The sequence below is a fragment of the Malaclemys terrapin genome, chromosome 3, assembly GCF_027887155.1.
Source record: "Malaclemys terrapin pileata isolate rMalTer1 chromosome 3, rMalTer1.hap1, whole genome shotgun sequence".
NCBI classification, from domain to species: Eukaryota; Metazoa; Chordata; order Testudines; family Emydidae; genus Malaclemys; species Malaclemys terrapin.
In genome coordinates this window covers 199,875,688-200,106,427 of record NC_071507.1, presented here as the reverse complement: position 1 = coordinate 200,106,427, position 230,740 = coordinate 199,875,688, and the positions used below count along the sequence as shown (strand labels likewise).

General features: G+C 46.6%; 3 protein-coding genes across 5 annotated transcripts; 1 reads left to right on the top strand and 2 right to left on the bottom strand.

Moving 5' to 3' along the window:
* The first annotated feature begins 92,133 nt into the window (after positions 1-92,133).
* C3H8orf74 (chromosome 3 C8orf74 homolog) lies at positions 92,134-115,980 on the top strand. The gene is made up of 4 exons (XM_054022908.1): positions 92,134-92,181; positions 93,354-93,546; positions 106,971-107,371; positions 115,480-115,980. The coding sequence occupies exons 1-4, from the start codon at positions 92,134-92,136 to the stop codon at positions 115,699-115,701; spliced, it is 864 nt and encodes a 287-aa protein (XP_053878883.1). The 3' UTR covers positions 115,702-115,980.
* A 13,892-nt stretch (positions 115,981-129,872) lies between these two features.
* Positions 129,873-133,962, bottom strand: SOX7 (SRY-box transcription factor 7). Its single transcript, XM_054022427.1, has 2 exons — positions 133,678-133,962; positions 129,873-132,467 (listed from the first exon to the last, which is right to left on the bottom strand). The coding sequence occupies exons 1-2, from the start codon at positions 133,913-133,915 to the stop codon at positions 131,560-131,562; spliced, it is 1,146 nt and encodes a 381-aa protein (XP_053878402.1). The 5' UTR covers positions 133,916-133,962; the 3' UTR covers positions 129,873-131,559.
* Positions 133,963-140,623: 6,661 nt separating this feature from the next.
* On the bottom strand, positions 140,624-219,987 carry PINX1 (PIN2 (TERF1) interacting telomerase inhibitor 1). Of its 3 annotated transcripts, none has more exons than XM_054022429.1 (7): positions 219,670-219,987; positions 210,609-210,718; positions 208,116-208,208; positions 207,279-207,357; positions 203,732-203,821; positions 202,131-202,204; positions 140,624-143,128 (listed from the first exon to the last, which is right to left on the bottom strand). In XM_054022429.1, the coding sequence occupies exons 1-7, from the start codon at positions 219,686-219,688 to the stop codon at positions 142,514-142,516; spliced, it is 1,080 nt and encodes a 359-aa protein (XP_053878404.1). In that variant the 5' UTR covers positions 219,689-219,987; the 3' UTR covers positions 140,624-142,513. The 3 variants fall into 3 exon arrangements, with proteins under 3 accessions (XP_053878404.1, XP_053878405.1, XP_053878403.1); XM_054022430.1 differs by having other exon boundaries at positions 219,631-219,697; XM_054022428.1 differs by lacking the exon at positions 219,670-219,987 and adding an exon at positions 219,453-219,489.
* Positions 219,988-230,740: the final 10,753 nt, after the last annotated feature.

The window sequence follows — 230,740 nt, the reverse complement described above, 5'->3', positions numbered from 1 at the left end:
AGTATCTGAGTGTCTGCTGCTGGGACAGTTGGTCAGTTTGACCGTGTGCTTGATTGCTTGCTTGTTTGTTTGAAAAGTGTGAATTGGGAGTGCTTTGTTCCAGCTGGGCCTTGAGTGGGCCTGACTGGTATATAAGGGCAGTCAGCAGCGAACCAGCTGAGCGGCGAACAGCAGAGGCTAACAGCGGGAGTTTGCCTGGGAGCTGTCCGAGAGGAGGTACGCTAAGTGCTGCATTAGGGGGGCTGTGTTGGTGAGTATCTGAGTGTCTGCTGCTGGGACAGTTGGTCAGTTTGACCGTGTGCTTGATTGCTTGCTTGTTTGTTTGAAAAGTGTGAATTGGGAGTGCTTTGATTCCAGCTGGGCCTTGAGTGGGCCTGACTGGTATATAAGGGCAGTCAGCAGCGAACCAGCTGAGCGGCGAACAGCAGAGGCTAACAGCGGGAGTTTGCCTGGGAGCTGTCCGAGAGGAGGTACGCTAAGTGCTGCATTAGGGGGGCTGTGTTGGTGAGTATCTGAGTGTCTGCTGCTGGGACAGTTGGTCAGTTTGACCGTGTGCTTGATTGCTTGCTTGTTTGTTTGAAAAGTGTGAATTGGGAGTGCTTTGTTCCAGCTGGGCCTTGAGTGGGCCTGACTGGTATATAAGGGCAGTCAGCAGCGAACCAGCTGAGCGGCGAACAGCAGAGGCTAACAGCGGGAGTTTGCCTGGGAGCTGTCCGAGAGGAGGTACGCTAAGTGCTGCATTAGGGGGGCTGTGTTGGTGAGTATCTGAGTGTCTGCTGCTGGGACAGTTGGTCAGTTTGACCGTGTGCTTGATTGCTTGCTTGTTTGTTTGAAAAGTGTGAATTGGGAGTGCTTTGTTCCAGCTGGGCCTTGAGTGGGCCTGACTGGTATATAAGGGCAGTCAGCAGCGAACCAGCTGAGCGGCGAACAGCAGAGGCTAACAGCGGGAGTTTGCCTGGGAGCTGTCCGAGAGGAGGTACGCTAAGTGCTGCATTAGGGGGGCTGTGTTGGTGAGTATCTGAGTGTCTGCTGCTGGGACAGTTGGTCAGTTTGACCGTGTGCTTGATTGCTTGCTTGTTTGTTTGAAAAGTGTGAATTGGGAGTGCTTTGTTCCAGCTGGGCCTTGAGTGGGCCTGACTGGTATATAAGGGCAGTCAGCAGCGAACCAGCTGAGCGGCGAACAGCAGAGGCTAACAGCGGGAGTTTGCCTGGGAGCTGTCCGAGAGGAGGTACGCTAAGTGCTGCATTAGGGGGGCTGTGTTGGTGAGTATCTGAGTGTCTGCTGCTGGGACAGTTGGTCAGTTTGACCGTGTGCTTGATTGCTTGCTTGTTTGTTTGAAAAGTGTGAATTGGGAGTGCTTTGTTCCAGCTGGGCCTTGAGTGGGCCTGACTGGTATATAAGGGCAGTCAGCAGCGAACCAGCTGAGCGGCGAACAGCAGAGGCTAACAGCGGGAGTTTGCCTGGGAGCTGTCCGAGAGGAGGTACGCTAAGTGCTGCATTAGGGGGGCTGTGTTGGTGAGTATCTGAGTGTCTGCTGCTGGGACAGTTGGTCAGTTTGACCGTGTGCTTGATTGCTTGCTTGTTTGTTTGAAAAGTGTGAATTGGGAGTGCTTTGTTCCAGCTGGGCCTTGAGTGGGCCTGACTGGTATATAAGGGCAGTCAGCAGCGAACCAGCTGAGCGGCGAACAGCAGAGGCTAACAGCGGGAGTTTGCCTGGGAGCTGTCCGAGAGGAGGTACGCTAAGTGCTGCATTAGGGGGGCTGTGTTGGTGAGTATCTGAGTGTCTGCTGCTGGGACAGTTGGTCAGTTTGACCGTGTGCTTGATTGCTTGCTTGTTTGTTTGAAAAGTGTGAATTGGGAGTGCTTTGTTCCAGCTGGGCCTTGAGTGGGCCTGACTGGTATATAAGGGCAGTCAGCAGCGAACCAGCTGAGCGGCGAACAGCAGAGGCTAACAGCGGGAGTTTGCCTGGGAGCTGTCCGAGAGGAGGTACGCTAAGTGCTGCATTAGGGGGGCTGTGTTGGTGAGTATCTGAGTGTCTGCTGCTGGGACAGTTGGTCAGTTTGACCGTGTGCTTGATTGCTTGCTTGTTTGTTTGAAAAGTGTGAATTGGAGTGCTTTGTTCCAGCTGGGCCTTGAGTGGGCCTGACTGGTATATAAGGGCAGTCAGCAGCGAACCAGCTGAGCGGCGAACAGCAGAGGCTAACAGCGGGAGTTTGCCTGGGAGCTGTCCGAGAGGAGGTACGCTAAGTGCTGCATTAGGGGGGCTGTGTTGGTGAGTATCTGAGTGTCTGCTGCTGGGACAGTTGGTCAGTTTGACCGTGTGCTTGATTGCTTGCTTGTTTGTTTGAAAAGTGTGAATTGGGAGTGCTTTGTTCCAGCTGGGCCTTGAGTGGGCCTGACTGGTATATAAGGGCAGTCAGCAGCGAACCAGCTGAGCGGCGAACAGCAGAGGCTAACAGCGGGAGTTTGCCTGGGAGCTGTCCGAGAGGAGGTACGCTAAGTGCTGCATTAGGGGGCTGTGTTGGTGAGTATCTGAGTGTCTGCTGCTGGGACAGTTGGTCAGTTTGACCGTGTGCTTGATTGCTTGCTTGTTTGTTTGAAAAGTGTGAATTGGGAGTGCTTTGTTCCAGCTGGGCCTTGAGTGGGCCTGACTGGTATATAAGGGCAGTCAGCAGCGAACCAGCTGAGCGGCGAACAGCAGAGGCTAACAGCGGAGTTTGCCTGGGAGCTGTCCGAGAGGAGGTACGCTAGTGCTGCATAGGGGGGCTGTGTTGGTGAGTATCTGAGTGTCTGCTGCTGGGACAGTTGGTCAGTTTGACCGTGTGCTTGATTGCTTGCTTGTTTGTTTGAAAAGTGTGAATTGGGAGTGCTTTGTTCCAGCTGGGCCTTGAGTGGGCCTGACTGGTATATAAGGGCAGTCAGCAGCGAACCAGCTGAGCGGCGAACAGCAGAGGCTAACAGCGGGAGTTTGCCTGGGAGCTGTCCGAGAGGAGGTACGCTAAGTGCTGCATTAGGGGGGCTGTGTTGGTGAGTATCTGAGTGTCTGCTGCTGGGACAGTTGGTCAGTTTGACCGTGTGCTTGATTGCTTGCTTGTTTGTTTGAAAAGTGTGAATTGGGAGTGCTTTGTTCCAGCTGGGCCTTGAGTGGGCCTGACTGGTATATAAGGGCAGTCAGCAGCGAACCAGCTGAGCGGCGAACAGCAGAGGCTAACAGCGGGAGTTTGCCTGGGAGCTGTCCGAGAGGAGTACGCTAAGTGCTGCATTAGGGGGGCTGTGTTGGTGAGTATCTGAGTGTCTGCTGCTGGGACAGTTGGTCAGTTTGACCGTGTGCTTGATTGCTTGCTTGTTTGTTTGAAAAGTGTGAATTGGGAGTGCTTTGTTCCAGCTGGGCCTTGAGTGGGCCTGACTGGTATATAAGGGCAGTCAGCAGCGAACCAGCTGAGCGGCGAACAGCAGAGGCTAACAGCGGGAGTTTGCCTGGGAGCTGTCCGAGAGGAGGTACGCTAAGTGCTGCATTAGGGGGGCTGTGTTGGTGAGTATCTGAGTGTCTGCTGCTGGGACAGTTGGTCAGTTTGACCGTGTGCTTGATTGCTTGCTTGTTTGTTTGAAAAGTGTGAATTGGGAGTGCTTTGTTCCAGCTGGGCCTTGAGTGGGCCTGACTGTATATAAGGGCAGTCAGCAGCGAACCAGCTGAGCGGCGAACAGCAGAGGCTAACAGCGGGAGTTTGCCTGGGAGCTGTCCGAGAGGAGGTACGCTAAGTGCTGCATTAGGGGGCTGTGTTGGTGAGTATCTGAGTGTCTGCTGCTGGGACAGTTGGTCAGTTTGACCGTGTGCTTGATTGCTTGCTTGTTTGTTTGAAAAGTGTGAATTGGAGTGCTTTGTTCCAGCTGGGCCTTGAGTGGGCCTGACTGGTATATAAGGGCAGTCAGCAGCGAACCAGCTGAGCGGCGAACAGCAGAGGCTAACAGCGGGAGTTTGCCTGGGAGCTGTCCGAGAGGAGGTACGCTAAGTGCTGCATTAGGGGGGCTGTGTTGGTGAGTATCTGAGTGTCTGCTGCTGGGACAGTTGGTCAGTTTGACCGTGTGCTTGATTGCTTGCTTGTTTGTTTGAAAAGTGTGAATTGGGAGTGCTTTGTTCCAGCTGGGCCTTGAGTGGGCCTGACTGGTATATAAGGGCAGTCAGCAGCGAACCAGCTGAGCGGCGAACAGCAGAGGCTAACAGCGGGAGTTTGCCTGGGAGCTGTCCGAGAGGAGGTACGCTAAGTGCTGCATTAGGGGGGCTGTGTTGGTGAGTATCTGAGTGTCTGCTGCTGGGACAGTTGGTCAGTTTGACCGTGTGCTTGATTGCTTGCTTGTTTGTTTGAAAAGTGTGAATTGGAGTGCTTTGTTCCAGCTGGGCCTTGAGTGGGCCTGACTGGTATATAAGGGCAGTCAGCAGCGAACCAGCTGAGCGGCGAACAGCAGAGGCTAACAGCGGGAGTTTGCCTGGGAGCTGTCCGAGAGGAGGTACGCTAAGTGCTGCATTAGGGGGGCTGTGTTGGTGAGTATCTGAGTGTCTGCTGCTGGGACAGTTGGTCAGTTTGACCGTGTGCTTGATTGCTTGCTTGTTTGTTTGAAAAGTGTGAATTGGGAGTGCTTTGTTCCAGCTGGGCCTTGAGTGGGCCTGACTGGTATATAAGGGCAGTCAGCAGCGAACCAGCTGAGCGGCGAACAGCAGAGGCTAACAGCGGGAGTTTGCCTGGGAGCTGTCCGAGAGGAGGTACGCTAAGTGCTGCATTAGGGGGGCTGTGTTGGTGAGTATCTGAGTGTCTGCTGCTGGGACAGTTGGTCAGTTTGACCGTGTGCTTGATTGCTTGCTTGTTTGTTTGAAAGTGTGAATTGGGAGTGCTTTGTTCCAGCTGGGCCTTGAGTGGGCCTGACTGGTATATAAGGGCAGTCAGCAGCGAACCAGCTGAGCGGCGAACAGCAGAGGCTAACAGCGGGAGTTTGCCTGGGAGCTGTCCGAGAGGAGGTACGCTAAGTGCTGCATTAGGGGGGCTGTGTTGGTGAGTATCTGAGTGTCTGCTGCTGGACAGTTGGTCAGTTTGACCGTGTGCTTGATTGCTTGCTTGTTTGTTTGAAAAGTGTGAATTGGGAGTGCTTTGTTCCAGCTGGGCCTTGAGTGGGCCTGACTGGTATATAAGGGCAGTCAGCAGCGAACCAGCTGAGCGGCGAACAGCAGAGGCTAACAGCGGGAGTTTGCCTGGGAGCTGTCCGAGAGGAGGTACGCTAAGTGCTGCATTAGGGGGGCTGTGTTGGTGAGTATCTGAGTGTCTGCTGCTGGGACAGTTGGTCAGTTTGACCGTGTGCTTGATTGCTTGCTTGTTTGTTTGAAAAGTGTGAATTGGGAGTGCTTTGTTCCAGCTGGGCCTTGAGTGGGCCTGACTGGTATATAAGGGCAGTCAGCAGCGAACCAGCTGAGCGGCGAACAGCAGAGGCTAACAGCGGGAGTTTGCCTGGGAGCTGTCCGAGAGGAGGTACGCTAAGTGCTGCATTAGGGGGGCTGTGTTGGTGAGTATCTGAGTGTCTGCTGCTGGGACAGTTGGTCAGTTTGACCGTGTGCTTGATTGCTTGCTTGTTTGTTTGAAAAGTGTGAATTGGGAGTGCTTTGTTCCAGCTGGGCCTTGAGTGGGCCTGACTGGTATATAAGGGCAGTCAGCAGCGAACCAGCTGAGCGGCGAACAGCAGAGGCTAACAGCGGGAGTTTGCCTGGGAGCTGTCCGAGAGGAGGTACGCTAAGTGCTGCATTAGGGGGGCTGTGTTGGTGAGTATCTGAGTGTCTGCTGCTGGGACAGTTGGTCAGTTTGACCGTGTGCTTGATTGCTTGCTTGTTTGTTTGAAAAGTGTGAATTGGGAGTGCTTTGTTCCAGCTGGGCCTTGAGTGGGCCTGACTGGTATATAAGGGCAGTCAGCAGCGAACCAGCTGAGCGGCGAACAGCAGAGGCTAACAGCGGAGTTTGCCTGGGAGCTGTCCGAGAGGAGGTACGCTAAGTGCTGCATTAGGGGGGCTGTGTTGGTGAGTATCTGAGTGTCTGCTGCTGGGACAGTTGGTCAGTTTGACCGTGTGCTTGATTGCTTGCTTGTTTGTTTGAAAAGTGTGAATTGGGAGTGCTTTGTTCCAGCTGGGCCTTGAGTGGGCCTGACTGGTATATAAGGGCAGTCAGCAGCGAACCAGCTGAGCGGCGAACAGCAGAGGCTAACAGCGGGAGTTTGCCTGGGAGCTGTCCGAGAGGAGGTACGCTAAGTGCTGCATTAGGGGGGCTGTGTTGGTGAGTATCTGAGTGTCTGCTGCTGGGACAGTTGGTCAGTTTGACCGTGTGCTTGATTGCTTGCTTGTTTGTTTGAAAAGTGTGAATTGGGAGTGCTTTGTTCCAGCTGGGCCTTGAGTGGGCCTGACTGGTATATAAGGGCAGTCAGCAGCGAACCAGCTGAGCGGCGAACAGCAGAGGCTAACAGCGGGAGTTTGCCTGGGAGCTGTCCGAGAGGAGGTACGCTAAGTGCTGCATTAGGGGGGCTGTGTTGGTGAGTATCTGAGTGTCTGCTGCTGGGACAGTTGGTCAGTTTGACCGTGTGCTTGATTGCTTGCTTGTTTGTTTGAAAAGTGTGAATTGGGAGTGCTTTGTTCCAGCTGGGCCTTGAGTGGGCCTGACTGGTATATAAGGGCAGTCAGCAGCGAACCAGCTGAGCGGCGAACAGCAGAGGCTAACAGCGGGAGTTTGCCTGGGAGCTGTCCGAGAGGAGGTACGCTAAGTGCTGCATTAGGGGGGCTGTGTTGGTGAGTATCTGAGTGTCTGCTGCTGGGACAGTTGGTCAGTTTGACCGTGTGCTTGATTGCTTGCTTGTTTGTTTGAAAAGTGTGAATTGGGAGTGCTTTGTTCCAGCTGGGCCTTGAGTGGGCCTGACTGGTATATAAGGGCAGTCAGCAGCGAACCAGCTGAGCGGCGAACAGCAGAGGCTAACAGCGGGAGTTTGCCTGGGAGCTGTCCGAGAGGAGGTACGCTAAGTGCTGCATTAGGGGGGCTGTGTTGGTGAGTATCTGAGTGTCTGCTGCTGGGACAGTTGGTCAGTTTGACCGTGTGCTTGATTGCTTGCTTGTTTGTTTGAAAAGTGTGAATTGGGAGTGCTTTGTTCCAGCTGGGCCTTGAGTGGGCCTGACTGGTATATAAGGGCAGTCAGCAGCGAACCAGCTGAGCGGCGAACAGCAGAGGCTAACAGCGGGAGTTTGCCTGGGAGCTGTCCGAGAGGAGGTACGCTAAGTGCTGCATTAGGGGGGCTGTGTTGGTGAGTATCTGAGTGTCTGCTGCTGGGACAGTTGGTCAGTTTGACCGTGTGCTTGATTGCTTGCTTGTTTGTTTGAAAAGTGTGAATTGGGAGTGCTTTGTTCCAGCTGGGCCTTGAGTGGGCCTGACTGGTATATAAGGGCAGTCAGCAGCGAACCAGCTGAGCGGCGAACAGCAGAGGCTAACAGCGGGAGTTTGCCTGGGAGCTGTCCGAGAGGAGGTACGCTAAGTGCTGCATTAGGGGGGCTGTGTTGGTGAGTATCTGAGTGTCTGCTGCTGGGACAGTTGGTCAGTTTGACCGTGTGCTTGATTGCTTGCTTGTTTGTTTGAAAAGTGTGAATTGGGAGTGCTTTGTTCCAGCTGGGCCTTGAGTGGGCCTGACTGGTATATAAGGGCAGTCAGCAGCGAACCAGCTGAGCGGCGAACAGCAGAGGCTAACAGCGGGAGTTTGCCTGGGAGCTGTCCGAGAGGAGGTACGCTAAGTGCTGCATTAGGGGGGCTGTGTTGGTGAGTATCTGAGTGTCTGCTGCTGGGACAGTTGGTCAGTTTGACCGTGTGCTTGATTGCTTGCTTGTTTGTTTGAAAAGTGTGAATTGGGAGTGCTTTGTTCCAGCTGGGCCTTGAGTGGGCCTGACTGGTATATAAGGGCAGTCAGCAGCGAACCAGCTGAGCGGCGAACAGCAGAGGCTAACAGCGGGAGTTTGCCTGGGAGCTGTCCGAGAGGAGGTACGCTAAGTGCTGCATTAGGGGGGCTGTGTTGGTGAGTATCTGAGTGTCTGCTGCTGGGACAGTTGGTCAGTTTGACCGTGTGCTTGATTGCTTGCTTGTTTGTTTGAAAAGTGTGAATTGGGAGTGCTTTGTTCCAGCTGGGCCTTGAGTGGGCCTGACTGGTATATAAGGGCAGTCAGCAGCGAACCAGCTGAGCGGCGAACAGCAGAGGCTAACAGCGGGAGTTTGCCTGGGAGCTGTCCGAGAGGAGGTACGCTAAGTGCTGCATTAGGGGGGCTGTGTTGGTGAGTATCTGAGTGTCTGCTGCTGGGACAGTTGGTCAGTTTGACCGTGTGCTTGATTGCTTGCTTGTTTGTTTGAAAAGTGTGAATTGGGAGTGCTTTGTTCCAGCTGGGCCTTGAGTGGGCCTGACTGGTATATAAGGGCAGTCAGCAGCGAACCAGCTGAGCGGCGAACAGCAGAGGCTAACAGCGGGAGTTTGCCTGGGAGCTGTCCGAGAGGAGGTACGCTAAGTGCTGCATTAGGGGGGCTGTGTTGGTGAGTATCTGAGTGTCTGCTGCTGGGACAGTTGGTCAGTTTGACCGTGTGCTTGATTGCTTGCTTGTTTGTTTGAAAAGTGTGAATTGGGAGTGCTTTGTTCCAGCTGGGCCTTGAGTGGGCCTGACTGGTATATAAGGGCAGTCAGCAGCGAACCAGCTGAGCGGCGAACAGCAGAGGCTAACAGCGGGAGTTTGCCTGGGAGCTGTCCGAGAGGAGGTACGCTAAGTGCTGCATTAGGGGGGCTGTGTTGGTGAGTATCTGAGTGTCTGCTGCTGGGACAGTTGGTCAGTTTGACCGTGTGCTTGATTGCTTGCTTGTTTGTTTGAAAAGTGTGAATTGGGAGTGCTTTGTTCCAGCTGGGCCTTGAGTGGGCCTGACTGGTATATAAGGGCAGTCAGCAGCGAACCAGCTGAGCGGCGAACAGCAGAGGCTAACAGCGGGAGTTTGCCTGGGAGCTGTCCGAGAGGAGGTACGCTAAGTGCTGCATTAGGGGGGCTGTGTTGGTGAGTATCTGAGTGTCTGCTGCTGGGACAGTTGGTCAGTTTGACCGTGTGCTTGATTGCTTGCTTGTTTGTTTGAAAAGTGTGAATTGGGAGTGCTTTGTTCCAGCTGGGCCTTGAGTGGGCCTGACTGGTATATAAGGGCAGTCAGCAGCGAACCAGCTGAGCGGCGAACAGCAGAGGCTAACAGCGGGAGTTTGCCTGGGAGCTGTCCGAGAGGAGGTACGCTAAGTGCTGCATTAGGGGGGCTGTGTTGGTGAGTATCTGAGTGTCTGCTGCTGGGACAGTTGGTCAGTTTGACCGTGTGCTTGATTGCTTGCTTGTTTGTTTGAAAAGTGTGAATTGGGAGTGCTTTGTTCCAGCTGGGCCTTGAGTGGGCCTGACTGGTATATAAGGGCAGTCAGCAGCGAACCAGCTGAGCGGCGAACAGCAGAGGCTAACAGCGGGAGTTTGCCTGGGAGCTGTCCGAGAGGAGGTACGCTAAGTGCTGCATTAGGGGGGCTGTGTTGGTGAGTATCTGAGTGTCTGCTGCTGGGACAGTTGGTCAGTTTGACCGTGTGCTTGATTGCTTGCTTGTTTGTTTGAAAAGTGTGAATTGGGAGTGCTTTGTTCCAGCTGGGCCTTGAGTGGGCCTGACTGGTATATAAGGGCAGTCAGCAGCGAACCAGCTGAGCGGCGAACAGCAGAGGCTAACAGCGGGAGTTTGCCTGGGAGCTGTCCGAGAGGAGGTACGCTAAGTGCTGCATTAGGGGGGCTGTGTTGGTGAGTATCTGAGTGTCTGCTGCTGGGACAGTTGGTCAGTTTGACCGTGTGCTTGATTGCTTGCTTGTTTGTTTGAAAAGTGTGAATTGGGAGTGCTTTGTTCCAGCTGGGCCTTGAGTGGGCCTGACTGGTATATAAGGGCAGTCAGCAGCGAACCAGCTGAGCGGCGAACAGCAGAGGCTAACAGCGGGAGTTTGCCTGGGAGCTGTCCGAGAGGAGGTACGCTAAGTGCTGCATTAGGGGGGCTGTGTTGGTGAGTATCTGAGTGTCTGCTGCTGGGACAGTTGGTCAGTTTGACCGTGTGCTTGATTGCTTGCTTGTTTGTTTGAAAAGTGTGAATTGGGAGTGCTTTGTTCCAGCTGGGCCTTGAGTGGGCCTGACTGGTATATAAGGGCAGTCAGCAGCGAACCAGCTGAGCGGCGAACAGCAGAGGCTAACAGCGGGAGTTTGCCTGGGAGCTGTCCGAGAGGAGGTACGCTAAGTGCTGCATTAGGGGGGCTGTGTTGGTGAGTATCTGAGTGTCTGCTGCTGGGACAGTTGGTCAGTTTGACCGTGTGCTTGATTGCTTGCTTGTTTGTTTGAAAAGTGTGAATTGGGAGTGCTTTGTTCCAGCTGGGCCTTGAGTGGGCCTGACTGGTATATAAGGGCAGTCAGCAGCGAACCAGCTGAGCGGCGAACAGCAGAGGCTAACAGCGGGAGTTTGCCTGGGAGCTGTCCGAGAGGAGGTACGCTAAGTGCTGCATTAGGGGGGCTGTGTTGGTGAGTATCTGAGTGTCTGCTGCTGGGACAGTTGGTCAGTTTGACCGTGTGCTTGATTGCTTGCTTGTTTGTTTGAAAAGTGTGAATTGGGAGTGCTTTGTTCCAGCTGGGCCTTGAGTGGGCCTGACTGGTATATAAGGGCAGTCAGCAGCGAACCAGCTGAGCGGCGAACAGCAGAGGCTAACAGCGGGAGTTTGCCTGGGAGCTGTCCGAGAGGAGGTACGCTAAGTGCTGCATTAGGGGGGCTGTGTTGGTGAGTATCTGAGTGTCTGCTGCTGGGACAGTTGGTCAGTTTGACCGTGTGCTTGATTGCTTGCTTGTTTGTTTGAAAAGTGTGAATTGGGAGTGCTTTGTTCCAGCTGGGCCTTGAGTGGGCCTGACTGGTATATAAGGGCAGTCAGCAGCGAACCAGCTGAGCGGCGAACAGCAGAGGCTAACAGCGGGAGTTTGCCTGGGAGCTGTCCGAGAGGAGGTACGCTAAGTGCTGCATTAGGGGGGCTGTGTTGGTGAGTATCTGAGTGTCTGCTGCTGGGACAGTTGGTCAGTTTGACCGTGTGCTTGATTGCTTGCTTGTTTGTTTGAAAAGTGTGAATTGGGAGTGCTTTGTTCCAGCTGGGCCTTGAGTGGGCCTGACTGGTATATAAGGGCAGTCAGCAGCGAACCAGCTGAGCGGCGAACAGCAGAGGCTAACAGCGGGAGTTTGCCTGGGAGCTGTCCGAGAGGAGGTACGCTAAGTGCTGCATTAGGGGGGCTGTGTTGGTGAGTATCTGAGTGTCTGCTGCTGGGACAGTTGGTCAGTTTGACCGTGTGCTTGATTGCTTGCTTGTTTGTTTGAAAAGTGTGAATTGGGAGTGCTTTGTTCCAGCTGGGCCTTGAGTGGGCCTGACTGGTATATAAGGGCAGTCAGCAGCGAACCAGCTGAGCGGCGAACAGCAGAGGCTAACAGCGGGAGTTTGCCTGGGAGCTGTCCGAGAGGAGGTACGCTAAGTGCTGCATTAGGGGGGCTGTGTTGGTGAGTATCTGAGTGTCTGCTGCTGGGACAGTTGGTCAGTTTGACCGTGTGCTTGATTGCTTGCTTGTTTGTTTGAAAAGTGTGAATTGGGAGTGCTTTGTTCCAGCTGGGCCTTGAGTGGGCCTGACTGGTATATAAGGGCAGTCAGCAGCGAACCAGCTGAGCGGCGAACAGCAGAGGCTAACAGCGGGAGTTTGCCTGGGAGCTGTCCGAGAGGAGGTACGCTAAGTGCTGCATTAGGGGGGCTGTGTTGGTGAGTATCTGAGTGTCTGCTGCTGGGACAGTTGGTCAGTTTGACCGTGTGCTTGATTGCTTGCTTGTTTGTTTGAAAAGTGTGAATTGGGAGTGCTTTGTTCCAGCTGGGCCTTGAGTGGGCCTGACTGGTATATAAGGGCAGTCAGCAGCGAACCAGCTGAGCGGCGAACAGCAGAGGCTAACAGCGGGAGTTTGCCTGGGAGCTGTCCGAGAGGAGGTACGCTAAGTGCTGCATTAGGGGGGCTGTGTTGGTGAGTATCTGAGTGTCTGCTGCTGGGACAGTTGGTCAGTTTGACCGTGTGCTTGATTGCTTGCTTGTTTGTTTGAAAAGTGTGAATTGGGAGTGCTTTGTTCCAGCTGGGCCTTGAGTGGGCCTGACTGGTATATAAGGGCAGTCAGCAGCGAACCAGCTGAGCGGCGAACAGCAGAGGCTAACAGCGGGAGTTTGCCTGGGAGCTGTCCGAGAGGAGGTACGCTAAGTGCTGCATTAGGGGGGCTGTGTTGGTGAGTATCTGAGTGTCTGCTGCTGGGACAGTTGGTCAGTTTGACCGTGTGCTTGATTGCTTGCTTGTTTGTTTGAAAAGTGTGAATTGGGAGTGCTTTGTTCCAGCTGGGCCTTGAGTGGGCCTGACTGGTATATAAGGGCAGTCAGCAGCGAACCAGCTGAGCGGCGAACAGCAGAGGCTAACAGCGGGAGTTTGCCTGGGAGCTGTCCGAGAGGAGGTACGCTAAGTGCTGCATTAGGGGGGCTGTGTTGGTGAGTATCTGAGTGTCTGCTGCTGGGACAGTTGGTCAGTTTGACCGTGTGCTTGATTGCTTGCTTGTTTGTTTGAAAAGTGTGAATTGGGAGTGCTTTGTTCCAGCTGGGCCTTGAGTGGGCCTGACTGGTATATAAGGGCAGTCAGCAGCGAACCAGCTGAGCGGCGAACAGCAGAGGCTAACAGCGGGAGTTTGCCTGGGAGCTGTCCGAGAGGAGGTACGCTAAGTGCTGCATTAGGGGGGCTGTGTTGGTGAGTATCTGAGTGTCTGCTGCTGGGACAGTTGGTCAGTTTGACCGTGTGCTTGATTGCTTGCTTGTTTGTTTGAAAAGTGTGAATTGGGAGTGCTTTGTTCCAGCTGGGCCTTGAGTGGGCCTGACTGGTATATAAGGGCAGTCAGCAGCGAACCAGCTGAGCGGCGAACAGCAGAGGCTAACAGCGGGAGTTTGCCTGGGAGCTGTCCGAGAGGAGGTACGCTAAGTGCTGCATTAGGGGGGCTGTGTTGGTGAGTATCTGAGTGTCTGCTGCTGGGACAGTTGGTCAGTTTGACCGTGTGCTTGATTGCTTGCTTGTTTGTTTGAAAAGTGTGAATTGGGAGTGCTTTGTTCCAGCTGGGCCTTGAGTGGGCCTGACTGGTATATAAGGGCAGTCAGCAGCGAACCAGCTGAGCGGCGAACAGCAGAGGCTAACAGCGGGAGTTTGCCTGGGAGCTGTCCGAGAGGAGGTACGCTAAGTGCTGCATTAGGGGGGCTGTGTTGGTGAGTATCTGAGTGTCTGCTGCTGGGACAGTTGGTCAGTTTGACCGTGTGCTTGATTGCTTGCTTGTTTGTTTGAAAAGTGTGAATTGGGAGTGCTTTGTTCCAGCTGGGCCTTGAGTGGGCCTGACTGGTATATAAGGGCAGTCAGCAGCGAACCAGCTGAGCGGCGAACAGCAGAGGCTAACAGCGGGAGTTTGCCTGGGAGCTGTCCGAGAGGAGGTACGCTAAGTGCTGCATTAGGGGGGCTGTGTTGGTGAGTATCTGAGTGTCTGCTGCTGGGACAGTTGGTCAGTTTGACCGTGTGCTTGATTGCTTGCTTGTTTGTTTGAAAAGTGTGAATTGGGAGTGCTTTGTTCCAGCTGGGCCTTGAGTGGGCCTGACTGGTATATAAGGGCAGTCAGCAGCGAACCAGCTGAGCGGCGAACAGCAGAGGCTAACAGCGGGAGTTTGCCTGGGAGCTGTCCGAGAGGAGGTACGCTAAGTGCTGCATTAGGGGGGCTGTGTTGGTGAGTATCTGAGTGTCTGCTGCTGGGACAGTTGGTCAGTTTGACCGTGTGCTTGATTGCTTGCTTGTTTGTTTGAAAAGTGTGAATTGGGAGTGCTTTGTTCCAGCTGGGCCTTGAGTGGGCCTGACTGGTATATAAGGGCAGTCAGCAGCGAACCAGCTGAGCGGCGAACAGCAGAGGCTAACAGCGGGAGTTTGCCTGGGAGCTGTCCGAGAGGAGGTACGCTAAGTGCTGCATTAGGGGGGCTGTGTTGGTGAGTATCTGAGTGTCTGCTGCTGGGACAGTTGGTCAGTTTGACCGTGTGCTTGATTGCTTGCTTGTTTGTTTGAAAAGTGTGAATTGGGAGTGCTTTGTTCCAGCTGGGCCTTGAGTGGGCCTGACTGGTATATAAGGGCAGTCAGCAGCGAACCAGCTGAGCGGCGAACAGCAGAGGCTAACAGCGGGAGTTTGCCTGGGAGCTGTCCGAGAGGAGGTACGCTAAGTGCTGCATTAGGGGGGCTGTGTTGGTGAGTATCTGAGTGTCTGCTGCTGGGACAGTTGGTCAGTTTGACCGTGTGCTTGATTGCTTGCTTGTTTGTTTGAAAAGTGTGAATTGGGAGTGCTTTGTTCCAGCTGGGCCTTGAGTGGGCCTGACTGGTATATAAGGGCAGTCAGCAGCGAACCAGCTGAGCGGCGAACAGCAGAGGCTAACAGCGGGAGTTTGCCTGGGAGCTGTCCGAGAGGAGGTACGCTAAGTGCTGCATTAGGGGGGCTGTGTTGGTGAGTATCTGAGTGTCTGCTGCTGGGACAGTTGGTCAGTTTGACCGTGTGCTTGATTGCTTGCTTGTTTGTTTGAAAAGTGTGAATTGGGAGTGCTTTGTTCCAGCTGGGCCTTGAGTGGGCCTGACTGGTATATAAGGGCAGTCAGCAGCGAACCAGCTGAGCGGCGAACAGCAGAGGCTAACAGCGGGAGTTTGCCTGGGAGCTGTCCGAGAGGAGGTACGCTAAGTGCTGCATTAGGGGGGCTGTGTTGGTGAGTATCTGAGTGTCTGCTGCTGGGACAGTTGGTCAGTTTGACCGTGTGCTTGATTGCTTGCTTGTTTGTTTGAAAAGTGTGAATTGGGAGTGCTTTGTTCCAGCTGGGCCTTGAGTGGGCCTGACTGGTATATAAGGGCAGTCAGCAGCGAACCAGCTGAGCGGCGAACAGCAGAGGCTAACAGCGGGAGTTTGCCTGGGAGCTGTCCGAGAGGAGGTACGCTAAGTGCTGCATTAGGGGGGCTGTGTTGGTGAGTATCTGAGTGTCTGCTGCTGGGACAGTTGGTCAGTTTGACCGTGTGCTTGATTGCTTGCTTGTTTGTTTGAAAAGTGTGAATTGGGAGTGCTTTGTTCCAGCTGGGCCTTGAGTGGGCCTGACTGGTATATAAGGGCAGTCAGCAGCGAACCAGCTGAGCGGCGAACAGCAGAGGCTAACAGCGGGAGTTTGCCTGGGAGCTGTCCGAGAGGAGGTACGCTAAGTGCTGCATTAGGGGGGCTGTGTTGGTGAGTATCTGAGTGTCTGCTGCTGGGACAGTTGGTCAGTTTGACCGTGTGCTTGATTGCTTGCTTGTTTGTTTGAAAAGTGTGAATTGGGAGTGCTTTGTTCCAGCTGGGCCTTGAGTGGGCCTGACTGGTATATAAGGGCAGTCAGCAGCGAACCAGCTGAGCGGCGAACAGCAGAGGCTAACAGCGGGAGTTTGCCTGGGAGCTGTCCGAGAGGAGGTACGCTAAGTGCTGCATTAGGGGGGCTGTGTTGGTGAGTATCTGAGTGTCTGCTGCTGGGACAGTTGGTCAGTTTGACCGTGTGCTTGATTGCTTGCTTGTTTGTTTGAAAAGTGTGAATTGGGAGTGCTTTGTTCCAGCTGGGCCTTGAGTGGGCCTGACTGGTATATAAGGGCAGTCAGCAGCGAACCAGCTGAGCGGCGAACAGCAGAGGCTAACAGCGGGAGTTTGCCTGGGAGCTGTCCGAGAGGAGGTACGCTAAGTGCTGCATTAGGGGGGCTGTGTTGGTGAGTATCTGAGTGTCTGCTGCTGGGACAGTTGGTCAGTTTGACCGTGTGCTTGATTGCTTGCTTGTTTGTTTGAAAAGTGTGAATTGGGAGTGCTTTGTTCCAGCTGGGCCTTGAGTGGGCCTGACTGGTATATAAGGGCAGTCAGCAGCGAACCAGCTGAGCGGCGAACAGCAGAGGCTAACAGCGGGAGTTTGCCTGGGAGCTGTCCGAGAGGAGGTACGCTAAGTGCTGCATTAGGGGGGCTGTGTTGGTGAGTATCTGAGTGTCTGCTGCTGGGACAGTTGGTCAGTTTGACCGTGTGCTTGATTGCTTGCTTGTTTGTTTGAAAAGTGTGAATTGGGAGTGCTTTGTTCCAGCTGGGCCTTGAGTGGGCCTGACTGGTATATAAGGGCAGTCAGCAGCGAACCAGCTGAGCGGCGAACAGCAGAGGCTAACAGCGGGAGTTTGCCTGGGAGCTGTCCGAGAGGAGGTACGCTAAGTGCTGCATTAGGGGGGCTGTGTTGGTGAGTATCTGAGTGTCTGCTGCTGGGACAGTTGGTCAGTTTGACCGTGTGCTTGATTGCTTGCTTGTTTGTTTGAAAAGTGTGAATTGGGAGTGCTTTGTTCCAGCTGGGCCTTGAGTGGGCCTGACTGGTATATAAGGGCAGTCAGCAGCGAACCAGCTGAGCGGCGAACAGCAGAGGCTAACAGCGGGAGTTTGCCTGGGAGCTGTCCGAGAGGAGGTACGCTAAGTGCTGCATTAGGGGGGCTGTGTTGGTGAGTATCTGAGTGTCTGCTGCTGGGACAGTTGGTCAGTTTGACCGTGTGCTTGATTGCTTGCTTGTTTGTTTGAAAAGTGTGAATTGGGAGTGCTTTGTTCCAGCTGGGCCTTGAGTGGGCCTGACTGGTATATAAGGGCAGTCAGCAGCGAACCAGCTGAGCGGCGAACAGCAGAGGCTAACAGCGGGAGTTTGCCTGGGAGCTGTCCGAGAGGAGGTACGCTAAGTGCTGCATTAGGGGGGCTGTGTTGGTGAGTATCTGAGTGTCTGCTGCTGGGACAGTTGGTCAGTTTGACCGTGTGCTTGATTGCTTGCTTGTTTGTTTGAAAAGTGTGAATTGGGAGTGCTTTGTTCCAGCTGGGCCTTGAGTGGGCCTGACTGGTATATAAGGGCAGTCAGCAGCGAACCAGCTGAGCGGCGAACAGCAGAGGCTAACAGCGGGAGTTTGCCTGGGAGCTGTCCGAGAGGAGGTACGCTAAGTGCTGCATTAGGGGGGCTGTGTTGGTGAGTATCTGAGTGTCTGCTGCTGGGACAGTTGGTCAGTTTGACCGTGTGCTTGATTGCTTGCTTGTTTGTTTGAAAAGTGTGAATTGGGAGTGCTTTGTTCCAGCTGGGCCTTGAGTGGGCCTGACTGGTATATAAGGGCAGTCAGCAGCGAACCAGCTGAGCGGCGAACAGCAGAGGCTAACAGCGGGAGTTTGCCTGGGAGCTGTCCGAGAGGAGGTACGCTAAGTGCTGCATTAGGGGGGCTGTGTTGGTGAGTATCTGAGTGTCTGCTGCTGGGACAGTTGGTCAGTTTGACCGTGTGCTTGATTGCTTGCTTGTTTGTTTGAAAAGTGTGAATTGGGAGTGCTTTGTTCCAGCTGGGCCTTGAGTGGGCCTGACTGGTATATAAGGGCAGTCAGCAGCGAACCAGCTGAGCGGCGAACAGCAGAGGCTAACAGCGGGAGTTTGCCTGGGAGCTGTCCGAGAGGAGGTACGCTAAGTGCTGCATTAGGGGGGCTGTGTTGGTGAGTATCTGAGTGTCTGCTGCTGGGACAGTTGGTCAGTTTGACCGTGTGCTTGATTGCTTGCTTGTTTGTTTGAAAAGTGTGAATTGGGAGTGCTTTGTTCCAGCTGGGCCTTGAGTGGGCCTGACTGGTATATAAGGGCAGTCAGCAGCGAACCAGCTGAGCGGCGAACAGCAGAGGCTAACAGCGGGAGTTTGCCTGGGAGCTGTCCGAGAGGAGGTACGCTAAGTGCTGCATTAGGGGGGCTGTGTTGGTGAGTATCTGAGTGTCTGCTGCTGGGACAGTTGGTCAGTTTGACCGTGTGCTTGATTGCTTGCTTGTTTGTTTGAAAAGTGTGAATTGGGAGTGCTTTGTTCCAGCTGGGCCTTGAGTGGGCCTGACTGGTATATAAGGGCAGTCAGCAGCGAACCAGCTGAGCGGCGAACAGCAGAGGCTAACAGCGGGAGTTTGCCTGGGAGCTGTCCGAGAGGAGGTACGCTAAGTGCTGCATTAGGGGGGCTGTGTTGGTGAGTATCTGAGTGTCTGCTGCTGGGACAGTTGGTCAGTTTGACCGTGTGCTTGATTGCTTGCTTGTTTGTTTGAAAAGTGTGAATTGGGAGTGCTTTGTTCCAGCTGGGCCTTGAGTGGGCCTGACTGGTATATAAGGGCAGTCAGCAGCGAACCAGCTGAGCGGCGAACAGCAGAGGCTAACAGCGGGAGTTTGCCTGGGAGTTCGCCTAGGGAGAGCGCACTGAGGCTTTCATCTGCAGGTTTCTCCGAGTCGTTCCTGCAACAGTTGAGGAAGTTCTTAAGAGGACGGTGATATGGAAGGTGAGCGATCAGCTGTTGTAACCTGCACAGGTTGTGCCATGTTTGTCTTTCTTCCGCAGGACAGAAGCGACTTTGTCTGCACAAAGTGCAAGCTGGTCTCCATATTGGAGGAGAAGGTTCGAGGGCTGGAGAAACAAGTATCAACTCTGCGTTGCATAAGGGAAAATGAAGATTTCCTGGACAGACGTCAGGAGATGCTTCTACGGCCACAATGTTCTGAAGATTCAGAGCAGGCGCAGCAGGGACAGAAGGATTGTGAGGAGGTTTGGCAGCATGTGACCTCCAGAAGAAGAAAGAGGAGCGTCCATGCACCAGCAATGGAGATACAGGTGAGGAATCGTTTCCATGTTCTCTCTACAGGTGCTAATGCGGAGAGTGGACTAGATGGCCCATCTGAGGGAAGGGAGCAGAAGGAGACTCCACCGATTGGAAGGCAAAAGATGCACTGTCCTAGGGATGGGGGTTCCACGACCACCACTCCCAAGAGGAGGAGGAGGGTGGTGGTGGTCGGGGACTCCCTCCTCAGGGGGACTGAGTCATCTATCTGCCGCCCTGACCGGGAAAACCGAGAGGTCTGCTGCTTGCCAGGAGCTAGGATACACGATGTGACGGAGAGACTGCCGAGACTCATCAAGCCCTCGGATCGCTACCCCTTCCTGCTTCTCCACGTGGGCACCAATGATACTGCCAAGAATGACCTTGAGCGGATCACTGCAGACTACGTGGCTCTGGGAAGAAGGATAAAGGAGTTTGAGGCGCAAGTGGTGTTCTCGTCCATCCTCCCTGTGCAAGGAAAAGGCCGGGGTAGAGACCGTCGAATCGTGGAAGTCAACGAATGGCTACGCAGGTGGTGTCGGAGAGAAGGCTTTGGATTCTTCGACCATGGGATGGTGTTCCAAGAAGGAGTGCTAGGCAGAGACGGGCTCCACCTAACGAAGAGAGGGAAGAGCATCTTCGCCAGCAGGCTGGCTAACCTAGTGAGGAGGGCTTTAAACTAGGTTCACCGGGGGAAGGAGACCAAAGCCCTGAGGTAAGTGGGGAAATGGGATCCTGGGAGGAAGCACAAGCAGGAGAGCGCAACAGGGGAGGACTCCTGTCTCATGCTGAGAAAGAGGGACGATCGTTGAGTTATCTTAAGTGCCTATACACAAATGCAAGAAGCCTGGGAAACAAGCAGGGAGAACTGGAAGTCCTGGCACAGTCAGGGAACTATGATGTGATTGGAATAACAGAGACTTGGTGGGATAACTCACATGACTGGAGTACTGTCATGGATGGATATAAACTGTTCAGGAAGGACAGGCAGGGCAGAAAAGGTGGGGGAGTTGCGTTGTATGTAAGAGAGGAGTATGACTGCTCAGAGCTCCGGTATGATACTGCAGAAAAACCTGAGAGTCTCTGGATAAAGTTGAGAAGTGTGAGCAACAAGGGTGATGTCGTGGTTGGAGTCTGCTATAGACCACCAGACCAGGGGGATGAGGTGGACGAGGCTTTCTTCTGGCAACTAGCAGAAGTTGCTAGATCACAGGCTCTGGTTCTCATGGGAGACTTTAATCACCCTGATATCTGCTGGGAGAGCAATACAGCGGTGCACAGGCAATCCAGGAAATTTTTGGAAAGTGTAGGGGACAATTTCCTGGTGCAAGTGCTGGAGGAACCAACTAGGGGCAAAGCTTTTCTTGACCTGCTGCTCACAAACAGGGAAGAACTAGTAGGGGAAGCAAAAGTGGATGGGAACCTGGGAGGCAGTGACCATGAGATGGTCGAGTTCAGGATCCTGACACAAGGAAGAAAGGAGAGCAGCAGAATACGGACCCTGGACTTCAGAAAAGCAGACTTTGACTCCCTCAGGGAACAGATGGGCAGGATCCCCTGGGAGAATAACATGAAGGGCAAAGGGGTCCAGGAGAGCTGGCTGTATTTTAAAGAATCCTTATTGAGGTTGCAGGAACAAACCATCCCGATGTGTAGAAAGAATAGTAAATATGGCAGGCGACCAGCTTGGCTAAACAGTGAAATCCTTGCTGATCTTAAACGCAAAAAAGAGGCTTATAAGGAGTGGAAGATTGGACAAATGACCAGGGAGGAGTATAAAAATATTGCTCAGGCGTGCAGGAGTGAAATCAGGAAGGCCAAATCACACTTGGAGTTGCAGTTAGCAAGAGATGTTAAGAGTAACAAGAAGGGTTTCTTCAGGTATGTTAGCAACAAGAAGAAAATCAAGGAAAGTGTGGGCCCCTTACTGAATGAAGGAGGCAACCTAGTGACCGAGGATGTGGAAAAAGCTAATGTACTCAATGATTTTTTTGCCTCTGTCTTCACGCACAAGGTCAGCTCCCAGATTGCTGCACTGGGCAGTACAGCATGGGGAGAAGGTGACCAACCCTCTGTGGAGAAAGAAGTGGTTCGGGACTATTTAGAAAAACTGGACGTGCACAAGTCCATGGGGCCGGATGCGCTGCATCCGAGGGTGCTAAAGGAGTTGGCGGGTGAGATTGCAGAGCCATTAGCCATTATTTTTGAAAACTCATGGCGATCGGGGGAGGTCCCAGATGACTGGAAAAAGGCTAATGTAGTGCCCATCTTTAAAAAAGGGAAGAAGGAGGATCCGGGGAACTACAGGCCAGTCAGCCTCACCTCAGTCCCTGGAAAAATCATGGAGCAGGTCCTCAAGGAATCAATTATGAAACATTTAGAGGAGAGGAAAGTGATCAGGAACAGTCAGCATGGATTCACGAAGGGGAAGTCGTGCCTGACTAACCTAATTGCCTTCTATGATGAGATAACTGGCTCTGTGGATGAGGGGAAAGCAGTGGATGTGTTATTTCTTGACTTTAGCAAAGCTTTTGATACTGTCTCCCACAGTATTCTTGCCACCAAGTTAAAGAAGTATGGGCTGGATGAATGGACTGTAAGGTGGATAGAAAGCTGGCTAGATCGTCGGGCTCAACGGGTAGTGATCAATGGCTCCATGTCTAGTTGGCAGCCGGTTTCAAGTGGAGTGCCCCAAGGGTCGGTCCTGGGGCCGGTTTTGTTTAATATCTTTATTAATGATCTGGAGGATGGTGTGGACTGCACTCTCAGCAAGTTTGCAGATGACACTAAACTAGGAGGCGTGGTAGATACACTAGAGGGTAGGGATCGGATACAGAGGGACCTAGACAAATTAGAGGATTGGGCAGAAAAAAACCTGATGAGGTTCAACAAGGACAAGTGCAGAGTCCTGCACTTAGGACGGAAGAATCCCATGCACTGCTACAGACTAGGGACCGAATGGCTAGGTAGCAGTTCTGCTGAAAAGGACCTAGGGGTCACAGTGGACGAGAAGCTGGATATGAGTCAACAGTGTGCTCTTGTTGCCAAGAAGGCTAACGGCATTTTGGGCTGTATAAGTAGGGGCATTGCCAGCAGATCGAGGAACGTGATCGTTCCCCTTTATTCGACATTGGTGAGGCCTCATCTGGAATACTGTGTCCAGTTTTGGTCCCCACACTACAAGAAGGATGTGGAAAAATTGGAAAGAGTCCAGCGGAGGGCAACAAAAATGATTAGGGGTCTGGAGCACATGACTTATGAGGAGAGGCTGAGAGAACTGGGATTGTTTAGTCTCCAGAAGAGAAGAATGAGGGGGGATTTGATAGCAGCCTTCAACTACCTGAAGGGGGGTTCCAAAGAGGATGGAGCTCGGCTGTTCTCAGTGGTGGCAGATGACAGAACAAGGAGCAATGGTCTCAAGTTGCAGTGGGGGAGGTCCAGGTTGGATATCAGGAAAAACTATTTCACTAGGAGGGTGGTGAAACACTGGAATGCGTTACCTAGGGAGGTGGTGGAGTCTCCTTCCTTGGAGGTTTTTAAGGCCCGGCTTGACAAAGCCCTGGCTGGGATGATTTAGCTGGGAATTGGTCCTGCTTTGAGCAGGGGGTTGGACTAGATGACCTCTTGAGGTCCCTTCCAACTCTGATATTCTATGATTCTATGATTCTATGAATGAAGTGCTGGTTGCACAGCAATGACTTCAGTATCCTTGCCTTGGACTCTTGCCCTCAGCTAAAGCCGGGCCTACTTGGCTCAGCTAACCACAATGCCCGATGAACACTTCGACTGCTCACCTGTGCTAAGTACTGTGAAAACCTGATCCTTGTCTGTGACAGCAGTACGGCCCCATCTCCCTCTGAGCATTACTGCTCCTGTCTATGGCACTTATAAGTAGAGCCCTGTGTCTGTTTGCAAATGCAAAATAAAATGAAAAACTCACCCACCACCATGGATCCTATGGTTCCTGTCCCACAGCGCTGGGCCCAACTCCCTGCCCTGGGCATTGCAACCTGTACACAGGGGTCACAGCACTGCTTGGGTTTGGCGGCCCCCACCCCCTCCATCCTGCCCGGGGGCACCGCAGGTCCAATTTTGACTAAATGACATCCACGCACTCAAATTCATGACCGGGGGGCAGCCAGGCCAAACCTAAGCTGTGACCCCATGTGCCAGGTTGCAACATCTGGCGCGGGGAGTTGGACCCAGTCCTGTGGAACAGAAACTACGTCTGCAACCCGCCCCAGGGCCTTCCGCCACCCCTCCCCCCGGGCAAGACCCAACCCCCTCCAGGGGGAAGGACCCAACTCCCCCAGGGCCTCCCTTCTCCCCCTTGGGGACAGGACCCGATCTCTCTGCCAGCCGGGCCTGCCATCCCCACCCTCCCCAATCCCGGGGCAGGACGTGACTTTGCTTCCCCCAACACCTCCCCCTCCCCATCTGGCTAAAATGGATAAAATAAAATAACACAAAATCCCTGAAAAATAAAACAAAATTGTATACAAGATAAAGACGGCCACCAGGCGCTACTTATAAGCTCGCATCACTGGAGTAGCTAAGTACCTCACAGCCTTGCATAGATTTATTGTCAGAAACCTTCATAATTTATCATTATACAGATGTGGAAGTGAGACACCCCCAAGCCCAAGCTCGTATGGGAATTCTATGACAGAACAGGGACTCCTACCCAGGTGGGCCACGTCCCAAATGACGGCCCCAGCCATGGGACCATCCTTCCTCCCAGCTATCAGGGATGCCCCTTGGCAGGAGTGATACGGCCTTGTTAGAGGCACTGAGTGGCAGACGCAGTGAGCTCACTGCCATTGGTGTCACTGTTGGGAAAAGCAGCAGTATTGTACTTTTGGGGAGTGACACTGAAGGAAATATCATCTCCAGGTACCTGGTATACAGTGTGCCCTGGAGAGCTGGGTAGTGTGGGGATACCTCTGGGCAACAAGGAAGGTGTGTTATCCCATTACCTGCACCTCCCTAACCTCAGGGTAGTTAGAGGGCTTTACAACATCTGCCATCAAGCCATTTTGTGTACAGCCAGTGCAGTGATACTCAGGCCTCAGTGGTGCAGGAGCCAAATTAGCGACCAACATTACCCAAAAGAGTGGTTAATTCAATATCATGTGCTGCAAAGAACCGCAGGAGATGCATTAAAGAGCCACTTGTGGCTCCCGAGCCTCAGTCTGAGTCTCACTGATCCAGTGACTATTTAACTCAAGAAAAGTTTAAGAAGTTGTGCAGCGTGCAGAACCATAAGACTATAAGAACGACCATACTGGGTCAGATCAATGGTCCATCTAGCCCAGTATCTTGTCTCCCAATAGTGGCCAATGCCAGGTGCTTCAGAGGGAATGACCAGAACAGGTAATCATCTAGTGATTCATCCCATCACCCATTCCCAGCTTCTGCAAAATCCCATTGGCTAACTCTGAGGTCCTGTAATAACAACGGGACCCTCCCTTCCTGCAAGGCAGCTGGGATTGTAAAGGACCAGGGCTGCACAGAGCACGGTGTGAGAAAGGAACCACCAGGCAAGTGAGATCGTGAGACTGGTTTGCGCTGGGCACACATCTGGAGAAGACTCAGAGTTAGAAAGCAGTTTTGTTTTATTTCAGTGGTTTGCAATCTCGTTTTCCATCACACGCTTCATCACCTTTCATTTAACCTATCACTACATAGTCTTTAAAAACAACAACCCAAACAATGTTCAAAGACAATTTGTCCTGCTTGCAAAGAAAACCACCCAACTATATACAGCCAGACACATTTTATACAACTGTGGAAATGCCATATTGTTCATAATCCCTCAGCCTCAACTCCCCACTGAAAGAGAGCAGCTATAATCCCCCCTGGGCTGCTGACACGCGTTATCTTCCCAGCCAGCAAAAATGTGAAGGCTTTTTATCTGCCATTAGCATGCGTCCCTGTGGCAAAAGGAGAGGGCAGTTGCAAGATTTAACAGGCAAGTGATTCCTATCAGCCAAAGGGAAACGTAAACTTTTGTAGCAGAGCAGGGGTGAGAAACATAATCACAATGTATCCTTTTTCAGCGGTACACTCCATTCACAAAAACTCCGGGTTCTTGAGGGAGAGAAGACAGGAGTGGGAATCAGTGAAAAAGATATAGTTCAACAACATAAGTCTCTGGGTCCAATCCTGGAACACTTACTCATGGAAATAGCCCCACTGAAGTTGACAGAGTTGTTTGTGTGATTTGGACATAACAGGATTGCGCTATTACATGGGTGGATGTGCACGCTTTGGGCATTACGATGATACACAAAAGGGGTAGAATTCAAATATTCGCACAGGTTTTCTGTTTCATAGGAACGCGGTTGACTTCAGTGTAAATACAAGTTAAAAATCATTTTGTCACCCAATGTCCCCCTTCCAATGTTTGTGGTTTTACGGTTGCATTTTTAAAAATACACTTCTAATAGGATGTTCTCCCAGCTGTCTCTAATGTAGGATGTTCTCCCAGTTGTGTCTGATGTAGGATGTTCTCCTGATGTCTGCTTTTGTCTACTTAGTTACAAGGGATTAATTCACAATCATAAAATTGGTGTGTCATAGGACACCACCGTAGTAATAAAAATGACCGATGAGATGTGCTGTTTGTCTCTGAACCAAAAAGCAAGTACCAGAGTGCTTGCTGGCTCCAGCTGTGCAAGGCACTTAAGCACATGCCTAACTTTAAGCATGTGAGTAGTTAATGGGACTAGTCATGTGCTTGAAGTTAAGCACATGCTTAAGTGCCTTGCTGGATCAGGATCATTGGCAGCAGACTGAAGGATCTGGAAAGGGGAAGTAGGAGCTCTGGAAGGAATAGCTAAACATTGCTCATGCCTGTCTGTTTGTGCTTCTTTAACCTGCTTGTAGACGTGAGAGTGTACAGGCTAAGCCTTCTCTATTTGTCTTCAATTCTCTTGCTCAGTCTGAGACTTGAAACTCTGGGTCCGAGCCAGCAAACATGCATGTGAATGACTGATGTGATAGTCCCACTTACTACAAAGAGATGACCTCGGTGAATAAAGTTAGTGCGGTGTTCTTCAGTTCTCAGCAGAAATGGGGACCGTGCAGTCTTGGACTCTGGAAGATCCATACATTGGATTTCATCACCTTTGCAGTCACAACATAGTTCCAACATTCCGGTGTTTTCTGCTGGTGACATGCAACCACAAACTTGACTTCAGACTGTGTGGCAGTGAATCAATATTCATGTAGGGTGCAAGTCACCTCTGTGCAGAGGCCCAGCATGACGTATATGCACCACTTCATTCATACTTGGGCCCTCTAAATAGGGCTTAAGTGGGACTTCTGTCATGCACAGACCCTTGCACAGGAGTGTAATTTACCCCTATAGACCAAGGCACATATTCACTTGAGATGTAAGAACTGAGACCATCTGGTGTAACACTGGGTTCTTATAAAATGCAAGTATGTTTTTGGGACAGGGAGGGTCAGGTTATCTGATTTTTCTACATTTTTAAGCCCAGATTCAGCAAAGCATTTACGCACAAGCTCAGCTTTAAGCATGTGCTGAAGTCAATTAATTGTATCTGATTTAGAAAATAATCTTGTAAGTGATGCTTTGAGGCCTTATTTGAATGTGGTTTGCAGATAGCTGCACAAAATTGCCCACACACATTTTAGCCATTTTGTTTAAGGCATTTTCACACTTTACCAATTTTTCTTTTTTCTGTGAATTTTGGTAAAATGGCTTTGCGTATCCCAAAGACGTGTAAAAATTTATATTTTCATATGCTTCTGAGGCAGTGTCACCTCCTCTTGGAAATGGTTCTGTTTCTATTCAGAAAAGAAGTATGAAATTTAGCTATGTTTTCCCCCAAACAGGACCTTGGATCAAGCTTGTTTTGAAAAGTTCCAGCTTCTGTTGTGACTATTTCATACTCCTCTAGTTGGTACTTTTAGTGGCACTGGGCAAATCTCCTACACTTTAAAGTTGAATTTGGTCAGTTATACTGGGGAAATAAATTATAGGACAAATACTGAGAGGTACTAAGCAATTGCAACTGCTTTTGATTTCAGAAGCACGGTGCCTCTTAGAATATTGTATGAGGGACCTTAGATCAGGGTAAAATGCTTAAATACGAGGACAATGAGCGCAGTAGAAATAGATGGCTGGGTAGAGCTTGGCTCTACTAAACTGATCCTGCAAGGCATTGAGTGCTTCATTGAAAGGTCAATGGGAACTAAGATCACTCCACATCTCACAGCATCATGCCCTATCCTGGAGAACATCTTAGTAGGGATAAGGAATGGACATTTATGCAGGCTCTCAGCAGACTTTGGCAAATGATCCAGATGGTGTCAGGGTTCCACAGTTTATCAGTATTTGCAAAAGGATTATGTGCAATACATCAAGGCATCCTGAAGTCAGTCACGACGAAGCCCAGCTGAGACACAGATTACACAGGAAGAAAACAACAGGGCAAGCTAAAGAGTTGGAATAAGAGGGAAAACACACACATGACAGCAGCTCCCCAAACCCACGTTTCTCTTAAACCTCCTCAGTCTACTGAACATGTTGATCAGCCCTCTAGCAATGAGAGTGAGCAAGCTCGATTTTACACATTTTACGTACAGGATTCCAACAGAAGGTTACATGTTTAACTCAGTTAATAGACATGCCCGTTAGGGTGATCTGACTCATTGGTAATACTGGAATACGTAACGAAAATATATATTAAAAAAAAGCCCAGTCTTTGATTAGCAGCTCTAAAAGTCCAAGTCGTCTTGGTCAATCTCATTGCCATTTTCTGCCTTCTTTTTAGTCTCCTGGCCATTATTGGTGTTTTCATTGTTTTGGGGGTCAGCGTCATCAGCACCATTCTTCTCACCATCTACAGGACTGGTGCATGAGGATGGTCTGTCCTCCTCCTCCTCATCGTCCTCCTCGCTGTCAGGATACATCTTTGCAGGCTTGCTGCCTCCATCGCTGTTAGCCTCCCTGTCAGGGTCCTCGTTCAGATTCCCATCATCTCTGCACTCTCCTTCGCTTCCATCCTCTGACCCTTTCTGGGATTGCTGCGAATAGTTTCCCATGGAGGAGTTACAGGAGAAGGCGGCTGCTTTGGTCAGAGTCTCTGGCTCTTTGCTGCAGTCTCGGTCTCCTGTCGCATCAGAGGCCATCTCAGGAACCTCGCTGTGCCTTGCCTCTCTGTCTTCATCGTTATCTTGCTTAGGTTCGTCACCGGCTGCTTCTGCTGCCTCATCACCATTCTGTGCACACTCAGTATCTCCTTCACTTTCATTTTCCTCCTCGGCTGCTGGTGCTTCTGAACATGCCTCGCATTCCACCTCTGGGCTTGCTTCTTCCACAGCCTCATCCCCAGCATCGGCCTGGGGCTCTTGTTCATCTTCTTCGTTTCTGCCTGTGGCTGCTTCTTCTGAGTCCTCAACAGCATCAGAGACTTCAGCATTCTCTTCACATTCAGATGCATTCTCTTTGTTATCGTCCCCATCGACCTCGCCCGCGGCCTCCTCCACTCCGCCCTCAGTCTCCTCTTCAGCTTTGGGTTCTTCCTCACTTTTCTGATCTTCATTTTGTGTTTCTTCTTCTTCTTTCTCCTCCTCTTCCACTTCGCCATTCCCCTCTTCCTGTTTCACTTCCTCTTCCTCATTCCCCTCTTTCACTTCCTCTTCTGCATTCCCCTCTTCCTCATCCCTCTCTTCCTGTTTCACCTCCTCTTCCTCATCCTCCTCTTCCTCTTTCACTTCATCTTCCTCCTTTGTTTCCTCCTCCACTACTTCTTCCTCCTCCTTCTCTGCTTCTTCTTCCTCCTCCTCCATCACCACCTCACAGTTTTGATTATCTGAAATTTCATCTCCCTCAGCAGGAGCTGCTGTTTCATCTTCATTCACTTCCTGTTCTCCTTGCTCATCGGTTTCATGTTGTTCTGGCTCTTTCTCGTCATCCGCATCCGGTTCCTGCTCAGGGTGGTCAGGTTCATATTCACCGTCCTCCTCATTTGGGTTGGTCTCCTCTTCTGCCTCTTGCATGTGCTCACTGGGAATCACCTCTCTGTCCTGAACTGCTTCTGAGGCACGGTCCACCATCTTGTTTTCAGTTCCATTTCCCCTCAGGATTTGCTTTAAGTCAAATGCCTTCATGACTGGGGCATTGGCTGCCACCATCGGGTTTCTTATAGGCTTAGACGCCATTTTCTTCCTTATGCAGGTATCACAGGGGCAGTATTCTTCTTCACTTGGTTGTTCACTAACATCATCGGCAAGAGCTGAACTGAAACCAAAATCCTCCTCGTCAATGTCAAATGATAAGTCTGTCGTCCCCGGTTGCTTACTCTGGGTCATATTCCGGTCATTAAAGAGAGACCTATTACGCATGGTCTGCAGCCGTTGTCTTCTCTGCTCTGTCTGGATTGTTGACTCACGCCTGAGTGTTTCATCTGGAGGCCTTGGAGTCCTCTGCCCTGCTCTGCTTTTGATCTTCCTTAGCTCCTTTTCTATGCTCTTTTGTATTCTTTTACTCACTTCGTCCTTCAGCTCCGATATCATTTTATCCAGCAGTTCATTGTTCTCTAAGTTCCACCTGATCTTGAACTCATTCATAGCACTGATATAGTGAGTCATGAACTCCTTCTCGATTTTCTTTAGCAGCCTCAGCACCCAGACTGGGTTGGGGTCAACTGATTTTTGCTGGGCGATGGAGTATGTTTTCACACTGGTTTCTGGGATTTCCTTGACATTGGCTTCCTGATCACGGGGAGAACCCTCCCCTACCTCCTCTTCCAAATTGGATTCAGCTTCTTTCTCACCATCAGCATCATCAGCATTTGCATCAATTGCAGCAGTGTTGCTTGGTTGCTCAGTTGCCTCATCAGTATTCGCTTCCGGAGGGATTTCATCTCCAGCTTCAGCGTCTGCTTCTCCCTCATTTTCATCTAATTTGCTGTTTTCTTCCACTTCATTTTCGCCCCCTTCGCCATTTTCACAGTTACTACCCTGATCATCTTTATTGGGGTCTGCTTCAGCTCTCCCCTCTGGAGAGTCCGCTCCGGTAGACTCTGCTTCTGCTTCCTCTTTGGACTTTGAGCAGGATGTTGAAGGCCGAGAACACTCTTCTCCTTCTTTACCCTGTTCCTCGGTCTCACTCAGTTCAGGTTCATTCTCTAAACTTGCCCCCTCGTCAGCTGATTTGGACTTAACTTTCTTCTGGGGCAATAAGGTGCAATCTCTGGCACTGGCCACACTTCCCTCTCCTGAGTCACCAGAACCGCTACTGACATCAACCCCGGAAGATGACATTGGAGTGAAGTCTTTGTATGTTGAGTTCTGGTCTTTAAAGCCTGAGCTCATCTTTGTCTGGTCACTTCCTGATTGGCCTGAACTCGGACCGCCTTTTTCCACTGTGCATCCAAACCACAGGGCCTGAAAAATGTTCAGCAGTTCTGTATATCTAGGCTTATTCAAGCATTTTGGCTTATCCGATGGACCTAATGGCTCTTCATCAAGGAGCTGTAGACTGGCAAGACAAGTGATCAGAATATTGGCAGAGTTACTGAGCTTCCTCCCCATGGTGGGGGACACTTCAGGCAAACTGTTTGAGCGGTCAAATTTTGCTTCTTGTTTTGAACTGAGCAATGCCTTCATTATCTGCACCGAAGTCTGGATAGTGCTTGGCAAGTCCTTTTTGTTATTATTTTGGCTTGAGGTCTCAATGGAATGGCTGCATTCTGCTTGATTGGTTTCAGCTCCTTCTGACGTCACCCCAGAAGTCTTCTCCTCTTTGGGGCATTCTTCTGCCCCCTCATTAACAGCATTGGCTTCAGCTGCCTCTTTTTTCATTTCCTTCTCTACACCATTTTCACCTTCCCCTGCATCCTCTTTCTCAGCGGCTTCCTCTTCTGAGATTTCTTGATTATTTGCACAGTTTGATATTTCGGTGGTTGTCTCTGCACATTCCTCCTCCCCATCATCCTCCATTTCATATTTCATAAGCAATGTCTCTTGAGGAATTTTGCTTAGCCACTCCTGGACAACTTCTTCTGGAGATGTATTTGGCAGGGCAGAAGGTGCTAAATCACGATCATCTTCCTCTGGTGCACTGGCCTCAATTAATTTATCTTTCATTTTCTCTTTGCAAGAACCACCATCCTTTTTTTGCTTGTCATCTGAGTTATTTTCTGCTGCTTTCATTGTATTAGTTTCCGCTGATTTAGACCCCGAAGAAGTTGGTCTGGAAGAGTCGACTACTTCTTTCTGCTCTTTGTCCTCAGTCAGCATTGACTCAGTGCATGCGCTGGTGCTGGAGGAATTCTTAAATACAGCCGATCGTATTTTTTTGCTGCTTGGCTTTCCTTTTGGTGGGGCTGGGCAGTGCAAACTGTACATCGAGGCAACCTCTGATCCCGATGCTCTGCTAGAATTTTCCACCTCAGCATGAAGATTCTTCATTTTTTTCCTCCTGGGTTTGGATGATCGTGTCACACCGGATTGTGAACAGCCATCATTGCTTGTTCTGAACATCTCTGTCTCGGCACATTGGCCCTGGATGTCTGAGTAAGAAGAGACTCTTGAACTTGGGGGATATCCATTCCCAGGCTCAGTGGTCTGATCGTATTTTGAGCATAAAGACTCTGACATGCTTCCATGTCTTGAGCTTGAGGTCTCGGAACTAACTGTGGCATTTCCCTCTCCATCATTTCTATTAGAATTTGACAAACTTGAGGAAGGGGATGACATCTTACCCCTCTCTTCGGATTGGCTTCCCTGTCTGGTGCCTTTTGAAGACTTACTGTAGCACTTAGAGGTGCTGCTTGTGCTTTGGTCCTCGTTATTAATAGGAGGTGCAGCTGCTTCATTCATAGATGATGTGCTTGAAGGAAGAGAGTCTGAATGAGACGCGTGGTTTCCGAGAGAATTTTTGTTGATTTCACAAGAACTTTTGGAGTAGTTAGATGCCTTGCTGTTTGATCTTGAAACTTCTGCATGGAGAGAATTTTTCTTCTTTTTCTTAGAAGTTGATCCAAGTGATGACATGGACATTTCAGAACGTGCATCCAGATGAATCTTACTGGGCTTGCTTCTCTTTGATGTTCTGGAAGAACAGGAGGCATTGCACACAAGTATTTCATCACTGTCACTCCTCCTGCTATTCCCATCACAAGCTTTGGAATGGGAAGATCCTTCGGTAGAACCTCTTTCACATTCGCTGAAGTCATCTTTGAGCGAGTCACTGGACACCATTTGTGCTGATACTGAACCGACTTCATTGTCTTCTTGTTTTGCTTCCTTCTCTTCAGCATCTTCCTTAGGGCAGGACTCACTGGAAAAGGAAGAGATCACTGGATCATTGTCAGAATGTTTGTCCTGGTCGCTCTTTGCTCTTGGCACACTGTACTTGCTAGAGCTGCTGTAAACACGATGGGCAGAACTTGAGCACGCAGCAAGATCTTCTTCTTCTGCCTTTTTCAAACTGCAGGGTGACATGGTCCTTGCCATACTACTAGTTTCCTCACACATACTCTTCTTACTTTGTCTGGAGCGCAGAGATGACCTGGACAAGCTACTTCCAACCCGGCTGCCTTCAATTTCATCCATTTCCTCCTTTGAACACGTCACTGAAGAAACTTCCATGCAGTTTTCATCCTCGTTCTGTGAATCGGTCTTACTGACCTCGGCTTCCTCAACAGCTTCTTCAGTATCCAGGTTGTTTTCACAACTTGAATGTGAGACTGGCCCTAATGATGATGCTTGTCGGCTACTGCTAGTGTTCATCCGGGTGTATTCCTGTGACTCTTCTCCATTGGAGGCAGCTGTAGACAAAGCGCTTCGATAGTTACACTTTTTAATGTTACAGTACTCCACCCTGTTTTCTATAGTCTCTGAATAGCATGAAGACTCCTGCACAACGTGCTCAGAATATTCTTCACTGGATGTGGTGTGGATGCTTTCCACGGAGGTCATCTTTTTGCGGACTACCCTCCTATGGGAAGACGTGCTGGAGCATGAAGACCGTGTGTGCCAAGTTTTCCTTATATCAGGCTCCTCTTTCTGGGAAGTATGCATGGGATTCTTCCAGATGTCATAGTCCTGGTGCTGCTTGCCACAGCTGTGGCAATTAGTTTCCTCAGATTCTGACTCATCGAATTTTGAGATGTAGGAATCAGCATCGCAGGGATATAATGAATCTTCCGCCTCTGAGCTGACTTCTAGGTTCATTTTCTGCATGGGGTCCACTCCATTGTCTTCCTCTACCCCTGACTCTTCACAGGGCGTCTTACTCATCAAATTGGACTTCTTGATCTGTGTGGACCACTGAAGAGTCTCGTCATTCAGTAAACGAAAGCGAACTTTCATCTCGACAGACAGGCTGCCATCCTTGTTCACGTGCACTCGTTTTTCAATGTCATCGTTGACTAAGGAGTGCACCAGGTCTCCAGCTTTTCCATGTGGACAGTTGTTTGGGAAAGGAGCACCGTTCTCCGGTGATGCGTTGAGACCATTTGCGTAGGACTTTTCTGACGATAAGGAAAATCTCATTGACCTGTTGCTGGAAGCCGATCTTGGGTGGATGACGCTTTTTTTGGCTTTCAGTCCAAAGTTCACTGGAATTGAGAAAAAGAAAATAAAACAAAGAGGGAATAATGAGAATTCATGTAAAGGTAACATGAAACATCCAGGGCCAAATCCTCAGCTGGGGTAAATAGACATAGCTCCATTGAAGTCAGTGATGCTATGCCAATTTATACCTGGACATAGTTAACAGAAGTGCCACAAACTGTAACTACAGAATGAATAGCTCCTACTGAAAGCTTCTATTCTTTAGCTTTCCTTTTTAAGTCTAGTTTAAATTACAAATGTTTTGGTAATGCCTTTTATTCTATCCCACGGTGCAGAAAAGAGCATGCCCAACAATGATTTCCCCCCATTTTGTTTAATTGCAAATACGCATTTCCCTAAATATGTTTTCTTTCTTATTAAGCCTAAGGGTACCTGCACTGAGGAACTGCCCAAGCCTTTAGACAAATGTCTGGGTACCTGACAATTATTCTGTATTGTTTGCTGATCCACCTGAATGCTGACAAATGTACGTAGGGCAGAGCACACATTGGTGGGTGCACCATATGGGTACATTACTTTGAATAATAATAATGCTTATCAGGATTAATGGGGCCAAAATGAAGATGTGTATATTGGTGTTAATTGCATATCGGCATGAAAGTACAAGTGGGCGTAAGAGGTCTGATCAAGTGCTGAATACATACAAAAGACACAGAAAAGGAAACACACCTAAGAACATAGGCACCGGCTTCCTCCTTTCCCTGGGAGTGCTCAACTGCCCCTCAGCGTTAATGCAAACTAGGAACCTTTTCGTTTGCACCTGCTGGATCCACACGGGAAAGTTACAGTGTAGCACTTAGGTGCGCACTGCTATTCTCACCCCTGGAGTCTGAACTGCACAGCAGGGTAGACAAGCCCTAAGCCTCAAAAAGGTGATATAAAGCCTGTCAAGTATCATTCCCCCATTTCACAGATAGGGAAATGGAAGTCAGAGAGGTTGAACTCAAAGCTAGCATAAGCAAGCCCCTCAAATTAGACACCTAATGAAATGGCCTGATTTTCAGCCACAGCTCCCAGTGAAGTCAAATGGGAAAATATTGACAAGTAACAGAAGGACTTGGGGGCAGGGGATACGTAGGGAAACACAAGGGCTTTGGGGAGACAGAGGCAGGAAAAGAGGAAGTTGAAGAAGGGAAGGGAGGAGGCAGAGATGCAGGGGAGGGGAAGTTAGGCAGAGAGGGGGCATGTGGAAAGGAAACAGAGGAAGAGGTGCAGGGGCAAATTCAAAAAGAAGAAGCCAGAGAGAACAAGGGGAAAGTGGAAATATTTAAGAGTGGTTAAATTATGCAAAGAAAGTGATGTGCATGCATTGAATGTGCACATTAGATCATTACAACATGTGCATATAATCTCCAGAATTCTAGTTGTCCAGAGGGACAGGTATGGAATGGCTGACAGCCCTGGAGCGAGCTGTCTGGGACAACGCAGCTCACCGTCTTTCTTACTTCCGTTCTTTTCACTGATGTTGTTGCCACTGGATTGGGAAGCCAGGCCAGGGAGCTTCTCGGCAGAGTGCTTCCGCGAATTCTCAATGACTAGTGGTTTAAACGGCTCCCGGCCTACGCACACCAGCACGCTTGGGCAGTGGAGCAGAGCCTGCATGCTGTCGATCTGGAGGGAAGAAAACATCTGCTGAGTCACAACACGCTTGTGGGCCAGAACAATCGTCAAATATGTAACCGGTTATAAAGAGGATGGTGATCAATTGTTCTCCGTGTCCACCAAGGAGAGGACAGGAAGGAATCCGCTCACTTTACAGCAAGGGAAATTCAGGTTAGATACACCTCTACCCTGATATAACGCGACCCGATATAACACGAATTTGGATATAACGTGGTTAAGCAGTGCTCCGGGGCGGGAGGGGCTGCGCTGCGCACTCCAGCTGATCAAAGCAAGTTCGATATAACGCGGTTTCACCTATAACACGGTAAGATTTTTTGGCTCCCGAGGACAGCGTTATATCGGGGTAGAGATGTATTAGGAAAAACTTTCTGACTACAAAGCTAATTCAGTGGTGAGACAGGTTACCCAGGGAGGCTGTGGAATCCCTGTCACTGGACGTATTTAAAACCAGTTTAGACAAACACCTGTCCGGAATGGTTCTAGGTTTACTTGATCCTGACCTTTTGAGAACCCATCCAGCCCTATGTTTCTATGATTCTGCCAGCTTTGTTTCACCTTCCAGACCCAGGTAGGACATAATGGAACCCACTTATACTAACATCACTTGTAATGATAGGACTTCTAGCAGGGGTGAGTAAGAGCCTCCAATCATTTCAGGGCACTCCAACGGACTTGCTTCTGAGCACATACCCAGTGTGATAAATGGGGGTGGGGTAGCTCCCTTTTATGAACACCCAGCCAGCCAGTTAGGTATAAAATCCCGCTTAGTAGCTGTTCTCTACTTGCTTTACCTGTAAAAGGTTAAAAAGTTTTAGCCTTTCCATTGGCTCTTTTGGTCAGGTGAACATAAGAACGGCCCCACTGGGTCAGACCAAAGGTCCATCTAGCCCAGTATCCTGTCTTCCAACAGTGGCCAATGCCAGGTGCCCCAGAGGGAATGAACAGAACAGGTAATCATCAAGTGATCCATCCCCTATTACTCATTCCCAGCTTCTGGCCAACAGAGGCTAGGGACACCATTCCTGCCCATCCTGGCTAATAGCCATTGATGGACCTATCCTCCATGAATTTATCTAGTTATTTTTTGAACCCGGTTATGGTCTTGGCCTTCACAACATCTTCTGGCAAGGAGTTCCAAAGGTTGACTGTGCATTGTGTGAAGAAATACTTCCTTTTATTTGTTTTAAACCTGCTGCCTATTAATTTCATTTGGTGACCCCTAGTTCTTGTGTTATGAGAAGTAGTAAACAACACTTCCTTATCTACTTTCTCTACACCAGTCATGATTTTATAGACCTCTATAATATCCCCCCTTAGTCATCTCTTTTCCAAGATGAAAAGTCTCAGTCTTATTAATCTCTCCTCAGACAGAAGCCATTCCATGCCCCTAATAATTTTTGTTGCCCTTTTCTGAACTTTTTCCAATTCCAATACATCTTTTTTGAGATGGGGCAACCACATCTGCACACAGTATTCAAGATGTGGGCGTACCATGGGTTTATATAGAGGCAATATGATATTTTCTGTCCTATTATCTATCCCTTTCTTAATTATTCCCAGCATTCTGTTCGCTTTTTTGACTGCACATTGAGTGGATGTTTTTAGAGAACTATCCACAATGACTCCAAGATCTCTTTCTTGAGTGGTAACAGCTAATGTAGACCCCACCATTTTATATGTATAGTTGGGATTATGCTTTCCACTGTGCATTACTTTGCATTTATCAACATTACATTTCATCTTCCATTTTCTTGCCCAGTCACCCAGTTTGGAGAGAGCCTTTTGTAGCTCTTCGCAGACTGCCTGGGTCTTAACTATCTTTAGTAATTTTGTATCATCTTCAATATTTGCCACCTCACTGTTTACCCCTTTTTCCAGATCATTTATGAATATGTTGAATAGGACTGGTCCCAGAACAGATCCCTGGGAGACGCCACTATTTACCTCTCTCCATTCTGAAAACTGACCATTTATACCTAGGGAGGTCCTGGAAACTTCTTCCCTGGAAGTTTTCAAAAGGAGGCTGGATAGCCATCTGTCTGGGATGGTTAGACACAACAAATCCTGCATCCTGGCAGGGGGTTAGACTAGATGATGCTTGTGGTCCCGTCTAACCTTAGGATTCTATGATCTGTGACAGGTGTTTGCCAACCTGCTCTTAAAAACTTCCAATGATGGGGATTCCACAGCCTCCCTCAAAAGCCTAGCCAGTTATTCCCAGTTTTGTAGTTGTACATTTGATTTTTCCTTCTTTAGTGGAAGTACTTTGCACTTGTCTTTATTGAATTGAATCAGAGCAATTCTCCAATTTGTCAAGGTCATTTTGAATTCTAATCCTGTTCCCCAGAGTGCTTGCAACCCCTCCAAGCTTTGGGTCATCTTCAATTTTTATAAGCCTATAAGTCATAAGCATACTCTCCACTTCATCTCCACTTTTAAGCATATACTCCACTCCAAGTCATTAATGAAAATACTAAATAGTACCAGACCATGGATTAACACTTATGGGACCCCCACTAGATACGTCCTCCCAGTTTGACAAAGAACCATTGATAACTACTCTTTGAATATGGCCTTTCAACCACTTGTGCATCCTCAACCACATTTCCCTAGTTTGCTTATGAGAATGTCTCATGGGACTGTGTCAAAAGACTTACTAAAATCAAGATACATCACATCTACAGATTCCCTGCTATCCACTAGGCCAGTAACCCTGTCAAAGAAGGAAATTAGGTTGATCTGGCATGATTTGTTCTTGATAAATGCATGCTGGCTATACCCGATAACCCTATTATCCTCTAGGTGCTTACAAATCGATTATTTAATAATTTGTTCCAGGATCTTTCCAGGTATCAAAGTTAGGCTGACTGGTCTAGAATTCCCTGGGTCCACTTTGTTCCCCCTTTTAAAGATAGATACTATGTTAGCCCTTCTCCAGCCCTCTGGGACCTCACACTTACTCCATGGGCTCTCAAAGATAATCACTAACAGCTCCAAGATTGCTTCAGCTAGTTCCTCAAGTACCCTAAGATGAATTTCATTAGGCCCTGCTAGCTTGGATACATCTAACTAAAGTAAATATGTTAACCTGTTCCCTCTCTCCCCCTTTTGGCTTGATCTAGTCCATGATCTAGTCTGATCTTCTGCATAGAATCATAGAATATCGGGGTTGGAAGGGACCTCAGGAGGTCATCTAGTCCAACCCCCTGCTCAAAGCAGGACCAACCCCAACTAAATCAATATTTATGCATATTACAGGCCAGAGAATTTCACCCAGTGAATCCTGCATTGTGGTGTATTGAAAACTGCATAACAATTATACACTACCACTTTAAATTTGCCTGGTCCTGCTTCCTGTAGGGAAGTTGCGTGATCTGGCGGGTCTTCAGCAGTCAGTCTGCAAAGAGCCAGCCTAGAGAAAAGTGGGGTGAGTTGGTAAACAGCCAGCATTCTCTGTATGTGTGGGTTTGGTTCTTGAGAGTTAAGGTTCTAGATTTTGAGAAATAAAGCTCTCTTACATTGCAACCATCCGGAATGAGTATTTTGTGTTTTTGTCTTGCTTTTCTGTCTCTATGCCATGAATACAACATGCATCAAGCCAATAACTTCTGGTTAAGCTAGAGTATATCTTTCAGAAAGAGATTCCATCTTGATTTAAAGATTTCAAGTGATGGAGATGACATAGTGCTACAAAAATCCCAAGTCCAGGCTGCATTACGTTTCCCACTGATTGAGCTGTGCCAGCAGTAACTGACAGTTTTCCTAGGGCCGGGTTCTGTCACCCTTGCTCACTGTTGGGGGCACCCTACCCTGCAAATGGCCCCAGTGAAATCAGTGGGGTAAAGGGTGGAAGAATGTGGCCCCTACTGGAGGTGTAGCCTGTGTGCAGGGCTTGAGGGAACAGAGGCCGGTGTACCAATTCAGTCTGCTGCTGCTCCCTGACAAATCCTGAATCCTTGTTCAGATCCAGATTCTGCGCCCCATACTCATGGGACTGCTTGCATGAGTAAATGCTACTCAATGAGCAAGGGCTGTAGAACCAGGGCCTGAGGTAAAATGCTCAGTGATTTCCAGGGAGATGCTGCCTGGGATAAGGGCTGCTAATGCCAAGTGGCCAACATCTCTTATGACCCTGCTGTGTTGGCAGTGCTGTCGGGAATCTGTGCAGCCCAGCTGGGATTTCATGTGTTCACCAGGCAGCTGCCGGTCCTCTGGCCAGGAGCTGAAGCGTGAAGAAAACCACCAACTATCTCAAGACTTGTGATGAGAATTGGCAACACTCAGGATCTGGCAGCACAGAGCAAGGTTTTAGGATTTGGCTCAGTGTGAATTTTGCCTAAGTGAAGACTGGTACATCCGACCCCCTTGACATCACTGTCCTCAGTTTGTGACATCACATTGCAGTTTTATGGAAATCATTAGGCAGTATCCTGGGGGGTTGTATGGATAAATACATTAAAGACTGTGAGGGGCTCAGGCACTGGGGTGAGGGGGCCATATAAGTACCAGAAAGACAGATTAGACAGACATATAGAGGGATGGATGGATGGATGAATAGACAGACAGACAGAGAGGCCAAATCCTGCAGTCTTTCTGAGTTCTGCCTTAGTAAAGCCTGTAGAATCGAGCCCTTAGTGGAGAATAAGCAATACAAGTTGATGATCTACTAATTATTATTACCATATTATTTATCGTATGTAGTGCTGTAGCACCTAGAGGCCCCAGCCCCACTGTACCAGGTGTTCTACAAACATGTAACAGAGAGACAGAGAGAGAATCTGACCTATAAAGTTTACAATCTAAGCAACACTTTAGTACTTAGCCAAACAAGAAAGATCTTGCTTATGTGCAATTTTCTTTAATTAAGAGAAAATACAAGAAGGAACCAACCCAGAAAGATCAATCTATCTGTCTCCTTAGCAGGTTTGTATTTCTGTCTTTCTGGGCTATTAATACTGATGAAGGTACTTTTGTGCATAATTTTAAAAAGTCCTAGCCATTTTTAATCCACAATTTTCAAAAAGGAGCAATTTTTTAGGAGGGGGCAACATTTAATAAAAAAATTCAGTTTAAAAAATGTTCTGTTTTTTCATAGCCTACTGCTTTTTTTTCCTCTTCCCTCTCCCCACATTTCTCCATTTTGCCACTGGGAAGGAAAAAGAGGGGAAAAGAAAACAAAATATAAACCAAAACCAACCGCCCTCATACACATTTTTTTTTTCAGATTTCATTACCCTGTTTCCCCGAAAATAAGACAGTGTCTTATATTAATTTTTGCTCCCAAAGATGCGCTAGGTCTTATTTTCAGGGGATGTCTTATTTTTCAGAAATGAAAAATGCCTTATTATCGGTGGATGCCTTATTATCGGGGAGGTCTTATTATCGGGGGGATGCCTTATATTACAACAAGAGGCAAAACTGTAAGTAGGCCTTATTTTCGGAGGATGTCTTATTTTCGGGGAAACAGGGTAGCAACAACCAAATCAGAAAATTTGGAAAATTATTTTTTGTGGTAATTTTCATTAAAAAAAAAAAAAAAGGCTATTTTGGGGGATGAAAAATATTTTTATTCAGAATTTTTCTCTCAGCTGTAAGTATATATTTATCTAAGCATTTATACCACATGTATCACTGTGGCATATTGAATGCAGGAAATATATGGCGCTATCTTCGCTATTGGTGAAAATATGCATAGTTTTAGAAATCAATGGAGCTAAACCAATTTATATTAGGTGAGGACCTGGCTCATGCCGCATAATCAGAATTCTTTCTTAAAGAATATGCTTATGGCCACTTGGTTATTTAAAATAAAATGTCTATAACATAGCATAGGAAGCATTAGCAGCTTTTTAGCTTTGTATTTATATATAAGCACCATCTCTTTTAATTGATCACTAGTAATAGTTAGGAATTCACCTAGAACTAGGGTGACCACATGAGATGAAGAAAATATCAGGACACCGGGGGCGGGGGAGGGGGAGGGAGGAGGGGGCGTATGCCGAGTGCTGCCGGCTGGCTGAGCAAAAAAAAAAAAAAAAAAGAGTGGGACAAACAGCTCAAAATCGGGACGATCCTGATTTTATTGAGACGTCTGGTCACCCTACCTAGAACCCTGATGTTCCTTTAATCATTGCATGTATTTGTAGAGACAGCTGCTGCACATGAAAGGGTTTTCAAAAGTCATTTTGATCACATCCTTTGTATTGTCCCAAACTCTCCCACTCCATCTGTAGAACACAGATCTATAGGACTAAACCAACAACTCAGCTCAATCAGCCGCAGCAAAACATTTCACCCAGTTCTCTGCAAATAACCCATCCTGTTAATGACGGGGCATACTCAGGAAAACAGGGGACACCATTCCCGAGGACAATCAATATGGCCTCTTTCACCAGTACTAAATTATCTTCAAAATAGAGGTCCTGATCCTGCACTCAGCACCTTCTAATACTCAGCATGTTGCAGAATGAAACCCATACATTGCTTCTTAGGGTTTCCTTTTTGTTTCACAGAGATGAAAAATTAAAATGGCAGGTCCACTCTGGCAACCCTCACTAATGCAAATGTCCACTGAGTGCACTAAACTCCCCGGGTGAAATCCTGACCCCACTGATGTCAGTGAACTCCCACTGACAACCCCACTGTCTGTAACTAAAACGCCCACATTATAATTATGGGCCTGATTCTGTAATCTTTAGTCACATAAGCAGTCCCATTGACGTGATATGATACATCAATCACTGAGCAGTCAGGCGATAGACCCTCCAAATATGCTCTTGTGAGATGACATCTACCATATAGTTTTCATAGGCAAACTTTAGGGGGAAAACATTGGAATTGATTAAGGTGCTTGAAGGACTGGTTTATGGGGAAAGACTTTTATAAAAAACAAAACTAAATTGGCTAAAAGGAGGCAGGGTAACTATAAACATTTCTGAAGGATGAAAACACCAAAGAAAGAAAGGAATGGTTCAGGGTGATGCAACTAGGACTGATGGAATGAAATTAAGGAAGGGTAGCATTAGGCTGAATATCAGGAGGCAAATAGTGAGATGGGGGAAAACAGTCTCCCACATGCCATGGAGAAAGCTCGAATCCTAGAAACATTTAAACCTAGGTTTCACAAAGAACTGAAAAATTGTCTATAGACCACAATCCTACTCAACTGCCACGACATGGACTAAGTAATATTTTCATCAGCAGATCTCAAAGTGCTTTACAAAAGGTCAGTATCTTTATCCCCACTTTACAGAAGGGGAAACTGAGGCACGGGGAGCTGAAGTGACTTATCCAAGGTCACCCAGCAGGCAAGTGGCAGAGATTGGAATAGAACCAAGAGCTTCTGAATCTCAGTGCAGCACTTTGTCCATTAGGGACACTGACTAGATGAATTTATACTGCAAAATGTTTCCATTTGACATTTTATGATTATACAATATTAGTTATCACCCGCAGCTGTATAATATCAGATATAACAGAACATTGGTATGAGATAGCCCAGAAACGTAACGGACCAGGCTGAGCCTGGAACCCTTACTCACGCAAGTAGTTTCACTGAGTGGGCATCATTACAGCAAAATTGAAATCTTCTCTTCATGCCACTTCAAAGCTTTTATGCAGCCAGTGAAACCCTGGGACTTTTAGGGCCTACAGCAGATGTTGATATTATTTCATTGGATTGTCACTTTGTTGTAAGAGGGGCTGTTATTTTCCTGGAGTCATCAGCTATTGTGAAGGGCGCTTTATGCTTCATCAACGCCTGATCTGCTCATCCCATGTCCATTCCAAAGAGAAGAAAGGGGTTTCAAGGCCGTTACTTTGCCCTCTATCCTACCCATCCTACATGAAAGCCATTCTTTTTCAGAAGATGCTATATACAAAATGAAATGATTGGTATTTATTGGTCAGCACAGCATTCCCCACCCTGAGGTTTTCTTCTTTAACCACCTGTGAGACGCTGTGATCGTTTCTGGCTCTGAGCATGAAAGGAAACTGCCTTGACCGCCAAACTTATTGCCTTGAGCAGCCACCAAAGACAAGCTTTCCAAAGTGTGGTTCTCCATCCCATGTTACCACAGAAAAAAGTTAAGACCTCCCTCTTCCATCTAGCTATGAAGAAAGAGAGATTCACAGTGACCTCTTAAAACCCGTTTGTGACCCCGCCCCTTCACGCACACACAAACTGAAAGCTTAACTGTGACAGACCTCAGAACCTTCTGCCTCTAGTTCTTTGGTTCTCTATTCCCATATGCTGTACAGGAGACCCCGTGGGTAACATACTGCAGGAGTTTCCAAGCAGAATTGCCAGGACTGGCGTCTAACCTTGGACCAACAGGAGGCAGGAGTACCATTTAGGTGACCATCTCACCTCCCGTGGAGACGATTACCTGTCACACTAGACCATGTGTCTAGCAGCTGCAAAAGTGTCTTGCAAGAGAGCCCAGATTGCACTTCCATAGAGCCTTCCATTCCCGGATCTCCGAGAGGCTTTACAAATCCGAACGAGTCCCCTTATTATTCCCCTCTGATTGGTTAAGCAACTTGCCGAGAGTCACAACGTGAGTCAGTGGCCCAATCAGGAGTGGAATGCAGACTGGCTGACTCTCCAATCCCAGTCCTAGCTGGTGAGCACTAAACTCTGCTAATCCCAGGTACATGGGCAACTGGGAGTGTGGGAGGGAAATGAACAGCTTGGGAGGAAAGTGATGGCGAAAACCTTCGAATTTTTCGTGGCCGAAGCCATAATTCTGAGACCCTAATGAATTCACTGGCAGGAGTGTTTCCAGCACGAACAGCTTGAATTTCAAAGAGTAAATGCAGGAAGCAATACTTACAGGGAGCAGTTCGCAGAGTAACCTATAGGCTAAAATATGTTCACATAAAAAAAAAAAAAAAAAAAAAAACACATCAAACACCACTGAGCAATGAAGCAAGGTGTGGAAATCTCAATCTAGGTCGTGATCCGAATCCCCCTGAAATCAGTGAAAAGATTCCCATTGATTTCAAAAGGCTTTGGATTAGACTTATAGAGAAGGATGGCCTTCTGGGTAAGGCTCTGGACTGAGACTCATAGATCTAGTTTCAGTTATTGACTGTCAGACTCTCTCTGTGACCAAAGGCAATTCACTTGGCTCCCCAGCAGCAAAACGAGGATAACAACACTTCCTTTCCCCCACTCTATACCTGCCTTGTTGACTTAGACGTGGACTATCTCTTACTATGTGTCTATACAGCGCCTAGCACTATGGGGCCCTGATCTCAGCTAGGGCCTCTACATGTTACTAGAATAGAATTTATAATATATTGGCCATCAGTTAGTGAGCGGAGGACAAAGCCTAACCAATTTGAAGAGTGGAGTCCAATGGGCACAGAGATGCGGCTGGGTTCAGAGGGACGATGCAGAAGGTATATTCAGAAGCCACCAGAAAACAAAATTATGTCTATTTCGGCCAAAGTGTACAACATAAGTAACATTCGTTGCTTTTCACCTGCTTGGCAAAAGCCAGCTAAAGAGTTTTGGAAGAGAAGGCTAAATTTAGAAGTGATGCAAAAATGGGTCCTACTTACATGCAGAGAGATGAAAGGATTGGGTTGTAGCAGGGAATGCAGCCAACGGGGCGGATGAGACGAAATAAGAAGATAAGGTACGTTTCTGGACCTTGCCTTCTCTAACATAACCACATAGCGGTGTGTACATTTTAAGAAACAAAAGCCCTACTAAAAATACCTCACTCCACTGCCTACACGATTTCCCCCCTGCGGGGAGGTTAAGAGGCAGAATAAACCACACAGGCCAGATGTTAGTCGTCTTGCTTTGTAAGCCTGCGCAGAACAGAACAGGGGGCTGCTTCATCCTACATGGCTATTACTCTCATTTAATATTTATATTGTGGTAGCCAACCAGGTTGAGCCCTGTCATTCGCAGTGCTGCGCAGACATAGAGAAAAGGACAGTTCCGACCCCAACTAACTTACAAGACCAGGCATGTGACAAACAAGTGACTGGATGAGAGGGGGCAACGAAAACCAATTGGATATGTGCTCCTGATTGGCTCGGAAATGCAGAGACCTTAAGTTCCCTATCTAGGCTGTTTGCTGCTTTTCCGGCTATAACCCCACCCTCCTGTCCCTTGTGTAAATTACACCTACTCACCCCTCTGAATTTGGCCCCAAAGATTGTTTAGGGCGATGCCCCTTTCAAAGACTCCAGAAGGAACATTGCAGCCCTAGGGTTCTGTGACTGTTGAGAAACAACGCCTGGGACACAGGAGAAGCTGAGCTTCTGAGCAGGACAGAAGGACCTAAAGAAGGAAAGAGCTGGCGAGAGGAATATAGGAAAAGCAGGTCAGTTCTTGAGAAATAGGGGACCAGGAGAAAGTGAGGGATAAGGAGGGAAGCAAAGGGTGAAAGTGTGGTTCTACTCTGAGGTATTAGAATGTCATCATAAAGCTCCATGTTTCTTGTCGCTCAAGGGGACCATCCATTTCCCACTGAAAACAATGGGAGTTGGATTGGGCCCTTAGTGACGCCAGATCAAGTCTGCTCCCTTTAAAAGTAAAAAGCCCGTTCTTTCTACCTGCCAGCCCTACAAGCTCCCCCTGGAATCATGAATCCACCAGAGACATGGTTGGAAGTTTTATTAAAAAATGTGGAGATTTTTGGCAGCAAAGGAAGACTTTATTGTGAAAAATGTTCTCCATTTTCCAACCAACCGTTAATCACCAAGAGTAAAGATTCTGCAGTTGAATTCAGGGCCCAAGTCAGCTCAGCATCTCTTACCTTGGGGTAAATCAGGAGCATTTCCAACCCTGAGCATTCAAAAATTACGAATCAGCTCCCCCTCACCCCTAAAAAAAAATCATGAGAGTAGCTTAAAAAAAAAAAATCACATGCATTTTTCAAATACATTTTAGTTCTTTTTATTTGCCTTCTGAGCCTTTAAGTGGCACTTGGTTCATGTTTTCAGGCTTTTCTCTGCTACCACGATGGCTACAAATGCCGTTAAAAAAAAGGAAGCTGAGATTCTCACAATCATCTGACTCTAAGAACTGGGACTTAAAGAAAGACACCAAGAGTGACATCCTGTCTCCACTGAAGTAAATGGGAGTTTTGCCTTTGACTTCAGCGCGGGCAGGATTTCACCCCAACCACTGCCAGATTTGCAATAAAAGCCGAAGAGTTGTCAGCAATACAGGAGCTGAAGTCAGCCGAGTTATACTGATGTAAAAAGGTGCAAGTCAGAGGAGAATCACACCCTACCTCTAACTAAACTGCAGCAAAATCCCATGGTATCAGATCAGAGTGTGTGTGTGTGTGTATTTCCCCACCAGTGAGTGAATATGTGACGAAAAAACAAAATGTTCTCTTTTCATAAAAATGAAAGGCTGTTTTCAACCCTTGGAAAGCTCTTATGTCTCTATTAAAAAAACAACAACAAAAAAAACGCAGCTTTGTCTGCCAAAATACCCTCAAACAAATCCAGTACAATATCCCTGCAGAAATGGAGAATTTCTTCTTACTGTAAATTCACAGTTTTCCCATCAGGGGGTAGAATTTTGCCATTCTTGCATCATTAAAAAATAAATAAATAAAAAAGCACCATGTTTGCCAGTCAAAAGTTATTTGAAAACTGGATTAAATTAATAAATATTCAGGAAAAATATTATTTTGTCACATGCATTTTCACACGGCAAAACCTGGTGATTTCCCTTGGTCCCATAGGAGTGCTTGCGAACTATTGAGTTGTGAGAATTGGCTGGCCTGAGAAGGAGTCCTGCTCATTGGGCAGATTCTCAGCTGGCATAAATTGTCATAGCTGCTTTGATTTCAACTGATGGCAATTAAGAGCAGCTGAGGAACTGCATGTTAAGTCAGAAAGTAGGAAGGGCCAGATCCACAAAGGTATTTAGGCTCCTAACGGCCACTGCAATCAATGGAAGTTTGTGGATCTGGGCCTAGTAGTCCAGTTTGTGTCACTTAAACTACAGCTTGAAGAGACCCTGGGCAAAATGCTCACAGGGAATCCCCCAAAAAACCCTGTGTGGATTCATGAGAGATTTGTCATGAAACTGGATGAAATCCAGTGTGAATGGGCGGATTTGTTTTGAGATTACGACCCAGATGCACAACGGGTGTAAAACGGCATAGCTCACTGCGTGTCAATAAGGCAGTGCCAGTTTACACCCGCTGAGGATCTGGCCCAACTGGGAATCATTCAGACCCAATTGGTCAGTGTGAAACAAAGTGGGTTGGGGAGGCTGCAAACCCACTCCGAATGAAACCAAAGAGAATACTGGCACAAGGACTGAAATCCGATACCTTTAGCATAGCTCTGATATTCTCATTATTATTAAGAATTGTATTTGGGTAGCCTCTAGGAGCCCAGTCATGGACCCCATTGTACCAGGCATGGTAAGAACAGACAACAAATGACAGCCCTTGGGCCAAAGAGTTTATAATCTAGGGAATTCTTTACACTCCTGATGTAAGGGCCACAGGCTGAGTTGTATGATAGCCCCAGTGAAATGAGTAGGATTACTCATATAGTAAGGCACTACTCAATGTAAGTAACCATAGCAAAATCTGGTCCGTAGGAATTTATAAGGTGCCTTTCACTTTGGTATCTAAGATCTTCTTCTGTCAAGCCTTTCATCCAATGAGCTCTGCTAGCTTTACAAACATTCGAGAATTAATCCTCATGGCATCTCTGCAAGACAGGTAGGAAGTATTATGCCCATTTTACAGCTAGATAAATGGAGGCACAGTGGCCCCATAAAAAGGTGTTCTAGCTGAACAGCGAGAGGTGACAAAACCAGGGCATCTGCTTTGTGGGTTTATCTCAATCTAGCAGCTAAGAACGGATTGTGACTCTTAGAGCCTTTTTTAATGGGAAGACTGTGAAATTTACCCAGCAAGTACGCTAAGCAGGTCTTAAAGATTCGACCAGCAGTGCAAGTGATGGACCAATTATTTCTCTGGCTTTCCTTGCAGAAGAGAAGCGGGGAGCAGGGAGGGATGAGAGAAGAACTTGATGTAACCCTTGCAGGAGAACATTTGTCAGAGCAAAGCTGAACGTTAAATAGAAAGATTCTGAACTTGGCCGCATGAGTTTTAAAATCTACATTCAGTTCCAATTCCAATGGATTTTAAGGCCAAAAGGGGCTATTATGGTCATCTAGCCGAGTCTCCAGCCTAGCACAGGCCATATGGGACGTCACCCAGGGATTCCTGCATCCAGCGCAGTAAGTTGTGGTTGAACTTGAGTGTCTCTTGTAGAAAGACACCCAGCCTTGATTTACAGACTCCAAACGCTGGAGACTTTTCCGTGTCCCTTGGTAAATTGTTCCAAGGTTACTGGTTCTTGGTATCGGTTATTACTCTTGCTTGAGGAGCTGATAAGTAATAGGGGAGCTTGATACCACTGGCCATAAGCTACTTGAATTCTTCACCAGAGCAGGTAACGAGCTCATAGAATACAATTCTACAAGGATATTAGATTCCAAGGAAGAGGTTTTTGATTACAACACAAGCTTTAGAATCAGTAGATTTGAGGTCAGAGCCACAGCGGCTTTGCACTCCTGCTGTGGCACAAAGCAGCCCTAAAGCCAGCTGAGCTGGCCCCTGGAGGATTGCCCCTGCTTAGAGCAATCCTCCGTTGCTGTTCAGCTGCTCCTACGCCACCCTCCAGATCCGCTGTGCATAGGCTGTGGCTGAGAACAAGGATGTGGCTGGGGGGCGGGGGAGTCTTCTATATTTCAGTGGACTCTGGCTGCCGGAACAGTGCCTGTGGGCGCACTACCCATATCATGCATGTATCTGCAATGGAGATCTAAGCAGGTAGAGTCTCTTCTGTGGGTAGATTAAAAGGGGAGAGGGGAGAGAAATGATCTGGGCCAATGAGATCTCTTACAATGTAGAATAGCCTCCCACAGAGATGAAAGCCTCTTAGCTTGAGTCATTTAGATCCACTGGACGGGGAGGGAGATGACGACCTATTACTTCTTTTCCCACCTCTAATTTCCGTGACTCTGTTCTGTAGCAGCCTACAGAGCTCTTTTTAAATCCAGACCTGAAGTCCCCAGTGAGAGCGAGGAGAGATCCTGATTATAACAAAGAATTCCCACCGCCTAAGCTCAGGCATCTCCAGCCCGAGAGTCAGCATGACATGTTCTAGGGTAGCAAACCTGTAAATGCCAAACAAACCGATGCCTGATGTTAATTCATTGCACACACAGGCACAAAGAGAAGTTTCTTTGGCGATCCATTTATCCAGCGAGTAGCTTTCCCACCGGATGCAGGAAAGAGGTGTTGGTCCAGATCACCGGCTGGTGCAAAACAGAGCAGTGCCGTTGCTGTCAGAAGAGCTCTATACCCCCTGAGAACTTGGCTGCTATTTTAAAGCTACAAAGAAACAAATCCACCTCCCTGCCCCAAAAGCCATCTCCAGTTAAATCAGTTCATTGAACTGACTTGTGATTTGGAAACTGACAAAATAGAACCAAATCACTGTTAGTGTCAGGAGGTGAAATCCAGGCTTCAGTGGGGATAAACTTCCACCTGTGGCTTTCCCCCCCCCCCCCATTGTCCAATCTGATTGCTGCACAGATTACATGTCTGCTCCTGACTCCAATGGACAGAGGGGTGCAGGGTCTTGTGATCACCTTTGCTCTCACGCTGGTGTAAAATCAGGAGTAACTCTACTGGAATCATTCTTACCTTGGTGTAAAAATCAGGTACGCTGATTCCATTGGGGTTGCTCCCGAGTAACACTGATATGAGTGAGATCAGAAGCAGGAAAAACAGGAGTACTTGTGGCACCTTAGAGACGCCTGTTCTTTTTGCGGATACAGACGAACACGGCTGTTACTCTAAAGCCTATCAGAATCAGGATCTCCCAGCTAAAATTTCCATCGACTGCAATGAGTTTTGCTTCATTATTTCTAGTACGGGAGGACCCATGGACCCACAAAAGCGACCAGGGACTCATTGTACTAGACACTGTACAAACATAAAGACAGTCCCTGGCCCAGACAGCTCAGGAAGAAGCATATTTGAGGATATGCAACAGGTGAGTAAACAAACAAAGGGCGGTGGGGGAGGGTAGGAATGGAAGACAAGAGAACAGTAAAAGCAAGTGCGGCTGTAAAAGTTAGCAGCCACAGTGGTTTCAGGTTTCAGAGTGGTAGCCGTGTTAGTCTGTATCCGCAAAAAGAACGAGCAGTCCTTGTGGCACTTTAGAGACTAACACATTTATTTGGGCATAAGCTTTCATGGGCTAGAACCCACTTCATTGGCTGCATGCAGTGGAAAATACAGTAGGAAGATGTGTGTGTGTGTGTATATATATATATACACATACATACACACACAGAACATGAAAAACGGGGGTTGCCATACCAACTGTAATGAGATTAGTCAATTAAGGTGGGCTATTATCAGCAGGAGAAAAAAAAACTTTTGTAGCGATAATCAGGATGGCCCATTTCCAACAGTTGACAAGAAGGTGTGAGTAACAGTAGGGGAAAAATTATCATGGGGAAATAATTTTTACTTTTTGTAATGACCCATCCGCTCCCAGTCTTTATTCAAGCCTAATTTAATGGTGTCCAGTTTGCAAATTAATTCCAGTTCTGCAGTTTCTCATTGGAGTCTGTTTTTGAAGTTTTTGTTGTTGAAGAATTGCCACTTTTAGGTCTGTAATTGAGTGACCAGGGAGATTGAAGTGTTCTTCGACTGGTTTTTGAATGTTATAATTCTTGATGTCTGATTTGTGTCCATTTATTCTTTTGCGTAGAGACTGTAGACACAGTAGACAGTTATCATCACAAATGGATCGGGCCCTTTAGCCAATTCTACCTGTCTTATACTGCTGTCCCTCGCCACAAGGTCTGAGCGCCTTCCATGTAAAAGAAATAGCAATGTCTACGTCCTTAGTGGACTTCATGGAATCTCTGGCACTTCTCCCTCTTTGGGGTGAAAACTCAGGGCAAAGCTGAGTCAATACAAGTGAAGAGAAAACAAGGGTTATTAAAACAAACCAGCCTAGAGCAAGAGTTTTTCGAGAAAAGAAGAAAAGAAAAAAGATCATTGCTAGGCAAAATTCAACCGAGCAGAATTCAGTCCAAAAGGTGAATTCCTCAGACTAGTTATGAATAAATTCAAACAGGAGGTGTTAATGCAAACTTGTGCAACTTTAATAATAGTAATTTCCAGCAATCACTATAATAAATAATAATAATTAGGACCAGCTTCTGATCCCAGTTACACCAGTGTAAATCCCAAGTAACAGATCACACTGGTGTAACGGAGATCAGAAGCCAGCTGTAACTTAGCTCTGTCTCCAGACGGATAACACTGCCCCTCCTACCTCTGCCCCCACCTCTACGTCTGGTCAAGCTCTGAGACTGCATTGGGGCACTTTGCCTCCTGGCTGCCTCAGAAAGAGGACCCCAGTGAGCATAGGAAAGCCATTGCTGGCTTGCTCATGGTGTTGACTGTTGCACTTTGCCATCAGCATGTGCAGGACTGGTGATGAAATAGCAAGGAAGAAAAAGGCTAATGTCAGAAACAGCCTCACCAGATGGTGTCACCATGCTGGAAATGGATGCACAATATAAAACCCCATTGCCACTTGGAAACCTGTCCTAGAAAGGAGCCAGATTCTGCCTTCAGACAGACATGCACTACTCTTATTGCAACCCATGAGAGTAACCCGCAGCCATCTGCAGAGAGAACATAGTCCAGATTTCTGTGTGCTCTGTTAACTTTCCAACCTTTCTGGTCTTTGTCATACCAATAAAGCAAACAAAACTGAATCAGAGACAGAAGATTCAGTGAAAACTTCTGGGCCAAATTCTGCTGTAACATATCATCCTGATCCAATTATCAAGTGAGTGACAGTGAAGCCCTAGGAAAGACCTGTAGAGAGGGGGTAAGCTTATCCCACTGTGAGCCTGAGCCCGTATCATTGAAATCTATCAGATGTTTGCCACGGGCTTCAAGGCAAAATCAGTCCCTTTGTAAGCAGGTGCTGCAGCTGGAGCCACCTAAAATTCAGCTGCTGTCGCTGCAGGGAGCTGTGCAAACATCTTCACTTTCAGTTCCCACCCCGCCCCATTCAGCTCCATTGTGAGGTTCAGCACAAAACTCCAAGCACACGTCAGTTGAAACCAAGAGCTAGTTATCAGAGGGGTAGCCGTGTTAGTCTGAATCTGTAAAAAGCAACAGAGGGTCCTGTGGCACCTTTAAGACTAACAGAAGTACTGGGAGCATAAGCTTTCATGGGTAAGAACCTCACTTCTTCAGATGCAACTTCTTCTTGCATCTGAAGAAGTGAGGTTCTTACCCACGAAAGTTTATGCTCCCAATACTTCTGTTAGTCTTAAAGGTGCCACAGGACCCTCTGGGATCCCACACTGGCTCATGAGCTGCCCAGTGGAAGATGACTCCATCCGTAACACCTGAATGATCTCGTTTCTGTGAGATTGTCAGGTTCTTAAAGATATTGCAACGCAACTGTTCATGCAGACACTGATGGGAGTCTGAAACGTTACTTGGATTTGCCTGGTGGCTGAGTGTCAATCCTCTAGACGGCAGGAGAACTAGGCTTGGTTTTCAGCCTGCTGTTCTCCGACTCCCTACATCAGCAGGGCTGGGAGGTCTATAGCAGAAGGAAGTTTGCCTTCTGAGGGGATAAATTCTTCATGTGCGACAGCAGCAGCTTGTCCAGCTGATATTAGGAATCTGCACCCATGAACTCGAAGGGAAGTTCCATTTAGCCCTTCTGCTTGACTGACACGTGGGGGCTTGCAAAGGGGGAGGGGAGTTCGAGCCAAAAATTGGGGAGAAGGGAAAAAAATAAGAGGATCGTCAGGGCAGCTGAGGAATCATTCTGAGGAGGAAAAAAGGAAGGAGTTGTACATGTCTGGTCATGTAAAGAGTCCTAGAGATCACCTGTGATAGGCCCTTTTATCATGTCCCCAGCACAGATCTCTCTCTCCTCCTCCCTCTACCTTACAGTTTTCTGTTACTCCCATCACCATATTATCTAAAGCCCACCTTGTTCAGCTGAAGTCCCAATCATTCCCTTGGCACACGCTTAAGGTCAGGGTGCTGGGTGGGCGCACAAGGATGGGAAGACACAAGAAGCTTCTCCTTCCCGGTCCCTAATACAGTAACCAGGCACGGTCATAGTCCCTGCCCACCCCCACGCCATGGCCCTGCCTTGACGCTGCACTGGCCAGCAGAGCTGTCCATATGCACAACAGGAAGCATGCTGCACTCTATAGTAGGTGGTGTCGGGAAACTGCTCCCGTTGCACTCTGGGGAGCTTGGGGAACCACGGGACCTCCCTGAATCACAGTGCCTCCACCAGCCTGTCTGGATGTGCAGAACAATTGACTTAAATACAAGTCATTCCTGGGAAAGGGAACTTGAAGCTCTCCAACAGCTGAAGGCAGGCCCCCGATTTCAGTGGAGGATTAATTTGGTCCAGGGCGCCCGCTGAAGGACCCCTTGTTTTTGTAGTCAGAGATTGCACTGGTGCTGCTGACCCCGGAACAAATACTTTCCCCAGTGCAAAGCCCAAAACAATGGAGTTTACACAGGTGAGCTGCTCCGAGTCGGACTGTCTGGAATCCTTCCCCCATGCCAGGTGCTTTGTGGGACAGGCCACATCCCTCCAGGCCTACCTCAACCTCATCCCCATAAAACCCCTTCTACGTGGAGGCTGATTGAGATCCATGACCAACAGGGGGTCCTGACAATCTCCCAGGCAGCAGAACTGGCTTTGCTGTGTTCTGTGCCTTTGCTCAGGCCAGAGGATTTGCCTTATAGGGCATAAAGGGGACCAAGGAATAAATAGCCAGCACCATGTATCACACAGACTCACCTTCTTCCCATCAACTGTGTAGAGCTTCTTCACTGTGAACTGCAAGAGCTCGGAAATCTCATCCAGGAGAGTTTTGAAGCTCCGGGCGTTCCTGTGATTCAGGATAATCGAGCGCCGGACACCAATGTCCCCGTTTTTAACCAGAGTGATTTTCTTGAGTATTTTGGGGCCTTGCTGGGAGAAAGGCCTGGAATGGTCTTCATGCCTGCCCTCCTGGCCTCCTCTCCTCAGGGCACTTGCCGGGTGGCCATTCCACTGAGGGCCTACCCTCCGGCCCGTGCCGATGCTAAAGGGCTTGACATATTTCTTGTCCGAGCAGAGGTAGCACCCTCCGTCCTCCAGCTGGTCCAGCGCGCTGACGCAGTGTATCCCTCGTGGAGTGGTGATGGTCCTCACCCCGAACGGCAGAGGGACCCTGTGGGAGAGGTCATCCATAAGGGCATTGAAGCTCTTGAAGCTGCGTGGGTTAATGGCCATCTTGACTCCCCCGAACTGAGGGTCTCCACTCTTGAAGAAGGTTATTTTCTTGGTCGGAGGAACCCGCGTGATGGAATTTGTCCGAGCCACGACAGGAAGGGGCTGCTCATAGTTGTAGGGGCTGGAGGTGGTCAGGTAATCTGCAGGTGTCTGAGTCATTCCCCACGCTTAAATGTACCTGCAACAAAAGCACAAACACAGCACAGTTTGGACTGTGTCACACAGAACTGACGGCTGACAAGTCACAGGCCCAAGTTTTGCTCTCTGGTGCACATGGGCAACCATACTTACCGTATGGGTGTAAGTGATAGCAGAATTTGGCCCCTGGTATCATACCATTGAAAATTAACTGGCTCAAATAAATATGAGGGTAGGTAGCTGAAAATGTAACTACAAGCCTTTAATAACTGGCGGACAAATTCTGTTCACAATTACACTAGAGCAACTGCACTGAAGACACCGGGAGTGGAGTCTGGTGCCAAACCCAAGCATTCAAAAATTATGCGTCAGCCTCCCCGCCCAGAATCATGAGACTGGCTTGCATTTTATTTGCTTTTTGACCCTTTCCCATTCATGTTTTCAGTCTTTTCTCCACAACTGAGGGAGCTAAAAATTTACTTTTCTTTTTTTTTTAAAAAAGGAAGCTGAGATTCTCATGTGATCCCATGACTCCATGAGCTGGGGCTTTAAAAAATGCCAAATATAGTGAGACTTGCAATAGAAGCGTTATAGCAGGCAACTCTGTACAGTGGTGAAGCTAGAATGTGGCTCTTAAAATATAGGTGTCATCAGAAAAGGATGTCCAACTTGTATAGGAGCTTCTGGGTGCTCACCTATTTAGATGCCTAGATGTGGAGTAAGGAGCCTAACTTCAGATGCCCAACATTGAGAATCTAGGCCCCCATTTTTACTGCTGTCAGTGTTGTCGAGGCATAGACCTAGAGGAGAGCAAGCTGGGTTCTTATTCTCTCTCGTGCTTCTTACATTAAATTGTCAGCTACTTACTGTTTGCAGACTATTACCAAAAAAGTTCAAGTCTCACATGGAGTTACCTCTGCCATTAGAAAAACTATCCTTTTTGACTTGCGAATTGAAAAGATTTATCTCAGTGTCATTTATACCTGCTCACATACTGTGGTGATGAATGTGAGATAAATGCCTAGACAAACACACAGACAGGAAATCCAACAATGTCATTTGAGTAAGAGCTTAAACCACAAAAGCCCCTTCAATTAAACAGGAATCAAGACTCCAAAAATAATACTTTGTCAGCCTAATAATCTCCATATTACTGTTCATACATGTGCAACAAAGCACTAAAACTACATGCAAAATCTATGAAGGCTTTAAGTATGATCGGATGAGTGGAGGCACTGCAAATTACCAGAGATAATGTGAAAGTGATCAGCAAAGATTATTGGCCTAAAAAAAGAGACCCTGATTGCTGCCAGTAAGGCATGGTGTCCAGGACTAGCACCCATTTTATCTTCCACATTACATTCTCAGTAGACGGGAAACTCTGTCTGAATTACTCTTAAAAAAACAGAACTGCTTTTACTTGCCATAAATTCCCTAGGAAGGTGATAAATGTCTCTCTAAGTACATGTCTACTTCAGTTCATACACATGAGCATACAGTTATTTGTAGTGTTTCACGGCTACTTCTAATTTCAAGAAAATAATGATTCAACTCAAAATTATTTAGCAGGACTCCAACTCTGCTACCAGTAAAGCCAACGGGGATTTTGTCATTGCCTTCAATGGGTGTAACATTTGGGCCCCAATAAATAATGTGATTTGCTCCATTTTACATCTTTTGGGATCCCAAGTATTTGTTTCTTTTTAGGGTTATGGTGTAATTAAATATCTGCAGACTGATAGTACAGCAGATCTACCGTTTCTGTACATGATGGTTTGACCTAGAAGGAGCAAAAAATGAACTTTGGCACCATTTGAAAGATTATTATTTTGATACATTTTTTAATCAGCTCCTTGATGCTCTTTCACATGGACTCGGATTGCAAGGAGCTCCAGATTTTTCACATATGCATCAACTCTCCTTGCTAGAGAAGGACAGGTGATTTTTCTTTTCTTTTCATTTCTTGTTCAATGAAGATCTATCCACCACGCTATCCCTTCAGAAAGCTGTCCCATTCCTATGTATTTCAATGGCATTCAAAAGTATGTCCCTCTCCGTCTGCTCATAAATCCCTTCTCATAGCTTTCAGATATTGGCAGGCATACTTTGCAAACAACCTTGTAACCCAGAGCTTCCCAGACTGAGATCTGTGGGCCACTGGTAGACCACAAAGAACTTGTAGGTGGTTCATGGAAATTTGTTTGGTTAGATATGGCTGGCTCGCCTTGTTTCTAGCTGCTAAATCACATTAAATAAGAGCTAAAATTACATGAGATATACATCCTTATATTATTTTTCCACATAAGCAATTGTACAGGGATGTTAGGTGATTGCAAATGGAATGAGAAATGGTCCATACAGTGGTGAATAGGACAATAGATGGTCCACACAACTGCAGGTGGTACATGAGAAAGTCAGTCTGTGGAGAAATGGTCCACAAAACCCAGGGAAGTCTCAGTTTGGTTTAAATTTTAACTAGGTCCCAAAGGGAGAATGGTGGAAACATTTGTTTCAAGGTCCAGGGTTTGACTGGGGTTGTATCAAACGTTTGGGCTAGACAACATAATGGCAATTAATGGTCAGTTACAAAACCTTGTAGAAAAATAACACAAAGCTCCCTCAATGCATGTGTCTGTACTTACACCGAATTGCCGTACGGTTCTTGACCGAGACGATTTTTCCTTAACAAAACATCCAAGAGATTTTTTTTAAAAACCCCGACACCTGAACCACTGGTCAACACAGTGAAAAGCAATAGCAGGTATAGGCTATCAATCAAACTGTCCTCAAAATGACTGACCACAGCTCTGAGGGTTAATCAGGACTGTGTTGCTAAGGATAGAAAGCAAAGCTACCTAATCTCTTAGAGAAGGTTCTCAAATCCAACGGGGCTTTAGACACACATTGTCTGATTCTTCTTTCATGCACACCCGGTTACGCGGGAGTGCATCCTATTGATTTCAACGGAGTTACCCTTGATTTACACTAGAGTAAAAGAGAGCAGAATTAGGCTAGAAGCAGCAATGCATTTCCTATTGCATAAAACACGTGGCGCTCAATCTAACTTTCCTGAGTCATATAACAGTAGGCATACTTAATGATTGAGAGCCAAGTTCGTCCCTGTTGTAACCCCTGTGCTATGTGTTATGGACAGGTGAACCGGCCCCCAAATGCTAGACTGGCACGAGTGTTTTTATATGGTACTGTATACAAACTAGATGTATTTTTCCATTAGACTCTTTTCTTTGAGCCTTTCCCCCACCCCACAAATTGCCTGATTTTGGATGCATTGTTAGTTTCTCGTCCTCATCTCTGATCTCCCCCCCCCACCCCCGGTTTATCCTCAGTCTCATATGGACCCAGGAACGTTAGAATCAAACTTTCAGCCCCACAACGTGCAAGCGGGTTTGAAATTGGATCCCTGTTAATAAGCATAAAAGCTTCTGCAAACATCTCTCTCTCTCTCTGGTTCTTCTCTTCACTGTCCTCCTCTCCCCTCTCTCTGGTACCTGCACTGATGTTCGACAATTACGTTTTTCAGTGGAATCACCTTAGTAATAAGACTGGAGTTTGAAGGTCTGAATTCAAGCGAGTTTTGCAAAACCCTAGAACAACTAACAATCCCCCCAGAACCTCCACTGCTGCAAGGTGCATCCCGCCCCCTCCCTACACTGTGCCCCAGCTTCCCTCTTCCCAATCTGCCATCCCCCACTCTGTGCCTTTTCCCAATAGGAGGGTGGTGAAGCACTGGAATGGGTAGCCTAGGGAGGTGGTGGAATCTCCTTCCTTAGGAGTTTTTAAGGTCGGGCTTGACAAAGCCCTGGCTGGGATGATTTAGTTGGGATTGGTCCTGCTTTGAGCAGGGGGTTGGACTAGATAACTCCTGAGGTCCCTTCCAACCCTGATATTCTATGAACCCCCTGGGGCAGGCAGAGCCTCCCAAGGATTGTAGGGTATATTCTCTCTTCTTATACACCCTACCAGTTCTGTGAATCATTCCATCCACATAGGGAGGCGCTGGGGTGCCACGACCACCATGTGTTACAGTAACTATGACCGTCTCACTGGTACCGGTGCTCTCCTGTCTATTTGTGGGATCTAGCTGTTGTCTCCCATCATGCACACTGGCTCTGATCCTGCAATCAGCTGCATGGAGGTAGATGCTACTCCTACATGCAGTCAGTTGTAAAACCAGGGTATTAGACTGGGGCAGGGACTTTTTTGTAGCGTGTGTACACAACATCTAGCACACCAAGGTCCCAATCTCAGACTGGTGCCTATGGGCGCTACTACAACACAAAGAAAATAGTAAGGACCATACATCACGCACTGACCATACATCACTGCATGTTCTCTAGTATACCTGCTCATACCTTTAAACTGTAAACTCGCCAGGGCACTGACCGTTGTTGGTCTTGCACAGCTCACCCAGCAGGGAGAGCAGTCTATCTTCGGCACTTATGTGGCGCCCAGCCCCAATCACCATAGCATCTGAGCATCTCCCAATCTTTCAGGTATTTACACTGACAACACTGCTGGGAAATAGAGTAGAGCTAGAATCCCCGGTTTACAGATGGGGAACTAAACCACAGAGAGACCAAAAGTTCTGTAAGAAGTCTGTGGCAGCTCCAGGACTTGAATTTGGATCTCCCAAGTGCCAGGTTAGTGTCCTAACCACTAGACTATCCTGCCTTCCTGTCCTTAATACTGTATTTCACTCTTGTGGGACTAGCTGCCCCATTCATGTTCCAGTTGCAAAGGTAGAACTCTCTCCAGGGGAAGTCTTGTGCTTCTAAGCACTGTCATGTCTTGCTCTACCTCCAGCTGTCCCTAGCCCCTCCTCCTCTGCAGCCGCCTCCTTCTCCAAGGATCTCACCAATTTTTTTCAAAATTAAAGGTGACACTCTCTGGGCAGACGCTCTCTCTTTTCTGTCCTTGCCTCCACCATGTAAGTTCCACCCTCTGCTCCTTCCCCCCTCTCTGACTGAATCCAATGTTTCCCTGCTTTGGTAGCACCTCCTCTGTTGATGCTGCACAAGGAGGAATAGAATCTAGTTCCATGTCCAGTAGTTGCATTGGCCCCTACCAGGTTTCAGGAGTAAAAACCCCTTTTATTGTGACTAAAGTAAGTAGATGTCTCTGAAGCTACACAGGGAGCAGATCTGTTGAATTTATTAACAGATTTTAAATCCAGAAGGGACTGTTATGAGCATGTAGTCTGTCCTCCTGCATAACACAGGTCATAGAACCTCACTCAGCAATTTCTGCATAAAGCCTGTAACTTCGGTTTGAGCTATATCGCTTCTCGGCCTTTTGGCTGAGGGGTGAAAACATTATCTAATATCCTATCGAAAGGCATCCAGTCATGATTTAGACACTTTAAGCAAGCGAGAATCCATCACATCCCTAGGTAAGGTGTTCCAAGTACTAATTACCTTCACAGGTAAACGTTGTGCCTTATTTCCTGTTTGAATTTGTCTAGCTTCAGCTTCCAAACTTTGGATCTTGTTATACCTTTTTCTGTTAAAGAGTCATCTACGATCAGATCTCTTTTCCATGTAGGTACTTGGAGGTGCCATTGTTACATAGTGTCATAAAACTGTGATTCTATCAACCTTTTAAACAAAGCTGATTGACTAATCCAGTTATATTTCTGCAAAAAAAATTGATCAAAGTGATTTCATTTGAAAATTTTCATGGAAGATTTGGGTGGGTTTTTTTGACAAAAAGGTTGGAAATGAACTTTTTTTGTTTTACTTTGATTTAAAATTGTTGTTTTGCTTTGGTTTTTGAAAGCCAAACCAAAATGAAATGTAGAATTTGAAATGATACCAAATTAAAATATCTATTTCATTTTATTTCACATTTTTTCCATTGAAAAATTGCCAAAATTGAACTGTGTATGTGAAATGTTTACATAGTGACAAAACTGGATTTTTGGGTGAAAAAAAGTCACTTGAAAATTTTTGACCAGCTCTACTTTGTAACTACATTTGATTTATTACAATTTACAAGTGTTGGATTATAATTTTTCCTTAATAACAAGGACAAATGTGTCATCTTTTTCTACCCTGGCATATAAACAGGAAGATCACAATATTTTCCAGTCTATTCATTATTTAATATTATTTGACAAACTTTGTTTGAATACTCTCTCGAAATAGTCAACATTTCTTGTCTAAGATGGGTTTGTAGTGATTTGTCAGATAAGTCACATGGTATAGATTGCGTTCTCTGACTGGGTGAATATACAAGAACATCTGGCACCAGCGTCAGGCATGTGAAGTTAAAATTCTCTGAAGCCTTGGAATCAAATAGGAATATTGTAATGGACAGACAGACAGACATCTTGGTCATCAGCTGACCACACACATGCACTGGGGATACATCTCAAGACCTCAGCTTTGAAAACACTCTACCACTTGAGCTAAACAAGAGTCTGTATTAGGTGTAAATTAACAATGAAAGTAATTAACCTTTGGAACAATTGACCAAGGGTCGTGGTGGTTTCTCCATCACTGACCTTTTTAAAATCAAGATTGGATGTTTTTCTAACAGGTCTGCTCTAAGAATTATTTGGGGAAATTCTCTGGCCTTGGTTGTACAGGAGGTCAGACTAGATGAACACAATGGTCCCTTCTGGCCTTGGAATCTAGGACTATAAATTAGATAGCACTCTATATAAACCCAAAGCAGGGTTTATATAGTTTCCATGTATCCCCTGTAGCAGATTGAGCACTCACTGCTGGTTGCCTTGACAATTAGCTCTTTTCCAGCACTTGGAGCACCCCCTGCTGGCCAGGGTCTTGCCTGCCGCAGGCCCCCCGTGTCCCTCCTGGACCCCGGTGCCCTTTATGTTGGAGTCCTCCCAGGGGATCCCCAATCCCCTATACCCACCTTGCCTCAGTAGCTACTGCTAGTTGTCATCTAGCCCCAGCTCACTGGGGCAGACTGCCATCTGTAATGGCCCCTCATCACTGGCAAGGGGGTTAGACCTGCTGCCTCCCAGCCTTTTCCTATTGGCTCTCAGCCCCAGCCCTCTCCCAGGGTGGCCTTTAACCCCCTCAGGGCCAGAGCCAGGTGACCACCCTGCTACACACCCATAGAAAGTAACAGGCCACACACACACAGCAATACACCACGGCCTATTAAATTCAAAGATCAACTATCTCCCTCTCTGGTAATGGGACCTAAGAGGAAGGAATTATCTCATCATTAGACCTTCCCCACCCCTACAGCACTAGGGCCCACTGGGGAGGCAACACATGCTTTGGTTATGCCCCACCCCACATCCTGTCCTTACAGCTGAAGTAAGCTCTGGTTTACATCCTAGACTAGGTCACATGGAGTTTGCTCATTCATCGTCCCCTGAGGACATTCCTATCTATCCATCCACCCAGATTCTTATATTGGTACCCGCCACCATTGTATATGTGGGTTTTCTTATTGTAAAAAAAAAAAAAAAAAAATCACAGCACAACAGGCAATCGCTACCTGGCAGAATTTAAGGGCTTAAGGGGTAGTGAGATATCTTAGCGGTGTTGTGTGAGAGAAGCTAACACAATGCCTGCCTGCACTATGCCTAGTTCAGACCAGTCTTGTGACTAAGATCTAGTGTGGTATCAGTTTAATATGATATGTCCCTTATTGGGAAACTAAATCCTCCTCTTTTGGGACAGATTCTGTGATCAAATTGGACTTTTGCATTGCTAACCACTATCGTCCTGTTAGTTCCTCACGTTATTGATCACTGAATTAATTCCCCCAACAGTTACAGATTCATTTATAAAAGTCAGATCTGTCCTAGATGACAAGACTTTATTCTTTCAGAAAACCATATTAAGTTTTCTTTATAGTTGCTTCTCAGATATTTCGGATTTTATCCATTCATTTAAAACAAATTAATCTTCAAGCATTTTCGTCCAGATTTTCCTCCCAGCTACAAGTTCTCAAAAAATTCTCTTGCACTTAAACACAAAAGCTATAAAGCCAGATCCTCAGCGCATGTAAATCAGCAGAGCCCCCGGGCTTTACAGCTGAGGAAGACCTGGCCATAGGCTGCAAATCTCCTCCCTCCAGCTCTAGCTGTATTATCTAACTCCTCAGCAATAAATCTGAGGGCATAATCCCGCAGAATGGAAACCCACCCGCCTGAAATGACAAAAGAGCTAAAAATTGGTTATTTTTCAAAGCTTACTGTTTTTAAAAACATTGGATCTGTCGAAAGTGGCGCTGGGGTAGTTGTATGACCTGTTTATCAGCTTAAACCATACCCTGGAACCTTGTTTTAAAATAAACACAGCACGCCGCAGAGGAGCCATGATTTTTACTAACTCGAGCCCTGATCCTGAAATCGGATCTATGCGGGTGAAGCCCTGTGCCCATGTTGAGTCCCATTGATGTCACTGGCGTTCCAGGTGCAAACATTCATCCACGCACGTCTGGTTACAGGATTGGCGCCTCAGAGCGGGTCAGCTCATTTTGCCTAAATCTGAACCCACGAAGATATCCTGGGTTCTAGACGTTGATTCAGACTCCGTAGCTGTGGGGTTTACTTTCTGCTTAGCAGAGACTGTGATGAGAGGAAAAGAGGTGTGTGTGTGGGGGGGGGGGGGGGAGAGAAATATAATAAAAATACATTATATATTGTAAATACAGCATCCACTATGCCAGGGAAGCATGTGTGTGTTGTGGGGAACAGGGGTTCGTTTACCCCAGTACAGACCACAGGCTCCAATTTAGATGGAAAAAACACAGTGTTGACCCTTGATAATAAATCATAGGCTTAAATTATAATGTAGGGCAAAGGCTGTTGTGTACGGCTAACCAGTTACTGTGCACCACCCAAGAGGTGACTGCATTTCGGCAATATATGAAGCGTCCCTTATCATACACTTGTTTGTAATGGGCTCAGACAGCAACATTTAAATCTGGCTTTTGAACTCCCAACGTTCAGGGGTGTTTAGATTCAGTTTTGGTGCAGACCCATCTCTAGTAGTTTGGAAATAAATCAGCGTGTACATTTTATGAAGTCCTTTGGAAGCCTTGAGTGAAAAGCACGATTGACTTTGGGCCACAGCTGCACTAACAATGCTGCCATTAAAGGAAGCAGCAGCATTGTTAGTGCTGGACCTTTGTCCAGTGCTGCAATTATCCATGAACATTTTGCAAGTTGACAGTTCTATACAGCCACATTCCCACCCCTTCTTATTCACTTTTCTGTGAATATTTGTGTCAGGTGGGTATGGGAGATACTGTATATAAAATATTCCTATATATTGGCAAGGACACTATAGAGCATGGCAGGGACTGTGCTATTCCCCAAACCCCAGGCCAGAGACCTGGTACTAATCACATGAGACAAACAAGGGCATGTGAATGTGACTGCATCACTAGGACAATACAGAAACCCTGGCTCAGGTGAAAAGATTTAAAAGATCCTAACTAGATTCCCTAGGCTTGCTACCTCCGGGATCTTGCTCTCCTTCTAAGATGTGCTTATTAGCCTCTCTTGGAGAGAATCAAAGCTTCACTGAGCCGTTCAGTTGAAAAATTCGGAGCAAACATTGTTTCATCAGAATTTGCCTACTCAGCAAAATTGGAATGTTTCACAGAGACGGGGCAATTTCACAAAAATACAACCAGAAACCTGCCAGCCAGGCAGGTTTCCATCAGAACCCTGCCTGGTTTCCTGCCAACTCACCCACTTGGCACCCCAGTAGCCCACCTGGCAGACTGCAGGGGGGGCCCAGACTTCAAAGGTCCTTTGCTCCTGGGCAGCAAGTCCAGTGGACTGCCCCAGGACCGGAGTCCCAGGGCTTCTAGAGTCTGGTGCTCCAGGGCCTTGAGGCCCCATTGCCTTTCACAGAGAATATTGAACCTGAAGACTGAAATCCTCCGGGACATGGAATCACCTTTCTCCAAACAGCTCTGCTGGTCCGAACTCCTCCTGTCTGTAAAGGCCAGGTCACCCAATGAGGGGGTTGAACAATAGTGTGCATCTTAACTGACCAATCCCACAGCTGGGCAACCTAGTGCAGAACCTAGACCAATCAATGTGGACAGTGTGCAAACAACCCTCATCGGGCCAAAGGAATTTGCATAAAGTATTCAGCCAACAGCTCCTATCCCATTAGCATTAATAGGAGCCTCACAGTTCAGTCTGCCCTGGGTAACCACATCCTCCTCCTCTCTGACCTCCCTGCCTCTCACTTCTTCCATCTAGGCAACACATGGCAGCTACAACAACCTTCCCCTCCCAGCCCTCTGGCCACACAGCATCTCTGGCTCCCTATTTCTCTCCACACCCAGGAAAACGTGCTTGGCCTCACTACAAAGGGCCCTAAACTGTGCCGACCTCTCACCTCTAGTCGCCTCTCACTCATCAGCTCCACTATTCTCCTCCCACACGTCCCTCGGCGCCATTCCCCTCTGTGTGCCCCATTCATCCTCCATCTCTCTCCCCAGATTCTTCCCTCTGGCTTTCCACAGCTGCCCTCACCCTGTCCAAGAACTTATCAGGTTCACTCGCTGTGTAATATAACTCATGTTACTTGTATGTGTTTTAACCCCTCTCTCTCCTCCCCAACCTCTGGACTCTTTCACCTCTTACCATCATGGTCCTGGGTTTGTCTAACTCAGATTGGGCATTCTCCCACCACAGCGCCTAGTGGCAGAGGAACACCAGCAGTTCCTGCTCCCCCTTCCTTACTGGCTCTTGACAGCCACATTGATCCTCCTTCAACCTGCACGGGTTCTTGATGCCTTTTCCCCCTGGCTTCCCCTGACACTTTCCTCATTTCCCCCTCTGCCTGACCCCCAATACCTTCATCACTCACCATCCCCTCTCTGCCTGACCCCGATTCCCTCGCCACTGAGCACCCCCTCTCTGCCCAACCCCAATTCCCTTGCAGTTAACTGCCCTCTCTTTGCCTGAACCCCACACTCCCCCCACACTGGCTTCCCCTGGATACTTTCCTCCCCTATTCTCTTTCTGTGTTCCCTTCCTCCCCCAGTAGCCTCCCATCTCCCTGGTTCACTGTTTTTTTTTTAAATATGGAGATGTACCTATCTCATAGAGCTGGAAGGGACCTTGAAAGGTCAGAGTCCAGTCCCCTGCCTTCACAGCAGGACCAAGTACTGTCCCTGACAGATTTTTTGCCCCAGATCCCTAACTGGCCCCCTCAAGGATTGAACTCACAACCCTGGGTTTAGCAAGCCAATACTCAAACCACTGAGCTATCCTTTTGCTCCAGAAGGCAACGCACACCACAGAATTTGATGTGCAGCCCAGTACTCAGGCAAGGCAGTCTTCCCAGTCCCTCCTCAAATGACCCCTGAAACTGCATCGTTTGCTGCACTTTCTCTCTAGTGCCCTAGGACCAGAGCAGGAAAAGAAACTCCTGAAACTCACTACACACAGAGCTCATTCCCTGTTGCTGTAAAGGAGCGTATCTGGCATAGCCATAGCCCTGGGAGGTTACTTGTCACACAGTCACAAATGCTTCTTAGCAATGCTTAGATAAGGGACAGGAGCTGGGGTATTACATGCTTTAGTCTGACCTGGCTAAGCAGTTCACATGTTTAACTGAGATAAAGTACAGACAGGTCCACACTGGGAAAACAGAACATTAACAGTAGTGCGGCCGGGCTCACGCTCCCTCAGAACACCTCCTTGGGTCAGTGTGGGGTGTTGCTGCTATCTTCAGCTCCAGCCACCACCTGCTGGCTGCCAGCCTCTGGCCCCAAGTGATCCAGGGCTCAGCTCACCTGAGTTCAGACCCCTTCTGGGGTATCATAAGCAAGTCCAAACAAAAGTCCAGATAAAACTGCATAGTTCTTCTGCCCTCTTGGGCTAACTGAAGTCTTTTCTTCTCCACTTGCAAATCCTATCTCCATGCTTCTCTTGCAGGAAGCTACACTGCCTCCATTGTCACTGGCTGTGTACTCTAATCCTGGACTTCTCTCAGCCAGAGAGACCTGTCTCCTCTATCATCTCCCCCTCAACTAAGCACCTTCAATCTACTTATTACGGCTTAGCCCTACCCCCTGTGGCCAGGAGCCAATTAACTACTCACCTCTTCAGGTGCAAAGCATGACAAAGAACCAGGAGTCACCCAATGAAATTAATGGGCAGCAGGTTTAAAACAAACAGAAGGCAGTACTTCTTCACACAACGCACAGCCAACCTATGGAACTCCTTGCCAGAGGATGTTGAAAAGACCAAAACTATAATGGAATTCAAAAAGGAATTAGATAAATTCATGGAGGATAGGTCCATCAGTGCCTATTAGCCAAGATGGTCAGAGATGTAACCATATCCTCTGGGTGTCTCTAAACCTCTGAGAGAAGTTGGAACTGGACAACAGGGAATGGATTACCTGATAATTGCCCTCTTCTGTTCATTCCCTCTGAAGCATCGGGCACTGGCCACTCCTGGAAGACAGGCTACTGGGCTAGATGGACCATTGGTCTGACCCAGTATGGCCATTCTTATGTTCTTACATCTAATGGGGTTTATCCCCTAGTTTTGTAGGTGATGGGGGTTAAGCCACATGACCATAGGCACCGTCTTCCTCTCTACCCATGGGTGCTTGACCCCCCACCTCTGCCCCAGGCCCAGCCCCCACTCCACCTCTTCCCCCAAACCTCCACCCCACCTCTTTCCATCTTCGATCCGCCCCCGGCCCCCAGCCCTACTTCACTCCTATTCCCCAAGGCCGCACCCCTGCCCTGCCTCTTCCTGTCTGCCTCTTCACCACCTCTTTCTGCCCCCACCCGAGCGCACTCCATCCCTGCTCCTCCCCCTCTCTCCCAGCACCTCCTGTATGCCATGGAACAGCTGATCTGTGGCGGGCTGGAGGCGCTGGGAGGGCAAGGGAGGAGTTGATCGGTGGGGCTGATGGCAGGCGGGTGGCACTGGGGATAGGGAGGAAGCTGGCTGCTGCTGGGTGCTAAGCACCTGTGGGTGCTCCAGGTGCGAGCCCTGGAGCACCCAGAGACAGCGCCTATGCACATGAGGAAATTTAGGCAATTTTAAAAGTCTCTAGGAGGCAAGATCTGTGTGAAAGGTACAGATTTGACCTCTGGGCTTGGGGCAGTGTTTTAAAGGGAATACTCATGGACCAGCTGTTGGAAGATGAGCCTGGACCAAGCCACTGGAAATAAACAACCTGAACTATGACCATGTTTGGACCCAAATCTGAATCTAAGCTTTGCAGCTCAGGACTCTCTCTACTATCTCACAGTTTATTTTTCAAAGCCCTTTGTTCGTGGCCTTTTGGACTGTTTTGAATCCACATGACAGCATTCCTATCCAAGACTTTTGAATTAATTTTTCAAGCCAGATTTCCTAAGACAGTCAAAATGCTTTAAAAAAAATTTACATCTTTTGAGCTCCCCTCATTTGCTGATCTTTTAATTCAATAAACAAAAGAAGTGAGCAAGTTTGTCTGGAAAGATTTATTGCTTATTAAAGCTTTGCTGCTTAATGCTCATAATTCCATTACCCTATAGCTGTTCAGTGAATATTTTCTCTTAATATTTGTTCTATTATTTTACAAATTATAGTATGTAGACTGAAATGATAGTCATTGCCATGCTCTCCTTTTGTTTTCTGAGAATTGGTGTGGTGTCCACTGATCACTCTGGGACCTGGGTGCTTGACAGAGATCCTCTGTACCCAGTGATGCAATTCCAACTGCCTCTGCGTAACTGCACAGGGGGATCCTCTTTTGCAGTGATCCTCCCCCGGACTTAAAGGTACAGTTCCCAATGCCACATCTTCCTTTCCCAGCCATAAATTAACACACACATAACACATCTTCCAAAAACACATGGTCAACTTATAGCCAACCTACTAACTAAGCTTATTAGCAGTGTTCAATTAATCCCTGAGGTGCCCTCTGCTGTCACTTGGATTTGCAGGTTTCCCTTGAAATAGGAGTACTACTGTTAGAAGACTGCAAGTCCATTTGTTCTGGCAGTGTTGTGTCCTGGGGCTTGGTTGTCTTGACCTGTTGCAGTTGTTGCCTAACTGAGACCTTCTCAAGCCAAATGACAGTGTAAGGGTGTTGGACTCACCCCTGCAGCGCCTCCTGCTGCTGGTGTCCTGGGAATTAGCTCTTTTTCCAGCCTTGGAGCGCCCTCTGCAGGCTGGTGTCCTGCTTTACCTAGCCCCCTAGAGCCTCCTCTTGCACATCACAGTGCTGCCCCCTGATAGTACACCCCTCAGTCTCAGGGTCTCCCCTCCCCAGGGAACCCCCAACCCCCTATCCACACCTCACCTCAGTCATAGGCTACTGCCAGTCACCAACTAGCCCCTGCACCCTGGGGCAGACTGCAGTATAAGCCACTCATCACAGGCAAGGTTGGGTATGGACCTGCTACCTCTGCCTAGCCTTGGGCTGTCCCCTGCAATCCCAGTACCTGCTTGGCCTTATACTAGGCCACAGCCTGCAGGTTTCCAGGCCAGAACTCCTCAGCTCCCTTGGCCTTCCCCCAGCCCTGCTCCACTCCCGGTACCTTCTTTAGCTCCCCAGCAGCCAGACCTGTCTCCCTCCACAACTGGAGGAGACTGTCTTAGTGCCTGGCTTCACTGGCCTTTATAGGGCCAGCTGAGTCTGTTTGGGGTGTGGCCACAGCTGAGGCTGCCTCCCACTCAGCCCAGCCTAAGGCTCCCAGCCCCAGCCCTCTCCAAGGGCTGGCTTTTAACCCTTTCAGGCCGGGAGCGGCTGACCACCCCGCTACAGGCAGATTCAGTGCCCCTTATCTCCCTCCCTTCTGGAAGTTGGAGAAGGGGTTCCCCTATTCTTCCTCAGCATGTATTTGTCTGGGATGACCACCTAGTAAACTGTGGGGCAAACTCACATGACATCAGCGCTCTTTGCCACCACTGATTTCCGTCATAGGTGCATGCTGCATCATGGTCATGAAGTGGTGGCATCTCCTGGGACTCCCAAATCATATTGCTTTTTTGTTTAGCTATATTTATCTTTATGCATTTGCACATCCCCAGTTCCTCTGACATCAGCTCCCACCATTACAGGTATACTAGTTCTCAGTTTTCTGTTAAACAGAATGTTTGCAGGTGACCAACCATATTGTATTGGTGCCAACCTGTACTACTTAGCAGTAGTAAATCTGGATCAGAGTCTGACTCTGCAACCTTTTTCAGTACAGTAGTGCTTTATTATTTTAACATCATTTCCCACCCACCTGCAGGACTGGGGATAATGGGGACTAGTGGTTACATGTCTAAACCAAAGCTTCATTGCAAACTGCTTGAACTCATGTCCACTAAATTGCGGCTTATTGTCAAACATTGCTATGTCAGATATACCAGGTATAGCAAAAATAGACTTGTCATGCACAATCACCTCTTTAGCTGTAGTATCTGCAAGTAAAGCTATCTCAGGGAAATGAGAATAATAGTCTAGAATTAGTACATTTTTTTCCAGTCACTGTAAACATTTTCATCTAGTAATAGACCGCTATAATTGTTAGGGTTCTTTTTGTTCCTATTATACTTTAAAAACTGCTATTAGCCTTAACTCTGCTGGCCATAGATTTCTCCCCATATCCCTTTGCTTCCCTGATCAGTTTTCTACAATTCCTTGCTTCTGATTCATATTCATTACTATCAACATCCCCTTTATTCCATATATATATATACACACACACAGATATACATATATTTATATATATAATTTTTTATAGCTGCCTTTACTTCCTCCACTCTAAACCAGGTCTTTTTTTAACCAGTGAGGCCTTCTTGCTCAATTGTGGCTTTCTGGGCACCTAGTAAAGTGTTCTTAAATAATTCCCAATTATCATTCATATATTTCTGTTGAACTTCTTCCTCACCACTGATTTGGCTCATACTTGTTTTCTGGTTTGTCAAATCTGCCCTGTTAAAGTACCAAGTATATATATATTACCGGTTTGAATATTGTTCTGTTTGCACATTATAAATGTGATCAAGTCATGAGCACTTGTACCTAATCTACCATTGATCTGTTCCTCTTTATCTGTCAAGATAAGGTCTAATATAGAATTCCCCTGTGTTGTTAGTTAGGGAATTGTCATCTTTAATATTTAGAAATTCCAAGGATGATTTAATTCTAGCAGCATGAGACACCCAGCATATGTCACTCAAACTGAAGTCCCCCGTGATCACAGCTTTTTTTCCTACACACTATAGATACGTGTGTATGGCAGTGGTCATCCTGTTCCCTAGTGTGATTTTGTGCTCTATTGCAGACACCAACTAATACCTCACCTTATGCTTTATCTATTAGGTCATTGATCCATACACATTCCAGATCATTTTCTTCCAGTTATTGGTGACTCTGAAACAGGTAATGCCATTTTTAGCAGAGTGCTACTCCCCCTCCCGTTTGGCTAGTCGATCCTTCCTAAACAAGTTATAACCGTTGATGTTAACATTCCAATTGTGTGAACCATCCCACCAGGTTTCAGTAATACCACCTAGAGCAAATTTATGCTCATGAACGAGCAATTCCAATTCCTCTTGTTTGTTACCCCGGATTCCTAGCATTGGTGTATAGGCAATTCAAGAATTTCTTCTCTTCATATCCTTTGGTTCCTTGATTAATTTTGTTCTGAACACCTTGATTCTGTGCTGAATGCTCATATCTTCCCTCTTTTTACCTTCCCTTTTTGTTATTAGTTATTACCCTCCTGACTACTCTAACCAGCCTGTCCCCCAGGAGATTGGTTGCCCTTCTACAGAAGCCATTGAAACTATACAGTCCCCTCTCTCAATAGAGGGTGGACCTGTGTTCCACAAGACCCAAACCCTCTACTCTACATCACTTACCTAGCCAGTGGTTCACTTCCAGAATCTTCTGTCTTCCTTCATTCACAGGACAGGAAGGATCTCAGAGAAGATTGCTTGGACATCTCCCCCCACAAACTCTTCCCTCTCCCACTGTCAATAATCAGCCCACCCTCCTTGTATTCAACCCAAGTTCATTATCTTGGTGTCATATTTATCTCCTTTCTGTCCTCCTCCCCGAACCCCCGCATGTGGGTTGTTGCTCCTCCTGGTTCCTCCACCCTAATCTTTCCAAGATCTATTCCTTCCTCTCTCCATCTGTTATTGCTAAAATCCTGATGAGTGCTGGGGTATCTTGCCTCAGCTACTGCAAACTCTTCTCTGGTCCCCCCCAGTTTCCACAATACTCCCCTCACTCCTATTAAAAATGCTGCCGCTAAAACCATATCCCCTGCCTGCCACCACCTCAGCGGCATCCCTCTTCCTTGAGTCTGATCTCTTTCCATGTCATGTTCACATAGGGTTACCATATTTAAAAATGAAAAAAACAGGACATTCCACGGGGCCCTGATCCCACCCCTTCCCTGCCCCCGGCCCCGCCCCAACTCCGCCCCTTCCCCAAAGTCCCCGCCCCAACTCTGCCTCCTCCCCTGAGCGCCCCGCATTCCCCCTCCTCCCTCCCAGCCACGCAAACAGCTGCCCGAGCGCTACCCGCTTCACGGTTTGCCGGGCAGCCCCCAGACCTCCAGACCCTGTGCCCCCGGCCGGGCACTTCCCCTCCTGGGCTCCGGCTGCGCTGGGGAAGCACCCGGCCAGGGGCGCAGGGTCTGGAGGTCTGGGGGCTGCCCGGCAAACCATGAAGCCGGTAGCGCTTGGGCAGCTCGGCTCTTCAGCTACACAAAGCCGAGATGTCTGGGGGGAGCAGCAGCAGCCGCCGCCGCCGCGGGGGAATCCGCCTGCAGCTCGCAGCTTGCCGGAGCCGCTCTAAGGTAAGCAGGGGACTAGTATTTTCCCTGACATGTTCGGCTTTTTGGCAATTCCCCCCAGACGGGGATTTGAGGACCAAAAAGCCGGACATGTCTGGGAAAATCCGGACGTATGGTACCCCTAGTTCACATCCAGGGCCGTGTACAGCTCTGTCCAGGCTTCCACCTCATCTCTAGTTGCTCCTTGCTTCCCTGCACGTGTTCTGTGCTTGGCCAGCTCTCTTTCAGGTACACCAGCTGATTCCACACCTCCTCTCATGTGCCTGAATGGTTAATGGAAGGTGCTCAGATACCATGGTGGTGGGTAACCTTGTAAAAACTTAAGTAGATAGATCAGGGGTGGCCAACGTGAGCCTGAGAAGGAGCCAGAATTTACTAATGTACATTGCTAAAGAGCCACAGTAATATGGCAGCAGCCCCCCATCAGCTCCCCCCACCCCTGCTCCCAGCACCTCCCCCTCCCTCCCCACACCTCCTATCAGCTGTTTCGTGGCGTGCAGGAGACTCTGGGGGGAGAGGGGGAGGAGTGAGGGCACTGCAGGCTCAGGAGAGGGGGCGGGAAGGAGTGGAGTGGGGGCAGGGCCTGTGGCAGAGCCAGGGGTTGAGCAGTGAGCACCCCTGGCCCATTAGAAAATTGGCACCTGTAGCTCCAGCCCCGGAGTCGGAGCCGATACAAGGAGCCACCTATTAACTTCTGAAGAGACGCATGTGGCTCCAGAGCCACAGGTTGGCCACCCCTGAGATAGATAATCCTCCATAACGCAGTGCACCAAGCATCCTCTCTGTGCCGTAAACCTGTCCTCAAAGCCCACTTCTTCCAAAAAACATACATAGAAGCCAGCATGAAGCTTGCCTAACACTGAGCTCATCTCAGGGATCTTCCTCAGCCCAATCCCCAGCGTATCCCCGATCCTGACCTGAATTCAGATTTGACCACTGCCCTCTTTTTCCTATAGCCACTTCAAAGGCAGATGGGCAAAAAAAAATGAGATTAGTTATTAAGAGGCTTTGGGTGCATTTGAGAAGGCTTAAAATAATAGACTGTCTATGAGTCTAGGAAGTAAACACACAAGCTTGCAGTGACTAATGCAGCTGGAAGAATACAGCAAAAATAATGAGGAACGTTTGTTCAAATTTTTTAATGAATTGGCTTCGAGCCACATTTGCACACGGTTTGTGTTCACTTTGCATGAACGCTCATTTTTACCAGCATGAATCGTTGCAGAATGCGAATGTCAAAATTGCTCAAGTGCTCGTACAAAGCAAATCAAAATTCACTTTCCACAGGATTTCACGCCAAAATCCTCACGGTACAATTATGTTCGTGCTATCAGGAAGCAGGAACACTCTCATGGGACGCCTGTGACCTATCACAACTAACCAGCACAGCATGATCTTTAGATTTCAAATCTAGCCACGGAGTGAATGAAATTTGCAAATGTTTTCAATCACGTCATTTCAAATAACAAATGCAAGACAATTGTGATGTGTTAGCGAAGGGGCCATGAAGAGGGGAAAAAAGGCAAATTCACCAACTAAATTATTCGTTACAAAGTATTGATTCAGCTCTACCAGCTGCTATCTGTTATAGTCATGATATTTTGCAATTTTGAAGGGCAACTGTGGTCCAAAAGGTGACTGTAAAATTAGATATTAATTTTTTCAAAAGCTCTAGATCAATTTTTTCTCAATTTATACACCAGGAGATTCTTTTTCTTGCTGCCCAAGCCCTATCACTCAGCCTGGGATCTGACAAGCCATGATCTTTCTGCCACTTACATTATCACCCCGGTGGAGATTCTGCTGTTGGAAGTTAGCTGACAATTTGTTTGCTGATACGTAAGTCATGTAGTACCGCTGTTAAGCAAGAAGATGCCCTTTTATATTGTTAGCATTATTATTTACTTATTTGTATGACAGTGCTGCTTAGGGGTTCCCACTGAGATTGGGGGCCCATTGAGCGAGGTGCTGCATTTGCCATAGTGAGTGACAGTCCCGACCCCAAACAGTTTGCAGTCTAAATAGACAGAACTGACAAAAGTAGGAGGGTGAAGTGATTTGTCCAAGGCCACACAGCAAGGCAGTGGCAGGACTGGTAACAGAGCTCCTGTCTCCCAGGTCCCAACCCAGTGTCCTCTGCACTTGGCAATGTGGCCTCTCAAAAAATGGTCAATTTTCTACATACACGCATGGTTTCCAGTGTGTTTTTTTCTGAACCCTCCTCCCCCGACTGTTTTGCACAGAATTATTTGCTATGCTCCATGTGTACACTTAGGCCGCCTCTCCTGCAAAGCACTGAAGTATGCACGTAGCTTTGCTCACGGGTAGCCGTGGAAATGTTCATGTGAGTAAACTGATGCATGTGCTTAGGTGCTTTGCAAGATCAAGGCCTTAGAATATTGCATACCGTGGAGGATATCTGCAAGCCAGAAAGACTTTGAGAGACATATTGGAGATTAAGATGTTGTACGTATGAGAAAGGTTAAAAGAACTAAATAGACGTTACTTGGCCAACCAGTGTGTAAGAGAAACTAAAATAGTCTGCGCGTATTAAAAAGTGTCAATGGGGCCTTGAGGGAAAAAGATGGAAGACGCAGCACTTGGCACATTTAAAATTAGACTGGATAGAAAACTGCTAAATGTACAATAGGGAACAATCATGTATTGGCGAGTGAAGGGAAACTGAGGCCATTTAGACTGGAATAATCCACCAAATGAAGTGGAGGAAACCCCTTCCTTTGGGTCATATAAAATTAAACTGGATGCAAGAGTGGAGAATAGACTGGATGCAAGAGCAGAGGGAACGCTTTTGCATTAACAGGAGAATGGAGTCAATAAACACCGAAATTGCACCTGCATAGATGAACATTTGTGCGCTCAGAACGGACCCGCACAGAACTGCTAAGTTACAGGTGCAGTTTTCCGCATTTTCCACATGCGTGTGGGCAATGGGTGTGTGAACACAAATGCTACTAATGATGGTATTTATAAAGTGCACCCACTTGGCTCTTCACAACAGAACAATAACATAATTAAAAAACAATAAAGGGATATTCACATCCACAGATACAATGGATCAAAGGGCGGCCCAGTACGACAAGGAAAAACAGGAGGTGGAGGAAGGAGCATATCATGACTTTTTCTTTGCCCTGAAAAGCGCCTAATGCATTTTGGGCACTATCTAAAGAATGATGACGATGATGATAAATGCTAATAGTAAATAAGTACAGGAGAACCTCAGAGTGACGAACACCTCGGGAATGGAGGTTGTTCATAACTCTGAAATGTTCATCATGGTCCCTTCTGGCTTTACATTCTGTTATTCTCTGAGTCTATGTTCCGTCTAGATAATTAATCCATTTTCCATGATAAGTCACCCAGGTGCAGGAATGAATTAATGACCTGTGGCTTGGACAGGCCAAAAATCTACAGACTTGCTTCCAGTTAGAAGCAGGGATGGGAGTTGAGGGTTGCGCCTGAAAAAGGTTCTGTTCCACAGAGACCCCTTCCAAGCAGAAGGCCCGGTTCAGCCTCTGTAGGCAATGTAAGGGGTGCTGGTGAAAAAGGCACATGCCCCATGGGCCATCAGAGACCAATTTCACAGCAGGGATCCCAAGATCAGCCAATCTAATCAAGGTGGGGCATGCTATTAAAAACAGATAGGACCAGTTGGGAGCACTGGGCGCCCCCTTCAGTGCATGGGAGAGCATATCAGCTTATCTGGTTGATCTGCTCTTAATCTGCCTCTGTCCCTGAATATCACGTGGGATTTCAACCAGCCATGACAGGTTATATCAGGAAAGTTCAATCGGGTGGCAGGTGAACAGAAAAACTCTTTGCATCTGAAATGCCTCACCTGGGGCCTGGCCCAAAGCACATGGATTTCAATGGAAAGACGCCCCCTGATTTCAATGGGCTTTGGATCAAAGCTCTTAAAATCTGCCAACTAGGACAGTGATTCTCAAACTTTTGTACCGATGACCCCTTTCACACAGCAAGCCTCTGATTGCGACACCCCCTTATAAATTAAAAACACCTTTTTATATATTTAACACCATTATAAATGCTGGAGGCAAAGCGGGGTTTGGGGTGGAGGCTGACAGCTCGCGACCCCCCATGTAATAACCTTGCGACCCCCTGAGGGGTCCCGACCCCCAGTTTGAGAACCCGTGAACTAGAAGACCCTAAATAGCTCAAAAGACACTCATCAGTAATACTTGTGGCCCACTCTATCATCCTTCTCAAGTGTCCTCCCCTCAGAGACACGGCCCTCATTTTAAAAGCAAGTTCAGGTTTGCCCCATGCGACCCCAGCATCACCTCGCTTCTATTACTGTAAACGATGGATGTCCAAAGGGAGGACAATCAAGCTACTGAAAAACACAATTGAGACTGACATTGATCTTGCATCCATTCCAGCTTCCTGCATTGTTACCTTTCGAATGTGTCTCCCCTTTTGGCTTCATTTCCCACAGACAGCCTTACATTTGGGCCTCCACCGTTGGAGAGGCATATCCCTTAAGAGTAAAACTACATATATTCCTTGACTTACCCCTCTGTGAGCAATCCAAGAACATCGCTTTGCTCAGGCCAATAATCCAGAGCCGTGCCTGTCTCTCCTGAGCCCTGGCATAGACAATCCAAGGTCAAGATAAAGATCCTTCCCTCTTCTTGTTGCTCCTTTTGTGAGCTAACGATGAAGCACTTTCCATCAAGTGTTGGCTGTCCAGAGAGCAGGGAAAGGGCTCTGGCATTGGTTCCTAAATCTTTACATCTCTTCCCTTGTGCAGCCTTCTCATGTCACCCCGGGAACCGCTTCTCCGCAGACGCAGAATAAGTGGGCTACTGTCACCTGAGTGGCCACTGTCAATTGGATTAGGATGAGCACAAAGAGGCTTAGGGCTGGGCACCATCTGCAGCAAAGATAATGAGGTTGTGAAGACTGTTTGTCTTGCTGTTCACATGGATATGTTTTACTGGGGCTGCGGAAATGTTGCGCCGAAGGCCTGGAAAGAATGCATTTACCTGGTCTCCACCACCATGGTACCCTGCAAAGAGATGCGGACTGTGAGCCGTATTCTCCCTGGGTGCACAGATCTCATTCACCTCAGCCAGCGCCATGAGCCTGAATCCAGAGGCAGAGTTGACTCCTTCCTATTAAATGCCTGGTGGCACAGGCTTCCTTTGGCTAGATGAAAATAAGCCGTATGTTTTATGCTGTGCTAGGCAGGAAGTCAGACTAGGTCAGGGGTTCTCAAGCTTCATTGCACCACAACTCCCTTCTGACAACAAAAATTACTACATGACCCCAGGAAGGGGGGATGAAGCCTGAGCCCCCCCCCGAGCCCTGCGGCCCCAGGTGAGGGGGCCGGGGCCAGAGCAAAAACTTGAGCCCCACTGACCCTGGCAGGGGGCCAAAGCTGAAGCCCAAGGGCGTCAACTCCAGGCAGGGGGCCTGTAACCTGAGCCCTGCCATCTAGGGCAGAAGCCCTCAAGCTTCAGCTTTGGGCCCGGGCAGTGGGGCTCAGGCTTCGGCTTCAGCCCTGGGCCCCAGCAAGTCTTAAGCCAGCCCTGGTGACCCCATTAAAATGGGGTCGTGACCCACTTTGGGGTCCGAACCCACAATTTGAGAATCCCTGGACTTGGTGATCATAATGGTCCCCTTTTGGCCTGAAAAGTCTATGAATATATATCAACCATGATTCAAGAACAATCCTTTAACCTTGTCTAGTCCAGCCCACCTGAGGATCTCAAAGCATTTTATAACCCTTGATGAATTAACCCTCAGAACTCCCGGGGAGGCAGGTGGGTCTCGTTATTCCTAATTTACTGATGACAAAAACAGGGGCATAGAAAGGCTAAATGACTTGCTCACTGGCAAATCAACAGCAGGGCCAGAAATGCAACCCAGATCTGCTGAGTCCTAGTTTTGTGATTTTACCACTAGACAGTGCTTGCTTTCTGAAAGACCCCAGTGTATTTTCTTGAATAAAGATGGTTTTCTTCATTCCTGATCCCAACATGTTGTTCACTATTGCTGTTAAATAGCTGCTGCATTCTACCCCAGAGGTGGCTACATTTCAGTGGTGGGTGAAGTGTATCCCTTCTTGTGTAACCCCACAGTCAACCTGTGGAACTCCTTGCCAGAGGATGTTGTGAAGGCCAAGACCATAACAGGGTTCAAAAAAGAACTAGATAAATTCCAGGAGGATAGGTCCATCAATGGCTATTAGCCAGGATGGGCAGGAATGGTGTCCCTAGCCTCTGTTTGCCAGAAGCTGGGAATGAACGACAGAGGATGGATCGCTTGATGATTACCTGTTCTGTTCATTCACTCTGGGGCGCCTGGCACTGGCCACTGTCGGAAGACAGGATACTGGGCTAGATGGACCTTTGATCTGACCCAGTAGGGCCATTCTTATGTTCTTATATTAATAATAAAAATAATAATTAATGGAGATATCCCATCTCCTAGAACTGGAAGGGACCTTAAAAGGTCATCAAGTCCAGCCCCCTGCCTTCACTAGGAGGACCAAGTACTGATTTTTGCCCCAGATCCCTAAGTGGCTCCCTCAAGGATTGAACTCACAACCCTGGGTTTAGCAGGCCAATGCTCAAACCACTGAGCTATCCCTCCCCCCTAATTATATTATAATTAATGAATAAATAATAAAACGGTGAAACCTGCATTGAAGGCCATGTCTAACAGGCAGTTCCCTGTTTTAGATTACCACTTTAAAGGATATCCAAGCTTTTAGTGCAATTTTGTTTGATCTTTGTTTGATGCAGTTAACTCATGTGATTAACTCGAAAAAATTAATCGTGATTAAAAAAATTAATCGCGATTAATCGCAGTTTTAATTGCACTGTTAAACAATACAATGCGAATTGAAATTTATTAAATATTTTGGATGTTTTTCTACATTTTCATGTATATTGTATTCTGTGTTATAATTGAAATCAAAGTGTATATTATTTTTTATTACAAATATTTGCAAATGATAAACGAAATAAATGATTTTTTCATTTCACTCATACAAGTACTGTAGTGCAATCTCTTTGTCGTGAAAGTGCAATTTACAGATTTTTTTTGTTATATAATTGCACTCAAAACAAAACAATGTAAAACTTCAGAGCCTACAAGTCCACTCAGACCTACTTCTCGTTCAGCCAATCGCTCAGAGAAACAAGTTTATTTACATTTACAGGAGATAATGCTGCCTGCTTCTTGTTTACAATGTCACCAGAAAGTGAGAACAGGCATTTGCATGGCACTTTTGTAGCCGGCATTGCAAGGTCTTTACGTGTCAGATATGCTAAACATTCGTATGCCCTTTCATGCTTCAGCCACCATTCCAGAGGACAGGCTTCCATGCAGATGAAGCTCGTTAAAAAAACAATGCGTTCATTTAATTTGTGACTGAATTCCTTGGGGGAGAATTGTATGTCCCCTGCTCTGTATTACCTGCATTCTGCCATATATTTCATGTTATAGCAGTCTCAGATGATGACCCAGGACATGTTCGTTTTAAGAACACTTTCACTGCAGATTTCACAAAACACAAAGAAGGTACCAATGTGATATTGCTAAAGATAGCTACAGCACTCGATCCAAGGTTTAAGAATCTGAAGTGCCTTCCAAAATCTGAGAGGAACGAGGTATGGAGCATGCTTTTATAAGTCTTAAAGGAGCAACACTCCGATGTGGAAACTACAGAATCCGAACCACCAAAAAAGAAAATCAACCTTCTGCTAATGGCATCTGAGTCAGATAATGAAAATGAACATGTGTTGGTCTGCTCTGCTTTGGATCGTTATCGAGCAGACCCATCATCAGCATGGACACATGTCCTCTGAAATGGTGGTTGAAGCATGAAGGGACATATGAATCTTTAGCACATCTGGCACATAAATATCTTGCGACGCCAGCTACAACAGTGTCATGAGAATACCTGTTCTCACTTTCAGGTGATTTAAACAAGAAGTGGGCAGCATTATCTCCTGCAAATATAAAAAGAAACTCGTTTGTCTGAGCAATTGGCTGACCAAGAAGTAGGACTGAGTGGACTTGCAGGCTCTAAAATTTTACATTGGTTTATTGTTGAATGCAGTTTCTTTTGTACATAAGTCTACATTTGTAAGTTCAACTTTCATGATAAAGAGATTGCACTACAGTACTTGTAAGAGGTGAATTGAAATATACTATTTCTTTTAAAAAAACAACAAGGAGTCTGGTGGCACCTTAAAGACTAACAGATTTATTTGGGCATAAGCTTTCGTGAGTAAAAACCTCACTTCTTCGGATGCACCCAAAGAAGTGTCACGAAAGCTTATGCCCAAATAAATCTGTTAGTCTTTAAGGTGCCACCAGACTCCTTGTTGTTTTTGTAGATACAGACTAACACGGCTACCCCCGGATACTTGACACTATTTCTTTTGTTTTTTACAGTGCAAATACTTGTAATCAAAAATAAATATAAAGTGAGCACTGTACACTTTGTATTCAGTGTTGTAATTGAAATCAATGTATTTGAAAATGTAGGAAACATCCACAAATATTTAAATAAATGGTATTTTATTATTGTTTAAGAGTGCGATTAATCGCGATTAATTTTTTTAATCGCTTGACAGCCCTAATCTTTAGTTAAAGACCATCTTCCTTTGACTATATAATGGATATGTGTAGATTTTAAAGGTGCATTTATTTACGCAACATCTTATTTCAGAGGGATGCAGAAATATCCCGTGTACAGAAGACACTAGTGCTGTATTACATGTGGATTAAGAATTCTCATACTAGATTATTAGTCCATCTAGTCCTGAATCCTGCTCAGTGCTTCAGAGGAAGGTATTAAATGCACACACTGCATTTAATTATGCAATCAGACATTTACAGGCTAGGAGCATTGTCTAGTGGTTACAGCAGGGGGGATGGAGTTTGGAGATTAGGTTTCTATTTCTAGCTCTGGTATTGACTCAGCATGTGACGTCACACTAGTCACCGTACCTCCGATTCCCCATGCATAAAATGGGAGTCATACTATGTAACAACTTTTTAAAGCACTTTGATATGCTTGAGTGAAAGCTGCTAGGCACATACAATCATTATTATTCATAATGCACCAGAGTCTAGGTCCACCGTTTTGGCCAGGACCCCATTGTGCTGAGTGCTGTACAAACGCAGAACAAAAAGACAGTCCTTGCTGCAAGGAGCTTACAATCCAATTGCAATGTATAATACCATAATACGGGCAAATGCCTTCTTGCCCTCCAGCCCTGCTGCAGATCAGTTTATGCCCTTCAATTCTTAAAGACCAAGTCGATTCTAAGTTACAGTAGTGACTACCGTGACTGCATTGACTTCAGTGGAGTTACCCTAGATTTACAGTGCTGTAACAGAGAGCAGGATCGGTTCCTTAATTATTTTCCTAGCTAGAGTAACTGCAGATGTTACTATTTTCAGATGTGTCCTATTAAAAAGTGCTCGCTAAAGGCCCAGTTCTCTCACCCTCACTCACACTGAGCAATCCTTTGCTCCAAGTGAAATTGTAGCCTATGCGAGTAGTCCCATTGGTTTTATTGGGGCTACTCATGGAGTAAGGTTCTACTCAATGTGCATAACTATATCAGTGCAAAGTGATTTGTCTAAATAATAGACTTAGAGATTTAGGTTAGATATTAGGAAAAACTTTCTAACTCTAAGGGCAGTTAAACTCTGGAATAAGCTTCCAAGGGAGGTTGTGGAATCCCAGTCATTGGAGGTTTGTAAGAACAGGTTGGACAAACGCCTGCCAGGGATGGTCTAGGTTTACTTAATCCTGCCTGAGTGCAGGGGGCTGGACTTGACAACCTCTTGAGGTCCCTTCTAGCCCTACATTTCTGTGATACCCTGAAGCACAGGACCATGAGGATAATTGCGTGAAAAGAGGTTTTCCTTTTATGTGTTGCCTTTTCATTGTTCTTGTTTGATGGCCTGGGATACACAAGAGCATCTCAATGGCCTTTTCCATCCCTAGTTATTTTGTCTACCTTTGTTTTATTTCCTCTTGCTCTTCTCCTGGCCAAACTGAATTGCCCTATATTATATGGAATCTCTCTCTCCCCAGCCTCCCTCACCCCTCTGCACTCCATGGAATCTGAAGCAGGTGTACAATGATATTCAGGATAATGGCATGTGTAATCGTAGGCAGGTGCTGTCTTAAGTCTCTTGAAGGATTGCTTGCTGATCAACATGAGAAAGGAAGGGAATCCCTCAAGATTTAGCCTGTATGAAGCGAGGGCTGTGTAAGTTAAAGCTGTACAAAATCAGCTTTACCTGTTGCAGCGGGTGGATCTTTTTTGGATTGGCGTTTTTTCCAAAAGGAGATTACGTGCCAAGTTGCTTGGAGTGGGGATTTCCAGTCCTTTCCTCCAGCCTTCTTCTGAGACCTTTAAATAGTTCAAGTATTACTATTATTAATGGCACTTTGCTGTTCTCTGTAGCCCATCTACCTGGAGATCTCAAAGCACTTCAATGTATTAACGGAAGTTGACACACGACACCCCGGTGCAATAAGGAGGTATCATTATCCCCATTTTACAGATATGGAAAGAGAGGCTCAACATTCCACCATTTGCAAAGCCAGGTACAGAACCCACAAATCCAGACTCACGGTCCCCGTCTCTAACTCCTAGACAACACACCGTTCCTTAGTCTAAAGTAATCATTCTATTGACTATAAGTGCTCTACAAGAGCAAAGGGCCAGATTTTCTGAGGCACAAAGGGCAATTAGAGATCTAGCGCCCATAATCTCCCCCCTAAGGATTATTGATTTTCAACTTTTTCTAACCCATTTTTATTTTAAAACCGAAACTGCCCAGCTTGACATATCTAACAATGATGAGGAGATCAGAGTGCAAGGCTCATGTGAGCTTGGGCAAGTCCCTTACGCCTCAGTTTAGCGAAGCCCTAAAGCACATGCTTAACTTTTGACACCGGCTTCAATCCCATTCAGCTCATGCTTTGCTGAAGTGGGAGCTTCGCCTCTCTGTACCTCAGTTCCCCCTCCGTGAAATGGGGATAATAGCACTGCCTCACAGGATAAATCCGTGAATAGTTGGGAAGGTCTGAGATGCTACAGCGACGGGGCCCGGTATTACAGATAGAGGTAGATGAATCTATCTTGACTTTGCTTCCTGGAGGAAGGTCTTACGTTAAGGTGACCTACAAGCCTGTACATTGTAAAATAAATAATTGATTATAATAAAAAAGGAACGCTTAAAAATTGTGCCATGAATGGGAAAATCAAACATGGAAACCATAGAAATGTAGGGCTGGAAGGAACCTCAAGAGGTCATCTAATCTATTCCTCCACGCTGAGGCAGGACCAAGTAAACCCAGACCATCCCTGACAGGTGTTCGTCTAACCTGTTCTTAAACCTTCAGTGATGGAGATTCCACAGCATCCCTAAGTAACCTGGTCTAGCGCTTAACTAGCCTTCAGTTAGAAATATTTTCCTAATATCTAACCTCAATCTTCCTTGCTGCAGACTAAGATGATTCTTGCTCTCAGTGGACATGGAAAACAATTGATTGCTGTCCTCTTTATAACAATCTTTTACATATTTGAAACCTGCTTTCATGTTCCCCCTCAGCCTTCTCTTCTCTTGATTACACAGGCCCGGTTCTTTCAAGCTTTCCCCATCGGTCATGTTTTCTAAATCTCGTCTCATTTTCATATTTCATTACTTACTCAGGGCTCCATTGGCTGTCCCAGTGCTACCGTGGAGTTTGCCAGCATCCCTGATGATACAGAATGACGATTCTGGGATGACTTCAGCAAATGTGGAACTGGGTCAAAGACTTCATGGAATCTGGAAAGAATTCATTTAGGCTGGGACCCGGAGTAGTGGGCAGGCCTAGGTTTCTCATTTAGGCTAATGTGCTGCTTGCTCCCCACAGCCCAGATAGAAAGGTGTTCACCATGTATCTTTGTGGTTAGCTCAGTTTTCATTTGCCAAAGCAGTGTCTGGAACTGAGCCAATAGCTTTTTTGGACTCCACAGGTCTAAGGTAACATTATGAGAATTTGAGAGGGGGTATACCAGACCTGCTGAAGCCCCCTGCTGGACACCTCATGGTCCTGCCATACCCTGCCCCAAAAAGGGCAGTGGAGAGGGTCCTCCAAGCTGCCTAGAGTGGCTGTGTGGGACACAGCCAATCAGGCCCAGTTGCCTAGTATAAGCAGAGCTGCAGGGCCAGAGGGAATTCAGTTCCTTGCTGGAGTTGTAGGAGTGTGGATGGTGTGTGGCTGGCTGATGGAGCTACCGAACCCTGGACAGGGCAGTGCTACCAGAAGCCGGGGAAAGTGAGAAGGAGCCTGAGCTGGTTGCTGGGACTCCATTAGGACAAGGGTGAAGACGGCACGGGGCCATGGGGAAGTGGCCCAGGGAATTAGAAGAGCTGCGCGACATCGTTAAAGGGACACAGCAGATGGCTGCGATCTACAGGGTCCCTGGGCTGGGACCTGGAGTAGTGGGCGGGCCTAGGTTTCTCCCCCCCCCTCATTAGCTACTGCAGGGAAAGTAGCCTGGACATTGAGGCACCCCAAAGGGGAAACTGAACTATGGTGGCCCAGCTGGAGAACTGTGGCCAGGAAGCCCCAAGAAGGCAAAGACGTTGTCTCCAGGGAGGGAGCTCTGGGGCGCTGCTCTATCCTGGACTAGGGACAAACTGAGAGAGAGTGTGCATGTGCTCGAACTCAGCCAAGGGGGCGCTCACGAGAGGTGAGTGCACCCCATTACAGAAATGTAAAATTTTGATCTCACATGACATTTTAGGTAGGCTGTATCTCAAGAACCTCTTGCTTAAATGACTCCAAACCTGGACCACGACCCTGACCCTGGACCTCCATGAGACATAGCAATTTTCAAGACAATCTGAGTAAATCTGCAAAAAGAACAGGAGTACTTGTGGCACCTTAGAGACTAACAGATTTATTAGAGCGTAAGCTTTCATGGACTACAGCCCACTTCTTCGGATGCATATATCCGAAGTAAATCCGAAGATGAGTAAATCTGCAGATTCTAGAGCAATTAGAAAAAGGCATTGTTAAACAGTAAGCTAGTCCCAATCTTAATTATAGTAGAGTTCCCATTCTGCTACAGTATCGGTTTGAAACTGACATTTGAATCATTGCCCAAATCTTTTTCTTTCATCGCATGTACACACAGCCTGGTTTGTTATTGTAGGGTTACTCAGAAGCGCTTTTTGCTTTGTTTTGTTTTTATGAACGTTGAAGCACCTGAAAGTGTGACCATGGAGTGGAATTCTGCCCTGAGTTGCAGTCGTATAACTGAAATAAACAGGCCAAACTCTTCTCTGAGGCCTGGTCTACACTGGGGGGGGATCGATCTAAGATACGCAACTTCAGCTATGAGAATAGCATAGCTGAAGTCGACATATCGTAGATCGACTTAGAATCACTTACTTCGCATTCTCGTGGCGCGGGATCGATGGCCACCGCTCCCCCGTCGACTCCACTTCCACCTTTCGCCATGATGGAGTTCCGGAGTGGACGGCAGAGCAATCGGGGATCGATTTATCACGTCTACACTAGACGCAATAAATCGATCCCCGATAGATCGATCATTACCCGCCAATCCGGTGGGTAGTGTAGACGTACCCTCAGACACACCAGTGTAAATCTGGAGTAACTCAGGTGACTTCACGGGACTTTCATGGCGTTGCTCTGGATTTACATGGGTGTAAGTGAGAGGAGAGTTTGGCCCTCTGACTTCAAGGCAATTGTCAGGGTGTAATTCCGGTCAGAGCTGGAACCGTGGACAGAATGCAGGTGAAGTGATTACAGGGTGACCAGATAGTAACTGTGAAAAAAAGGGACGGGGGTAGGGGGGTCATATGCGCCTATATAAGAAAAAGTCCCAAAAAACAGGACTGTCCCTTTAATAACGGGATATCTGGTCACCTTATTAGAAGGGCATGACCAGGGCTGGCATTAGGGAAAATGGCACCCTGGGCAAACCCACTGTAACTTCAGCCCCTCCCCCATCTGGGAGCCGGCCCAACCCGCCTGCCCCTTCTGCCGAGCCAGGACATAGCGTAAGCCATGGCGCCCCCCTGATCACAGCGCTCGCCCACGTTGCCCAGCTGTAAGGCCAGTCCTGAATGACTGATGGAATTTAGCACATGCTCCTGCTGTTTATCACAGGGATCTCACCCCTGCATCACTGAGAACCTATACGATAGCCTTTTAAAAAACAGCTAACTGGCCTGGCACAGTCAGGCCCACGGGCAACAGATTTGTCTTGTCTCAGCCAACAGCCACTGAAGCAGACACAACCAGAGTTAATGGAAGGGGCTCTAACCACAAGACTCAGATCGAGGTCTGAATTTCAAACCACCCAGAGCTTGGCGGGGTTTGAATCGTGGCAGGGGTGGGGGGGGAGGTGTGTCTTGCTTGGGCTGTTATAGAGATAAGAGCCGTCCGTGAAATGGGGAGCCAGATTTTGAAACACCTTCCCCACCCAAAGTTTTGCCTGGGTCTCTCTCTGATGATGAGCAGAGGGTAGTTCGTTTACCACAGGTGAGAATCTGACCGGAACCCTTTCATGAACAGCAGCTCCCCAGGTGAGCCCACCCGCGAACTGCAGCCTGGCTGAGCCGTGCTGAGCTTATCTGATCTCTGCTGGAAGCTGCCCTCTTGCATATCTTGACAGGTTCATCTCAGCAGTTCAACACCCAGAGCCAGAGCGTGGCTGCAAATGCACAGCGCGTTATCGCTGCACAGCTTGAAAAAAACCTGCTACCCTGCTGTCTACAAGGTGGGGCTAGCATCAGCTTCGGAGATTAGAATCTGGCCCTTTATTGGTAGGCCGCTAATGCACAGCCACCCTGAAGGCCTCATTCTCCTGCCTCCAACCTTCGCAGCCGGTTTGTCTTCAGCGGCGTGAGGCTGACAGGTTTCAAAATCAGGCACCAGGTCACCTTACTCATACTCATGTGCCGTCTCCCCTCTCAGAACAGAACGCAGGAGCCGGGGCCAGGTGGAGCGAGACAGAACACCACTTGCACGTTTGCCTCTGCAGCTCTGGGTTCCAGCCACAAAAACTGTGGGCCGAGGGGGAGCATGGAGCAGAAATGTCCTTCCCCAGTAATAGCTTCCCCTGGCACCTGGCTGAAAGGCTGCTCACAGACCCTGTGAGACAAGAATCACAGAGGTTGGGTGCAGGGTAGAACATGAGGGCCAGGAACACGTGTGCGGCGGGGGGGGCTCCTAGCAGGGATAATCTGCCTGGAACCAGGGGGCTCTGGAAACAGGCATTGCCAGTTCTTGTGGCCACACAGTAACGTTGCTTTGGTGGCAGTGTGAACCAGTTCAGCCATTGTCATGTGGATTCTGCAGAGCAGGGAGGCTTTGTGGGAAAGTGAATGCAGTCCTAACTGTGAGAGAATGCATAGGTTGCTGGGAGGCTACCCCTGGCTTTGATCCATTCTCCTGTACACAGTCACACACAGAGCATGCACAGAACAGGGAGGAATTGTGTGCAGAAGGCCCCTGCATTCTGAAGAACCATCCACCTGGCCCTGAGTTAGGAGCTCAGGATCTGGCCCCAGCCACAACAGCATATGGTGAGATATGCAACACAAGTCACTCTTCAAGCAGCAAAACAGCCTTCTCCTATGGCAAAGTGCTTGCAGACAGCATCATCCCTGTGGCTGGGGTTATTGTTGAATCTGACATCAGAGTCACTGCTATTCCCAGGCTGTGTGAAAGCCCTGTCAGGTGCTTTGAATGCATTAACATATGCCTCTGCTGCCGGGTTTTGAATTTCCCCCTCATGATCCCTAATAAGAGATTCATAGATTCCAAGGCCGGAATGAACCATTGTGATCATCTAGTCCAGGGGTAGGCAACCTATGGCACACGTGCCGAAGGCGGCACGCGAGCTGATTTTCAGTGGCACTCGCACTGCCTGGGTCCTGGCCACCGGTCCGGGTGGCTCTGCATTTTAATTTAATTTTAAAAGAAGCTTCTTAAACATTTTAAAAACCTTATTTACTTTACATACAACAATAGTTTAGTTAGATATTATAGACTTATAGAAAGAGACCTTCTAAAAACATTAAAATGTATTACTGGCCCACGAAACCTTAATTAGAGTGAATAAATGTGCCACAAGTACTCCTGTTCTTTTTGTGGATACAGACTAACACGGCTGCTACTCTGAAACCAGTGAATAAATGAAGACTCGGCACACCACTTCTGAAAGGTTGCCGACCCCTGATCTAGTCTGACCTCCAGTCTAACGCAGGCCAGAGAACTTCCCCACAATAAGGCCTAGAGCAGCTCTTTTAGAAAAACACCCAATCATGATTTAAAAACTGCATGTGATGAAGAATCTGCCACAACCCGTGGAAAATTGTCCCAATGGTTAATTACTCTCACTGTTAAACATTCACAACTTCTTTCCAGTCTAACTTCACCGTCCAGTGACTGCATCGTGTTACACCTTTCTCTGCGAGACTGAAGAGCCCATTAGGAGATGTTATTTTTTGCCATGTAGATAATTAGGGAGTTGTGATGAAGAACCCCTTAACCTTCTCTTTGTTAAGATGGAGCGCCTTGAGTCTATCACTGCAAGGCAGGTTTTCTAATCCTTTTGTACATTTTGTGCTTCTTCTCTGAACTCTCTCCAATTTATCAACATCCTTCTTCAATTGTGGGCACCAGAACTGGACACGGGATTCCACCAGGGCCAAATACAGAGGAAAAATAACCTCTAGTTCTACTCAAGATCCCACCGTTTATGCCTCCCAGGATCACAATAGCTCTTTTGGCCACAGCGTGACACTGGGAGCTCAAGTTCAGCTGCTTCCCAAGATAGATTCCCCCCTCGTGTAAGTACAGCCCACGTTCTTTGTTCCCAGGTCTGCACATTTCTGTTTAGCTGTATTCAATGGCTAGTGTTTGCTGTGCTCCAGCTCACCTCCGCTGAAATCCTGATTAGCCAGAAGACCTAGGGCCTGAACAACGAAAGCACCAGGCATGTTTTACACATACACGGACACTCATGGCAGCAAATACCCGGCATGCAGAGAAGTTAACACATACAGCGTACCCCCGAGCACCCAGCTAGCGATGAGGACAGTGATTTTATTCAGAGAATAGGGAGTTTGGAGAACTGCCAGGGCAGGAATGGTAGTGCAGGGAGCCTTCTCCATTATTGCAGGGGCAAGGTGGCGGGGAAGGGTATGGTGCAGGCGGGGCAGAGCAGAGACCCCAACCAGGAGCCCTCTGCAGCTCGGCTGTCACAGCCCCACTCCCTCCCTCCTGTGATAGCGGGGATGCAGAGGGCTCTCTCTGCTGCCCACGGCCGGTGACAGCCTATTCCTGCAGGTGCAGTAGGGTGGCCTCCCCCACAGCCGGGCGGTCTCTGCTCTATTATCCCAACCTCTGCATTATCCCAATGCATTCCTTGTCTCACACAGCTTCCAGCTGCCAACGTTCCCTCAGACCTGTCTTGCTGCCTTGCTTATCAGATGGGAACGAAAAGCAAGCTGCAACTCCACTTGGTTCAGACTCTGCTGTGTAGCCTCTCGACTGCAGATTCTCACTCTAACCTCAGTTCTTCTGCGGGGGTGAGTTGGGCTGAAGTCCAGGAATGGTACCAATGTTATTCTTCCCCAGACTAAAACACGTGGCTCTGCCTCTAGACATTGGTCACCACTGCAGCTGCTGAGTTGCATTGTTCTGATTTTCTTATCTACCCTTATCACAGACAGAAACCCTCAGTGTGCCAGTTTATCTCCCTTGTATAGAAGCCTCACACCCTTCCCTGCTCTAGTTTTCTACGCATAGTCTAGTGATTCCTGGTCTTCTTGCCTCAGCCGAATCTTCAAAATACATTTAGATTGTAATAATGTGAGTGCCCTCAGAGATGTGGGGCTGTTCAGTGGTGCTGGAACGAGTGGTGCTGGGGGTGCTTCCGCACCCTCTGGCTTGAAGTAGTAATCACAAACACATGGTGTCCATCTTCAGCACCCCTACTATAAAAACTATTCCAGCCCCCTGGGGCTGTTGAGATTCTGCCCCTGGGAACAACACTGCTGGCCTACGTCAGCATTACATTTCCATTGAGGAAATGTTGGACAAACATAGGAAGAGGGTCTACAAAAATCCTTAGTGGGGCTCTGCTCTGTAAAGTGACCATCACATGCTTACTAAGAGAATCGTCTTCCTGGGTGTTTTACAGTCCAGGATCTGAGTAAGGACAAAGTTACTAATTTGTCCCGTTGGCTCTGCAGAGCCGATAATGCTATGGGGGAGTGAACTACATTTTATCATAGTCTGGCTTCTGCATCAACAAAATTAACAGCATGCTGCAGGACAAGGAAGGATTTGGATAATGCGGCTGGTCAGATAATAGAGTTTCCGAAAATCAGGAGTATACTGTATATGACCCAGTGCCACATGTTTTCAACCCCCTGATGCAGAGATACACAGTGGAGTGTGTGTATGAGTGGGAGAGAGAGAGACAGGATAATTCCCTCATGCTTCAGGCCATAAACCAGCCACAGACTCTTTGGTTGAGAGAGAAAGTGGTTAGCAATCCCTGAGTTGCTCTCACAAATATTTGCATGTACTATTTTTGGAGAGGAGTCGGTGCAGATCCGATGGCAGAACGTGGCTCACCGGGAGGAGTTTGTGTGCATGCACGGCTGGTTGCGTATGCCATGTCAGAGGTCAGGAAGGTGGTTAGCCCTTCAGGGATGCTTTACCTGGAACACCAGGCCCAGTTCTCAATAGGAGAAAGATGTAGGGGGAAAAAACGGGAGGCAGTTAAGAGAAAGAGCAACAGACATGGCAAAGAGGCTGGAAGGGCCGAGTGATGAAGAAAGGGCCTGATCCAGTGTCCACTGAAATCAGTGGGAGTCTTTCCATTGACTTGGGATCAGGCCCTAAAAGAGCTAAGTGCTAGATTGTGCGATTTGTCCCCATCCCTATGTGCAGGATGGTGCAGAGCCTCTCTGCTCACGGGAAAACGCTGGCACATTGTGCCCTCCTGGAGCTCCCGTGTGTGTGTGCTCCCCGCCCCAGGAGCCAATGCAGAGGGCTGGCAGGGCTATGGCCTCATGTCCCCATTGCCACGACCCTTTGGGCAATTTTCTTGATGGCGGGAGGAGGCACTAAGCAGCCTCTGCTCCTAAGGGCTGCTATTGCAATCAGCCCCGTTAGTGGTCCAGGCAGAGAGGGCAGGCTTCTTGCACCCCAGCCTCCGCAGAAGGACTGATCACAATCTGGCCATGAATCTGTATGTTCTGGCTACACAGTAATGGGTGGGGTGGGCAGGGCCGGCTTTAGGAACTGTGGGAGCGCACAGCTGCGATGAAGCAGAGGTATTGGTCACAGCTGCGAAATTAAATGGGTGTTGTAACAACGAGGGCTGGAATGAAACAAAGGGAAGGACAATTTAGGCAGAAAGGGGCCCGCTGCTGCCCACACTAAAGTCAATCCATTTTTCTAGTGACCTCAGTGGCTGCATCCAATACCTGGAACAGCTTCCTGGCAGCGAGATCTATTAGACTGTGTAATGGGGCAGGGGTAGCCGCTCCATTGGTTGGGACATTTAACAGCAAACTTGACACAACTCTAGGGAATCTGCTGTAGGGGAGAGTCCTGCCCGGGCTCGGATTGGCTCCTGGAACATTACCACCCAATGGAACTTTGCCGCCTTTGTGATTGTATAAGACAAGCCGCGCCCCCTTAGTAACGGGTTCTGATAAGGATGGCGGCCTTATCAGCAGAGGGGGTAAGGAGAGTCTGTCAGCTTCAGGTAAGGATAGCCGCCATTCATTCAGGTGTGTCAAAGCAGCCCGGAAATACTGAGAGGTCAGAGCCATTAGGTCAAATCCTACTCTAGGCAATACTGGTGGAAATTCCAAAGAACCTCATTGACACTAGTGGGAGCTACTCCAGATTTACCTCTCTGAGCTCAGAAGCTGGGTCTTTAACGCCACAGCACAGCCGGGGCTCGGCGGAGTTAGCTCTGAACCTCAGCACAGCACCCAGCAGGTGTCTCGGTGATGCTGACAGTCCTTTCCCTCCGCCTCTTTCTGGCCCCCAGACCTGCTCTCTTTCTCTTCTTTTCACCTTCAGAATCAGATGAGGGTTTATACCCCCTCCCACTGCAATATTGAGTGAGGGGAACAAAAGGTTAGATCCCTGCACGCCACACCGTCACAAGGCCCACACCTCCTTCTAAGCATCTGGGAATTAGAAGTGTTGCTGAAATGGCCTATATCAGCTCTGGGAAGTTTATGGCTGGCCATCGTACACCTGGCCTCAAACCAAAGGGCAGTTTATGGCAGGTAGAACAGAGATGACAGAAGAGGAAGTACGTGGATCCTGCCCTTTGCTCCCACTGGGCACTCAGCACAAAGACACTGGGCTGCAGCCTGTTGCTGGATGGCTGCAGTGATGAGGCAAATCTCTCCTGCTGCAGGACCAACCCTATAAGGGTCAGGAAGGAACTTTGCCGCTTCCATGATTGCACCTTTAGACATATTCCTGAGCAAGGAGTGGGGTGGAAGCTGCACCAACCCAGGATTCGCCTTGAGGCACAATTCCCTCCCCACGCCAGGGAGAAAGTACCTCACAGTGACTTGAAAGAGTGCTTGTACCAGGCCGGCTACTCCGACCTACTACGGGGGGATGCGGGTTGGAGCCAAGGCTCTACCCAATTTCCCACCCAGCCACACCTATCCACAGAGCAGAGGCTGTGAGCTGCACCAGACCGCGACCTGAAACCCAGCTAGGCCAAGCAAGGGTCGGAGGGGACATGGGGGTGGGTGGCTGTGACTCCCCCACTTGGTCCAGTAAAGCCCCCAGTCACTTTCTGAGAGCTGCTTGCTCCCCTCTGATGTGGGATATCAGACATGAGAGACCAAGCAAGTGCCTGCATCCCCCGCCACTCCCATGCCACTTGCGTTTATGTCTCTGTGCCAGAGGGAAGAAGGGCGCCAGTGCCTGCGAGAGCTCCTGCGATGGGAGGAGTTTGATGACGTGAGGGATCTGAGGCGTAGCATAGAGCTCGACAGTCTTTACAGCAGCATTGTGTTCGCCATGGAGAAAGGGCTGTCCTGGCCTGCAGTCGTGGAAGCGGGAAAGCTTGCGGAAGAACTGCTGAACGAAACCAAAGGTGCGTCCTAGCAATGGGAACCGCCTCCAGCATCCTGCTTCTCCTGTCTGTCTCTCCCCGGTGTAAATCAGAAGCATGGAAGGCAGTGCTGTTACCCTGGGGTGAAACTGGTGCAAGGAGAATCAAGCCCTAAATGTTTGGGGGGAGGGGGTTAATATTGGGTGGGTCAGTTGTCCCCATGCAGCCCCCTCGTGACGAGACTTGAACACAGGGTTCCAGGAGAGGGTTCCACTGAACTCGCATTTCTTGAGCTTTGCACAGAGATGCTTTTGCATAGAGATGGTTTTGGCAGAGTCTCTCCAAGACAATGTGCACATGATGACTGTGGCGGTTCTGACTTTTGGAGAAAACGAGGCTGTCGTCCAGGTAAATGATGACAAATTAGTCCAGTATGTCCCTAAAGATGTTATTTATGAAATGCTGCAAGGTCACCAGGGCATTGCACAACCCAAACAGCATGACCAAATATTCAAAGTGACCACAGCTGGTACGGAACGTGATCTTCCATTCCTCTCCTTCTCAGATCCTCCCCAGGTTATAAGCTCCATGGAGGTCCAAATTTGTGAAGACCTTGACAGAAAGGAGTCTTTTGAGTAGGTCATTAATAAATGCTAAGGGGTACTGGTTTGGATTATAATCTTGTTCAGAGTTTGGTAGTCCACACAAGGCCAGAGGAAGCCTTCTTTCTTTGCCATGCAGAAGCTCAAGTCCCCGGCTTGAGATGTGGAGGGGTGAATGAACCCTGCAGGTTTTCCTTGAGATACCTACTGGGTGCCTGTAGTTCCGATTCAGAGAGGGAGTAAATCACCCGAAGGGAACCTCTGCCTCCAGCTGGAGGCCAGCATGGCAGTGCCAGGGTGGTAGGGTGTCTGCTTTCTTTTTGTCAAACATGTTGGCAGAGTGATGATATTTAACAGGAATCCCTAGAGCTGTTGGGGGGAAGCGGGAGTCATGGGGCTTGCCAGGGTCACCTTTGGATCCCCTCTTTGCTGCTCTGAATTCTCTGGATTCAAGTAAGCTGCAAAGGGCTGGTGGTCCCTTGTCAGCTCTTGGGAAACAGGATTGCTGCCTGATTGCCACTGGATGCATGGATCAAGGGCAACGAGCCAGGGGATGACAATGACAACTGATGAATTTGGTGCACAAATTAACGCAAACTGGAGGATTTCAAAGGGTAGTTACCTCTAAGGGCGCTGTCTTGTGGGTGACCAGTTCTGGCAGAAGGAGTGACCCATCCATGGACTCTGCTAACTCAGGAGGGTCCTTGCACTGGGTGGGGATCTTGTGTGCTACTGCTTGGCTGAACTCCAGATCCATGAAGTTGCCTGAGGCACCCAAGTCCACCAGCGATTCTAGGTTGGTATCAGGCATCACAGGATGCCAGAGAGGGAGTTGGAGATGTATTGGATGCTGATTGGCCATCACCAGGGTACTGGCAGACAAGTGTTGGTATGGACCGTTGGGGAGAGGAGACCAGCAGGGCTGGGGCTTGACATTTCCTGATGAGGGCACAGATCGGATCTTGGCATGGAAACTCAATGCAAAGTCTCCTGGTTCCCCACAATATAGACACAGGCCTGATGCCTGGTGTCAATATTTCTCTATGTGGGGGAGGCAGGGCCAAACCTGATCAACTTGCATGGGTTTGGGTGATGGAGAAGGGACTGATATGGAGGGGGGCCAGACCAGCAGGAGCCAGAAGGCCCATCTTTTCTCTTGGCGGCGTTCAGTCAGGCTATTGTCAATCTTGATGCTTAGTTCAGCAAAGATATCCAGGCCAGACGGGGATTCCACCCAGGCCCGTTCATCTTTAAGATCATTGTTCAGGCGGAGCCAGAAATGATAACACTGGGCAGCCTCGTTCCACTCAGTGTCTGCTACCGAGCATTGGAACGCCGCTGCATATTTAACAAGGCCTGAAGTGCGGCTTTGGCTGGACGCTTGCAACTGCGGTCATCGAAATCACTTCCACAGCTCAAACAAAGTCCTCAAATTGTCCCCGAAGCCGGCTTTATTTTCCCAGGAGTGGAAACACCCCCGTCAGGGCCACCCCCATAAGCAGGCTGATAATCAGTCCTGCTTGGGCTTGGTCAGTGGAGCACGCCTGCGGGCGGAGCAGAAAGAGGAGCCGACACTGATTTAGGAACCACCAACATTTGTTGCAATCACTATTGAACTTGTCAGGCACAGGGAGCAGGGGTCCGCACTTGCAGGGTGGTACCCTGAGCCTGCAAGGTCTGTAGGGGTCCCACTCGCTCCATCAGAGAGATACTGGCCTTTGTGTTAGCTCTAGTTCCCTTATTATTTGTGTTTTCTTTTGGGGCTGCTCACACTGTCAGAGACTAGGATGTGGGCAGTCGCGCCAAGTGGTTGGAGCAGGAATTGGTAGCCAGGAATAGGAACCGAGGGTCAAGCCAGGATCAAAGGCCAGATGCCAAAGCCAAGGGGGAGAGCTGAAGCCAGGAATGGGAGTAAAGGTCAGTCAGGTTATCTGGAGCAAGGTAGGAGCAGGGCTGGGCCCAAGGCAGGTGCTATCACAGCCATGGGCGAATGCTTTGAGCAGCCTCCAAACTGCTGCTGCTGGGCTTAAGAGCTGGTCTGCTGACCCCTCCCCACCATTCAGGCAGTGTGGCCAAGGCTGGAACGAGGCCAGGAACAAGCAGACGCAGGGCCTACTGCAGCCGTGGGCGAATGCTTTGTGCAGCCATTGCCCTGCTGATCTAAAGAGCAGGTCTACTGAGCCCCCTCAGCCAATCGGGGGTTTGGCCAATCAAGCAGCTCAGGTGGGGCCCAGCTGAACTCATTAGGCTGCCTCTGATTAACAAGCTAGCGGCAGGTCCTTACTCCCGCCACACAGGCGCAAACCACGCGTGTAAATATCGCCTGACTATTTTTCTTCCCACACAAGCGTCTAGATTTGGCACTGGCCCCCTCTGGTGGCCTTTGGCAAGTCACCTAACTTCCCTGTCTCCGAGTCCCCCTCTGGAAAACAGGGATATTGACCGAACAGGAGGAGTGAAGATTAATCAGATAATGGTTCCATTCGGTCCCATCATTTACACGGGTGTAACCCCACTGGGGTCCCCTCCGGGATCACCAGCATTGCACTGGTGTAACTGAGGGGAGAATTTACCCCAGTGCCATGTTAGGGCCTGATGCATCATCCACCAAAGACAATGAGTCTTTACAACAGGCCTCAGCTTGGACCTCTAGAACCTGATCCTATAAGGCACCCTGAACCGCCATTGACGTCAGCGAGCTCCAAGGGCATTCAGCTCTTCGCAGGATCAAGCCCTGTTGTCACCTGTCAATCCCGTCCATTGCTTGCCTTGCTTTTAACATGCAAATGCATGTGTTTCAGGCATAGCTTTCAACTGAACTACTTTGCCCTGGAAAGTGCACAGTGCCTCTTGCTACATGCATTATTTTGGTGACCTTAACATCATCCTACGCAGGTTTGTGTCATTTTTTTTTTTTGCCCCCACTTTGCTGCCAAGAAACAAATTAGAGCTAATACTGTCCTTGTTTGCTTATGAGATCATACATTCAGTTCACACCATTTAGGTGTGTCGTTGTGTTTATTTAGCACAAGATTTAAGCAGAGATGGACTTGGGCCAAAAAGTTTGGATCCGGATCTCATTTGAACTTTCTCAAATCCTTTCTTTATATCTGGGGTTTCAGGGTTGAATTCCACCCCCTTTAGTTCTAGGGCTTGTCCTACACTCGTCCACGCAAAGGATGAGTGATCTCCCCCCCCCCCACACACACACACTTCCCACTCTAGAGGCTGTACAGGGCCAGATTCTCCTCACACGACTGATTTTATACCAGTCTTAGTCTCCTGACTTCAGCCGAGTTGCTTCTGATTCACATCAGCATACGTGAGAGGGGGAATCAGATCTAGAATAAGCTGAGAGGTGCAGGTGTCAGATCCCTTCCTCCTTCATGCCCCTTTAATGAAGAGCAGCAGATGAAGGAAGGATGGATGGTAACAGGGGCACCAGAAGCGGGGACAGGGGGCTATGCCCCCCCCACTTTTTACCAGCTGTAAGGGTGAGTGACGGGGGGAGGAGGCGGAGAGGAGTGAGTGGGGGGCGGGGTTTTGGGGGGGGAGAGGCGGCACTGGGACAGGCCCTCGGGGGAAGGGGCGGTGCAGAGGCGGGGCCTTGACTGGAAGTGCAACACAGGGGTTGGGCCACAGTTCAGGCATCAGTGCCCCGCACACACACACACACTTTTAGGGAGCTTCCAGTGCTCCTGGGCGGTAAAGCCACAGTGACATAGTTAGACAGGCCGTCATTATGCAACAGTCAGACAAAGGGACAGTTTTCCTACCTTCCATTCTGGGAAGCACAGGGGTAAGGGTCTGGGGAGGGGGCATCTAACCATCATGGTGCACCTGGGTGTTTCACCTCACTTCCCAGTCAGTTATAGTCCCTCTCTTCTCCGTGCAAGGTGATCAGAGCCACCCACGTGCCTTGGGATGAAAGAGAGAACAGAGCTCCCTTGGGGATGCCTGGACAGGATACAAACCTACCAGTTACAAAGCATGGCCCTTGGTTCCTTGCTTCGCAACGTTGGGCGTGAGAATGTTTACGCTTTTAATGCACTCACTAAATAACTGCCCATTTGTATGACTGACCGTAAAGCCGATGCCTCTGGGTGTATGGCATTTAGGGCCTACGTGGTGCTGAGTACCACCTCCAAGGAGCTGAGCAGCCTTCTCTGCCAATGAGCAAATGGGAGCTGAGGGTGCGCTGCACGTCCCCATATCTGGCCTGTGACGGGTGAGTCGGTGAGGATGGGGACAATCAGAGATTGCTAGCTGTTTACTTATGAGCTAATCACGCTGGTGCACATAGTTTGAGGTGGGTCATGTTTGCGTAATGCTGGTTTCGAAGGCCTCACTGTTGTTGTCATAGTAGCCAACTTGTTTGCACTACACGTTTATTCTGCACATTTGCTCTGGGCTTGAAGAAAGTTCTGCAGGCCACTCGGGTTTGGGCTTTGGGGGTAGCACAGTGTGAATGACAGCCTAGCAAAACCATGTCACATAGAAGGTGAAATTCACCTCGTGCCAGGGACCAGCTCCTGGCCTATGCACTCCTTGCAACTCACATATGCCGAGAGCTTAAGTGGGACTGCATAGGCCAGTTCTGATTCCTCTGTGTATGGGTGAATTTTATTATTTGTATTACTGTAGCACCTACGAGTCCCCATTACGGACCAGGACCCCATTGTGCTAGGGGCTGTACAAAGATGGTCCCTGCCTCAAGGAGTTTCCAGTCTGAGTAAGTCACTCAGAATTGGCTGCCTTTCAATGGTGTCCTAGTTATTGCCACACAACACCCGCGATCGTAATATCGATTCTCAATCGAGCCTTATGAGACAGATTCTATTTGGGACATCCATGGCTTCTTAGCAATTAGATTAAGTTTAATTAAAACATCACAAACAAATTAAATTTTCCTTTGCAGGGTGGGGAAGAGCCATGGGGTATTATAATAAAGTAGCAACCCATTCTCAGTTTTCCCTGCCAATTCACAGGGGAAGGAGCTGTGCTGCGTAGTTTATAATCAGCCCTGCTGAATAATGGATAGGGAGCTAATGATAGATTGAAATCTTGCGAAAGAGCCAGTGTGCACCAGGAGTTAATCTCCGGAACTAAATCTTTGTGGAAAAAACAAACAAAAACTTATTTCAGGATGAGGAGCCCAAACTTTGACACTGATGGAAAATGCTGCTTTTATAAACTAAGACTGCGGTAGAAATATTGTTAAGACCATTTCCATCAGTATGTTAGCTGCGAAAGCTTAACTATGTTATTTGTTATTTAGACAGTGGCAATATTGTGCTCTGTGCGTTACAGACAGCAAGAAGATTCCGCACTGCCTTGCTCCTTTGTGAGGTCACCAATGCTTGTGCAACATGAGTGTAAAATGCTGGTGTGAGTGGAGAATTCTGATATGGGAGCGTTGCCTCGTTTGCACAGGTATAAACGACTGCTCAAGGTGCAAGGCAGTGGAGAAGCAGGCCCAAGGTCCTCTGCCCTGATCTAAATAGCCGGCTTGCAGGCCAAGGATGGTGCATGGAAAAGCAAAGTGTCCCGGCAGTGACGTTTCACGCCTGTTTGGTTAGTTGCGTATGTTTTGTTCCTGTTTTCTATTGTCTTTTTAACTCTTCTTTCAAAGGGGATTCGTGATTATGGGCTACCTGGAAGAAGGTTGGGGGGATTTGAAGGTGGAGGTGTGGTGGATGAAGGAGAAAGTAGGGGTACGGTGAACAGGATCAGAGGCAGAGGGGGCCTCTTGGACTCGGGCATGCAGATGGGAGTGGGAGAAGGGTTGGTTCCTCATGCAGCCTTAGGCAGAGTGGAGTGGTTAAAGGGTAGTGAAAAGAGACAAGAGCAGAGAGGTAGGGAGGTGTTATGTTGTGCATGGCCATAAGGCAAGGACTAGGGACCCACTCCAAAGCCCACAAAAGTCCATGGGAGTCTTTCCTTCACGGGACTTTGGATAATGCCTTTGGGGGGGAAGGTTGGGGAGGTAACAGAGAGATCTGAAGAGGGAGGGGATGTGCTTGGCAAGGGGAAAGACTGTGGGAACAGCATACAAGATGGATTGGGGGAATCCCCCGAAAAGGATGTTGATACATTTGAGAGGGTTCAGAGAAGAGCCACAAAAAATGATTAAAGGATTAGAAAACTGCCGTATAGTGATAGGTTCAAAGAAGTCAATCTATTTAGTGTAACAAAGAGAAGCCAAAGGGTTGGCTTGATTACCGTCAATCAGTACATAGCTGGGGAACAAATATTTGATAATATGTTCTTCGGTCTAGCTGAGAAAGGTAGAACACAATCCAATGGCTGGAAGCCGGAGCTAGACAAATTCAGACTGGAAATAAGGCGTCCATTCTTAACAGTCAGAGTAATTAACCATTGGAACAACTTACCAAGGATGGCGGTGGTGGATTCTCCATCACTGGCCATTTTTAAATCAAGATCGGATGTTTTTTTAACTACCGGTATATACTTTGGGAATCACTCTGGTGCAGTTCTTTGGCCTGTGTTAGACAGGAGGTCAGATTGGATGACCACAATGGTCCCTTTCTGGCCTGGGAATTGATGAATCTTTGAAAAGGGGAGAGCTGGGGTGGCGAGAGAGGAGGCAGTCTTGGTAGCTAGGTGAAAGGGAATGTCTGCTGCCTTCTTTTGCAATCCCAGCCAAATCCCCATCAACCTCTGAAATGAAAAATGCAAAGGCTTATTTGTTTTCCTTTATATACAAAGATTAGGGCTGTGCACACAAAGCCCGGGAGAGAAGGTTTGCAGGAGAGGGAAGGGCAGAGACACCTTCCTACACCAGGACACAGTCTGCAAAGCAAGGCTAGGCTTCCTCAGGGCAGCATCCTGGCCACCTGGCACCTTGTAAGTGTCACTTTGCTGCCACTTCACAGTGACCATCTCTCCCCTACACCCCCCCGCCCCAGTATGTGCCTGAACCAGAGCCCACTGAAAGTCAGTGGAAAGAGCTCAGAACTTCTAAGGATCCTCCACCCTTCCCAGTTTCTCATGTGGCTGCAGCTTGCTCCCCTTCAGCTCTCCTGGAGAGTCCAACACTTCCTGTAGCTCTCCACTCACCCTGCAGCTCCCGTTCTGCCCCCTGGCCCTCTGTGCATTGCATGGCTCCCTCTCTCCTTCAGATCACACCTCCTCCACAGGCAGTGGCTGCTCCCTGTACAAAGACGTATTGCTCCAGGTGGATATGGCTAGAACTAGGGCCCAGACGCACAAGGGGACTTTGGCATTGCAGCACTGACCACCATGGCACCTTGCTAATCACAGGAACAACAGTGCAATCCACAAAACCTGAGTTAAGCACCTAGGCTCGGGTATAATGAATGGCTAGAGAGAGGTGCCTTAGAATGCAATCCACAAAAGGTCCACCTCTGTCAAGGTGGCTAGACAGAGAGCCACCTTGCTAGCCAATGGGAGATGCCAACAACAGAGGTGTACACATAGCTACTGCCCTCTCACCGAGATAGGCGCCTAAGTCCCGGCTGCAGGGAAGTGCCTATCTCTGTTTGCAATCCATGAACCTTTCTAGTAGTTATAGTCTCTTAGCTGTACCTGGATGGAGTGACTCACACTCCCTCTCTAAACTCCCTGACAAAACTCCCTTGTTTTCTAGCTCAGAGGACACCAGCACACAGCTATACCTTGTTATCACATTAATGCAGGCATTTATACAAAATGAGGGAGGGAGGGATAGCTCAGTGGTTTGAGCATTGGCCTGTTAAACCCAGAGTTGTGAGTTCAATCCGGGGGATTTGGGGCAAAAATCTGTCTGGGGATTAGTCCTGCTTTGAGCAGGGGGTTGGACAAGATGACCTCCTGAGGTCCCTTCCAACCCTGATATTCTATGAAGAGAAACTCATCTTCTGGACTCAGGTACCTAAGTAGTTACTTGCAGGAGGAGGAAAAGGTGGTGGTACTCACCTTATAATTTTTGACCCAGTGGTTACAGCCCTCACCTGAGATATAGGAGACCCAGATTCAATTCCACCCTCTGCCTGACGGGGAGAAAGGATGTGAACAGAGGTCTCTCAGTTGTCAGGGGAATGCTCTAACCACTGGGCTAAACATTATAATGGGGGGAATTCTGTGGATCACAGCGGAGCCAAAAACTGGGACTTAAGCCCCTACGTCTGGGGTTTAGGCACCTAACTACCGTAGTGGATTGGGGCCTAAATGCCTTGCAGCTGGTCTTGCTCTCACTCCAGTGTAACTCCCTTGGCTTCACTGGAGTGGCTGTAGATTTACACCCATGTAAGTGACGTCAGAATCCGCTCCCGGGTGCCGATACCCACTCATGTGCCTGGGTGCTGTGCGGGGCAGGTGTAAGAGTGCTGGATGTGGCTGGGGAGACCAGTGGGCAGACTCCATCGTGCAAGGGAGGGCACCGGACTTCAGGTAGCAGCAGGCTGCTGTCAGCGCCTGGCTGTCATTGCTGTTGTCCTGGAGTGATGGAACATTTAACTAGAAATCGTTGCATGGTTAAACACAAGCTGGCTATGCCCTAATGAGAAGAACAACACAGCCCTAACATACAGCCGAATTTGGCTCCTCATAGACAGACATGCTGTGCTCCATCCCCTATGCCCGTAGGGAGCTGCCACCCTTACATATCCCGGCTGGAATGGCCCAGATCCTCTATGGCGAGGTGCTGATACTCCACAACTTGCTAGTACCCCCAGATCCTGAGCAGTCCAAATGAGAGAACTTTAGTAGTGGCAGGACCGTGCGGGCAGATATGGGGGGAGAGATGAATGGGAGGGTCAATGCTGACTCCAGTTCTCTTTCCAGTCCAGCTCTCCTTTTCCGGTAGCATCTTGGTGCTATTAATCACTGGCCCCAAATATAGACTTCCCTTCAGTAAAACTTTGGCCTCTCCACGCCTGCTGTTTTCCTGAAGGTCTTGATCCAGAAACGATGTGATCAGAGTCTATTCTCAGTTACACCAGTGTAACTCCAGGGTAACTCCACTAGCTACTCCGGATTTACAGCGATGTAACTGAGCCCCCTATGGGCTTGGGGTTGTGAAATAACCCTGAAACCACTCTTTAACTGAAGCTGGTGGACCTAATTCGGAACTCATTCATACCAGTGTAATCACAGGCCTGATTTACATGTTATTTCAGCTTCATGGATACAGAGATTGTAAGCTCTCTGGGGCAGGATCATCTCTTTGTTCTCTGTTTGTACAGCCCCTTGTGCAGTGGGGTTCTGGCCCATGACTGTGGTCCTAGACTCTGCTGCAATACAAATAATAATAATTATCATAATAATGGTCACTCTGAGAGGAAGGATCATCTTGTGGTGAAAACGCTGGCCAGGGGCTTCAAAGGTCTGGGTTCAATTTCCTGGCCCTGTCACAGGCGCCGTGTGTGATGCACAACTCTCCAACAGACCCCGATTCTCATTTAGACTGGGAGCACTTAACACAGGGGCGGGCAAACATTTTGGCCTGAGGGATGTCTCGGGTTTCAGAAATTGTATGGAGGGCTGGTTAGGGGAGGGAGTCGTGGCCCGTCCCCCACCCACTATCTGCCCCCCCCGGGACTCCCATCCAACCCCCCCGTTCCCTGACTGCCCCCCCGGGACCCCTGCCTCCCCCCGCTCCCTGTCCCCTGACCACCCCTGAAACCCCTGCCTGCCCCCCGCCGCCCCATCCAACCCCTCCTCTCATTCCTGTCTGCCCCCCAGGACCCCTGCCCCATCCAACCTCCCCTTCCTCCTGTCCCCTGACCGCCCCCTGAACCCCTGCCCCTGACTGTCCCCTGCCGCCCCATCCAACCCCTCCTCTCATTCCTGTCTGCCCCCCCAGGACCCCTGCCCCATCCAACCTCCCCTTCCTCCTGTCCCCTGACTGCCCCCCAAAGCCCCGCCCCTGACTGCCCCCTGCCACCCCATCCAACCCCTCCTCTCATTTCTGACTGCCCCCATTCAACCCCCCTGTTCCCCGACCCCTATCCACACCCCCACCCCTTGACCACTCTCCCGAACTCCCCTGCCCTCTATCCAACCCCCCCTCCCCGCTCCCTGCCCCCCTTACAGCGCTGTCTGGAGCACTCGTGGCTGGCCTGGCTGGAGCCAGCCAGGCTGTCACCACCGCGCGGCACAGAGCACTGGGTCAGACCGGGCTCTGCAGCTGCGCTGCCCCAGGAGCTCGCAGCCCCACCGTCCAGAGCATTGCGCTGGCGGCGCGATGAGCTGAGGCTGCGGGGGAGGGGGAACAGCAGGAGAGGGGCCGGGGGCTAGCCTCCCAGGCCAGGAGCTCAGGGGCCGGGCAGGAGGGTCCTGCGGGCCAGATGTGGCCCACGGGGCGTAGTTTGCCCACCTCTGACTTACCACCACTTTGGTAGCGTAAAGTGGTTTTTAAGTCACGTACCAGCTGCCTGCCAGAACTGGGTAAAGGGGTCTTAGTGCAAATGAGAATGAGGCTCTCTGTGCCTGCGTAACATGGGAATAATAACAATGCTTCCTTTCTCTCACCTGTCGCCTGTCTTGTCTATTTAAATTCTGAGTGCTTCCTGGCACTGATTCGGGATCTGTCTACAAGCAGTACAGTGACACGACTACGATGCAGCGATGCCATCGTAGCTGTAGTAAACCCACGTCCACTAGGGGCAGTAGCTAGGTCAATGGAAGGACTCTATTCTGGGCTTAGGTTGGTTTGTATACCCTGCTTTTATGTCAGCATAATTTATGTCGCTCAGGGGAGTGAATAAATCACCCCTCTGTGACATAAGTTACACCAACATAAGCGCCGGTGTGAACAGTGCTGTGTCGGCGGGAGAGCGTCTCCGGCTGCATAGCTATTGCTGCTCGCAGGGGCTGTAGTCGTGAAGCCAATGGGACAGCTCCCTGCCGTCGGCTTAGAGCGGCTACATTAGAGAGCTTATAACGGCACAGTGGGTGCTGCTGTAAACTCTCTTGTGTAGCCGTAGCCTTAGGGATGTGATTTTTTTACCCCCCTTGAGCGACATAGCTCGGTCAAGCTACGTTTTAGGTGTAGCCCAGGTGGGCATGCAGTGCCTAATGTTACCACTGGACTCTCTAGTTGCTACTGTAATATTAATACACATTTTGCCCACTCCCTGCTTGCTGTGGAGTGAAATCTATGCCAAGGGCTTCTGAATTTGATGTGTTCTTCATTATTTGGCTTCTCCCTTGACATATATAATCACTATAACAAATGATCTAGGTCTATACACTCCCGTTAGGGCCATTTTATCAAGAGGGCCAATTTTGCACATGGCCCCATTCATGGGTGCAAAACCTGCATTAGCATGAGGCATCTGGGCAGTCAAAGCCCTTACTGGTATCATCACCACTGCAGTTCAAACCTTTGTGAAGGAATAACACGCAGTCACTCCTCATTCTAAGTGCTGGGACAATGGTGTATTTGATCTCCCTATCAGCCAGTTCAGCATAGACTCACGTCAGTTTCCTGAAGCATTTGGCTACAGTCTTGCCACCCGCCAGCTGAGGTTGGGAATCTCATGAGCCAGATCTCTTCACCCCAATGACTTTACTTCCCAGGGCTCCACCTACTTTTACTCCAGATGGTGTCATTCACTCTCAGACTTGTCATTGTTGACTTTGAGGAAGTGTAATCCACACACCTCCTGGGTGCGGTGTTCTGTCCCATCTAGTGGCGCTGAGACCACTTAAAGAGAGAGAGATAAAATGAGTCTTCTCTACAGCCTTAGCTAACAGGCAGTTGGCTTTTAGCTCATGCGGCAGAGGCTCATGCCATAGGCACTGACTTCCCCGCTTTCCCCTGGGTGCTCACCCCCTCCCTCTGCCCCCGGCCCCGCCCCCACTCCACCCCTTTCATGCCACCCCGCCCCTGCCCCACCCCTATTCCAACCCCTTCCCAAAGTCCCCGCCCTGGCCCCGCCTCTTCCCCTGAGCGCACCACATTTCCGCTGCTCCCACTCCCTCCCAGCACGCCGCCAAACAGCTATGGAAAACTGGGCACCTGTCAACCCTAAATGGTGCCCGGACACAGAAGCCAAAAACTGGACTGTCTGGGTAGAATCTGGATGGGTGGCAACCCTACCGCTTGCAGGAAAGCAAGTAGACCCTCTGGCCCAGTCCTACTCCCCCCAAAAAGGGAGTTTTGCCTTTGATTTTGGTGTGAGCAGGCTCAGGTTCTAAATGGTCTAAGAGGAACTAAAAAGTCTTCAAAGAGATTGTCACTTCCAAAGCATTGTGACAAGTAAACACAGAAATAGATCCCTCCAGATAAGTCTGTAGTCATCTGATATAACGTTAGCAGTCTGGCATGAACATTAGGCCTATACAGTTAGGCCACTGATGTGCAGAGACCACTGTGTACGATGCTGACCAATATTGTCTCATAATTTCCTTTTTCTCCCTCCTGGCTCTCTGTTTCCAGCTCCTGAGGACAGTGTTATATCGAGGTAGAGGTGTATATGTGTCTGTCACAAAAATTCCCCTTCCCTCATGTAGCTGATTCAAGGGCGTAGCAACACCATCACAGTGTAAAATACTGGAGTGGGGTTATCCCAATAGGATCATTGTCTGCCAAAAACATTTGTCAAACCGTTTCATTTGTTGTAAGCTTCTGGGCTGAGTTGCAGCCCTTCTTGTATAACTCAGTATCATCCTTCAGCCCGAGCTGTTGTGTCCTGTAAAATGCAGCCCCATGGGTCTAACAACAGCCCTGAAGAAACAGCGGCTTCCCATCTTTCCCCCGTGACAAGGTCAGTGTGGGATAATATCAATTTATTTCCCCCCGAACCAAATATTGGTTGGCGCCAATCACCTCATCCTTTACACAGCAAAATGCCATTCTGATTGCTACCAGAACATTTTCTTTTCGTTTCTTTCCAGGTTTACCCGTTTCTCAGGCCATCTGTGTCCTAAAGGATAAACTCGTGGCGTGTGAGCCAAAGCTGAGTCCATTCAAACCGTGTGTCTTGGGTGAATACTTCTATCACACGCTCATCAGGCACTACCAGCTCTACCAGTTTGTGCTGTGTCGGGAGAGAGACGTCGAACAGACGTCTGCCCACCTAGAAATCTGTGTGCCACCACAGCCTCTGCCGCTGATGGCAGGCATCGAGGCTGAAGTCTGGCACTATCAGCAGCAGCTGGCTGCCCTCTCAGCCGCTGAGGTCCAAAAACGTACCAACATGCTGCTCCTCCGAGAGACGCTCCACCTGGAGAGGGAGCATATGTTGCAAAGAGCGTATGATGATCTGAAATCGCGAGCAGAGATCCTAGACAGACAGGTAACACTGTAGTAGCTGTAGAGAAACGGGTACTTCATACTGAAAGGGATGCAGTGTGCTCCACAGGCGAGGATACAACAAGTCAGGAGACCTGGATTCAGCTTCTGGGTCTGGCACTGATTCACTTTGTGACCTTGGGCATGTCACTTCACCTTCTGTGGCCTCAATTGTCACCAGCCCCTGGGACAATGTTCCCCAGAGACATGCCTGGGGTGGCCAGGAATCCGTGGCACATGCATGGAGGTTCTTCCTATTTATGATGATCCTTAGGTATTTTGACATGAGTTGGGAAGTTTTATTTCTAGCATTTTGCAAGTGACAGAGACGGGCACAAACCAACACCCCATCTCCAAACTCTCCTGAGCATGGGGGTTTCACAATCCAGACTTCTAATTTGGGGGAGTTCGGATTTGGCAGGTGGTTTCAATGGATCCGTTATAAAGGATGATTAGTGGAAGGCATCCAGATGCCACACTGACAGGCAACCTTATAAAACCCTGCATAGATGTTACCCCCTTCGTGCTTCATTGCACGATGCCCCTTGGCAGTCTCTCCTCGTGTTCCTGTCAACCTCTTTCTGTTCCCATCACAAGCATGTTACTGGATCTTAACAAAGAATAGTAACCGTTCCCCCTGGCCTGGAGGTGAGGTAAGAGCTGGAATCCCAAACGGTTACAGAGCGAATGGTTTGGGACTATGGCATGTAGCGTATTCCTGTTGGGCCTTGATACACCTACTCTCTGCCCACATTGCATGCTTTTCCCTGCTACCTGACGCATAGCAGGAGCTGTTGGGATTGAGCAAGGGTTGAGTAATGCAGTATGGGAAGTGGAGTTACCTCTGCTCCTCTGGGTAGTTGACTCTGCACAAGAGGTGCTGGGCATGTGACTTGCTCCTGCAAAGTAACCCTGCCTATCCCAGTACAAGGTCAGGCTTCACCTAGGGTATGTTTAAACTGCAATGCAAGCCCAGGGTTAGCGGGACTTGAGTCAGTGGACCCTGGGTTAGCGAAATCAGGGCTTGAGTGTCTCCACTGATTGGCAACCCTAGGTTAAGAATTTTCTAACTCACACTTGAACCCGGGACTCTGATGTCCACGCTGCAGCATGCAGCCCTGAGTCAAACCACCCGTATCCCAGACTCCTTAGCATCCTCCCAAAACATAGCCACTCTAGCTCTTTGACCGTAGTACAATGTAGGAAAAGTTAGCAGTCCACGCTGCACGTTTCAGGAAGTTTGAACAGCCCACCAACACATCCTGCCAAGCAGGCATTTTGGTCTGTGTGCTCCCATCAACCAGACCCGGCAACGTGAAGAAGTCATCTCGCTTGCACTTTCATTCCTGGTTCAGGAAACAGGCAGGGCTTCCATGAGATGCTGGTGGGCATTTTGGCAGAGTTTTCACAGATTGATATTTTCTTTTTAACTCTTACCATTGGGGCACACCATGCTGTTGATTCAGAGATTTTCTTGATTATGCTAATCCTTTCCATTCTCTTAGACTCCCTTTCCATTGTATGAAGTAATGGGATAGGAATCCTCAGAGGTATATGTACACTATATGGTTCCGCATTGTCTCTTAAGGTTATTTGTACTGGACCTCCTCTCAAAAGTCCAAATATCACCAAATATTAAAACCCTGTCCTCAAGCTTGTGCAGCCAGCCCGAGCCTTTCCTCTTGTCATAAGGCCCTGTCCAGAACTGTGACCATCAGTTCAACACAGAAACGCTTCCTCTTGGAATGGTCCATGAAGGTACATTGACCCAGGCTTTTGCTGCAGTGAGGGCGAGCTGTGGAGATATAACAGCCTGTAGAGGTCGAGGGGCCTAGAATAGGACAAGGCATAGCAGGTTATGGTCTCAAATAGCTCAACGCAGGAGCACAGAAAAAATCCTTGGGGAATTTCAAGGGCATAAAATGTTACTTTTCCAAACTGAACTTCAATATATTGTGAGAGAGATGCCGCAGACCACAGAAGCACCCTGGACACAGCCAGGTTAATCACAGTGAAGAAGTGCAGAGACAATAGTGAATTAAAAAATATAATCTGTTGGTTTTTTTTTTTTTTTAATTCAGAACAACTTGGGGTTTGGGAGGTGCCATCAGAAGCTCTGCTGCTATGCCTTCCACATTTTGGAGGCCATAACAGTTCTCGTGGTGCCCGATTGACAAAGGGAGATGTTATTCCAAGTTGCGGTGGGAAACCAGCAGCGTATGCAACTAAAGTATTCAAATCTGTAGTGACTGAACAGCACATCTGTGAGTGGAGTGGGCTGGTAAGCTACTGAGGTGGCCTTGGATAATACACCCTTGCCTGAAATTGACTACCTATCCGGAGTTCCTGCTATAGGAAAAGTTTGCTGCTTTCAGCACCGGTGATTGGGTCAGAATTCATGGGGGAATCAACAGGACGCTGTGTTAGCTTCCACATGGCTTAGCCTGTTATGACTACATGGAAACACACAGAGCTCCACAGCCCCCACCCCCCTTCCCTGGCACACATCTGGACAAAACTTCAAACCCCAGTCATATTTGGGACAAATGATTTTGTCACCTATGGACTACCTTTAACTGAAATCAACTGGACTTGTAAATGAGATCCATTTTCACCCACAGTTCACTGTTTCCAGGCAGTTCGTTACACCGTTGAGTGGTTACAGAGGAGTGTACTTACAGGCCTGGAAACATAAGGTTATTATTTTTAAGAAACAGGAATGCCCGAGCAATCATCCGGAGCTTTCATACTCCTGGTAGGGTCCCGCTTGGCAAGCAGATCTGAGGCGAGGCTCCTGACTAACTGCGGTCCAAACGTCACAAGACCCCAGTGGTGGATCAGGTGCCTATAGAGGACCTTTTACTCATCTGTGGCTGTGAAGGCAGATGAGGGCTGCGGCAGAAGGGAGGACCCTGGTGAGCTTGGATCTCCTTGCCGCTGGGTCAGGGTTTTCTTCCTGTCAAGTCTCGTATGGTCACCACCTGCGCACCCGTTTCCCCACATTAAAAGATGGACGAGTGGCAGTAAAGACAGGAGCAGTGATCTCTGGGAGTCTTTAGTCACAAATCTGCACGCCGCCGGCAGCTGTGTGACAGTCATCTTGTGCTTGGGTGAGACAGACGTGCAGGCCTTTTTAGGATCCCCTCTGCTCACCCCAAATGGGGAGGGGGCTAGAACAGGTGCCCCAGACACAGGCCGTCTCACACTCTTCCGACTGGATGGCCGTATCCAGTGGGATCACTCAACTCCACAGCCGAAACAAGAGATCTAAGACAATGAATTTCACCACCTGCAATGGCCGCACCTTATGGACTCTCAGCGCAGCGAATGCCCAGACAGAACTGCCACAATTGCCAGAGAACTGGCAAGACCCAACGCTGACATTGCAGCCCTTAGTGAGACCCCAGCTTCCCGTGGGGATCCACGGGCGTCTCATGACTCTTCGGCTCAAGCTCAGCAACAACCAATAGGCCACGATCATCAGCGCATCCGCCCCAACACGCGATGATGAGGAAGACAATAAGGAGCAGTTTCATAGCACTCTTGATGCAGTTCTCACAGCCACACCTAAGGCAGAACAAACTCATTCTCCTGGGAGATTTCAATGCCAGAGTCAGACAGGATTCCTAACTCTGGGGCAGCACAATAGGCAAAGAAGGAGTGGGAAATGTAAACCTCAATGGTGTTCCTTGTCTAAGAGCCCAATCCAACTCCCAGTGAAGTCTGCAGACTCTCCTTGACTTAGTGAACCTGTGCTTCTCCTCCCTTTTCCTTGGTGGAAACTTTAAGAGGGTTACTGAAAACTGAAGCAGGGCAGAGTATGGGGTTGCAAAGAGAACACCAGCGTCCTGGGGTAAGCAGAAGTGCAGGACCAGCCACAGAACACATGTGATTCCAATACAGCTGGTTGAAAAATGGCGAGCGTTTTCTGTAGGACATTTTTTTTTTCAGTGAAAAACTGAAGCCAAAAAGGGAAACATTTTTAGTTTTTGAAAAACATTTATTGGCTAAAATTTTTTACCAAAAACTGAAAATTCTTGCTGAACATTTTTTAGGTTTTGATTTCTGGCTTTCACTGAAACACAGGACATTTCGACCAAAATTAAACTTTCCATTAAAAGCAAAACGCCGTTTTTCACTGCAAAGTTTTTTGACCAGCTATAGTGCTCATTATCACTGCCTTGGGAAAGCTTTATTCATTAATTCTTATTAATTATTATTGTGACAGCATCTAGGAGCCCCACTGTTCTAGGCACTGTGCAAACACAGTCCCTGCCCCAAAGAGCTAACAATGGGAATAAATCCAAGCGGCCCCTTCACATCACGCCCAGTCCCCCAATGACCTTTTGAAAATATACGTGTAATCTCCCCCCATCTTCTTTCCAACCTTCTCTCCTCCGCTCCGGAGCCAAAGTTCATCACCAAACTACCATTCCAGTTCACCCTCTGCACATGTTCACGTTGATCCCTCTCTGATACTTGGATTTTGAGCACCCTCACTTTCATACACTCGTAGCTATATTGGAGCTTGGGAGTTCTTCAACCCGGGTTGCTACTTCATTGTGTCCAGAGAAGAAGCATAGGAGGCTCCCACTCTGGAGTGATAGAAGACCTGCTGAACCAACTAGTGCCTTCAGTTACCCCTTATGCCATTCCACTAGAGTTAATGGGCATCTACCCTGGGAAACTGCGAAATGGACCCAGGGCAGAATTTGGCTGGTGATCCATAACCAAGTCTCGTTTCAGTTGTAGGTGAGCATTTTTCACCCTGGCACAAAGCACGCTTTGGGATGATTCTCAAGAAATGCTCATCGCTCGCTCAGCTCAGAGCAACTAAAGGCATATTTTTAAACAGCGGCGCTAAGGAGTGTGTACTCTGCCCTTCCGTTCCTTTCAGGTTTATACCGTCACTGCAGTGTGCATAATGCTGTACAAAACCTCACACCAAAAAAGAACTCGATAAATTCATGGAGTACAGGTCCATCAATGGCTATTTGCCAGGATGGGCAGGAATGGTGTCCCTAGCCTCTGTTTGCCAGAAGCTGGGAATGGGCGACTGAGGATGGATCACTTGATGATTACCTGTTCTGTTCATTCCCTTTGGGGCACCTGGCATTAGCCACTGTCAGAAGACAAGATACTAGGCTAGATGGACCTTTGGTCTGACCCAGTTTGACCGTTCTTATGTTCTTATATTCCCTGCTCTAAAAAGAGAGACATTGAGAAGCCAGGACTCATGGGAAACCCAGAGCATGGTATCAGGGACTTTCTCCCACCTTTCTTATTGTTAGTACTGTTATGAGCCAAGTGAAACCTTGTTATGGGCTGAGTTAATACCTCATGGAGATTTGTAGGTGTGAGCTCACCTTTCAGTTAACAACACTGTAAATATAAGCCCCACCTATGGCAAAAGGTGTATGCCAACTCACCCAGGAGCTTTTAGCTGAGTATTGTTTTGGGTAGTGTGTGTGTGTGTTAGGGTGACCAGACAGCACATGTGAAAAATTGGGATGGGGGTGGGGGTAATAGGCGCCTATATAAAACAAAGCCCCAAATATCGGGACTGTGCCTATAAAATCGGGACATCTGGTCACGCTAGTGTGTGTGTGGAGAGAGAGATCACACAGAGAATGAGGCAGGCAAGAACAGAGAGAGAGAGAGAGAGAGAGTCTGAAGGAGCAGCTGAAAGTGTCTGGCTGACTTTGGAAGAAACCTTTTGGGTTTGCGGGTCGGGGTGCAGGGTGAAAAGCTTGGTGCTATGAGCAAAAGAAGCTGTTTCCTTTTATTTGATTCATTCTGTGTTCAGAGCCACAGGACTCTTTGCATTCTTTGTAGATCAACAAAACTGCCTCAAAGAAACACCTGATGATCATCAATTTCTACTCCCAACTGGAACACCCCTTGCACCCCAAACTTTGTCCAGCAACTTGGGTCCAAAAGGGGCAGCCATGCTATTGACCCATTCGTTATAATTTTGTGGCATCCACAGCATATTAGGCATTTCATACAAAAAGCACAGGTCCCTGTCCCGGAGATCTTAAGCTCCACAAGCCGCCTTCCCCCTTGCTGACTAAGACATTACTGCAACTTTCAGCAGGAGTGCTCACAGAGTAAGGTACTAATGTGAGTGAGGGTTTGAGAACACAGCCCCAAAGGATGGATGTGACAGACCAGCGAGGGTACAACATGCGCGATGACGGGACGTGGCAAAGAAGGACGTGAGTTATGGATGTGATGACACAGTTACTCAGCTGACCACACCATGAATGTCTTGGCAGGAGAAATGAGGCTTTAATAAGGATGGGAATAATCACACCTCGCTCTTGTATAGAACTTTTCCTCAGTGGTGGTCCGAGAACTTTACAAAGGAGGGCAGGGTCGTTATCCCCAGTTTACAGATGGGGAGAGTGAATGAGACCTGCATCTGAGGTGATGGAACTTGGGTTTGTTTTACTTCCAGTGACTTTGTAATCTCAGCATGGAGTGGTACATCTCACAGGTCTATGTCAGGCTGCTCTCAGCTCCCTACCTCAGTGAACTGTGTATTAATGGAAGGGAGAAAAGCCTTGGATCAAAGTCTGTGATCCGTACCCTGTGGGAGTTTTGCTTGAGTAAAGGCTGCAGGATTTGCCTCCTTGTATTTAAACAAGCAGATCCTCTTCTCCTGCATTAACGAGAACCCCTCACTACACTAAATTCATTTGGGAAAAGCTACAAGAAAAGTACATTTCACCACTGATGCTGCTTGTTCGCGCTTTACTGAGCTTGGACAGTGAATCTGGAGAGGTCAGAGTCAACCCCCCTGTTCTCCCGCCCTCACACAATGCCGCTGTGTTAGGATGGCCCAAACCCTTTTTTTTAACCACGCTTAACTGGTGGGAACTAAACTACTTGACAGTGACACTTTAATAGGGGCGACAGTCCTGAGGCTTTGTCCACAACTTTAATTCTTGATCCCACCCTGTATTCATCACATTCAAGTCTTTTGGTGCAAGAGCATGCAGCTCCCATGCAAGCACTGAACTCCTAATGACGTCAATGGGAGTCTTGGGTGTGCAAAAAAATGCAGACTCAGGCTCTTTGTGGCTAGGGTATGTATTGGGCTGCCACTTCCGGTCTCATTCCATAACCAGCTGTGAAGAGTTTGTAACACTTCGGGAAAAAAGTACATTAACCTGCCAGAGCTTGCAGTACAGGTTCTCAGCCCAGGAGCAAATCGTTTTGGAAATTTAATTAAACTCTAACGAGGCACTTTTATTATTGGGCCATCTGTCTCGTGGAATTAACGTACAATAATGTGCGGGTGGCTAATTGCTCTGTTGGCACGTTCAAGTCAAGCAGAGACGATCCTCTCAAATCACCTTTTGAACTCCCGCAAACAGCAGAGAAGAGCAGCCAGGAAGGTCTAACAGGTTCTTTAAGCACGGCAGGCTCCTTATGTGGGTCAGTCCCAGTATAGGACTGGAAACTCCCTCCAAGTTTCCTTCATGGCTCTCTTCCTTCATTCCTCTTTGCGGAATCAGCTGGGGTGAGGGGGAGTTGGCCCATAGATCGGGTTAGATCTCAGGAGATCTGGTGGTGGCCTGGGCCATCTGCATGGAGGCCTCTGTTATACTGACAGTAAATGCAACACTCTGTGCTTCTATGCTGTCTCACAGCCCCTCCCCAACCTTCTTGGCAGCCTGGCTTCGATGAAGCAGTATGCCCATGTATTCACCCTCCCCTCCCTGGTGTTTCAGAGTGTAGAGGGGAACCTGCCTTCAGAGTCATCCGTGACTCATGCAGAGAATTTCTGCAGTGGTAAGTGGAGGGTGCTGCTCTGGAGAATGGCCACCTCCCAGGCGTGCCCAGGCCCACACCTTCTCCAGCAGCAGATCCCAAGCCTCACCGAGCTGCCTAGAAGGACCTTCCACCAGGCTGGGGGAAAGGTAATTCCGCTACACAGGAGGCACCTCACCACCTTTTCTTCCCCCCTCCCCCCACTTCCTTCATTCACTGCCAGCTTGGCCTAGGATCAGTTCAAAGGGAATGGCCCCTTTGTAATGTAATACAGGTAGTAAAAAGAGAGATGCAATTAACCACATCCCTCCTCTTCTTCCGCTTGCTCTTCAGATTTTGGAGACCCTAGTGAAAGAAGTGATCGGGACCCAGATCCAAGCTCTGCATGAGATCCTGCAGACTGAGATCCAGACCACCTTCGAGATCTTGGAGCTGAGACTCCAGAAGAGGGCCTTGAGCCTGAACCCTCCTGTCCCCTACCCCCCACCTCCTCCTCTTGAAGAACGAACAAAGAAATCAACCAAAGCTCAAGAGCAGAAAAAGAAGAAGAAGTGAGGAGATGCGGGTTGGTGTAGCACTTGGCAGAAATCCCTGACTGATCTGTAATAATCATGGATTGTGCTTTTCAGTCCTGAAGACCATATAACCTGCTCTGGGTTTTAAACGCTCCATCCATAGCTTGATGCTGGGCTGTTTGTTCACCTTGCCCTGGCTGGAATGGGCTATTAATTTGGGAGATGGAAGTGTTGCTAGCATAGCTTTGGGCGCTACGACTTTATTGTCCTCTTAACGGCTTCCTGATGCAATGCTGGCCCTCTGAATTTGGCAATAAAGACCAAGAGACCTGTCTAACAAATGTATGGCCTGACTCTCCTCGACCCGTCCTATTCTGCTGATGGGAATCGGGCAATCTGGGATCATCTAGTGCCCCTGGTTGGGCCTGGCTGGGTGACTTTGCACAAGTCACTCACTATTGCTACGCCTCACTTTACCCATTTGTAAAGGAGGCTGATAAGGATAATAATAATACCACTCCCTAGGGTGACGTGAGGCCTAGTGCAATACCTCTGAGACCCTCACACGAAAGGTGAACAAAGTATTAGTATTCCTCACTCCCATCAATCGGTTTAATCTCTAGAAGCCTCAGGGCTGTTAAAATCTGCCCTCTAGAGGTTCATGATGGGTCCTTGTCCATGATTCAGTATCGCCAACTCCAGCGATTCTGGGTGTTTTTGTCCATCTCATGAAACCTGATGAAAGGCCCTGCTGTACGAATATTCCCATATTCAAAATGGCCACTGTCCCCAATTACTGTCAATGGGACTAAAGCCAGCAAATGGGCACTGTTTCCCTACGGCCTATCTGCACATGCAGGCAGTCCTTAACAGCGCTGGCTGCCACCTCCCACTGTTTTCAGTGGGAAGCCAGGCCCAGAGAAGATGGCTGCCACACTATGGTTCAGGGGCCTGGACGGGACACAGTAGAGACTCTGTGAAAGTGGGATGGAAGAGTGAGGGGGAGCAGGAGGCAGATTTAGAGGCTGCAGGGGGATGTGGGGGGTAGGTGAGAGGCTGAGGGTGCAGGGGAATGTTGGGGGAAGGAGGGAGGCTGAGGGCCAAGAGATGTGGGGGCAGGAGGGAGGCTGAGGGGTACAGGAAGATGTGGGAGGGAAGGAGGGAGGCTGAGGCACCTACAGGGGGATGGGGGCAGGAGGGAGGCTGAGAGGTGCAGGGAAATGTGGGGGCAGGAGGGAGGCTGAGGGATGTAGGGGAATGTGGGGGCAGGAGGGAGGCTGAGGGATGCAGGGGAATGTGGAGACAGGAGGGAGGCTGAGGGGGTGCAGAGGACAGTGATGGGGGTAGGAGAAGAGGAGCCTGGGGGTTGTGGTGGGGAAGGAGAGTCTCCTCCAAGCAGCCAGGGGAAAGCAGCATTGACAACTCTCCTGAACTAATTGCAAGTCACAGGATTTTGGCACCTCCCCAAGAATTAGCAGCTAGGTTGGCGGAAGAATTCTTCTGGCGACCTAGTGCTGGGGACCTGGGTTGGTTTAATTAGGCCACTCGGGTGGGGTGTGAAGTTTTCACACTCCTGACCAAGGTACTTAAACTGACCTGATTTTTCTAGTGCAAACCAGGCCTGCCTTTGCAACCTGAAGCCATCACAGAGACTTTGGCAGAGGACTAGAGGGGAGTCAACACGTCAAAAGACAGATTCAAAAACATGGTTTGACTTTTTAAGAAAAATCTTGCGATTTTAGAGTCAATCGCATGACGTTAGAGGGGCTGACTCGTGATTTTTGAGCTCACGCAGTTGGCAATACTTATGACTGGGACCCGGAGGTGCTACAGCCATACAAAGAATAGAGTAACGGCATGAGGTGGAGCACAGAACTCAGCCACGGGGACATGTGAACCAAGGTAGCTGTGAGACACCATTGTGCCCCCCTGAGCCTGGGCTGCTGGAGAGGCCTCTGATGTGACTTAGAAACCTCTGGGGGCCTGTCTACATTACAGCAGCCACCCTGGACTGAAGCATTGCCCAGAATCTGCATAGCGATGCATGCTGCAGCCCCAGCACATCCCCAGGCCACATCCCGGCCTGCCTCCTACTCCTGCCCTTGGAAGGCAGTACCCAGGAAGCAGCCTTATAGCTGTTTTTCATGTGCCTGTGAGTATGTATCTACACTGCAATAAAAGACCCACAGTGGCTGGCCTGGGTTAGCTGACTCGGTCGTGTGGGCCTCGATCTGCAGGGCTATAAAACTGCAGTGCAGATTTCAGGCTCGGGCTGAGGGCCAGGCTCTGAGACCCCTTGCAAGGGGAGAGGGGCTCAGAGTCCTGGCTCCATTTTACAGATGGGGAGGTAAGTCACAGAGGGTATGTCTACACTGCAGCTGGGAGTGAGCCTCTCAGCCTGGCTGGACAGACTCGCGCTAGCTCCGTTCAAGTTTTGGCTGAAACATGCCAAAAAATTCAGACTGTGGCAGACACCCAGTATGGGAAATTTCAGGCCAAATGGTTAAAGTTTGGTAAAATTATCAGCAATTGAAAATAGGGTCTTATAATGGAAAACGTCATGTAACCTTAATAATAGGTGGGGCCATAGGCACTGACTCCATGCATGCTCTGGGGCTAGAGGACCCACGGGAAAAAAATAGTGGGCACTCGGCACCCACTGGCGGGCCTTGCAGAGCAGCTCCTCCCCCTCCCCCCAGTGCCTCCCGCCCAGCACGGATCAGCTGTCTGTTCAGCGGCAGGCAGGAGGTGCTGGGGGGAGGGGGAAGAGTGAGCGCAGGAAGAGGTGGATCGAAGGCAGGGCACACTCAGGGGAGGGGGTGGAACAAGACAGGAAGAGTGGGGCGGGCGGAAAGAGGTGGAGTGGGGGTGGGAAGAGGCGGAGGGGGCCTTGGGGAAAGGAGCAGAGTGGGGGCAGGGCCTGGGGGGGTGCACGGGTCGAGCACCCCCGGGGAAATGAGACAGTCGGCGCCTGTGAGTGGTGCTACCAGTGCCACCTATAATTATATCTCTGAGTATAATGTTATAATTTCCTATTTTCTCACCATATAATTTCCTATTATGGTTAGTTCTTTAAGTTTTACCTGGACTTGTTTCCTGGCTTTTCAATGTTTTTAATTCCCGCCCAATTTAGTTACTGATACGTATTTATAGCCCCTAAGTATTACCTTAATGTTTTGTTGTCACGGAATAACAATAATACTTCCCCCTTTGATAGCACCTTTCATCCAAGAATCTCTAAGAGCTTTAAGAATATTACTTAAACGAACAAACGACTCAAACCTCCCAGCATCTCAGTGAGGCAGACATCATCCTACGCAGCATACGTGGGGTGAACCGAGACCTGGAGACATGCTCTTGGTCACCCAGCCAATAAGTGGCAGAGCTGGGATTCCCGACTCCTGCTGGAACCTGTAGCCCAAACGTCGTCCATTGTTCATTTGGAGAAAATGTTCTACTGTCAATCAGTGCCAGAAACAAATCTGAACTCCACACAATGGAAGGGATTTCATGGCACTTCTCGGCAGACAGGTGGTCTGCGTTGTAACAGCCTCTGTTTACCTGGCTCTGTATGACGCCCAAGAAAACCAGGATATAACAGGCTATGGAGAATTAAATGTCTCTTCTTCCCAGGAGCTGGTCCCTCCAGGACATCAGGGGGCCAATCCAAAGCCTGCTGCAGTCAGTGAGAATCTTTACATTGGCCTCAACGGGTTTTGAATCAGGATTCAAAGGCAGAGAGGGGAAGCTTGTCTTGCTACTGCCCAAATTGCACCTGAGCTGTGGCTACCGCAAGGACTTCCCTCCGCAGGACTGTAAATCTAGCACTTTTCACCTGCAGGAAATTCACAGGAAAACATTAACCACATCTTTTAAGATCTCAGAGCAGGAAGATGGGAGCGAAAAACAGATTTTTGGGCCAGGCACGTTAAGAAGGGAGGCATTGCCAAGCTGTTCTCTAGGGGGCCTTGCCACCCCTGGATGTGTGCTCCCAACAGCCAGCGGGGCAGCAAGGTGAGCCGAATCTGCCATCCCCATTGGTGTCTGGGCTCAGACACGTTTTTGGTCAGCAGCCTCCCCGGCTGCCTGAGATCCCAGGGAAGGAGCGGACAGAAATCTGACTAACCCCGTCACGTGAGCAGCTTTCCTTCCTGAGCGCACAGAATGCGTCTGATGTTTCGTTAGCTCTGAAGCTCTCGGGGCTGAGTGACACGGCAGGCGCACGGGCGCCTGCAAAGGAGAGCAAATAACAACAGGGCAGGGCTGCGCTGGGCCAGGGAGCGTCTCTCAGAGGTGGCGGGTAGGCCGTGCTGGCAGAAGAGTGTGTGGCGTGTGTGGGGGAATGGGCTGCAGGCAGTTCAAAGCTCCATCCGGATGCTTTTAAAACCCAGATTCTTCACTGCAACCCTGTGTCCAGCCGCTTGACTGCTATTCGGCTGCACATCACCTGTCACACACGCCTCCCAAATCCACAGAACTCCCCCCGCACCTGGGATGGCGTCCATGGAGCTGGGCCCCCCAAGCTGTGAAGGAGGATGGAGAATGCTGTGGAACTGCCCCTCTTCCCTCTCCTGTATTTCAAGGCCATTTCATCTCCTTTCTTCTGGCTCCTCTCTGTGCCCCACAAGGGGGGCAGGAGACCTCTGCCTCTCCCCCCACCCCGGGTTAAATTAAGAACATAAGAATGGCCCTATGGGGTCAGACCAAGGGTCCATCTAGCTCAGTATCCTGTCTGCCGACAGTGGCCAATGCCAGGTGCCCCAGAGGGAATGAACAGAACAGGGAATCATCAAGTGATCCATCCCCTGTTACTCATTCCCAGCTTCTGGCCAACAGAGGCTAGGGACACCATTCCTACCCATCCTGGCTAATAGCCATTGATGGACCTATCCAACATGAATTTATCTAGTTCTTTTTTGAAGCCTGTTATGGTCTTGGCCTTCACAACATCCTCTGGCAAAGAGTTCCACAGCTTAACTGTGCGTTGTGTGAAGAAATACTTCCTTTTGTTTGTTTTAAACCTGCTGCCTATTCATTTCATTTGGTGAGCCCTAGTTCTTGTGTTATGAGACATAGTAAACAACACTTCCTTATCTACTTTCTCTACACCAGTCATGATTTTACAGATCTCAATCATATCTCCCCTTCGCCATTTCTTTTCCAAGCTGAAAAGTGACAGTCTTATTAATCTCTCCTCAGTCGGAAGCCGTTCCATACCCCTAATCAATTTGTTGCCCTTTTCTGAACCTTTTCCAATTCCTATATATCTTTTTTGAGATGGGACGACCACATCTGCACGCAGTATTCAAGATGTGGGTGTGATGGATTTATATAGAGGCAACATGGTATTTTCTGTCCTATTATCTATCCCTTTCTTAATGATTCCCAACATTCTGTTGGCTTTTTTGACTGCCGCTGCACATTGAATGGACGTTTTCAGAGAACTATCCACAATGACTCCACGATCTCTTTCTTGAGTGGTAATAGCTAATTTAGACCCCATAATTTTATACGTATAGTTGGGATTATGCTTTCCAATGTGCATTACTTTGCATTTATCAACATTAAATTTCATCTGCCATTTTGTTGCCCAATCACCCAGTTTTGAGAGATCCTTTTATAGCTCTTCGCAGTTTGCCTGGGTCTTAACTATCTTTAGGGGTGTTGAAATGTTCCACCTGTCCACCAAAGACAGGCTTCCCGGATCATTGTTCTGATCTTACAGCTTCCCGGTGCAGCTCTGTACAACTGAAAACACTTAGGGTGAAATCCAGGCTCCGCTGAAGTCCACAGCAATGCTCCCACTGATTCCAGTGGGTCCAGGATTTCACCCTTTCGGGACACGCGGCATGGGCCAATGCAGGGGACTGGGTTCCACCTCCAGCTCTGGAATCATAGAATATCAGAGTTGGAAGAGACCTCAGGAGGTCATCTAGTCCAACCTCCTGCTCAAAGCAGAACCAACCCCAACTAAATCATCCCAGCCAGGACGTTATCAAGCCAGGCCATAAAAACCTCTAAGGATGGAGATTCCACCACCTCCTTAGGTAAACCATTCTAGTGCTTCACCACCCTCCTACTGAAATGACTTGGTTATGTGATCTCAGGCAGGTCCATGCCCCTCAGCTTCCCCGCCTGTGAAGTAGGGTTAAGGAGACTGCTCACCTCTGCAAAGCATGCCGAGATCCAGAGTGGAAGCTTGAAGGACTGTCACCATAAAGGGCTTTGCCACACGCGCTGCTTTATCGATTACACCAAGGCCCTTCACCGTGCATACGCTACCTAGCGGGAAGAAAGTCATTTCACGTCCATCTAGGAATGGCAGAAGTGTCATTCTGCTTTTCACAGCACTGTCTTGTTCTGGAGCCCAGCCCTCCTGCATAAAAGAGAGAGAGAGGCAGCACAAAAGGCTCAATTACAAATAAAAAAGAGGTCCCAGCCCGGGCTGGTGTTTACAGATTTTTAGAGAAATTAGGGCCTTGGCCTACTGAGTTGGGCGCCATTCCCTCTCCACCCACCAGCTGGCTTCCCCGGCTTAACCCCTCCCAGAAAAGTGTTCCCCACTCACCATCCCTCCACAATGCTTCTGTCACCCACTCTCATCTTGCTTATTAGTTACTGAGGTCCTTTATCTCAGAGATGGGCCTGAAGCCAATTTCCAGCCCTGGCTCTGGGTTGGGATCAGCGGTCGCAGCCTAAGCCTCTCTCTGCAACAGAATCTGAACTCCAATCGCTGGGAAAGTGCCCATTGGAATCTGGGTTTCACACCCGTGAGTTCAGGAGTGATCAGATTGGGGTGTTTGTTTCACCCCATTATAAAGGGGTGGGGGCAGATCACACTCTCTGTTAACATGGGGGTCAATCCAGAGTAATTCAACTGATTTCAGCGAAGTGACTCCAGTTTTATACCAGAGTAACTGAGTGCGGAGTCCGGCCCATTGCATTCAAATCCAGACTCCTGTTCTGCCCGACCTCTGCTTCATAACAGTGAGGGAGTAGGGTGACCAGATGTCCTGATTTTATAGGGACAGTCCCGATTTTTGGGTCTTTTTCCTATCTAGGCTCCTATTACCCCCCTCTTCCTCCGTCCCGACTTTTCACATTTGCTGTCTGGTCACCCTATCAGGGAGGGGGCCCACCGTCTGCACGTTTCAAGGAGCGCCTCTGTCCTTTCCTCCATTGGCACCCAGCTCCTGCTTTGTGTCTTTGGGCCTGTTTTCATTTTCCCAGAGTTTTGTCCGGGGGAGGTGAGAGGGAGCTAGCGAGGGAAAACTTGGGAGCTGCAGAATTGTATGGAGGGCGAAGTTATTTTTTCTTGACATAAACAGCCAGGCTTTCCCTCGGCCCTTTACTTGAATCGTGAAGGTAGGACCCGGACTCATAACATCCGGCAGGAGGGGCCGGCGTTATCAGGCAGGAAACACTCAGCTCTGGGCACATCCTCCCCGCACTCCCTGCAGCTCCCATTGGCAGCGCTCAGCAGGAAAAGACTCAGCAACTTGTCTCATTCCCTCCTCTTAATCAAGGGAGGGCCTGAGCCTGCTGTCCTAACTCAGGGGGAAAACTCTCTTTGTCCAGAACAGGAGAGCTCCCGAAGAAAGGGCTTGCTGGGCCGGTATGGGACAGGCAGGGCCGGCCCAAGGACATTTTGCGCCCTCGGTGAAACTTCCACCTTGCGCCCCCCTCTCCTCCTCCCCTCCCCCCCAGCGCATCACTTATTATAAACTTTCAAAAATGAATACAGTCGTGTAAAAAAAAAAATTGGGGGGCACCGGTTTTTGGCACCCCGAATCTTGGCACCCTAGGCGGCCGCCTAGTTCACCTAGTGGTTACACCGGCCCTGGGGACAGGGAGATGTGGCCCCACAAACAGGAGCAAGAGAAGATCTTCCTGTTACAAGTTTTATTCCCCCACCAAGACTCCGCTCTGAGTGAAAGGAGAAAACAATCCCACTTCATTGTATTCACAGCATTCACTGAGTCCAATAAAGCGGGGCCCTTGGCTGGGAATCAGAAGATCGGGGTCTCCTCCACTGACTCACGGTGCAGCCTTCGGCAAGTCCCTTCATCTCTCTATGCCTCCGTTTCCATACCTGTAATATAGGGACAATGATATCCCCACTCCCTTGTAAAGAAGTCAGAGATCGAAGGACCCTGGACGGGCTTGTACGTGGGGCAGCGAACCCAGCCCACCAACCATGCAGCTGTAGCTAAACTGCTATTTTTAGCATAGGTAAGTCTACTTCAGCAAGGCATTGCAACTCCAGCTCCAGTGTAGACGTACCCATAGTAAGAGAAATCCCTGCCCCAAAGAGCTTAGCATAAGGGTATGTCTATGCTACGGAGATGGTACTGGCACGGCTATGTCGCTGTAGACGCAGCCTGCACCGACAGACGGGGAACACCGCTACCCCAAACGAAGTTAGCCCTGTTGACAGAAGCAGTCTCCTATCAACCTAGCTGTGTCTGCACGGGGGGAGGGAGTGTCAGCACAGCTGTGTCAGGGGGTTGGGGTTTTTTTGTACCCCTGACCAACATACTTGTTCAATGTAGATCAGGCTTCAATAGATAACACAGACAAAGGGATCATTCTTATCCCCATTTTATAGATGGGGAAACTGAGGCACAGGGAGGTGAAGTAACTTGCCTGGGGTCACCCAGAGAGTCTGTGGCAGCATTGGGATATGTACCCAGTTCTCCTTGACCTCAAGACCACCCTTCCTTTCCAAATGCTAGGACTGCTCCGATGAGAGCCTCTCCCACCCGTGGGGGCGTTGCCTATGCTTCACTGATTTTGCTATCCAGGCTGCTGTTGCCGCTTGCAAATCATAGACTCATCGAATATCAGGGTTGGAAGGGACCTCAGGAGGTCATCTAGTCCAACCCCCTGCTCAAAGCAGGACCGACCCCAACAAAGGGGGTTGGACTAGATGATCTCCTGAGGTCCCTTCCAACCCTGATATTCTATGATTCTAAATCATCCCAGTCAGGGCTTTGTCAAGCCTGACCTTAAAAATCCTTCTCCTCCTGTGACAAATGGTCACTCTCCCCCCGCCCCCTCCAATTAAGCCAACTGGGGTTCCACAGAAAATATCCGCCCCCAACTTGGGATTCGGCGAGCAACAGGCAACCCAGCATATGGTGCTTCCGAACTGTCAGGCCCCCTTTAGAATCTAGTCTCCTTAGGGCAGGACTGTGCCATGTCCAGCACTAAACACACAGGATGCAAGAGAGCGAGGCCGTTTTACACCAATAAATACTCAATAAATGACCCCCACATAGCTAGGTTGACTCTCTCCCAACCTTTTCTCCTCTGACGTCTCAGACAGAATGAGATCTGGACAGATGTCAATCAAAGAGGGACAGAAAAGGGTTGGCGGCCCCTCCTTTCCCGTAGTGGCTGAGTTAGGACAGATTCAACTTCAGCAATTCTGGCCTCAGTGACTGAGAAGAATCACCACCTGTTCTGTGAATTTAAAGGAAATCAGTTCTCCCGGGAGGCCAGGCGCATGACACACACTAACTCCCAGACGGACTGAATTCCAGGGCTATCCGGGAAGGGTGAGGTCATGATTGCTCACCGTTACTCACATTGCAACTTGCACAACAAAAATATTGACTGCAGCTTGACTGTAGTATGGAAAATCGCTGCCCTGCTGGTTCAAACAGTGGGGTTTGAGACCCAGTCTAAGGCTATAGGTGACTTTTCCAATTCTCCTCCTCCTCCCTCCCACCCCTGCCCTGGATCTATGCCAAAAACTGCAGTAGAGATTGGGTTTAAATTCCCCCTGGGCTCATTTTAATTTTCACTCCCCACCCTGTGCAACCTGGAGGAGACGACGGATGGATGCATCTTAGGAGCAGGAGATGGAGAATCGTCGCCAGCTTGGTGCAAAGACGAGGCCTCACGCTGGGTCGTTCTGGGGAGAGTGGCCAACTGCTCCAGGGGAAAGAGAGACCCGCGTAGGGTATCGATGTGGAACAAGCTGCTTTCTGAGATGGCCATGTCACAAAAGCCACCACCACAATAGGCTCGTAGTGGGCTCTCATTGGTATTTGCAGCAGAGAGGCCAATGACTGAATGGACCTAGAGACGGCAGTATGTTCCTTACCACGTCCGATGGCTATTTATTTATTTTCCAGTAGCCCCCATCTGAGATTAGAGCCCTACTCTGCTATGTGCTGTACATACACATAGTGAGCAATCGAGAGTCCCTGTCCCAAAGAGGGGAAACGGTCCCCGCAGGTCTGATTTGAGAAATGTTGTTGGAGGACTGAGTGGGAGGCTACCACTTGCTCATGCCCTGTTTGGCGAGTAAATAAGGGACTGTGTCCTCCGGGGTGCCATTCCGGCACCACTGAAGCCCTGGAGCTAAAAATAAATTCCCAAGCGAGCTGACTTTGCACTTAGCTACCTAGGATGAAAACAGAGAACTCCGTTTTGCTGTGGCTATTAAGACGTTGTCAGGAGATGGGTTGATGGCACTAATCACGAATTTCTCCACTGCGGAAACCACCCCAGTGACCAGGTTCTGATCCGGAAGCAGATTCCCCAAAGTATGGGTGTGCCAGTTTTGTCTATTATAGAGTCAAACCCATCGTTCGAATTCAGATCCAAATTCCCCCAGTGTCCAAGGTTTTTGATTCAGCCCAGCTCTGCTACAAGTAAGGTGTGTGGGTGACTCACGCTGCTTTTCCTCCCGTGATTCTGTGTTAAACAAGGGGGACAAAGTCATCCCTTCCATAACGCAAACACCACAGAAGTCAGCCGAGTTAAACCAAGGATTAATCTAGCTTCTGCCCTGCAAGATGGATTAGAGGGCTTAAAAAATACCTGTTACATCTTCAGAACAATAGGTAAGATGCACCGGATGTGATTTTTCTGAGGTGCAGAGCAACCATTGCTCCAGGTGACGTCAATGGGAACTGGGCGGCCCAGAAAATTAGACCTAATATCTGCATTAGATACAAATAATGTAATAAACGGTTATAACTTACCCAAAGACTCATGATTAGTCAGAATAATGGGAGCTTCATTGGCTTGTTACAAGCCCAAGCTCTAATTTCCTTGCAAGGCTTTGGTGCATGTTTGTTGTTTGTACTGTCGCTGGGCTGTGAGACCAATTTTCATTTTGCATCCTTGCACCCACTAGGGATCCAGACTGCCTTTAGGGGGCGCTGCTAGCCTTACCTCCTTAGACAGGTCTACTCCTAATGTAGACCTCTGGTGATACGCTCCTCGGTTGTCATTACACAATCTCTGTTCAGGACACAAGACTCTGTCTGTGAGACGGGAGGAGAAATCAGACTTTACCATCAAATCTGATTGCAAGCTGTTTGGGACAGGGAACACATCTGTCGCTGGGCTTTGAGCCCCTAGCTCAATGAGGCCCAATACTGATTGGGGTATGGGTTAGGGTGACCAGATGTCCCGATTTTAAAGGGACCGTCCCGATTTTTGGGTGACATAAGAACAGCCATACTGGGTCAGACCAAAGGTCCATCTAGCCCAGTATCCTGTCTACCAACAGTGGCCAATGGCAGGTGCCCGAGAGGGAGTGAACCTAACAGGTAATGATCAAGTGATCTCTCTCCTGCCAGCCATCTCCACCCTTTGACAGACAGAGGCTAGGGACACCATTCCTTACCCATCCTGGCTAATAGCCATTAATGGACTTAACCTCCATGAATTTATCCAGTTCTCTTTTAAACGCTGTTATAGTCCTAGCCTTCACAACCTCCTCAGGCAAGGAGTTCCACAAGTTGACTGTGCGCTGTGTGATGAAGAACTTCCTTTTATTTGTTTTAAACCTGGGAGGTTTATAGGCTCCTATTACTCCCCACCCCCTGTCCCGATTTTTCACATTTGCTGTCTGGTCACCCTAGTATGGATACTACTATAACCAACCTTGCTGGATCTGTTCGCAGCATTTAAACCTGCAATCTCCAGCTCTAAATGCATGAGCCCTCACTACTTCAGCTGAAAGACTACATGGGGGATTTTCAAAAGCACTTAGGTGGTGCCTTAGAAGTACAAACCCCACTGACTTTCAATGGGGCCAGTGAGGTGGGATTTGCAGAAGCACCAATCTGACCCAGGAACAGATGTCACCTTGCAAGTCAAGGGAAATTTTGTTCTTGAAAATCTCCCCCTACATTTTGAATGTTGCATGCACCCTCTTCTCTTTCCCAAGAGCTGACTAGAACTCCTGAATCAAAGAAGCCCCGAACGTTGGGGTATTTGAAAACTAAATCCAGATTGGATTTTGCAGCTTGAGTTCACTTCCAAGCTACCCTATGAATTCGGAATCTATCCCACATTTGATAAACGGAGACTTCCTTTTATGGCTCTGCTGCCCTCATGCTTTGAAGTCATCCCCATCATCTGAGTGGCAGCCTGGTATTGTGGTTGGAGCATGGAAATAGGAGTCTGGAGATGTAGGACCCAGTACTGACTACGCTCCTGACTCGCTAGGTGACCTTGGGCCAATTACTTAATTCCTCTATGCCTCAGTTTCCCAACTTGTAAAAAGGGGTTAGGAACATCAACTCTGCAGGATTGTGAGGGTTAATTCACTCATGGTCGCACAACATCTTGAATGTGCAAAGTGCTCCTTCTGGCATAGTTCCCGCTATACCATGTGCACAGAATTTGAGTGTAGTATATTGTGTCCCTAACACCCATCAAAACTCACTTGAGCAATACAGACGCATCATAGTTACAGAAGTGTGTATGCTGAGGAGCAGAAACAAAAGACGAGGCTGTGTCAGTGAGCGAGGGATTTCTAGGTAGCTTTCCTTAGTGTCGGTCACCCTTCTGGCCTCGTTGTACAGATATCAGGGCATCATGAGAATGCTTGGTCTGGAGCATATAAAGCCGGTGAAATTGATTAGTTTGGACTCCCCCAAGACTCACTCCTCTCAGAATTCATAGTCACCCATCACAAGATGTCTCGGAAAACTGGCTCCTGCCCCGTGGATCTGAGGGGAAGAAAGAGGCCTTACAGAGGTATATGAGTCCATGGACTCAACTTCAAAGTCCTTACCAGGCACAGGTTCAAGTAAAGTTTTGCATGAATGGGCTGTAGGTTTGGCCTGCAGGATCAGGTGAGGGATAAGGGCTAAACTCTCGTCTGTTACACCAGTTGAGTAGAGAGGAATCTGGCTCTGTCTGTAGAGCTCTTCACCTCCTATGTCTCAGAGTTACAATTTGAAACCCATCCATCATACCCCACTGCATTTCTTACCTCCCCTCTTTCACGCGTCTTACATTCCACACCCACAACTTCACCTTCTGAGACTATTTGTCCTGATTCTCAGTTAGACCCTTTACATCACTCTGGCAATGAAAAGGAGGGCTCGTAAGGGGTGTAAATGTTTAGTGTAAAGTGTCCTTAGTGCAAATAAGAATCATGCCCTAAAGACTCGGATTATACTCAGCAAAACAGTCCACGTATTTTGAGGTCCGCTCCTACGCCAAGTCAATGGCAAATTCCCCGTTAACTTCAGTGGGCCCCCGAATTGTGCCTGGATTGGATCTCGCAATCCTCGCCTACACAAAACTCTGATATCGAAGCGCACTTTGGATAGCAGGAATGCACAATCACGACCCTTAAAGAGACTTCCCCTGATACATTGGGAAGGGAAAAAATATTTCAAATTGTGACTTAAATTCGTCCCGGATTACACAGTTTTTAAAGATAGCCACAGGCCCTTTTTATTTAAAAAAACAAAAAACAAACAAAAAAACCAGATGTAGAAAAGTTTGGCTGAAAATTAAAAAAACCCAATGCAACATCAAGCACAATAAATGCTTCCCCTTTGAACAGTTTTGCCCAGAACTACAGCAATCTAAATGATAAAACAGTCATTGTATAAAAACATATTTATTTAAATTAAATATTTTATGCGAACTCGTATCTACACGCATTCAAAATGCATCAGAGTCACACACAAAAAAAAGATGGAAAGTGTTAGCTTAAAAGTTGTGGTTTTTTTAAAGTATTATTTGCAATTATATTATCATTTGCAATTAATTACGCACTCAAGATTGAAACCAGAAAATCATAACCATGCTACTAACTAATCATAACCAAATGTCATACAGTAACCCTAAGATTAAACATGATACATAACTGATTTAAAATAAAATGTCATCTTTATGAAAAAAGAGCAATGCAAAATATGACGGAGAAATAATGGAACATACAAATCAACGTACAGCTTTATTACAAGCAATAATATACTGACATAAAGAGGAACGGGCATTTCATTTCTAAACATTAAGTATTTGCCTTCAAATGATGCTTGATACAAATGTGTCTGCTACGTATCACCTCTTTTCCAAAGTGCTCATCACAATAAATTCTTTCCAGCTGTGGCTGCAGGTAAAGGGGACATGATGGGATATAACTCAGGTTCTTGGCCTTCGGAGTAGCTGTTACGAAGGCCACCAGCATGGCTACGTACATGGGAAATTACTTGTAGTGACTCAGGCAGGGACCGATCTTGCTCCCGTTGAACTCAGTGAAAGCAGGATCAAAGCCTAGGGAAACTCTGTTTAAAGAGAAGTCAAGCTGAATTTTATAGTGTGCGCAAAATTCAGCTTCAAACAGAAGCTGAGCCGCAACCTTGCCGCTGGAGCAGCTAGCAGTCAGTCCATTATCACAAGACCATGTTGTGTCACCGCACCACAGTTCCAGTTATGTGAACTCCTCTCCCACTCAAGTGGTTCAGGGTGGGGGGTGGGAATGACATCAGGGCTCCACCCTGGGCCAGATCTTTCCTTCCTTGGGTCTGATCTTTCCTTCCATACACTCTCAGAGTTCCACTGAAATCCACAAAAAGTTTCAGGAGCCAAAGGGGCACAGAGCGGGGCTATGTGGGTGCAACAGATTAGATTAGATGCCTTTCCATACACAGGACCAAATACACTGCTGGCACTAGGGATTGCAAGTCCAGTGACTTCACCAGAATTGCATTCCTTATGCTAGTGCACACTCAAAAACTCCCAGCCACTTCCGTCAAACTGTTGAGTACATAGGGAATGCAAGACCAGGCCAACCGAAAACCCACACGGCTATGACTGAAAGCCTCAGAGCTCTCTTCGGTTAAAGCTCTTCACGTAGGGTAATTACGTGAGAACAGGACATTCATGATCCCCTGATCGTATTCTCTCTGTACAGCAATAGCTGGTTGTGACAGCCACCATCTTAGCCAATCCTGGGACTGGAATTGGAAACCTGCATTACTGAACTAGTGACTACAGCTCGAAGAGCCAGGTTCTGTAGGTAGGGACAGTAATGGAGTCACGCCAGCAGGCCCAGAAGGCGACACACACTGATCAGAGGGTTACATTTGCCACCTCTTTGCTTCCCCCCCCCATCCCTACCACAAGTGCTACACAGAACAAGACTCAGGGGCTGATTTTTCAGAGGAGCTGAGAATTTGCAGCCCCCATGGGATCCAGCTGGAATTGAGGGAGCTCTGGCCCAGATCCAGGAAATTAGGACCCTAAATACCTGTACGGAGCTGGGCCTCGGTGCCACTGAAAAATCAGACCCACCATCCAAAGACTTGTCATGCTTATAGAATAAATTGGTAGGAGGACTGTAGCCAGTGACCAGCTGGCTTGGAAAAGGGACTTGACCACAGACCTTTTCTGAAGCAGGATATCAAATACCTTTTAAAGCAGGATACTTAATATTGATGCCAGTGGATGTCCGAGAAGCAAAATCCATTACCTAGGACAGAAAGGAGGCTCCAAAACCGTTTCAGTTCTGACTTGGCAACCCTGAGGTGAGGAGCGAGGTGTCCACCAGCTGTTGTGTACATGGAGCCATGCCAATAATACTGTAGGGTCTGTCCTCGGCCAGTCCACAGGCCCTGCTCCTTCTGGCCTAGGAGACGCTGTAGTTGTTGTAGTAGGTAGCAGTGGCATCTGCTAGGACGGAGATGAGGCTAGTCTCTGTAGAGGGCGAGCCACCTGCAACCTGAGACACCTGGACGTGTCCATTGATTATCATCCCGCTGTGGTCTGAGTGGCCGGGAGTGTTGAGATACTGGTCAAACTCATTGCGGTCCATCTCCCCCAGAAGTTCTGCTTGGCTCAGCTGGTCCAGGCTGTCAAAGCCGTGGTGTTCAGGGGGCGGTGAGAGCTGACCAAGATGGGCCTGGAGGTTGGGGGAGTGGATGGGGTGGAAGGCTGGCGTGTAATAGGTGGGAAGAGGAGGAGGGGGGCAGCTGGGGATTGGGGGGATCATGGAGGTGCTGGGCTGAGGGATGGACATGGGGCCAAGGGGATGGTGGTTACACTGGAGGGGGCTGGTGGAGTACTCTGGAGAGTAAGGGGCCCCAGTCATATGGGGGTGGTGATGCTCCTCCGGGCCCGGGGAGGAGAAGAAGCTCTGCTCAGGGTCTATCACATCCAAAGGGGACATCTCAGGTGGGGTGGGCAACCCGTAGGGGTAGGTGTCCATGTTGGTGCTGCTGCTGCCGCTGCTGGCCTGGGCCTCCCTGTAGCCCCTGATGCTCTGCAATACCGGGCCAGGCGAGTACTCACCCTGCCCCTCCTTTCCCCCCACTGTCCTGCCGCAGGCCCGCTTCTCCGGCACCGAGTTCTGATCCCTGGCGAGGTTCCCCAGCAGAAAGCCTGGATCCACCCGCTTGCAGATCCGCTTGACCTGCTTCTTCCTCCTGGGCCTGTATTTGTAGTTGGGGTAATCTTGCATGTGCTGCACCCTCAGTCTTTCCGCCTCCTCCACGTAAGGTCTCTTCTGGGAAGGGCTCAGAGACTTCCAGGATTTGCCTGCAACAAGGAAGGAACAAAAATCCTCTTAGAATCCACAGCTGTGGCATCTGCGCTGGGCATGGAGGGTCTGTGTCCCTAAGCACCCAGAGAGCGCTGGCTGGGACCAAGGGACAGAGCCTAGTCTTGGAGAAAACAATGGTCAAACACCCACTGAATCCAATGGAACTGGGATTTGGCTTCAATACAGCTGTATGACCCCATACAAAATATTGGGTCGAGGGGAGTGCCTGAATCCTACAGCCCTAGGGAGTGGGGCATCCCCAGGATAGCAAAAAGTGAAGAGGTTGGAGTGGGAGGGATAGAGCCATGTGTGGCTGGTATTCCCTTTCCTCTTTAAACAACCGCTTTCATGAGCTGCTCCCTGCCTCGCAGCCCTGCCCAAGCTGCGGAGAAAGACCCTGGGTCTTGTAATTAGACCAAGCCGAGGTTCTGCAAAGCGGGCAACTCGTCTCCTGCCCACGAGCCCCAGAACACGAAATCAAAGGAAACAGACCCAAGTGCTGGTGGCCGTTTCCAAGGGGAAAGATGGAAATAATCTGCCCGTTTCCCACACAGACTAGGGGGGGCCGGACACATTTAGGGTTGCGAGGTTTTTAAAACAAAACACATTCACACAAGTGAATTCCACTTTGGGAAGCCACCCGGGACAGTAAATGGCTGTCGGTCAGTTTGGGGAGGGAATTTCTCCCCCCTCAAATCACAAAACTGGAGAAAAGACCAAAGAAATCACTGACTTTGTTTGGAGGACTAAACAATCATCGCCCTGAAGATCTATTTCCCCCGGCTCAGACAATGGCTCTTTGCCTCCTGGGTCTAACGAACGGGGCGGATTGGAGAGTTCGCAAAACTAATACAACGTGACAACTTCAACCCGGAAAATACCGCGAGTCGGGGACTTCTTTCTACCCGCTTTGCTCCGGCCACGGAGTCCCAGCCGGGTTCCCCAAACCCAGCCAGGATCGGAGAGACCAAGCGCACAACCGGGGCCGGTCAGTCGCGCTGCCCGGGGTGTTGTATCTGAGCCAGGCGAACACCTGCTTGTGTTTGGATAGCCGAGTCTAGACCGGCAGGGGAGGTCACAGGGGGCGGCCGGGGTTAGGGTCGAGCCCGGGGGCAGGAGCGTGGGCTTCCCCCCTCCCTCTCCGGGGCCACCCAGCGCCGGGGGCATCGGGGGACGGATCCGGGCCGCCCGGGGGCTCCGGCTCACCGAGCATCTTGCTGAGTTCCGCGTTGTGCAGGTCCGGGTTCTGCACCGCCAGCCGCTTCCTCTCGTCCTTCGCCCACACCATGAAGGCGTTCATGGGTCTCCTGATGCGGGGCTCCGAGCCCTTCTCCCCCGGGGAGCGGTGCGCGGCCGGCGGGGAGAGCCCCTCCGGGAGCTCCCCGTCCAGGGCGGAGCAATCCAGGCTCTCGGACCACGGGTAGGAGCCCAGCAGGGAAGCCATGGCCGGGACACCCCCCCGCTTCGCCCCTGGCCCCCGACCGCTCCCCGCCGCCTGGCTCCGAGTCCCCCCTGCAGCGCCCGGGGCTCCCTGGCTGTCCCTCTCTGGCAGCGTAATCCAGGGGGCCCCCGGCCGAGCTGCACCCTGCAGCCCGGGCGCTGTATTTATGAGCTCCTCGGAGAAGCTTCCTCCAATGACACCGAAGGTGCCTGCGGCTCCTCCTTGTTTTCAAACTCCGGCGCCCCAGCCAGGAGGCCTGCGAGCAACTTCTCCCTACAACCTGCCCGCAGCAGAGGGGCTGGCTCAGCCCCAGGGGGGAGCCCCCCCACCGGCCTTCCAGTCCGTCCCCCCCATCCCTCCTCCAGCTGCTTCTCCCACCCCGCCCCGGGGCTCCCTTCTCCTGCCCCCAGGGGACAATGGCAACTCCACCTGTCAGCCGCAGAGCAAGTCTGGGGATGGGGGGGGGGGGGGAAGAGGGGGGCAAGCGTCCAAGTTCAACATCCAGCCACCTGGCTACTCCAGCCTGCAAGAAGGTAACTGAGGGAAGAGCCAGGGTATAAAAGATCAACAAGATCTGAATTCTCCCGCCTTAGTCTGATTGAAATTCATAATAAAAGGACAAAGGCCTGGTTTTTACACACACACACACACCTCTCTTTGATCCCAAGATCTCACGGCCCTCCGCAAAGCGGAGAGAGCACATTACCCTTTACTTGCATTATAGGGAAACTGAGGCACACGGAAGCCACGTGACTTGACCAAGGTCCAGTTGCCAATCAGCTGCAAAACCACTCAGGCCCTAGCCCCCGCTGCCCCAGCCACTAGACCGTGCGGGGGGTTGTCTGACAGTGCTTGTTTCCGACTGGTCAGGCGGGCCCCAGACCCGAGGAAATCTCCGCAGAGCCGCAGTGTGAACGCCTACGGGCCGCAGCCAAACAGAGATCAGCTGAAGGCACCTGACAGCCTTACAGGGACCTTTAACCAGTCCGAGACCGGCAGCCCTTGTTGCTGGGCGACTTGCGACCGAGATGTTTATACACTTCGCATGAGCTTCAGATTCACCATGCAAATAACGAATCCAAGGGGCAACGCCCCAAAAAGGGGGCTGAAGGCGACCTGGGTTTTGTTACCCACAAAGGTACACGATGGCCCAAGCAAAGCCCACGCTCCTGCTTTTCCAAGACACTTGTGACTAGGGTGACCAGACAGCAAATGTGAAAAATCCAGACGGTGTGTGTGTGTGTGTGTGGGGGGGGGGGGGGGGGGGTAATAGGAGGCTATATAAGAAAAAGATCCAAAAATTGGGACTGTCCCTATAAAATCGGGACATCTGGGCACCCTACTTGGAACACATCCGAAGAAGGGCCTCCGAGGGAGGCAGGAAAAGCCAACACGCCTAAAAGAAACGAAGACACACCCTGGTCCCCCCAACACTACAGATCCCCCCTTCTCTCTCCAGAAGCATGAATTTGCCCTCTACAATCCAGCCGCTGTCACCCCGCCCCCCCACAGGTGTAAAAGTTTGTCTCCTTGACAACCCCCTGCTATTTTGCACCCCTGGTTGGAAATCCAGGATGTGTCAAGTCAAAATATCATCACTCCAACTATGTTGCTTAAAACAACACCACAAAACCAAGAGCCCAGAGCAGGTGCTGCTTGTCGGAAAGAGAACTAGGGATGAGTTTTAAGAATTGTTTGGAAAGTTTCAGCCAGAAATAGTGGGGGTCTAAAAAGCTCTCCCCCACCATGCACCAGAGACCGAGGTGCAGCCAACCCCAGCCGGCAAAGGCATCTGAAATCCTCGCCTCCTCTCGGGCTAGGCGGTGTCGGGAGAACTAAAACGGTTCTAGTTCGGCCCTGGGTTCCTTTATGACTCTGACCCCCTGACATGACTTACAGCACTTCAGCGGCTCCCGTTTGAACGATGGTGGATTTCCTATTTGTGCTGCCAGACAGCTAGCGGGACAGGCCCCGAGCTGGGGAGGCATTTCCTTCAGCCGGGGCTTAGAGGCGTTTCAAAGTGTCGGGAGATCGTTTGGCTGCTCTGCCCAGAGAGTCCCAGCGAGACCTGGGTGTTTGGACAGGTGGCCCGCACTGCAGCCAGGGCGATTTCAAACACGTGTCTCAGGTTCTGTGGACACTTGCCAGATTAAAAGTGATCTAAAGCGTGCCGTGTAAACGTGTTGTGCGGGACCGAGATCCGGCTCCGCTTCCTGGTCCCTAGAACACTCCTCTGTACAGCATCCGAAATTATTTCGAGCTGTTAAACTAAGAATTGTATTACGACGACTGTGGGGGCAGAATTGCTAGAGAAACGTTGCGCGAAGTTATTCCAACGCCCTGGAAAAGCAACTGCCCTTCTGAGGCTCTCTCGGTAACCAGAATACTTTTAAACATCAACATTTTCCAAGGGAAACTGATTAAATCTAGTTATTTACAAGTGGGTTTGATCTCCGTCTCTGTTATCTGAGAACACAACAGGAAGGCAACTTCTCTTCAATCTAAAAGGCACAGGAGATTTCCTGGATGTCAAGACAGATTTTTAAATTCCTTTAAAAAATAATCAAGGAGGTAGTTATTCCCCTAATCTGCGTTTTGGAGGTCTGCTCTAGAAAGACAGCAACAGCAAAGTTCCGGGGAGGAATTCTACATGTACAGCCTGTAACTCCCGGTAGCGAGTTTGCTCTCACTTCAAATATGTCCTGGACTCGTTTACCCGATTCTTGTCAGTCTACAGTCTACATTGCAAGTGTGCAGTTAGTTCCTCAACAGTAATCTAACAGGGAACATGCACAGGTCTCACTGATGCAGTTTGCACACTGCAGTTGCTGCAAAGGTCTTGATCTGAGATGCTTCAGTTTTTATATGTGGCAATCGGGAACCATTAGGAAAGGGATAATAGAAAAAAATATCACACTGCTACAGTATAAATCCACTGTACTCCCACACTTTGAATACATCAGGCAGTCCTGGTCACTCCATCTTAAAAAAGATATATTAGAATTGGGAAAAAGTACAGCACAGGCAACAAAAATGATTAGGGGATGGAAGGGTTTCCACATGAGGGGAGATTAAAAAGACTAGGACGATGCAATTTAGAAAAGTGATGACTGGGAAGGATAAATCAAAAAATGGTGGAGAAATTGCATTATTTGTCCCTTCACATAACACAAGAACCAGGGCTCGCCCAATGAAATTAACAGGCAGCAGGTTTAAAGCGAACATAAGGAAATGTTTCATCACACAATGCAGCCAACCTGTGGAACTCATTGCGAGGGGATGTTGTGAAGGTCAAAATTATAACCGGGTTCAAAACAGAACTATATACACTTCTGGAGGATAGGTCCATCAATGGCTATTAGTCAGGATGGGCAGGGATGCAACCTGTGCTCTGGTGTCTCTAAGCTTCCAACTGCCAGAAGCTAGGACTGGATGACAGGGGATGGGCTCACTGGATAAATTTCCCTGTTCCGTTCATTCCCTCCATGGCATCTTGCATTGGCCACTCCCAGCAGACAGGAGAGTGGGCTAGACAGACTATTGATTTCACACATGCTATTCCATGCTTATGTTCTAACTTTAAGCCGGCAGTTTTGACACCCCGAAGAGGCTAGTGAATTGTAGCAAAAAGGGTTCCAAGCCAATTTCAGAGAAAATTCAAACAGATAAGCCCCAAAGCCTGCAGCCTTGAGCAGGGCATGTTATAGATGTGGGCTGCAGTTGGCCACAGTTCACTTAAGATGCCCTCACTCTCCTCCATGCACAGGGAGCTAAACGGGGGCAGCCAAAATGCCTCTGCTCTTATCTGCAGGCACTCACCTCTCAGGAGTGGCTTGATTGACGGATCCCTTTCCGGCTGAAACCATGTGCAGGACCTCAGAGGCCTGCCTGCCCTCTGCCCCAAACACTGTAAAAAAGGCAGGAGCATCTTCGCCAAGTCTAAAGACTTAAGCCAGAGAAACTCCTGTAAACGTACTTGATTACCAAATTCACCGCTATGCTGGTCAATTTCACGTCCTTCGGATTTGAAAATGGGTCAATTTCCTATTTTCAGATGTTTACACCCGAAATAATTTCAGGGTGTTGTAATTGTGGGGGTCCTGACCCAAAAAGGGGTTGGGGGGTCCCCAAAGCTGTTGTGTGTGTGTGGGACACTAGCCACCAGTCATGGCCAGTGGCAGATTAACTGTGCCCAGGAGCCCCAGCCAATTAAGGGGGTCCCAGAAAAATGGGCACCCCAAGGCCGGGCAGTAACCACGGGCGGCAAAGCCCTGAGCCCAAGCGCCCCGAGGGGAGCCACAGGGGGTGGAAGCCCCGAGCTAGGGTGCCCTGAGCCCTGGCAGGAGCTGCAGGGAGCAGGTGCCCTGAGCACCAGAAGAAGCTGTGGGGGGCTGAAGCCTCAAGCCCAGGTGGCCTGAGCCCTGGCAGATGCTATCGGGTGCTGAAGCCCCGAGCCCAGACACTGACAGAAGCCACAGGGGTGGAAGCTCTAAGCCCAGCTCCAGGGCTGTTGCCACCCTCACTTCTGCGCTGCCTCTGGAGGTGGTTCCGATTTCCCCATCGAGAGTGGCCGTGCGGGGGAAGGACAAGTCCTGTCCCTCCCCAGCCCAGCCTGGACTAGCAGTGAGGAGCCGGCTGGGATACTCCCAGCAGCATGGGCAAGTGCTTATTTCACGATCCACACCTTTTACATGGCCATGACGTGGTAGGGCCATAGTCATACAAGTAGATAGATCAAGGTTTGTACAGCGCCCAGCACAATGGGGTCCTGGTCCATGGAGCAACTCCTAAGTGCTACGATAACGCAAAGGAATAAATACGATCAAGACCTGGGATTTCTTACCACATTTTAGGGGCTTTGCAATGATACAGGAGAATGAAGGAAAACCTTGCATCGCTGATTTTTGTTGGTCTGACATTTTGATTGCGTTTGTAAGATCAGTTCCATCCCGCACCCTGTTTAAACACTGGTTAAACCTGCCCTGTAGGAACATTTAAGGTTTTGAGTTACATCAAAGCCACTATGGCCACGTGAAAACGGCACTTTTCACGGTGAACATGTCAGTATAATCAGTAGCAGTCTGGAAAGCCATCACCACATTTTAATAGCTACCTCCTTGATTCTGGCATTGTGCTCTGCGGGAGCAGAATCCTGAAAGCACATGGGGCCCCGCTGACTTCAACAGGACACTGCACTGCATCTATGTTGCTAGCTACCTAACTGTACCTGGAAATCAAGTAGACTGGGGCGTAAGTGCTAACAGCATTTGCACCAGCAGTTAATTATAAAACAAAACAGCAAAATACAAAACTATACTTGCAAAAATGGAGGCCAGTTAGAGAAGACCTTTTTCATAAATCTTTCTCCACTTTTGGACCACTGTGAAAAATATTCCTCTTCATGACAACCCAGATTTACTTCAGCTTTGAAGGACTTTCTAGTATGTAAAATTCACACTCTTCCTGGGTTAGTGTGAAATTTACACTTCGTCCTGTACAATCAGAGAATCTTTGGGACAGATTTTAATCTCAGTTACATTATATTTAACTGCTGTAAATTCATTGCCTTAAAAAGAAGTTACTCCTGATTTTACACTTGTTTTGACTGAGATTGGAATCCGGCCTTTTGAGCCTCCAGAACAGTTAGTGTTTAAAGAAGAACAGGAGTACTTGTGGCACCTTAGAGACTAACAAATTTATTAGAGCATAAGCTTTCGTGGACTACAGCCCACTTCTTCGGATGCATATAGAATGGAACATATAATGAGGAGATATATATACACACATACAGAGAGCATAAACAGGTGGGAGTTGTCTTACCAACTCTGAGAGGCCAATTAATTAAGAGAAAAAAAACTTTTGAAGTGATAATCAAGCTAGCCGAGTACAGACAGTGTGACTATCTCCCCTTGTAAGTACTCTCACACTTCTTATCACACTGTCTGTACTCGGCTAGCTTGATTATCACTTCAAAAGTTTTTTTTCTCTTAATTAATTGGCCTCTCAGAGTTGGTAAGACAACTCCCACCTGTTTATGCTCTCTGTATGTGTGTATATATATCTCCTCATTATATGTTCCATTCTATATGCATCCGAAGAAGTGGGCTGTAGTCCACGAAAGCTTATGCTCTAATAAATTTGTTAGTCTCTAAGGTGCCACAAGTAATCCTGTTCTTCTTTTTGCGGATACAGACTAACACGGCTGTTACTCTGAAACTAGTTAGTGTTTAGAAACTCAATGAAGTCCAATACAGAGAACAAACAAAAGATCAAAGTTAATTGGGAAAAAAAACCCTATTCATTTAATAGCATCTTTGAGTTTTAATTCATCCATGATAAAGGCGGTAACACTCAGCCAATGCAGATCAAGGTCAGATTTTAGCCCTCAATAGGCAGCACTCCTTGGGAGCAATGAGTTGCCTGTGCCACTCTAAATATATGGAGATATACCTATCTCAGAGAGCTGGAAGGTCATCGAGTCCAGCCCCCTGCCTTCACTAGCAGGACCAAGTATTGATTTTGCCCCAGATCCCTGAGTGGCCCCCTCAAGGATTGAACTCACAACCCTGGGTTTAGCAGGCCAATGCTCAAACCACTGAGCTATCCCTCCCCTCTGCTATGCCACTCAGAAGCAGGCCCACCCCACTTAGAACGCTCCCGCCGCAAATCACAGCATGTTTAGCCGGACCCTTTCCCTGAAAAAAATGACACTTTTTTCTCCCTCAGGTCTGCAGTTTATTTGGACTCACATTGTGTGAGTGACATGTTGCTTAAGAAAGCCATGTAGCAGCACCAACCAAAGCGGCATCATGATGGCCAATATTTGCATAGCATTGAAAAGTAAATGTTACAGGGATTAAAAGGCAAACAGTACAGTGTGGAATGTAGAGGCGGCCAAAACAGCAGTTCCATTGATGTAAATCTGGAGTAATCCCACAGCAGGAAATGGCTATGCCCGGATGGGCAAAGAGCCTGCGTTTTTCACTTGTGTTAGCTTGCCACAGTTGCAAAGGCCCATTGAGATGAAGGCTAACAGGTCTGAAGCAACGTTAATGGGCCGTGTTGCAGCGTAGGCTTTTCTCAGGCTACAGCACGGCCAGCTAATGCAGGTTCATACATGTTAGCCTGCATCACAGTGGGGTTTTCAATCATGTGACGCAAACACAATAAACCTCCCCCAAACCCTCCCTTTTTATCTGTCAGGACAAGGCCAGTGGAGTTACTCCAGATTTAGAGTGGTGACAGAGAGACTCTGGCCCAGAGTCAAATGCACAGCTGGAATAAAACAATATTAAAAGCCAAGCTCTACTTGGTTACACTGACTGAAATCCAGAGTAACTCTCCTGACTTCAATGGAGCTCCTCCCTGGTGTAAATGAAATCAGAATCAGGCTCAAGGTTTGTAAAAGGGTCCAAGGGAAAATGCTTCTTTAGGCCCTGATTCTGCCACCCTTACTCCAGTATCTCTTGGCGATGCCACCACTCTAAGTGTCCCAGAATTTGGTTCTCACCATTTAGACTTGTGTACACGGGCGTTGTGTGTCCCGACATTAGCTGTCCTCCATTTCAAATGTATAGCCAATTTTAAAAAATAAATTTAAACAGCTAAATTGTACTAATCAATTCGGTTTTCCTTGTACAAATGGCAACTCCTTCCTGCAATGCATGCGAACAGCTACATTTGTTTAAAGTATTTTGCTAACAGGTATGCCACCTACAAAGCTCCTCAAGTGTGACATTTTGAACACTGAATGGGTCAAGGTAAATACCAGAATTGTGGCCTGAAACTCAAAGTTAAGCTACACGGCCGAGGCTACTAAAAAGAATTCTTGTGTAGCTCTGTAACAACAAAATACCTCCCCGGCAATAGTTAACTACTGGCTAGGGAACAAAAGGAACTATTTCGTTCCATTCTCCTGCACTGACACATGGGCACAATCCTTTAATTAGAGCAGGCATTTTAAGAGGAAGCAAAATTCATTTTAGCTGCAAAAGGAAATCAATGAAAAGGTTATACACATCTATATGGTACATGCTCAGACTCACAGAAGGCAACTGCATTGGCACAAAAGAAAACAGGGATGATAAAAAAATGCAACTGAATTAAATTTTTGCAAGGCTGGGAAGAGGGCAGTGGATGGGGTAGTGATCTGTAGGCATTTTCTATTATAACACAGTCCTGTTCTTTTCTCACACTAGCAACTGGTGACTGACTTCAGTGAAATAATATCAGTGTAAGCGAGTCCACTGTGCTAAAGTATAGATCTTGTTGGTGGGGTGGCGGGAGGGGTGTGGGGGGCGGGCTAACTGCTGATTACTGGAGCACAGGCAGAGCCTAACTACAGTAGACTTGGGAAAAGCCTAGCCCACAGCACTGTTATGTACAACAGTTAATAGCATGCTTCATCCCCACCTATGACGAGACAATGTATTCCCGCCCTGCCAACAAGAGCTGTGTTTAAAGAGTCTGAGGTTTCAGTACTGATAGAGACAGAGTGCTACACATGGGATGAACTCCATTTTGATGTCTGGCTAGCATTTACAGGCTTCATATTCAACATGTCAACGTCTAACTCATTCCAAAGTCCAAGACACTGCTAAGTTAACTTGAATGTTTCTTCTTTTGTCTCTGCATTCCGTCGACATACTTAGTTGCCTCTTTTTTCTGCTTTTTGTGTTTTTTCTTATATGGTTTATTTTGCTTTGTCTTGGAGTCTTCTTCACTAAGACTTTCCCCGTCAGATGTTCCAGGGTAAATTTCTCCGCTCCCTGGGAAAACACAAGAATTTCCATCACAACTGACATCTTCACCTTTGCGTTGACCTTTAGCTTTCTTTTTCTTTTTCCCTGGTTGGTATTCAGTGTTTGCTGTCTCCAGTTCTTCTTCCCACAAGCCATCTGTTTTGGAGCGTTTCACCTTTGGTTCTTCATAACCGTCCACGTTCTCTGCCTCAGCATTTTTCCGGCTTTTCTTTTTCTTTTTGGATTTGGTTTTCAGTCCTTGTGAAGGCTCTAAGTCTTCAGCTGCGGTTGTGCCAGAATCAGCTAACTCACTCTCTGGTTCTTTCTGGAATTTCTTCAGTTTTGCCATGCGCTTGGCAAAATACTCTTGCACCGTCATGGTGCTGGTCACTGTATTACTATGGTCCACTGGGTTGGGCATCCCCTGGTCTTCTTTTCTGTCCTCTTCCGGAGAATCCACACAGGTGTTGTCCTCCTGGGGGAAATAATTTAAAGGTGATCAGGAAAAAGATTTTCAGCATATGGATTTAAAGGGGTTTTTTTGCATTTCAACATCTAAAGAGAGAAAACAAGAAAAGTATCTAGGGTCAGACACTAGACTCTACTCTGAAAGTCATGGCAGAAATCCCATGGATTTCAGTGGGAACAGGATTTAGCAATTAGTGCAGTGTGAAGGGGAGAGGGAACCAACCAACCAACCAACCCACCCTCTTAAATTGGCAAGGGAAAGGAGAGAACATACATTTTTTTTGTGAACATTGCCAATATTTTGGTATCACACAAGGGGGTATACTGAGGAATAAGGAGATAAAATTAAGGCAAGGAACATTTAGACTTAAGGGGGCCTAATTCTTTATTGGTTTGCACCATATGCAGTCATCTATGCAAATGCAAAGCATGTTTAAAATGCTCCCAAATCAGAATACTGTATTACACCCACTTTGCACAGGTACAAATGTCTCCACAAGATGCAAAGTGGTGAGGAAAAATATAGTGAGCTCTATTAATCTGTGGCATAGTCTCCCAAGGGAAGAGGTGGAAACCTCATCCCCGGAAGATACTTAAAGCACTAGAACATATGTTGTAGGGAACACTCCAGCACTGGCAGGAGGAGATTGAGGTAACAAATCTCATCTAACACCTGTGATCATTTGAAAAGTTTTTTCATAACTGTTTCGTATTATTTCACCCTAGGTGTTCCCATTTGACCATAGTACCACACTACTTAATATAGTTCATGAAGGTTGCCTGACGCTTCTCATTATAAGACCATTTTCTGTTTTTTTTCTAACTTTGCCAGGCTAACTGTTTGGGCTGACATTTTCCATGCCATATGTCCGCCTCAGGGTGAACATTCTGGGAAGATTTCAGCAAAAATGGCTCACTGTTTCTGAGAACGAGGCTAGGGGGAAATAATACATTTTTCAGTAATGCACAAGCAACCTTAATTCTGGCATTTCTTAACTTTTGAATGCTTGACTTTGCAACCTTAATGTTCCCTTAATATAATATATATTACACACACAGCAAAACTATCAGAAAGAACAAACTCCATTATAGGCCAGATTTAGCAAGGCTTTCACACCAAGAACCACCGCTGAACTCAACAGTGGTTCTGCACATGCACAGTTTGAGAAGAGATCCTGTATCTAGACAATATATATAAAATAAGAAGCAAATAACCAGAGTTGAGTAATGGACATACGGGATTAAGAAAAGGATTAACTTTTTAATAAAAAGCAACAGAGGGTCCTGTGACTTGCATCTGAAGAAGTGAGGTTCTTACCCACGAAAGCTTATGCTCCCAATACTTCTGTTAGTCTTAAAGGTGCCACAAGACCCTATGTCGCTTTTTACAGATTCAGACTAACACGACTACCCCTCTGATACTTTTTAATAAAGCGATAGAAATAAACTGGGTTGAAAATACAAAGCATGTTAAGGTGTCCATTATTTACAAACAAACAAGAAAGAAATCTTGGAGTCATTGTGAATTATTTTCTGAAAACATCCACTCAATGTGCAATCGCACTCAAAAAAGCTAGCCGAACACTGGGAATTATTAGGAAACAGATAGATAAGACAGTAAATACCATAATGCCACTATATAAATCTCTGTATGCAGTTTTGGTCATCCCATCTCAAAAAAGATATATTGTAATTGGAAAAGGTACAGGGAAGGACAACAAAAATAATTAAGGGTATAGAACAGCTTCCATTTGAGGAGAGATTAAAAACACTGGGACTTTTCAGCTTGGATACGACTAAGGGGGGATATAATAGAGATCTATAAAATGATGACTGGTGAGGACAAAGTGAATAAGGAAGTGTTATTTATTCCTTCACATAACATGAGAACCAGGGGCCACCTAAATAAACAGGCAGCTGGTTTAAAATAAACTAGAGTATTTCTTCACACAACACACAGTCAACCCGTGGAACTCGTTGCCAGGTGATGTTGTGAAGGCCAAAAGTATAATGGGGTTCAAAAAAGAATTGGATAAGTTCATGGAGGATAGGTCCATCTATGGCTATTAGCCAAGATGGTCATGGATGCAACCCCGTGCTCTGGGTGTCCATAGCCTCTGACAGCCAGAAGCTGTGAGTGGACAGTAGGGGGTGGATCACTCGACGATTGTCTGTTCTGTTCATTCCCTCTGGGGCACCTGGCATTGGCCATTGTCGGAAGACAGGATAATGGGCTAGCTGGACCCTTGGTCTGACCCATTACGGCCATTCTCATCTTGTACCACCACAAAGTGGGTGTAAAATGCAATCAAATCAGAACGGTAGCTAGCATTTTATAGCCACATCGATTTAAACTGCTGGACAGGGTGAAGGGCAGCAGTGAATGGGGAGAATATAAAACCAATGATCTCAAATATTGTAGTTATTGTTTGATGCCATACATGAGTGGTCTCAGTCCTCTTTAGGGTATGATATTTAACTGGTAGCTGAAGTGGGGTTTTCTAAGTTTTTAAGTGAGGATTTCCAGGTACAGGTCTTTACTCATGTCAGTAATCTTTACTCGTGTGAGCAAGAATTTGCAGGTTTGTGTCATTAGCGATGCATCAAGAGTGGCTACTTCCTCATATCTGCTCTCAAGAGAGTTATTCTAGTGGAACGAAAATAACGTTACACTTGAGATTCCAGTAATGTTTGTGTGGGCACTTAAAAAAATTAGGTACTTTTCCCTCTAGGAATACACCTTGTTTAAAAGGGGGAATTTAAGCACAGTTAATGCAACTGTCGGACTCAGTTACTAAGAAATGTTATTTAAAGCTGAATTCCTGCTCCTCCCTGACCCGTCCCCCCACAATTTTTCTACATTTGATGGGGGAAGATGCAGGAAAAGTTTGACAAGGCAGAATCCACAGAATAAATCATTAGATTGTTAGCACAGCCCAGTCTTTGTAACAAGGTATCTTCCAATTTGAGTCCTACCAAGCAACTTTAGTGCAGATCAAAAATAGCTGCCCTGGTAAGGCAAATTTAAACGGGTCACTTTCTTTTCTTTTTCCATCTACCTGCAAGATGATTATGACACATTGCTCTACAAAATGACAAATGGTCTCCCAGTTTTCTCAGCAATGGACACAAGCCAAACCTGGCCCTTGCTGATATACAAAATGTCCTCAGGGACAGAGCGCCAATAACCTTGGGGCAAATCAGGAAAGAGTTTGTTAATTCCCTTGGCAAGTTCTGATTCTGACAATTTAATTACTGTAATTGAATGTGAATATTAACTGAACCTTATACATTTATTTTTAAAAATATGGCACAGAAACTTGTTCTTTGGCTAAGCCGATAACTTCAGAAGGCATTTGTGATCCCAGAAAACAAGCATACTCCACAGAAATTCCTGTATTGATAAGAATTTTAATAACCATGGGCCACTGAACACAAAACTAGCAGGGCATGGAGACAGGGAAGGAGGTGCCAACCCTAAAAAAAAAAACCCTTCAGTTTAGGGAAAGCTTATGTAAAACCGTAAATCATCTGGAAGGGCTGTTAAGTGCCAGAAATGTTCCTCCTCCCCTTCTATGTTGTACCTGATTAAGAAACCATGGAAACATCCTAGAACTATACACATGGCTTCTGTCCAACCTCTAGAAAGGTGAGATGCAGAATTACTTAACTTTTTGCACCCTACGAAACATGCTTTGAAGCGCTAAGCATTTACGGATATTCAAATTTTTTACTTTTTTTTAAAAACACAAAGCTGATTTCAATAATAGGTTAGCAGAATAACACCCTTACAGCATGAAATCCTGGATCCTCTGAAGTCAGTGGCAAAAGGCCAATTGACTTCAGTGGGGTCAGGTTTTCCCCCATGTTGCCTTATACTTACCTAGCACCTTTCAACCCAAAGTGAGTTACCAACTATGTATAGGAAATATTTCACCCACCACTTAAATGCAGCCACCTTTGGTAGGGAAAGGGACAGTTGTTAAAAGACACACAGAAACTTGACAACAGCAGAGGAAAGTAAGAGCTGATTTAGTAGCACAGAAGTCCAGACAGAAAAACTGGGTCCCACGTGTTTCTAGGAGGGAAAGCGAGGTAGTAACTAATCAATCATCTACAAAATAACTGGTGGTTACTATGTAGGCAACAGTGGATCTTGTGTTAGTTCAAATAGGTTCATGAACTCTGCACAGGAGAGAAGGCTGTTCTTAATGCCTCAAGGCCAAGATCGGGAGTCAGAAGATCCAGATTCTAGTTCAGCCTCTGCCACTGACTCACTATGACACCGCAGTCAAGTCACTTGACCTTCCCATGTCTCAGCTTCCCTGTTATGTGACTTAACAGGAGTTGTCACTTGCATGACTATCAGAATGGCATGGAATAAAAAGTACAGTGGCACTGAGGATGGCATAGTAGAATAAGGTTGAACATATTTTTAATTAGGACTGTCGATTAATTGCAGTTAACTCAAAAAAATTAATCGTGATTAAAAAAATTAATCGTGTTTAATCTCAGTTTTAATCACACTGTTTAAACAATAGAATACCAACTGATATTTATTAAATATTTTTGGATGTTCTTCTACATTATCAAATATATTGATTTCAATTACAACAAAAGTATACAGTGACCACTTTATTTTATTTTTATTACAAATATTTGCACTGTAAAAATGATAAAGAAAAGAAATAGTATTTTTCAATTCACCTCATACAAGTACTGATCTCTTTATCGTGAAAATGCAACTTACAAATGTAGATTTTTTTTTGGTTACATAACTGCACTCAAACACAAAACAATGTAAAATTTTAGGGCCTACGAGTCCACTCAGTTCTACTTCTTGTTCAGCCAATCGCTAAAAGAAACAAGTTTGTTTACATTTACGGAAGATAAATGTTGCCCGCTTCTTATTAACGTCACCTAAAAGTGAGAAGAAGTGTTCGCATGGCACTTTTGTAGCAGGCATTGGAAGGTATTTACATGCCAGACGTGCTAAACATTTGTATGCCCCTTCATGCTTCGGCCACCATTCCAGAGGACATGCTTCCATGCTGATGACGCTCATTAAAAAAATAATGCATTAATTAATTTTGTGACTGAACTCTTTGGGGGAGAATTGTATGTCTTCTGCTCTGTTTTACCTGCATTCTGCAATATATTTCGTGTTAAAGTAGTCTCGGATGATGACCCAGCACATTGTTCTTTTAAAGAACATTTTCACTGCAGATTTGACAAAACGCAAAAAAGGTACCAATGTGAGATTTCTAAAGATAGCTACAGCACCCGATCCAAGGTTTAAGAATCTGAACTACCTTCCAAAATCTGATAGGAACGAGGTGTGGAGAATGCTTTCAGACGTCTTAAAAGAGCAGCACTGATGTGGAAACTACAGAACCCGAACCACCAAAAAAGAAAATTGACCTTCTGCTGGTGGCATCTGACTCAGATGATGAAAATGAACATGCGTCGGTCCGCACTTGTTGGGATCAAAAAATATTTAAATAAATGATATTCTATTATTAACAGCGTGATTAATTTTTTAAGCGTGCTATTAATTGCGATTAATTTTTTTGATTGCTTGAGAGCCCTATTTTTAATAGATGCTCTCCTAAATAACAGAAATTGGGATTGGTGCAGAAATTACTGAGTATATCTATGGTCTGCATTACAGGACGTCAGATTACATGATCATAAGGGTCCCTTCTGGCCTTAAAAACCTATGCATCCTACCTCCTGACTCTTTGCTCTGTCAGAGTGGAGAGGTGATTTCCTTATTGAGGAACCGTACCAATGAGATTTAGAGAATCTGGTGTCATGACTGCTACTTTAGGTCCTCATCCAAAGATGAGTTTGTACCACTCCCTTGGAAGTGGTACAAGGGAGATGTACAAGAAAAAGCTCATGGCTGCCTAATGTCTTTCGACCCCAGGTCCAATGGTGATGTAAAGAAGCACAGCAAATAAACAGATGTCTATGGCACTTTATAGACATTAAAGATAACAAGGTCGCTGCTCTGAGAAGCTTGTAGGATCAGGGGCATAGGCTGTAAACACTGGAGCAAGGCATGTGCATAACTGTTTGCAGGATTGGGACCAAACAGACAACACAGCAAGTAATGGTTGTAGTGGTGTTTTTAGTTTAAGCACCATATTTTTAAAAAACTGTTCCCATAGTTCTGTAGCCAACTCTCCCATGTTTAACACTATTTAATGTTAGACAGTAACTGGGTTATGCTAACACCTTTGGCCCATACATTCCATCCACATTAATACAACAGACCCTATTATCCAGAAGAAAGATCTCAAACATTCAGTCTTTTCTTTCCCTAATATCTTGTTCCTTTTCTGCTATTCGCTGTTCTCCTTCATTTCCTCTTGGACCCTCATGTTACATTACAAGGATGTAATGGCATATGGATATTAATCCTAAACTGTAGAACCTGCTTATAAGTAAACTTCAAGTGTGAACATTCCATTTATTGTGAAGCAGAATTAGAATCCTGAATGGTGGCAGCATGTTTGAAAAGGACTTTAACTCTGGTTACTGCAACCAGTATAGCGTTACTATTTTCCCCTCTCCTATAAGCAGATTCTACTGCGCTAGACACCTTGGAAAATACGTTATCCACCAGTTAGATGCTAAACGCTGCATTCCATAGGCTTCATCTCCTTCTCCCGCCCCGCTGTTCTGACTAAGCAGACAAAGACAGGGGTTTGGGAGTAATCTGTAGAAGACGGGGAAAGGAGGAATCTGTGACTTCCAGCCTTGATGCAGCTGTTTCCTGCAAGGAGTGAAGAGGAACCAGTTTTGCTACTACTGCTTCAGCTCTGGAAACGGAGAGGGTGAAAAGAGGTGCTGCCCCTACTTTTACGGTATAAAAGGTGAGGGATCTTTTCCAGATAGGTCTTTGCCTATTATAGTGAATCCCTGCTTACAGGGCCGGCTCCAGCATTTCTGCCGCCCCAAGCAAAAAAAAAAAAAAAAAAAAAAGCCGCGATCGGCGGTGGCAGGTCCTTCGCTCCTGGAGGGAGTGAGGGACCTGCCAGCCCCGAATTGCCGCACATGCCGCCCCTCTCCCTTGGCCGCCCCAAGCACCTGCTTGTTAAGCTGGTGCCTGGAGCCGGCCCTGCCTGCTTATAAAGCAGTTTTTGGACAAGAAAACAAGAGAGCACTTCACTGTAAGAGTCCTACTGTATAAATCTAAAATGACTTTGCTTTTAAGTAACCATCAAAATATGGATTCCAAGACATTATTTAGACACTTCTGCACATTTATCGTATATATGCCGTTGTATTTATTAAGTCTTTTTTCCTCTTGAATTCAGAAATGAGGCACTTCAGTTAAAATGGTGTTAAACACCCCAGGTTGCTTTATAAACTTTCTGCCAAGAGCTTGTGCCAAAGATCTCAGCAAATAGACAATTTCAGCTTTTATTTCTCTTTAAATTCAAATGTGGTTTCAGTTAAAAACAGGAAGATGTCATCTTACTCAACAGATGTGAACCCTATGTATCCAGAATTCTATTTTCCTATTTTAGAAACAATACATTTTTATTGCTGATCACTCTTGTCGTGATTGCTGATCACTCTAAAGAGCATACACAGCTCCCAGAGCCTGAGCTGGATTCTAATCTGGCTCATGCATCATAACAGACTTGTAAGTAAACTCCAAGTGCAGAGCCAAATTTTGCCTTCAGTTACACCTGTTCAACCCCACTGAACACAGAAGTAACTCATGGCAGAATTTGAAGATTACAGAGATGCACAGGTGCACCAGATAAAAATTTGGCCAGAAAGATTTTAATTACTGGTGATATAACAGCCACAAAGGACATGCTTTACTTTCAGATCCCAGGCTGGGCCAACAGCACCGGCAGCCAGGACAAACATTTTTCTAATATTTGCTTTGCAAACGTGATAGGGTGTCACAAAAATGCTTATGGAACCTCATGCTGCTGTTCTTTGAGTAGAACCGCACGTATTGTAGTGTAAACAAACAGAAGCAGCAGGCAAATCGCGGCCTAGCAGGGCAGGATATGTAAACCCAAAGGTGAACACAGCGGGAGGAGATAACATGCAACATAATATGATGGGGAAGATGTTTGGGGGATAAGGAGAGGGACAAAGAGGGTAAATTGATGCACCACATACAGTAATAACCAAGCTGTGAAAAGGAAAGCAAGACACCTAGATATTCTGGGTGACATCCTAATCCACTCTACCTACACAGCTGAGGTCACAAAATTCCTCTTCCTATTCATTTCCATGTAAATTACAACTGTGTGTTAGATTTACTAAACAGGGCTAAGGAAGATATTTCCCTTTGGATTCCTCTATTCGTACAATACAGAAATCCAAACAGTGACCTCATCTTCCCTCTTCCAAGGGACTTATTTAGAAGTCCTAATCAGTGTGTTCTCGCCTTGCATAATAATAGAGGAAATATGGTCTGGTAATCAGATCACAGGCCTGGGAGGGCCAGGTCTCCCATACGCCATTCCTAGCTCTGCTATCGACTCACAGTGCAGTCCTGAACAAGAAGTCAATTACTCTATCTGTGCTTCAGGCTATCCAGCTGTTAAACGGGTTTAATAATCCTTAACTGACTCACAAGGGAGTTGTAAGTTTTTCATGAATTAAATATTTGCTAAGTGCTTTGAGATCCTCCAAGGGAAGAAGTAGAAAGTATTATGGAAATATCAAGACCTTACCTTTATGCAGCCTTAAGTTGGCATGGTTAAGTGTTCCAAAGATACCCCGGTTAAGTATGAGCATGCAGCCTTAGGTTAGTCAAGTCCCTTTATTCATAGATTCTAGGACTGGAAGGGACCTCGAGAGGTCATCGAGTCCAGTCCCCTGCCCGCATGGCAGGACCAAATACTGCCTAGACCATCCCTAGTAGACATTTATCTAACCTACCCTTAAATATCTCCAGAGACGGAGATTCCACAACCTCCCTAGGCAATTTGTTCCAGTGTTTAACCACCCTGACAGTTAGGAACTTTTTCCTAATGTCCAATCTAGACCTCCCTTGCTGCAGTTTAAACCCATTGTTTCTGGTTCTATCCTTAGAGGCTAAGGTGAACAAGTTCTCTCCCTCCTCCTTATGACACCCTTTTATATACCTGAAAACTGCTATCATGTCCCCTCTCAGTCTTCTCTTTTCCAAACTAAACAAACCCAATTCTTTCAGCCTTCCTTCATAGGTCATGTTCTCAAGACCTTTAATCATTCTTGTTGCTCTTCTTTGGACCCTTTCCAGTTTCTCCACATCTTTTTTAAAATGCGGCGCCCAGAACTGGACACAATACTCCAGCTGAGGCCTAACCAGAGCAGAGTAGAGCGGAAGAATGACTTCTCGTGTCTTGCTCACAACACACCTGTTAATGCATCCCAGAATCATGTTTGCTTTTTTTGCAACAGCATCACACTGTTGACTCATATTTAGCTTGTGGTCCACTATAACCCCTAGATCCCTTTCTGCCGTACTCCTTCCTAGACAGTCTTTTCCCATTCTGTATGTGTGAAATTGATTTTTCCTTCCTAAGTGGAGCACTTTGCATTTGTCTTTGTTAAACTTCATCCTGTTTAACTCAGACCATTTCTCCAATTTGTCCAGATCATTTTGAATTATGACCCTGTCCTCCAAAGTAGTTGCAATCCCTCCCAGTTTGGTATCATCCGCAAACTTAATAAGCGTACTTTCTATGCCAATATCTAAGTCGTTGAAGAAGATATTGAACAGAGCCGGTCCCAAAACAGACCCCTGCGGTACCCCACTCGTTACGCCTTTCCAGCAGGATTGGGAACCATTAACAACAACTCTCTGAGTACGATTATCCAGCCAGTTATGCACCCACCTTATAGTAGCCCCATCTAATTTGTATTTGCCTAGTTTATCGATAAGAATATCATGCGAGACCGTATCAAATGCCTTACTAAAGTCTAGGTATACCACATCCACCGCTTCACCCTTATCCACAAGGCTCGTTATGCAGTATGATCATCTTCAATAACATGACCACATACTTTTTCAAATACAATTACAGGATACACACAGATCACCTCAGCTTAATCTTGACATCCTTGTGCACTTACACTCATTTCAATGCTATAATGGTCCAGTATAGCCTTCCAGACAGGGCTAGACAGCTCTGAATTCTTTATTACTCGTATTGCAGTAGCATGCAGAGACCCCAATCAGGATGAAAGACCTCATCGTTACACGTGCTGTACAAAGGAACAGAAAGACATGGCCCCTGCCTTGAAGAGCATACAATCATCTTCTTATACATGCCAAGCACGCATTTTCACTATGCTGTAATATTTCACCTGTAGAATTTTCTCCAAGTCTGTGTCCTTATCATATAAAGGACTTACAGGAATTGTTTAATTGGCACATATAGTACTGCAGGTTTATACACATTTGTGTTACAGATAAACCGGAGGATATATTATTTGGGAAATATGTGACCATACAATTAAAGATTACCATACTACAGTGGCAGAATTATAAGGCAGCCTCAGCTTTTTAATTTCCTGATGTTTAAGTTTGCAATAATATAGCTTTATTCCCCCATGGAATTAAAGATGGGAAAGATGCGCTGAGAACAGACCCTTCTTCCAGTGGCAATTGTGTTACCAGCATGTGATTCTGCAGGAACTGTTCAGCTGCACTTGGAATGTGTCTGTTTTAGACATAACTGTTAATCCTTTTAGTCAGACTCTAGTACACCAAACCCTCTTCAATTGTTGGTTGAAGAGAAGGATTTCAGTCTGCTCCCCACTGTCAGATATGGCACCAGTTACACGGACTGGATGGGACAAATGGCAGTGCACTCGGTAGCCAAAGCACAAGCAAGGATATCAGAGGATGGGGGTGTGGGGAGATTCTGTTGAGATAAGCAGTTGGGAGGAATGATGCCGTAATGCACTTGAAAATACCCAAAAGACGGAAAAGATTTCTGGCCAAGATTATCAGAGGAAGCCGTGTCAACAGCAGGGCTTGGTTTCTAAAGGATGAGGAAAACACATGTATTTTGAAATCTGAAAATAATATGGACCTATGGGAACCTTTACTTGTACCTCCTTGGTCACGTAAAATCAGGAATTAAAGTTCCTCGGAGGATTATAAAAACTGTATTGCCCGATTCTCTAGGGGCTTTTCCTTAAAAAGTCTTTCTATAAAAGGAAAATACACAGTTGAAATTACTCCATAAGGGGGTAATTAGCTTCAGAGATGATCCATATAACCAAAATCAAGTCAGAGCTCTTGCACTGGGGATACAGACATTTCCTGTTTTTCAGTGAGTGGTAGCAGAGGAGCTGTTAAGAAAGTCTTTGTCACCTTTTAGTCACATATCTGCTTAACAAGCCATCATCGCTAACTAGTTCCTCTCCTTTGCACGGTGCCAAGAAGGCTATCCTCGTGGTTACAGTACAGGACTGCCAATCAGGAGACCAGCAAGGTGCTCAGACAGGGCAAGCAACAAAACACAACGTACTCCCCACCCAGGAGAGCTTGTAGTCTAGGAGGCACAGAAAGACAAGATGTGTTGGAAGTGCAGGGAACTGAGTGTATATGCAGAATAAAATCATATGCATTCTTACCTTTTTTTTGGGGGGGGGGCAGTTGGGGGCCTCATGGACGAAGTGGGTCTTCATAAAGGGTTTGAGTGCAGAAAGGGTTCCAGGCCCAGCTCTGATAAAGACATGCTGTATGGCCGTGGGAAATTCACTTGTGAGGTGTAATTCATTTTGTACATGATCTTCTTGTTCTTGCTTTCAAGGACTTAGATCACACATCCCCTGCCTACATTTCTGACCGGGTCTCCTGGTGACCATCCCAAGCACTCTGCCAGAGAGATCAGCTGGGACACCTCTTGCCTTCTTTCATAAATGTTTCCATGCCTTCTGCAAGCTTCCCCTTATACTTGGGGCACCCTTCCAAAATGACAACCAAATCATGGGCCTCACAGGATTCTGATCCCTCCAAAAGACGCACTTCCACACCAGCACCTACAAAACGTGACTGTTTTAAACTTAAAAAAACAAACAAGCAAAAACAACCCCCCACCCCCACTAAGTTGTATATAGGCCCAGCTGAACATCCACTTAACCAGTGTCGTCCTTTACCCCATCCCTTGTGTACATTATACCCTCACTTGTCATATCCATCCCTTGGACTGTAAGCTCTCTGGGGGATGGATCTGTTTTCTCTGAAGCAATCAGCACACATATGGGCACTATAAATTAACAAATAAACAACAGATGTGGGAAAGAAATGCACAGTATTATCACATCTTTTCTGCAGAGACCCCATACTGCTGAGTGTGGAATAACTCGACCTGGCCAGAACCTCTGTGCACAAGGATCTAGGTCCTGATGATCACTTGGCATTAGCGAATGGCTGCCAGACTAAATGCTGCTGGCCCTGAAAGGACTCCAACCCTCCCTCTCTGGGAGGAGGGAAAAAGCCATTCCCAGCGCTCAGACCGTAGAATATCTGCTCCCAGTTCTTCAGCCTTTTAGGGATAAAGTGAAGCCACCTCAGTGGTTCCTTGGCTGCTTCTGAGCATGGCTCCCACTCCCTCTAGTGCTGCCTCTCTTCATGGTATTGAAAGGAGAGAGATTGGGAGTCATGACCCAAAGCAGCTGTATGGGGTTTCCACGTAATCCCAGCCAGGCTGAGAAAGCCGAGTCTAGATCCTGCCTGGGGGGAAAGTGAGGCGTGAAACTGGGAACTGAGGAGGTAGAGAGAAGGGTGCAGAGAGTGGAGGAAGGGAGAGGATGTGTGCCCAGGGTGAGCCTGCCTAGGGTGAGCAGTGGAAGGAAGGCAGTCTGTTCAGAGATTACACTAGGAGGAAGATTGTTTCGGGGGACTGGGTGTTTCAGAGCAAGTGGGACAGCGGGGGGATGGAATGGAACACACACTGTAGTACTGATCACAGATCTGGTGACAGTAGTTCTGGTCTTGAAATAATAGCTTCTAGTGCTCTCTAGTGACAGCCCGAACCAGGGTCAATGTCAGACTTTTCCCAGCCACCAACTGCATGGCCAACTTGCCAAGAGGAGGTTGCAGCTACTGACATTAGCAGCGAGGGGGGTGGGATGGTCTTTGGAGATCATAGCTCCTAATGAGCCATGCTCCAGTTTGATCTGAGCAGCCTTCCCACTCTGAGCAAAACAGAGCTTGGCATGCTGAGACCTATCGTTTCCATGGGTCATTCCCCAGTAGTAAAGATGATGGGATTCATGGATAAGGGTTGACATCTGTCCCACTGGCAGAACACTGGTCTATAAAACTGACACTGATGATTGCGTACACTTCAGTCCTATAGGGATAAGGGCTGTACATATTTATTCCCTTGGTCTGTTTCACTTCCTGTCAAAAAACACATAGCATCATACAGACTATCTGTCAAAGACTGGGCTTTTTCGTTTTGGTCAATAAGACTTATCCTGAATAAGGGGAGGAGTTCTGATCTCTGTGTAGATTAATTCAAGACCTGTCCTTTATTAGAGTGTAATGTATTCCTTTCCCTCACCACTGCTGAAAACCTGGCTCTCTCCTTGCTTCTCTCGCACCTAGATTACTGTACCCTTCTCCTTTCTAGCCTCAACTCTTACTTCCTCCTACCTCAATCTATGCAACAGCCTCACCCACCATTTGGCAGATCACACCGTTAGTCCCTTCACCTGCTCACTGTACCTTTCAGCATCAAATACCTGTACTCTTCCCCTGCCTGTTTCTATCTACCCCACCCGTGTGTCCAATGCTCATAGATTTTAAAGACAGAAGAGACAATTACAATCATTTAAGTCTGATCTCCCACATAGCACAGGCCATAGAATTTCATCCATTTGGTCTCCTCCTATTTGCAGACTTCACAATTTTTTTCAGGCTGCCCTTAGGCCAAGGGTAGCCTTCCTCTTCCAGAACGCCAAGTGTCCTCACTTTCTGCCTCCAATACCCACCGCAAAATTCATTGCTAGGGGCTCACTTTTGACAGCTGACAACTGCTCCACTACACTCTGCTTCACTTCCTCATGCCTTAGTCTCAAAACTTCAATGCTTCACACAAGTTTCGGTTAGTACCTTCTTCACAGTTACCCCGGTCCTCATTTTTTTTTTTTTTTTTTTAATTCCATGACTCATAGACTCATAGACTTTAAGGTCAGAAGGGACCATTATGATCATCTGGTCTGACCCCCTGCATGCTGCAGGCCACAAAACCGTCCCTACCCTTCCTTGACTCTGCTGATGAAGTCCCCCACTCCTGTGTCTTAGTGACTTCAATTGGCAGAGAACCCTCCTGCTAGAGATCCCTGCCCCATGCTGTGGAGGAAGGCGAAAAACGTCCAGGGCCTCAGCCAATCTACCCTGGAGGAAAATTTCCCTCTGGTACTGTCATTCCCTGAGTTCACCTAATTCAAAATGATCAACTCTTTGCGTTTTTTTAAAGGCTGTAAAGCACCAGGCATATGGCATTGCATACATATTTAGTAACAGTGACCAGAAGAGGATGGGGAAATACCAATGCCTATCAATCCAAATAGATTTATTGATCTACCGGGATTTTATTACTATAAAATATATAGTGCACTAAGATGCTCACGAGCACAGCTGGCCAATGTGCCTCACCAAGAGTGTAATCCCTGCCTCACAGAGCTCACAAGCTAAAGCCATGAGTGGGTACAGAACAATACAAGTTATTATGATACACAGAAGTGCCATGTAAGCACACCAGTAGGGGTGATCCAGTGTCTCTTGGTTAGGTCCTTAAATTGTTTCAGGAATAAGCAGCAGCATGAGGGAAGATGCGAAGATTTGAAGGGAAACGTCAGGAGTGAGGGCATGATGAAACAGGAGGAAAACCCAATATCTCATCTGTCAAATGCTTTATCGTCTGTGGTTAAGAAATGATGTAACTGTAGATGCTGTCAAGAATAGATGGAGCTTTGTTTTCAAGCAAGAGCAAAAACACAGGAGCCAGGATATGTCATGGTGCTAACTCTCCAATGAGAGACTGAGTAATTTACTTGACTCCCTGTAATTCAGTGTAGCCAGCTAGTTCACTGAGAAGCAGGATCTCACTTAAGAGCAGATGCTAGTTAGAAACATTTTTTATTATATGTTGAGGCACTGGCAGGATGCTTAGCGTTATGGAGAACTCACAGAAGCAGTGTTGTCAACTCTCATGATTTTATCACGAGTCTCATAATTATTGTTTTCCTTAAAGTCCCAGCTCCTGGAGTCAAGTGGATATGTGATTTCATCCTTCATTCTTAAAGAAAAAGTAAGTTTCTAGCCCTTGTGACTGTGGAGAAAGCTTCAAAATGTGGCCCCATGTGTGCTAAAGGCTCAAAAAGCAGAAGACAGATAAAAATCTATTATTTTTACATAATCTCATTATTTTAAAGCCAATCTCATGATTTTAGTGAGCCTGACTCATGATTTTTTTTTTTAACATTTGGGGTTGACAATACTGCAAAAGGAAACTGCCCCTGCCCTGAGGAACTTACCAGTCTAAACGTTAACTCACGCGATTAACTCAAAACAAATTAATCGTGATTAATCGCAGTTTTAATCACATTGTTAAACAGAATACCAATTGAAATTTACTAAATATTTTTGGATGTTTTCTACATTTTCAAATATATAGATTTCGATTACCACACAGAATAGAAAGTGTACACTGCTCACTTTATATTATTTTTATTACAAATATTTGCACTGTAAAAATGATCAACAAAAGAAACAGTAATTTTCAATTCACCTCTTACAAGTACTGTAGTGCAAGCTCTTTATCTTGAAAGTGCAACTTACAAACGTATATATTTTTTGTTACATAACTGCTCTCAAAATCAAAACAATGCAAAACTTTAAAGCCTACAAGTCCACTCAGTCCTACTTCTCGTTCAGCCAAACGCTAAGACAAACAAAGTTTGTTTACATTTACGGGAGATAATGCTGCCCACTTCTTTACAATGTCACCGGAAAGTGAGAACAGGTGTTCTCATGGCACTGTTGTAGCCGGCGTCGCAAGGTATTTACATGCCAGATATGCTAAAGCTTCATATGTCCCTTCAAGCTTCAACCACCATTCCAGAGGACATGAGTCCATGCTGATGATGGGTTCTGCTAGATAACAATCCAAAGCAGTACAGACTGACGAATGTTCATTTTCATCATCTGACTCAGATGCCACTAGCAGAAGGTTGATTTTCTTTTTTGGTGGTTTGGGTTCTATAGTTTCTGCTTCAGAGTGTCGCTCTTTTAAGACTTCTGAAAGACACTTCATCCCTCTCAGATTTTGGAAGGCAGTTCAGATTCTTAAACGTTGGGGCAAGTGCTTTAGAAATCTCACATTGGTACCTTCTTTGCATATTGTCAAATCTGCAGCGAAAGTGTTCTTAAAACGAACAGGTGCTGAGTCATCATCCAAGACTACTATAACACGAAATATATGGCAGAATGTGGGTAAAATAGAGCTGGAGACATAATTCTTTCCCAAGGAGTTCAGTCACAAATTTAATTAATTCATTTTTTTTTTAAACGAGCATCATCAGCATGGATGCATGTCCTCTGGAATGATGGTCGAAGCATGAAGGGGCATACGAATGGTTAGCACATCTGGCACGTAAATACCTTGCGACACCAGCTACAACAGTGCCATGAGAACCCCTGTTCTCACTTTCACGTGACATTGTAAACAAGAAGCAGGCAGCATTATCTCCTGCAAATGTAAACAAACTTGTTTGTCTGAGCGATTGGCTGAACAAGAAATAGGCCTGTATGGACTTGTAGGCTCTAACCTTTTACATTGTTTTATTTTTGAATGCAGTTTTTTTTGTACATAATTCTAAATTTGTAAGTTCAACTTTCATGATAAAGAGATTGCACTACAGTACTTGTATGAGGTGAACAAAAAATAAAATAAATAGTATTTTTCAGCGTGAATATTTGTAATAAAAAATAAATATAAAAAGTGATCACTGTACACTTTGTATTGTGTTGTAATTGAAATCAATATATTTGAAAATGTAGAAAACATCCAAAAATATTTAAATAAATAGTAGTTTATTAACAGTGTGATTAATCGCGCAATTAATTTTTTAAATCACTTGACTACCCTAGTTTTTAGCATAGATTCCAAGGCCAGAATGGAACACTGTAATCATCTAGTTTGACCTCCTGTCTAACACCAGGCCATAGAACTTCCCTCAAAATAATTCCTAGAGCAGGTCTTTCAGAAAAACATCCAATCTATCAGGGATAGAGAATCCACCACAACCCTTGGTAAATTGTTCTAATGGTTCTTACCCTCACCATGAAAATGTACACCTTCTTTCCAGTCCGAATTTGTCTAGCTTCAACTTCCAGTCATTGGATCCTCATATGCCTTTCTCTGCTCCGCTGAAGGGCCCATTATCAAGTATCTGTTCCCCACATAGACACTTACAGCCTGTCATCAAGTCACCCCTTAACTTTTTCTTTGTTAAGCTAAATAGATTAAGTTCTTTCATTCGATCACTATAAGACATGTTTTCTAATTCTTTAATCATTCTTGAGGCTCTTCCCTGAACCCTCTCCAATTTATCAATATCCTTCCAGGTCTAGATTAAATAACCAGACCACCACTAACAGCTATTTTTACTTTCATTTTACCATCCTGTCAGTCAATTTTCCTACCCTCCCTCCTCCTTTATAGTAGAAGCTCTTCTGTGCCATCCCTGCCCCACCCAGTCAGCTAGGACAGTGTAAATCTCCTGAGTGGTGCTCTGCCCACACACCTGACAATTCATTTAGATTTAGATCTCTGCAGTGCCAGCTCATTTTTATTTCCTCCCTCAATTACCCCATACTTAATGCCACAAGAAAAGCTGCAGGGTGGGGCTCCTGACCTTTCAAATAAATCATTTTGCAAGGAGCTTAAGGTCCTAGATACTTTGAAAGCCAAACTGCACCTCTGACTTTAAAAACAAACAAACAAAAGATATATTGCTGTATGCAATGTAAGCGCTCACACCAAGAAACGTGAGCTTCTTCAAGCTGTGACACCTTGGCCAAGTCATATCTCCTCTCTGCATCTCATAATTTCTTATCTGCAAAATGATAATGGGGATGGTAACCCACTTTTTTAAAAGCCCTTTTGGAAATGTACAGAAAATAATATTAGAATTAGAATTGCAAGATTTCAGAACATGATCAGGTGCTGTATGGACTAGGGCAAGGGTGGTCAGGTCTAATGGTTAGAGTCCAGAGCCAGGGGTCAGAGTCTGGTGCCAAGCCAAAGGTCAGAGCTGGAGACAGTCAGGAGTCAAAGCTGGAGTCAGTGTCTGGGGTAGGGCGTAGGAGCAGGGACATGAAGTGAGGTAGGAAAGCAAGAACCAGGAACAAAGGGGGCCTGGGATAAGGAGGAACAGGTTGGGAGGCAGGAACAGGCAGGAAAGCAGGGCTCAGGAGTCAGTCAAGTAGGCAGGGTCTGTAGCAGCAGCCAGCCAAAGATTTACCTAGTTGCTTGGACAACTTCCTGAGTTTCTTTTTGGCTTAAGTAGTGTGTCGCAGCCAATCAGGGAAGCCGAACTCCTCCCTCCAGTCAGGAGATTTGTGGGCGGGGCCTTTGTGAGCTAGAGCTTTGCTAGCCCCCTTCTCCAGTGGTTCGGGTGAGCTGCCTGGTGACCTGAGGGCCTGCGTTTAAGGCCCGTCATCCCTCACAGGTAGTTCACCTGGCCCTGAAATAACACATGTCTTTGCAATCTAAAATGGGATCCACAGTATTAACAGGATTCCTATTAGGGCCCTTAATCCACATGGACACAGATACAAAACCAACATTTCTGTAGTGTAGATAAAAGGAGTCCGAATTTAACAGCTGGCAAAATTAGTCACACCGTCCGTGCTGACTGGTAATGTAGATTTGTATCACCATTGTGCTGGCTTCCCAGGGCTATTCCATCTCTTCCCTGCGAACACAGTCTTTGTTAAAAGGCAGGTATTTGCTTGGTGTTGAAGTGAAGTTTATAGCACTGAACCTTAAGCAGTACTAGCTAGTACAATGTCAATGTCTCACGGTAAATCAGGGCACTTGTTAGGTTTTATTCTGAATAAAAATGCTAGAACTATGGATGCTTCCATCCATGTTACAAATGCAGCACATTGGTCACATTAAAACTGAAGTTACACCACCTAAAATCCAGTCTCAAAATTTCCTTCCAGACCAGGGTCTTCCCATTTCACAGTTTTAGCCATACAACAATGCTGGTAATGGAACACCAAAGCAGCCTTATTTACTTCCAGCGTGAGAAGGGATTCGCTCCCTTTCAAGAGGTTACACTGTAACATGTTCTGAGCGGAATGAAAACTCACCCTGGCATTTAATGCTGAGGGATAAGGGGGGAAAAAGTGAGGCATAGAGAAGATGGGAGTTAAGGGGGAGTGACTAGATGGTAGAGATTTTATTGAAGAAACTGATTCAATAGGAAGAAAATTTGAGTGTGCATCTTCCAAGAGCTACATTATAGTGTTTTTAGAATATGAGCTCTTGAGGGTAGACACCTTTAACTTAGAATCATACAATATCAGGGTTGGAAGGGACCTCAGGAGGTCATCTAGTCAAACCCCCTGCTCAAAGCAGGACCAATCCCCAGACAGATTTTTGCCCCAGGTCCCTAAATAGCCCCCTCAGGGATTGAACTCACAACCCTGGGTTTAGCAGGCCAATGCTCAAACCACTGAGCTATCCACCCCAGTCAGAGTAGTAGTATCTTTGGTACACTACAAATAAAACGACAACAAAGACGGCAAAACCAAACAATTTCTATGGCTTGCTGTGTCTAGTCTCTCCAGAGCGAACTGTAAATTATACGGCTTCAAACCTCGTTCTGGCGGGCTGGCTGGATCCGTGGTGCACATCTGCAGCATTTCATTTTTTTAATTATTCAAAACAACTTTTATTATTTACATTTCAGTTAGAATGAACTCACCATTGTGATGCCCACCCACAGCTCTGGGGGTCCCTGATGCACATTTAGAACCACAATGATGTAGAACAGTGGTGGCCAACCTGGGGCTGGAGCTACAGGCACCAACTTTCCAATGTGCCAGGGGGTGCTCACTGCTCTGCCATAGGCCCTGCCTCCACTCCACACTTTCCCACACCCTCCCCTGAGCCTGCCGTGCCCTCGCTCCCCCACCCGAGCCTCCTGCATGCCTCGGAAAAGTTGATTGGGAGGTGCGGGGATGGAGGGGGGAGATGCTTATCAGCGGGGCTGCCGGTGGGTGGGAGGTTCTGGGAGCGGGGGCGGGGGGAGAGCTGAGGGGAGCTGCTGATGTATTACTGCGGCTCTTTGGCAATGTACATTGGTAATCTCTGGCTCCTTCTCAGGCTCAGGTCGGCCACCCCTGACATAGAAGGAGGAGTAAGTAGCCAAAGCAGCAGGGCTCTTCTTCCCACCCTACCACTCATCATTTAATCACCAATCACGAGACCAATACAATTTAAACCTCCCACCACATTCCCCCAACAAACAGAAATCCTGCTCTCAATTGCCTAAGTCAGGGATCGGCAACCTTTGGCACGTAGCCTGCCGGGGTACTGATTTGTTTACCTGCCGTGTCCGCAGGTTCGGCTGATCGCGGCTCCAACTGGCCATGGTTCACCGCTCCAGGCCAATGGGGGCTGCAGGAAGTGGCGCGGGCTGAGGGATGTGCTGGCCACCGCTTCCCGCCGCCCCCACTGGCCTGGAGCGGCGAAACGCGGCCAGTGGGAGCCTCGATCGGCTGAACCTGCGGATGCGGCAGGTAAACAAACCGGCCCGGCCCACCAGCGTGCTTACCCTGGCAGGCTGCATGCCAAAGGTTGCTGATCCCTGGCCTAAGTCCTCCATTAATGACCACAAAATGGGCTTTGCTGCATGCCCAGTTTTTAAAACACGGTTTCAGGTCTAGGTATTTTTGGAGCAACACAATTGTTAAAAGCTACTTACTAACTGATTAAAGAAACCAACCAACATAATGGTGCTTTTAAATAATTGTTCTATGCCACCTTACATCCTGGTACCCAGATGCCATGGTGAGTGGCATCTTGGAAATGGAGAGGGAGGGATTTCGAAATCTAATTAAAGAGTTTAAAAAATATTCAGATTTGGTACATCTGCACCTTTGAAAAACTCCTCCACCAGTGTTAATTTTACTGCAATAGTTACAAGAAAAAGCTGCCAATGTTAACATGAGATGGCAGATACTAACAGTTTGTTTTTATGGGTTTTTTTTTTGCCTAGTCAGATTCTTGTATTGCCAGCCAATTAGAAAAGCCAATACAAACACGTTTAAAAGGCCACTTTCTATAGCAACCACTCCTGAAGTAACTAAGGAATTTCCCGACAACACTCCATCTCTAGGAGGGGGATGGGAGACAGCGGAGTTGACTTCCCGCCTTTCTAAAATGTCCAGAGGCACGGAAAAGCTGCCGTGACTCATGTAACAATGGTTCATAACATACTGCTGGGGCCCAAGTTGTGTGAAAGATAAATGACAGCCTCCCCAAGCTGAGGAACATACATCAGAAATTATCGAAACTAAGGCACAATGTCCTTTGGGATGGAAGCCAAGTCAAATCAAACTGTCTATAAATTATAATTCTGGGTCAAGCAGTCTCCTCATGAGAGGACAGATGTACTTTGGATCGCTGAATAATGGCCACGGGATTCTTAGCTAAGACTAGAAAGAGAATGCCAAGTTTCCTTTAACATCTTATATACACACAAACATTATGAACATCTAAATAAAATTCATAAACAAGCAACTAATTTGCCTCTTATGTATCACCTTTTATAAGAGGATCGCAAGGCACTTTACAAGCATTAATAAGCCTCACAACCCCCTGTGCAGTAGGAAAATGTGATCACCTTTTAGAGCTGAAGAAACTGAGGAACACGCCCAAGGTCAGCCACACTGGGAATGTCTACACTGCAATTAAAAACCCGCAGCTGGTTGTGCTAGCTGTCTTGGGCTCGGACTAAGGGGCTGTTTAATTGCAATGTAGACATTCGGGCTCAGGCGGAAGCCTGGGTTCTAGGACCCCGTGAGATGGTAGGGTCCCAGAGCTCAGGTTGTAGCCAGAGCCTGAATGTTTAGACAGCAATTAAACAGCCCCTCAGCCCAGGCCCCACCAGCTCAAGGCAGTGGGCACGGGTCAGCCACAGGTGTTTAATTGCAGTGTAGACATACCCTCAATGGCAGGAATGGAGACTAGTGCCCAGAATTTCTGATTCCCAGTCTAATTACTAGTCCCTGCTTTGCACATTATGGTTGCCTTTGTATCTATGTCAAACTGAGTGATGTTAAAACTCTCCTCCCTTAAATAACCCATTTTGGCCTTAACCCAATCTCCTACTTCCCCACCCAACACTGAGTCAGGATCTGAGTTCCACTCAAAGCTCTCTAAGGGGATGAATGTGAACATTGCTACATGTGGGTACGTTGATATTCAGAGCTCAATTATGAAGCCTTGCCTTCAGCAATTTTCAAATGCTGGGTTTTGGTTTGGGCCCATTCCTAAATTGAACAGAAAAGAGAGAGGAGGTGGGTGAAAGACAGAAGGAAAGTGGTCATCACAGCAAGATTAGTCTACTCTAGTCTCAGGTCCACATCATCTTTAGAAGCAGGCTGTTATTTTTGGCAGCTATTAGTCCTGCATCTTAAATCAGAGCTAAAGCTAATTCAGCAATATTCTGCATCCCTGAGATTCAATATAAAAGTGGGAAAGGAAAGCGTTCCATAACAAAGTCTCCAAGATGATCTTTTAAATACTAGAACAAAAGGCTTTGCATTGTTAATGAAGCTGGATGAGTAGATGACACAATCTGCTATTCACCAGAAGCAGGAGCAGACAGGTGAACAGCCCTGCCGAGTGCAGTTTGTGTCTAGTTCCCAGGGATTGCAAATGAACCAGAAGATTCAAACTACAATTTGATCAACTCAGAATTCAAAGGGGAGCCCATCTCCACGCCTCATTATTTAAAGGCCTTGGGAACACTCCTGATCTTAGATACACTCAGGAGAGCACCTCGGGGTTTCCTGGGAGTGAGGGGGTAGCTGATGAAGTGAGGAATAAAGTTTGCTGGCTTTCCAGTCAAAGCCAATCTCTGACAAACTTTTTGAGCATGGGCAGAGATTCAGGAATACAGCAAATCTCAAACTCCAGGCTGAGTGGCTTGGAGAGACTGCTAATAATTCATACTGCTCTCACACACATTATTAGGAGTCATGGTAGAAAGACAGAAAGAAAGAGAAATTAGAGGGAACCGTTCTGCATCAGGTACTGAAACAAAGGGGAATGATGAGATCATATGCTACTGCTTCGGTGGTGAGATCTCACTGCCAGTGTGTGGAACGTATCATGAGACTCACTCTTCTGCAAGGTGTGCCAGCCAATAACATAGCAATAAATTAAAGTTCAAATACTACTATAAATAAGGCTGCGCCCATAGTTGAGGTGGCAACACACTACACAGCTGTCAAACATGGGTAGCCTGCATAGCAACCATTAGAATTGAGATCTTTAGGTAATTGGAAACCAGGCGCCATGCTCACCCGACACGCTTGATCTACATGGTAGACTTCAGTCTGCAGCCATTGTATGGGTGCCCACCTGCCAGCTGGTTAATTAGAACAGAAATACTTTGATCTCATGCAGTAAGCCCCACACCACTATGGAGAAATCGATATTAAGGCTATTTTACAGATGGAAAAATCGAGGCACAGAAAGGGATAAAAGGATTTGCCCAAAATTGGTGGTAGAGTTGGGAGCCGAACCCAGAAGTTGTGATTCCCAGCCCAGTGCTTCAAGCATTAGGCTGCACCCTCTCTTTCAAGTTGGTCTTAAGGGACGCGGCATGTTCAGCCCTTGTGCTCAGTATGTAGGTGTTGCAATGTTGGCGACAGTTTGTGGGGTGAGGAGGATGAGAAGGGGAAAAGAAGCATAACCAAAATGTACAGGGAATAGCTAGGGTGAGCTTTGCTCATAAACTTATAGGTTCTCTACTCTTCATAACTGTACACACATCATTCCCTGAGTCAATTAGTATACTACACCCATAAGGGATCCTGGTTACAGCCTGGCTAATAGTTAAGTCCCATGGGCTCTGTATCTAAGTCCCTGTAACCAAGTTAAAACCCTGAACAGTCCTGGTTTCAGGGATACAGTCCCAATCTACATTACAACTTTTAACTGGATCCTCCAATTCATTTATATTTCTAGTAAAGACAGTGATTAAATCAGCCACATGTTCTTTTATTCAGAGATGGGGACAAACTCCCTGTCCAAATATTCCCCCTAACTTGGGGAAAGTTATGATCTGAACCTGGTTCCAAACTTTGTAGCTCACTTGTTATTTTAGTAGAATTGCCTGACTGAAAAAAAAAAAAGTCAACTCCTTTCTACTTAATTCATCTCCTGGTAAAAGTCTAAACAAACAATCAAGAGTTGTGCTGAATTTATAATTTTCAAATAATATATACAAAGTCGTCTATTGACCCAGCAGTTATCAGAACTTTTCGCTGGCACAAAAACCGCTTTCTAAACAAGCGGTGACCCACTTTCACCTAGCTGGCCTCTGATGTTGAGAGAAGATTCATACCCTGTAGACGTTACAGCCCCCGTTTGAAGTCGCTGCTGTCAGGAGATGGTCAGTTTACGCCTCCTGTCCTAGGACAGGAAAAGGATGCACTCTCAGCTCCATGTGCTGCAGTGAGATAAGCACAAAGATTTCTGTCCTATGGCCTTATCAGCTTTTCCTGCTACTCTCCAGCACAGACACCACCAAGATTGGCAGTAAAATGCAACTAGCTCAAGTAAGACAAGAAAAGAAAAATAAAGAGACTTTAACATTTCTCATAACAGTTTGTACAAAGCCTGGCTGAACCTACTGCAGGTGGAAGTTTTGTGAATCTCTCAAAATATGTTTTGAGGTTGGCAAACACTAGCTGGAATTTGAACGTCCCCGTCCCCTAATTTAAGCCCATCTCCACTCCTCCCACTCCAAGGATGAGTTAGCATTTAAAAAAAAACAAAACAAAAACAATTCTTAGTAGCTAAATGGCAGTTTGTACTATAGTAAAGAAAGAAGTGCCTCCTCCCACCCCCAATGCACACTTGCATGCCCTATATATGGTATTGGTATTTTTTTTTATTAGAACTGCTCTCACACACTCTTCTCTCTGCTTCCTTTTCATTCTTTTATTTTGTTGCTGCATTTCTCACATTAGATTACTGCTGTCCCTTTCTTCTCTGCGTTTCTTAAGTGTTTTGCAGTAGGGTCCTGTGGAATCAGGAGACCTGGGTTCTACCCCAGCTGTACCACTGATATGCTGGGTGAGTGGGGGCAAGTCATTTAATCTCTGTGTGCCTAAATTTCCACATCTGCAAAACTGAGCTAGCATTATTCCTTTGTCAAGCATTCTGAGATCTACAGATGAAAAGTAAACAATACAATAATAATACCTGGCTCTTATAAAGTGGAATGCAACCTCAATAATATCTGAGTTTTGAACCACTGGTTAGAATGGGTTCAACCTCTGGGAAAATGAATTCACCCCCATGCCTAATTTGTACAAAATAAACTGATTGTTTCTAAATCTCCCAAAAAAGTTTATATTAAAATTACAGACGGATTTTACAATATTACCGTCATATTTTCGGAAGGTGTGAGGAACACAAAAAAGGTTTAATCCTTCCTCCAGGTCCCCTCAGCAGCCTCAAATGTTCTGGATGGCAGTGACCATCATTCTGGGCAAGAAGTGCAGCAGGTGTGCACGTGTTTGTCTGTCCCAAACTATGACCCCACTCTCCAGGTATGCTCCAATACGTCTGTTAGTCTATAAGGTGCCACAGGACTCTTTGTTGCTTTCTTCAGGTACTGTGCATCTTGCTTCTGCAATGCTGTCCCAAGAATAAGATCCCCAAGCCCCACACCTGAATGCCAATGCCCCATGTGGCAGGACACTGCACTGATGCTTAGCACCAGGCTGACCCGATGTGTCATTTTTAACCAGGGTACCAACTCCGTAGGATGGACTACGGCTCATCGCCCTTCAGAAATGGCTTTCATCTATGAGAAGATTTAGATGGTAAACTCCTCAAGAAAGGGCCCACATCTTCAATGTCTCTGGGAAGTGCCACACACACTATTATACAATATATACAAAAGCTATATACAAAAAACATCCCTACTAATAATTAACACTATCATGGTTCCATTCCCTATGTGGTATCCACGCAGGTACTCACTCACTGCCACATAACTTATTTTGGAAAGCCAGCCACTGCTCCTACATCACATCCCTGCCCCTTAGATACATCACTATGATAGCTGCCAACAATCTAGCAAAGCCCCTTTGGCGGACACCCAAGTCCAGCCCTATTTAGTCAAAAGGGAGGATTACAACTTCATAACAATTTAGTGGCTATATAGTGCTTTACATGTTTAAAATGCTGTACAAACATTAGGTAGTTCATCATAAAAGCTGTCAAATGGAAACAATACAACCCAAGGGATATCACTAGAAACTGTGGATGATCTCAGTATTGTAAGGGTTGCCAAACCATGCAAGTGACCACAACAGCAAAATAGGTTTGAACCGAAATAGGAGGATGGATGGATTTATGATTCAGGATACTTGAATTCTAGTCCCAGTTCTGCCACAGACTTCCTGTGTGACCATGGACAAGTCACTTTGGTGCTTTTGAAAAATTTATCTGAAGGGCCTGAGAGTTTGTCTACATGGGGACACTCAGGAAAATTAATCCAAATTAACTAAAGGTGTGAAATGAAAATGGATTAGTTAAACTCCATTAAAGCACTATGTGGTCACTCTCATTCAGTAGCCTTAATTCAGTTTAGTTTTTACAATAAACAATATCGAGGCCACACAAGAATTTACATGAGGTTTAACTAACCCATTTTCAAGTCATACCTTTGGTTAATTCAGATTAATTTTTCTGAGTATCCCCGTCTAGACAAGCCTTTAGTTACTTCTGAAAATGGGATTTAGGAGACTAAGGGCTTGTCTACATGGGGACAGCCAGCATAGTTAATTTGGATTAATTTAAGGGGTGAATATGAAATGGAATATGAACCTCATTAAATCCCTGTATGGACACTGTTAATGAGAATTAAAAGGCTTTAATTCAGTTTAGTTTAATTCACTTTGGAACTTAATTGAGCTAAATCAAATTAAGGCCACTTTAACTCTGAAAGAAGGTGTTAAAGGGGTTAACAAAGGGGTTTAATGCAGTTTAACTAATCCACTTTCATTTCACACCTTTAGTTAATTCAGATTAATTTTCCCAGATGTCTCCATGTAGACAAGCCTTTAGTCTGGTTGACTTTCAGTGAGATATAGGGCTTGTCTACATGGTGTAAAATAAGATGTGTACTTAAACCAATATAATTTTAGGTCAGGTCTCCAATCAAAAAAGTCAGTCCAGCTACGTCACTCAGGGGTGTAAAAAATCCACACCCCTGAGTGACATAGCTAAAATGACCTAACCCCAGTGTAGACAGAATTCTTTTATCAACCTAGATACTGCCTCTCAGGCAGCTGGATTAACTATGGCAACAGGAAAACCTCTCCTATCGCTGAAGTGAGTGTCACACTGAAATGTGATATCAGTACAGCTGCAGGTGTGCCACAGTAGCCTTTCTAGTGTAGACAAGCCTATACTGATATAACTCCCTATGTGGACACACACATTTCAGCACGAGTATCTACTTTGGCTTAGAATTCCAAAGCCACATAAACTAATAAGAACAGATACTTCACTTGCACCACAGCTCAGAGAGCCGAGAACCCTCTCATGTAAACAAGCCCATAAGGCTCTTAAGTCATTTTAGAAAAGTGGATTTAGGCACTTTTGAGAATTTAACCCTTAATCTCAGTTTCCTCATCTAGAAAACGGGGATAAAACTTCCCTATCTCCGTGATATGTGGAGGCTTAATTCACCGATATTCGTGAAGCATGTTAAGATTTTAGAAAAAGGCTAAATTACTATTACTATTAAATTACTTTGCCATATCCGACAGGTACATTTTCGGTGTTGCCAACTTTTAAAACAACAAATCCAATCCCTTGCAAGAGTTTGAAAATTTAAGAAGGCCTGTTTAGAGAATAGGTAGATTTTCACCAATGTTCCATACAACTTTTTTTTTTTATTTTAAATTCATTTCAGGAAGACTACACACAGATTCTTTAGAGGCAGAAATACATGTCTCAGATATCACACTTTCAAAGCAGCACAGGTCTGAAGATAAGCTTCTTGTGGTGAGATAAACATCCTTCACCATCTCACAATCTTGTCAATTACTAAAACATAAGCCCTGTTTCTGCATGATGCACAAATACTACAGTGTAGAGCACCAATATAAAAACCACAGATGACAAAGTCTCCACTGTTCCTCCAAAACAAAATCTCAATTAATAGAAATTAGATTTTTTTTCAAAAAGTTACTGATTTTATAGAACAGACAATGTGTCTGTGTGTGTTTATCCCTAGATATCAGAGAGAACAGGAAAGAAAGGAAGATTTGACTAGCTCAGGAAGTCCTCAGAAAATAAAGCCAGGCCAAATTTAGTACCTCCACATAGCTGCAATATCAAAGGCAGCATTGGTTGTAAAAGCATTCGCCTCTCAAGAGCGGCAAAATAAACTCACGAAAATCTCAGGAGGCAAAAAACTGATCAGAGACTGGATACTGTTACTGCTACTGTTTTGGTTAAGCGAGCTCTCGTTTGACAACAGCAAGATAGTCTTGTCAAAGAACAACAACAATGAAAAATGAAAGACAACTACCATTTCAGTGGGGTTCTGTTTGGCAAAGCCCCATTTTCTGTGGTGGTGTCTGAAGAAACAAAACTCTGAATGAACTTCCTAAAAGGTTTTGTCTACTTCAGATAAGGACTACAGGACCTTTGGAAAATTAACGTGTCTGAGCGACAATTTGGTTTCTTAGTTATGGAGAAAGCCAAAAAATCAGCGGGAGAAGGATTCTACAATGAGTACAGAGCAATGCTCAGTGCTAGAATCTCACTGGTTCTATGACCAGAAAAATGTCCATATAAGGAGATATGCAAAAATGCAAATGGTCTAAATAGCTAAAAATTTTTTTACTAGGATCATCATGGCCAGGTTAAATCTCTCAGAAAACAGTGTACACTCTCTCCTACATAGGGGAGGTAAAATATACCGTATATACTCGTTCATTAGTCCATTCATTTATAAGCCAACCCCCCTAAAACAAATAGGTAAAAATAGCAAAAACTGTATGACCCTTTCATAACCTGACCCTATATTTCAGGGGCTGGAAAACTTTGGCTCCCGGCCCAACAGGGTAAGCCGCTGGTGGGTCGGGATGTTTTGTTTACTTGGAGCATCTGCAGGCATGGAGCCCCTCAGCTCCCTGTGGCCGCGGTTCGCCGTTCCCAGCAATGGCTTCCCGCAGCTCCCATTGCCTGGGAACGGCACACTGCAGCCACAGGGAGCTATGGGGCTCCAAGCCTGCAGACGCTCCAAGTAAACAAAATGACAATGTATTACATATTCAATTCAATGATTCCACAGAGTTTAAAATAATCAAATTTTGGTGTAGACCCGTTTATAAGCCGACCCCCCTCTTTGATGCATCACTTTTTTATCAAAAATATTCGGCTTATGGACCAGTATATATGGTACTTCCCACCAAAATAAAACCATCAGAGATTGTATAAAGTGTGCCTGATACAGATAAAAGATGTGGATTTATCTGCACACCAGTGTGCAAAAGCCTCCATTTAAAACGGTATGACCTTCCGTAATCCTCTTTTACAGCAAGGACTGAAGATATTCTTACTTTATTTCTTATGATTCACAGAACATATACTGAATAACTTGGACTCTAAAACACCAAGATCTCTTCTCTTACAGAAGCCATGTCATAAGAGACTCTTCTTTATGCTCTGCCTTCAGATACGACTGGCAATTGCCAACTTATATTAAAGAAACAGATGTTTAACTTGGTCAGTAGCACTTGGAATTGTCTCTGCTTCATCTGTAGAAGTGCATTTCAAGGATTTACTAAATCACATTAGTATTTATCATGTTTATTACGGTAGTGCCTACAACCAACCAAGAACGAGGCCCTATTATGCTAGATGCTGTACAAACACGGAAGCAGACATTCCTTGTCCCGAAGAGCTAATTAGACAAGACAAGACAGACACTGACTGGGGAAAAGGAGCAGAGCGAACAATGTGATGGTGGCAAACATCGTGTTAGTGCCACAATTTATTTAATGTATTTACTTTTGGTAGGTTTAGTCCAGAGGCAATAAGCTCAACGGAAAGAAGAGTGAAGGGCAAAGGGAAGAAAGAGAGGGGGACAGGCATGGAAGAAGAGGGTAAAAGGGGCAGGAGTGAAGCTGAGGTAAACAGACTGAGGGAGGGTGAGCGGGAGGGTTGGCACAAACAGCCAATCTGCACAGGGCAGAGAAAGTCCAGTTAAAACTGTAGGAAGCTCTTTAAATGTCCAAAGATCCCCACTTTGGCTGCTTCTACCAGCAAGAATCTCTGCCTGGCTTCTTTCTGTCCCCAACAAGGGGGGTGGGGGGAGAGGTGAGAGAAAGAGAGAGAGAGAGAGAGGGAGAGAATGACTAAACCATGTAGGTCCTGGTGCCCACAGAGTGTGTCTGTTGGAGTGGGGTGGGGGGGGGGTCTCCCCTGCACAGGTCTGAGGGAAAGGGTTGTCCTAGATGGGCCCCATCCACTTTACTTTCTCCCTCCTTCCAGTGCAGCAGTCCCTGCTTTGACTGTTGCTGCAGCCGCTCCTATCAGCTGGAGTCTCTGACTGGTTCCTCTCTGCTGCTCCCCCCTAAGACCACAGGCACGAAAACTAAAATCAAGGCATTTGTGTCTACCTGGACAACGCTGCCAATAGGCAAAACCCCACATCTGGCAATTCACCAAACTCAAGCAGTCTAGCTTTTCAGATGTTTCTAAGTGATATCAGGCGAGTTCCCTTGGCTACAAATAACGATGCCAACAGGCAGACGTTCTGACACCAAGACAGGGTGATGGCAAGATAACATGTGCCTCTCATTCTCTCAAGAACTGGATGGAACTGCTTGCATAGCTTTTGTGGAATTAATCAAGATATGTCAATGCATGCCAACATGCATCTCTGCACCTTTCTAAAGACAGTCTCAAGGGAAGACAGCCAAATCAGATGTAGGCTCATCAGGTCCACCTTAAACAGCTCTCCAAGACACAAATCCTTCTCTTTCTGTCTTAACTCTTCATGAAAATACCTATCTTATCTAGCAATGTTGGGAGAAACAGTCAAATGAAAGAAACCCATTCAATTATATCATGTAATGGCAGACAGCTAAAAAGTGCTTATAAACAAATGCTAGAAGTCTAAATAATAAGATGGGTGAACTGAGTGCCTTGTATTAAATGAAGATATTAATATAATAGACATCACAGAAATGTGGTGGAATGAGGATAATCAATGGGACACAGTAATCCCAGGATACAAAATATATCAGGACAGACCAGGTCGTTCTGGTCAGATAGGGGGACTATATGTGAAAGAAAGTGTAGAATCAAATGAAGTAAAAATCTTAAATGAACGAAACTGTACCACAGAATCTCTATGGACAGCAATTCCATGCTCGGATAAGAAGAATATAGCAGTAGGGATATATTACCGACTGCCTCCCTCTACCCTTCTAAGTGGTACCCCTGGCCCCTTATCCCTCCCCACTGGCTTGAGGTTCCCAGAGACGCAGAGAGGAGCTCTCTCAATCTCTGACAGGATGGCCCAGTAGGCAGAGTGGGACCTGGGTGCCAGCTGTGCTTGTTCCAGAGCCCCTGCCTCCCTCCCCTCGATGTTCTTCTCATCCTGCTCCTTACCTCTCCCCTCCCTGCTGGCTCAATAGCTCATGACCACCCTGCCCCACCTGGTACCCACAGTTTGGGAAACGCTATTCTATGCCAAACTCAATACACTACAGCAATTACTGCAGTTGGCAGCCGAGGTCTAAGATCTCTTTTGTGCATTTAGTTTTATCCTCCGTTGAAAATGAAGTATCGTTGCAGTTTCAAGATGATGTCTAACCACACATAGATTCATAGATTCTAGGACTGGAAGGGACCTCGAGAGGTCATCGAGTCCAGTCCCCTGCCCTCATGGCAGGACCAAATACCATCTAGACCATCCCTGATAGACATTTATCTAACCTACTCTTAAATATCTCCAGAGATGGAGATTCCACAACCTCCCTAGGCAATTTATTCCAGTGTTTAACCACCCTGACAGTTAGGAACTTTTTCCTAATGTCCAACCTAGACCTCCCTTGCTGCAGTTTAAACCCATTGCTTCTGGTTCTATCCTTAGAGGCTACGGTGAACAAGTTTTCTCCCTCCTCCTTATGACACCCTTTTATATACCTGAAAACTGCTATCATGTCCCCTCTCAGTCTTCTCTTTTCCAAACTAAACAAACCCAATTCTTTCAGCCTTCCTTCATAGGTCATGTTCTCAAGACCTTTAATCATTCTTGTTGCTCTTCTCTGGACCCGCTCCAATTTCTCCACATCTTTTTTAAAATGCGGTGCCCAGAACTGGACACAATACTCCAGCTGAGGCCTAACCAGAGCAGAGTAGAGCGGAAGAATGACTTCTCGTGTCTTGCTCACAACACACCTGTTAATACATCCCAGAATCATGTTTGCTTTTTTTGCAACAGCATCACACTGTTGACTCATATTTAGCTTGTGGTCCACTATAACCCCTAGATCCCTTTCTGCCGTACTCCTTCCTAGACAGTCTCTTCCCATTCTGTATGTGTGAAACTGATTTTTCCTTCCTAGGTGGAGCACTTTGCATTTGTCTTTGTTAAACTTCATCCTGTTTACCTCAGCCCATTTCTCCAATTTGTCCAGATCATTTTGAATTATGACCCTGTCCTCCAAGGCAGTTGCAATCCCTCCCAGTTTGGTATCATCCGCAAACTTAATAAGCATACTTTCTATGCCAATATCTAAGTTGTTGATGAAGATATTGAACAGCGCCGGTCCCAAAACAGACCCCTGCGGTACCCCACTCGTTATACCTTTCCAGCAGGATTGGGAACCATTAATAACAACTCTCTGAGTACGGTTATCCAGCCAGTTATGCACCCACCTTATAGTAGCCCCATCTAAATTGTATTTGCCTAGTTTATCGATAAGAATGTCATGCGAGACTGTATCAAATGCCTTACTAAAGTCTAGGTATACCACATCCACAGCTTCACCCTTATCCACAAGGCTCGTTATCCTATCAAAGAAAGCTATCAGATTGGTTTGACATGATTTGTTCTTCACAAATCCATGCTGGCTGTTCCCTATCACCTTACCACCTTCCAAGTGTTTGCAGATGATTTCCTTAATTACTTGCTCCATTATCTTCCCTGGCACAGAAGTTAAACTAACTGGTCTGTAGTTTCCTGGGTTGTTTTTATTTCCCTTTTTATAGATGGGCACTATATTTGCCCTTTTCCAGTCTTCTGGAATCTCTCCCGTCTCCCATGACTTTCCAATGGACAGCCTTAAAGTGCCAATTTTTGAGTTTGTAAACAAGATCAGGGCTGGCTGGGAATGGACAAAGGCTGAATGCAAGGATAGAGGGGAGAAGCGTGCACGTTCACTCTGCTTTCTTGGGATGACAAACCTCATGAGCACAGCCAAAGCTTTCAAAGGGCAGAACTAGCTGCACCACTACTTGGGCAGTACGTCATGTCCCTTCCTGGTGTCATCCCCTGCTCTATTCAGGCCCAGCACATCCAAGGAAAGACTTATTAGTTACCAACCGTTTCTATTACAGCAGCACCCAAAGAGCTGTCAGGGTCAGGGCCTCATGGGGCTGGGGCATTCCACCTCTCCCAGAGGCCCTGTAATTACCCCCCTCAGTGCTGCTTCCACCCCATCTGCCTGCAGGCCACACATCATCCCGCCCCCTGCTGGAAATGGGATTAGAATGAAACTGGGGTGAACCCATCAGAAGGGGGGAGACAGTATGCATGGGGGTGCCACAGGGGAGTGGGGGGACCCGTGGGGAGGGGGGGAGGACAGACCCAAAGGTGGGTGGGTCACTGAGCGGGGTGGGGAGTGGTAGATCCACAGGGGACCTGAGAATGAAAACCACGGTCTGCTACCCACGTGCGTGAGCGCTGAGGGGCGGGGAGGAGACTGCCCCATTGCGCACGCGCTGACTGCCTCTAGGGACCCTCTCAAGCATGTGCTACCGCCAAGGTCCCCCTCCCCTTCTTACGCATGCGCACTCACTTGGCGCCAATTTCGGTCAGTCCTTCACCTAGGCGGCTGCCGGCCACTACCTCTGCCGGCTCCCGTGTGGGGAAGGGGCCGCCTGTCCCCGGCTAGCCGGACCCCGTGTGTGGACGGGTCCGCCCCTCCCCAGCCGGCCGGACCCGCGGAGCCCACCCGCCGCCGGCATGATCGGCTAGAAGACGCTGCACTCGCTCTTCCGCGCGGCGCCGCCACCGAGGAAGCAGGAGCGCTCCCCGGAGCAGGGCGGGGATGCTGAGGTACGGAGGGGCTGGGCGGGACCCGGGGGCAATACGGCCATACTTAACTCACAGAAGTCATATACCAATAGACAAACCTCTCCATGAAATGCTTTGAGATGCTCAGAGGGAAGGCACTGCACATGCAAAGTATTAGATTATTGCTGCCTTAATTAATAAGCCAGACTTGCAAGAGATGGACTCTACGTGTACGTGTGTGACCTGTGCTCAGTCATTTCCATGCATAATTGTCCCTGCAGTACTACTGGGTCAGCCCACAAATAATGGTTGGTGTGTGAACAATCTATATACACTTGCTAATGCGAGTGGACAACAAATGGGACATAGAAGTAGTTACATGTGTAAAATAGTGCACGTAGAAATGGAGGCCAGACTGAGCCCTTGCTGAAAATTTAGCCCCAAGCTGTAATTGTACAGAAAATAAAGTCTTTGTTGAAAGCTTTTATTCTCCGCTTTCTCACCTGTATCATTCACGAGGTGACACATACAAGAAGCTTCCCTGATGGCAGGGATTAATAGAGTGGCTTCAGAGGCTGAAATTCTGCCTAGGTATTTATATCATCTCTCACTGTGATTGAGCCTCCCGCTGAGCTGACCGTACTTGCATAGGAAACAGTAATCCAAAAAAGGCAAAAATGTAAGTGCATCATAAAGTGAGTCAAACAGGAATAGAAAAATTCCTGTGATGGTGCACTTCCTTTGCAAGGCTACATGCTGAGCACTAATTACCCGCGTAAATGTTAGATGAAATGACTCAAATATTTCCCCGCAAGAGTCACAATTCCCCTCTCTGATAGGGCAAGAATTGCCCTCCCAAGACCAACCAGGAATAATATGCATAATTGCAATGGACAATTCTTTAACCTAATAGTTAAGGCCAACATTGTCAAGCCCGACTGCCTAAATCCAAATTTAGGCACCTTAACAGAAGTGTTCTGATTTTCAGAAGAGCTGAGCATCCAGCGCTCCCATTAAAGTCAATGGGAGCTGCAGAAACTCACAGCATTTTAAAAATCAGGACACTAGGTGCCTATATAGCAATGAATTTGGCTTTAATTCTCTACAGTTATAATACTGTTCTATTGCAAGAGACTTCTATGTTACAACATAGATATTTGGTACTAATTTAACACTTAGCCCACATGCTTTACATTTGTATAGTTATTTATATGATTGCAACACCGCGGAGAGCCCTAGCCATGGGTCAGGACTCCATTGTGGTAAGTGCTATGCAAACAGAACAAAGATGTACTTTACATATAATTTAATGTTTGTATAGTGCTTAGAATATCAGTCTGGATATGCCCCTGTGAAACAGGTACTTAAGTGTTGTTATTCCTGTGCTGAGAAAGTGAGACAGGCAGTCAAAGCATCTTGGTTACAGTCACATTGAGTCGGGGCAGAGCTAGAAATAGGGGCTGGTAGTACTGCCCATTATTAAATTTGCCTGACACTTCCCATTATAAGACCCTGTTTTCAGTTGCTTATAACTTTGCCAAGCTTTAATCATTTGAGCTGAAGTTTCCTTGCTTAGGATGTGCCTTAGACCTAATATTTTTAGAAAATTTCAGCCACAATGGCTCAGCCATTTCCAAGAAGCAGGCTAGGAAAAAAATACCTTGTTTTGCTTGAGTCAACAAATACTGGTGACATTTTCTTTAAGCAGCTCTAGCGCCTGCATGCTTTGGAGCCAGAACTTCAAATTTGGCAAGGGGTAACCTTTGTGTCCGAATGTGACTTCTGTCACCCTGTGAAAGTCCAGCAGAATTTGGTCAAGTCATATGCCTCTGAAAAAATCACTGTCTGCACATGCTCAGTAGAGACTTGCTAGAGCCTCACAACTAAATTCCTTGAAGATTCCATCTGCATTGCTCATGCTCCATTCTAGGCCAGAGCAGAACCTTCTGTGCAATTGCAGCACTGGGTGCTGCGGGCTGTGCCGGGACAAGGCACTGGAATTCAGAGCCAGGTAAACCACCTCTCCTGTCTCCTCAGTACCCCTCCGGAGGAGGCAGCAGCCTGATTCGGATGCAGAGGGGACCAGAGCTGGACTGGCGAGGGGTGGAGGGGGAAACAGAGACTTAGATGGGAAGCTAGTGGGTTATGTGAGGGGGGTGATAGAAGGAAATTGGGATTGCAAATTTGGGAGGGCGGGGGAATTAGGATAAAAGATACTTCGCAACATAGAAACAGCACCAAATTAACTAAAAGTGTAAACTGGAACTGTTATATAAAGGCATCTAACGCTCCATCAAATCACAACAGCCTCAGAAAGACTGCCTTCTATTTGTTACATGCACTTGGACATTGTCTGGAGGAGTGGATGTTCTCTAGCAACACAGGCTGCTTCACTTAAGCCCATACAGATGCTCCCCGACTTACGCAAGCATTCCGTTCCAGAACGCCTTGCGTAACTTGAATTTTGCGTAAGTCGGAAACGTATACCGACCATTACGCAAAAAACCGAACAAACCAACCAACCAAAAAAACCTCCCATTTCTAGCTTACGGAACTTTTTCCGTAAGTGCGGATTTGGGTAAATTGGGTTTGCGTAACCGGGGGGGGAGGGGGGGCAGGGGAAGAGGGGTCTGTATTGTTTAAGTGTATACACGGCAATCATTTGATCCCAATCTTTACTTGCTGGAGTATGTGATCCCAACCTTATGTAAGCGTAAATGTGTAACTCAATTAAGAGCATATCTAAGTGTTACTTGCAGAATACCCTCCTGAGTATAATGTCTCTGGATAAATGTCTACAAATGTTGAGACTGTGAGCAGAACAAAGTGATCCTATGGAAAGGATTATCTGGCTGAAGTTCTACTATACATCATATACTGGTGCAAAACAGCACAGATTTATAATTCACGATCTTTCCATCACTTCTGCTTAAAAAAATGTAAATGCCGTTCTTGTCAGGCAGGACTTATGAAATACACTTTAGAATAGGGTCATGTATACATTAATAAACGTTACATTAAAAATGTATACCGGCCTGTGATTTCTTTTCACTGCAAATTTGGAATTAGTGTTATGCTGTCAGGATAACAGAGCTACGTAGACAGAGTGCATTGTATTCAAATATCAAAACACATAAATGCCGATTGTGTTGAAATTTTGGGCATCTTCCTATATACGTTCTTCCAATTAGAGCAGATATTATTCTTACAGGTAGACACTGCATCTTGTTTGGAGGAAGTGATCCTTTCTTGTTAGGGGTATCAACGTGAAAACAGAAACTCTTCTGCTGAAAGGGACATCAACCTTTTAAATCCTCCAGTGTCAGGCTAAGAATGGACAAAACCCAAGACATTTTAAAACAAAACCAATTACTTTTCTAAGGAGAGCAGTTATCACCCATGACATATCACATGGGCTAGTTGCTGAAATCTACATCAGTAGGGCTTGCAAAAAAGAAAGTCACTCCCCACTCAAATGTTAAAATCAGTCTGTAGCCTCGTTCCTTTCAGACTCTTCAAAGCTATTGGGTGCTCAAATAGCTACAGCAATAAAAAGTGCCTATTTTCACTGCAATTGGCCAAAACAAACTTTCCTATTGGATACAGATATGGCCATGACAATTCACATGTTTGTGGCCACCAGGCTCAATTATTTACAACTCATATTTAGGTGTACAGCCACATAATCCGTGAAGAACTCCTAGGATTAATGCAACAGCTAGTTTGCTTGGCAAGACAGGTCATGATGAATACATCAGCCCAGTGAACTGCTCTTTACACACTGGCTCCCCACTGAATACACAATCCAGTTCCACGTCTCTGTCTTGATTTTCAACAGCTGCCATAGGATTAGCCCTGGCTTCTTTAGAGACCCCCTTCCTCCACACAGGGGAAAACCAACAACAGCTCCATTCCATTCGAATGGTGAAACCTTTGACTACTAGGAGGCAGTTCCCAATCCAGGAGACAGAATCTTCAAGAGAGCTGGACCTAGTGCTTGGTCTACATTTAAAAATTAGACCTAACTATGTCACTCAGGGCTGTGAAAAATTTGGCACCCTGAACACTGTAGTTAAGTCAGCCTAACCACTGCTGTAGACAGGAGTAGGTCGACAACAGCATTCTTCTGTTAACCTAGCTACCACCTCTTGGAGAGGTGGATTAACTACATCGACGGAAAAACCCCTTCCGTCGATATAGAAAATACTTATACTTACTAAAGCACTTCATTGGCGTAGCTGCAGCAACCTAACTGTGTCATGTAGCAGCTGTAGTGTAGACAAACCCTATGGAACTGCCTGCTTCAGGATGGAAGAACAACCTTTGACTTCCCTTCAGTAATTTATTCACACACCCCAGATAAATATGCAAACAAAATAATCAAGCTATTTCTCCTACAAAGGAAGGAATCAAAGCTATTACTTCTAGGAAGGAAGGGTTACTGTTATTTCTATTTAAAAGTTTCCATTTACAACGAGATCACAACCTATCTCACAGGAGGCGTAGTTAGTTAGGCCTTGTCTACACACAAACGTTGTACCACTTAACTATACTGGTACACTTACACAGTACGGATGCAGCTGAATCAGTATAAAGGTGTTTATACCATAGAGCTTATTACTATATGGGACGGGAATAAACTAGATTGGTATAAGGCACTTTTATGTCAATATAGCTCTGTCCACATAAGGGTGGAAGTGGGGTGGGTGGATTAGGGGGTTGTACCAGTATAATTATTCTGGTTTAAAAAAATCAGCCCCCTTCTGAAATAGTTATACCAGTACAAAAACTATGGTACACCAGGCCTTAAAGTCTGAATGTATCTGGAACATTGATTGAAGGTACCAATTATGTGCCACGTATTACTGTATGATCAGATATTTTATGTAAGACTAAAAATCTCATTTTCATTAGCAATCAGTTACTAATTATCTAACTACTGTACAATTACTTTGCAGTCCTATTTTCAGAATGCTACCTACTATTGATATTGCATATGTGTGCAAGTGTTTGTGTAGAAAAGGGTGCATGCGCACACTCTATTGCCCTCTGCTGGATGGAATCAGAACCGCTCCGTTGTCTATCAGAGGCACTGTACTTGAGAGGCTCCTTTAATTTACATGGCAGGGCTTTGAGCTCTAGGAGCATGAGGATCAATATTCTATCTCTGCTGTCTTGTGACTTTCCGAGTGGCCATGGTGTGCAGTACAGGGCCTACTGTGAAGCCTAGGTAACCACGGATTGTTTAAACACCACACACAAGTACACCATGCACTTTTGGCCAGTGAGTTTTAAAAGTCTTTTTTTTTTTTTTTTTTAAATGCTTCAAACATTTACTAACTAATCTTTGGAACTTAAGGCACAAAGCAAACAGCAGCAAACTACATCAAAGCCTCCCTATTATCACTCCCTACTGAACTGTGAAAATATAAATTCAAAGCTGACAAGCCAGTTAGACTTTTAACTAAAAAGTTAATGCAATTAACTTTAAGCATGCCACTCTGCTACCATATTTCTGGCACCAGCTTTGAGAAGTGGCCCAATTCTTCTGAGGAACAGAAAGACCATTTATCTACTGTATTTATTCAGGGCAAGCCTCCTCCTTCATGTCAAACCGAGAAATGTAGTGCTGCTGAAGATGACTGGCAGTGATAAAGGAGCTGGTACGATTTTCAAATGAATGTGTCATGCTTTTCCAAGTCTTTAGACAAAAGTGAGTAATATGCCCTCCTAAACAACAACCGGGCACCAATTCTAAGAAACACACTAGGCTACAATGCTCATAAATTACTGGACATTATAAAAATCACAGTCCTAAGCAAGGCTACTACCTGGATCTCCTACACACAGACAATTTTATTAGATACAATTGTGGAAATAGTCAGCATTACAATTGGATGGGAAAGGGTCCATCTTTCACTAGATAAGGTCAGAAAGTGAAGCTACTTTACAGAACAATTTGTTTCCAGATGGACCTTTTCAAAGAGTCATGATGGTCCATGTCCATTCTCAACACCTGTCCATTTTAAGTAGGGTGATCATTTATGTATTACCGATTGTATAATAAACCTATCATCATCATGCAGCACATCTAAGCACCAGTATAGAAAGGAAGAAAAATATCACAAGATAAAACCAGACTGCTCCCATTGATAATGCTCATCCAATTAACAGAGCAACCATCTTTACTCAAACCATCAGCAACACAGCAAGAAATTCTCCCAGAAGGATAAAATGGAAAGTTGAATGGATGGATCTGGCATAATATCCATCCTGCAGGTGGCCTCGCTCTGGCATTAGGGGATTTTAACAGGGATCAAATTCCAAAGGGAAAGGCTCCCCTAGAAGAATACCTCAGTGCCCTCCCTCAGTGAGTTCAGCCCTGGGGACAGACAGAAGCAGCATTCTTCTGCTGTTCTGCCTAATAGCAATTCCCACTGGACTGTATATTAATTGGCAAAAAGTGTTTTTTCCAGCTCTCAAGTTCAAAGCATTCAGAGAACTCCATATCCAGAGGAAGTATGCTCAGTTTAAAAGAGGATTTTTCCTAGCTGCCAGCCCTGCGAACTCACCCTGGGATCTGACAGTCAAGCTGGATTCTTTCCCTCTCAAGGCTCACCTACATTACACTGGCACACCTATGTCTCTTAGGGGTATGAAAAAAATCACATCCCTCAGATGTAGTTAAGCCAACCTACTTCCTGGTGCAGACAACGCTAGGTCAACAGAAGAGTTCTCTAGGGGAGGTGCAATACCTAGAGCGATGGGAGAACCCTCCCGTTGCTGCAGTAACTGGCTACACTGAAGCGCTCCGGCTGGGCTGCTGTAGCATTTTAAATGTAGACATAGCCCCAGCCACCAGCACCAGTAATAAGGGTTCCACGGGCCAAGATATAACCTTAGTGACACTCCCCTGTTCACTCTCTTTGCTTAGCACTACCTGTGCTGGGCTGTACTCTCCAACGCAGCTGTTTGGCTCAAACCAGCATACCAGAAAACTCCTAACAAACAAATGGAGAACATTTTATGCAATTGTATTACTAATGGCTGCTAACTCTCAATGAAGAATGGGTTGTTGAAGATTCAAGAGAACATAAGAACAGCCATACTGGGTCAGACCGAAGGTCCACCTAGCCCAGTATCCTGTCTTCCAACAATGGCCAATGCCAGGTGCCCCACAAATACGTTTTTTAGATAGAGACAGATGAGAGAGAAAGACTTTAGTTCTATTCAGTGGCTAGAGCAATGTCTGCAAAAACTCATGGTGCGTCTACAGTATGTTTTGGGCTTGATGGCCTATTTAAAACCAGACCCTAGACGAGGGGATGGCACACTGCTTGAGCTGGAGCTCTGGGAAGCAATGTACCTGAGACAGGCACATTGCATCTGGGAGCAGAGGGGGAACATGGCCGCTGGGTCACCTTTTCACAGAACGTATCATGAGCTCCCCACATCCAGGGCCAGCTCCGTAAGTTAATGAAGAAGGGGAGCAGGGTCATGCATGGAAGGTGACTGTCACCACTATCCTGGAGCATCCCCAGAAAGGAACCACAGGCTAGGGCTCGACATAAAACCCTTTATTGTATGAGTGTTTTTGCAAGGCTAGTTCCCAAGTGTGACAAACTGTGTGTTTCCTAGTAGCAAATGTTCAAGTCAGAATCCCCAGGGTTGGTTTGGTGTTTTTTTTTGGAGGGGGGAGGCTAGCCAACAAATGAGGGCTACTCATGGGCATCCTAAAACAAGGGAGAAAAAAATAAACCAACCCCCCTCCCAAAAAAACCCTATGGACCATATTCTGAGCCTTTGGATAAGATCCACTACAACTACTACAAGTAACATTCTTTCGCCATTTGGTAACTTAGAAACACTAGGCTTATTAAAGGGGGGAGGGGAAAAAAGGTGTTCTGGTCTGCACGACCTGTTTTGGAGGAGGTCTGTTGTAATGAATAGATGTCAGGGAATCAGCAGCCCAAATGATGCATTAAGTACTAACTGTCAAAACAAGGGCTGCTACTTCACTTAACCAGAAGCAACGCATTATACAAACACTCCAGCAGGTAGATACCTCTTCACTTGTTATTTGACCTCAGCTTTCTGAGACCCAAAGATCTAATTAAAGTAACACCCCATTCCCTGCCCCATACCCCCCGCTCCACATATGTGCAATTTAGTGCTCTGGAGCACAGTCCCTCCTCATCCTAATATTATGTAAACAGCTTTGCTTCTGCAAGTATTTCAGGCAAGCTGGAGCCAGTCATGCTTCAGGAATTTCAGAAAGTCTAATTAAGTTAGGATATCCTAAACCCACTGCACTGAGTTTACAGGCACTATGGCTGTAGAGTTCAAAAGATAAATATGTACATACACAAAGCATACTTCATACAGCTTTTTAGTTCTCCAGCAGCAGCCGTTGTTAGTAAATAAACATGCACATTATTATATTATTGTAGAGCCTCATAGATCTAATCTTGCCCCACAACCCCACTGTGCTAGGTGCTGTACAAACACAGAACAAGAAGAGAGTCCCTGGCCCAAGGAGCTTACAATCTAAGTATAAGACTTGAGACAACAAATGGATGCCGACTGGAGAGGAGAAGGAGACAACATCCCCTGCATTGGTCACAGCATCCCAGTAACCTAACTTAAGTATTTTGTAGGCATCATGGCAAAGGAGAGCTTTAAAGAGGGATCCGAAGGTGCATGATGGTAGGTTTGCGGATGTTTACAGGAAGTGTCTCCCAAGCACGTGGGGCAGAATGAGAGAAGCACAAGGGTGTTTGTTTGAAAATTTCACAAGTGGGCAATGGAGGCTGACATCATGGCTTGATTGGAGAGCACGGACTGCTTGATAATGAATCAGAGATGATATGCAGGGTGGGGACTGACCATGAGGGACCTTGAAAGTGAATATAAACAGCTAATGTTTGATAGATGGGATAGAGAGGGGGAGCCAATGGAGGTTTGCACCACCTTTCACCTGCAGATGTTAACGCACTTTGTAAACAGTTAAGCCGTTAAAAAAGGCGGACAACACCCATTGGTAAATTAATTATCTCCATTTTACAGATGGGGAAACCAAGGCACAGAGAAATTAAAGCGACTTGCCCAAATTTACACAGCAAGTCAGTGGCAGAACCAGGAACTGAGCCAAGGAGTCCTAACTGCTGGCTCAGAGAGTCTTGCTTCAACCACGTTCATGAGGCTCACTACAGGGCGATGTACAAACTAGCATAAATTACACTCCCAGATCTGTGTTGGCATAAAATGCCAAGGAGCTGGAAAAGACAGGCATAGAAAGAGCAGCAACTGACAGACAGTATAAGGAGGAATAAGTTAAAGTAGGGGCATCTTGGCTTTTTCTAGCTTCTCGGCATGCAAGTTACAATAGACTCCCGTAGGGTCACGTGTTGACATGTGAGGTTACACCACTGTATGTCATCACCTCTACAACTGGCTCTACATTTATGATCCTACGGCTTTCAGTATCAAATGTAAGTCCATAACTAAGCGACAGTTTTAAGCATTAGTACAATCACAAATATTACAGATGGAAATTATGTCACCTAGTCCATTCCTGTGCCAGTGTAGGATTGCTCCCTACAGAACGTTCATAGAGCAGGACAACAGAAAAGGCATTTTTAGATACAAGCAAATGTCAGAACTGCACAACCCAATAGCCGAGTATTTTATTGTATTGTATTGGTGCCCCAGATTTAAATCAAGCAGCGCCAAAAGCAGGATTTATACAAAAAAAGCTACGATGTGATGGTCTTCTAAGAACAGTTTTAGGTTTGTACTACTACATAATAGGATAGAGTGAGACTGGTGATAGGGAACAGCTACTTAAACAAGCTATAGTTTATCCTAAAGAAGTTTTTTCTTTTTTTTTAATTAAGGACTTGATCCTGAGAAGTGCGGAGACTGTGAAGGGTTATGGAACAGCTTCCATATGAGGAGAGATTACGAAGACTGGGACTTTTCATCTTGGAAAAGAGACGACTAAGGGGGGATACGATCGAGGTCTATAAAATCATGACTGGTGTGGAGAAAGTAAATAAGGAAGTGTTATTTACTCCTTCTCGTAACACAAGAACTATGGGCCACCAAATAAAATTAACAGGCAGCAGGTTTAAAACAAACAAAAGGCAGTATTTCTTCACACAACGCAGCCAACCTGTGGATGTTTGCGCCAGAGGATGTTGTGAAGGCCAAGACTATAACAGGGTTAAAAAAAGAACTAGATAAATTCATGGAGGATAGGTCCATCAATGGCTATTAGCCAAGCCAAGGTGTCCCTAGCCTCTGTCTGCCACAAGCTGAGAGACACAGAATGGATCACTTGATGATTATCTGTTCTGTTCATTCCCTCTGAAGCACCTGGCATTGGCCACTGTCAGAAGACAGGATACTGGGCTAGATGGACCTTTGGTCTGACCCAGTATGGCCATTCTTATGTTCAAGCATCGCAGGATCTTAGCTTGAGAACTATTTCATTACAGAAGAACCTCAGAGTTATGAAATGACCAGTCAATCACATACCTCACTTGGAACGGGAAATATGCAATCAGACAGCTGAGACAAAAAAAACGCAAATACAGTACAGTATTAAATGTAAACTACTAAAAAAATAAAGGGAAAGTTTAAAAAAGGATTTGACAAGGTAAGGAAACTGTTTCTGTGCTGGTTTCATTTAAATTAAGACAGTTAAAAGCAGCATTTTTCTTCTGCAGAGTAAAGTTTCAAAGCTGTATTAAAGTCAATATTCAGTTTTGAACTTTTGAAAGATCATAATGAACATTTCATTATGGTTGTTCTTTCAAAAGTTTGCAACTAAACACGAACATTTCAGAGTTACGAACATTCTCCATTCCCAAGGTGTTCGTAACTCTGAGGTTCTACTGTAGTTGAATGAAACAGTTTCCACTTTAATGCTATAATAATAGAATAAAAACTAACCTGCGCTTGTTCTGGCATGTGTGTCTACGTGGAATTCACCCTTTGCTGTTTTCTCCTGCACTTCCTACTTCCCCCTTCACTGAGTGTTTAATTACATTGGCATGACTTTTGGGAGAGTTTTTGCATCCATTGCTATTCAGCAAAATATCTATAGCACACTGGATAACACGGTAAAGTGCAATGAATGTTCCAGTTGCCTTTCTGCAGTGGTATGTAGTGTAACACAGCCTAGAGTTAGACGACCTGGTAAAGCCAATCAGTAGTTAAAAATAATGGGCTGCTGCACAAGGGTGGAGGTGGGGGAATTAAAAGTCAACGAAACGCTTCTTCCACTTATTACTCAAGCTGTGCCCATTTCCCTGGCATCTGTGCATCAGGTTAAAAATAAACTAATTCAAACAAATATATGAGTCACGCCAATGGGTGCTTCCAATTACAAACCAGAACTAATCAAAAAGTTTTGTTCAAACTCCCCCTCCCTCCAAAGAAAAGCTGACTCATCAAAATGGAAACTTCTGGTTTCAACAAAAATTTGGTGTTTTCATCAGAAAACTGAAATATCTTCAAGCTTTGGGTGACAAACTTGGACTGAACAGTGAAAATTTTCAGCTTTCAGAAAAATTTCAAATGAAAACTCAGTTTGGTAATTTTTTTCCTGGGAACAAAAAGCATTTCCTGACCAGGTCTACACACAACCCCCTTGCAGTATAAGCTGGTTACAACACAGGACTAGGAGTCAGGAACTATGGGTTCTGTTTTTGGGTCTACCACATACTGAGTCAGAGCTCACGTGAGGTACCTAACCACATATCCACAGATTTTGGCTGTGCAACCTGAAACACTTAGGGTTGGTTTTCAGGGTGCTAGACACCCATAAGTCAACAGGAGCTGCAGGGACCAAACACCGCTGAAAATTCAAGCCCTAGATATCTTAAGTTGGGCACCCAAAATTAGTACAGGGGGTCCCCGGTATACGTCTCCCCCTTATCTGTCGTTTCGCGTATCCGTCGTTCATCAATAGGGGAATGTTTCTGATTCACATCTGTCCTGATCCGCATATCCATCGCTATAGCTTTTGAATGGCTTTTCTGTGGGTGCTTAGCAGTCACCGGCAGCCAGCGCCTCCCCCTCCCTCCCTCCCAGCGCCTCCTGCATTCTACGAAACAGCTGTTCCCTGGCGTGCAGGAGGCACTGGGAGGGAGGGGGAGGAGTGGGGATGGGGCATGCTCAGGGGAGTGGACAGAATCATGGTCGCGACTGCCGGCCCCACTGATCAACTCCGCCCCCTCCCTCCCAGCACTTCCTGCAGGTCTCAAAATAGCTGTTCCCCGGCACGCAGGAGGCGCTGGGGGTGGGGTATGAGCCGGGGCTCAAAGGTGGGGGCAGAACTGGGCAGGAAGGGAGTGGAGAGGGGGAAAGGCGGGGGGGGGGGGGGGGGCATTATTTCTTATGGGGGAAAAAATCCCCGGTATCCATCACCCTTTTTAAGAACACAACCCTGACATATACCGGGGACCCCCTGTACATACTTTTGAAAGCGTTGGTCTTAACAGCTCTCTGCCTCAGTTTCCCCACCTTCAGTATGGGTATAATATATGGCTGTTGGGATTCATAATTTATTAATGTGCTGGAGGCAGATACTATGAATGCTGTTAGAAATGCCTAGCAGAAAATAAAGAGCATGGACTATGGTTGCTGAGCAAGGGAGCCTTATACCATAATCTGTAACTTGCCACCTCTGGCTCTGGCAGACTATCAAAGTGCCCAGGTTCCACAATTCAAGGCCCTGAACTGAGATTGCCCTGTTGCTGGTCCTGGGCAATTCAGTTCCAGGAACCATTTTAAGCATGCCCCATCATTACAGTTCATGTAGCTGTCCCCATGAAGAGATTCTGTTCCCTCTTTTATAGGTGTAAATCATGCTAACTCCACTGAAGCGTAAAATAGCTGGAAGGGAGGAAATTCAAGCCCAGAGAACAAAAGGGTTGTGCACACCTAACACGGGTCATTTCAATCCATAGTTTAGGAGTGCTTCCAGATTTCTCACTGACACTAAGTTCTAACACTCCAGAATGCTGGTATAACACTTTCCATCATCAGCAGCAGTTGGCTAGGAGATTCCATCCCACACCGGTGGACTATGACCCAGCCTCTGTTATACAGGCCTTTGTCACCTCCTGGCTGGCCCACAACAATGTGATACACCTGGACATGTAGCCATCAGCTTTTTGGAAACTCCAACTACCCTGTTTCCCCGAAAATAAGACATCCTCCGAAAATAAGGCCTACTTACAGTTTTGCCTCTCGTTGTAATATAAGGCATCCCCCCGATAATAAGACCTCCCCGATAATAAGGCATCCACCGATAATAAGGCATTTTTCATTTCTGAAAAATAAGACATCCCCTGAAAATAAGACCTAGCGCATCTTTGGGAGCAAAAATTAATATAAGACACTGTCTTATTTTCGGGGAAACAGGGTAGTATAGAACACTGCAGTATATCTCCACAGCAAGATGGGCTACCGTGAGCATATCACACCTGTGCTCTGCTCTCCTCAGTGGCTATCCAACGAATATATTGAGTCAAGTTCAAGGCCTCTGTCATTTTCATACTATGGGTATGTCTACACAGCAACTCGACACCCGCAGCTGGCCCATGCCAGCCTACTTGGTCACGTGGGCTCAGACTGCGGGGCTGTTTCATTGCTGTGTAGACTTCCAGGCTTGGGCTGGAGCCTGAGCTCTGGAACCTTCCCACCTCGCGGGGTAGAGCCGGGTCGAGTGTACACTCTACAATTAAATAGCCCCAGAGCCCGAGCCCCATGAACCCGAATCAGATGGCACAGGCCAGCCGTGGGTTTTTAATTGCAGTGTAGACATAATCCCAGGCCTCTGAGGGTATCTAAACGAGCCAAAAGCTCCAGAATAAGCTTCTGACTAACACCTCTGCTCCTCAGGCACCACAGAACTTTCTACCATCAGGGTAAAGCTCCCCTGTGCAGGAGACAGCACTTCAGAGCCTGCCCGAGTGTGTGGCATGAACTCCTGCAGGAACTAGCTACCACAAATCTCACCACCTTCTGCTCCAAGGGCAAAGCACACTAACACTAATACACTGTGCGCACATAAAACCCGCCAAACCAAAACACTCCACCAACCACATAATTTCCCTCCCTGCTGCTGCCCTGCCCCAGCCAGCCGCAGCCCTACCTGTGCCTCCCTGATAACCTCATCATCTCCTCACATGTGGGTGCACCCCAGTTTGAAAACGAATGTTCTGCCCTATGCCACGTGTGGACAGCAGAGTGCAGTGTACTCCGTCAACCCAGGGCCAGACAACGGAGGAGCCTGCTATTCTGGCTGTACATAGGGACTTAGGACTCTATAAACTAATAGCAAAAGGTGTAATTATATCACCGTATGATATACAAATTCTGTAAGGGGTCGACTAAAACGTCAGTGAACTTTTCTCATCACTTTATTTCCCGTCCAGCAGACCAATTTTCTAAAAAGAATGTCTGAAATCGACCAAATGTTTTTTTTAAAAGACAAGTTAGAAATACACAAATTTGTCACAAAATTGTAATGCCCGTAATAAGGGCTGTGTCAGAAATGGGTTGCACAAGACAAAGTCAAGGCTAATTAAACTCTCCATCTGCAAATCCAAAATTCCTATACGACGGCTGCTGCTCTCAGATAGTTTAAAAGCTCTACAACAGCCAATTAGGAATTGTCATCTCTTGGTTTATGTGACAAAGTCAACAATTAAACCTTTTCTAATGTGCTTGTTTTTATGGCTCTTTACATGGCTGCATGGGGGGGGAGGGATAGCTCAGTGGTTTGAGCATTGGCCTGCTAAACCCAGGGTTGTGAGTTCAATCCTTGAGGGGGTCACTTAGGGATCTGGGGCAAAATCAGTACTTGGTCCTGCTAGTGAAGGCAGGGGGCTGGACTCGATGACCTTTCAGGGTCCTTTCCAGCTCTATGAGAGACGTATATCTCCATATATATATTATATTATGCTCCAGCCTGGTTTACCCTTTTCCTCTTGTGTGGAGGGATCTGGATCATATTATTTTACACTGTATCAAATCAACTTGTAAATGCTAAGAATCCAGTTCTGCCACCTTTTTACACAGCAGATAGTACCTCACTCTGGAAATGGGCCTGCTGGGAAATCAATGAGACCATTTGCGGAGGAAGAGCCCATTTAGTGTATGGGTGGCAGAGTCAAGTCTTAATTATATTGGGCACTTTACCCCATGGGTTCTTCCACGGATGCCACAGGACCTGATCACGGAGTAAAGTATTGTTCATTCAATGATGATATGGCCTGTTAAACTACTGAAATGTACATAAACGTGAAAGCCACAAACCTTTCCGACCTGATACACTACCTAGCTTCACTACCAATCCATGGCGAGGATTTATGCTTTTGAGGTTGCTTTGACAGAGGGGGGCCTTTGGCACTTTAGAAAGCAGACATGAGTGATAAATGCAGCAGGTGGTTATATCTGGGATTCTCCCTTTAAAATGTTTCACCACCCAAACCTAAAAAGCACTCTTCAAAAAGCAACAGCAGCAAAAAACTTACCTCCCAAAAAAATGCATTGCAGTTTTCACAGAGTGTAGTTAAAAAATGACTAAGTTTTCTTGATATATGAATTTGTGGGCAAACCATTTATCAACGGGCCTGTTTACCTCTGCAGCAGAGTCCCTCAAGCCAAGAGCCATGTCATTCCCCTTTGACTGATTAATTAGCCAATCAGAGGACATTTTTCACTGTGAGGCATGATGGTTTATTCCTGCTAATGCTTGGTCTCTAACAGCGACACATTAAAGCCAACTCGGCTCTTTTAGCCTATCGAAGTGACCAAAAGGGAAGGAGAGAAGATAAATCAAAAGAGCTCCCCCCCAGTTTCATTGCAGTCCCTAACTAAACCCCCAAGGAATGAACAGATAGAGGCAAGATTCTTCATCAATGAAGAGAAAAGAAAAAGCACTGGTTCCTTGACACTGGGAGATGTCTCTCTATCTGCTGATTTCTGAACAGCAATAATTTATCCTCAGTTGATTAACAGGGTGCTTACAGAATAGGCAATGAAATGTCAATACTTAGCAGTTCTCTTGATAAAAGGAAAGAAGAGCTAAGATACCGTGCTAGATAAAGGAATGTTTACCATTGCTGCCGGAATAACGTCCCCGGTACTGAGAAGCACCAAACATAACCCCGATTAACACCATGGGGCCGGATTCACTGCTGCTCTGCAGCTGGCAGTCAGATACACCAGCACAAAATGGGTGCAAAATGCTACCAGTAGTGCTTTGTACTGGTGTAATGAGAGCACAAGGTGCAAGGCTATGATGAACTGGGCCCTCTATTTATATTTGAATGAGTTAGCTAGTATTTGTACGTACCGCTGCCCTCTACTGGGTGTAGCAGAATTGCTTAAGTGGCAAAGTGCTCAAATGTGGGTCAAAAGCCCTACACTGCTAACAGCTGATGAAGGGGCTTTTGTCTCTGAAGTTTCACAGGCCATGGTTTGCAATGTAGCAATACCTGAGGTGCCACAGATTTAATACAATACATTCACAAAAACTTTTCTCTTTCAGAAGTAACATTAAGATAATTCATTCAAATGGTCAAAAGGCAGGAAATGCAGAACTTAAAACTGAATGTACAATATTAACTCTTTCCCTTTGTGCCTATGCCTCAGGAAACATGGCCAACTCCCACTGAAGTCAATGAGAGTTATTATTGCCTTTTAATGGGAGTTAGATCCGCCCCTTGGTCTAATTACACAACATTCAATTTCTCAAATTATACATATAGGCACACACACCAATCATCTGTACTGAGTAAACCATGATGGTCAAGGCAGACAAAAATTAACAGCTCACAGGGAGGGTTCCTACCAATCACTGTCTTCGAAGTTTGGATCTCCTATATAACAGCATAAAGCAATTTCCCACGGCTACTGATAGAGTGCATTTCAATCACTTACCAGAGTTTACCGGAAGTGATCAAGCATTTTCTTCTCCCCCACCTACCAAACTATGGATTTTTGAAGATACAAATGAAAAACCATCACTGATGTACAAATTGCAAGGAGCAGCCATCACAAAAAACAGAAGCTGTGAGTGGAGGCTGAGCAGTGACTATGTTGTTTGGTCAGGGTTTACAATAGTAGTTGAGTATTTAACCATCCATTCCAATATCTGACACTTCATTACAGGACTATTTATTCTCATTTACTTCCCTTACTGCTATTAAACATTGCATTAAAAGCAATGAACCTAATATTTACCCCTCGACAATATAGAATGCATTAAACATTCTTTAGCTGTAAACACGAAGGGCTGACTGATATATGTGTGTGTGTGTGTGTGTGATATTATATAGATAGATAGATAGATAGAGAGAGAGAGAGAGAGTCCTGTGCTCAGAGTCTGAGAGCCATGAAGTCCTAGATTTTAATCCCATCTCTGACAAATTCCCTCTGTGGGCCAAGTTACAACCCCTGGGTCACAGCTCCTCACCCTTGAAAATGGGGATATTATACATCTAATATAAAATAAATACAACAGGAGAGAATAAATGCAATACATATGAGAGACCACTAGAGAGTGAAGGAGGAAGACAATGCTGTGGGAGCCATCACATTTTTGTGAGGTATTTCAAATAAACCAATTTATAATTCCCCACCCCTGACACATGAAATCCAGTTTTTCTTGACTTTATTTACTATAGGGGCTTGGATTTCCCTTAGGAGATTATTCCACTGACATTGCCATTAGGAAGCTTGCAGAAGATCTGGCATGTGTCTTCCTTTTCCTAACTAAGTGCCTGCTCCCTGTTCTATTCCCAGCTTTTGAGCACCCTGAATAGAAGAAGCCTTTCCTTTTCCTTTATTACTCCCCCACACCCAGATATTTATAGACATTGTGGTAGTCCCCTTCTGCCTCTTTTCTAAGATGAGCACATCCAATTGCTCCACTCCCCCTTCTAGGACATGCCCTCTAACCTTTAGCCATTTTACTAAGCTCATTTTGGACTCTCTCCAGCTTTTCAACATCCTTTTTGTATTGCACATTCCCATTCTGAACACCCTGTGCCAGCTGTGATCTTGCCAAGCTCAAATAGCACTATCAGTAATTCTTATCTGATAACCAACTTCTGTCTTATGCAACACTTAATAATGTCCACAGACAAAGCTTTGAAGAACATAGCTAATGAATCCTGACACCACCCAGTGACACAGGTATTAGCTCCATTTTACAGATGGGAAAACTGATGCAGAGAGAAGTTGTGACTAGTCTAAGAACACATTAGTTAAGCCTCACATACCCTATGCCAGGTAAGTATCAGCATTCACATTTCACAAAGGCGAAAACCAGGCACGGAGGGAGGAAGTGGTTTGCCTACAGCCTCTCAGTGAGTCAATGGCAGAGCCAGGATTAGGCACATTTTCAAGTTCTGGATTCTAACCACTAGGCAATGAGGTCTTTGATAACTTCTGGGAAATGCAAATCAATTAAGGAAACTCTGGAAAACGTGTGAGAAGCCAATTTCCTGATAAAAAGTGAGACAGCAATGGGGAGGAAGGCTGAAATTCCAGATGATGAACAGGAAAGTGATCACACCAAACCTGGAGGTAAATGGGCAACTAGTCTTTGGCCATTTAGGGGAACTCATGCATGACGACATCCATGTTACTATAATTTAAGGAAGCTGCTTACTAATCAGCTGGCCTGAGACATGGAAGTGAGATGGGCTTAAAACACTCAAGTTTTCTATGCAGGAATCTGACTTATTAGAAGCGTCCCAGCAAATCAGGGCTTCTCCCCCAAACCTAGTCAGTGCCAGAATCATGTTGTACAGCTAATGAGCTGGGACCGTCTAACTCATTCCCAAATCCTCAGTCTCACTCAGGAGTATTTTCTCCTGTGATAAGGCTCCATCAGGAAACACAGCTGGATGGAGGAAGGAAATTCTGAGAAGAAAAAAAAAAAAAACAGTGGGGGTTCCAGGAAGTTCAACCAGATAGGAACTAATGGAATTTGTTTTTCTGTCTCCCCAGCTCCGAAGTGAGTGAGAAAATTAAAGGGGGGTGGGGAGAAGCCTGGCAGGCACTGCCCTGCAAGCAGGTCCCCACCGCGGGTCTCGGGAGAGCGCCATAATTACAATTCAATATTTTCGATCACTCATTGTCTCCCTGAGAAAACTGCAGACGTTTCCAATTTAGGTGAGCTCCAACGCTCAGCCATTGTTTTCACTTTAAGGGAGACGGTTCCAGAGGTCCCTCTGTAGTTTATTAAAAAGGCTTTGTTTGGTCACACGATCTATCATGAAGGAAACATTTATTTTAGATTTAAAATAATTTTAAAAAGACGCCTATCAAAGGCTTTGGCTACCCTCGCATCATCAATACATACAATGAAATCCCAGCAGCATTGACGTGATCACTTTAACAAGATCTCAGCCGGACTGACACCCCTTCATGGGTATGGGGAGCACACACACCGCCCTCTCTAAAAATCCTACCCAACCTGATGTGGGTTTTTTTTCAGCTTGCCTGAAAGGTGGCTAAATCCAGGCTACTTGGGACTGGGGGTGGGGAGCAAGATCCAGTCTTGGAGCCTTCACAGAGAACGCGCTGCCAGCCACCCGTCTCTTTCAGAAAGAGGGGGTCCAGCTTGTGCATCCCTGCTGACCGCAGAGGAGGCAGAATGAGGTAGAGAGAGAGGTGGTCCCTCAGGCAGGTAGCCTCAGACCATTCAGGGCTTTATAGGGTATAACTAACATCCTACCTCCACGCGCAGCCTAATGGGCGGCCAATACAGATCCCAGAACTCAGCGGTCACATGCTTCCAGTGATATGTCCCGCTCAGTAGGCAAGCCACGTCATTCTGTGTCAGCTTCAGCGTCCGAATGGTTTTAAGGTGCAGCCCCATGCAGAATGTGCTACAATAGTCTAATCTTCAGGTGACAAAAGCATCGAGAACAGTGACATGGTCAACATTTGAAAAGAAAGGTCACAGCCTCCTAGCCAGGTGCAGGTGGTAAAAAGCTGACTGCCTTAGTGCTCTAATGTGGTCATCAAACAGCAGCTGGGAGCTGAAACCACCCCTAAATTGTAAACACTAGTGACCAATGGTGGATGTATTCCCTCAGTGGGACCTATATTATCTCCACTATCTCCTCTAGCTGCTCCCCCCGACCCACCATCATCTCAGTCTTGTCTACGCTGAGCTTCAACCAGGTCGCTCTGACCCATAACTCAATCTTACTGGCTGAGGTGCTGAATTGCATCGGGAGAGTGGGACAAGAGAGAGATACAGCTGGGTGTCATCAACATACTGATAACACCCCCACGCCTCCTTAATAACCTAATCCTCCTACTGGCCCAGACTCAGGTAGGGTGGGAAAGGTGACAGACTGGCACCCACACCTGAGAACTTTTCAGGAAAAAAACAATGTGCCCACAACTACCCATTGAGATCTCTGAGAGAAAAAGAATGAAGATTTATCCAAGGATAGGTACATAACAGACAATTGCAATGTAAGCTTCTCTGCATCTTTTGACTCTGAGATGGTGGGACCATCTGTAGGAATAAGAAGGGAATTTAGTGTCCAGGTTAACTCAGTCCTTAGTGCTTTCTTTTGAGGTTTTGGGATATGGACAGTTGTCCAGCAGGAGATGGACTGAAACCACCTCTCACAGACCCACCAAAAAGCTATTACACGTAGAGAAGGAGTTTTGGTGACTCAGTGACCTGAGTTGGATTCTATGAACTAGAGGCGAAATATTAGACATCCTTGAAAGGGATCTCTCTCAAGTACACATGGTTTGAGAATGCAGGAACAATACAAGACGCATTACCACTATACAAAGTGTGGTTACAGTAAGGGTTTAGAAGCCAATAAGACTCCTTGATAGCAGTAGTCCTAGCACCTAAATCCACCTGTCCTGACTTGTCCCATGCAGGGATGACAGCATGCAACTGCAGAAGGCTGAAACTGTAATGAAAAGGCAAGGGACCACAGACTATCAGTGTTCGAAAGCACATCCCAAGGTTCTGATGGACACCAGGACTCTTCCTACACTCTCTCTGAACAGGAACTGATATAAACTACTGTCCAGGGGAATTACAGCATCTGCCGTGCTCTCTCTTTGGCACATCAGGGAAATGCCCAGTGTCCAGGAAATTGTAGCAGAGACCACAAATAAACCTGACAAATACCATTTAAAGGGGTCAACTGACCAATTAATGTAATACCAAGCCAGATTCCCCCCTCCTATGGAAAATCCAGTGTAGGGAACAAAAGAGGAGTAGGAAAAGTCTGAAGTTCCATGCTGCAACTCCCCTTTTACTTGAGGGGCTGAGCAGTGCAGTTTTTATATTGTTCGCCCTCTAAACGTCACAGACCTCTGGGATCCAGAGAGAAAGGAGGGCTATTGCACTGTGGCTAGAATGGCTTAAGAAACAGCTGTGCGGCTATTGGCTGTGTCTAACTGTAGCTGACAAGCAGCAGCTTCAGAGGGGATCCAGGGGGCGATTCCACCATGCCCAGTTGCCCTACCTCTTCTGCCACTATTTCAGCATGGAAATCGAGCCAGGGAACAGCGCCACAGAGAATAGCACCTCTCCTGCACCCCCATAGTTCAGCGCCACATCAAAGCCATGAGCCGTCACGTTTTTATAAGAATAAAAACATGCCTATACCTGAATGCATTTCTATAGTGCTTCCACTCCTAGTGTTGCCACCTTTCAAAGAGCTGGTAACCAGACCCCTGACAACCCGGACATGCTCCATCTATTCCCTGCAAGGCCCCGCCCCCATTGGTCGCTCATCTCCCTCCATGCTCCCATCACTTGCTGGCTCAACTCAAGGAGCCTGCCTGCAGGTAGCAGGCAGCCCCAGCTGAGCAGGTGTCGGTGCGGGTTAATGACCCAGCGTCTCGCCCCGCCCTGCGGTAACTGGGCTTTTGGTTCGGGTGCCATTTAGGGTTGCCAGGTCATTGGCAGTTTCTCAAGGAGACAATATTAAAGGCTTCACTGTAAACTATCGTGATGCGAAGGAGAGACAGAAATATAGTGAAAGGCCAATCTGACTCCAACAGGAGCTCTTTAATGACCTGAAAAATCAAAAAAGGAAGCCTACAAAAAGTGGAAACGTGGACAAATTGCTAAGGAGGAGTACAAAAGAATTGCACAAGCATGTAGGGACAAAATCAGAAAGGTTAAGGCACAAAATAAAAGGCAATAAGAAAAGGTTTTTTTAAGTACATTAGGAGCAAGAGAAAGATGAAGAAAAGCGTAGTCTTCTACTTAGTGGGGAAGCATATCTAATAAATGATGACATCAAGAAAGCTGATATATTTAATAATGCCTATTTCCCCTCAGTTTTCACTTAAAAGCTTAATGGTGACCAGATACTCAACAAAATATTAACAACAAGGTGAAAGGAATGCAAGCGAAAATAGGGAAAGAAGAAGAAAGAATATTTAGATAAGCTAGATGATGTGGATCACAAATTGAATAGGAGTTAATCTGATGCAGCTGTGAAAAAGGCTTATATCATTGTGGGGTGTATTAACATTGTGGTTGTCTATAAGACATGGGAGGTCCCACTCTACTCAGCACTGGTGAGGCCTCAGCTGGAGTACTACGTCTAATTCTGGACGCCACACTTTAGGACAAATTGGAGAGAGTCGAAAGGAGCGCAACAAAAATAAAAGGTTTAGAAAACCTGACGTATGAGGAAAGGCTAAAAAAAACTAGGCACACAAAGTCTTGAGAAAAGAAGACTGAGGGGGGACTTGATAATCGTCAAATATGTTACAAAAAGGATGGTGATCAATTGCTTTCCATGTCTACTGAAGGTAGAAGTGGTAGTAATGGGCTTATTCTGCAGTAAGGGAGATTTAAGTTATTAGGAAAAACTTTCTAACTCTAAGGGTAGTTAAGCTCTGGAATACACTTCTAAGGCAGGTTGTGGAATTCCCATCATTGGAATTTTTTAAAAACAGGTTGGACAAACCCCTGTCAGGGATGGTCTAGGTTTACTTGGTCCTGCCACAGCACAAGGGGCTGGACTTGATGACTTCCCAGCATCCCTTCCAGTCCTACAGCTCTACGATTCTACAGTGAGATCACTGTTTGGATCACTCTGTTTGGGCAAAATGTGATCCATGAGTTCCTTAAATTTAATGTGGCGATGAAGACTATAAAAAGACTACAAGTCCCAGCAGGTTCTGCTACACCTTGAGCTATCAGGTGGCACCACCTCAGCAAGAGGGCCCATGGCCATACAGCTAATAGGAGAGGTTAATCAAGGGGGCTCAACTACTGAAGGCATATGATAGCTTAGGCCGCTGGTGGCTGCTATGGACTTGAAGTCCAAAAGCCAATTTCAAAACTGCAATAAATTAATGGATCATTAAGACCAGCTGTATTGTGGCTGATGAAGTCTCCCCAAACTGTTATCCATCAAGTGCAAATGATGTGGCTTGTAAAATGAAGGTCTGGATTATGACTCAGTTGCTGACAAGACAGGACGGTTCTTGGATTTAAGTCTCTTCTAGCCTCAGTTATTTCAATTAACGGTAGCGCAATTCTTGCAGTTTGGGGAATTCTTACCATAAAAAGCAGATCTGATGCCCACTTTCTCTCCCTGCCATGGAGGTGCTATAGTTTTGATAGCCTACAGATCTTTACCGTTACATCACTCAGAGACAGGACCTCCTAGCACACTATTCCCAAGCTCCATGTCACTGGCTTCTCGTGAAGCTGCAGAACAGCTTTAAAATGTTTTTGATTGGAGCTGGCACAAGGCTCTGCATAGTCTAGCTCCATCACATATGGTATTCAAGAAATCCTCTCAGTTCTAACACAGGCTACAGCCTTCCCTCTAACCATGACTTCAGAGTGCTCACAGGGTTAGCAGCATAATTCCTGTGGCACATTCTTTTGTCCCTTCTGTGTGCACACTAGTGATCATCAGTATTGCCAAAACACTTGCCTGGTTGCACTAGTTATGTTCCTGCACAAGGGAATCACTCTGCATATTCATAAGACAGACACCCTCCCCATAACAGCAAAATGCTACTGAAATATTAAGTGCAAACCTAGCTGTGACCTACAGAACTCACATCGGTGAGTCTCTAAGCTTCAATTTGGACTTCACATTTTACCTACCTGAAGAAACAAAGAGTCCCTGGGAGATATTTAATAGCAGAACTCATTTATGCCTGTGAGTATTGCATACCAAACAACGAAAAAGTGAAAACCAAGCCACGGGTGGCGTGCAGCCCACGGGTCGCACACCACTGCCCTAACTGGTTTTGAGATGGAACTTGCTACGTTTATGAACAGGATTGTATGACATGGTTGTCTGTGATAGCAGGGGACTGGACTCGATGACCCAGGGGGTCCCTTCCAGTCTTACAGTCATATGATTTACCTCAGTTTTTGTACTCTGTCGTTTCCCAAAAATGCAGGACAGGTCATCTTCGCTGCGGGAAGAGAGATCCTTTCCTGGGGAGGCGGCGGGGAGAGAGCGAAGAAATGCAGCCATTATTCATTTGGACAATATCAAAAGTGAACAGTGGGATTCCAGAAGCCTTGGGGGTTGGGGAAGAGACAGGGACATGTTATGCTGGCCCTAAATGTTGATTGTCTTTGGCCCTTTTGTAGAGGGAGGAATGGGTAGGGATGAGGCAGCAAGGGGGCACAAGAAGCCCACTGTAGTGCCTGTCCTCAGACAAACAAATGTCTCTCTGCACTCCCTCAAGTTATCCCAAAGAGGCCAGGGAAGGGGTAGAGTCGTGGCCCTACCCCCTCTCCCTCCACCTTGATGGTCATGCTGCTGACTGGATGCAGCAGGGTGGAGAAGGCTGCACCAAGCTAGAGAGAGGAATGGGTTTGTGTCCCCCTACAGACAGGGCGAGTGCAGGGAGAAAGCGTGTCTCCTCGGATATCCCTGCCTCTGACAGCATTAAGTCTTCTTCTCTGGATACAGCGTAGCCAGCTCTGCTGGGGGATGGGGGTTAAGCCTGGCTCACGAAGAGCAAAACTTCTAACTTTGGCAAGTACCAGACTGCCCCAGCTCACAGGCCTCTAAAAATGTTTTCAAGGGCAGGGCAGTGATGCTTCAGGCCCTACAATAAGCTTTATCCCCATCTGAGTACAATGCTGTCTGAATAGAGGAGTGGTAGACAAAGCAGAGGAAGGGGAAGAAAGGAGGAGTGATGTGACATCTTGAGATGATACCAAAAGTTAGCTGCAGCCTTTGGTGGAGCCCCAATACTAACTTCTGGCCCCCAGTCAGAAGACAACTGCCACTATTTTATGTGATGCATTCACTAGTGTAACACAACATTGTACTAGGGATTATATTTTAACAAAGTACCCATTAGTGGAAAATAGTATGTATGGGTAGAATCAATACCAATGACATTTTTATTTACACACACACACACACACACACACACACACACACACACACACACTGAGAGAGAACTAAAGAAAAGCCAGACGCACAGGATGGCTGTTATCATGAAGAAAAAAAAATCAAAACTTCAGGAGTTAAATGTCATTATTTGGGTGACTCAGACCAATGATCAACGATAGAGAGAAGACCTGGTAACAGGGCTTTCCTCTTACTGCAATCAAGTTTCAGCTTATCACTGATCTTATCCACATGACCACTAAGAGGGGCTATCATGATTGCACAGGATATAGCTGTACAGATGTCCAAGCAACAACTTCTAGTTCGTTCTTTCAACACATGGACCATTGTGTTTTTTCTTTGACACCATTCAAAATAGTCACCCTTCCTTATTAAATAGCAGCTTCCTATAGACAATGATTGAATTATTCAAGAATACCAGCCTAGAGCCAACAAAAACTGCCAAATAAAGCAGGAAGGCTCTATTATAATTTAAAGCTGGTTGCCACATGGATGTGTCTAATGCCAAATGTAAGGCAGAGGGTATGTGTCATCCTGGTACATAGATATTTATAACCCTGCAGTTCATGAAAGAACAACAATGTGCCCCTTACCTTTTGCAAACTTCATATAATGAACACGTTTCCTGGAGGATCTGGATTTCTCTTCAAGACTGAATGTCTTCTTCTGTTCGCTAGAGGGCTCTAGAACACAAAGGTTACGTTTCCATTAGACAAACGCTAATCACTAAACTCAAATGTCAGTATATTTAACACCACAATTTAGGACCACGTCCCAACAACCGGTCACAACACAACATCAAAGGAGCATGATAAGTGCTGTTCAAGATATGTTACCGTAAGATCTTATTACCCCACTTCCCAGCTATTGTTACCCCTACTTGTTATAAAAGTAATTTGAAAAAAGATGCAAGTTCTTCAGAGCAGGGACAGTGTCTTGTTACTAAACATTTATATGGCAACACTGCCTAGAACAACTGCCAACCTGATTGCTTCTAAGTGCTGTACAATGTCTTTATGTACAACCCCTAGATAGAGTCTGTTATGATCATTTGTTGCCCACCATACCAATTAATCTAAAAGGAATTCTTGAAGACAAACACTCGGATATATAGGAGCAACTTTAAGTTACGGTACTACCCTGAAAAGTGGCTGGAAACGGCATTGTGAGGTTCTGTGATCATCTCTCAGTGACTCCCATTTTTCTAGTGCAATCACTCATAAGCTGCTTCTCTTCCCTTCCAAGGCTCTTCATGGCCAATCCCCACCTTACCAACCATCTCCTCATTCAGTATCAAGAGGTTGATACTCACCTCCGATCGTCCCATTGTGCCAGCCTCCATCGTCCACTTATTCAATTTCCAAGCAAGCACCTTCATGCCTTCTCCTTTGCTGCCCCACACGCTTCAGAGGAATTCCCCATAACCATCCACAAAGCTACCTCATTGTCCACCCCCAACTCCTATGCTGGGATGCTTTAAAAAAAAACCCTGATAACAGTTAGGCTGTAGATGTGCAGAGACCACTGCCTATCATGCTGATTAATATCATCTCACTGCTTCCTGGTGCTCCCCCATCTGTCTGTACCCGTCTGTTGTCTCGTCTTACGCTTAGATTGTAAGCGCTTCACGGCTTTGTTCTGTGTTCGCACAGCACCTAACAGTGTGGTCCTGGGTCCTCGACTAGGGATCCTACCTGCTACCACAATAAAAATCATCGTCATCAGTTTACAAGTTAAGATGTATTTTCTAACTGCTAGGCCTGCAGACTCAGCCTGGGTACCAATAGCCAAGCTGGGTTCCTTCATTCTCACGCGCCCTCACCTGTAATCAAGGATCTGCAGACAAAATTAGTCCCGTGGTGAACCTGTGCAAACCCATTACCCTCCATGGACTAGAACAGGTGGCACTGTCTGGAACTCAATGACTGAGCTGGAGTTAAACCAGCAACCTAGAGGGGAAAAGCTAATAGCCCATGATCACTCCCTGATCCATCCAACCCCTACTGCATTTTAACTGAAAATCTGTAATAAGGGGAACTAGTTACTCCTAGGTCTAGCAAATCTGAGGCTATAAAGAATTTGCCGCAGACAGAGTTGAAAGCCCTCAAAGACAGGTTGTGTGTGGAAACTGAGCATCATAATAGCAGACACTTGTGATGCCACTGCTGTCTGATCCAGGGGGAACATAAAACGTTCTCAGAAATAAGAATTCTCAGTGGAGCGTCAATTGCAATCTCACACTTCCAGCAAGAGTGACACCAGCACCCTCTTGTGGCTCTAAGGTGGAACTTCAGTATCCAACATCAGGAATTTTATCTATGGAGCTTTCACTGGAGAGATGCATTATCACCTCCTCTGTTGACTATTGAGACTCAGTATTAGGGCTGGGCGAATGCTGCAGAAATATTCACCCCCATTTTATAAACAATTTGCTTTATGTCCATATCCTATTCACTTTTCGTGAATACTGAACAATGAAAGGGGTGCTTTGATACCATGGGGGTGAGCCAAGTGTAAATATCTTTCGATATCAAGGGTCTTCCAAACTTAGCACAGCATAGGACTTTGGAGATGTCACAATGGTCTACCTAGGGGATACAGCACAGGACTGGGAACCAGGACTTCCTTCAATGAACCCGGCTATGTCACTGACTCACTGTGCATCCTTGGACAAGTCATTTAAGCCTCTCTGCTCCTCAGTTTCCATATTTGTAAAAATGGGGTTAGTGACACTTGCCCACCTTTGAAAGCACTTAATGGATGGCATCAACTTACAAAGACCATCAGGATCTTCTCATGGGTTACAACTAATGGATCTTCCTGTAGCTCAGTAGGATTTTAGGATCAGATTTTTAATTGTATTCAGATTCCTGAAGATGTAGAGAGGTGCCCAGTGGGATCTTTAAAGGCACCTAAATCCAATGAAAGTTAGGAACTAGGCACTTTGAAAATGACCAGAGCACCTCTCTATAGCTTTAGACACCTACATACCTTTAAAAATCTGGCCCTTAGAGTTTGAGGACCAGGATACCAGTTGCAGCCCTGTAGGTGCGCGGCTTATTAAGGGGAGGTTGTAGTTTCTCCACAGTAAAAACTGATTTTGATCTTCCTCGTAACTCCAAAATAACCCCACACTCTTGCTGTCATTTTTAGGATTAACTCATTAGCAGCTACAATTTGCTCTGAATATTTTGAATAAACTCACTAAGGCCAACATACTGCAACTGATAATTTGTGGCCAGATGCTGCACCCACGCAGAACCCCACTGACTTTAATGGGGCTCCACCAGGGAACTAACGGTTGTAGACCTGGAGCCCAACGGCCTGGCAGCACATAAAAATTGCCCCACTCTAAGTAAAGGCAGGATGTTAGATCGAGTTAGTTAAACTTATGCAGCACTATGTGGACGCTTGCACTGTTTTAAATCTTGCTTATATCAGTTTAGTTTGTTCCTATTATTTAAACCAGCATATGCATAGACCAGGCCCAAGTACTTTCTGAGACTAAGAGACATAGCTCTTTTTGGAAAGTTTTGACAAGTTTCCTGCTTCTGCATGTCCTGCCCTTTTGCCCAACTAAATCACATTACCCCACCATATTTAAAGAGTAGGTAGGTTTTGACCCCAGCTCATGCAAACAGCAGTTTCTCAAGGGCAGGAAAAGTGAAACGCTGCAGAAACTGCCACTAGGTAAAAGCCAGACACAATTCTTCATCAAGGAGGCTGACAAGAGGTAAAATGAGGCAATGGAGAACGTGTGTGTGTCACGCCTTGGAACTGCCTCAGGCTGTTTTTCAGTGGACAGCTGCTGCTTCTGCATATCCCACCAAATAAAGGAGACACACCCGTCTGCCTTTTCTATTGAAAAGCCCCAACAAGGGCTTGATTCAAAGCCTATTACAATCTCTGGAATTTAAATGTAATTCATATACATCCTCATCAAAATTAACATCTTGGTTCTGCGTGGCACTGAACCCTCTGTTCCCATTCATTTTAATGAGAGTTGAAGGGGGATGAGCATTGTGCAAGAAGTATCGCCAGCCCACAGGATTGGGCCTTCATTTGCCTTTTAAGAAATGAAAAATAGAGGAAATTCTCAGTGAAATTTCCAGCATCCAATACAGTGAAGTATTAACATACCTGATTCACCTTGCCCGTGGCAATTATTCAGTTCAGCCAGAAGTTGGTTGAAGTCATCTTGATGAGCAATCCAGTTGTCCTGTAAATAACACCCAAGTGAATAAGAGGCAAAAGATCCTACCAAAAGGTCTATCAGAGTCTCACTATACATCCTCTAGCTCTAAACACCAAAGGGTAACTAGGAATCCCCTAAAGTTTCACGGGTAGAAACACTAACTACAGCTCGTTAAGTTCGCTCCAAGTGCCTATGAGTTGCGTTTGAAAGTCTTCAAACAATACTGAGTTGTTGTTGGCTCTGTCATGCCCCAGGCTGGGCACGTTGTTTTCAGCTCCAGGCAGGAAATGCTAACAATTTTCCTGCAGCACAAAAGATGAGAACACACAAAGTCAGTTCAGATGTTGACTCAGACAGCGGCTTTAGGGCTCGATCCCACATTCTGTGCAAGCCCATGACTGCCAACGGGAAATGGGGACTGTTCCAGGAATAGGGAGCAGAATGACAGGAAGGCACAAAACCAGGCCTAGTAAAAGGAGACAAAGGGATATCTACCAGTAAACAAACATTTTGGATGTCTGTGGGAAGGGGCATCTCTGAGCAGCCTACTCCCCATTATTCACCGCTGCCTCCTCACTCCAACATCCTCCCAAAAAAACCCAAGAGGACACAATTGTACCAATACTGCTGTTAGCTGGTTTCTCTCTTCTGTGAGATGTTCATCATTATCCTGACACCATACAAACTTGATGATGATTTCACTCGCTTCCCATTACATAAAGGGGCTGTCAACAATCAACACATTCTTACCTGGGTTGGCAGCAAAGCTAACTAGTACTCACCTCATAATTTATGGCTGCTCCTAAACCAAGTGTGTTGTTCTTCACTTGAACCTTGATGTGCTCTGTGCTCCCTTGTTCTTGAACCCCAAGACCCTAATGAGAATATAAGGCAAATTGTAAGTGTTTTTCAGGAGCGACATTAAAGATAAATATAGGTATCATACAGAAAGACAATTTGTTTTTGAAATACAGACAAGACAATTTATATTTCTTTTCTTGCCTATGATTTAATTCAGGCAAATGCTATAAGCAGCACATTGAGAATTTGTGTATTTTTAACTGATTGTTTATGTGCCCCTCAAAACACCAAAGTAGTAATATTACTGAGTTGTCCTGATTAATCAGGACACCACCTTACATTTCTAGGTGATCCTGCAGTGCTTTACAACTTTGAACATAGAAAGAGAGAGCACACACTAGGAATGCTTCTCTCACCTCATCCACCTCATTGTAAGTTGATGCATCCACCTCAGGGGTGGAAGATGTAATTGTTATACTTAGTTAAACAACTGCCAACAACAAAGAATACTGAACTTGCAGAGAGAGGTTAGAGTAGGGTGACCAGATGTCCCGATTTTATAGGGACAGTCCTGATATTTGGGGCTTTTTCTTATATAGGCTCCTATTACCCCCCGTCCCGATTTTTCACACTTGCTGTCTGGTCACCCTAGGTTAGAGAGTGAGGCAAATTAAAATGTAATTGACGCCAACTGGAATTTGGCAGGACCCATTTCCTTACTTTTTTCCTTCCTCCATTGCATTCTCACACATAATTTTGTTACTATTTGCTTGTTCATGAAGAGTTTTGGGGCAAGTCAGGACTTCAGATCTTGGCTTTGTCCATACTAAAAACTAACAGTGTTTAAATTCAGTAAGGAAATGTGTTTGGGGCCCAATATGTATTTTCTTGCCCAGGTGGCAGGAAAACCAAACATGCTAAGCCTATGCTAGGATACCATGTTTTAGCCAAGGTACCTATCAAAGATAAGACCTCATTCCCTACCCTATTTATTTTTTCCTAGCCACACAGATAAGGAGAAGTCACATAAGAACACTCGTACACATCCCGGTATTTGGGAGTAGTGTAGATGAGGCCTATGGTTGAAAACCTGTTTTATGTAGCAATAACTCATATTTAAACATGACTGTTGCTAGCATGGGCCCAGCAGATAGTGAATTTTGTTTCAAAAGCTATGCTACCCAGATTCTTCTGGCTACCACGTACCAGGTGTATTGCCCCATCTATTGGGACTGTGTTGTAATCGATCTTCCACGCTTTAGCGGTAATTCCAGTGTAGGCAGGACTTATAGCATGGTTTTAGGACACTTAGGAAAAAATTTCTGTCCACTTTAGTTAAGGCAACAGCTGTGTTTGGACATGGTTGTTGCCAGCATGATTTTATCCAATGTGAGCAGTTTTAAAATCTCAATCTCAGTTTTAAAATCCCATGGCTTTCATACTTATTTTCACATCACATTAAAAGCACTAACAAATGTGCATTTGTGCTTACAAATCAAGACGTTAATTAATCACAGTTAGAAAACCTCTCGAAGCCAATGGACTCATTGATGTCAATGGGTTTGGGATCAGGCCCTACCTGTTGCAGTTTGTATGTGAAACTCTGCTCCAGCAACTAAGTGCAAAATCAGAGCCAGTTAAAAACCTCTTTAGGCTAGCTTTTCTTTAAGCAACTTTCCCAAGTCAATGCAGTTATTGTGAGACATTCAGGAGTACCTCTTCTCTTGCACCAGAAGTTCTGCGAGTCTCCTAAACTCAAGAAAGCCACAACTATTATTCTTTTTCAAATGGTGGATGAGGAATACCCGAGATGAGAGATGCCTTTAAAAACAAAAATAATGAAGACTGTTCTCTTTTGCGTTTAGTCAGGTAACTAGCACCTGGAAATGCTGAAGAGACACAGGCCTCAATTCTGGGCTCTGTGGGGTCTCTATAGAAGCTGAGCCACTGTAAAGAGGCAGCAGAAATGTCTTTATTGGCCAACAGGGAATATTTCTGGCATCGTTAGATCACTGGCCTCCACCCACAGCTCTCTACCATAGGAGCATGCTGGGGTGGGAAGAGATGTGGCTTGATGCTATGCTCTGGCTATTCTGGGTGGAAGAGCAGATCATAAGGGGCCATTAAAAGTTGTCAAAGGTTAGAGAAGTTTCAGGAGCTGCTCTTACACCCCAGGCAGCTGTCAGAATTTGGGAGATCCATCTGTAGCTCCTGCAGTTCTGAACTGGGGTCACCCATCTCCTTATCAAAGAGAGCAGAAAAGGAAAAAAGGAAACAGGACAGCAGGAGAGATCCAGAAGTCCGTAGTAGGGGGGTAACAGTAAAGTACCTACTAAAAAGGATATAGCCCTAACAACTATAGACCTAAGAGCTGCCTGTAATTCCTGTATCCAGATATCACTCAGTATTTCAAATTCTGTAATACCGGAGAGTTTGTTTTTCTGCAAGACCACACACTTCCCTTTAGACCATACCTTTCCTTTGGACCATCCCATTTTTTCCAACATCTTCTGGCCAAATTTGGATTCATCTTTACTCCAGGCGCTGTTTCTAGGATCCACAGACCACTTCTGCTTTTTACGGGCTACAGCAGGGAGAAAAAAAATGTTATGCAAGCTGATAATGCAATTAAAAAAAAGGTCAAGACATTATTTTCCCTCCAAACAGAATCTAAAACAGACTATTTATGGTACTTATATAGTCCCTATTACCAAAGTATCTGGGCATCTCAATCTTCAATGTATTTATCTTCAGAACACTTCTGTGAAGTAGGGAAGTGATATTAGCCCCATTGTACAGACAGGGAGCTGAAGCACAGAGAGACTAAGAGACTTGCCCAAGGTCACACAGGAAGTATGTGGCAGAGCAGCGACTCAAATGCAGGTCTCCCAAGTTCTAGGCTAGTGCCCTAATCACTGGACCATCCTTCCTCCCTGAATGTCAGAATATAGTGGATCTAACCACTGCTTTAATAAAAAAAAAAATAAACATAACCAGTCACTGATGTCTGCTTATTCAAACGAGTACAGAACAAGCACCAATGTGATGAAAACTTTCAAGGTCTGCACAGAGAATGGCTAATTTATCTGAGAACTCAGATGACATTATTACTTGTATTACAGTTGCACCCACCTAGAGTCTCCAAATGAGGATCAAGGCCACATTGTGCTCAGACACAGTACGAAAGATCCTCTGCTTCAAAGAGCTTACAATCCTACAAACAATTATGCACATGCCTAACTTTACTATCATGAGTAGTTCCATTGAAACCAATGAAGTAAAGCTGGCATAGCAAAGTTAAGCATGTACATAACTGTTTGCAGAATCAGGGCCTAAACAGAAAAAGGAAGCATTACTACCCTCATTTTACAGATGGAGATACAGAGAGGCTTGCTCAAGATAATAAAAATTCTGTGGCTGAGCCAGGAATTGAACCCAATTCCCCTGAGTCACAATTCCATGCTTTAACTACAAGACCATCATTCCTCTAAATGCACCTTTGGAAAATAGGAACAAGATTACAGGAACACAATTTGGTTTTGGCCCCAATTCTGGTTCTTCTAAAAAAAAAACACTGCGACTTAAAAAAAAAAAATCCACAAAACACAGTGATGAAAAAAATTATAAAATTAATTGTGTTTTTTAACATTAGCTTTAACATTCCCAGGCAGCATTAGAAGCGCTAGTAACTGCCCTGCGTGGTACAGAAAAACCATCCTCAAGAAAAGTCCTATTGGATTCAAGAGGAAATTATACCCTGCTGATGGAATATCCCAAAATTCCATCAGATGGTTAAATACCAATAGAAAGGATCTCATTCTCTGGAAAACTTTATAGGTTTCTAGGGAGATCTCTACATGACTTTTGGTATGCTTTTCCATAAGTGAAACTGACCAGCCTGTTTTCACTATCCAAGTTGAGTAAAAATTCAAGAAGTTAATAGCGCATAAAGGGAGAAAAGTCTACAGCTCTGTTGGTGTTGATAATCTATAGTGATACCAATAACATAGGGATTGTTTGTGTTTAAAGATAAACACAAAGTGGCTGAGATGATCAAAAGGGCCTAAATATGCCAAGTGCCCAACGCTCCCACAGATCTTCACTGGGAACTGGGCACTTCACCTCCTTAGGCTAATTTGAAAATCTCAACCAAAAGGAGTTATGTGGATGCTGGCCAAGTTTTACAAAGCTAACTAGTGATTTTGGGCAACCAACTTAACACACCTCAAAGAAACCTGATTTCAAAAAGTAACGATCACCGGTCCTCTGAAAAATCAAACTGAGCAACCAAACATTTGAAAATCTTGGCCATTGTCCCTTTAAGCCACAGAAGGTTGTACTTTTCAAAGTCAACCAGTGCAGCATAGGAGGATCAATTCAAGAGGACACAGTCACACACATACGGAAGGTTTCAAGTACACTAATGTCTCCTTCCCAATTCCATACCTTACACTGTCCCTTTTCCTCTACCCCTTTAGCCTGTAGTCTTATCATTGTTCGCCTTTCACCTTCCTCAAATCACTATAATCCCACCTGTTCAGCACTTCCTACCGGCTACAACATCTGCAGAATCTTCTTCTTCTGTCTATTGTAACTATTACCCAGAATAATGGCTTAACAAAACCCGAGGAATTAAATTTGGTACAACTTACACAGGTGTAAAGCTGCCACATATATCTAAGATGCTTTACAGTTCATACTCCCCAGAGAACCCTGGTTCCAAGACCTAGTAGAGTAGCTTCTCAAAGTTGAAATCTGTAACACTTTCCTGGCACCTTCAATCACAGGATCTCAAATCATTTTACAGACAGAGTATTAATCTTCACATTTCTCTGAGGCAGATGTGTTAGTCCTATTTTACAGATAGGAAAACTCAAGCACAGTGAAGTGAAGTGACTTAGTTAAAATCAACAAGAAATCTGTGGCAGAGCCAGGAATCCAACCTCTGAGCTGCAGCCATCATAGAATCATACAATATCAGGGTTGGAAGGGACCTCAGGAGGTCATCTAGTCCAACCCCCTGCTCAAAGCAGGACCAATCCCCAACTACATCATCCCAGCCAGGACCTTCTCAAGCCTGATCTTAAAAACTTCTAAGGAAGGAGATTCCACCACCTCCCTAGGTAACCCATTCCACTGCTTCACCACACTCCTAGTGAAAAATCCCTTCTCCTCCAAATGAGTTTTGGAAAGAACCATTCTCTTTGTCAGAGCTGTCTGTTCACTGTAATCTTTCCAAAACGAAGAAGTAAACTACCTATTATCCTGCAAGCGAAAAGTGATTCAGTTCCAACACTAGCACTCCACTGTACCAAACTGCCCCTGGAGAATGACACGATGGAGGTGCTACTGATATCCTGGACAAGCAGCACCATCCAGTGGAGAAAAAATTCATTCACTCAGACACCTTTTGCTATTCCACTATCTCCAGCTCTGTGATGTTTGCAATGGATCAGTTCCTGCACACTTTTTGCCCAACTGCAGCCCTGGATGTGAAGCTGAACTAGCCGTTCTGAAACTGTGGTCCATGGAGCACTCAATAATTACGGGCAGAGAGCTGGTTGGTGATGTGCTAATGGCTCTCCTCCTTGTCTCCAGCTGCTAAACTGCACTAAGAGATGGCTAATAACATCACTGTTCTAGGCATCCTTTCCTTGCCCTCCCATCTATCCATCTGTTGTCTCGTTTTAGATTATTCTTTTTGTGTCTGACAAAGTGGGTATTCACCCACGAAAGCTTATGCTCCAATATGTCTGTTAGTCTATAAGGTGCCACAGGACTCTGTCGCTTTTCACAGTTCAGACTAATATGGCTACCCCTCTGATACGCAATACCTAGGAGCGCCAATCATGGACCAGACCCTGTTGCGCTAGGTGCTGTACAAATGGAGAACCAGTCCCTGCCACAAAAAGTTTACAATCTAAGTAGACAGGAGACAACAGATGGCTACAGACCGACAGGGCAGTACAAGGAAACGACATGACAATATTGGACAGCATGATAGGCAGTATACTCTGCGCACCAGCACTCTGACCAGTGTCAAATTTTTTGTAGGCATCATGGTACAGGAGAGTTTTGAGGAGGATTTTAAGATAAGAATGGCCCTACTAGGTCAGACCAAAGGTCCATCTAGCCCAGTATCCTGTCTTCCGACAGTGGCCAGTGCCAGGTGTCCCAGAGTGAATGAACAGAACAGATAATCATCAAGTGATCCATCCTCTGTCGCCCATTCCCAGCTTCTGGCAAACAGACGCGAGGGACACCATTCCTGCCTATCCTGGCTAATAGCCCTTGATGGACCTATCCTCCATGAATTTATCTAGTTCTTTTTTGAACCCTATTATGGTCTTGGCCTTCACAACATCCTCTGGCAAGGAGTTCCACAGGTTGACGCTGCGTTGTGTGAAGAAATACTTCCTTTTATTTGTTTTAAACCTGCTGCTTATTCATTTAATTTGGTGAACCCTAGTTCTTGTGTTATGAGACATAGTAAACAACACTTCCTTATCTACTTTCTCTACACCAGTCATGATTTTATAGACCTCAATCATATCTCCCCTTAGCCATTTCTTTTCCAAGCTGAAAAGTCCAGTCTTATTAATCTCTCCTCATACGGAAGCCGTTCCATACCACTAATAATTTTTGTTGCCCTTTTCTGAACCTTTTCCAATTCTAATAGATCTTTTTTGAGATGAGGTGACCACATCTGCACACACTATTCAAGATGTGGGTGTACCATGGATTTATATACGGGCAACATGTTTTTCTGTCCTATTTTCCATCCCTTTCTTAATTATTCCCAACATTCTGTTCACTTTTTTGACTGCCGCCGCATATTGAGTGGATGTTTTCAGAGAACTATCCACAATGACTCCAAGATCTCTTTCTTGAGTGGTAACAGCTAATTTAGACCCCATCATTTTATATGTATAGTTGGAATTATGCTTTCCAATGTGCATTACTTTGCATTTATCAACATGAAATTTCATCTGCCATTTTGTCTCCCAGTCATCCAGTTTTGAGAGATCCTTTTGTAGCTCTTCGCAGTCTGCCTGGGTCTTAACTATCTTTAGTAATTTTGTATCATCTGCAAATTTTCCCACCTCACTGTTTACCCCTTTTTCCAGATCATTTATGAATATGTTGAATAGGACTGGTCCCAGAACAGACCCCTGGGGGACACCACTATTTATCTCTCTCCATTCTGAAAACTGACCATTTATTCCTACCCTCTGTTTCCTATCCTTTAACCAGTTACCAATCCATGAAAGTACCTTCCCTCTTATTCTGTGGCAGCTTATTTCTATGGTACAGTTTGATTCATTTACGATTTTGACTTCATTTGATTCTACGCTTTCTTTCACATATAGTGCCACTCCCACACCAGCAAAACCTGTTCTGTCCTTCCAATATACTTTGTACCCTGGTATTACTGTATCCCATTGATTATCCTCATTCCACCAAGTTTCTGTGATGCCTATTATATCAATATCCTCATTTAATACGAGCACTCTAGTTCACCCATTTTATTATTTAGACTTCTAGCATTGGTAGATAGGCACTTTAAAAACTTGTCTCCTTTTAGCTGTCTGCCATTACACGATGTAACTGAATGGGAGTCTTTTTTATTTGACTGATTCTGATCAAACCCTGCCTGTATTTTATCATTTTCCATCCTCACTAGGTCATAGAGATTCTCTATTAATAGATCCTCCCCTAAGGGATGTACGAACCATGTGCTCCTCCGCACCTGTCGGCTTTCCCCCACCCCGTAGTTTAAAAACCGCTTTACGACCTTTTTAATGTTAAGTGCCAGCAATCTGGTTCCATTTTGGTTTAGGTGGAGCCCATCCTTCCTGTATAGGCTTCCCGTTTCCCAAAAGTTTCCCCAGTTCCTAATAAATCTAAACCCCTCCTCCCTACAACATCGTCTCAGCCACGCATTGAGACTCCGCAGTTCTGCCTGTCTAACTGGCCCTGTGCATGGAACTGGGAGCATCTCAGAGAATTCTTGAAAAAGGATAACAAGGTGGCTTTTCAATTGTTATGGGAAGGAGGATCTCTCAAGTGTGAGGAGCAGTATGGGAGAAAGCAGAAGATCTTAGTTTGAAAATTTAATAAGTGGGTGATGGAGGCCAGCATCATGAGCTGACCGGATGCAAGAGCTGACATCTTGATAGGAGAGATGACAGGTAGGGCTAGGGATGGGCCTTGAAAATGACAATAAGCAGCTTATATTCAGTGTGATGGAGAAGAGGGAACCAGTGGAGGGATGCAAAGAGAGGAGTAACATGCTTAAAACAACAGGCTAGGAAAATGATCTTTACAGCAGCATTTTGAATGGATAAAAGCATGGCAAGATTGCTTTTGTCAAGGCGAGAGAGAAGGATGTTGCAGTAATCAAGAACCAAGAGAATGAGAGCTTGGACAAGAGTTTTAGCTACGTGGATGGATAAGAAATAGTTCTTCTCCTCTCTTTTGGAATGAATATTGATAATACAGTGATTGAATTCGGTCCAGAACTGCGCACACAAAAATGAATGTGCAAAATCTGCCTTCAAGATTACCACAAGTTGTCACACATGCAGAGTTCTGGCAAACCCTACGTAATTAGATTTATTCTTTAAAGAACTATTTCAGTGCTTCCCTGCATATGCAAGTATAAACGTTAACACAGCACTAAATTTTCAATTATTGTACATTGGATACTGCACAATTCTGAATAACCGTACTGATGGGGACTTACATGTAATTGTGCTCTCTGGGTATAACTTTTCAAATCAACTCAGAAGTATGTCTCTCAAGTTAAAAAAAAAAAAACACTTTTAAGATTCATTACATATTCTGGCCCCAGTCCTGCAGAAATGTATTATTTAGATTTGACATTAAAAGAAAAGAAGAATGCTCATTCAAAAGCTCCGAGTGCCCCAATAAATAATTAAACTTTGAATAACCATCTATGGGCATTAAAAACTATTTTATATATTCTGTTGACCAATACATGCTGGCTAGCATATATCTATATTTTACAATAATATGTATTATCCACACTACATATACATTAGTATGCATCAAGCACAAAATTTTGTAGCAGTTATATAGCCTAAATTGACCTAGATCTTTACTTATAATCCTGTTCACTTATGCTAAGTGTCCCATAATACCTGGTATTTATTGACGTAAAATTTGGCTTAAGTAGATAGGAAAAATCTCAGGATCAGACCATGTGTGTTTTACCATAGTAATAAGTCTTACAGGCCAGTACTGGTACGTCCCAAAGGAAAAGGACAAGATGTGTGTGTATTCTACCCTGGTATAAACCTAAGAGGTGCCTTCACACTGCTGGGTACCTGGAATACATGTGTTCAGAGCAAAGAGATTAGGGAACACGATGGCACCAGAAAAACAAGGTAAAAAGCTTTTTGGTAAAATCAAGTTTTGGGTGATGCACACAGTAGCTTTTTACTTGTGAACAGAGTGTATAAAAAGATGGCTTTAGAAGTGTAACTCTGGGAGCGCACTCTGCAAAAGGTGAACACAACAACACTGCACAAGATGGCTTCCCAAAACTGGTATCTTACAGAACCTTTTTCCTGCACTATATTATCATTGGCTTAGAGCAATCAACCTGACCGATATTGGTTTATTTGGTCTCTTGAATATATTTCATAACCAACTGAAACATGGTCAAGCAAATGACTATAATTTATCAACAGGTTCTTATGGTATCCTCATCAACTTAGTATCTCATCAACTTAGTATCTAAGCACATTTGATTAGCACATTATGAATGCGACTAACATCTGTCATGTGTTTGTTTTTTCATCCTCTCCCCAAGGGAGAAGAGTGTGCAATGGAGTGTTTAGTTTTAGGTGTTATATATTTCTGACACACACACACACACACACACACACACACACACACACATGTTAGAGAAGGGAGGTTCAAAGAAATACATTTTGCACTTAGAATCATAGAAGATCAGGGTTGGAAGAGACCTCAGGAGGTCATCTAGTCCAACCCCAACTCAAAGCAGGACCAACCCCAATTAAATCATCCCAGCCAGGGCTTTGTCAAGCTGGGCCTTAAACTCTAAGGATGGAAATTCCACCCCGTACCCCCAGTGTTATAACCCATTCCAGTGCTTCACCACCCTCCTAGTGAAATAGTTTTTCCTAATATCCAACCTAGACCTCCCGCACTGCAGCTTGAGACCACTGCTCCTTGGGAGAGGAAGGTAGAAAGGTCTGTGATGATCCTTTGTTCCTTGGGGAGTTCATTCCTGTCTTGGACTAGCCCTCAAGAAAGTTCTGTCTCCTGCACAGCTGAGCCTCTCTCTTAGGCTATGTCTACACTACACAGCTTTGAGCGACATGGCTGTGTCGCCACAGCCGTGCTGCTAAAAGTTGTGCAGTGTAGCCGCTGTTTGTTGGCTCTCCTGCCAACAAAATCTTCTACCCCCCAACAACAGCGCTCCTGCCGACAACGCGCTGTTCGCACTTGTCGCAGCAAAACTTTTGCCTCTCACACAAGAACATACACCCTCCTTATGCAAAAGCTCAATGTTAAACATTAGTATTATAAAGCACAAATCTTGTTTGAGTTCAGTGGGGCTATTTACAGTATGTTCTTAACTTTTTTACACAGTCAGGGTACTCCTTCACTCAGATACTCCGAAGTTTTGTTCTGACTATAGAAAATCCCTCTTGCCATCACTGGGGATAAGGCAGTTTGCTTCCTGTCCTAAATTGCTGTGCGTCGTTAAGCAGTCGCCACCCTTCCTCGCCAGAGATGGCTGTGTTTCACCACTGCATCCACGTGCGCGCTCACACCATAGTGCAGTGTCGGGGCACGCACCAAAGACCACAATGAGAAGCGGTTTCCCCTCTGAGGGGTGGCTCTTTGGGGGGGAGGGGGGGAGCGACGCTGATGTGGGAAACAACCCCATGGGGGCCCAACAACACAGCTTCGACCCCCACCCAGCACCCTGCCCCCCACCCACAGAGGGGCGGGGGCCCAGTGCCCACCCTGCCCAAAGCCCCACAGAGGGGCCCAGCAGGCAGGACCCCCATATGGACCCCACTAGGTCTAGGTCCAAGCACCTCCTCACTCGCTCCCCCAATGCCTGGGCCTAGGCACGTTCCTCTCTCCCCCACCCCACTGCTTTGGTAGCGCCCAGGGGCTCCTCCCAGCAGCCCCAGAGCGCCCCGGGCGGGGCAGGGAGCCACGGGTCCAGAGGGGACATCACCCAGCGGGACACAGGAACGCAGCATGGAGCTGCGCCCCCACCCCCCGGAAGAATAGTGGTATCTCCCTACCCCTCAGAATAGCTCCTTCCATCTAGTCCATCCTTCCATCACGGACACGCTCCCCTTTCCCCGACATCCCTACTGGTGTCCACCTCCTCAGCGGCTATGGTTTCTCCCCACACCCCTCCTGCGTAGATAGTGGTAGCTCCCTTCCCCCGGACACATGATGGTTTCTCCCTTCACCCACCTTGCCGGCTGTAACCCCCTCAGCAGCCCCACTACTCACGCTCTGCCAGCATCGCCATCTTTGGGGCCTTCTGAGCTAGCGGCGCGCAGAGCCGCCAGGGTCACCTGCCAGCGCCGCCATCTTGGGAGAACGGGGCCTTCTTCCCCTCGGGCGCAGAATAGGGCGCCTGGAGAGGTGCCTGACTTAAAAGGGAAGGCAAGTCAAAACACGGAGCTTTTCCAAGGGGGCAGCGGGGCTTGCTAGGGACGTAGCAGAAACCCCGTGCTATTAAAACGCTCAACTACTCCCAGCGCTGCGTGGCAGCTACACAGGCAACTGCCGGGCAGCCCTGGGGCTGTCGAATTGATCCTGCCTGGATGCGGCCCCTTCGCGTGGCGCGCTTCTGGGGGAGGGGGTACCCCGCCCTCACATCCACAGCGCCTCGCGCGGACGAGGGTTGACTGGCGCGTGGCGGGCCACCGTGGTGCCCGCTCGCCCGCCCACGTGACACGATGTCCTCAGGCCACCCCCGATGGTTGCTAGGTGACGCTGGAGCCGGGCCCGCTGGCGGAGCAGCCGCCTAGCGTGACTTCCGGCCGCGTCCGCCGCCGTCCCCGGGATCCCAGTGCCCTCGCGCGGGGGTGTCCGACCAAGTGTCCTTGCCCCACGAGCGCCCCAGGGCGGCCTCGCTGCTACATGACAACGTTGCGCCCTGGTGGGGCATGACCACCCTGGGGGGTGGGGCTGGGAGCTGCTCCCCACGTGGAGCACAGCTCAGAAGAGAGGTTGTCTCCAGACCCATCTCTCTTCCCCTCCCGTTCCCAATCACAGAACAGCCTTGTGGCCAGGGAGACCAGACAGCAAATGTGAAAAATCGGGGCAGGGGTGGGAGGTAATAGGAGCCTATATAAGAAAAAGACCCCAAAATTGGGACCGTCCCTATAAAATCGGGACATCTGGGCACCCTACTTGTGGCAACAATAGCGATTGCTTACTTAGACACGTAATGTCAGGGCTACAAAATAGTCTTGGCAGCAAAGGGTTCTGTGGCACCTTATAGACTAACAGACATATTGGCGCATGAGCTTTCGTGGGTGAATACCCACTTCTTTGGATGCAAAATAGTCTTGGTTATAAGAGCATAGGAGAGACCAGTGACGTACAAGGTTAAGAAGACTTAGGCTATGACTACACTGTACAGCTTACAGCAGGCCTTGCGGCTGTAAGGCTCGGACAGTGTAGCCGTTCTTTGTGGGCAGGAGAGCTCCTGCCAACAAAATAAAACCACCCCAGCAAGGGGCGGTAGCTTTGTTGGCAGGAGAGCATCTCCCCGCGACAAAGCACTGTCCACACCGACGCTATTCATTGGTAAAACATTTGTTGGTCAGAGATGCATTTTTTCCACACTGCTGAGCGACAAAAGTTTTACCGACGAAAGTGCAGTGTAGTCAGCCTTAATCTAATCCATTTTCTAGGAGCCGATACCGGCTTGTTTTGTAAAAATAAATAGGCCCACATCCTCACAGGTGTTTAGGTGTCTAATTCTCATTGATTTCAGTGGGAGTTAAATGCCTGAAAACCTCTGTGGATCTGCTTCCTAGTACTTTGTCCAATCTAGTTTTAAAAGTCTTAAGCAATACAGCTTCTATCCCTTCCCTTGGGAGACTGTTCCACAGCCTAGTAGGTAGCACTGCTGGGAAGTGTTCTCTTTCTAAATTTCATTCAGTTCATCCCGGCTATTGTCCCCATTACACTCCCTACATAATTCCTCTGCATTCATGGCACTTAAACCCCTTGGTTCTTTAGAGGATGCCAGAACACTAGTTCTGTTAATGTGCTAAGAATATGCTACTACATCTCTCTGTATATGTTTAGCCAAAATGTCTTTTTAATACAGACCTCAGTTTTTTCACCCTCCTATTCTAATTGTTCATATCTTGTGTGAGCCATTTAACTCCAGTGAAATTTAGTTTTCATTTCTGTATTTGGAGAAGCCCCACGTTAATGTCTCTTCTCTTTAGAGGGTTAATGTAATATCAGATCAAATCTGTAGGTGGTGGTATTACACAGCCCTAAGAAAGAGATGGAGAGATATTAAAAGTTCAGCTCTACTCTGAAACATAAATTAGTAAAAATGCCATTAGGATGTCATGTTTATAGTTTTGCAATGGTTTCCGGATTACATATACTCAGTTTATAAAAGCTAAAAGATACTTTTTTCTAAACACCAGCCCTACAACTTCTACTTGAGATCTGAGAATTAAACTAGGTATTTTCCTTTTTTGTGCATCATTACCCGACAAAGGTTCTGCAGGCAACATGATACCCTCAGTGACAACTGTTCAACTCCCATGGTCTTCAGAGGATTCCTTCAGTGAAAAATTTGCAGTCCTATTGCTTTCAGTTGCAGTGATTGGAATTTAGGAAAACATGTTTAATGTTGCATAAAAAGGAGTATAATCCAGTTTATTCCTTTTTAGCTGGGTTGGTTCTGGCAAAGCTAACGTTAGGAAAAAAGTAGTATACAAACATAGACCACATGTATACTCAGTATATGTAGGTATAATCTGAATTAGATCTAGTCAGAAAAGTTCCACCCAAATGAAATTCTGATGAAAAATTGGGATGGGATGTGTGGAAATTGCAAAAATGTTCATAAAAATGTTTTCTGGTTAGCCTGATAACTGGATGGAGAATATTAATCTAAATATAAATGTCAACAGAAAATGGAAAAACACTTCACAGAAATGTCAGTGAAATGACTTTTCGCTATTTGCTGACTAACTCTATCCTGAATAGACATGGGGAGTGGGGATGCGGTGTAAGATGGTGCAATTTTACATAGTCCCTTTCCCGGAGTGGAATTGCACTTGAAGGCCAAACTTTTCAAAAGTGCCATCTAAGGCCCTGATCCTGCAAACACTTAAGCATGAACTTAACTTCACATACACTAGTAATCCCATTAATGGCGGTCAGGCTATTCGTGCTTAAAGATAAGCACACCCATAAGTGGTTTCAAGCTCAGGGGCTAATTCTGAGTGCTCAATTTTATTTATTCCCCTCTGGCCCAATTTTTAGAAGTGGCAAGCACTCATACCACCCATTGATCTCATGAGAGAGAAGGACTATAATAGGGGCTACAGGGACTCAGGACTTTTGAAGATCAAGCCATAGGGATCTGAAATTGGGCTCCCAAAATCAACCACAATTAGAGGACATGTTTGAAAATGTTAGCCAAAGTGCCTTGGCCCAAGGTCATCACAAGGGAGTCAAAGGGCATTACATAAAAGAGTTGCACTTGTTTAACTAAAGGTGTGATTTTCAACCGATTTAGTTACATTGGTGCAAAAGGTTTAGGGCATGTCTACACTACAGGTGCGACAACAGTACAGGTATGCCAGTGTAGTACCATAATGGAGATGCTTTGTACATCAATAGACAGAGTTTTCCTGTTGCTGCAAGTAATCCGCTTCTTCAAGCAGTAGTAGTTCGGTGGGCAGAAGAATTTTCCAATCAGCCTAGCTGTGTCTACAGTGGGGGTTAGGTGGGCATAGCTTTGGCAGTCAGGGATGTGAATTTTTTAACCCTAACCCTAACTTTCAAGTATAGACCAGGGCTTATTTTGGTTTACACTGACCATAGTTTATTTTAGATTAAGTTGATTAGTATGAACTAAACCAAAATGAACTATGCTTAAACTGAAATATGAATGTCCACACAAGGATTTTTGCACTGATTTAACTAAATTGGTTTAAAAATGATTCAATTCAACCACTGCTACTTTCTTGTGTAGGTAAGAACTTAGTATCGGAACCAGGGCTAGCATTAAGGAATTCCTGGCCACCTGTCCTGGGCTCAGCCCACTAGATCAGTGGTCTCCAAACTTTTTTGATCGCGCACCCCATCAGTAAAAAATTTTTGAGCACGCACCCCCTGCCGCGCCGAAGCGCAAAAAAACAAACAAACAAAAAAAGCCGCTCAGACTCCTGCCTGACGCAGCAAAAAAAACCCAACAACAACGCTCCTCCTGTCCTCCTGCCGCGCACCCCTAAGGATTCTCTTGCGCACCCCACTTTGGAGACCACTGCACTAGATCACTTGGGTAATATTTTATTTGCAGAGCACTTGTCATTATTAGTATGAAAGGAACTTTACTGTGGGATTTAGTTCTGTATCTGGAACGGGATTGCATCCTAAAAGATGAAAGCTTGAGTTTGAGAGAGACAAAAAGCTGAGAGAATAACATTTTATAAACATTAATTATAGGCTCAGTTGATCTTACGTTACCAGTGAGCAAAAAATATTCTTTTTTTTTTCAAAATGCTGGAAAATTACATCTCCTACCCTCAACACATACATGCACGCACACACACGTACACAAATGGCTGAGGCATTTTCCTCAAACTTTCAAACAACAAAAATCACCACTGAGCTGAGAACTCTGGAAAGTTTCAGCGCTGGAGAAGAATTCTTCAAAAAGCTGATGACTCCCTCAAATAAGGCAGTATCGTGAAAGCCCACTTTAATCTCATGGCTGTGCCAGGTGACTGATATACTCTATAGCACGTTTCATTCTCAAAGCTCTTTGCCTCATTAGTGACTCTTTACAAGATCCCTGCAAATAAGGTTTATCATCCGCCTTCTACAGGTGAGGAAAATAGGGCAAAGATGCTAAAGGGTCACCACAGTAATACAATTAGGACCTCAAGTTCCTGGCTCCCTGGCCTATGCTCAGACCTCCAGCCCATGCCGCTTTCTCTTTCTCTCTCTGCAGGCTACAATGTGTGAATACACCTTCTGCGCTTCCTGTGATCCCCCTCCAACACAGGAGGTAAACTATTAGGGGGATTTAGTGTATTGGAAGTTCAAAAATGAAAAGGCCATAGCCAAATTGGAGAGAACCAGAGAGGAAATAGGATCTGAATCTTGGCTAAGTAATAGGGCGTTCATGAGCCAATTCAGTCTCTGTGCTGTGTGATGGCCTCAGGCCAGTCAGAAAGTGCTTATCAAGTGAACTCCGGGAGAGGTGTGATGGAAGTACTAAGGACACAAGTTGCCTCCAGACTTTAAAATGAAAAGACAGGTGTGATTTCGGACAATGATTAGACAGAACAAGAAGATTAAAGGTGAGCTCTGGTATAAAGGAGTGTTAGTACAGCAGCTATGGAAGAGGCATAGAATCAACCAGTAGGCACGGAGCAAGATTAACAATATCCGATCTGTGGAGCAAAAATGTCAAACTGAGCTACCCACAGTGAGGAGACAAAAGGCTCCAAAGAACAGCTACAGGGGGCAGATGAGGCAAAGTGACACATTCAAAGCAATAAGAATTTGGTGCATTTGCTGCCAACTAACGACTGAGTAAATGCAATAGGTGACTGAGGACACTAGAGGGAGCGTGGGCAAAAAAGACAACAGAGAAGGCAGGACTAAAACAAGATTGTTGGTACATCTCTACTCCGATATAACGCGACCCGATGTAACACGAATTCGGATATAACGCGGTAAAGCAGAGCTCCGGGGGGGCGGGGCTGCGCACTCCGGCGGATCAAAGCAGGTTCACTATAACGCGGTTTCACCTATAACGCGGTAAGATTTTTTGGCTCCCGAGGACAGCGTTATATCGGGGTAGAGGTGTATTTGTATTACATTAGTTACCCTTTTATTTATTTACCCTTTCTCACGATACAAAAACCAAGGGTCACCCAATGAAATTAAAAGGCAGCAGGTATAATACAAACACGACAAAATACTTTTTCACACAACATACAATTAACCTATGGAACTCACTGCCATGGGATGTTGTGAAGGCCAAAAGTATAACTGGATTCAAAAAAAGAATCAGATAAATTCATGGAGGACAGGTCCATCAATGGCTATTAGCCAAGTTGGTCAGGATGTAACACCATGCTCAGGATGACCTTAAACCTCTGACTGATAGAAGCTGGGAGAGGAAGAGGGATGGATCTCTTCAGAATTTCCCTTTTCTGTATCTCCCTCTGAAACTCTGGTACTGGCCACTCCTGGAGACAGAATACTGAACTAGATGGACCTTGGTCTGACCTAGTATGGCAGCTCTTATATTCTTATTAGCACAACAGGCTTTATTGGTGCTAGGCGCTGTACATTGTAAGAACAGTCCCTGCTCTGAAGGGTTTATAATCTAAGTAGATAAAGCAGATGAAGGATGTGGAAGAAGCGAGTATCACTGTTTTATAGATGGGGAAACCAAGACATGAAGATGTAGTGATTTACCCAAAGCCAGGCAGGAAGCCTCTGGCAGAGCTGAAGCTGAACCCAGATCTCTTAGGTCTAGCCCAGTGTCTTATCCACAGACCACCTTTGTGCGATTTTCTGTTTTGTGGCTCCTATTTAACCCTCTTAAACACTCACTTCAGTCAAATTAGAAGTGAGAGAATAGTGTTCAATCCAAAGTCATGTACGTAAGCATTTGCCAAAACCAAATGTTGCATTTGCACATGCCAGAGTTTTCACAAGAAGTGCTGACCTGCTCATCCAATCAGGCAACAGAGAAAATACCAGATGACCAATACCTCATCAATCACAACTACTCAACACAAAAAGAATATCACATGCTAACAGAGAATTGTTTATGATCCATCCATAGAGACAAACAAGAGTTCATCCCAAAAAAATCAAATCATTTTGAGTCCCAAAGGTGTCTGTGGAAATCATGCTCTGTTCCTGGATATTCTATGAGGAGGAAAAGGTGCTAAATATGTTGGATAAATTATTCATTACAGATTACTTGCACAGAACTCGTCAAAACCCAACAGCAATAAATGAGAGATTGTTTATGAAAAAGCAAATGGGTCTGCACGTTTGAATGTGCTCAGTTACAGTCTGTTTTATTCACCCCCATGAAAGTCTGCGAAGTTCCCTTGGCAGAATCTTTGTTACTTGTGAGGCTGTGAGAGGAAGAGCTGGAATTTCACATCCTAGGCAGAGCTTGACTTCAGCTTTGTAAGCAAAGCAAATTAGATTCAGAGGCCTTTGAACGGTCAGAAATAGGGGAACCCGCTTTTCAGAGTACGGCTGCCCTTTAAGCTGTAAAAATGACTGACCCAATACTGTCATCTTGGGAATGTTTGAGCTAATAAAAGAGCGCTAAAAATAATCAGCACAGACTCATTAGTTCTTTAATTGCTAACTGCTCTTTCTTTCTCTCATAACCAAATGTCACTTTGTCCCATGTATCTCGCTAGTTACATTGGTTAGTGAGTGCCAGGGGCTGGCTGAGCCCAGTGCATGTCAATACAACTTACCAACACGGCTATGTAGGTGCCAATCCATCTTCAACTCCTCTAGTCCTCAGCAGATCAGAGTAACAACCTGACAGTTTTGCACCCTCCAAAGCACACTCTAAGCTAGGCAGCGGGGAAAAGAGCAGTGCAGAGAGAGGAGGGAGGGAAGTGACATTAACAGACTCTGAAGTGCTCAGTGCCTGGCTGTCCTGATATATGGACTCTTAGCCTTTAAACAGGAGACATTTATTAAAGAAACAGTCACTACTACAGATATTCAGGTTTCCCTATAACTCAGGTTCCAGCTTTGTCTCTGTTGTTTACCAAGGACCACACCCTGTTTTGAACTCTATACAGCACACACAAACATCTTGTAGCTGACCATTGCAGGGGCCTTGTCTATATTGGTGTAACACCAGTGGGAGCTCTTGTGTAGCTGAGGTGCTCGTGACTGCTGGCGTATTTCCTGCCATGTCATTTAGTCTTTCTCTGAGCAGGGCACGATTACACAGTGGTAAAAATGCCTGTCTGCACTAGAGCTGCTACTGTTGCTATCACCACCGGAGCTGCAAAAGTCGGTAATGTTAAGAAAAAGCCACGGAGCTTGTTAATTGGACTTTGCTGCTGTTCTCTGAGCAGCTGGGAGAAAGATGGAACCTTGTAGCCAAAGTGCAAGTCAGGATTCAGGAACATCTGCTAAAGATCTACAGCATGGATAGGGATGATACTTCCTGGGGGTCCCAGGGTTATACTACGTGGGAGTACCCACCTGCCCTTAGCATGAGGAAGCCTGGTCCGTGCCTGCCATGGGTCAGGCTCCCCAACTCCACCAGCCATGGGCAACACAAGCACTGCCCTCTAGGCCTCACAGGCTCCGCTGTTACTCTACAGGTTAGCGATTGGAACACCCCAACCCTCGAGCCTCCCAAGTGTATTCTTGAAGCATCCAGCCCCATGTCCTCTGGACACTCGCAGCATTTACAGTTTGCTGCTTCCAAAGAAACAGTGCACCCCAGTTTCCAGTTCCACCTCAGATCACCACTCTGCTTAACACACAGCACTGAGATAGGTTTATAGTTAAATCAAGTATAAGGTTATTTAACATAGTGTAGAGATCATTCAGGTAATACCAGGTACAAGTATTAGAAACAAAAGATTACATGGAAAACAAAATCATAACATGTATTATAGAGCCTAGACTTAATTAACCAGATACTCTCATGTCTTGTAGAGCATCGCTCACCGAAAATCATTGCAGAGCTTTTCAGCTATGCTGGCTGCGACCCTCCTTTCATGACACAAACACAGTATTAGGCTTGGTGAAGGATCCAGTGTGTCACTTTGCATTCCAATATATACCAGAACAATTCTTTGTCTTTATTCATAAACAGCATCCCCCTTGCGCTGCTATTTATTTAATCCTGCAGATTTTCTTTCTTGTAGATTTCACAATATCTTCTTTTGCTTGTGGTTCAGCATGCAAATAGACATACAGTGTTAGGCATGCTGTACAAAAATGACCAGATAGAGAGATAGGTGTCTGTTACCTCAGAGATATTCCTTTCAGGCAGGATCTATGTCACCTTCTGGTGACCTGCCTTAACTCCAAGACCTTAAGAACAAAATTTTCAGTACAGATTCATACTGGGGTGAAAGAAAAATTTATCTCTTACCGGTAGGGGAGGGGGGTGGCTTTGCACCCCCCCCAAAGAGTCAGGGCCTCAGGCGGAAGGGGCGGGGGTGGAGGGTCAGCATCCCCCAACCAGCCCATCCGCGCTGCCTGTCCCGTGCCACCCAGGACTCCAGCGGCAATTTAAAGGACCCGGCAGGGCCGCCAATGGGGGGGGCGCAAAAGGAGCAGCGATGTTAAAGTCAGCTGTACAGGCCGCTACCAGTGGCCGCTTTTTACCGGTACACCGTACTAGCCCGTACCGCCTCACTTTCACCCCTGGATACATAGCTTCTTAAATGTTATTGATACATCCATTTTGCAATGATTATGATGACCTGTGGGTTACTGGCTCTCAGTAAAGACCTCACACGCAACCCTTCAGTGAACTATTATGCAGCTATCCAAGTCAGTGGATCCCCGTACAACCCTTTGCACCTCCTGTGCTGTCAAGGGTCCCTGGGTCACAATAGGTCACCTACTGTGTGGCACGGAGTCTGGAGAGGAGAATTCTATGGTCTGGCTTATGCAAGAGGTCAGACTCTATGACCACAGTGGTCCCTTACAGCCTTTGCCACTATGAATTTTGTGATTTGCATTTCAGTAGAATCAAAATGTTATCCCCTTCTGCTAGGTGAGGTCTTCTCTTCAAAGTGACTCTGTGCAAAAATGCTTCTTACTCTACAGATCTTCTCCATGGCCCTCCTCCTGCTCCAGACCAATAGGAGTTTTGCCACTGAATTCCCTGGGAGTGGGGGCAGGCCATATTTACTTATCCAGACCCAGATCTGCTGACTACTGTAATGAGAAGGGAAGTTTTTACTGCCTTTTACTTCTGTTAGCCCAGCTGAGCCACCCCAGCTACTGGAGAGCAAGTTGGTTTCTGCTCCTCCTTATATGTCACCCAAGGAATTGTTTACCAAACGCCAGATCACAAATCCCTTCTTCACATTGATGTCAATGGGGCAACTCGTGTGAGTAACTGCTCACCAGTGTCAGTGAGGGGGCCCCAAGTTTGCACCTGTGCAACTGTACTGATGGCAATGGGGTAGTGCAGTTATCCCTGAAGGGAGACTCTGGCTATGTCTACACTTCAAGCTGGGGGTGTGATTCCTGGTTTGAGGTGACATACTTGCGCTAGAGTGTAGCCATGGCACCACGAGTGGTGGGAGGGGCAGGGGCTATCTGCCCCAAGTCCAAGACCATAGGCACATACTGAGACAGTTAGCCCTTCCCACACTCACACTGCCATGGCTCCTATATTCTATTGTTAGCGCACTAGCTTGATGAAAGCTCATGCGGGTGTATCTCCCCGAGCTGGGAATCATAGACGTACCCCCTGATGCCCAGGGAGAACTCTGGTGGAACAGAGCACATAATGTGGCCAGCCCAATATTTATTACAGATGATGATGTGTAAGAAGGAGAATAACCAGCTTGACTCTCAGAGCCCAGGGTGAGTTCACACAGCTGGCAGGTGGGGAAAGCATCGTGTGTCTTGCATACTGAGCCTCTTTGACATGGCAGTCGTTGGGAGACAATGATCATGGAACTCCACAAAGCGTTTTGTACAGAGCAGAGTTGTACTTTATTCATTCTAATTACTTGCGGTTACGACCCCATGGGTTTGCCTCATGAGGCCAAGGGTGAAGTCCTACCCCAATGAAGTCTATAAGAGTCTTGCCATTGACTTCAGCAGGACCAGGATTTCACCCCAGATTTTCTAGTGTTCCGCACCCACAATTGGGCCCAGATTTTCAAAAGTGCCTCTCACCCAGCTGCTCTCATCGTGACACTTAAGACCAGATATGCAAAGAGCTCAGTCAGGTCTGATTGTGCCAAGGTCTTGGGAAAATCTGGCCTTCAGCTGTTTATCAAAAGAGATAAAGAGCAAAAACATGGCTCTATTGAGGTGAATAGCAAAACTCCTACTGACTTCAATGGGGCCAGGATTTCACCTCACGTTAGTGGTGCCCTTTTGGCCTGTGTGGTTAGCCAATATTGGGGGGCCTTGCAGGGATGAGAAATTGATGATACAAGCCAGGTACCCTCTTGGTGTAATCTTGTTTATTTACAAAACAACAAACACAAAGTCCTATGTCCCTGATCACAATAAAAATAACCAGCCAGCTCCGAAATCCCCAAGTCTGCTGCCCCAGCAAGTTATGTGGCCAAGAAGGTGTCCCTGCTTCCTCTCA

Excerpts from the sequence above, each read along its gene's own strand:
- PINX1 (XM_054022428.1), bottom strand. The coding sequence starts at position 219,474 with ATGGAAGGAGCTATTCTGAGGG. Across the intron at positions 210,719-219,452 it reads GGAAGGAGCTATTCTGAGGG|CCCGTAAAAAGCAGAAGTGG; the intron begins GTAGGGAGATAC and ends TCCCTGCTGTAG. Across the intron at positions 143,129-202,130 it reads GACAGAGTACAAAAACTGAG|GAGGACAACACCTGTGTGGA; the intron begins GTAAATCATATG and ends TATTTCCCCCAG.
- C3H8orf74 (XM_054022908.1), top strand. The coding sequence starts at position 92,134 with ATGGCGGCCTTATCAGCAGAGGGGGTAAGGAGAGTCTGTCAGCTTCAG. Across the intron at positions 92,182-93,353 it reads GGAGAGTCTGTCAGCTTCAG|AGGGAAGAAGGGCGCCAGTG; the intron begins GTAAGGATAGCC and ends TCTCTGTGCCAG. Across the intron at positions 93,547-106,970 it reads ACTGCTGAACGAAACCAAAG|GTTTACCCGTTTCTCAGGCC; the intron begins GTGCGTCCTAGC and ends GTTTCTTTCCAG.
- SOX7 (XM_054022427.1), bottom strand. The coding sequence starts at position 133,915 with ATGGCTTCCCTGCTGGGCTCCTACCCGTGGTCCGAGAGCCTGGATTGC. Across the intron at positions 132,468-133,677 it reads GGAACTCAGCAAGATGCTCG|GCAAATCCTGGAAGTCTCTG; the intron begins GTGAGCCGGAGC and ends TCCTTGTTGCAG.